This window comes from Cydia splendana, chromosome 22 (assembly GCF_910591565.1).
Source record: "Cydia splendana chromosome 22, ilCydSple1.2, whole genome shotgun sequence".
NCBI lineage: Eukaryota > Metazoa > Arthropoda > Insecta > Lepidoptera > Tortricidae > Cydia > Cydia splendana.
Window position 1 is genome coordinate 1,907,430 of NC_085981.1, and position 287,688 is coordinate 2,195,117.

Sequence of the window (287,688 nt, forward strand, 5' to 3'; positions counted from 1 at the left end):
ACCGAGCGGATGCTGCCCTTACCCGTGTCATGGGACGCACGCAGAGGCAGCACCCGCCAGGGTGTAAGGGCTATTGAGAGTTGATGGTATCGAAAATGAACTAGGTTATTAGGTGAAAGCGATGGACTAAGTACTGAGCTATGGGCTATGGGGTAAAAAACCGGACGCCTGCCTAATAAAACGGTATGCAATTTTATTTCCGGCAGACGGTGACTCGCCCTCACAAGATGGGCCCCCACAAAAAGCGACATCTAGGATGGCTCAAGGGCAACACCGGTGTGAGCGGCTCAGGGGTGTCGAGAGGTGTGCGCCGCTTTCTACCCAGTGGTTGTTAACAGCCACTGTGCCAACTCGCGTCTTATGCATATTTCACTTCCACCCCTGGAGCTTATAGCTCTAACGACTCCACTCTGGTCGGCCGGCTAAGGCAAGCCAGAGGCAGAGAATCCTGTCCCACCCACCCTCCTTGCGGGTAACAGAACTCCCCAGGAGCACTCGGGTACGTGAGGTCGCTAATCCCCAACAGCTCGCCACAAGCTGCCCTGCGTTGACTGATTGCACTGGTAAAACCAGCGGGCGATGGGGTCGTCACATCCCTACGCCTATTATTATTATTCTCTTTATTCATTTCTCATCTTAAGTTAGGTTATTTATAATATGAGTATAAAAGTAAAATATAAAAACACTTACAAAACAATAAAAATTAATATAAACACATTATAAAAAACCTAACCTAGGGTGCCGCCAGCAGCGGGGCAGGGCCCAAGCTACCGGTGGTCAGGGCCGCAGAGAGAGGAACCGGCGGACTATCCGCGCCGTGTCCAAGATCACCGCCTTCTGCATCTGACCCTTGATCCAACCACCTAGCGAGAGTCTCTCAAGATGTTGGTCGAGACTCTTCGCTATTAGACCGTTCACTGAAACGACTATCGGGACAATGATCGTCGAATCAACATCCCACATGGCGGTTATCTCGTGAGCCAAGTCTAGGTACTTACTGGACTTGTCCTTCTCGGCTTTCACGAGATTCTCATCATGGGGGATGGTGATGTCAACGAGCACGGCCCGACGTTGCGATCGATCTATTATCACGATGTCAGGCTTATTGGCTACAATAGTCCTGTCAGTGATGATAGATCGATCCCAATAGAGCGTGGCACGACCATTCTCGAGAACAGGCGCAGGTAAGTACTTGTAGTACGGTACTTCGCGGTCCACAAGGCCGTATAGAAGAGCAAGTTGCTGGTGAATAATCCTGGCTACGAGATTATGTCTGTGCAAGTACTCGCCGTTAGCAAGATGAGAACAACCGGAAATGATATGCCTGAGTGACTCTCCGGGACGGCGGCATGCCCGACAAATGTCGACCGTACCGTCCTTCAGGATATATTTCCGATAGTTGTTCGTCATCATCACTTCGTCCGCAATTGCACAGGCAAAACCCTCGGTTTCTCCGAAGAGGTCCCCGAATCGTAACCAGTTCACCGACGCGAGCAGGTCCACGTCGGGTCCCGTGAGGGCCTTGTAGAACCGCCCGTGTAGCACCTTACTCTCCCATGCCGCCTTGCGATCCGCAGTACTTAGTACCACAGGTTTGCGCCAGTTCTCGTTTGCCAAGGAGAGCAGCGTTAGGTTCCTGTCTACTGCCACCACATCACGATGCATCCCACACTCGTTGTTAAGGAAATAATTCCTGAGATTGTACACCTCGCGGTTGTGGAGATCCTTGGCATTTAGGAAGCCTCGGCCTCCACACTTCCGTGGGATGTACAATCTCATAACTGACGAGCGTGGGTGTAGCATGCGATGTGTGGTGAGCAGTGATCGGACCCTCCGATCCAGGGCGTCCAGCTCGGTCTGAGTCCACCTTAGTATGCCAAAGGAGTATGTGAGTAAGGGCATTACCCAGGCGTTGAAGGCGCGCACTTTGTTGCCTCCTGACAAAAGACTGTTAAGGACTTTTGTAAGCCGACTGAAAAAGCGCTCCTTCACCGACCGTCTAATACCCTCGTCCTCAATACCCAACGACTGTGACATACCAAGGTATTTATAGGTTTCTGATTCAGAGATAGATCTGAAAGACATTGTCTCAGAGAGTTGTAAATTTCTTGAATTTACAACCCTCCCCCGCTGTACATGCATAACCGCACATTTATCGACACCAAATTCCATGTTGATGGCACTACTGAAGACTTCGGTGGTTTTCAGTAGCTCCAACAAGTCTTGGCTATTTGGTGCAAATAATTTGAGGTCATCCATGTACAGGAGGTGAGAAATGACTTCACCCTCTCTCTGAAGCCGGCAACCTAGTCCCAAATCCTTCAGCAGGGTGCTGAGGGGATTCAGAGCTAGGCAGAACCACAGGGGACTCAGACTGTCGCCCTGAAAGATTCCCCGCTCAATCCTTATAAAATCTTGCGGGCCAAGGCGGTCATCCCCGCCTCCTGGTTGACGAAGGACTGTGGTCCACTGCCCCATACACGTGCTTAGGAAGGCTCTCAAAGCTGCATCAACTTTATACAACTCTAAGACCCTCCCCAACCATGAATGAGGCACCGAATCATAGGCCTTCTTGTAGTCAATCCAAGCGGCTGAGAGGGCCCCCTTGTTCCGCCGGATTTGTTGGCAGATGGTCATGTCTATGAGGAGGAGCTCTTTAGTACCACGGGACCCAACCCTACATCCATTTTGAGCGGAAGCCAGAATATTGTTTGCAACAATGTGCGCGTTGATTTTTGCTCTCAAGATGGATGTAAGGAGCTTGTATAGTGTAGGCAAGCATGTGATGGGTCTGTAGTTCTTCGCTTCCGTGGTACTACCGGACTTATAGAGCAGGAAGGTGACACCAGTTGTTAAGGAAGGTGGGAGAGAACCAAGCTCGAGGGCTTGTTGAAATTGTGCTGCCAAGCGCGAGTGCGAGCATCGGAACCACTTTAGCCAGAAGTTGTGCAATCCATCCGGCCCAGGACTTTTCCAGTTCTGGGCCGTGCGGATGGCACAACTCACGTCATCGGGGCTGATGGTGACTGCCCCCATAGGTTCGATGGACTCGCACTCACGCTCGACAACACTCATCCAACTCCCCTCGGTGTGTCCGACAGGCACCGACCAGATGCTACGCCAGAACTCAGTCATGGCAGTAGCATCCGGCGGCTGCGTGTCGGGCGTACGAAGGTTGGTTTCCTCCCACTTTCGGTACACCTTCCTTTGGTCACTTTGAAAAAGGCGATTCTGCTGGAATCGATCCACACGCTCTCTGTAGCGGCGAATACGGTTTGCCCATGCATAGACTTTCTGCTTTAGAAAGTCGATGCGCTCTGTGACATTGGCCATGTAGTCGCGGGGCCTGATATCCGTCCCCGCGAACGCCTGGTTCACAAAGCGCATTACTCGGGGGCGATTGTTGCCCCCCCTGAAGCAGATCAGCTTTGCGATGAGAGTCCTAAACGAGCTGATACGTCGCTCGATCCGCGCTTGCCATGCAGGGACACCTCCGACGATCCTAGGTGCACGTTCAGCGTCCGGAAACTTGACGCGAGCAACACGGCACGCCGCGATGGCTCCGCAGTACATGAACGAGTGCGTATCATCTAAATCTTTACTAGTCCGTAAATATGGCTCTAGTAAAGCGTTTAGGGCTCCCATTAGCGCTAGATTGCGTCTATTCATAGGCAGACGTGGTAATCGTGGCCTAGAGTTGGTTGTGGCGCGATACTGCGTAATCGCCTCTTCCAAAGTCCTCCTCAGTTGCTCATTAGCAGTCGTACTCACATTCTGATTCGCGAAGTCCCCCTCGTCGGTACAGAAATCAACCCGTGGCGCCGCCGGTGCCAGGTCGGGTGCGGGCACCGGATCCGGCGACGTGGCGGGTAGATCTCGCACCGAGGTGGAGTCCGCGCGAGCAGAGAGAGCCTCCTGGCGAAGCCGATCAAGTGTCGCGTCATCCAAGCGCTTTAGCCGCTGAATGACGCGCACCTGATCCGATAATCGCTGCTCCGACACGGTGATGGTGGGTTCAAGAGCCTGAAACAGAGGCAGAATTCTTGAACGATAGGCGGATAGCTGTGTTCCCCCCTCTGTAGCCCCATAATAGGCGCGCATGACATTCTCGTTCATGGTTCGAGTCCATCGCATGCGTCGCACTATACCACCGGTAGCGGGAGCCGTGGGCGGGGCAGGATGTCCCGCAGGCCCCAAGCGTGCCGGCAGCGGTGGCCGCCCTCGTCGCGCAGGTGGTCGTGGCGGCGGCGGCGGCGGCCCGCCCTCGTCACTGAACCCGTCAGTGTCAGGCGGCGTTGCGAACTCGTCGCCTGACGACGATGTGGACGAGGAACTGGACGGGGCGGGCGGGGGTGGTGGTCGTGCGTTGTTAGTCGACTCCGCTGCACGTCTTTGACTCCTCGTAATCATTGTTTTCATACGTTATACGTTTTACCGTAATATTGTGTTGACCGTTTTGTCAAACAAACGTCATGTCCGTGGCGTGTGTATAAAATTTGAGTCACACGTATTATACTCCGATATTTTATGTTTCCACATATTCAGCCAGGTCGAAGGTTCATTTGATGGCAAAATACACAATAGTTTTAACAATAAAAACGTATAAAAATATAATTATAACAAATAAAATTTACGAGACGTCTGTCACAAGCTGCCCTGCGTTGACTGATTGCACTGGTAAAACCAGCGGGCGATGGGGTCGTCACATCCCTACGCCTATTATTATTATTATTATTATATTTATATCTACAAAACCCCGATTTCGTCACCGACTCACTCACTCACTCACTGATGATCATCAGGGTTGCCAAGACGAAACCATAAGGCTCGCACTGTCAAAAAGTTATCAGATCTCTTGTAGAGCCAAGTTTCTAACTCTACAAGCCCTAACTTCACAAACCTTTGTCAAAATATGTGGCTTGGCCGTTTTGTTAACTACAAGAACTATTGTATAATAAAAAAATCGGGCAAGTGCGAGTCGGACTCGCGCACGAAGGGTTCCGTACCATATAAAAAAAAAAACAAAAAAAAAGCAAAAAAAGAAACGGTCACCCATCCAAGTACTGACCACTCCCGACGTTGCTTAACTTTGGTCAAAAATCACGTTTGTTGTATGGGAGCCCCATTTAAATCTTTATTTTATTCTGTTTTTAGTATTTGTTGTTATAGCGGCAACAGAAATACATCATCTGTGAAAATTTCAACTGTCTAGCTATCACGGTTCGTGAGATACAGCCTGGTGACAGACGGACGGACGGACGGACGGACGGACGGACGGACGGACAGCGAAGTCTTAGTAATAGGGTCCCGTTTTACCCTTTGGGTACGGAACCCTAAAAAGTGAATAAATATTTCACCTTACGCTCATGTGACGGTAGCGAAACGGCCAAGCCACATATTTTGACTAAGGTGTAGATTTTGTAAACTTGTAGAGTTAGAAGCTTGGCTCTACGAGAGATCTGATAACTTTTTGACAGTGCCAGCCTTATGGTCTCGTCTTGGCAACATTTTACATGAAAATGTTTTTGGTGGGATTGTCATTGTCACTGTGACAAGGTACGAAACGAGTTGGAGATTAAATTCTTTGACGAACAAAATTATTCACCGAACATTCTTATCGTGCGTGGTACGTCTCAAAACGTCGTCATTGGCAAAATCCCTCTTCTAAATTGCCAATACACACAAGAAAGGAAAGCCAAAAAAATATATATCTTACTGTACATCTTGAATGCTTTTGACTGTACTTATACAAGGTGTAACCTCAATAAATTATGAAACCTTCGCACCAACGTATTCCGAACACATTTTCCCTTTGCTCAGATCTTATCCATAGTTAAATTAGTTATTTGTACATTAAAAATCATATAACATGATCACGATGCTTCGTGTTTCATAATATGTTTTAAATATGTATAAATGTTAGAAGTTATGCGAAGGGTTTTCGGTACAGAAGGCACTAAAATTAGTACATTATATAAGTACCTATGTGTAGTACTTAATATCAATATTGTGTTGTAAGTACGAGTAATTATATTTGAAATCAAAACACTGATTTCCAATTATATACAAACATTTGACTTAATACAAAATTCGCTCTATGAATACCGAAACTATGCGAGGGTCTTTCAAAACCTACAGGCCTATTCGGATTTCGAGATAATCACAAGATCTTGAGACGATTTAGAGATCAACTAGATCTACATTAGATATCGACTAGATGTGACTTGGATATCTAAGTCATAACTTGTCGAAATCGTTCAAAAGGACCTCCAGAATCGCGGAAACGTCAAATTTGACATATCTATCTTACAAATATCTTTAAATTATCCGTATTGTAACTTGTTGAAGTCTAGTAGAAATCTAATTCATTTTCCGAATCGAGCCGCTACATTCTTCATGCCACTTCTCCCCTACTTATATTTTGGTTAATATTTTAAAACGTTATGTATAACGTAGTTAAAATTTAAAGTAAACTAGTTGTATGCGCAAACGCAAAAGGGTTGGTACACTTGGTGCGGCTATATCGTTATATAACGTAGCGTAATCAGACGGTAACTAATTGTCTGCATATCGGCATGGACTATTAAATAATATAGACTGCATTTCGATTATACTACACGGACTACATCCATAGATGTAAATAAATTGAGGTAGATATGGTACCAGGCGCACGATCGTGAGCCATTAAATATAGGTTCCGGAACCTATATTTAGTTAGTCGTATGGGTGACGCCAACCTGTCAAGTTGTCAAAATCGTTGGATCAAATTTTAGTTTTGTCAACTATGAACGTCACACGTCTACATAAATAAAAGGTCATTGACTACATCCCTCGCGTCAAATGATGGTCCCTATGACAGTTCCTTCAAGCCTCTAAAGTCAAAGTCAAAGTCAAATATACTTTATTCATGTGGGCCTAGCAACAAGCACTTATGAACGTTTTACATAATATATTAACTTAAGCTAATTATCAGAGCAATTTATTGATGTTAATATTATTCCATAGTAATATTGGATTATTATACAGGTCAAATTTAATACTAAGAATTTCACAAAAAGATCGTCAAACATAAAAAAATGTATACTCTTTTGGTCGGAATATGTTTTTATGGCACTTAAAACATAAGTACCTTCGCGTACGTGTCTCTTTTCTCTCTCTCTCTCTCTCTCTATCTCTCTCTGTCTCTCTCTCTCTCTCTCGCTCTCTCTCTCTCTCTCGATAGAATAAATGCAGAAATCTGTTTTAATGAAGTGATTTCATCATTATCTTCCTTGCGTTGTTCTGCCATTTTACCACGGCTCAATTAAGAAACCTAAGGTCCGTTTGGCATTAGGTTGCCCAAGAATTGTTACTACGAGCAGGCGTGGCTCACTCCGCGATTTCGTCGCTTTGCAACAGGTAGCTACAAGTACTACATCCGTTCCACACCAATTTTGGTGGCTAGCCATAAGCCGCGCGTGGCGCTGTCACCACCTAGCGGCCATATCTGTCCTGATCGTAACAGACGCGTTTTGTTAGAGAGTGAGTCTTCTGTACCTAGTACTATTATTTATTCTGTTCTACGAGTACCTCAGGATGGGTTAGAGTTAGACCAAGAAAAGTCTACAGCGATTTTGATAGCCCACGCCATGCAAGTGTTATTTAAGTATACGTCATAATTTCATAGAATTTTGACGTTTAAAATAACACTTGCACTGCGTGGGCTATCAAAATCGCTGCAGACTTTTCTTGGTCTAACTCTATCTACAGAGAACCTTTAGCAAGGTTTAGGTTGGCAGTCGTTATTTTTTACATGTCGGGCATATCGGAAACTGTCCGAATTACATAAGTTAGAAAACTATGATTAAAAATTGGATAATTTGATAAAGGCACGTAGTTTCAATTTGGGTGATTAATAAACTTTAAATATAACTGAACATAGCGCTTTTACTCGTAACGTTTTTATTTATTTATTTAGAACCCAAACAGTCACATAATACAAATGGGTGTGTAGTACAATGTAGTGTACTTAAAATAATAGACCTGGAGGTTCATTATTAAGTAAAAAATGTTAACATACATAATAACCACAGAAAGGTAATGAAAACATGAGCCATACCTACTTAAACTCTATCTACCAGTCTTCAAAACAAAACACATACATACACATACATTGCCGAAATATCAGAAACTTAAGAGACCTCAGGGTGCGTAGCCAACGTGCTAATCGTTAACGCTCCGTTGCGTATTGTAGTCATCTCTCTATCACTCTTCCATATTAGTGCGATAATGACAGTTGCGTTATCGCTACGGAGCGTTAACGATTAGCACGTTGGCTACGCACCCAGGCAAACGTTAGATATACCTATGGTTGGCCGACATTTTTTCTACAGTCAGACCAAGATAATTCTGCATGGCCTTTGCAATAACAAAGTACGGCAATGTCACCAATAAAAACAATTATTTTTAAACATTCTCTACGGGATGTTTATTTAGTAACCTGCAATAAATAGTTTACTGGGTGAGTATATAGGTCATACTGAGCAACTTTTATAGGACCAACCCCGAAATCGCGAAATAAATTGTCTGTTTCATACATTTTGGCTGTCTGACCTTGACATTTGACTTGAGTAATTTTTTTTCGCGATTTCGGGGTTGGTTCCATAGTAAAAGTTGCTCGCTTTGACCTATTTAATTTATTATTATTGGGGTGTTGTGGGCCTTTGAGTGCCACTTCGACCAAGCTGTGATCTATTGTGACGGCCCTTTAAAGTTCACACTAATGCCCGTTGAATCCAGGAAATTCCAAATTCTTTGGGCCGCAATGCTCTGTACTTACTTCATAGGGTTCCAGTCTGTGTCGCCCTAGGTAGGTACTTCTTTTGGACATTAGTAGTCCGCAGGAACAGAAAATGTGCATAGCAGTCTCCTCTGACTCCTGGCAGAACCTGCATGTCGCATCTTTTTTTTTCCCTATTTGGAACATGTGTTTGTTCAACTTACAGTGTCCAGTCAAAATTCTAGTCACCGCGCAAGTTTTGTGTCTTTTGAGCCCTAGAAGCTCTTTAGCAGTTTTGTGTCTTTTGAGCCCTAGAAGCTCTTTGGCAGTTTTGTGTCTTTTGAGCCCTAGAAGCTCTTTAGCAGTTTTGTGTCTTTTGAGCCCTAGAAGCTCTTTAGCAGTTTTGTGTCTTTTGAGCCCTAGAAGCTCTTTAGCAGTTTTGCTGTTGAACCCTTTGCTTAGAGCTTTCGAGTGTTCTTGTCCTTTTGCGAAGTATGACGTATATATTCAGCCCGTAAATTTTCACAGGTGACTAAATACCCTGTATAGCAAGATGATGTCACATCAAATCGTGTCTTCACCAAAACTCATCTGAAACCATACGCAACATTATTCTTTTCTTTTATCTCAAAAGCAATTTCGAGATAACCATCATTCCATAATGTACCAGTAACTTTCAAACTGTCCATTTTCAACCTTATTTCAAAGGAAGTCCAGAGATGGTCAGTTATAAGTACTAGAAATTTCCGTTGAAACATAACGCACACGAACAAAACGCACACTCGCTTAACTCATGTGTGCGTGCAATAAAAACTCAAGCGCACATAACATATGAGTGTTGCTGTCTTGTTTGCGCATGCGTGGATTGGTTGTTGCTGTCTCGCTCGCACTTAGGGAAGGTGTAATGTAATTTATTATGCTATACCGCCTTGTTCCGTTTCTAGGTGCTTGTGATTTTTGTACTCGTATGTGAGTTGGATATTATCTTTCTTATAATGGATGATGTGGATTATTTATTATATTCCTAAGCAAGATAAACATCATAAAAATGTAAACTGTCCAATAAGGGAAATAAAGAGATGCCCCGAATAGTGGTTTTGGCCAGGTACCCGTCCACCCCTACCCAGAAAAAAGCCTTTAAATGGCTTAGTCGTTCATCGAATAGCCCCCACGATTGGCTTTCGCTTTGAATTGCTTACCCGTTCATTTGACTTAGCTCTAGAAAGAGGTTTCCCTTTCAGAGATATCGCTAAAATGAATCCTTTTCCTAATCCAAAAAAATATGACACCTGTGCTGTCAACGCGATAGACACCCAGTCCTTCAATTTAAACATAAACGAGCAATATTCGATTCTATTTTTACGAAGAGAAAGTTTAAAATGGAATAAGCGTTAATATTTATAATCGATACTTACATTCAAGAGGTTAGCGCTTAAGAAAGGGTTACCCGTATTATGAAGCGCAATGAAAGGATTTTAGTTAGTAACGGCTTTGGTAAGCAAAGCCTTACGAAATACCCCTTCCAAAACCCTCGAAGGGGATACCGAACCGGTCCCTGATTTTGGCCTCTCTCTCGGCCGAAGCATGACATGCGAACATTTTGAGTCACAAAACTTTGAGGACCCATCAACAGATTCGCGCTTCACCTGCGATCTTTGTGGCGGAAGTGCCGTGCTGCGATTGGAATTTAGGTACAGCCACAGGAAAAGATGACCTCTTTTTCTTAATAAACTGTCGCTGCAACAATCATCTGTCAAGATGCTGTGGCCAATGAACTCATAAACCTTCTGACAGACTTCTGAGAGACACTGTACTCTGAGTATAAATTTCATTCCATAGCGTGACGTGACGTACATACGCGTTTGCGTTTTAAGTGTCATTTTGTATGGGATATTGCGTTTTCAAAACGCCCCGCTTAGCGCGCTGTTCAAAATCCCATACAAAAATAGACATAACGCAAACGCGAAAGTCACGCTATCGAATTATATTTACACTAGCAGCCGTATTCCGATTCATATCGTTTCAATATTTGACGTATCTCATTGTTCAAATACGGCTGTATGGGTTCTGTACAACAGTTAGTTAAGTACCTCTTGACTGCCACTGGAAGCAAATAACTTAGTCTAATTTATTTAAACTAAAAACAAGATCGCAATTAATTCCAACGGTACTGAATTCTACTTAAAACTTACAATAAACTTAAAAGTAAAGAGTAATTTCTTCAAAAACAGTTAGCCCGGTAACGCACGCACACATACATGTAAGTATATACATACATGATACACACATGCGTGGTAATTGTGGAGAGAATAAAAAATGCGCTAAGTGTGGCTTACTTGCGCGCGCTGAGGCGCGTACACTCGAACGGGTTTGTGGTTTTAAGCGCACATTCTATGAAGTGGGCACAAGATTGCCTGTCAAATATCAAAAATGCGACCAAAATTGGAAAGATGCCAAGGGTCATAGTCAAATTATTTATTTACAAACAAGATATATATTACAGTGATATTACTAAAAGAAATTAATAACTAGCTTAAATCTAAAATAGGCCCTTGAGGCATTGTACCAAGGATGCTGGCGGCATTTCCTCGCTGTATCGCAATGCTGATACGTTGCGCGAGATAGCCGCCAGCTCTTCAGTCACCAGGGTCATGAAATAGAAGCAAAGACATATGTAACTTCTATTGTCTATTATCTTAGATAGAATTATTGAATTAAGAAATTATTATGTGATTGCGTATCTAAATTATTTGCTTTATTAATAGGTACTCCAAGATGTACTTAATACGTATTTTGCAATCTGCTAACCTTACAATTTGGTACGTACAAGCGGCCGTTAGCGGCCGCTATGAAGCTCAAAAGTGCTCACGTTTTCTAGTCTGCCTCTTTCGTACTAATGAAATATTCATATACGTAATGGCTTCCTTTTTCAACACTTTAATTCTCTTTAAGCGTAAGCGTCATTGTAGATCGACGATGTTATATAGGACATAAGATATTTTACAATTCTTAGGTTTCAAGCAGCCTGTAACCAGTATCCATATCAAAAATATTTGGCACGTTAGTTATTATAGCTTATCATTTTTTTAGTAACATTAGTAGCCTAATAAAATATTTAATAAAATAAAAACAAGTGACTTTGTCCGCTGACACACTGCCCAGAACAGCAGACAATTTAGCTTATTAGCTATCATGCTTAGAATGCTACAATTACCACATGTTTTTGCGGGTTTGTTGGCAGGTTGACTGGTAGAGAATGCCTTATGGCATTAAGTTCGCCTTTTGTACAGTGTGTTTTCTTATGTTCAATAAAGATTAAATAAAATAAATAAATGCTGTTGCTACTCCCGCGCGCTCTGTCCAGCAGTAAGGCAGTTTTCTTGCGCCACGCGGCATCATGACGACATGGGCGATGCGCTGCAGAAACGCAGCAGTCTCAACAGCATCAGCATTATTGTAATACAGCACATATAGTAGAAGAGCCGGCCGCAAATTTTCTAACCGACTTGATACCACGATGAAATGCACAATGGTTTCCCATAAAAGTGATGCTAAGACCGACTTCGATAGTCTGCCACGGCGGAACTTGCCGAAAGTACGAAAAAGAAGGCCACTTCCGGTGCGAAAAAAGGGGGCTGATTTAACCCATCTGATACCGAAATAATAGTAATGGCAGCAGTTAGAAATTTACATGTAGACACAGAAAAGCGAAGTCTGCCAGTATTTTTTTTGCCGGAAGTGCTTGGCAGACGCTCTCAAAGGTGGCCATGCAGACTTATATATTCCTGAAATACGGGTTCATACCTACTGACTGGAATTGGTTTCATGTAACTGATGTACATCTTGCTAACATAATCTCGTCTACCAAGGTGTTTCGGCAGGAAAGGCCTTGGCAGACTAATATATTCCTGAAATGAGGGTTCATACCTACCGACTGGAATTGGTTTCATGGTGGTATCAGATGGGTTAGTGTAGGGTAACCGATGGTTACCTTGCTCACATAATCTCGTCTGCCAAGGTGTTTCGGCAGGAAAAGCCTTGGCAGACTTATATATTCCTGACATGAGGGTTCATACCTACCGACTGGAATTGGTTTCATGGTGGTATCAGATGGGTTAAATTAGGGGTCCTGGTGGCCACCTTTGAGAGCATCTGCCAAGCACTTCCGGCAAAAAAAATACTGGCAGACCTCGCTTCTGTGTCTACATGTAAATTTCTAACTGCTGCCATTACTATTATTTCGGTATCAGATGGATTAAATCAGCCCCCTTTTTTCGCACCGGAAGTGGCCTTCTTTTTCGTACTTTCGGCAAGTTCCGCCGTGGCAGACTATCGAGAGAGACTATTCATAAGAGCTTGTTGCTAGGCCTACATGAATAAAGTAAATTTTGTTGTTGTTGTTGTTGAATTCGGTCTTAGCATCACTTTTATGGGAAACCATTGTGCATTTCATCGTGGTATCAAGTCGGTTAGAAAATTTGCGGCCGGCTCTTCTACTAATACATACAAATCGCGCATAGACGAACATATCCCCGTGCGAGTGTACGTAGCGGCCCGTTCCGACTGGCCACAGTTGGCCGGCAGAGCGCGAAGTTCAAATCTCGCGGTAATTGATAAATAAATACGAGGCACGTGCCCGGGTCAACAACTTGTATGCAGCTACGGTGCTTTATGGTAGCATATAAACTTTTTATTTTATAGTTTTATTCTGAGTTTCCACAAAAAAGTACTTAATTTGCGCAAGCTTAAGAGAGATATTAAACATCAACAGCCCCATGTGTGATCCTTGAGTTACTCCAAAATTTATCGGTAAGGTTGACGAAATATAAAGTGAGCCGATCTCTCAAAAAAGTTTAAACAAGATCGGCTCACTTTATATATCGTCAACCTTACAAGAGCATATAATAATTTTATTCTAATTTAGTAGTTGATAATTTGATAAATAAATACGAGCGAGATACGTGCTCCGGGCCACTTTTATGCAGCTAACGGTGATTTATGGAGCCAGAAAGGTTCACACCTTGTGAGGCCTGTCCGACTTCTAAGATCAAGTTCGCCATAGATTTACTATGGCGTAGGTACTTAGAAAAGTGGACAGACTAAGTAATACTAAGTATACCTACATAGTTACTCCTAATACCTACGAGCATTATGGGTACAGGGAGAGGATGACGTCCCCTTGACAGGCAAACTTGGCTTGGAAGAGTTGGAAGTGATACAAAAATACAAATTCGGGTCATCAAATTATAAGTTTCAAAAAGTTGTGTAAGGCGTTTTAGTAGAGCCTGTGCGGAAAGAGAAGAGTCGTGGAATGTTAGGGAGCCCATACATTCTACGACTCTTCTCTTTCAACACAGACTCTACATGAAATCTGAAATCTGAAGGTCAATTTTGCGTCCGCAAATCGTTTTATGAACGCTAAAGCAATGGCTCCCTTGTTTTAAATAATTTTCCTGCCATTGATGCATACATTTCAATGCTTTTTCATAGCAACAAATATTAGAATTTGGGTAGTTTTATAAATTACAGCACATTGTAATGCACAACCCAGTATGTAGTTGCTCAACCAAATTCTGATTGAGCGTATGATGCAAGCGAATTAAAAATGGCGTCAAGCGCTCCTAGCTGACTAATGCATTATTATAGTTTTCACTGACCAGAGGTGGTTCTTATGTCGTTGGATTAAGGGTTATGAATTGTCAATTTGTGTGGACGATAAATAATGTGCTTGTACGGTTGGTTAGCTAATTCAGGTTATATCGACTAAACGTATTATATACAATAGGTGGTATGACTGCAATGTTCTGCCGCCAGAGTGCAGCACTAAGCTAGCTAGTAAACCATAGAGTAACTTATACATACTGTTTTGACAACTTTTCACAGACAATAAAATATGTTATTTCAGGCACACAGGTGCTAATTTACTGCAAATATACACGGTGACCAAAAAATAAGTGCACTCCCGTTGCCAGGAAGGTTTTGGGATTATACTGAGCAAGTTTTACTATAAGACCTACCCCGAAATCGCGAATAAAAAATTTGGCTGTTTCATACATTTTGGCTGGTCCATTTTCTATGGGAGGGTAAATTTTTTTTCGCGATTTCCGGGTTTGTCCCATAGTAAAAGTTGCTCAGTATAATCCCAAAACCTCCCTGGTAACGGGAATGCACTTATTTTTTGGCCACCGTGTAAAGTACAAAATACACCCTCCCATATAAAATGGACCAGCCAAAATGTATGAAACAGCCAAACATTTTTTTCGCGATTTCGGTGTTGGTCCCATAGTAAAAGTTGCTCAGTATAATCCCAAAACCTCCCTGACAACGGGAATGCACTTATGTTTTGGCCACCGTGTAAAGCATAATGATCAAATAACGATAAACGGAGCACTGATATGAAGACCAGTGTGTTTCCTATTTTGGCCACAGAGCCCGGCCAAGTGGAAAATCAGCCTGTTAATATGCATTGTAGGCCATTTCTTTCCATTCCATCACAAGCTAGTTGTACAGTATCTTGATCTATAGACTGAACGCTTAAATGAGTCCTCGCCTGCGCGGTAAGGGGGCGCCGGGGTAGGACGACTAAGGGCGGCGGGGAAGGTGCGGGCGGCAGGCGTACGGCGGTCGGTATATACATACCTATCAATTAAAAGTAATAAACAGTTCTTCTTCCTCGCGTTGTCCCGGCATTTTTGCCACGGCTCATGGGAGCCTGGGGTCCGATTGGCAACTAATCCCAAGAACTGAAGTAGGCTCTAGTTTTAAAAAGTAGGTAATAAAAAGTTCAAATAAAAAATAAATAAAAATTCACAGATTTCGTGCCTCACACGACTATCGAGCACATTGGAAATGAATCTACGGAATTCGAAAAAATATTGTAGCTGAGCGACGAGAAAGTCTGGATAAGGAAAAAGTTACAAAATAAAACTACAACGTTGAATGATAATTATTTTATTCTTAGACTAACACAAGTATCCTGGACATAACGCATGTGAACAAACAAATTGCAAAATTTCCACACGCGTATCCAAGTTTGAATAATTGTCGCCGTGGCGCATAAGTATAGGTACATATTTCATTTTTCGATTAATAAGCAGGATATATTAATGTTCAAAGTACAAGAAAATTATTACACGGCAAATCCGTAGTCAACTCGAGAAGTGGTGATCGGCAGCGGCCCATTTGCTGCAAGATATGAAATTTTCTTGACAGCAGTTTGACGCGACGAGAGATGACCATAACAGCGTTTGTCTATGTTGCACCAAACCTGAGTTCCAATAGGTACTACCAGGGTTCAGCATCAGCTATCTTGGGTAATGCTCTACCATGTGCTCATCATGACGAATCGGGTGTCCAAAACAGCGTGTGCCTATGTTGCACCAAACCTGAGTTCCGCTAGGTACAACCAGGGTTCAGCATCAGCTCTATCTTGGGTACTACTCTCCTAAGTGCTCATCAAGACGAGTCGGATGACCAAAACAGCGTGTGCCTATGTTGCAACAAACCTGAGTTCCTTTAGGTACAGCCAGGGTTCAGCATCAGCTCTATCTTGGGTACTACTCTCCTAAGTGCTCATCGAGACGAGTCCGATGACCAAAACAGCGTGTGTTTATGTTGTATTAAACCCGAGCTCCACTAGGTACTGCCAGGGTTCAGCATCAGCTATCTGCTAGCAGCCGCCAGCAACATGCTGAGGTGAGACCATTTCGTGGCACTTTTTCTTTTTTATGTTTCTCTGTATAAGTTTTTATTTTGTGTCTCTCCCTCTCCCTCTCCCTCTCCCTCTCCCTCTCCCTCTCCCTCTCCCTCTCCCTCTCCCTCTCCCTCTCCCTCTCCCTCTCCCTCTCCCTCTCCCTCTCCCTCTCCCTCTCCCTCTCCCTCTCCCTCTCCCTCTCCCTCTCCCTCTCCCTCTCCCTCTCCCTCTCCCTCTCCCTCTCCCTCTCCCTCTCCCTCTCCCTCTCCCTCTCCCTCTCCCTCTCCCTCTCCCTCTCCCTCTCCCTCTCCCTCTCCCTCTCCCTCTCCCTCTCCCTCTCCCTCTCCCTCTCCCTCTCCCTCTCCCTCTCCCTCTCCCTCTCCCTCTCCCTCTCCCTCTCCCTCTCCCTCTCCCTCTCCCTCTCCCTCTCCCTCTCCCTCTCCCTCTCCCTCTCCCTCTCCCTCTCCCTCTCCCTCTCCCTCTCCCTCTCCCTCTCCCTCTCCCTCTCCCTCTCCCTCTCCCTCTCCCTCTCCCTCTCCCTCTCCCTCTCCCTCTCCCTCTCCCTCTCCCTCTCCCTCTCCCTCTCCCTCTCCCTCTCCCTCTCCCTCTCCCTCTCCCTCTCCCTCTCCCTCTCCCTCTCCCTCTCCCTCTCCCTCTCCCTCTCCCTCTCCCTCTCCCTCTCCCTCTCCCTCTCCCTCTCCCTCTCCCTCTCCCTCTCCCTCTCCCTCTCCCTCTCCCTCTCCCTCTCCCTCTCCCTCTCCCTCTCCCTCTCCCTCTCCCTCTCCCTCTCCCTCTCCCTCTCCCTCTCCCTCTCCCTCTCCCTCTCCCTCTCCCTCTCCCTCTCCCTCTCCCTCTCCCTCTCCCTCTCCCTCTCCCTCTCCCTCTCCCTCTCCCTCTCCCTCTCCCTCTCCCTCTCCCTCTCCCTCTCCCTCTCCCTCTCCCTCTCCCTCTCCCTCTCCCTCTCCCTCTCCCTCTCCCTCTCCCTCTCCCTCTCCCTCTCCCTCTCCCTCTCCCTCTCCCTCTCCCTCTCCCTCTCCCTCTCCCTCTCCCTCTCCCTCTCCCTCTCCCTCTCCCTCTCCCTCTCCCTCTCCCTCTCCCTCTGCCTCTATCTCTATTTCTATTTCCACCACCACAAGAATGCATAGATTGTCGAATAGTGCGTTATCTACGCCCGTCTCAAACAGGATAGATAGAGTTAGACCAAGAAAAATCTGCAGCGATTTTGAAAGCCCACGCAGTGCAAGTGTTATTCTGCCGTCATAATCCCGATAATTCACAACAAACACCGATAACGAACTCTGCGAAACATGAAGTCATAAATGTCCTGTGAAAAATGTCGTTCTGACTTTTTGACTATTTTAAGGTTAGGCTACAGGGCAAACCCTTAACCCGATCGTCTTTGTTTTAGGCTCAAATTGTAGCTGACTAAATTGTCCAGAGCCGTTTTTCTCAAATTTTTGATATCATTCTTCGTTTCCAAATTATCGAGCACCAAAATCAAAAATTCGGAAAAAATTGAATTTTATTTTCACTATTTCGACCATAATTTTTTTTTGTTTTTGACCTTCTCGAATAATTATTTTTGCACCTTACAGCTCTCGTGATTGTGCGTCTTTTGAGCCTATTTTTTAATATCATATCTTCACAACTTTCCGAGATATAAGGGGATCGCACTTTTTCGTGAAATCGGACCGTATACTGGAGCGAACGAAAAGACATTTCCAATGTCAAAAGATTGATACTAATGAGCTGCTAGTTAAGCGTTATGGCATCAAACTGATGATGTACAATTCAGGTTTAAGGGGGCTTAAACCCAACTACAGTACATTATGGCTCTATTTTCCCGCACTAGTGCGTAAAATAGCACTTTTCGTGTGTATGTCAAAAGTTTAAAGGGCCATATGTACTATAAAACGTTGTACGATACACATGCGAATAGGTAATTTCCTCTTTTCCGCACTTGTATCGTAAATAACTATTCTTTCTTTCTTTAAAAAAATGGAAAGTATACCAGTTTTTGTGATTTATTTTCCGTTTAGTCTTTATCCTTTATAAAGTCTGCCCTTAAAAATATAGTCTAGTTTTTTTTTCATGGCATCTTTTCTAGAAATTGTGTTTTATGTTGTGCTGTGTTAAAATACGGTAGGTAATAATTATATTGTGTCTTGTTCTAGAAGAATCAATTATAATTTTATTATGAGCTGTATCCGGGAGATATTGTTGAGTTATAGTCCGTTAGTATATGATGTATAGTAGTTTAATATACGCTGAATAAAATGTATGTTGGTATATTTTGAAACATACTGAGTTGCCTAGTCGGTAGATTCTAAAAAGTGTATGTATGTAATGATATGATTTTATTATGGATAAGTAGAGTCAGACCAAGAAAAGTCTGCAGCGATTTTGAAAGCACAGTGCCAGTGTTATTTATACGACATAATTTCATAGAAGTTTGAAGTTTAAAATAACACCTGCACTGCGTGCGCTGTCAAAATCACTGCAGACTTTTCTTGGTTTAACTCTACCTACTTACTTTTGCCATCAAATAAGCATCAAAAATACCTTCGACTTTCTCATGTCATCGATATATTAGACATATACAAGGTGGACCGAGTCAAAATATTATATGAAATTTTTGATTCAACTATCAGAGTTAGTACATTTTAACCGATATAAAATATAATTTTGTTTGGTGTAAAAATCCCCTCGCTTCCTCATCTATTTTAAGAAACTTGTAGTCACGTAGGTAATAGATTTTTCTTTTCTAAATATTAAGTTGACAAAGTCCAACAATAAACAAATTATACAACATTGTAACGCCATCTATCGAATTAAAAATGAACTTCTATTTCATTGCGCGCTGCCATCTATTAGGGCGTCTCTGTTATTAGTAGAATACGTGAACCTTTACTCGTAGTAAAGCGTAGCGCCCTACTCAAACATCCGCTGATGTTTCGCTAGTTACTACGTTCACCGATAGATGGCGGTATAGTTTTCATTTGACCAACGATTCATTGAATACAGGGTGATTCAGGAGACGCGAGCAGGATCAACCCTATGCATAGTAGATGATAAACTACTGTTTTTTTTTACCATTATAAGTCTGACTAACGTTTAAAAAATTGTGCATTTGTGACAAATGTCAAAGTAAATATCATTGGAGTCTGGGTTTATACCTCACAATAAAAGGGTTTTTTTATGATAAAGGAGGTCAGCGAGCAGTCAAATCGCCTGATGGTAAGCAATTACCGTTGCCCAAGGACAATTGGACACCTGCAACACCAGAGACATTGCCGGCCTTTAAGATGGGAGTACGGTCTTTTCTTGAAGGCTTGAAAGTCGTATCGGTACGGAAATGCCGCGAGCGACAGTTCATTCCACAGTTGAGCTGTGCGAGGCATGAAGTTTCTGGAGAAACGCACAATTAAGGCAATAAATCAATACAGTCATTCGACAAAGCCTATTAGACAGGGCAATCATGCAGGGTGCGAGGGGCGAAGTGTGGGTTGCGCGCACCTGAGCTGCATACATCGCCATTGTTAGTAGCTCGGTACTACTTGCAGGGCTAGCGTGTCTTAAAGTAAATCAAGTGTAAGACTTGAGCAGTTGTGCACTGTGTTCTTACGAAAACATCAAATAAGGCGTCGGTCCACTGTTACTTTTTACACTGTAGTTGAGGTCTGCCAAATTGCCAACCATCTAAATGGTGAATAAAACAACAACATTATTCGTTATATACAATCAAGTTTATTTTTTCTCAAAATAACAAAGAATCGTTAAGCTAGAGGTTCATAACCGAGGACCTTACACTAAACCACATTCTGAACAACTCTATCAACTCATTTTGTCTATCTGGGCCCCGTTTTTTGAGTCACTCCGTATAAGACCCGATTATATATTGTTGCCGATTTATTTTTCGTTAAATTTTGAATAAAATTTGGCTGGTTTGAAGAGCTCCTTATTCTGAGGGTCTATCGCGAACCACGTTGGACGTGTAGCCTCTCTGTCGCACTTGTTCGTACGTAAGTGTGACAGGAAGGCAACACGTCGAACGTGGTTGGCGCCATCTGGCCGGAATAAATACGAAATTCAAATTTATCCCAAAAAAGTTTTTCTAATTTTCCGTTGAATTACGAAAATTCCATAAGTTTTCGTAGCTCAGAGGAAGGGTTTTTAGGATTAAATGAAATTGAGCTTATAAGCTTGATCTTATATAAATAAATATTGTATAGAATAGGGAACACTCCACCAAAATTTTTCGAAATCTGACGAAAATAATTCAACAACAAATTAAATATCCATCCATAACAATTATAAGAAATAAATTGTGGACGCTTTTTTTACAATTCATGTATTCTTAGAATGGTTTGGTTTACATTTTGACAAATATTGGATCGTTGTGATATTCTTTTCTCCTGTGACCATTACATTTGTTCTGCCATATTACCATTGCATTTGATGGTAGGTGCCTAATGTCAAAAATCTTATTTTTAAAACGGGGCCGTAATCCATATTTTATATACGCGTGTAACATTTTGTTGTTATTTTATGTAAAGTAGCTTCAAGTAAAAAGGTGATCTTCTGAGTGCTGTGATTTTAGTAGAATAGACAAATAAATTAAATAATTTTACCAGCTAGAAACTACACATCAGGTAATCAAGAAAATACATTTAGTACACGAGTGATTTTTCCTATACCAAGTGGCCTGCTTTTATTGGTCGTGAGTGTATATATTAACCAATCATAATCAGGGTTAACCAATAGTAACCACAGTAAACCAATGTTCACTAAAAACATTAACTGTAACATATTGCTACACAAACGCATACATAATATGGACATTTGATTCTCTAGCTTTAAAAGTCGTAAGTCATATCCCACGACATTCGACTATAAGCCCTGTGACAGCATTAATAAGGTCCATTTTCGGACTCACGACTTGTAGCACTGGGTCCATTTAGTACCATGAAGTTACGGGCAGGGCCCGAGATTGGTCCGACATCCCGACAACACTATACAATTGTCGATATCGACAAAGAGGGTACCTATACACGGTGTCCCAGAACTACTACGCCACAGTGACACTGGAGGTAGGTCAACTCAAGAGGAACCTAACCAGCCTAACATGACCCTAGTAAAAGTAGCACGGTTCGGTTTTTTCGAGTTATACCCGAAAAAACAAATTTGAATTTTCCCGTTCGTTCTAAAAATGTTAAAACAAAGGGGAAAATTCTCTAATAACTCGAAAACTATGCAACTTTTACTGGGGTCATGTTAGGCTGGTTAGGTTCCTCTTGAGTTATCCTACCTTCGGTGTCACTGTGACGTGGTAGTTCTGGGACACCCTGTATATTCTTGAATCGAAGATTTTTATCGATAATCTTCAAATAATAATATACGCCAGTATTTATTATCATAAAAGTACTGCTTTTTACATTTCATGGTCATATTTTATGTTTTAGTTAGTCGGTACCTACTTGTAAAGATTCTTAACGCGATCGTCAGAAATATTTTTACGTACCTGCTACATAGATAATGAAAGGCATTAAAATACGGCGCGAATTTAAGAAACGAGCTGTAAGCGAGTTTTACAAAAACATACGTAACTCGTAACTTATAAAACAGCTATGGATAGTTACAAGTGGTTTAATTTATCCCATGACAAAAAAATAGACTTAAATATTACATTAATTTATCAAAAAAATCGGCGATACAAGAATTACCCCCTGGAAACACTATAAAATTATTTACGGTTGAATTATCTATATTTAAAAGTTCTGGTAGAGCAGATGTTATAATTAATTTATACAAGTCTAGGGATAGATATGTAAAATAAAATTGCAACAGGATATCAGCATATTTCATTAAGCCACAATACCAAAAGCATCCAACAAAAATAAGTCAAAATATAAAAGATGATTTTGTTAGTAATATTTTGTTGTTCAGTAAACAATTCATTGTATACCTGTTTACAGTTTCATAATAAGTACTACAAATATTGTAATAGACATGTAAAAACGTCCATATTACGTCTATATAAAATGTTTAATTTCATTTAAAATTTTCATATTTTCACATTTTTTGTCATTTAATTTCGAACAAAAATCGTATTATGTAACTGTCATATAAAACACTGTTGTATTATAAACGAGACTTTTCTGGAAGTCTTCTTTATAATGCAACAGTTACATAATGATACCTAGTACCTAATTATTTGTGGTGCTATCGGATTGTGTACTCAAAGAATTTAATATAAGAATAAAGATTTGTGGAACTCAATTTCCCAATAATTGTCGCATGTATATCGGAAATATTCCCTTGAAATTACAGTATAAACCGCCTACCGCGAGCCACGTTCGACGTGTTGCCTCCTTGTCACACTTACGTACAAATCTACAAGTGCGACAGAGGGGCAACTCGAACGTTGTTCGCGGTAGCCCTCTGAATTGGTTAAAAACACAGCCCTTAAGTCAATCGTCACATTTTGATCGAGTTCTGAGTTCAAGAAAATATATCCATTGCATGCATGCAAAAACCAATTCTGCGAAAATTTTAAAATGAGACGAATTATTAAGAATATTTTGTAAGAATTAAAATATGTACTTTTAAAATGTTAAAATACACAAAATAAAATATTACGCACTTCAAATTAATTTTATATTATTTTATACTTTATACATTACTGTGAGCTCTTTTATAGTTTAATATAATTTTACATTTGTTTTGTATATAAATATATTATTTATATGCATATTAACTTTAATAGAAAATTATTCTTATTCATCTTATTTTAGGTAATATTCGACGTGTCTCTCATCCAAATATTTTAGAGATGAATAAAATGTATTCCGCAGAATTGGTTCGAATCTAAGTTTGGTACCGTTTTGGCACCAATGTCAATCTGAGCGCTTAGGCCTTTATTCTTGTATTGTCTTATAACAAACAAACAATTATATATATGGGCCACGCCACACTATAGTCCGACCACTTAAATGAGTCCTCGCCTGCGCGGTACGGGGGCGACGGGGTAGGACGACTCAGGGCGGGGGGAAGGTGCGGGCGCCGTACGCTTATCGCCCGCACCTTCTCCGCCACCCTTAGTCGTCCTACCCCGTCGCCCCCGTACCGCGCAGGCGAGGACTCATTTAAGCGGTCGGTCTATAGTGTATTTTCAGCGTCGGCGTCTAGTCAGCGCTATGGAAAATAGCGCCGCTGCGCAGCGTCAACGTTGCGTAGTGTGGGGAGGCTCTTATTAAAGCACTTCTTGTAAAGAGAAACTCAACAGCCTTAAAAATCACAGGGACACATTTTGACAGACCAAGAAAATGGCAAAGCGCTATTTAGGATATTAATATTTGTATTTGAGTGAATTGCAAAAAAATTGTAGGTACATATGTAGTTAAGCACCTGTAATTAGTCTAAAGTTAATTGATTCCATTGTGTTACCACAGTTAAGCCATTTAAGTTAGATGCATGAAAGTGTGTTAGCGTATGCTATAGACTTATATGTGTACGAATTAAGTACAATAAATACAATACAATACAATTTACATAGTTAATTTTCGTAACACAAATGTATCAATTAAGTTAAGACTAATCACAGCTTCTTAACTGCGCTTAATTACGTACAATTTTTTTGCAATTCACTCAAATACAAATAACGTATACCCAGATATTGTATTTATACTGGAATATTTAAAAATACCTGTCAGGTTAGGTTAGCGAATTTGAGTATACAAATAGGCGCCCGCCATTTTTATTAAAAACATAAATATATTTTAAACACCGAAAGTTAAAAAACATTGGAAAAAAGTTGAGAATTTATTTACTTCTTTATCGATTTTAAACACTTACCTACACCACTTTAAATAGATTAGTTTTAGTAGAAATTGTGGCAATTTTATGGAAGAAATTTTCAACATCGAATTCGGTATAATAATAACTACAAAATAAAACCTACATCTAACCTTAAAATGCATCCAATGCAACGCCGTCATTATACATCTCGTCTTAATACTAAATTTAACATATAATTTAAATAAATCTCTAGAATAACCACATAAATTCATCTATCTATTTAACATTTTCGAACTATTGCATTCATAAGAGTCCATAACGAGTCCGTAATGTCACATTTTGTAGCTTTAATTTTTGGTACAAAATGTGGACATTTCAGCCCTTAACGTTTAACTAGAATCACTATCATACAAGGGACCGCTACCATTCGAATTTCTTATTCATTGTACAATATTCATTGCATTACCACCTTCTCCATCAAAACAGAGTGTGATATCCAGTAGGATCCACTGAGTGGATCACCCGGGTGATAGTAGCCTAAAATATCATGGGATCCCTCAAGGGATCCTTATGGCGTTTTGTTTAGCAAGAGCTAGTGGGCGGTTATACCTGGGTGATGCACCCAGATTCTACTTAATATCACGGAATTTACCTATAACGTGGCAATGTACCTCGAGCCAGTTATCTAAATCTCTATACTCACTAACACAGAGCGACATTAATTATTCCGAAATAATCTTCGAAGGCACTAGATCGCTAGTGAATTCAAAACAAATTTTAATCAGGAAGTTGAAACGCGCTTATTTTACAATATTTAAATACTACGGTTAAATTTTACTTTTACTTTAGGGTCAGCCCACACTAGCGTCACCCTAGCGTCGGCGTCTAGTCAACTCTATGGCTGCTGCTCGACGCAACTTTGATGCTGAAAAGACACTACTTCTGTGAGGTGGCCCTTAGGAGGCTTGGTATACATTAAAGAGGCCCCACCATAGCGTATTTTGAGCGTCAGCGTCTAGTTTGTGCTCTGGTAAATGGTGTCGCTGCCCAGTTGCGCCAACGTTGCATCGAGCAGCAGCCACACAGGTGACTAGAAGCCGACGCTTGGGAGATGCTAGTGTTGGGTCTCTCTTATGCGTCGCGTCGTAGCCGTGAAGAATATTCAACCTGAAGAAGGACTCCCGAACTGCACGAAATTTGAACTTATGAATTTAACCGTAGTAGTTAAATAGTTTATTCTATGTCCAATGCCATTATAAATCCTTTGCAAAGCCTTTTATTGAAATCGAGTTTGCATTTGGATTTTTATGTGAACAATATAATTGAATATTTAGATAGATTAGGAACACGTCAACTGAACACTATTACTAATATTTATAATTATTATCTAGTCCATCCGATAAACTTATATACTAGTTTTTGGAACATAATAAAATTGTTCCAAAACGGAAACTTGTGATCATTGTTGAAATATTTAAATATATCGCTTTGCAAAGGCTAACGTTGTATTTGAAATTTACGTATTTCAGTTACATAAAACTTTTATCTGCCAACTAATATGGCGTAAACGCCACCCGACACATACAATTGCTTAACATAGACTAAGAGCCAGCCCCAGAAAAGTTTTGTTAGCCCATCATTTTGACTTCTACCGATGAACAGCTGATTTTCCGGAGTCAGCTCTTAATCCAGCAGCGGCATTGGCATCATACGTTAATCGATAAAAGTTAAAAATGTACTTAAAAAATTATCAGTAACCTAACCAGCTAATATTGATATGATTTCAATAACTATTGACTAGACCAAAATTTGAAATCTTTCGTTACTAATCCATATCAGCGATGAGCGAATTCATCTATGTCCAAATCCAAACTTATCTCAGTTGTGGTAAGCGGCATTCGATATTTATTATATAGAATGTAAATAGAAATGGTTAAGATCCATTAGAAATAGTTCTTAATAAGAACAGATTTTTTTTGTTTGATGCCATAAACAAAGAATGTTTTACACTGTATCAATCCTTTTTTAGTAGATGTTGAATTTTTTTTAATACTGATACATCTTGACCTTCATTTACAACGTTTTTCATATACCGTAATTTGCAAAAACTTATTCCATTGACGCTTACAACATTTGAGAATACACGTTGTAGTAATCGAGTCAGAACAAGACTGTTTCAGTCACCATTACAACATTAAAACCTTATAATACTGTCATGTATCACTACTCGGTAACACACTGATAGGAAATTGGTTATTAGAGACTGATTTTAGATTAGGACAATGTGGAGAGCGTCTATCAGGGTAAGACCGTCTACAAGCTGAGCGTCTACTGTGTCTGAGCGAAGTACGTATACAAATACGAGAGTTTTTGCTTTATGACGGTCTTCTCAACCAAAAATGTTATATGCCGGTCTTCCCCACATTTCAGCTATTTGAGGTGGTGGTAGATACTTTTACGCAAAGATTTAAAATTGTTATTACTGTACAACAATTGTCGTTCTTTACATATTTTGTTCCAAACGATAAACGTGACACAATAGAAAGTAAATCAATTTACAATAGCTAGAGTTAGACCTAGAAAAGTCTGCAGCGATTTTGATAGCCCACGCAGTGCAAGTTTTATTTATACGTCATAATGTCATAGAAATTTGTCGTTTAAAATAATGCGTGTGCTATCAAAATCGTTGCAGACTTTTCTTGGTCCAACTCTAGCACGATATTTGCTTTCTATAAATATTTTTGGTATAGAAACCCGACACTATCTCTTGTGCTATAATTATCCCATGTAGAACTGTCTTATTTGAGATGACTAAATCTAAACCAGCCTCTAAAGTTGATAATTATTTCAAATATCCATTTCAACGTGTTTAGTAATCAGAAGTGTCTGAAATACATAGCATATTGTACAAACTCCTTAAACTGGACAACTTTTTCTTCTTAACAAACAACATTTAGTAAATAATTTGCAGATTGGGCTAAACCAGCTGGTTGACATCACCTGGGACAAAAGAGCTGGCAGCTTCCTCGCTCAACGAATAAGCATTGCGATTCAGCGAGGAAATGCTGCCAGCATCTTCGGCACTATGCCTTAGTTAAGGTTAATTTTATAACAAAATATTATTGTATTTTAGACTAAATATTTTCTGGTTGGAAAGCAAATAATTTAAAAAAAGTTATTATTTTCGTAATAAACGAGTAGACTTTTTATTCTGTTTTATAAAATTATGCTTGCTATTATTATAGTGACATATGTGACATATGTAACATTGACAAAATTGTGAATCTGAAAATACTTGCAGCTAAAAAATTTGCTTAGTATTATATCTGTTAAAAGATAAGATAACATTTTAAGGAGTTTGTACCATTTCCTGAAACACTGCTTTCAGAAAATTCATTTAACATTCTGAATCGGAAATATATTTTTTGAAATGTATGTTACTTAAATATACGAATTTAATACGAAAAGTGTACAATGGCGTCTAGAGTATTTATAAAATATAATGCAGTGAAATTTCATACGTATAGGCGTATAGGCAATATTCAATTACAGTAAATTTCTTTTCAGCTGTCAAGTATTAAATATATTGTTAATACTTTGTGTATTAACATATTAACGTGGAAATCGAAAAAATTCCAGTGCATGATAAAAAACAAATTAATTAAAGATACCTAACTAACTATGTAAAAAAAACCGACGCGTCTTGATGAACACAAAGAATTAATATTTTTATTTTTTTTGTAAATAATATTAAATTCGTATATTTAAGCAATACACCCAAGGTCAAGTACCTACACATCGATAAAAACTTGATAATTCATAGGCAGTATCATGTTAGATAAAGACGTAAATTACACATACATCTAATAATTGTTGTTAATATTCTTTCCACCCTCACTGATCACGGGGTCCGTACGGGGTTCCGTACAGGAGTCCGTACAGGGGTCCGTACGGGGGTCCATATGGAGTTCCGTACGAGGGTTCATACGACGGTTCGTACGGGGATCCGTACGGGGGTCCGTAAAGGGGTCCGTACAGGGTCCGTACGGGGGTCCGTACAGGGTCCGTACAGGGTCCGTACGGGGGTCCGTGCGGACTATACGTAGCTCTCCATCTGGCTGGTGGACGGACCCTAAAACGACGCCTCCACTAAATATGTGCCGTCCATCGCTACGCCCGTCTGGTTTCCCTGAACAGTGCTCCCCGCAGGAATGTATTTACCACATGCTTGCTGGAACGAGAGAGAAATTTTCGTGTTAAAATATAGTTTTGGCTTTTCAATACAGGTGTTAAGGTGTGTCCATATATGGCAAATACGCTGCGAATGAACCCGTTTGAGAAATGCTCGTTAAGTCACGTAAGTTGGTGGTACTAGTGCTCGACATGCTAATGCCCAATAGATGACACCCTGCTTCACCTCTATTGACAATGACTTAAGTTTCAAGATGACATGTACTGGGACCGCGTCGAGCACCAGTACCACCATCCACCATCTTACATCGCAAATGAAGCGCTAGCCACATATTTGACAGATTTGGACTTATGTACCTGTATATATGTCGAATCCTAAAATACTTATGACTTTTTAATAAATAACAATATAGGTATTATTAACTTATAAGTACAAAAAAACATTTATGACTTATTTATTTCACTGCATCATAAAATTAAAATATATAAAAAATAAAATAAAGTAGGGACATTATTATAATTAGTAAAAAAATATAAATATATTTGTTTGTACATTTCATTGTCAGTGTAAAAATGAGGCTTAGATGTAGATTTAAAACATAGTTTTATTTAATCTGAATATAAATCTGTTTTATTTAAGCGCTTACATTTAAATACACATTACTTTCGACCTAACTACGTTTTTATCTACCTTAAATACTCAATCGACACGACATAATGCTCAAGCTTAAAAAATTAAAGTGTAAAATACAAAAAAAAATGGAAAGTGGCAAGTAGCAGTAAAATTGTTGTGTGTATGAGTGAGAATTTTGGTGTAGCCATGCCAATTAGAGATAAATAGTTTAATTATGTAGACCCAATAGCGTGTAACGTGTCAAAATATGTTCCTGTCAATAAATGTGTGCGTTGGATGTCAAGGTTTTAATTTGTAAATTTTACAAATTAACACAAGGTTGTGGACCTCTGACCAACCAACAATTGTCATGTTCCTTTGCGTTGAAAGCGCGCAGAATTTCGTAATTTGACCCGCCATTTCATGTCTCTATCAATTTGGTACTTTCCTCTACTTAAAATAAATTATTTCACACCGTGCACGAAATAAAGCACCAGATCATTATTAGAAAAACATAGGCAGTTATTTTTAAACAATTTCTATTTAATAAATAGGATGGAAGTATAAAAAGTAGGCGAGTTGACTGTGACGTCACTACACACGTTTTCATATAAATTCCATATTAGCAAATCGTTTTGACAGTTCTAAAAAAGAAGCTGATTTGACTAGTAGGAAAGTAGCCAATTATATTGTTGTCTCACCGATGCTGCCAGAGGTCAATGCCATCGTGAGAGCGGGCCAGCAATATAATTGTGCGCGTGCGATAGAGATAGGAAACGGCAGGTCAATGTACGAAATTCTTCGCGCTTAGCGTTCTTACTTTAGATGCAATACTGTGTTACTTTGGACTGACTAATGATATACTCTATTTCATTACTATAAGTTAGTAAACTATGTTAAAGATGATACTGCATAAAATGGTCAGGGGTAACCAACATTTTTTGAAGAATTTACTTTTAATTCTACTGATATGTTTCTACTACGATTAACATATAACACTGCTTATAAAATGGCTATATGTTAACGCCATTTTATATATAATGTGTGCGGTGTGTTGGCATTCCTGTTGAAACCTTTGTCACGGTTGGGAGTTTCAACATAACTAGCAAATAATTTACAAACATTGAAGGACATCCGATTTTAAATACATTTACAACACTCCTGGATCTACTTGAAACCTCGTCTCATTCTTGCTGTTTAAAACTTATTAAACTTAAAAATTTAAAATTAATATCATCCAAGATTGCGGTAGCCTTTTTTCTACACAAATTTCTGCGTTGTTGTATGTACAGGTACAAACAGGTGGTACAAAATCCTACTCTCCCGATAAAAAAAACCGGACAAGTTCGAGTCGGACTCGCCCACCGAGGGTTCCGTACTTTTTAGTATTTGTTGTTATAGCGGCAACAGAAATACAGCATCTGTGAAAATTTCAACTGTCTAGCTATCACGGTTCGTGAGATACAGCCTGGTGACAGACGGAGGGACGGACGGACGGACGGACAGCGGAGTCTTAGTAATAGGGTCCCGTTTTACCCTTTGGGTACATAACCCTAAAAAGATAAACATTTACGAGTATTTAACGAACACGAGCGAAAAAAAAGAAAACATCTCGTAGTAGGTAAACGTACCAGTGCTGTGACCTCTATTGACATGACTTAAGTTTCAAGATGACATGTACTCGGACCGCGTCGAGCACCAGTACGTTTACCTTATATCCTCTTGCTTGTAATAAAAAATACAGATTTTACACAGACACAAAGATTACCTTTGCACGTCTCGCGCAGCGTAAGTCAGCAAAATAAATTATTAAAATTAGCGACGATTATTTTTCTAACGTTTATTTTTAACGATATGCTCATATAAAATATATACCGTAGCCAGAAAAAAAATTATATATCTTTTATAAAATTATTAAAACAGTCAATTTTGCTACCGCAAATTTATGGTATTGTTTCTTAAAATGGCTCAAGAATAAGACGATCTTATAACAACAATAACATCATAATAATACTGAAATACACAATAAATACATTTTACGAGTACACTTCACGATACTGAAACAAAAACTTGCTTTTTACAACATCTTAGCACAGCAGCAAGCCCGTAAACAAAAATCACATTAAATACAACATTTAATACAGGATACCTTGTACTGAAAAACACTGGGTATCACTCTTAGTACGGATTAAATGAAGGCCTATAATAAATAACCTTAAAAGTTGGCCGATTGGTCTTGAAGCATTGATGTATTATATCTAAGTACTGGCTTTACGGGCACTATAAGGCCCACTTGCACCATCCCACTAACCCGGGGTTAAGCGGTTTAACCGTCAATCCAGTGTCAAATTGTACTGGTTACCATGGTAACTCCAGGTTTAACCGATTAACCCCGGGTTAGTGGAATGGTGCAAGTGGGCCTAAATGGTATTAGTTTAGCGGTGTCACTCACGAATTCGAGCCAATCGTGCAGCCTAACGCCCACTTGCACCATTCCACTAACCCGGGGTTAACCAGTTAAACCTGGAGTTGCCAAGGTTAGAATTTGACACTAGGTTAATGGTTTAACCGTTTAACCCCGGGTTAGTGGGATGGTGCAAGTGGGCCAAACGCAACTAGTTGCGACCAATCGCGCACGTGATGCGAACTCATCGACCAATCGCGTGCGTGATGCGAACTCATCAACCAATCGCGTTGTAGCGATGTCACACCGCTGTACTGGCCCCATTCATGCCCCATTCTTATTGCCCGTAAGCCCGTCCTGAGATATATACGTCAATGCTTTGAAGGCATTAATTTTCGCTGAACTGAAATAAGGGATCCTCCTCCTCCTCAGGGGTAATAAGGGGTCCTCTATCATTGGCCTTCATTAAATCCATACTTAAAGGCAACCCCACACTAGCGTCTCCCGAGCGTCGGCTTCCACTCAATGGCTGCAGTTCGACGCAACGTTGGCGCAACTGCGTAGCGACGCCATTTGCGCAGCGACTAGACGCTGACGCTCAAAAGATGTAATGTGGTGTGGCCCTTAAAGTGATACCGTGTACAATATTATATGAAGCGACAAGTTTTATAGCAGCCAACACCCTGCAGACATTAAAAGCCGTTTTTTATACAATTTACCGGTTATTACCACACAGCGATCATAAACCTTATGGGGAAAAATCTAACCTGTATTTAAAAAATCTTAAAACGACTGTTACTTTCTAACTAACCAGATCTTATAATATTATAGTACAATTCAAAATAAAAATCGATTAATGTGTAACATTTTGTACTTACCTACATATCTAACACTCAATTTCTGTCTTATTTGTAGCAGTTACAAATTAAAATAACTCTAACAAAGACTCGATGCCATTTAATCTTTCTTTTTACCTAGATCTCACATATTAAAGTTACAGTTTAATAGCTAAATTACCAGTCTGTTCTAAAATGAAAAATCAATTGAACAGATTCTATCTGATCTACATACCTATTAGCATCTGGGACCAATCATGTCATCATTTCCTTTTGTCAGCTATTGGAAACGTCAACACTACGTCAGACCTACGTATACCTATTATACCTAGCTTCACCCACACCCCTACTCATAACTAGCCTAACTTCGCTGCGTGGTAACACCGCTCACGTACTGGTAAAGGGTCTTCGCTGGCCGCGGCGGACACCGAAGTATCGCTCGGTCTGGAGGTCGCAGTGTACCTCCGGGTGCCCCTCCTGCCCTTCCTGCTCGAATCTAAGAGCAGTACCTGTCAGCCAATTGGAGCTTTGAGTTTTTGGAAAAAAATGTACTGTGATGCTTGGAGTCGAAATTATAAACGGTAAAAACACTCATTGTACGTTATGAATTTGTATTTCTTATAACGGGCTACTCAAGTATTTTTTTCGATTATCGCTCGATATAATTTCGTTCCGTTTCGAGGATCATCAACCAAAATTGCCCCCGTCAGACCGTAGAGTTTTTTGCGCGTCGGCGTCTAGTCAACTCCATGGATGCTGGTCGACGCAACGTAGGCGCAACTGACGCTTAAAAGACGCTAGTGCGGGGTGGCCTTGACACCTGCAGCGAGTGCGTAGAGCGTGCTTCGAAACATGTCGACTATTATTGTATGAGTAACCCGTTTTATAATATTGTTTTATATGTTTTAGTCTCACGGGAATTTTATTATTCTTATTAGTATCCGGTATTGATATAAATAAACGGTAAAATGGCGTTTAATACTTGGTATAAATTGAGCAAAATGTCTTTGGATACTTACAAATCTTGCAATACTTACATATTCATAATAAAAGTACATTTAAAAATTGCAATTCAGTTGCAAAATTGTTTAAACATAGATTAAAACGAACAATGAGTGTTGAAATAGAATTTAAAGTAGGTATACAGTTGCAAAAAGATAAATTTTAATATAATTGTAGTCAATTTAATGACAATTTGTATGTCGTGTGAGTGAAGGGATACAGAACAAAATGAGAATAAATTTAAGTTTAAGAATAATAAAAAGTCTTAAAATTATAGACAGACATAAATTAGCGAAAATTATAACAAACAAAGGCAATAAAGACACTAAGGCAAAGAGCATATTATGTATAAAAACCTTGTATTTAATTAAGTTGAGCATAACATATAAGTATACAAAGTACTAGTATTGTTGTGTGCAATTGTAGATACAATATACTTAAATATTAATACTATAATTTAATGTTGATATTAAAATCGAAATGCTTTCGGTAAATGGACTCGTTTTTACCTTTAAATGTATGCATTTATGATGATAATTTGAAAATACATAAATTAAGTAATATATAGTTTTATTTGGCCAAATATTTTCAAGCCAATACTTACCATTTAAGTCCTTTGATAAGCTAAAATATCTATAAAATACTTTGCGTTCGGAAAATTGCAAATGTAGCTTTATTTTGTATGATGTCTTATTTCGTTGTATCACAAAAGATGCTATTGTATCGATTAAATAACAGTATAATTCAAACTTTCTACCAAAGCATCTCATTAAAAGATACTTATGTTTGAATAATTAAAGATAGTCACATATCGCCATGATATGAGTACAATAACACCTTTTGTTTAAGTTTTTTTTATTGTTTGTTAAGGTAATTCAAAATTTTTAAATGTCTTATCTGTAAAATAATAAATATTTTAACTATCTCCATTTCATCCAGTGCTTACAAGTGCAAACCTATTCAAAGATATTTTAAAAACACCTCTTTATGAGACACCCCACTAGCGACTCCCGAGCGTCAGCGTCTAGTCAACTCTTTGACTGCTACTCGTTGCTCGACGCAACGTTCGCGCAACTGCACAACGACGCCATTTTCCATAGCGCTGACTAGACGCCGACGCTCTAAAAGCACTAGTGGGAGTCTCTATATTATATCTAGCATGATTATTGTTACTTATACACAATATTGCAGCACGAGATACACCTAGCATGGCGACAACATGACGGGGCAAGCGACAAGACCCCAAGTTTTAAGGGTTTTGTGAACGAGCAATTTTATGTTTCTATGGCCGAGAAAAGAAAATATCAAAGCATATGTTATTTATGGTAAATGTTGTTAATTTATACACATAATACACAGCATTGTGTACCTAACTATTTTATCTAATTTTCAATTTATAAATGAAGACCCGGATCGGTGGGCTGAAATTGGCTTGGCTACCGAATGGACACCGCAGATTAGACGGGGCAGAGGTTGGGATGACCTCGATGCTTTTTGCAGCGACTGGCGAGAGCATGCCTTTGCCCAGCACCAGCAGTAGGATACAAAATAGGCTATAAAAAAAAATGAAAATATTGATAGGAAAAAAATAATAATAAGGAAAAAAATTGATAGGCAATTATTTTGCTGGCGTTTTTTGTATTTTTATTAACAAATTGTGTGTTATCACAAAACTTAGCCAGACCTTGTTTTGTAACTCCGACTCTTATTGTGTAACGGTTGCATAGAATACTATTAGTTATAATTTTAATTTTAATCAATATTTCTATGCATTTCAATCCAAATAATCAAGAAACATGTAGTAGTCTATCAAAGTCGGTCATAGAAACATAAAGGTACGGCAAACAAAAGGGTCCACATAGTGCTCATTAAGGCAACAGATAGTACCTCACGACGACGGCAAGAGCCGAGTCCGATAGGACTGACGCAGCGCACCGAGCGGCAGCGCTTCTGCCGTCAAAATATTAAAATAAGAGCGTTTTCACTTGGCCCGATCCGATATCGGATGTCGAATACGACCACAAAAAAGTAAAATTTATAAAGTGCCTTAATATGCCTATAATATTTAGTTATGTAATAATTATTGTTCAAAATAATGCGTCAATACAAAAAAAAATACTTTACACCATAGGGCACTCTCTAGTGGCTGTTTTTTTCCATGTGTCATACGGGGACACTACCATAAAGAAGAAATAATTACAATTAAATGCCTTTTTATATAATATTCACTGAAAAATTGTTTGTTGTTCAAAAGAAGCCATTGCAAAAATAAAAGGACTTCATGCCATATCTAAGGCACTCTCTAGCCGCTGTTTTTCTGGAAGGGTCAAGGTCATCCGCAATACAATGTCGGATCAGACATGTACGAGAGTACGGTTTATCTTATAATTATAAGACGAATGTATTTGTATTATTTGTTAAGTACCGTAAAATGAGGTGAGTAGGTGCAAAACTGACATTATATTATAATATATGTAGATCAACTAAGTGACTTATAAACGAATCAAGAATGCTCATTAAAGTTAATCTGAAAATATTACTGAAAATACCAACTTATGTATAAATGATATTTGTTTGTGTATACTGTATTTGTCGAATGGTGAGTAGTATAATTAAAATGCAGGTTAATACTTATACATTAGACTAATTAAATTCATTTCAGGAATTCATTTGGTGTATAATTCTACAAACTACCGACTAATATATATAAAAAGTGAAGTAAATAATAACTTAGTAAAATAAGTTAGTATTTAATATTGTTAATAATCAACTTTTGTGTTTTACTAGGGAACTACGAGTATGGGCCACCGCACACTAGCGTCTCCCGAGAGTCAGCGTCAAGTCAACTCTGGCTGCTGCTCGAAGCGACGTTAGCGTAACTGCTCAACGACGCTATTTTCCATAGCACTGACTGAACGCCGGCGCTGAAAAGACGCTAGTATGGTGCCCATGTGGGTTGCAAGTCTAGGAACATTCCAGTACTGGAATGTATAATTTACCAGGTTGCAACTGCAGTGAAACCAGACTTCTTATAAAATTGTATTTGATAAGAAATCTGGTTTCGCTGAAAAACCGTTGTATCTTTCATCTCAAATCATTTATGTTTTTTTATACTTAGTTTTTTTTTGTTATTTCTACTCAGAATGTTATTTACAATTAATTGTATTTAAATTTTATACTGTTGACATGTAATCACTCATTACCAATAAAATATATGAATATGAATCAGAAATAGTGCTTTTTTATTATAGCTTATAATTTATAAGGTTTTTAATGTTTTATGTATTTTTTAGTGTAACGTTATTTTACATTATTTTTAATGTCTCCAGAGATCAGTTTGTTAGCTGTTTAATAAGTTCTTGACATATTTTTTTATATTCATTTACATTTTTACATGTGTTCTATTATATGACACGTAATTTATTTACTAGTGTAAGTAGAATCTACTTAAATCACTTTTCTCTTTTTTAGTTTCATACAAAATAATTCATCATTTTCTTGAATATTTAATTTAGTGTACAAACTTGTACCAAAATATATGAATGGCAATAAATTCGTGATACTTAGACAGCATCTACTGTATCTTTCTATAGACAATTGCCACAATAGGTACTAATTCAACTTTAACTTTATTTTTCAATATTATTAGTGCAACATTATTTAAATTGTCCTTTTTAAATGTCTTTTTCATTTTTATAAAATTTAGTTAGCAAGATATTGATATTTGATAACAAGGTTCGTTTCAAATAAATATTATTCTTATTCTTAGATATTTCTCCCGCAGTATTTAAAGTGTTATTGTTTTTCCATGAATCACCTGGTATTTCTGCGGACAGCAGCCGCAGCGCGCACAGCAGGCTAACAGCGCAGGCGCGCGGCTGGAGTGCGCCGGCGACGCGAGCGGCGACGGCGACCCGGGCCGCTTCACCGCCCCGTTGAATGGATTCTCCATCTCCACGAACTCGCGATCCTGGAACAGGGAATTTTTAATGAATTTTGAATATGGAAAACGTGCGAATCTGGATTATGTTGACAGTTAATTTCCAACGACAGCTGCACTACTGTTGCGACGTTACTGTCATTCATTGTCTTGTCATTCATTTTACTATGGAAATTGACAATAACGTCGACGTGTCGGAGCAGTAGTGCCGCTGTGGTCAAAAATGGAATGTTACCTTTAGACTTTATTTTTCATTGATATAGTGAGACTTGACATGTTGCTGTACATATAAGGGCCACCCCACACTAGCGTCTTTTGAACGTCGGCGTCATGTCAGCGTTATGGAAAATGGCGTCGCTGCGTAGTTGCGACAACGTTGCGTTGAACAGCAGCCATAGAGTTGACTAGACGCTGACGCTCTGGAGACGCTAGTGAAAGGTGGCTGTAAAGCCCAGCGAACGGCTTTACATAATGATCCTCGTATTAGATATGATAGATACCTAATACCTATGAATATTTATAATTATATTTATTTTGTTATAATATTGGGGATATGATTTGAACAATTAAGTAACAGGGCAGGTATTTTAGTTATATCACAAACAACAAAGTAGTTGACATTTACTTAATTTATCATGCATTGCGATCTACATCTCGTTGTCATTATCATTAATAACACACAAATATGTACAATATATATTGGCATGATCTAAGAACTATAAACTACCAATCCGATTTGTTGACATCAATTAAAATATTAAGATACGGAAACCATAAATTGAAAGGAATGAAATGTGTAGAGACTGATGTAGTGTCATGATATTGATAGGTAGTGTAGTGTATATGATAGGTAACTCTTCTAGGCCCCTTTTCGCGTCGCGCTCAAAATATAATTTAGAGTAACGCATTTTTTTATTATGATGTATAGCTGAACATTGCTTCGCTTGAAAACACATGAAAAGAGTTGCCGGGCCTTCAAAATAGTCTTGTACTTTGACGTTATAACATAAAGATTCGATAAGTGTATGGCAAATTTGTTTTTTTTATTATGTGTGCTCATCCCTTTCCATATATTTACTACGCTAATAGCGGGGTCCACACAGAGCGAGCATACGTGCGAGGCAATTTCCTCGCGCACAAAACGGCCGAGGCGGCGCGCGCGAGGCACGTCTACATTGGCCGTTTTGTGCTCGAAGAAATGGCCTCGCGCGTATGCTCGCTCTGTGTGGACCCGGCTAATGTTTGGTTATTTATATTTGTGTGTTTAAAAAAATAAGTGTCATTACAGTGATTACAATAATGATGCAAACTTATGTTAACATAAGTTTTAGATATGTATGAATATTGAAAACAACACCAATTTTACGAGCATTGCACATAAAACTTACAGTGCAAGGGGCGGACCTATTGCGTAAGACGTTCTCTACCAGCTAACCTTTGGGAAAATGAAAATGGTGTGAATACATGTGTAATATAAAACAGACAATTTTGAAACAGGTGTGGACGAGGAATCTGAAATATGCACCTTTTGACGTCATTTTCGCTGAAAAAACCAAAACTTTGCTGCTAAATTTTTTAGTGTAGAAATAATATAGAGTTTACCTATTGTTTTGTTTGAAATTGAACGACACGACCCAAATGCGACTCTATTGCATTCGAATATGATTTCAACTCCGTTAAACTGAATAAAACTACAGAACTATACAGAACCATGAGCCCTTTGAGATTTTGTATTAGGTGCATATTTCAATTTCCTTGACGACACATTATTTAATTATCTAATTATTTGTAAGTATAACTATACATTCATATTAACCATAGAGAAATACATATAAGTAAAAAAAGAGTGGACCACTCCATACATCAGTTTTCATACCAAAATGCGAGTTATTTCGTAGTCGACATCTAACGTCAAGTAGTGGTATTATCAATACCGCTACTTGACACCAGATGTAACAAGTGTCGCTAGTGTCGCTACTGACGAAAAATGTACTGCAAAAACAATTTACAACTAATATTATAAGCAGAAGGAGTTGAAAATACAGTTCCGGATAATCCAGTTATAATATTAGCTGAAAATTGTTGAGCATTAGAGCTTTCGTTCGTCGCGACATCTATTGTCAAGTACTGATAAATTCCGCTACTTGACGCTAGATGTCGACTACGAAATAACTCGCGTTTTGGTAAGAAAACTGACGTATGGAGTTACCATTCACTCTTTCTTTACTTATATTTCTCTATGATATTAACAAAGCAAAATAGAGCGTATTTTGTGGCTCGTGTGACAAATTATATTGTAGTCTAAAATTTGTGTTAAATTATGATGTAGAAAGCTGTGTGATGGATTAGGCATATATGAATATGTTATCTGTGTCATTTTCATAATTACCTTTAGAATTGTCAAATATTTACATTTGGAACCCTCTCACTGAAGAGCGCTCATCCATTGCAAAATCATGATGCATCTTCATTAAGCATGCTTATTTCGCCTGTCTTTCCACTGCCCGTGAGCGGAGATGACGGGAGACGTTTGCGAATCAACCAATAAAAAAAAATAGCATTGGTTATCTTCTCCGCTCCGCTGCATTACCAATGTTACAACCTATTGGTTGAATCCCGCACATCTCCTTCTCAGTAGAAAGACAGTCTAAATCACCTTTGCCTAGCTTATCTTCCACCACGTTTTGGCTTTTAAGGCCACCCCACACTAACATCTTTTGAGCGTCGTCGTCTAGTCAGCGCTATGGAAAATGGCGTCGCGGCGCAGTAGCGCCAACGTTGCGTCGAGCAGCAGCCATAGCGTTCACTAGTTAGACGCCGACGCTCGGATGACGCTAGTGTGGGGTGGCTATACACAACTCGGTCATTGATATCATATGCCCAGAATGGCAAAGCTAGCACTTGCCCAGACAATACTCACCGTGGTGCGCTCCAAGCACCGCAGCAGATGATGATGCTGCAACTCGAAGATGTCTTCATCTCGTCCAGCGTCGTCCAGTTCGACGCCAGACTCCTGCGCAGCCAGGCGAGCCTCGGCGGCTTTCTTCTTGGAGACGAAGGCTGCGCCGGAAGACGCCTTGGCGATGCGGATACGGGCGAGGCGGGCTTTCTGGAAGTTGATAAAGTAGAAATTAATGGCTTATTATTAACCAGGCAACTAAAATATTAAACAGGAGCTTTCATTGGGCATATAATAATATAATTTGGCTGTGCATTAATATTTTAGCGCCAAAAAAATATATATTAGCCTCAAATATAGGCATCAAGCTAGTACGCGCTCTAGTATTCCCCATATTTCTGTATGGCGTGGAAACGTGGACGATACGAGCCCGAGAAAGGCAAAGGATCGATGCATTCGAGATGTGCTGGGTGTGCTGGGTGCTGGAGGCGTATGTTGAGGATACCTTGGACCGCCATGCGCACCAATGTATCGATCCTTTCACAGCTTCGTGTCCGGACTCGCCTATCCACAGTCTGCCAGCAGCGCATACTGTCCTACTTCGGCCACATAATGAGGAGGGGAGATGAAAGCCTTGAAAAGCTGATCATTGTTGGAAACACGGAGGGCAAACGAAGCCGAGGACGATCTCCAACAAGATGGAGCGATCAATTAAAAGGGGCTCCATCCTCAACCAACTTTTGCTCGGTTGTCAGAGACGCGATGAACAGGCACCGTTGGAGGCAGATCATAAAGACCAGGTGTGGAGCATCCACATCCACCGATGACCACGATCCTCAGTCATGAGGGAGCGACCACAGAGAGAGATAAGCATCATATTATTAAAAAAAACTGGCAGCAAAATCAAGCAACCCAAAAAATCATAGGGAACTTAAAGTGATAGGTTGGTGACTAAAATAATAAAGTGGCAACTAATATTGTAAAGCGATCATAAAATTTAGTTGTCATCTAGTTGTTCACACCTAAGTAATCAACTGTGACGTCCCACGGGTAAAGGTACCTTATGGCGGTTGGCGCCTACGCTATTATTAACGCCGCTCCAATATTATTGCGGCGCTATGCGACGTAAGCGCCAGCCGCCATAAGGTACCTTTTGCCGTGGAACATCACAACTATAGTCATAACTGAGCATGTCGTTTCAGCTGGGTAGTATTTTAGCACGAAAGCAGTTAAATTTAATGAATATTGGAATATTTGAATACTTTTTACACAAAACACCTCAAATTAATTTACCAATACGTAATGGTCAGTATACTTATAGTCGAAATTTCTAATCATGAAACGCCTAATGGCCATTATACCATTAGATCTTTAAATTTTTAATTACTAATTTCAATAGTTACCACGTGTGTTCTGCTAGAGTCAACAGATAGGTGCGACGACGAGCAAAGCGAGGAGGAGCGTGTTAGGTTGACCGTGTAATGACCAAACAAAATACTTTAAAAGAACTTCATTTTTGAATTAATAGATAACCATTTTCTTTTTAAAATGTGCTTCATAAATGGTCTCCAATATAATAATTCAGTTGGCAAATAAATACTTGGTACCTGCCTAAAAATAATCAAAAGCTGTAACTGCATTAAAATACAACTCATATTGATATATCTTAAGGCTCCGTTTTGTTGCCAAACTATTTTAGTACCCATTTCTATTTTTTAAACTACCCAAATTCGATTAATATATTTAGTTGACCGGTTAAATACGTGCCGAAATTAATTGATTTTCATTTTGTGTTAATACTCGTATAGCGTTTAACTAAATAGGTGACAAAACGGGAACAATCGTAGGAAGATAAGTTTATCTTGAATGTTAATATATTTTTCCTTTTTATTGTGGGACGTACCACATTATTACAATGTATTAGGATGTGGGTTCGAGTCCCACGTTGGTCAGAGTTGATCATCGTTGATTTTTTCATTGTGATTGACATCTGTATTTACAATTATAAGATATGTTTATCTTCCTACGATTGTTCACACACACAGCGCATTGTTATTGTAACTAAGTATTAAAAGTAGATCTAAAAATATCAAAAGGGTAGTTGATGTACATATTAAAGAATCACATTTTGTTGGATTTTGTATCTGTCGTGTCACTTAATTTAGAAGCTTAATTCATTAATGCAAGTGCAATAGTAAACGGGTAGGTGTAACGAAATTCAAAGCTTGTCCTTGAGTGTGCCCACTGATAAATGACATTATAGATAGATAGATAATGTATTTATTTGGTAATATTTCGTTAATCTTTCGTCGGCGCTGCAATAAGAATGACTCAGAATATAATCTGATGATTATGACAGTTCTTACTCGCTCGCCTTCCTCTTATCAGCTCTCTGGTTCTGATGATGGATCCTTGAGAAGGTAGACATACTGACAGGGAGATTATTATGAAGGATTTCACTTCTAATAACCACTCCAGTTGAACAATCAAAGGGCATTACGAAATTCAAAAATAAAATGTCCATAGGCCTGACCAATACGCCAACTTATTAACAACATACTTTGAAGTGTGCCTGGCTACGGTAATCGCACGATTATGGCGGGTCTTACCCGCTGCGCCTTCCTCTTATCAGCTCTCTGGTTCTGATGGTAGATCCTTGAGAAGTTGGAGACGATGACCGGCACAGGCAGGGCGATCACGAGCACTCCAGACAGCGAGCATACGCCGCCTACGATCTTGCCCGCGATCGTACCTGGGACCATGTCGCCGTACCTGGAAAGAAGGGGTATGGTTAGATTTGTATAGCTTTTGATTTGAACTTTAACAGTGACCATAAACTAACAATGGTTACTTATTTTTAATCGCATTCTTGAGACTATGTATCTTTAAACTGCTAGACATGAGTGTTGAGAAACTATATGACAATATGTCAGTTATATAATAGAAGGCCTAATTTCGAAATCCTAAAAGATGCCTACTTTTTAATTTCATATACATACATATAAACTGTAATACAACTCACAATCTAATAGCATTTAAACGACAATCAAACAAACAAATGACATTATTTCGAAACTAGTCGTTGGCGTTTTCGCAACTGTGCTAATACTGACTTTTAATGTCTCGGAGATTAACGTCAAAAAAGAATACGAAATATTTTGACAGTATAATTAAAGTTATATAGCATTATCATCCATAAAATGTAGCCAATCAAATCAAAAATTAAGAAATTGTTTCTTTTAATATGAGTTTTAAATGTTTGGGAGCGTATTACACAAAATTTATAGCTTCATCTCACCTCCACTATGACAGTAAGCTCGTTAAAGACGCTTTTATTACAAATTATGAATCTTCTGAGATTTTTGTTGTTTCTGAAAAGTCTATTGTTAATTAGTGTTATCCATTGTTTGTGTATTTGGCAGACAAATGCTGATTCCCTGAATTTGTACTACTTTTTTAAAGATGGACAACTACATTAAGTTTCTCGATTTTTACACATTATTAAATTGTACACCGGGACTTAATCACAGTCACACGCGACTGAGTCTTCTCCGAGACCAGAAGCACTACCACCAGTTTTAACATTGACATATTCACTCACGTTTAAGTAACTTACTTTCTATGCATCTCGCTCGTACTCGCATATTAGTGCAAGCGAGATGTATAGAAAGTAATTTACGTAGACGCGAGTTAATCTGTCAATGTCAAAACTGGTGGTAGCCGTACAGTGGGAACAATGCCGTCCTCAAAACGTCGGAGTAAATCTTAAAACTTAAATACGCGATTAAGTGCAGTTGTACAATTTAATAATTACATTAAGACCAAAAAACGTTATTTACTCTAACAAATCGAGTTAACCAAACATTCGTAACGAAACTGAGAAAATTAAGAAAACTTAATCTCATCTTTTCTTAATATTTTCAGTTTCGTTACGACGACGTGTTAGCTATACAAATTTGCATTTTTGTATGGTTAATTTTCGTTACGAAACTGAAAAAGTAAGAAAAAATTAGACAAAAGTACAATTTGCAAATGACCCTTATTCAACAACGCTGTCAGTAAAATACAACGAGATTACCAATCTGTAATCAACATGTCCAAATCATCAACATTTCATCAGGTATCCTATCCAACATGTGTTGTGTCCGATCTCGTAAGTTTTACACGTGTGTTGTTAGGCCAGTCAAATTAGATTTTTTCCAGGAATTATCCCAGCGAACTGGAAATCGCCTTAATAGCTTCATTTGGTTCTAAATTAGTGTAATCCGAGTTTGCTTCATTCCAGGAGAAAAATTTTGCTCTTTTTCAGTTTTTTGCTTCTAGTTCAGAAACGGATGGAAAATTTGCTCTAATCATGATAAAAATTGACATTTGTGGTTCCGAAAAGTACATTAATATGAATTCGTACTTAAACATTGTATCAAATGGCCGCCACTTTGAATTTCTTTTTTTTGGTAAAAATCGTGTTAAATTCCGATTTTTTTTACCAGGTGTCTTATTTACAACCACCTTGCTGGTTCCTTCTACATCGAGTGGTTTTGTCAATCCAAGGTAAAATGTATCTCCCAAGGCTCCCAAAATTTATCCACGCCTCCTAGGATGGAGCAAACTCAGATTATACGCATTTAGGACCAGACGAAGGTATTAAAATGATATCCAGCTTGCTGGGAATGAATTCCTCAAAACGCTTTTTTGGGATCTAATTTGACTGGCCTATGTCAGAAGTTGTAGAACTTGTCACATCAATCGCGAGTTCATTTGGCTGTCTGCCAGATAGTTGATTAGTACCTACTTTGAAACAGAATCCGGAATTGAACTTCCCTTTTACGTTTCATTCCGGAAACTGACAGATTGTTAATATTATGTTTGTTATTGAAGAAAAGTTTCTTATAAAGAGCATTATGATTTACTATTTTATTTATTATTTATCTGAAAACATAATATACAGCATTACAGTCCAAATAAAATCACTGTACCTACACATCAGATTACAAGATACGTAATGTATTTACACAATTTAGGAAAATCAGATCACAATCAACTTTCGTCCATCATCTCACAGTACCGCAGACACATCTGACACACAACCATCCATCGACTTGCAAACATATCACCTTCTGGTGCCCATGACAGAAGCGAGTTCAACAGCCTTAGAGCCCGCACAGCTGGTGAGTTTTTATGTGCTACAGTGCGTGTAATTGGTACTGCCAAAAGGTTGTGACTTCGCGGTCTAAGGAGATTTTTGGGCACAAATGGAATAGCGAGTCTAACAACTCTTCCTATCAGCTCAAGACAGTCTGTATCGCCACGTAAAATTCCGCATTATGTATTTAACGCGGTAATAATGTCATATAAAAGGTAAATAAATCACTTTTTCTTCACCTTATAAAACAAATTCCCCCGCCGCGTCTGTCTGTTTGTATTGTATGTATGTTCTCGATAAACTAAAAAACTACGGAACAGATTTACATGCGGTTTTCACCTATCAATAGCGTGATTCTTGATGAAAGTTTAGACATATCATTTGTTAAGGTTTTGTGAACCCCGTGCGAAGCCGGGGCGGGTCGCTAGTTTCCTTTAAGCAAGTATGGAAATATGCACAAAACAATACATAAAGAAGATGGTTTTTATACCTCTTTTCAATTAATTAACAGCAAGAATTCACGGCTAGCCAAGTACTAGTTAGACTATATTTAGAAAAACTAGTCTAACTTTTTTGTTTTCCTAACACTGAGCCGTTTTCTCGACTGCTCTAAAAGTAACCACATTGCATCCAAAGGGCCTACCGCGAATCACGTTCGACGTGTTGCCTCCCTGTCACACTTACGTATGACTTTACAAGTGCGATAGAGAGGCGACACATCGAACGTGGTCGTGGTAAGCCCTCAAATCTCCTTTAAACATTTATGTAGATAAGTTCGATCTCATCCAATTTAGGCCCAGTCTCATTTCATGAGCGTTGTCCGGTCTCGAATGTTTTGATGTTGAAAGGACATAAGTATACAGTTATTTTATAAAATTTGAGATCTCTTCAAATTATGAGAACAGGTTGGAGTGTCAAAAGTGACGGTTTAGGTTAAAGAAAAAATTTTGTACAACACATCATTATTTTCATGCATATTATTTTAAGATTGACTCAGTTATCATATTTATCAATTGTATCTATCAATGTAGAGTTAGACCAAGAAAAGTCTGCAGCGATTCTGACAGCCCACGCAGTACAAGTGTTATTTATACGTAATAATTTCATAAAAGTTTGACGTTTAAATTGACACTTGCACTGCGTGGGCTATAAAAATCGCTGCAGACTTTCCTTGGTCTAACTCTACCTATCCATTAAACTCTAGGTCAATGAGGTCCCAGCGCGTAAAAAGTTTTTTGCAGAAATCGCGATTCGTCTGGTTGACGCTGGTGACCGAAGAGCTGGCGGCTACCTCGCACAACGTATCAGCATTGCGATACAGCGAGGAAATGCCGCCAGCATACTTGGTAAAAGCCTCACGGGCCTATTTTAATTAAAGCTTGTTATTTATTAACTCACATTTATAGACGGGTCTAACGCGAATTTTATTCAATTACCTTGATTTACCGACGTTTCGACACAGGTTTCATTGGTCGTGGTCGCGGCTGACTGATGTCCCAGCAAAATGTCAAAGCAGAGATTTGTGCCCTACGAAAAGTGTACGGGTAAGTTTGGGGTAGACATCACATTTTCAAACCACCCACTACACATAATGTTAATTATTGTCAATAGTCCAACACGCAACACTCACAATATCCACGCCCGCACTTGTTATTTATTTAAGTGAAAACTGTGCACTTTTTGTGATGGGGAAAAAATTTTAAACTCGCGAGAGCGTAAGACGTAAGACGCTTCGTAAGACGGACACGTGACCTGATCGAAAAACTGTTACAATGTCATTGAGTTTTCACTTCTGTCGGCACTCCCGGAGTGCAACCCGTTGTTTTTTCTAGTATTTGTATTGTCGTACCTCTGTATATTTAATTAAGTAAATAAATAGGGAAAAATGTATAAATACAAAACGTCTAACGCCAAAAGTCGTAACAAAAAGCAATGTTAAGTTCATAATTTCACAATTCTACCTAAAGCTAACTTACTACAATTTGCTTAGTAAACAAATCCTCCGTTCCCACAGTGTTCGTTCCAACTGTTTACATTTCATTGACGTCAAGGAATTTACGATTTCACGGTGTAAAGGTGTTATTGTGTTTACCTGGTCTAGATTTGAGAACGTCAAAAATAACAAGTATTTGCGCAACGGGGTTTAATAAAGCAACATGATTTGAAAAGTTTCTCGTAAAAAATCATCCTTCTATTACGAAGTCGGTTGAAAATGTAGGCTATATGAGCGTTTTTTGTATTTTTTTGCCATTTTTATATACTGTGACCTTTTTTGCCACTTTTGTGTTATTTCTAGTCAGGATCGCGAGCCCTTTTCATCCTTATAGGAGAAAAAAAGTGGCCTAAATTTTCCATACATTTGTCAAACTTTCCTTTTTGTTACCTACCACCATAGGAAGTATAATATGGGACTCTGGGACATTTTTTATCCCATTAGGGTCGAAAGAGCTCGTGATTCTGAGTAGAAATAACACAAAAAAGGGAAAAAAGGTCACAATAAATAAAAATGGCAAAAAATAAAAGAAACGCTATCTACGGTATAAAAATACCGGCCAAGTGCGAGTAGGACTCGCGCACGAAAAGTTCCGTAGCATTACGCAAAAAACGGCAAAAATCAGTGAAAATTTCAACTGTCTATCACGGTTCATGAGATACAGCCTGGTGACAGACAGACGGACAGACAGACAGACAGACAGACAGACAGACAGATAGACAGACAGACAGACGGACAGCGGAGTCTTAGTAATAGGGTCCCGTTTTTACCCTTTGGATATGGAACCCTAAAAACGGGATAGCTATGTACCAGAGTCGTTAACTTTTATTGGATTGTCCACAGAAGTGACCTTTTTCTAAAATGTGTTTGACCCAACCACCGAAGAGAGAGAGAATAAATAGGAGCTATTATATTCTTGGAGCCCCTTATTAATTTGGTTTAACCCAAACTACCTAAAAGCCTTGATTTAAAGTCCTCTAGTTTGCTAACTCGGACCTTACATACTTACAGACCTTACATAATCCGACATTAGTACAAAACTAACTTTGCCAGCCAAAAACCTACCCAAACTTAAAGACATAAGCACTAAAATTTAAAAAAAATTCTCATTCGGAGCTAAAATCTTACAACAGCTTAAAATCTACCAGCTTATTTTTGCCGCTTAAAAACTCCATGTTGTTCCTTATTTCTTTAGACTTACGTAGTAAAATCCTTCAATATGGTATTTTTTGTGTACTACGGTACATGGGAAAAGATTTTGGGTATACTGTAAAAGTTTTTATCGGTGATAAAAGATGCTTCCGGGTATATTTTGGTTCGCCTTCACGGATTTCGTTATCTCTTATCAGGAACGATTTTTATTGCTTCGGTAAATTTAGTGCATGTGAAGGTTTTTCTTTAGGTACTTTGAAGAATCTTTTCTTGGTCACTTATTTTAACATTTTTATATGATGATCGAAAGTCAAAATGACTGATTATGACTATCAAATTTAATTAAATTAAATTAATTTATTTAAAGACAACAATGGCCCAAAATGCTTAGTAACAATTATGATTAAAAACTAAGTGTTAGTGGAACAAAATTATAAACTTTGTCGCAGGCATTTGGTAAGAATCAAAAAGAATAGATAGTATAGAGGGGTCCTGTCATTGTAAATTTTGTAGTCACTGTAAATTTACTGCCATCTATCGACACACGACTAAAACTCAAAATGAAAACGTATAAAGTTATCAAAAAATGTGTATATATGAATAAATGATTTTATTATTTTTATATCATTTTGATCCATGTTCATTCACTGATATATATATGTGTTAAAATTGTTAAATATGAAACGGTGTCGTCACGCCATCTAGCCGAGGATAGGCTAAAGGTGTGTGCGGCATCTATTCGAGAATGACTTTTACTTGAATGCCGAGGCACGTTTTTTCCTTAGACTTTATTCGTCTTATACGAAGTTACATATGTCTTTGGTAAGAATCCACCGTTTTGATACAAACGGCGTCGTCAATTTACAAAGGGCTTCACGTTTGTAATACATAATAACCTTGGTTATATGGTTCGTTAGATAGCTTATATACATTAGTCATTACATACATACAGTAGAATCCGTTTATAATGACATCGAAGGGAAGTGACAAATACGTCATACTAAGCGGATGCCATATAAAGCATAGTTGATTAACTTCTTATTGTTGTTAATTTTTCCAAATTAATCTGAATTTCTTTTGTGAGAGATGAGTTTTATTAACCTTGTACCTACCAATTATTAACTTGTCACCGAGAATCAAAACTAATTGTACATACATACATACGTAACATACATACATACAAAAAGCTTGTAAAAAATAAGTGTACTGCATTCCGATAGTAATCAATAACATTCTTGCAGCAATGTCATTACGTCAACTGCGGATAATGCATAAATGCACCAATTGCACTGCGGTACAATCGTAATCAGGTCCATTATAGTTCGATCTGTCATCGGCCATGCATTATTTAGCGTGGCCACGGTTGTAATAGTAGTAATACTTATGGAAACTATAATGTAAATGTGTGTGGGAAAACCCAAAAGATTCAAAAAATGCATGTAGCTGTTAAAAAGAAATAAAATAGATAGTAGAGGCGGATTGTCAAAGTAATTTATGTAGCCACAGTAAACCTACTGCCATCTTTCGACAGAAGACTAAAACTGTTAGAACGCCGTTTGACTTTGGTCCTTATTCTTTCACTAATATGTGTTAATTTGTTAAATATTGAAATTAGCGCCATCTACTCGTCAGTAAGCCAAAGGTATGGTGCCAGCTTTTCGAACGATGGCGCCATAACCTTTGGCCAACGGTCGAGTAGATGGCGTTAATTTTAATATTTAACAAATTAATTATTAATTTCATTCATTCATTCATTCATTAACACATATCAGTGAAAGAATAAGAATCAAAGTCAAATGGCGTTCTAACAATTTTAATCTTCTGTCGAAAGATGGCAGTAAATGTACTGTGGCTACATAATTTACCATGTCAGTAACTCTCTTTATACTTACACTCCATTCTCTTTGGTATAGATAACCATATATAATTTTTATTCGCTTTGGTAACCTTCTTATCTGCTTGATTATTGTTGCGTGGGTCACACCAGGTGCGTGTGCGTAAACGTGCACGTTGTAATATACAGTTCTTTATGAGAGACGGCACACCGCTTGCGTGACGTGGCTTTGCATGAGGCTTGTCAAACTTTTTATTAACTTCTTGTTCAAGTAAAATATATCTACAATAAATATACTAAACACACACTTAAAATAACTCAATTGAAACACAATGACCGCTAAATTTATAATATAAAAATAACACATCTCATCGTTCCGTATATTTTCAGATCAACCCTACCAAGGTTAAACTTTTCCCAATCACACTAAAATCAACCTTTATCCAATGTCAATAGAGTTCAAAATTTAAATACGTAAAAGTGTTAAATTTGTTTACATATGTGGCTTGAATTATGTTGTTTATGTGATTTGAGATATGTTTATTGTTACGATGGAGTTGGGCGAGGAATTTTCATATGCTGTAATATGTTGGCTTCCTGTCTGTAGGTCAAGTTTAACGCAGGTAGAACTGGTTTGACTAATTAATCTATGACTTTAAGGCGTATTCGAATTTTAAAACTCTGTATCTTTAGGTATTTCAATAAAAGTAAACAAATAATTTGTACATTTTCGGGTAGTTAGAACAGTTGTTGGTTAACCAACCAAATACAAAACCGCCTGGATTAGTCATTGAACGACCTGACTTTAATCTACATTATTTGATCATGTAATGTTTTCATCTACCCTCAACTGGCTTAAGGAGCCATTTGAGGGTAGATTTTGTTTAATTTTATTTAAATACCTAAAGATACAGACTATAGTTTCAGTTTTCAGATCGAATAACTTTAAATCGAATGCGCCTGATTGTGGATCTACTAGATCATTTATCAGTTTTAAATTACAGTTCCTCTTTCGTTAGTGAATTTCTATAAATTTAGAAGTTTTAATGCACGTTTTAGCGCTCTCTATCTGATATTCATTTATTTTAGATTTAGATTAGTTTAGTTTTTAATTTTAGTTTTTAATTTTATTGATGTTAATAAAATTATTTTAATTATCATCGCCCTACAATATTGTAGGGACGTTTGTAGTTTTGTACCCAAATTAAAGAATTGTAAACTTTATTGAACAATATGTAACGTGTCAATAAGTCACGTCACATACTAAACACATATTTAATAAAGTTCTTCATGAGTTAGCCTACATTTGTTTAGATTTATTTCCAAATTAGAAAATATTTCCAATTCCTGTTTTATTTACAACCATTCGCTTGTCACTTTGACGTTTGACAGCGAACTATTTGAGTTTCGTTGTCTTTGACAGATTCGGTAACTTTCATTCCAATGTCTTTAAAATTGTCTCAAACGTTTTCATATTTGATAAATTCTTCTTTTCGTTTAAATTTCGCAAGTGGTAGTTTTGTTTTAGGAAAAATAGATCCGACAATATTTGATAATATATTTAATAATATATTCGTCAAAAATTGTTCAAAATTTATTACAATTTTAGCATTTTGGTTAGCAAAAATCATTCTTATTTCGGACCTGGTAACATTTCTTCTTATCGATGGTTCGATGTGAATTCCGTCTTGTCATTTTTACTGGCAGCTTTCTCATGGGAAAACAGATAAAATTTTGATCCGAGAAAATCAGTGTAAATTTCCATTATTTTGGTGAAATACCAGCAGTGTTTTGTTCCGGAGGTTTGCTCCGTCCCTCAGGTATGTAGATTTCTATTAGTATTTCCATTCTATATGAAAATTCGGTCTCGCCAGATTTCACATGGAATTCCCCTTTGTTATAGGAATGGATTAGGGGCGAAAATAGTGCCGCCACGGCAAACCCCGGCAACCTAATGAAGGGCTAACGTAAGTTTTTCCTCAATTTCCACAATCGTCTTTCGGAAAATGCGATTCCTTTTAAATTTTCCGGTTCGACTTTAGCTGACTCGCGCCATTTTTCTTTTCCAGATAAGGGGCGTGTTAGCCCTTATAACCCTTATAATTTTTTTGAAAAAAGAGAACCTTCGTCTCCTCCATTTTCCCGCCGCTATGCGCCGGCTATGAGCTCATGATGCTTTTCTAACCTCCGTACCCCACGTGCTCGCCCGGGTCGGCGATGACGGAACAGCTCTAACCGCCTACACCTGCGGGAACGCTGATAACATCCTTTCCGGGCTCTACGATCTTTGACTCCGCGCAGTGGAGCTCGTGCCGCGTGAGGACCTCTGCCCAAGGCTTCCCACGGGTATTATGTAGTGCCCACCCACAGGTCGGTGACCCTTCTTTATTCAATGTGTCTCAAAAACCTTATTAGAATTATTTAGCTTAAATTTAGATACCACCTTCTGTGGGGCTGCAAAACCAATAACTTGTCAACCTAATTGTAACCCGCATCTTCGATACAATATAATTTATAAGGCAATAAGTTTGTTTCCTTTTTCTCCTAGCCCTCCCTAGTATTTAAAGTCTATTTTGCTCATACGAGGTATCTGGTCATTTAATCTGATTCTGTGCTTTCTGCCAGGCGCCCGAACCTTTAGTTAAGACTTAATTTCTTTCTTTTTGTACTCTGGTAGGGTCTTTACCCCCTCCATAATTTAGTTGTTTAAAGAACTTCTTTGGGCAGAAGGTACAGACAGATTAATTTGTTGGAAAAAGTGGCTTGGCGGCCGCTCACTGAGCCTCAATCAGATTTACATAGCGATAGCCAATAAGGGACGTTACAAATTTGTCGTCGCGAACAGGGACTTGACTTTTTCTTGCTTTTTCAAACTTATTGCCTTAGCGGGAATTTAATTTTCATTAGAATATTGTACCTTTGAATTTAAGTTTGAGACACCTGTGGTATATTGTTTATTGTATTGTTTAATACTGTGTTTATCTTTCTTGAATTTCTGTGTGTGTTCCACAGCTTGTTTTGTAAAAATCTTCCACTTAAAAACTAAAGTTTTACATACAGGGATATAAAAAATAGTTAATCGTTTGCAATTAAAATAAACTTAGTGACTAGGTATAATACCTACTTCAGGTCAACAACTTTTTTATATACAGGGTGGTACTCGCTTAAGAATATACAGGGTGAGATTGAAATTGAGATTGATAGTAATTAAATTAAATTAAATTTTGAACTTAGAATATTTTGGCAACTGTGACCTTTGGTTATACAGGGTGGTTTAAATTTTTGTGAAGGTTTTAAAAAATTTTTTCGACTTAGAAACTTTAATTGAATTTTAAATTCGGATTTATTTTGGAGGAACTTTTAGATTTTTAACTTTGAACTTTGTCTTGTTGTACATCCACGTAGTCGGTTTGATTTAATTTCAAGATGTCGGTCAATGGGGATCGAGAACCTGAGACTGCCCCAGGGGTTTCTCGTCCTTCAATGGAGTCGATGACTACCGGTGAACGACACATTAGTGGTGCGGGTGACCAATTTCAATTTTTACCATCTCAGGGAGATTTAATAACACTCTCCGGATACCCTGATGCTGGTCACAACAGCACGGACACCAGTGCGCAGCGACTTCCAACTGCACTCAACCTACCTCCTGTTAACCAGACTATGTTGATGGACAATAGAATAAACCATACTTATACCAAACAGCCTGACCTTACAAAATGTAAAATTAATTACAATGGTAGGACTTGCGTGCGTGAGTTTCTGACTCAAGTTGAAGAACTTCAGTATGCCCGGAGAATCGATGAGGCTTATTTAGTGAGAGCATTTCCGTGTTTACTATCAGACTCTGCTTTGAAATGGTTCCGTACTGTTCGACACCGGGTAACTACCTGGTATGAATTAAAGCTCGCGTTACTACGCCGGTTTGATAAAAATGATTTTGATTATCAGCTTGAGTATCAACTTCGCACACGTAAGCAGAGACCTAAAGAGTCACTTTCGGATTTTATTATTGATCTCATGGATATGAATGGGCAACTCACCTTCCCATTAACTGAAACTGTATTGTTAGGTATATTTAGACATAACATGTTACCGTCTTTAATGGTACACTTTGTTGGTAAAACCACTTATGATATGGATGTTATTGTGCGGCTTAGTAAGGAAATTGATGCGTATACTATGACTGTACCTTCACAGCATCAAAGTACGTCTAACTCTAATTTGGACAAGCCTACTAGAAAATACAATCCCATAGACGTTGTTAAACCCTTAACCTGTTTGAAATGTGAAAAGAATGGTCACCACTATAGGGATTGTAAAACAATAAGAGGCACTATTTGCTTTAAGTGTAAAAAAAGGGACGTCACCACCCTAACCTGTGATATTTGTAAGTCGGGCACAACTGAACCGACGAAAGTAGCGTCTCCAAAAAACGAGTAGACGGCGGTCGAACACCATTTCGTTCCGAAGTGAGGCGTGTTTCGGCTGCCGTGATAACAATTCCATTCCCAGTTTAAAACCCTCCTCGGATGTTATTAAGTCAGAACTTCAAAAGTGTTTAGATTTCATTAGAGTTTATTCCGGCCTACATAGGATAGCGCCTATGTTGTTTGTAAAGGATGATGACATTAGACCTTTCTTGACTTTCCATGTGAACGGGGTAGAACATTCCGGCTTGTTGGATAGTGGTGCGTCTACTTGTGTTCTCGGTTGCAATATACATCGACGTTTTCTGGAAGCTGGTTATACTATAGACCCTAACCGTTTGTATGGCAGTGCTAGTACCGCTGACGGTACAGCCTCGGATGTGAAGGGGGTAATGGACTTGCCTATTACAGTGGACGGCGTAACTAATTTGGTACCTTTTTTGGTAATCCCTAATTTTGAGCCTTCTATTATTCTTGGATTTGATTTCTGGTTAATTTTTGGTATAGCAGAAGAATTTCTTAAACAAATAGTTTTTAGGTCCAAAAAATCAGCCTCTGTTTGTTCCGTGACATCGGCGGTCCGTCTTTCGCCAACTGAAAGGGAAGAATTAGATAAGGTTATAGCTGAATTTGAGGATATTTCGTATGAAAAGAAGGGGCTAGGCCTTACACATTTGGTAGAGCATAAAATAGTTACTACTAGTGAACCTATAAAGCAGCGTTATTGGCCTTTGAGTCCTGCGAAACAAAATGAATTATATGCGGAGGTAGAATCGTTGTTAAAGGAAGGAATCATTCAGCCTTCTAAATCTCCATGGTGCTCTCCTGTTTTAGCTGTAGAGAAGAAGGATGGTAGTATCAGGATGTGTTTGGATTCTCGTCGTTTGAACTCTGTTACTGTTAGGGATGCGTATCCTTTACCTTATACTTCTAGGATACTGGACAACCTTAAAGATGCTTGTTTTATTTCCGCTCTCGATTTGTCCAAGGCTTTTTTACAAATACCATTGGAGAAATCTTCTCGCGAGAAAACGGCTTTTGTTGTCCCCGGCAAAGGTTTATTTGAATTCGTTCGAATGCCATTCGGAATTACCAATGCTCCCGCTGAATTACAGCGATTAGTAGACCGGTTGTTTGGACCAGAGTTCGATGATGTCGTGTTTAAATACTTGGACGATTTGATTTTAATTTCTAAAACCTTTTCCGAACATGTAACCCTTCTGCGCAGGGTTCGCATTATTTTGAAAGAGGCTGGATTGACAGTAAACTTAAAAAAGTGTGAATTTTGCAAGGAAAGACTCCGCTATCTCGGATATATTATAGACAATTTAGGCCTACATACTGATCCGTCAAAATTGGAAGCTATTAGAGACTTTCCCAAACCACAAATTGTTAAGCAACTAAGAGGATTTCTAGGTTTATGCTCGTATTACCGTAGGTTTATTGCCAATTTCGCTGATATCGCGGCTCCTTTATCGAGTCTAACGGGTGGTAGTAAAAATTCTAAAAAGCCAGTTGTTTGGAACGCAGATGCAGATCAGGCTTTTGTTAAGTTGAAATCCGCGCTAATGTCCGCTCCTGTTTTACAATGTACCGATTTTTCCAAACCTTTTTTCCTTCATTGTGATGCTAGTTCAGTAGGAGTGGGCAGCGTTCTTTGTCAGGAGGACGAGACCGGTGTTCAGCATCCACTAGCTTATTATTCCAGGACCCTGTCTAAATGTGAAAGAAATTATAGTACTACCGAGCGCGAGTTACTTGCTGTTTTAAACTCCATAGAACATTTTAGACCTTATATAGAGGGTATGAAGTTCACGGTAGTTACAGACCATGCTAGCCTTAAGTGGTTACTAGGGCTTACCAATCCTAGCGGGCGTTTGGCTCGATGGGCTGCTAGGATATCTCAATATACCTTTGATATAGTTCACAAAAAGGGTGCACTCCACGTGGTCCCTGATTGCCTTTCTAGAATAGAGATTGCTGCTTTGACCGCACCTACAGTTCCGGTCTTACCCGATGAGGGTATAGATGATCCATGGTATAAAAGTATGTTTATGAAATGTCAAAAAAGTCCGGCTAAATATAAAAATTTCAGAGTGGAGCACGGTACCTTGTATAAATACTGTAAACCTAAATATAATACCAATTCCCGTTTGGATTGGAAAATTGTTATACCCCGTGATAGCATAATGGACACTATTAGAGACAACCATGATAATATTAATTCTGGACATTTAGGTGTACATAAAACCTTACATAAGTTAAAAACTCATTATTTTTGGAAGGGTATGTTTGGGGATGTAAAGGATTATATAAACCGTTGCGATATTTGTAAAGCTTATAAATCCTCTAATGCTCCTCCTCACGGTCTGATGGTGAACCCTAAGGTTGTTGATGCTCCCATGATAATGCTGTCGATGGACATTATTGGAATCTTACCCCGCACGTACTCCGGTCACAGATTCATTCTGTCAGTCGTTGATGTCTTTTCAAAATTTGTCTGGTTATTCCCTTTGGCTAATGCCACCACTAGTAGTATCTGTAAATACCTTGAAAAAGATATATTTCTGAAATTTGGAACCCCTAAAGTTATAGTTTGCGATAACGGCACCCAATTTACCTCCAAACATTTTGTAGACTTTTTGACCGGTTTTAATGTTAATAAAATATTTTATAATACTCTTTACACTCCTCAAAATAACCCTGTAGAAAGATATAATAAAACGGTGGAGACATGCATTGCCTGTTTTGTAAAGGACGATCATAGGTTGTGGTCGAAGCATCTCTCTCATATCCAATTAGCTTTAAATAGTTCTGTTAATTTTGCTACTGATTGTACCCCTAACTTTCTCATGTTCGGTAGAGAAGTTATAGTAGATGCCTCTTTACATCGATTTAGTGATTCAGTTGATAATTTAGATGACCTGAACATAGCTGACCGACAAGACTTTGCAAATTCTTTTAAGATACTTAAAACAGTTTATGAACAAGTTTCTAATTCCCTTTTGAAAGCTTTTAAACGTAATGCTGCTTATTACAATAAAGGTCGCAAAGCTGTTCATTTTAAAATTGGAGATGTTGTGTGGAGAAGGAATTTTGTCCAGTCTAGTGCTGCTCACTATTTTTCTGCCAAATTGGCACCGAGATTTGTGAAGTGCGAAATTATCAAAAAGGTCTCAGAAAATGTTTATGTTCTGAAAGAATTATCGAAAGGTACCTCCGGCCGTTATCATGTTAAAGATATAATTAAAATTTGATACATTAGTTATCTACAAAATTAATTACCCCATAATCTAGAACCTAACGTACAGTATTACTTCATTCGTAAAGATTCTCCTCAGTAAATTCTCTGGTTATGTTGTGGACTTTCTTTTTCTCGTACTTTTTTAGGATTTCTCCCCATGTAGGGATGGGTAGTAGAATACGTTTCCTTACCGCAGCCAGAAGCGTGACGTAAGAGGCGTCTAACTGTGCAAACCAGTCCCCATGTAGGGATGGGTTGTAGAATACGTTTCCCTACCGCAGCCAGAAGCGTGACGTAAGAGGCGTCTAACTGTGCAAACCAGTTCCTAAGTTCAGAAAAGGAACTATTCTAGTTTAGAAATCCTTTTCCCTTTCTCTCTTAACTTTTGTTGTAATTTAGTTTATCTCTCCGCATGATAACTCTAAAAATTCCTAATTTATTCGTTCAAGTAAGATGTAGTTATTAAAATTATAAAATTAGATGGCCGATCGGTTTAGTATAAATTTAGCATAAGTATATTTCCCGGATTTGACTTTTACCTCCCCTCATTGGATCCCTGAGGAAGGACTCGGACTTTACTCTCACCACTTCCTCAGCGAAGTTGGTCATTTAAAAGGCTACACTATTTAGTGCTAGTTCCTTTTCTTCCGTTGTGTGCGGAAAGCTGGTGGTGTTGTGCCAGCCACAATTGGTTTATTTGAGTTGTCTCAGTACACTCATTACATTTTATTTCATTTCCTTCCATTGTGTAAGGAAAGCTGGTGGTGGTGTGCCAGCCACAATTGGTTTATTTGAGTTGTCTCAGTACACTCATTACATTTTATTTCATTTCCTTCCATTGTGTAAGGAAAGCTGGTGGTGGTGTGCCAGTCACAATTGGTTTATTTGAGTTGTCTCAGTACACTCATTACATTTTATTTCATTTCCTTCCATTGTGTAAGGAAAGCTGGTGGTGGTGTGCCAGCCACAATTGGTTTATTTGAGTTGTCTCAGTACACTCATTACATTTTATTTCATTTCCTTCCATTGTGTAAGGAAAGCTGGTGGTGGTGTGCCAGTCACAATTGGTTTATTTGAGTTGTCTCAGTACACTCATTACATTTTATTTCATTTCCTTCCATTGTGTAAGGAAAGCTGGTGGTGGTGTGCCAGTCACAATTGGTTTATTTGAGTTGTCCCAGTACACTCATTACATTTTATTTCATTTCCTTCCATTGTGTAAGGAAAGCTGGTGGTGGTGTGCCAGTCACAATTGGTTTATTTGAGTTGTCCCAGTACACTCATTACATTTTATTTCATTTCCTTCCATTGTGTAAGGAAAGCTGGTGGTGGTGTGCCAGTCACAATTGGTTTATTTGAGTTGTCTCAGTACACTCATTACATTTTATTTCATTTCCTTCCATTGTGTAAGGAAAGCTGGTGGTGGTGTGCCAGTCACAATTGGTTTATTTGAGTTGTCACAGTACACTCATTCCATTTCCTTTCTTTTTCAATAGTCAGTGGTGACAGTACCTAACTGCACTCTAAATTCCCTTTTATTTCCAAATTAGTCAGCGGCGATGGTGCCTAGCTGCACTACCCCCTTTGTTAGTTAATAGCAAATTCTTCTTTAACTGTAGGTTACTTTGGCATGTAAAGTGAAACTAGTCAGCGGCGTGGGTGCCTAACTGTACTAATTGTCTCCTCGTTTTGTATTACCTTAGGTCTCTAATTAAATTAAAATAGTTCAGCACGTCAGCTTAGCATAAGACAGTGGCAGAGGTGCCTAACTGTATTATAATTCCCTTAACTTAGTATACTATAAATTTTGTTTCTTCATAAATAATAAAATTTAGTGGTAACCTCGTTTTCGCATGTTAGTAATTCCAGACAGTGGCTTTGGGGCTCAACTGTCTCTAATTGTTAGTTAACTTAATGCATTGCATCTGCACGAGTAGAGTATAATTGATTGGTTAGTTTTCATTTTACATCCCTTAAATTTAAGTTTGTTTAATTTCAATTCTCCTAAAATCAATGTAGAAGCGGAATTGAACTGTTGATAGGTGGTGCCGAGGCCCGTCGTTTCTCACTCTTTCCCTCTTGTACCGTAGAACCATAAATAATAGCAAGTTTTTAAAGTTAGTTACAGGATTTTCAACTTTAGTTTTTCTATGTCCTACAATTACAATAATTACTCTTATAAGTTTACTCTAGTACTCCGCCCATAGTATTTCTTGATAAATTCTAAGCTCTGCAGTTCAGTTCTAGTCTAGCGGTTATTTTTGAGTTAGCTTTTGTTTTCTTCCATAAAAAATAGTTCCTATTTTTTATTTTTTCACAGAAAGGGGGTAATGTAACGTGTCAATAAGTCACGTCACATACTAAACACATATTTAATAAAGTTCTTCATGAGTTAGCCTACATTTGTTTAGATTTATTTCCAAATTAGAAAATATTTCCAATTCCTGTTTTATTTACAACCATTCGCTTGTCACTTTGACGTTTGACAGCGAACTATTTGAGTTTCGTTGTCTTTGACAGATTCGGTAACTTTCATTCCAATGTCTTTAAAATTGTCTCAAACGTTTTCATATTTGATAAATTCTTCTTTTCGTTTAAATTTCGCAAGTGGTAGTTTTGTTTTAGGAAAAATAGATCCGACAATATTTGATAATATATTTAATAATATATTCGTCAAAAATTGTTCAAAATTTATTACAATTTTAGCATTTTGGTTAGCAAAAATCATTCTTATTTCGGACCTGGTAACATTTCTTCTTATCGATGGTTCGATGTGAATTCCGTCTTGTCATTTTTACTGGCAGCTTTCTCATGGGAAAACAGATAAAATTTTGATCCGAGAAAATCAGTGTAAATTTCCATTATTTTGGTGAAATACCAGCAGTGTTTTGTTCCGGAGGTTTGCTCCGTCCCTCAGGTATGTAGATTTCTATTAGTATTTCCATTCTATATGAAAATTCGGTCTCGCCAGATTTCACATGGAATTCCCCTTTGTTATAGGAATGGATTAGGGGCGAAAATAGTGCCGCCACGGCAAACCCCGGCAACCTAATGAAGGGCTAACGTAAGTTTTTCCTCAATTTCCACAATCGTCTTTCGGAAAATGCGATTCCTTTTAAATTTTCCGGTTCGACTTTAGCTGACTCGCGCCATTTTTCTTTTCCAGATAAGGGGCGTGTTAGCCCTTATAACCCTTATAATTTTTTTGAAAAAAGAGAACCTTCGTCTCCTCCATTTTCCCGCCGCTATGCGCCGGCTATGAGCTCATGATGCTTTTCTAACCTCCGTACCCCACGTGCTCGCCCGGGTCGGCGATGACGGAACAGCTCTAACCGCCTACACCTGCGGGAACGCTGATAACATCCTTTCCGGGCTCTACGATCTTTGACTCCGCGCAGTGGAGCTCGTGCCGCGTGAGGACCTCTGCCCAAGGCTTCCCACGGGTATTATGTAGTGCCCACCCACAGGTCGGTGACCCTTCTTTATTCAATGTGTCTCAAAAACCTTATTAGAATTATTTAGCTTAAATTTAGATACCACCTTCTGTGGGGCTGCAAAACCAATAACTTGTCAACCTAATTGTAACCCGCATCTTCGATACAATATAATTTATAAGGCAATAAGTTTGTTTCCTTTTTCTCCTAGCCCTCCCTAGTATTTAAAGTCTATTTTGCTCATACGAGGTATCTGGTCATTTAATCTGATTCTGTGCTTTCTGCCAGGCGCCCGAACCTTTAGTTAAGACTTAATTTCTTTCTTTTTGTACTCTGGTAGGGTCTTTACCCCCTCCATAATTTAGTTGTTTAAAGAACTTCTTTGGGCAGAAGGTACAGACAGATTAATTTGTTGGAAAAAGTGGCTTGGCGGCCGCTCACTGAGCCTCAATCAGATTTACATAGCGATAGCCAATAAGGGACGTTACAAATAAAAGAATTGTACAAATGGCAGGCTAAATGATAAACTAAGTAGTACCTATTACAGGTTGTAATTTTTGTACCGCTTCAATAAGAAATATAATATGTAATATGCCTAAATATAAACATATTATATAAAATTCAAATCAAAGGTGTTCCTCTCAATTTCATTTATTATTTACTGATCATTCACATTTAAGAAATAAACATATGAAAGCATTTTTGCTCAAGCTGAAAGGGAGACCTTCGCTAACGCTCGGTCAATAATAGCCTTGATCATCACCTTAGCAGTATTAATAACGAATACCTATAGTGTTTACTGCGGAGTCAAGGGCGCTCGTCAAGAGCGGATCAAAAAGAAATAACTTCTTATAAATAGCCTTACGGTACGAACTCAATTAAAGAACTGAGTGTAAGAACTTTTAATACATACCGGATACACTTTTGGTAATCGCTTTTAAACCAAGGTTTTATACCTCGTTGGAAAATTATAAAGGATGGCTCAGAAATACGTCAAAAATGGCATAAAAAAAAAAAAAAAATTACAATCAGTTAAGTAACTAAAAAAAACCGGGCAAGTGCGAGTCGGACTCGCGCACGAAGGGTTCCGTACCATAATGCAAAAAACGGCAAAAAAAAAACGGTCACCCATCCAAGTACTGACCCCGCCCGACGTTGCTTAACTTCGGTCAAAAATCACGTTTGTTGTATGGGAGCCCCACTTAAGTCTTTATTTTATTCTGTTTTTAGTATTTGTTGTTATAGCGGCAACGGAAATACATCATCTGTGAAAATTTCAGCTGTCTAGCTATCACAGATCACGAGATACAGCCTGGTGACAGACGGACGGACGGACGGACAGCGGAGTCTTAGTAATAGGGTCCCGTTTTACCCCTTGGGTACGGAACCCTAAAAACGAATTATATTCGAAGTATCCTGCTTTGGCTCTGAAACACAAACGCACACTTCCTGATTTTTTTGTTTCCTAGCCTATCTGAGTGCCCCACTGCTGAGCAAAAGCCTCTCCCCTTGATTTCCACGACTCCCGATCTGAAAATTATCAACATAAAAAAATCAATTTGTTTTTGTGCCATCATGTATTACATAGGTATCTACAGAGTAAATAGCAGTGTAATTATGTAAGTGGTCTTTTATAAGGTAGAGGTATGTACTTCCCTACTTGAGTTGGCTGCTCCAAATTCGAGCAAGGTTAACAAATATTTCAAACGTCAAACTTCTATGAAATTATGACGTTTAAATAACACTTGCACTTACTGTAAAAATCGCTGTAAGTTATCTTGGTCTGACTCCACATCCTCCTTTGGTCTTTGACGTATTTTGTACTCGCGTTTTGTACATATATTTAATTACACAAACGGGTGTACCGCGATATAATTTCATTGTTTTCACGGAAGTCTTTCCGAGACCACAGCCGGTGCAACTCAGCTGAAACGTCGGAATTTATGGTAAACACAATGAAATTATATCGCGGTAGACCCATTTGTGTAATTAAATAAATATAACTGCGTGCTAGAATTGAACTGTACAGAAATTCTTAGAACACTAAATGTCATTCCTCCCTCGTAACAACATTGTTTCTTCATTTAATTATCCAGGCCGGATAATTAGGATAAATTATAGCGTAAATGGCATATTGTTTACCGTATACTACAAACGCAGTTGCATGCGTCATGGCTGAAACTTCAGCCAAAGAGAATTTGAAATAGAGGAACATTCGGCGCGATTCGGGAAATGAATTAGAGATATCTAGTGAATTTCTAATTCATTTCCCGAATCGCGCCGATTGTCAAAGTAAATTATGTAGTCAGTTACTGCCATCTTTCGACACAAATGATTAACACTTTTAGGACGCCATTTGACTTTGATCCTTATTATTTCACTGATAGATATTCGACGATAGGCCAAAGGTAATGGTGCCATCTTTTGGAGCGATGGCGCCATAACTTCGGCCTACTCTCGAGTAGATGGCGATACTTTTTGACATTTAACAAATTTAACACACATGTCAGTGAAAGAATAATAAGGATCAAAGTCAAATGGCGTTCTAAAAGTGTCATCTGTGTCGAAAGATGGCAGTAAATGTACTGACTACATAATTTACTTTGACAATATTCCTCTAGTCTAAATTCTCTTTGCTTCAGCGGATGTGTGGGCTATTGAAAAGTCAAACAACGGGTCTGCATATGAAGAACGCACTTGATACAGATATATATATCTTTAAGTACGAGTGTATTATGACTGGCTTCTGCTCGGCCCCGGCCCGGTCTAGCGTGAATCGTCCTCTAATGAACCTTTTTCTTCTTTAAGGCTTAATAATATGTAAAGTTAACATATCTTTCCTCTTTCGTTAATCGCCCGCACACATACACACTCAGTTATGAGTCGATAAGCCAGTTTGTTTATGTGCGCGCATTTTTCAGATGTTTACACTCGCTCCGACCAGCCCCAGCATTTCCTGTTGTGTTTCGTCAGAATGCGGGAAATGCTTCTTAACTGTAATAGTTTTTTGCAAAAATTTCATTTTTGGTACTAGCTTTTTTCGCTGACTGTTGGTACTTTTCTTTCCACTTATCGAAACAATTCTAAAAACCCGAAACACAATTACGTTGCGTTGTTTTATCACAGAGCCTATGGCCACTATTAATTTTGAAACCAAAGAATATAAATGCACATAATACTATACACGGTGGCTAGAAAATAACTGCATTCTTGTTGCCAGGGAGGTTTTGGGATTATACTGAGCAACTTTCACTATGGGACCAACACTGAATACGCGAAAAAAAAAATTTACCCTCCCATAGAAAATAGACCACTCAAAATATATCAAAACAGCCAAAATTTTTTTCGATTTCGGGGTTGGTCCTATAGTAAAAGTTGCTCAGTATAATCCCAAAACCTCCCTGGCAACGGCAATGCAGTTATTTTTTAGCCTTCCTGTATTATTGTTACATTCAAACAAATTAAACAGCATAACAGTAAAAATATTCAGTGACTTATTTTTCAAAAGTCTTATTCAATAAATATACACGCCAAGATCGTGTAGTCTTTTTCTAATGCTAAAAAAACGAAGTATATGTATGTACGTCCATGTATATCATATCTGTAGAAACTGTATAACTAAAGTACTTAACACGGGGGTGAAATCGATGGCTTACTAAACTTTACTTTTTATCACTTCCATCATAACTTTTATCGGGGCACGTTCTCTTGGGGACAATGGGGACCTTTCATAAAAAATAATGTTTCAGGAAGAAAAGTTCATCTTCCTCGCGTTGTCCCGGCATATTGCCACGGCTCATGGGAGCCTGGGCTCCGCTTGGCAACTAATCTCATGAATTGGCGTAGGCACTAGTTATTACGAAAGCGACTGCCATCTGACCTTCCAACCCAGAGGGTAAACTAGGCCTTATTGAGATTAGTCCGGTTTCCTCACGATGTTTTCCTTCACCGAAAAGCGACTGGTAAATATCAAATGATATTTCGTACATAAGTTCCGTAAAACTCATTGGTACGAGCCGAGATTTGAACCCGCGACCTCCTGATAAAGAAAAAAAGGAAAGTTTTAGATAGGTATAGGTAATAAAATATTGTATATTATATGGGTATTAGTATGACTGTCTATTGGTTTGTTTATTTATTTAAGACCATAGATTAGGCTCCCGTTGACCACGAATACTGTAAAGCGTTTTCAAATTTATTATAAGCAATATAATTCGTTTAATTCTTTTAAATGGGTGGTTTATTTTCTGTTTCAGGTAGTTACATAAAAAACAACGGGTTGCACTCCGGGAGTGCCGGCAGAAGTGAAAACTCAATGATATTGTAACAGTTTTTCGATCAGGTCACGTGTCCGTCTTACGAAGCGTCTTACGTCAAAATATTAATAACAGCGCCATCTAGTGCAAAATGTCTGCAGCACTATGTACTAGTTATAATTGAGGTTAACGCCATCTAGCGTTATTTCGTCGCATTACTTGAAACCCCTAAGCACATCACTGTTAGTACCTACTCGAGTTACATATACCAGTACGGCTACCACCAGTTTTGACATTGACAGATTAACTCGCGTCTACGTAAATTACTTTCTATACATCTCGCTTGCACTAATATGCGAGTACGAGCGAGATGCATAGAAAGTAAGTTACTTAAACGTGAGTGAATATGTCAATGTTAAAACTGGTGGTAGTGCTTCAGTTAGAGGGAAACTCACTAGATAGCATTTAAATTAATAAAGATGACAAACTCAAACTCAATGACATTGTAAAAGTTTTTCGATCAGGTCACGTGTCCGTCTTACGTCTTACTAATCTTACGGTCACGTGACACCTGTTGCGAGTTTAACATTTTTTCCCGATCACAAAAAGTACACAGCGCCGCTAAAGAAGTTTTCACTTCAAAAAGAAACTAACAAATGATCCATTTACTTAGTTTTATTTCATCATGACCCTGCCTGTGAAGCCGCTGGTCCTGGGTTCGAATCCCGGTAAGGGCGTTTATTTGTGTGATGAGTTGATGTATTTAAGTATCTATACATTATATATCACATCGTTGTCTGATTACCCACAGTGGAGCTTTGTAAATTTAAGTAAGAATGACCTTTAATATTTATTTATTTTGAATACCCTAATAATAGTAGATTGTACAACAAGGGCATAAAGTGACCCATTCTTACCCGAGGCAATTTACACCACGAAATTGTCGTAAAGCGAAAGAACCACATATATAGTACATAACCAATTCCCGCCAACTAACTTTTTAATTTTTTTTTTTTAATTTTTTACATGTGATCAGAGTTTCAGACGCTTGGTTTTCTGCCAAGTCAAACATTTCGGAGCATTTTTGAACGATAATCGACTCCTATTTTATGTGATTTACTAAATTGAATGACAGAAAATACGGATTTCTAATAAATTGTAGCAAAAATAAAATAATATAACAAGTTTTGTCATCTACACAATTTTATTGCTCAGTAAAATTGTGCAATATGTTTTAACTGTTTGGCTGTTGAGACCGATTACCTTAGTCTTAGAAGAAGATTTTACTTTTATGCTCTAGAGCATAAAATGCGATTTTATTTCGTCTACGCACGACATAAAGGTGCACTTTTTGAGCATGAGAAGTGAAAACCAAATTAACGACCCCGTCAGGCATGTAAAACCTTTGAAATAAATTATGTCTCCGAGACTTTCATTCTTTCATTTTTACGTCTTTACAAATCTCGTTTTAAATCGTAAAAACCGTCAACCTATCGGGTAATAAATATTTCTAAAACAGCCCGTCGTAGCGAGGTGCTGTGAAAATAAATAGTAGCTAACATGACTGTCGGAACGTATCGGTGTCGAAACAATACATGTTGACGTTGGCGAGAAATGACAAGCTGAATCCATATTCAGCCTCTCCCATGCCCAATTCGGATTTTGAAATAGACATCTATTAGACATCACCAAGATACGATAACGATATGTTTAAGATCTAACCTGTCAAATTTGACATTCGATTCTGGAGATACTGTTGAACGATTTCCACAGGATATGACTTAGAGATCTAATTCACAGCTAATAGATATCTTACTCTATCTAACGTAAAAGTGACATTGGTTGCCCGAATTGCGCTGCAAAAGAGAACTACCTAGTTGATATCTAAACTATAACGTATCTAGAATGGATCTAGTACGTGTCGTCTCTTGTGAATATCTTGAAGTTCGAATACGGCAGATAGTCTTGTTTAACCACAATCGCAAATAAGCGTATAGCTCCCCTGACGGGAGTGATAATAATGGACACCGTAGCCTGAAGTGCTTCTAGTGGCTTTGCAAAAGTCCATTTAAGTCCTTCTTCTTTAAAAAAAATGGTTTCCGTAAAATGTATGATGTTTTCGCACATACCAAAAGTAGTGGAAAGTGTTGCTTATAGACCTTATACTAAAATGATAGCTGTACCCTCACCATGAATTTTACGCGGGCACGGGCCGATACAGACGGACTGCAACCCGAATGCAACTTGTATGGGAACTGCACTCCGACGTTGCAGTTGGCGAGCAGTCGGCGTGCAGTTGGCGAACTCAAACGCAGCGCATCTCACTTGCACCAATGTCAGTACGAGGGAGATACAGTGATACATATGTCAGTATCAATGTCGTGTTACGGATACTAGACTTTGGGTCGGTTGCACCAAACCGTCTGTCACCGTTAAAGCGTTCGCAAAATTTTATTGTATGGGAAGTTTCATAGATGTCTGCTGCGTGACGTTGATCAGCCTGTTAACTGTGATTGGTGCAAATAGCCACAATGGATTGCCGGGTGTTGACTAAAGAACGGTTTCAAGATTTTACATTAGCAGATAGTTTTGCGAAATACATAAATATATCAAAAACAACCCGACACCTCCAAAATTTACAAAAACAAATAGTCGCGTCTATGTGACGGACGACAAACATATCGATGTCGAAAAATGTTGATGTTGGCAGCGTCAAGATCCCCCGGGGGCGAGAGGTGACTAAACTGAATTTGATATAGTTAAAGCCCGGAGCTTCACGTCACAGATGAATGCTCTCCCCCGAGTTGTTTTTTTTTTAATTTTAAATAATAATATTGCAAAGCAGTTAAAATAACTCTCTGTGGCGGCTTTTTAGCCTAGATCGGGAGTGACTGCCTACAAATCAGCTTCCGGGGTTGAATAGTATAAGAGCATTTATTTGTGTGCATTCTGAACGAAAAAAACCAATATTATCGTTGAAGTGTGACTATAAAAAAATATTTTACCTATTTGATACTTTTGATAACAAGTCCATTCATAGTTCGTGGTCAACAACGCAGGCTTCGCCAAGTGCTTACAAAAACAAATCAGCTACAGGCTACAGGTTACAGGCTTCGTTACCTACTGACAAATTAGCGAACACCCAGATAAAATCAAAATACCAGCAAAGTGCGAGTCACGCACGAAGGGTTCCGTACTATTACGCAAAAAGCGGCAAAAAAATCACGTTTGTTGTATGGCAGACCCACTTAAATATTTCTTTTATTTTCTTTTTTCTATTTCTTGTTAAAGCGGCAACAGAAATACATTATCTGTGAAAATGCCAACTGTCTACCTATCACGATTCATAAGATACAGCCTGGTGACAGACAGACGGACGGACTGACCAACAGACGGACAGACGGACAGACAGACAGCGGAGTCTTAGTAATAGGGTCCCGTCTTTACCCTTTGAGTACGGAACCCTAAAAATAAAATTATTATACATATTTAATTACGTATTTAATTTATGAACCATATACCTAGTTGGAGTAGGTATTGGAAAATAGGTGGGTGGTTTTTCTGTAGTAGATTTTCTCACAGAAAGCGAAAGTAACCAACGTTCGACACGAAAAAATTAAACATAGATACGACGACCTCAAAAGCGTTACACCGGCCGTTAAATACGGCACTAAATCTACGCAACAATAAACAAAGGAGTTTATCGTCGCGGATAAAACATGGCCACTTCACGAAAACACCATTTTGTGACGGAGACCATGTTGTAATACGTGATTTTTCCGTTTTCCTGTGTGTTTATTGGATTTATGAAGAAAAACCGGACAAGTGTAGTCGGACTCGCCCAACGAGGGTTCCGTAGTAATTAGTATTTGTTGTTATAGCAGCAACAGAAATATATCATCTGTGAAAATTTCAACTGTCTTGCTATCACGGTTCATGAGATACAGTCTGGTGACAGACAGACGGACAGACGGACAGACGGTCAGACGGTCAGGCGGTCAGACAGACAGACGGACAGTAGGGTGGTTCACGTTTGTATGGGAAAAATTCAAACTCTAGCTAGAAGAAGCGGCACCCCTTCATTTTGTTACACTTATTATATTGACAAAACACGCCAAGTTTTATAATCTTATCTCAACTACAAGAAGGCTCAATCACTTTGAAAACAGGTACTTAAATAAAATTCTGAATAATAAATACTTTTTTTTTGGGTTTCATACAACATACAAAATTTCAAAGTAGTTGAGCACCCCCTTGTAGTTGAGATGAAGTTACGAAGCTTGGTGTATTTTATCAGCATAATAAGTGTAACAAAATAAGGGGGTGCCCCGTAGGAAGATAAAAAAAAATGTTTTTTGAAGCACCCTAACGGACAGACGAAAAGACGGACAGACGGTCACTAGAGTCTTAGTAATAGGGGTCCCGTTTTTACCCTTTGGGTACGGAACCCTAAAAAGCATCGCTAGTATCCTTTCGTATGAATGTGGTGGTCTAAAATCGGTCAAGCCTCATTCGACGATGCAAGACTCTGCAATCTACAAGAGTGATAGAGGCAGATAACGGAACTTCGATTTTCGTGTTTCGCCGTACACCTTCTGAACCTGACATATAGTCTGTCAAGCAATTTCCGTCAGTAGACAAAAGCGACAAATTAAAAAATGTAGGCGCGAAGGGTTATCGTCCTATAGAAAATTTATTTGAATTTCCCCTCTAAAAACAAATTAAATTACTTTCTATGAAAATATTATAAATTGCGTTTTTTCTAGTAGACACTACTATGTATTTCGGTTTAAATTTGAATTTCGCGCCTTTTCTACTGACATAGTTGGCCCCGGCTGGCGGCATCCTAGGTTAGGTTTTTTGTTTTTGATAATAATATATAATTATACTCATGTATTTTTTTATTGTTTTGTAGGTGTTTTTATATTCATATTATAAATAACCTAACCCAAGATATTAAATGAATAAAGGAGATAATATTAATACAATCTACGTATTTATTTTTATGAGTCCAGCCGTCGTAATCCTACCAAATTTCGAATGATTCTTAATATATGTTGGCACGAACTACGACAATATCTAGACCGGTCTAGATCGTATCCACTACAAGAGCACACGTGTACAAGAGCGTAGGATTTAGACATTCATTCAACAGCTGACCGAATGATTGAGATGTTGACTCGTTAGGGGCGAAGACCGGATATTTTAACCAATCAATTGACAGATATAAACAGAGACTTTATAGCTAAGATTGTACCTATTTAAATAGGTTTAGAATTATGGCACTCTTCTCTATAGAATTACCAAATATACTTGGAAATGTAGACACTTGCCTTGCTAAACTTTAATTGACAATTAATGGTTCTTCATTGATTTGTTTAACGTTTATTTCACAAAACATGAGAGTGCAAAAGTGGACTTATTGCTGCTTTAAGACATTCTCTACAGGTCTAGTTTCTACCTCTACGAGTATGTATACGACTACTCAATTTGGTGGATGCAACATTTTCTTTTTACTACATTTTAATTGAATTCGATCAATTAAAACTTCTCGCACGTAATCAAAATAAATGCATTTAAAAATGAGATACAATATAAATTTCTTGTGGACCAGAAATCCATCGCTGTGTATTATATTTTGCGGCAAAATAGTAGCAGGATCCGGTGACTAGATCAACAAATCTTCAGCCAACTGTTTCGTTTGGCAACCATTTTGACATGTAGTTTTTATTTTAACTGTAGCTTTTTAGTTTTTCGTAAGATTAATCGTATATATTGTTGTCTAAGTACCCACAACACAAGCCTTATTGAGCTTACTGTGGGACTTAGTCAATTTAATTAATAATGTCCTATAATATTTATTTATTTATTAATAAAAACATACAGTACAAAAATTTTACTGACTTTGCATTTGTATCTTATTATTTTGTTTTGAAATTTGTATTTAGGTAGGTTATTCTGTTATTTAAGGAACTCGTTAAATAGTACCTACACAAGAAAATCAAGCGAGCGAAGAATTTTATATTTCAACGAAATTGTTCGCCATTTAGAAATCCATAATGCAAATTAGTGTTTTTTAGTTGAATGCAACTTTTATTCTATCCAACATTTCGTTTAAGATCTTTCACTTTTAAGTTTAAATATAATTTAAGAGATATGTAACATACACTTTTGCCCAAAGGCTCAGCTTAACCATACAGCGGGGAAATGCGGCAAGTGTCCTGGGGACTATGCCCCAGGTGACATTAGGGTTCGTCGAAAATTGATTAAGTACCTATGTAAATATTGTAAATATATATTGTACTTAACTTTAAATGAATAAAAATATTTTTACATACACTATCTAAACATTACAACACACGATAAAAATAAATAATAAGTTGAATTACTTCTACAAAAATTATTTGCAATAGTTTAAATATTTTAATTACAGTGAAATCCGTTTATTATGACTCCGTTGATACTGACCAACCGCTTACTATGACGTAATTACTGTGCGAAGTTTGGTTTTCATACGGTTAAAATTCTTTGTGACAAATTCGGATAAGATGACTTAGCTTATAGTCACAAATCGCTTACTATGACCTATAAATCCTATTTACATGAAATTATGACCGATTATATTGAACCGGGTGTAATACTAACAATATTTTATAAGTCGTAGTCGTAAGACATTCGCTGGTTTTTGTGGCCGTTTTATTATAAATTTAATATGAAGTCCCTACGCAAAAAGTCGTTTAAAAATGGGTAAATAGGTACAGGGAAGTCGCTGCCATTTCTCAAAGTTTTAAGAATGTCAGAACGGTGCCTACGTGGCTGTCACAATCTGGGCCCGCATCTCTCCGCCCCCGATTTTTCATAACCCTCCCCTGGCAATACGTGCGTCTAATATCTTGCCTTCCATTGTTTGTGTGACCCAGAAACGTTGCGATGTCACAAAAATGTATTCTTGAGACAAAGGATTCAATGTGTGACGTAAATATGAATGAAATTAATATACTTACCTATACCTACTTACCTAAGGCTTAGGTTATTAACCAGCCGGCCTAGCCAAGGTGACAATCGCTATCGCAACGACAACGAAACGCTTTGTGTCTTTCTCATATTAGTACGACAGTGACAGTTGCGTTTCGATCGCTATGGAGCGTAAGCGATTGGCATGATAGCTACGCGGCTTGGGGACCGCTTACAGAAAACGCTAATCGAAATTTTAATACCTAATGTATGGAAATGACGTGACTTTTCGTTGCATCTGTGACCCAATATTGACCGCTGGTTGAAGGATTGGCTGCATAAAACTGATAATATGAGATGTAACTAACTGATGATGATGATGGTCCTTCCGGCCGATTTCGGCCATGGCGACCTCTTCGACTCCTAGTTAGCTCGGCGCTCGTGCGCCCGAAAATGGCTGACTTGTAAGGTTTAAATTTTAAATCTGGCTAAAAATTTACACCGGTTCAGTAAACAGCCATCGCAGCCTAGTCGGCAAACACTTTGTCCAGGCCGTGTAATTAAGCCAGCGGGTGTACTCGCAAATTGGTAATTACGCGATGTTTAACGGGTTAATTATTAACACGTCGGCTGCTGCTCTGATTAACTGATGCTTTGTTTTGAGCGCACAAAATATGATGTTTGTAAACATAAACAGGCATATATTGGTATATTTGGCTTAAGAGCCCATCAACGTGCACACTAGCGCCACTGCAAAATAATCGTGATTATTAACGAAAGATATTTAAAAACCGGACAAGTGCGAGTCGGACTCGCCCACCGAGGGTTCCGTACTTTTTAGTATTTGTTGTTATAGCGGCAACAGAAATACATCATCTGTGAAAATTTCAACTGCCTATCACGGTTCATGAGATACATACAGCCTGGTGACAGACGGACGGACGGACGGACGGACAGCGGAGTCTTAGTAATAGGGTCCCGTTTTTACCCTTTGGGTACGGAACCCTAAAAAATGGAGCCGCTACGCACTGTTTTTTGTATTTAAGTACCTTTTGAATACATCAAACTAGTTTTTATGTTGCTGGATTCGTCGATCTATGAACTCAAAAGAAAAACGGCCGTTTTAACTTTGGACGCATAGATTGGCGAATTCAGCAACATAAAAACTAGTTTGATGTATTCAAAAGATACTTAAATACAAAAAAACAGTACGCAGCGGCCCCCTTTTTTAAATATCTTTCGTTAAATTTAAATAATCACGATTAATTAGCAGTGGCGCTAGTGTGCACGTTGATGGGCTCTTAACTATGAAGGTAGTAAGTGTAGGCCCTAATGAATATATCACAAATCTGGTAACTATATTATGATTTATGATATAGGAGGCAAACGAGGAATTGCCTAATGGTAAGCATCACCGTCGCCCAAGGACATCTGCAGCAGAATGCAACCCTTTTCTAATCCGTTTTGGAAAAATAAAGAGAGCCTTTACGAGCTAGTGTGGTGAAAAATAATTTCCATGCATTCGTTACGTGTGTCAGTTGCATGTTACAATGTAGGTTATGTTATTATACAATGTTACAATTATTATACATCAAATTCAAACATAATTATTTCAGAAAAATATTTTAATTTGTTTTTATCAAGTAGAAACACTACTATATAAATTATAAACTGAAATAAATGTCATATACTAAGAAAAGAAAAAAACAAATTAAAATATTTTTCTGAAATAATTTAATTTGTTCAAATACTTTAGTATTGTTGGCAGCGCCATCTCTCTCGCTAGCTCAGTATCACATGAGTGATCTAGTTAGAAGGTTCGAACCATATTGTTCTACCTTAGAGATGGCCAGGGGGCGCCATAAGCCTTCAGTAAGAAGTGCATATACTTGGAAAAATTTGACCGATGCCGCTGTGACCCGGTGGCCGAGTGGTTTAGGCATCTGCCGCGATAGCAGAGGACGCTGGTTCGATTCCAGCCTGGGGCACTGGAGGCCTTGGTCACTTTTTCTTAGTATATGACATTTATTTCAGTTTATAATTTATATAGTAGTGTTTCTACTTGATAAAAGCAAATTAAAATATTTTTCTGAAATAATTTAATTTGTTCAAATACTTTAGTACAAATGAATCAATTAAGTTAAGACTAATCACAGCTTCTTAACTGCGCTTAATTACGTACATTTTTTTGCAATTCACTCATATACAACCATCTGGGTCGCTATAAGTAGGTACATATATCGCAATAAGTTAATGGGGAAAACACCCACCATTACAACTAAATTCTGATAAGCTATATAATGTTTACTCGTAGTGTGACTTCATACAATTAAACGATTAAACAATTAAACTTCATAAAATTACAAATGGCCCCGGCCCGGCCCTGGCCCTTACCTAACCTATGAAGAAATGTTTTAATAACCGCCACTTGCATCATTCCACTAACCCGGGTTAACCGGTTTAACCTAGAGTTACCTTGTTTACCAGTACAATTTAACACTGGGTTAACGGTTTGACTGCTTAACGCCGGGTAAGTGGGATGTCGCAAATGGCCCTTTCTGCCACTTGCACCATTCACTAACCCGGGGTTAACCGGTTAAACCTAGAGTTACCATGGTTACCAATACCATTTGACACTGGGTTAACGGTTTAACTGCTTAACCCCGGGTTAGTGGAATGGTGCTAGTGGCCCATACCAGTAGAATTTGACACTGGGTTAACGGTTTAATTGGTGGTGGTGCGATGGTGCAATTGGCCCTAAAGGTGGCCACTGACGAGCTTTCCAACAGTCCAAATAGCGTGGCTGCAATCCAAAACAATGTTTAATATTAAGCTGCGTATCCACTAGAGGCAAACTCAGGTCGAGCAGCCTCAACTTGAAGCAAACAGCCTCAGTTTGAGGCTGCTCGCTCTGAGGCAAATGCTCGAGGCACGTTGTGATCAGCTCGAGGCGAATCGCCTCAGCTTGATCCGCAACGTGTGCAGTTTAAAGCCAAAACGCGTCGATCGTCTCCATCAAATGCACGGCTCGGACTGAGGCTCCTTTGAGCACGGTAAAAAAATCGACAAAATATGGCTCGGCTCGCGGCCACGAATTTGCTTCGTGTCGCGGCGAGCCTCAGCTTGAGCAAGCGTCTCCACTTGCGCGGCCTCGAGGCGAGGCAGCCGCTCGACCCGAGGCTGCCTCTAATGGATACGCGGCTTTAGGATGCCGTCCATTTGGATGAATCCATTGTAACGGCATCCATTTGCGAGGCTCGACAGTGGCCTGCTTTACTATAAGTACTATACCCTTCGAGCAACACGGAAGGGAGGCGGCATTCGCACTATTTCCCCTCTGCCGAGGTACAAGATTAGCGCGTCAATCTAATGCAATCGCGGGTAATAAAACTAGTTGCACTTGGATTTTTCACTAGACCGAGTCCAGACGCGCGCGTGTACACTGCTGGACAAAAATGCCTGTTTGCTCGGTTTTTTGTTATAAAAAGAGGTCGGGGACATCAAATTTACAAAAAGAAAGTGTTACATTTCGCATGTAATATTTTTTTTTACATATCATACGTTTAATTACATTTAAACACAATTATTATATTTTAGTCTCATGTAATTGTTGTATTTATCGATTTTGCTCGCTCAGTACAAATTGCGGATCGGTCGAGCGACAAATCCGACTTCTCATCTCTCAGAATACAATAACATACTTCAACGAAAATGTGTTAGTGTGCGTGTTGTGACACTTGTCACTCGTCCGTACACAAAAAGAGATCGAGGTTTGCAAGATTCGGCAAGATTTGTCTTTGAAGGGTCATTTTCTATGTATTTGTGTCGTCATGACAGATTGGATTTTGTATGTAAGTGTGTGAGAAGTGCGACTGTGTGCACCTTTCCCCCCGCGAAAAATGGCAGAAAGATTTGTACGGTGAGATATCGTTTGGGCCCCTCCCTTCCGACGTGTCGGAAGCCGGTGTTGATCGAAGACTATACCTAACCAAAAGCTAAATCGGTATTTTTACACGTATGCAGTGAGAGTGCGTGTACGTACTAACTAAATTTACTCGTAAAAATTACATTAAAGTAAGTGCCTACCTACTTTTAATATTAGAACGTGACTATTAATAGGGTAAGGTGGAGTTAACCTTTTGGACGCCAATGACCGATATATCCGCACCGCAGGTTCAACGCCAAAGACGGATTAATCGGTCACAGACCACAAAGCAACATAGACCTACGTGCATATGCATAAAGTTTAATTTCAGTTTTGACACTTCGGTGACGTGGCGTCCGAGTGACAGCTTTTGTATTTGACACGGCGTCGAAAAGGTTAAAAGGTCTTCGGGTAAAAAGGTCGAAGGGAAGAGAGATAAGATTTGTAACATTACAAATCTTACAGCGGGCTAATTATATTTTTTTTAACTTTCGATTTGCAAAAAAATGATTAAAGTCATGTGTGTATTTACTACGTGAAAACTTTCTAGGGAACCCAAGATTTATAACCGTATGACCGTATTCCACAGACAATGGAAAGTTTATATGCACGTAACATGCAGTCTCAGTGGCGCTTAGTTCTAGTTATAGACGGACCAGTCGTAAAACAGCCGTAAACAAGAACAAACAGGTATATAATTAGACAGAGACAATTGTTTACGCATTTTTAATGTACACTCTCTCTCTCTTTATTGTTTTACAGTGCTTTATCTTTTGTACTTTTAATTTGCTAGGTATACAGAGTCTGTATTACAGACATACTAATTTCATTTTACGATTCGGCCTAAAATAAAGCAAAAATTTAAACGGAAATAGTCAAGTCTATAATTTATACAGGGTGTCCCTAGCCATTGGACAAAGCCGAAATGTACATATGCATTAGGGTACTTAGAACCAGTATACAAAGTATCATAACAATCGGTGTAACGGTTACGAAGAAATTAGCAAATTACGATTTTTTTACTTTGGAGCAACCTGTGTGTGTTAGTAGCTCCTGAGGTAATAAATAGTATGAAACCTTCTTCGACCGTTTTGATTATCTTTTTTATTTATGACGTTTATAAGATTCTAACTCGTGATAAATGTCATCATTGCCGCACATTTTCAAACAAATTGTCAAAAGCACTGCCAATAATTAATAATACAGTATGTTTCTTTTTGTTGTCGATTATTGGAAATAACTATTTGTTTGATAATTTTTTTTTTATCTTTTGTTCTAATTTAAAAAATATTACCGTTAGATCATTTCTGAGAAGTAACCATACGTGGGATTTCAGGGTTTGTACAATGGCTAAGGCCACCCTGTATAATTTTCGCGTAATAATGTATCTTGCAAACTCGCTTTTTGGTGAAGGAAAACATCGTGAGGAAACCGGACTAATCGCAATAAGGCCTAGTTTTCCCTCTGGGTTCGAAGTTCAGATGGCAGTCGCATTCGTACAAACTAGTGCTTACGTCAAATCATGGGATTAGTTGTCAAGCGGACCCCAGGCTCCTATAAGCCGTGGCAAGATGCCGGGACAACGCGAGGAAGAAGAAGAATGTATCTTGCAAACCAAATTTAATGTTGTTTACCAGAGGGGTAATGGCATTACCGTAATGCGGCTCGCCTTTAAGGCACCCTAATAAGCGATCATGACTTGAAAAAAATGTTTTTTATAAGTTTATAGTTTTAAGTGTTTTATTATGTATTTTGCACATTGCACGCAGAGAAGATGGCCGATGGGGTCGAAAAGTGCTCGAGTGGAGACCACGGACTAGCAAGCGCAGCGTAGGACGTCCACCCACAAGATGGACAGACGATCTTGTTAAGGTCGCCGGAAGACGCTGGATGCGGGTCGCTTCCAACCGGCACGTATGGAGGTCCAAGGGGGAGGCCTATGTTCAGCAGTGGACGTCTTATGGCTGAGATGATGATGATGATGATTATGTATTTTGTTGATAATAAAGGCTATGTTGGTAGAGAAAGTAGTATCCCTAAACATTTAGTTAAAAACAATTTTACGGAGAAAAAGTTCGTAGGTACGACAGTGGTAAATAATAGGTATAACAAAATTAACAATACCTACACACATTTTAATAGTACATTACTACAGAGGCCGGGACGAAAGGGGTTGCCGGCCGAAGACATATAGACGGATAGGTCTGAGCGCGGGCAACCCCATTTCCCGCCGAGGTATGTATAGTGCTTTTCTCAAACATGCAATGAAATATAATAAATAAAATAAAAAATCCACGAAACCCAAGTTTTATTTATAGAAAAAACTAAAAGTAAACTACACCCAAAATATAACCAACACGTACCTATATCATTATCACGCGTATGTTTTACACGAGTCGTGTATTTTTACTACCCGTATATTTTCATGTATCTTTGATTTTTTCGCCTTGTATCCGTCTGACTGTCGTTTTCGTCACATAAATTTACATAGTCTTTCATGTTGATATCATGTTTCACATACATCGTTGCTTTATGCATGGAGTAAATAAGTATAATTTCCACAGTGTTGACGAATTTGTAGTTACATTCATTTAAAATATGCCACAGAACTGTTTCTAATAAACTGTAAGCCATTTTTCTTAGTTTCTCAAATAATAAAATTGCCATAAGCAACCATATACATCCTTCATCTTTGACTTGGCGGCAGAGGCAGCAAGTTATTAAAATCAATTCTGCTTACGCTGCCAATTCCAATACCTACGATTACAATTAATATTAATTTCATTATTTCGTCGGAACTCATATTAAAGTACGACGCACCATAAATCCAATAAAACAGAATGAATATTTTTCAACTTTACCTCCATAACAATTTAAAAAATATAACTACGCGTGTTTGAGTAGACCTTTTTACCGCTAACGTTTAGATGAAATATTTTAAATCTTTTTATTTGTGTAGTTAAATTTATAATTTAAAATTATAGAATGTATTATTTATTAAGTTCATGTTGATTTTATACAAATAAAACTGCAAATTATAGCAAACATTGTTTTTTGTTTTTTTTTTTATAGGCGTAGTGGCAGAGTGCCATTACGAACCATAAAGCAAATACTGCCTCTAGTTTTTTTTAATGGATGAATGCCACGATGCTGTGTCACAAATATCTGTAAAATGAAAATTAAAAAAGAGGACTTTGCCGGCCTAGGCCTGCAAGATGTGTATGAAATTCCATTAACGACCTTTTGTCCTAGCCGCACCTGAAACGTCATACTTCGCAGCCTATTATAAGGAACATAACATCAATATTTCATTGCATGTTTGAGAAAAATAAGTTTGCTGCAAATAGGTAAACTTGCATACAATTACCAATGTTTGTAAAATAAACCTATTTTGCCCTGAGTCTTAAATAAAGTTAATTATATGATATCAAATATCATACAATACAATAACGGTAGAAAACTAAACCGTAACCCAATTTCAAAGCGGCGGCAATAAGTTGCTGCACGATACAAAGTTTTTGGCAACTTCTGGGCAACTTCGAGACAACTTCGGGGCAACTGTGAGGCAACTTGGACTGTTTCTCCTTTACACGGAATACGGGAGGAATATCAGGAAACACACGTGCCTATATTGTTTTTGGACGATGCGTTTTAATAAAATGTAATTATTATTAGCTTAGACAGATTACATAATGCTAAAATTTAATAAGAAGTTAGAAGCTTTATTTTACAACGAAGGTTATATATACAGTATATTGCGTAGATAATAATTTTGGCAATATATATAATAATATACGATTACATTTTGTGCACAGTGAGCTACAGACAGAGAGAGGTGACACCCTCCCCCCTCCCAACAAATTATTTATATGCGGGGGGGGGGTCACCTCTCTCTGCAGCTGACTGTACATTTATTTGACTCCTTGATTTTGTATTGCATAATTATTAAAATAAAAAGTTTTAAGGTTGACTAAAGTAGCATGACAAAAACGAACGTTTCCAAGAAAATACGATGGTAAACAACTACATCTGTAATCACAGCCCTTTCCGTCTATTTCAGACGATTTATGCATGTTGCTATTTAGACAACGGGTTTGGTGACTGCGGAGGCCGATGCGCGAGCGGCACGACCTCCCACATTTTTGGCAGAGAAAGCTCATGCTGCCTGAGGTTCCAGTCCCGGTTTGCTTTCTGCGACACCTTCTGCTATCTAAAGCGGCGGTCGGCAACCTGCGGCCCGCGGGCCGCATGCGGCTCGTGAAACTGTCACTTGCGGCCTGTGAGCCTCTCTGGCTATGTAATATTGAGAAATATTAACAAAGTGCGGCCCGCGTCAACTTACTCATCGTTAACTACGCTACTAAAACTACGCAAAAATAGGTTGCCGACCGCTGATCTAAAGCAGTAAACCAGGCTTGGCCAGGCTACATCTGTATCTACACTAGCTATTATTAGATTACAGGATGGATATAGGATTAGTAGACCTTAAATATTCAATCACACTTAAATGAATCAATCAACCTCCCTAACTCCGGCGGACATTGTAATTCGATGAGTAGTGATTAGGATTAGATGGTAAGACGTTGGACACAATCCAGACAGGCCCCCTACTAACAGACCGATTCGAACGTACACTGACATCATAATGACATCTAATTGATGCCATGGCACGAGCGAGACGTAGTACAACAGGTCAATTTGAACGTACACTGACATCAGAATGTTGTCATTTAGGTATCGCACTCATCCAGGAGGCGCACTCGCTCGCGTCATTAATTGATGTCAGTAAATGATATCATTCAGACGTCATTTTGATGTCAGGGTAAGTTCGAAATGGCCTGTATGTACTACATATTCGTTTTTGTATGTTTTCTTACATTACGCGTCTTATTTTAGCAAAATCATATCTTGATAGCCGTGAAAAATTTATTGATTTAAAAAATATTGAAGTAAGTATAATTATAATATTCAAAATGTTAATTAATAGTTTGTTTTTATTCCTACATTCTACAAAAATGTACTGATTGGTGATAAAATCAAAAGTTGGCTCCATAATAACGTTTTTTAACGATAAGTCTGGTTGTAGTTTTTCTTAGTTTTACCAAAAAGAATACATAGTATAGAGGGGTCCTGTCATTGTAAACTGTGTAGTCACTGTAAATTTACTGCCATCTATCGACACACGACTAAAACTCAAAATGAAAACGTATAAAGTTATCAAAAAATGTATATATATGGATAAATGATTTTATTATTTTTATATCATTTTGATCCATGTTCATTCACTGATATCTATGTGTTAAAATTGTTAAATATGAAACGGTGTCGTCACGCCATCTAGCCGAGGATAGGCTAAAGGTGTTTGCGCCACCTATTCGAGAATGACTTTTACTTGAATTCCGAGGCACGTTTTTTCCTTAGACTTTATTCGTCTTATACGAAGTTACATATGTCTTTGGTTTTACCAAAAAGAATAGATAGTATAGAGGGGTCCTGTCATTGTAAATTTTGTAGTCACTGTAAATTTACTGCCATCTATCGACACACGACTAAAACTCAAAATGAAAACGTATAAAGTTATCAAAAAATGTATATATATGGATAAATGATTTTATTATTTTTATATCATTTTGATCCATGTTCATTCACTGATATCTATGTGTTAAAATTGTTAAATATGAAACGGTGTCGTCACGCCATCTAGCCGAGGATAGGCTAAAGGTGTGTGCGCCACCTATTCAAGAATGACTTTTACTGGAATTCCGAGGCACGTTTTTTCCTTAGACTTTATTCGTCTTAAACGAAGTTACATATGTCTTTGGTTTTACTTTTTACCAGTAATAAATATTTTATATTCATGCACCTCAGTCATTTATTTTTATTTATCAGCTGTTACTTTCTTTCTAAGATTCTTACTCAGACTCAATACTGATCCGGCGACGGACCAAAGTAGTAGACATCGGCCGACGAATTGCTACTCTTAAGGGGCCCACTGATTAACAGTCCGCCGGACGGTATCGGCCTGTCAGTTGTTCGGAACTGTCAAAATTTTGTTCTAACTGACAGGCCGATACCGTCCGGCGGACTGTTAATCAGTGGGCCCCTTTAAATGGGCCTGGGCCGGGCACATATGTCGCAGAGATGATATGAGATGGAGCAAGCGTGTCCTAGCGTGGAGGCCTCGTTCAAAAAGACTAGATCACAGACCTCCAACAAGATGGGAGGATGATATTAAAAAGATTGCTGCAGGTCCAATCTGGAGGAGAGAAGCAGCAAATCGGGCTGCTTGGAGGAGATTTGGAGAGGCGTATGCCCAACAGTGGGCGCATACTCGCTGAGGAAGAAGAAGAAGACGAAAATTCCTGGACTGGCCACTTAGAAAAAAATAAGTCGTCTCATATATCAGAATCCAGAAACTTTCAGTATTGTCCAAGTATTACCAAAAAACCTAAAATACACATACATAAATTAAATAATCTAGATCATTCCTGCAAAATGTCGTTCCGTAATTTCCACGTTTTGTAAAATCGGACTATAACAATTTTGGCCCTCGCCTATCTCCAAAGTTTCAATTCAAAAGTTGCGATCAAAATGAACTTCGTCCGCCAAACTTTGTTAGCTATTTTTAAATAAACTTCTTAACTTGGCAGTGTTTTACGTTGCACGCTTTATGCTAGGGGAAAATGTATTGAATGATATTTTTGGAATTAGCGTTTTATTTATTTGTTCTGGTTTTCATTGATTTTATGTATCTGTGTAATAGATGAGATGTAAACTTTAGTTATAATAAATAATTTCACACAATATGAAGTAAAGCGCAATAAAATATATGGGAATACTTAGACTATAATCATTTCTGGACAAAAAAATATATTTAGTTAATCAGAGAGAACTTAAAGAATAGATATGTATGTGGGTAATTTGACCGTGATGTCGCAGACAGAAGGGTTATTTACTACATCTCTTAAAAAACATAGGTAAGTATATATTATGTATGTTCTAAGATTACCATTTGACCATTCCAAAAAAGAAGCTGGTTTGACTTGTCAAGACCGCATATTGCAGTCACTCGTAAAAATATTTTTTTTTATTTAGATATTAAAAATTACACATAAGTTAACAGTAGGTATTATATTGAAGCACCTACCTATAAAGTTATATACAAATTATTAAATTAATATATGAATCAAAAACATTAATAACAAAGCAAAAATTAAGTAGGTAATAAATTAAACTTACAAAAAAAACGCCGGCAAAATAAACTGAATACCTACCATCCATAATGGTTTTCGGAGTATAGTTGAATAGCGTATTTCTTATAATAACACAATCTCATGAAAACATAATAACTAGAATAACATGAAACTGTTGTTATAGGACATCTTGAACAAACAGCGACCCATTTCTCAATGCCCGACAAGCCTTCGTACTATGCAGAAGCATTATTTATAACACAATAGACGATATATGGAGGTTATTCGCATGTCATGTTGCCAGTCCCAAATTGTATACAGGGTGAAAACTATACTATAAGAAACTAACAGAACGCTTGCAATATTATTGTCGATTACTCTGACAATTTTCATCACAATATTTTATGTATTGCTTTTTGTATGATTTCTCTCATGAATTTAAATTCATAAAGATATTTTGTTTTTGATTTTGCCAATTAACGCTGCTAGCGTGATGGGGACCTTTGGACCCAGCATGGCTCAGAACGGGTTTTAGTTTCTTACATCTGCTATGTATTTCTTAAACGTTATTTTTATTGAATAAATATGATTTCTAAAAATTAACGAAATATTATTATAGTTTGTAAGTAAGTTTAGTTCAAAAAGTCTAGTGTTTCTTAAGAGCATCATAAAATAGAATATTTGAATATGCCTAATCAGGGTGGTGAAAGCCTCAGTAAAATGTAAATTTCATAGTGTCCACAGGAAAGATGCCGCGGTTTTCGCGAAAGTTTTTGATTCACTTTGTTTTTTGGATAATACATCTGGTTTAGTTAAAAGTTTTAACGTTCAATTCACTATGCATGCCATAATTTTAACTACCTACTTATTATCACAAATACCTACTCTTGTAAGATACACTTTGTATATCCTTTTGATCTTGACGGGAGCATAAATTATGCGAAAAGGTTTAAGGTATAATGGCGCATTTTCTTTACCTTTTATTATTGGGCCGTGACACTTAATAGAGCTATGTATGTTGGGTAGTATATGTTTGGTACCTATTATAATTTATCTACCGCATTTACACATACATCTGTATATAAAATGTATCGACACCATACGTTGTTTATCCAAAAACGTTTTGTAGCTACAGTTATACAATTTATTAGACGAAAACATTTTTTTTCTGTGGGGCAGGTCGTTCAAATCGGCTAACCCTCCATACAAAGTGAAAAAATTTTTCGCACCAAAAAATATTTATTCTACTTTTTTATAATTAAAACACGATACCGAATATGCCCTTAAACGGATCCCCAGTATTTTTGTTACATCCTGTATGAAGTTTATGTAGAGTTCTAAATCTACAACATTCAACTAAATTCGGGAATAAGTAAAAATAAACGCTTAATCAAAAAAGGTCCACTTTGCAATCAGTCAATTTTACCCCATTACTGGGGTAAATGGAACACGGGTCACACAGACCATCAATAATTGGCCAATTAACAATCAATCAGTGTCCTGACGCGGACTAATTGTTCTGGCCTAATGGGGGAACAATCTGCTATTTTATAAGCTTTTTTTATTTAAACCTTTAGGTATTATGGTACATTATAGAACAAAAATGATCACCTATAACATCATCTTTTCGGGGTCCCTTTGTTTCCCATAAAGTTTTAAGTGTATTGTTTGTCATATATTATTGTTAGTCATAAAACTGAAACCGTTAACTTTTCAGGATTTTCGTAAGGTTATTCTATAGATAGGTTAGGTTAGGTTAGGTTTGTTTTATGGCAATCCTGTAAAGTACCATTTTGTACTATTTGGAGTTGAAACTCTAGGTCCATGAGGTCCCAGCGCGCACAAGTTGTTCGCAGAAATCGCGATGCGTCTGGTTGACTTAACTGGCGCCCGAAGAGCTGGCGGCTACCTCGCACAACGTATCAGCATTGCGATACAACGAGGAAATGCCGCCAGCATCCTTGGTACCTACAATGCCTCAAGGACCTATTTTAGATTAAAGCTAGTTATTAATTTAGTTTAATAGTGCCACTGTATACATCTTTTATGTAAATAAATGCATTTCTTTTTCTTCCTCGCGTTATCCCGGCATTTTGCCTCGGCTCATGGGAGCCTGGGGTCCGCTTTGACAACTAATCCCATGATTTGACGTAGGCACTAGTTTTCACGAAAGCGACTGCCATCAGACCTTCCAATCCAGGGGGGAAACTAGGCCATATTGGGGTTAGTCCGGTTTCCTCACGATGTTTTACTTCACCGAAAAGCAACTGGTAAATATCAAATGATATTTCGTACATAAGTTCCGAAAAACTCATTGGTACAAGCCCGCGACCTCCAGATTGAAAGTCGCACGCTCTTACCGCTAGGCCACCAGCGTTTCCTCATGCATTGGAGCTAATATAGTTACCTACCTATCATGGGTTATCATGGGTTAAACTCATTGGTACGCGCCGGGGTTTGAACCCGCGACCTCCGGATTGAAAGTCGCACGCTCTTACCACCACAGCGCTTCCATGTAAATAAATGCATATTTGTATCAAGACGTACACAGACGAAACAAGTACGAACGACATATGTTGCCATATTTATGAGCTCAATAAACATGTTTTGCTGCCGCTTCTGTACCGCACTGCGGACGCTCATCCCCAATATGGCGTCTTCAGCGGGCGCAGCATGGTTCCATTTTTATCGCCTGTCACTTTCGCATTCACTTGTTAGAACGTGACAGGCATGGTGACAAGCGATATATATACGACCGTGCTACCGCCGCAGGGACCAGCTCTATGCACGTATACTCGTATACTCCACCTTATAAAACAAAGTCCCCGCTGCATCTGTCTGTTTGTATGTTCGCGATAAACTCAAAAACTTCTGAACGGATTTTCAAGCTGTTTTCACCTATCAATAGAGTGATTCTTGAGGAAGGTTTAGGTATATAATTTGTTACGGTTTTGTGTAACCCGTGCGAAGCCGGGGCGGGTCGCTAGTGTATAAATAAATAAAAAAGACCTGATGACCTCAACGACTACGACCTTCAATACTTACGGAAATTATCGTAAAAATTGACCCGCTTTCATTGCGTTTGAGCGCAAAATGCAAACACTAGTTTATTGCCAGTTAATGAGTGTAACACGACGATAATGAGTTTCGCTGCCCGTTGACGATCGAATTTAGTTTTCAGTAAACCGTTAAGTTTGTAGGTCACTTCTGCCGTGACAGTGTGTAATAATTGGGATGCATGTCATTATTTCAGAACGACAAGAAAAATTAACAAAAGATATATCTTCGGACCAGTGTACGGATACTGTGAGTGTTGCGTGTCGTGCCGTGGACAATAAACATTAAACTTTAACGGGTAGCTGCAATTTCTTTGTCTACCCCAAACATTTTTATAAACTAATTTCGGGTAGTTTAGTGGTGTTTTATTAATATCTCTGTTGACATTCGTTGGGACGTCAGTCTTTCCGTGACCACAGCTGGTGCAACTCAGCTGAAACGTCGGAATTAAAGGTAAAAACAATGAAATTATATCGCGGTAGACCCGTTTGTGTAATTAAATATAATTAACAAAAGATTTGTCGAACAATGTTTGAGAAGCACAGTTCAATGCCTCCATGCCCTGTCTCGGCACGGTCACGACATTGAGCGACTTGCAACGGCGGCAGCGATAACCATAGGTTGGAGGAAGACACAGCAATCGAACCTTTCGTTCCCACCTATGGTTGTCGCTGCCGCCGTCGCCAGTCAGCGCGGCGTTAGCGCAGCGTGAGGCGTGAGCTTGATGCGATGAAAGCGGAGCGATATTTTTGATGACGCGTATTATTTTCAATTGAACAAAACTTCACTTCATAAGGTCAAATCAAAAAATCATCCTCCTCTTTGGTAGGTAGTCACAAAGAGACCTGCCCTAAAAATATTATCTGAGGTCCAGGCTGAGGCATCCGACACTTCGCTTTCTATGGTGAGTTATCGGTGATCAGTTGATCACGTGATCTTTTCTATAGAAAACTAAGTGTCAGACGCCTCGGCTCGGTCCCGGACCGTTCAAGCGTGAGTCATCCTTTAAGTTTAAGTACAAACTACCTACTAATTGATATTAATACACACGTTAAAATAGAGATGAAATGATAGATAGATATAACTCAACCATTAACCTCACTACGTTTTGGTAAATCGCAATAAAATTGATCAAACCGCAATTTTAATAATAGCAAAAGCTGCACTCTAAAAATATTCCACTATTTCCGATATTTGCTGCACTTTAAATGCAGCGGACTGTACGATGCTGACGTCAGCGCCGATAGTTAAATTTAGTGAGCTAAAATTGGGACACGAATATCGATATATGATTATTACAATCTAAAACGGGATTCTTATTATTAGCCAATGGTAAAGTGTTTATCTTTTTGTCTATTCCTTTTTATTAAGCCCCGACTCAAAAAAAGGGTATGTTTGTCTGTATGTCTGTAGCATCCTATCTCTCCAACGTATGGACTGATTTCGATACGGTTTTTTTTTACGTTAAAGCGAGTTTCATTGCGGTGGTTCTTAGCTATGTTTGATAGAAATCGATCCAGTAGTTTGACGAGTATCAGCTCTTTTCCGAAATGAAGTTATGTAGAAACGCAAGTGGTGAGTTGGTTTTACAAGGTGAAATTTTAACCACCGATCATACTCTACGTAGTGAATTTATGGGTCATACTGAACAACTGTTATTACGGGATCAATGCCGAAATCGCGAAAAAAAATTTGGCTGTTTCATACATTCCGGATGATGTGATGCCGCTGGGGTTAAAATTTCACCCTGTAGGTATGTTTAAAGTCCAATGACACCTCTCTATCCTCATTCCTCACACCGGTGCATGTGTGGGCTCGGCTCCGCGCACGCCTCCCAAATATCCGGAACACCATTGTTCCGTTATGAGTAAAGACATAAACATCGTAAAAATTTAAACCATCAGTGCTTGGGTTATTACCTCATCATCTTCCTCGCGTTGTCTCGGCATTTTGCCACGGCTACTAATCACATGGCTTAGGCACTACTTTTTACGAAAGCGACTGCCATCTGACCTTCCTACCCAGAGGTTAAACGGCCTTATTGGGATTAGTCCGGTTTCCTCACGATGTTTTCCTACACCGAAAAACGACTGGTAAATATCAAATGATATTTCGTACATAAGTTAAGCTTGGGTACCTACTATAATCTATTCGATTACTGGTATTCGCCGAGCACATTTGATTACACTATAATTAAATATTCTCCGAAACTGCACTAAACTGTACAGCTGCATTGACGTCATAGGCCGGCGACAGACGATAAATCGAGTGCACTAAAACTGCATGTTACCATTAGGACGTGCGCTTGAATTAGATGCAAATGTTCGCAATTACTGACGCTATTAATACTGTTAGTGGAAATGTGAAATTTATTTATATTTTAAAATAGTAATGTGTCACAGATTGAGAAAAGTTGTATCTCCTGTTGGTTAACAGACATTGTGCAAATCAATTTAGTCATACACACGTAGTTCCGAGCACTTGTAAGATGCACAAGATCCAATAACCTTTTCAACCTTCCTCAAATTAAAACCAATCGGGCAAACGCGTCCCAAATTATAGAACAATATGATTCTAAACGAAGTAGATTTATTCTCATTCTCCCACTCACAGTTTAAAGCTATTGTAAGAAATATATATAAAAAATTGCGTTTAGTTTAATTTTATCATTTATCTGTAATTCATCGTGTACTTAAATCGTGTAAAACATTTTGTATTCATAGTGAGATATGTTTAAACCACCACCAGTCCACCATATTACCAGTCCATAGTATTTACCAGTCGCTTTTCGGTGAAGGAAAACATCGTGAAGAAACCGGACTAATCCCAACAAGGCCTACTTTCCCCTCTGGGTTGGAAGGTCAGATGGCAGTCGCTTTCGTAAAAACTAGAGCCTACGTCAATTCTTGGGATTAGTTGCCAAGACATGAGCCGTGGCAAAATGCCGGGATAACGCGAGGAAAATAATGATGACTGAGATATGTTTAAAAAAACCTTTATACCTAAGTAATGTTACCAACATACCAATACGCTGTATTTCTGTGACTGTTTCTGTTTTATCTCCTAAATAAATAAATAAATAACCGAGAATCCGAAACTTGTACAAAACTGTGTTGAATACATAAGTAATATTGTCAATGCATTTTGTATAAACATAATAAAAAAATACGCCATTAAGACTCTTCTACTCGAAGGGCAAACAACGAAAAAGTACTTACTGCGTAAATATTTCGGAGGACTTAGACCTTATGAGTGTAGTATCCGTACACTCATAAGGTCCAAACGAACATTAACGTGACTGAAAGTTTCTACTGTTTTAATTATGAACTCTAATCATGAACATGAACTCTATAACCTTATAAGCAGCTTATGAGCTTTTTCTTTACCCTGTCGTCTGCGGAAAAGCTAAATGCATGTCTTTGTGCATAAAATAAGTCAGTCATAAATAAAATACTATATCAGTTTCAGAATATATTATGCGTGATGCTTTCTATAGAAAACGAAGTCTAGAACGCATTCGCTACCTATATATAGGCATACAGATTTGTTTAACATCATGGTTGTGTATTAAAAGGACTCTGACCGAATTTTAAGTCATCTTTTTTTTTTTTTTTTTGAAAACCGAGAACGTTTTTTAGCTTTATATTCTTTCTTCGACCTACGATTTTTGATCACTACACACATATGAAAGGTTAACGCCGAGGTGACAGGATTGGTTGAAGTTTAGAGTAGCTTAGAAAGTTATCTTGATAGTTATTTTGGCTATAAGTAATCATAGGTATAACATAAGACCTATACGCCTGTATCTAATACATAGATGCACAAAAAAATTACATTTCAAGCGAACACAAGGGTTTTGTAGACGTTTTTCTGAGCCCATCAGTATGATTGACAAAGTTCGACGCGTCCCGGCCATCAATCATTATTGAAGTCTCCGGCTTGCGTGACAGATTGATTAAAGTTCAGAGGAGCTTAGAAGGCTATCTTGATCGTGGTTACTTTGGTTATTATCATAGGTGTTATCATCATCATCATAATATTTAAAACTTCCGCGTTTTGAACACATATTAACTGACATTTAAAGACCAAACTTTTTCCATACACTTTTCGTCGGGTTGCACAAATCTCTGTTTTGACATTTTGCTGGGACATCAGTTAGCCGCGACCACGACCAGTGAAACCTCAAAACGTCGGTAAATAAAGGTAATTGAATAAATTTCGCGTTAGAGCCGTCTATAAATGTGAGTTAATATCATCATCATAATTTAAGAGCATGGCTCTTGTCGGTGGAGTATGCGCCAGTTTTCGCGGTCCTCGGCCAGGTTCTTTAGGTCCCTGTAAGACATGACATTTGCTTTTGCCTTTAGTTGTTGTGTATAATAGCTTGCTCGTGGTTTTCCTCTCATAGCTTCGATCTAGGTGTTATACAGGGTGACATTTTCTAATACCACCTGGAGGGAAAGTACTCTAAATAATGGAGATAGCAAATTTCACTTAAAAGAAACATTCCTTTATTTTCAAAAAGAAACAAAACTGCATTCAAATATTTTAAGAAATACGCTTCCCTCACCCGGGTATAAAACCGGCTTAAATAAAATAAACTTGTACTTTTATGGCACGATATGGCCCTTATATCAATAACCCAAGTAACACACAAGCAGGATAATAGAGTAAAATTATCATCTTATTCAAATTAAGATTGCATAAATTTTGTGTATAAGCGGTGGAAATTACTAAATTCGGAATAAGAAAATATGTGGGCCTAGTGGGGCCTATATACCAATAAATGCTGAATAAATTTTGCATAGTATCGGTTTTGCATATTAAAGCTGAATAATACTTATTTCTTACACAGTTAGTCAGACATTATTTAGCTTAAAGCATTTGTGGTTACTAAAAGCTGCATAATAGCAGCATTAGCAGCAATTAGCTGTATATATTTTGTGTCGTGAGATATTAAGCAGACAATATTAAGAAAAAAGGTGATTGATGGTTCCGGACACCATACCTATCTAGTTTAGTTTTATTTGTTATTATTTGATACATGTCATTTCTATATATCGTCGTTGCGCTTTCCAAAGCTGATATGTGCTCGATTTTTGATTGACAAATAGTCACCTAGCAACAAAATACATAAGGTATTAATTCATTTGATTAAAATCTCGCACATATCAGATTTCGTAAGCGCAACGACGATATAGTAAAATGGAACGCATAAATTAGCGACAGTTTGGTAGGGTAGTTTTTTTTCGAATATTTTGACGTTTATAAAAGCCAGTTGAAGGTAGATCGATTTGATGGCTGCTCATGACCGAATGCGCAAGCCCGTTCGTCGTGATAAATCAAAAATACCACTAAAACTGTCGATTTGTGTGCTAAAAACCCTCGCCCCAGCCACTACAGCATCAGCTCGCCCATGGAGAGTGTCGGTACCGACCAGCAGTTCGGCGTGCAGAGACGGGGTGAGTTGGCTTTCGATTGATTCGCTTTCACTGGCATTAGATTGTTTAACTTCTCGCCAAATACAATTTCCCTGCTCGAGGGCGATTGTACATTTGGTCCTTCGAACCGGATCCTCCTAAAACCGAGAACAGCTCCCCTGTCTCGGGGCCAGGAGTGACGTTGAACCACTAATCGTCATGGGTGTCGTTTTATAGGTTTCAGGGAGTGCAGAACTCGAAAATGATGACTGAATGAACTGACGAAAATGATTTTCGAAACCGGCACTCCCTTAAACCTATAAAACGACACCCCCCAAGTAACACACAAGCAGGATAATAGAGTAAAATTATCATCTTATTCAAATTAAGATTGCATACATTTTGTGTATAAGCGGTGGAAATTACTAAATTAGGAATAAGAAAATATGTGGGCCTAGTGGGGCCTAAATGCTGAATAAATTTTGCGTAGTATCGGTTTTGCATATTAAAGCTGAATAATACTTATTTCTTACACAGTTAGTCAGACATTATTCAGCTTAAAGCATTTGTGGTTACTAAAAGCTGCATAATAGCAGCATTAGCAGCAATTAGCTGTATATATTTTGTGTCGTGAGATATTAAGCAGACAATATGAAGAAATATGTGATAGTGGCTACTAAATGCTGAAAAGAAGCGTCGGTGAAGACTTTCAACTGTATAAAAGCGGTTGCAGTTTCTGTTTTAATGCTAGTTTTAAAGGTGGACGCTATTACTGGAAGCTGTAATGAAATCCACATATTATTTGTTATTCAGTAGCTGCATATATGGGTTAGTTATGGCTTTTATAGACAAAACGTCTGAATAATAAATACTTAAACAACACTTATACTTAAGTTATAGCGATTTTAGTACACATATACTATCTTTTCTTGCTAAAAGCTGCAAAATGAACGCAATGAGCTGCGCTATTCAAACTACTGCTTAGTATCAACAAATGCGCGGTGGAGAGGGTTCCGTAGCTTTATAAGTTTATACACGGTCAACAGTGCTACTTGAGCCTGTTTGCTTTGAGCTTGAGCGTGTTTTTATTTTATTTTGAACGCATCTTGCGTATTTATTGTTTAATCCAACCATTATTTAAAAAATCCATCGAATCCATCGTCAAGTCCGTGCTGCTCTTCGGCTGTGAGACGTGGAGAGTGACAAAAGGGCTGACACACAAGCTACAAGTGTTTGTCAATAAGTCCCTCCGGTCGATCCTCCGCATATTCTGGCCGAAGACTATAAGAAATGAGGATTTGTGGAGTATGTGCCGACAACCTCCGATCGTCCAAGAAGTAGCGCTGCGGAAGTGGAGATGGATCGGTCATACCCTGCGAAGAGGGGATACGAACAACGCCAGTATCGCGTTCGAGTGGCGGCCTCAGGGCGGGAAGCGAGCCCGCAAACGCCCTGTACACACCTGGAGGCGCAGCGTAGAGAACGAGCTGACAGCCGTAGGACTGAGCTGGAACGAGGCCAAGACGGTTGCTCTAGACAGGAAGGCGTGGAAGGATCTTGTGGAGGCCCTATGCACCTCCGGGGTGCCCTAGGACAGACAACAACAACAACAACAACAACATTTAAAAAATCGAGGTTTAGTTTTCTTAACAATTCTCTTCGATTGGTTATTTTACACAAGATGCATTGTCGTTTTAACGACGTAAAACAATTGCTAGCTACCATCGTAAACACTGTTAACTGACCATTTGCATACCTTACTGCAACGAGATAAAGTTTACCAATGGCCATTTAAGGTTGTTGCTAGTTGGCAAACAAGGTGGCAAATGATAGTTATTGATATTGTTGCATTAAAAACTTGTAGACTGGACTGGGTATGAGAAAAATTAAATAATCACCCCCATTAAAATATAGCGAAATCGATTCTCCACAATCGATCAATCGATTTTGAACAGACTGTTTTTAGGTTTCAAGTGGGTCTACTCATACCCATCCCACACTATACTCGTACTCATACCTAAACAATAGTGCCCATACCAAACTATACTTGTACTCATACCCGTGATACCCGCTACTAATATACCCGCACCTTCGCACCTATACCATATTCATATTCATACCATACTCATAACCACACCATACTCATACTATACACATCTTCGTACTCACTTCGTACATCTTTGCGTATACCTTTACCTACTACATATTTGTCGGAACTGATAACGGAAAAAATAACTGTGTAATCTGCCGTGCCCCCAGATTTATCATATAACTTAAATATTATATCGTGTTTATAATATTAGTAGGAAGTAGGATTGAATATTGCCCGTGTTACATACCTATAATGTTTCTCATCAAACTAGTGAGGATCTATGTGGTTTTTACTATTTGTGTACAGAACCCTAATAGGCTTTAAGATTGAGAAAACAATTACTATTATACTGATGTTATTCAAAACTTGTTGTTCTAAAACCATTATTATCTAACATGTAGCTTAGTAACGCGAATAATGTGAATGCTTATTCAGAAATTTAGCACAATATACCTGTGGCAGCAGCTTATATTCAGCACAGTCGGACGCCATTACGGTTGCTCATATTCTAACCTCTACAATTATATAGGAATTGAAAATGAACTGAAAATCCCATTTTTATTCATTTATAAAACTAGTTTTATCGTAGCATAACTTGTTAAAGTACATTTTCTATCACTAAAACATCTAAACACCGCAAAAAAAGTACAAATTTAAAAGTGGAGTAGTAAATTTTCTATATTTACTTTTTAAACAGTGCATTATTTACGCGGCGCTTTAAAATTTTAAATAAAATGTATATATATATTAACAGTAAAGTCGCATGCGCAATGAAATTGATGTTATGTAATCATCAAATCAATATATGGGTAATGTCCTCCTTATTTTGTATTCACTTCAGACACTATTACACTTTGACACGAGTTCACAAATTAAAATGGAAGACAAATCATACACAAATAGCTGAATATATTTTCTGTAACAATGCACTTTTGAACCAAAAGCTGCATAACGTGTGACTAACTGAGTCATTCTATACAAAGCTGGATAACTTTGGTTTAAAAGCGGTATAGAAGCTTTTGACAGCGTCTATACAAGTGTTATTCAGCGATTCAATGTGTGGGCACACACTTATACAGCTATTACATTACTGTTATTCAGTAATAAGCGGCGTGGGCTAGCCCACTTTGCGCCCAAACCTTAAGTATAAGCGCTTATACAGACGTTATAAGTACAGCTACTTTATTCAGCATACAGTACGGAATGCTCTATTATTCAAACAATATTCAGCTACTTTTGTGTTACTTGGGAAGGGCGATCTCATGATTGCCCTTATTGATATAAGGGCAATCATCAGGATCGAATCACTTTAATAAACATGGTTCATTAATAAAAGGAAAATCATAAAATCAAAACTTATTTTAATTTAACAGAAAAAAACATGATGTGTGTGTGTATGATGTGTGATCTAATAATTAATTTATTATAAGACCTTTAGCCTTAAGAATTATATATGTACCTGACATGTAAATTTTTTTCTTACTTACTTACTGAAATTTATTAGTGCATACAAACTTAATATACATAACTAGGAAAAAAAAAACATAATTAAATAACTAACCTACAAAACTTGAAAACTAAATCTAATTAAAAATAAATAAATCTAAACTTAAAATAAATAATTACAAAATATCCCCCTGCGGAATGGTGCCGTGTAAAATGTAAAATTATATTTTCATCAATAAAGAATTGAATTGAATCGAATTGTGTATATCCTAACTTATCAGTTGTTCGAAATGTGCCCCCTGTTGTCAATTGCATTAGTTTATTCTTTGAAGGAACTCATTTTGAGTAACTTTTAATAGCGTGTTGTGACGGATAGTCAAAATTGTATTGCGAACCTCAATCCTCATTTCGTATCATTTTATCAAGAAATTTATAATATAATTTGATAATTGCGGCAGTAATTCAGCCGGCAGCACCACTGCAGCAGTATTGAAAGTCGGACGTTAGATCCACTCGGCCACCACCGCTCCTATTTTGCACCAGTATTACTGCAGCATCTCTGCAACAGCTTTGCTGCCGCAACTGTCAAGACCTATGTCGCTGCCCGGATCTTTAACATTGCAGCAATGCAGTAATGTCGTGCTGCAATACTGCTGCAGTAATACTGGTGCAAAATAGGAGCGGTGGTGGCCGAGTGGATCTGAAGTCCGACTTTCAATCTGGAGGTCGGGGGTTCAAATCCTGGCTTGTACCAATGATTTGATATTTACCACTAGCTTTTCGGTGAAGGAAAACATCGAGAGGAAACCTGCATACATCTCCGAATAAATTCAAAGGTGTATGTGAAGTCCCCAACCCGCATTGGGCCAGCGTGGGGACTTTAGCCTAAACCCTCTCATGCCTGAGAGGAGACCTGTGCCCAGCTGTGGGACGTATATAGGCTAATACTGGTGCAGTTCGAATCCGAACTGTACCTTTTCGATGCCATAACTAACAAACGCAGCTTTTCATTGCAAACAGAGGGCCTATCGTGAACCACGTTCGACGTGTTGCCTCCCTGCCACACTTACGTACTAATTTACAAGTGCGATAGAGAGGCAACACGGCGAACGTGGTGGTGGAACGTGAACCCTCGGAAAGGAAGTTAAATCTTGGCATAGTTTATAGGGTTCCGTACCCAAAGGGTAAAAACTTCTGTCCATCTCTCCGTCTGTCCGTCTATCCGTCTGTCTGTCACCAGGCTGTATCTCATGAACCGTGATACTTGATAGCTAGACAGTTGAAATTTTCACAGATGATGTATTTCTGTTCCTGCTATAACAACAAATACTAAAAACAGAATGAAATAAATATTTAAGTGGGCTCCCCATACACCAAAGATGATTTTTTGCCGTTTTTTGCGTAATGGTACGGAACCCTTCGTGCGCGAGTCCGACTCGCACTTGGCCGATTTTTATTTATCCTAGATCGATATATTCGACAGCCATTGGCGCGGTGCCAGCGGTACGCATTAAAAATATAATTACACATCTCGAGTGTTTATATGTTTTTACTTGGGAATAGTTGTTAATGTTAATGTTATTTCTTGTGTAATTAAATAATACAGTGAGGAATTTAATTATAGGAAGTGGACGACGGATGTGGTAAATATTTTAAACAAGTTTATTACAGTCGCTCAGATATATCGGAGCGGCTTAGGGGCTTATGTGTTCAATAATTTATAAATTGTAGGTATAAATATCAAGTGTTTTGTAAAAATTAGGAGCGAAAAACAGTTTTCATACAAATTTTTAAATGGTCCTAACTCTTATAATAATTAAAAATTATAAAACATGAAACGTAGGGGCATAGCTGTGGTTGATATATGTACAACAAATTGTGTCAAAATATTTTGAATAATATCCAGAGGAAAATGAGGACTACGTTTGTATGTACTTATAGGCGATTTCGCGCGGGTCCTCCATTTTCATGTTAATGTAACTAGTTATTTTCTAATTTACTTGCCACTTGTAATGACTTAAGAAGTTGATATGTAATTTCTGGTATCTTACCTGAAAAAGAAAACAAATAATTATTGTTTGAATAAACATGTTTTTTCAAGCAATTTATATCTAGATACCCATATTTATTTATAACAATATTTCAGTTTAGTCAAATCAGCCCCACGTAGTTGTGCCCCAAACAAAAACACATACACTTAAGCTTTGACCTATTGACCTTCCTCATTTAAATAAGACCCTTTGCACTAAATCAAAGCCATTAAAAACCGCACCCGGGCCTTATTTCAAGCGCTTGACGAGCGAAGGTGGATTTACAACTTTGAAATACAAGATTTCGAGCGACGCAAACAGTAGTGTCAACAGTGACATTTCTTCAACTAGAAATAGTCACAGTGTGCAGATCATAACCATAACAAATCCAAATAATGAATAGAATTAGGCGTTACTTTGCGGAAATCCATATTAATTAATACCTAAATATTACTTTGCTTATCCGTGAAAAGATAATGTGCTAGTCATTCAGTGCTAATCCGTTATACTTACTTGCATATTTATTACATGCAATTAATTAATTATTAAGCAAAGTAATATTTTGGTATTTATTAAATAAAAAATCCAGATCAAATTCATAACCAGTTTTTGTAATCAGAATACGCTTCTAAATTAACCCAAGATCTCGATTCTCGTGAGCAATGAGAATAGGGCCAGCACTCTCAGCAGAAATACGGCCACGCAACATGGCGCTTTAAAAATGGCAGCCATTTTTCTTTCCAATAACGGAGTGATATATCACTGTGTCAACTGGAATTAAGGCCTGCACAAAAAAAGCTTTTAATAGAGACAAGGTTTAGTGAATTTACATAGTACACATTTGTTGAAATATTTGCTCAAAGACTGAACTTGACTTGAATTTTGTATTCTTCTAAATTATTTAGTATAGTTAAAATTTTCATATAAGCCCGGGGTATGAAAATTTATGGGAAGTAAAAGCAAACGTTACGTTACATTATGTTATGTTTTGTGGCCAAACTATGGGTCGCGAATATTAAATATATATATATATATATATATATATATATATATATATATATATATATATATACAGGATGATTCATGAGACGTGAGCAGGACTTATCCTGCACACTCAGTAACATTAACTTAATTCAGTACATTTCATATTTAGGAGAAACAACAACACTTTTTCCTATTTTTTTACTTTTTGGTGAGGGCAAATTTAATTCTCAACAAACATGGTCACCCTACAGGACCTAATTAATAAACATAAAACCTCTTTAACCGCAATGGCATTTTGATTACGAAGAAAATAAACTGTCAAACTTGAGTGAGATACGAGTAATGAAATTCAATTTGACACAGAATATCGGTAGTTTAGTATTCTAATTTTAGGGTAACCATGCATGTCGTAAAAAAATTAATAACTTTTTTTTTCAACACGTTTAGAAAATTAACGTTAACCTCACTAATACTGATACGAAACAGTTGCTTATAATGAATGATATACGCAGTGTTAGTCCTGCTCACGTCTCCTGAATCACCCTGTATATTAAGTGCGCCCTGAAACTACGAGGAAAACTAAGAGTTGCCAATTGTATCTTATTGGGTTATTCCGGTTTTTAGTGAAATATGTGAATATTCGACCTGAATCTTAGAGGATATAACCAACGGAGACGCCATGTCTAAAATATTCGGTACAAAATAGTCTGCCGTTTTTTGCGGGGGAGGGGCACATCAAATGTATAGGTACGTCATGTCAGATAAACGTCAGTCCATACATATGGTTGACATGTGGTTGACCATTGGCCGCCTATTTTCGACAGAGGGGAACGCCTGTTAATGGCGGCTCCATTGTTAATTACTCCGAGACCTGATTCGAACTTTAAAATACGTCAAAATTTACTAAAGACACGACATGGATATGTCAAAAGTGACATTTTTGTTTGAAGAAACGCCGATTGACTCTTGAGCGACATCCCCTTCTTTATCCTGCTAGATCCTTTCCATCAACTTACTTTGTCCATCTTGTAGATAAAATGCAAATCTCTCATCAGTTTTTAAAGAATAAAGAGAGCCTCAAAGAATGGTGACTAACTAACTAACAATATATATGTCGGACCCTGACACCAGAAAGACGTATTGCAGCGTTATAGTTCATTATTTTAGACGCCTGTATAAAATCGATTAGCAATGTTGAGCTACGTATTATTTGGTTGTAATAAAATAAATAAAGTTGTGTAGAGAGTAACTCCGTCTATTGGCGCATTGTTGTAATAAATTTGCGTAGAGAGTAACGCCATCTATTGGCGTGTTGTTGAACTGAGATGACAGTTAGAAGGCTTTGGAACGTCGAGAGGTTTCTCTCGAGTGAGCGTAGGCACGAGTTGGCGTTTTTGTCGGTATGTTGGTAGACTGGTCGAGCAGGTTTGCCTACTTGACTGAGGCGGGAGCGGAGAGGCTCCGCTGCTGGTAGTTCTTCTTGATCGGACCGCGCTAGAGATCGGACGTACTCGTTAGCCAACCTCGTGCCTAACTCGCTACGTTCTTGAAGGTTTATACCTGAAGGATTATTCTGATAGCTTATAGAATCCCGCGTTCTTTAACCATTTAGTTTTATTTCAAGTGTTATTTTGATTTCTTATGTTTCATTAGAAGCTTACTTTTGTGAAATAAAGAAATGATGTGTTATGTGTTGTTTTAACTTGTTTTGAAAAGATTTGTCCTTCTGAGTTTGTTGCCGGTCCCATATAGGGCTAAATCTTCTCAAGTCAGATATGTAGGGTTGAAGCCGGCCTAGTTTGACTTGAATAAAGATTTAAACGGTTTCTTTTTACTTTCATATCGCTCCCTTGAGTTAAAAATAGCAATTAGTTCTTTTAAACATTTAGTACTGAAGTATAGTAGGCACTAGTATGGTTAACGAGTCCTAATGTTTATTTCATGCACTGGTAGCAATGGTAGCATACTGGTTTAGCTGTGAAGTAATACATTATCGTACTACCCCCACGCGCCCACCGCCTTTGAGACCATCGGTACTCGACATATATATATATACAGGGTGATTTCGGGGTCGTGGAGCAAGAGAGCCAGTCATCATACAGAATCCAAAGATGAGCCTAATGATGTTGTTAATTATTGTTTATCACCAATAATGATGATTATTTTCCAGATGACAAGTAGGAAAAAACATTTTTGCATACAATTTGGTGACCCTACTCAATGTGACGTCTTGTCGTTTTCCATACAGCGTATGTCAAAAGTCATAGGGTGACCATAATTACTTAGTATAACATTAATTTTACTTGAAAAATAAGAATAACTCAAGTAATTATCTTTTAATCAAATACTACCATATGATAATGTGGATCATTTACAGAGTCAGAAAAAGTGGTTCTGGATCACGACCCCGAAATCACCCTGTATATATTGTATTGTATGTATGTATGCTAGTATGTATTTTATGTATTTTTATTCTATAATATTATTTATGTATTTTATGAGTTGACAATACGTTAGTTTACTTTTTCTAAATATTACTGTACATCCCGTAAGTTTGTCTATCTGACCTGACTGGAGTTTTCCTCTCATCTAATCGAAGGTTAGCTGGAAGAGATCCCTTATAGGGATAAGTTCGCCTTTGTACTTCCATTACTGTAATTTATTTTTGTAAACCTGTGTTGTGTACAATAAAGTGATTACTACTACTACTACTATGTATGTTAATATGGTGTCTACTTATGTATGTAGGCATATATATAATAACATACAATACTTGAAGCTTGAAGATTCCGGTTCAGCCGTAGCAACAATGTCGATCTATACATTCTATACTATGCAGAAGCCGTATAATGACAAGACAGTGAAATCCTGTTATCATGCAGATTTAAGCAAAACACATATTTTACATACTACCAACCTTGTTTCATAAAAGGATTTCCGGGTTTAAAACAAAAAATGCAATCTTGATATATAAAAAAAACATTTAATATTTCTTGAAACCTATGGAAACGTCGGTAAATAAGGTAATAAAATAAATTCGCCATAGACCCGGTTGTCTCTTCTTCTTCCTCGCGTTATCCGGGCATTTTGCCACGGCTCATGTGATTTATGTGTTCATATCTAATAGAAACTAATTTTTGGAGAGCGTTTTTCAATAAAACAAGACACAGAAAATAAGACACGTCAAGATTGTTTAAACCTTATTTATAATCCTAAAAAAAACGAAGTATAGAAAGATTATTGCATAAAAAATCTAACCAAAAATCACCCATTTCTAGCTAAGATATCGCCCCCGGCCCCTTCGGGGCCGTCAGCGAAAATGAAGGGCCGAGATAATGGCCACTCCATGCCTCTTCAGCTGAAACGAGTCTACAACTACCTAGGAATCAAAACGACGTAACTGTTTAAGAAAATGTTGGCTTATACGACCTTTTTTAAGAGAGATACTGGGAGTGAAATGGGGTACAGTGTGTGGAAGTTTTAAATAAAATTAAAATCGGTTTTATTACTGTTAACAAAAGGCTGTACGTATTGCTACTAAATTAATTGCTGAAACGATTAAGATGAAATTTGGTGTTATGAAATAGTTTAAGGGCCCCACACTAGCGTCTCTCGAGCGTCAGCGTGTAGTCAACTCTATTGGTGCTGCTCGACGCAACGTTGACGCAACTGCGCAGCAACGCCAGCAATAGGTAATATCCATAGCGCTGGCTAGACGCCGACGCTCGAAAGACGCTCGTGTGAGGTGGCTCTAAGGCCCGGGGAAGGGATAGTTTTAGTAAATAATCCTATCTCTTTATGCTTTTAAGGGTCATTTGCAATTTTTTTGTAATTTTTTCTTAACATTCTCAATTTCGTAACGAAAATTAACCATACAAAAATGCAAATTTGTATAGCTAACATTCGTAACGAAACTGAGAAAATTAAGAAAAGATGAGATTAAGTTTTGTTAGTTTTCTCAGTTTCGTTACGAATGTTAGCTATACAAATTTGCATTTTTGTATAGTTAATTTTCGTTACGAAACTGAGAATGTTAAGAAAAAATTAGACAAAGGTACAAAAAAATTGCAAATGACCCAAACGTCTGAACTCTGAACTGATTAAGATGAAATTTTGTTTGAGGCCCGGTGAAGAACAAAGGATAGATTTTTATCAATCATCATCATCATCACACGCAGACTTGCCGGCTATTTAATATTAATATCATACATTCATTATAGGTACTTTTATTCATATGATATTGGATGTCAATGCAAACATCTAAATAAAACCAATACGCTAATGATGATGAATGACATCAATAGGGGATATAATTTCATGGCAGAGCACAATAGCCACAATTATCCGTATTTAGGTCAAGCATCTAACAATCCTGAATGTTTGGAGTTCGGACAAGCTAATGTAATGTGTAATTAATGAATAGGGAACCGATTCATATTGAGCAATGCTTTAGATTAAAATGTATGATTTGTAATAAGAATACTTAGTTGACATCGATACTGTACTTACGTGTAATTCTGACTCTGACACATATATTTATTATTATAGGTACTCTTCGCTCTGACATTCTATAAATCTGTAATTACTATTGTTGTGATTGTTTCATTATACTTTTTGTTGAATTTATTGTGCACCATATAATTGTATTTGCATGCATTTAAGTATGTTTTATTGCAAATAAAGTGATTGATTGGATTTGTTATGGTTTTTGCTGCGAACGCATCCTTTATTTGTATAAAATCTTAATACAGTAGCTAAACGCAGCCATCGGGCTCGGTCTGTGTCAAAAGTGACGTTTTGGTTTGAAGAAACGTCATTTTTAACATTGACATATCCGATCCATGTCGCATCTTTAGCAAATTTTTGATGTATTTTAAAGTTCGAATCAGACCGAATATTTACATATTTCACTAAAAACCGGAAAAACCCAAGATTAGCAATGCACGCACGAGAACTTTCCAAAGTTGCGAAACTTGTCACATGAGAATTTCTCGGTAACTTCTGAGAATGTTCTCGAGAACGAGAATTTATTTATTTATCGTAGTTTATACCATGAATATTCACGATAGTTTAGGTGTAGTATCCTTACCCCCAGAAAATTCCGACTTTTGGTCTACCGCTTCCGGTCAGAAAAATGTATGACGGCCCGGCCAAACGGTCAGACCTAGGTGGGGGGTGCTCGACCAAATGTCATAGAGGGACCCTGGCAGTTTTTGACGCGGCCATGTTTTTTTCAATATGGCCGACTTTTTTTTTTTTCAACTTTGTCCTAGTGCGCTGAAATTTTGGTCACGGAATCTTGGGGTCCCCTAGATACCTATGAAATTTTTTTTTTTTTAAATGTTACTATTGCGGGATAACTGGCCACTTCTATTTTGTATGGCAACTTTTAAACGGTGCGCGATAGGTGGAGGGTCCTCGACCAAATGTCATAGAGGGCCCCGAGACAAAACAAACTGCATTAATAAAAAACAAAATAGCCGACTTTTTTTTTTTTCAAGTTGGTCCGAGCGCGCTGAGATTTGGCATGGCGGGAGATAGAGGCCTCTAGATTCGTATGACAAAAAAAATTTTTTGGAAAAAATCCAAGATGGCGGAACAATAAATTTCCATGTTGCAGAATGTTCTGAGAACATTCTCGAGAACGTTTCCCCTTTTTGGGAATGTTCTGCAATTTGTACATTGCTACCCAAGATACGATTGTCCACACTGTTAACTAGGTAATATACCTACATCGGTGGACCTTATGCCTTGTAATAAGGTCCACCGATGTACAGTTAGGAGTGTTGCTGTTTGTACCTATCCCTCAGATGACCGTACGAAAAATCTCCTGGCCCTTTTCAATTTACATTTCGTTAAAAAACCTTTACTTAATTTTGAAATGGCACACAAACCCCGCTTCACCCTTTTGCGGCCCCTGAACCGTAAACTGCTAACGACATGTCATTAATTACCCTTATATAGGGGAGAAGGGGGTGGAACGGTGAGAGATGCAGCAGTTAATTGACTCGGGAAAAACCGCCTAAAAACAACGGGCAAAAATATACCGGGAAAAGCACGGAAGGAGCAGGTGTCATGAGTATACCGGAAAAAAGAGGTACAGTCACCTGCAATAATATGATACACAACGGAGGCGGCAAAAATATCTGACACGATCTTATTTGTACAGTCATACTCGTAAGAACGTGTCACATATTTTTGCGGCCTTCTAAGAGTAAGATATTATTGCAGGTGACTGTGCCATGTATGTATAAATGACTAGCTTTTTCCTGCGAGTTTGTCTGTGTGGAATGATGATGACTGATAGAACTATCCTATGTCCTTAGTTGGTTATACTGGGCATTTTCCGCAAATCGACAATCATTCGCCTATTTTGCGTGAAATCCTTTGTCCTATTTATTTTATTTATTTATTTAGAAATTTAATTCAGGCAACGAGGCATATTACAAATACCTTACAGACTAACATACATATGTATTTTATAAACTTAAAACTAAACACTATTTACTCGACAAAACGGCGTGGCTCCGTTGCATCGGCTGCTCTTGTGTCCCGGGCCGCTCGATCTCCGTAATCATTTCATCTAAATCGGTTAAGCGATTTAGTGAAGAGGTAACAGACACAGCTCTCCTGATTCAGATTTAACAACTTGTTACGATTTTGATACGACCTTGAAAATCGCTCCCGCTGATTGGTGCACGCGAAATGACGTGAAAGTTGTAATATTTTAAACTTTCGCGTTTCGAACACATATTAACTCACAATATCTGGGAGAGCGAACTTTTCTCGGAAAACATATAAAAACTCAAAAAAGCGTTTTTTTCCAGAGATAAGACCTAGCTAGATCGATTTATCGCCCCCGAAAACCCCCTTATAGCAAATTTCATCGAAATCGTTAGAGCCGTTTCCGAGATCCCCGAAATATATATAAATAAACAAGACTTGCTTTGCTGTTTAAATGTATTAGATAGATTATAGACGGGTCTATCGCGAATTTATTTTATTACCTTTATTTACCGACGTTTCGAGGTTTCAACACAGGTTTCACTGGTCGTGGTCGCGGCTAACTGATATTCCAGCAAACTGCCAAAACAGAGATTTGTGCAACTACCCGACAAAAAGTGTATGAAAAAGTTTGGGGTAGACATCACATTTTCAAACCACGACCACCACCACCAGCGAAGACCAGTGAAACCTGTGTCGAAACGTTGGTAAATAAAGGTAATAAAATAAATTCGCGATAGACCTATCACGGTTCAAACGCACCCACGTACCGAGCAATAGAATTACTAAATAACTTCATAGCTACAGTCCAAAACGCAGACATATTCGCAGACAAGTGGCCGTCCCTACAACGTAGTATCAGGATTTTCTTTAACTCTACCTATGTTACTTAATATCAGGATTTTTTTAAATCTCTAATACCTATCCTATGTACCTTAGTAATACATAATGTTTAATTTAAGATTCTAGAGATAGTTCGAAAAGTGTATACATGTTTATGATACTGACTATATGACTGATATATGTCTGTTTTGACGACCGGTCTGGCCTAGTAGGTAGGAACCCTGCCTGTGAAGCCGATGGTCCTGGGTTCGAATCCCGGTAAGGGCATTTATTTGTGTGATGAACACAGATATTTGTTCCCGAGTCATGGGTGTTTTCTATGTATTTAAATATTTATAAATATGTATATATTATATATATCGTTGTCTAAGTACCCACAATACAAGCCTTATTGAGCTTACCGTGGGACTTAGTCAATTTGTGTAATAATGTCCTATAATATTTATTTACTTTATTTATATATAATATATGTATTAACAGTACTTATAACTTGGCATCCTGCAGCTGTAAACTTATATGTAAGTACCGTAAAACGGGGTGAGTTGGTTTCGCGGGGAGAGGTGGATTATGAATGGGGTGAGAAGGGATTTTAAGGCTACTGCTACAAAAATAATGTATTCCAATTTAAAATGGAGCTATAGTAATTCGCATAATAAAAAAAAAAGATCCAACAATCTTCCAAAATCACCTTTGTATGAATACCCCTCTCACCCCAAATACGAGGCACTACGGGGTGAGGTGGGTTTTCCTCTTTATCGTCAAAGTTATGAAGTGGAACTAGGTACCCAAAATAAAATAAAAACTAAAATACAAACGTCCGGAACACTTATTATATACACCATTCAGTTTTCATATGTAAAAATAAAATGTTATCGAGGTTTGAATTTAAGTTTTGACCCTACTCACCCCATTTTACGGTACCTACTGTACCTAGTTATATAGTGTTTGTTTGAATAAAGAATAGACCCGTGTATAAATGGAAGTGAAAGTTGTGAGTAAAATAAAAGGTGGCACGACAATTTATTCGTATTTAGACACGGTGTTTCTTGACCAGCGACTAACGATTGACAGTTTAATCATTAATCAATAACATATTACGCGTTATTCGTTCGGTGGGAAATGATACGACACGGGTATTTTAATGATACACTTTAATAAAACATGTGTAGCTACAATCCACTATTAGTGTAGTTCGGCTTTATTATTGAAACCTTTTTAGGGTTCCGTACCCAAAGGGTAAAACGGGACCCTATTACTAAGACTCCGCTGTCCGTCCGTCCGTCCGTCCGTCTGTCACCAGGCTGTATCTCACGAACTGTGATAGCTAGACAGTTGAAATTTTCACAGATGATGTATTTCTGTTGCCGCTATAACAACAAATACTAAAAAAGGACGGAACCCTCGGTGGGCGAGTCCGACTCGCACTTGTCTGGTTTTATTTCATTATATTGAAGAATATTTTAAGCCACTCACTGAAGGTTACGAGAAAAAACCAGTCGGTTAATTCTAAATTAAATTCCTAAATACAAATGAAAATTGCACAAAACTTCAAATTACGCGTGCAATTAATATTTTTGAACATCAATAGGTTACTAAAGTCAGTTAAGGACACATGACAGTAAGGTAATTGAAGCCTTGATATATTTATAATCGGATCCCATTGTTTGACATAAATTATTGAAAGTCGTAATCTAATGATTGTCAGATTATCATTAGTCATAATTCTGAAACTGTTAACTTTTCGGGATTTTCGTAAGGTTATCCTACAGTAAGGTTAGGTTAGGTTAGGTTTGTTTTATGGCAATCCTGCAAGGTTACGCGTTTCTGAGAAAACCCAAATTATGACTAACGTAAATGCGGACAAACAATACATTATGACTTAAAACTTTATGGGAAACAAAAGAGACCCATTTATAATACATACTTATTTTTATAGGCATTATCTATTTTGTGCACTTATGAGACGACTTCCGGCCCGATTCGAACTTTAATATACGTCAAATAATAGACCTTGAAACGATATGGATTAGATATGTCAGTGTTAAATGTGACGTTTCTTCAAACAATAACGTCACTTTTGATACTGACACGGGTACATTACATTTGTTATAATTACTTTTCATATATTATAGTTTGATGTATCGTTATTTTGAATAACGTAATAAATGGCATACTACCGTAATACCTAATTAACGGTATACATAATATTATTATTGGTATAATATAATTATGGTCATAACTTCGTCTACTATACATTGCCATAATTATTACACATTCTAAAGCATATTATTTGTTAGAACAAGTAACATCACATAATTATTTGTGTGGCATAATAGTTGCATGACATAAATGGGTTAGGTTAGGTTGGAACTGCGACTCCGCACAAACGAATAACTACCTAACAAAAGGAGGGTTAGGTTAGGTTAGAACTTTGACACTCCGTAGAATAAAATACTCTAGCAAAAAAGTGGTTTAGGTTAGGTTTGAACTGCGGCCCCCGCAGAACGAAAACCGTAAAAAAATTGGTTAGGTTAGGTTAGAACTGCGACCTCCCTAGAATAAAATAGCTAGTAAAAGCAGTAGGCCTGCGTACTAGTTATGAAAAGTTACATACTTTACGTTATCAGTAAATGAAATATGACAAAAAATGTTATACAATATATGTATTTATACTTGATAAAATTGTATGAAGTATTACGTTATACAAAAATATAATATAACAAATGTCATTATAAAACATTTCTATATACTATTTGAAAATTATATTATATTAGGCATTATATCAATGACAGTTTAGATGAAATCACAATATAATAAAGGAAACATATATACTAAAAATTACATTATAACATACAATAATATATCAAATGGCGTTATAACAAATGTGTGATAGTTTTTCTATAATTATATTAAGCATTACACACCCTACTGACACATTTAATCCATATCGTTTATAGACCTATTAATTGACGTATCTTATAGTTCGAATCGGGCAATGCGTTTTAAGGGGCCCACTGATTAACAGTCCGCCGGACGGTATCGGCCTGTAAGTAAGAACAAAATTTTGACAGTTCCGAACAACTGACAGGCCGATACCGGCCGGCGGACTGTTAATCAGTGGGCCCCTTTAGAGATATGAGAGAGCTAAGTTGAATTTATTTGTTAAGTATGAAATAGATATTTTAGAATACTAGAAATCCCTCCAACGCCCAATAACTTCCATTTCTCCGTATTCAGCGGCCATATTTTACAGCGACCCAGTTTTGGAGGGCCCTCGCAGGCGCCAACTTAATTGGACCCAAGTTATTCTTGGCCCGAGGGAAACTATTAGACGTGAGAATATAGATGAAGGAAAACGGTGAGACTAGTAAGGGTTGGAATGCATTTCACCTTGGCTTTAGCAGACGCACTTGCAATTGGGGGTATTACTGCAATGTTCTGCCGCCAGAGTGCAGCACTGGCTGCTCTATTAAACCATAGAGTAACTTATACACACTGTGCCTTAAACTGTTTTTTTTGACAAGTTGTCCACAAACAATAAAATATGACATGCATCAAGGCGGTTTGTTAACAAGGGCCTACCGGGAAATGCGAAGATCGAAATTTAGTTATCTGCCTCTTATCGCTCGAATAAGCAAGAGTGATAGAGAGGTTAGATGACGAGACCCCCTGATTGTGACGGATAGTGGAAGTGGCGCCTCCTACCTACGCAGAGTTTCGCGTAATATTCCCTATTTTTAACTATTATTTAACCCGCCACACAAATCGTTTCGTTATCGTACAGCAAACGATTGTCACCTTGGCTAGGCACCCAGATAGCCTAATTGTCTAATACCGCTACAGTTTTGTCTGTACCTAATTGCCACGACTATACACTTTATATTTATTTCAAAATTCAAAAAAAATTCAAAATTCAAAACATATTTATTTCATAGTTTGGATGTTACATAGGTGAAGTACAGTGATCCCCACACTAGGCTTAGCCTGTGACGTGGGGATCTAAGCCAAATACGATTTATTATTAAATCTAGGTACATTAAAATTAATAAAAACTAAGAATTTTTATTAAATGACTGTGAAGTGAAAGTGTTTATGTGAAGGTATGTGTGTATATATGTGAGTATGTATGTATGTACGTATTACCTACGACAAACAGAAGAGAAGAAGAGTAGCCGTGCATGTTATTCATCTTTTGGGATCTGACGCAACATAATGTTGAAGTCTATAACTAACTATAGTCATTTCAAAATGTCCTCTGACTCATCATAACTCCAAGAAAATAGTAGGGGTTTGATTTGCTTTTTTGCTTCAGGTAAATCACAGTGCCTTATATCGCAGATTTTTACTAATTTATTATATAAATGTGGAAAGAGATAAGACGAGAATCTCATAGCAAAAGTTGTTTTAACAAGGGGTATAGGGATTTTATAGACTCTTTTTAGTATCATGTCTTTTTGATTAGGATCATGACAGATCTGATTGTGTACGTAAAGGGAAGCACGCAGTAAAAATAGTTTACGAACACTTAAGACGTGCGCTTTGTTGAAAAGTTCAGACGTAGAATACCGACGGGGGAGTCCCAGGCAGACCTTCAGAACTCTGCTCTTTGTGCTCGCTCTAGAATGATTAAAGTTGATTTAGTTATTTTTTTACACTAATTAGACACAAACGCAGAATGGCTGTTTAATGACACCTTTCCAAGCATTAACGAAACCCCTTATGTGTTTAAAGTCTTTTTCTCAAAAGTCGACTTTGCCATTTAAAAAATAGGTCGCGAAGTGTGGAGTTTATGGTCAGTCAAAAATTAAAAAGTTAAAAACATTGCAGTCCCGATTTTGGGACTGCAATGTTGCATACAAATTCCATTATTTGTCGAGTTCCAAACTTTTTAAAAGTTTAAATGGCCATATCAAATAAAGGCACAGGCCCATTAAACAGCCAAACAGATGATAAGTACTTATTATTATAATGTTGGTATCGCGACTATTTAGCTGTCTCAAATAGGTTGGCGTATTTTCGGCAGAAAAATACACTTCTATTTTAAAATTAAAAAATAAAAAGCCGGCAAAGCAAACTTTTTCAATTGTTTCTACTTTTTTCTGTGAAAATATATACGTAAGAACGTTGCTTTTGTAAAATATTTCTATTATATTTATATTTATTGCACCATTTTTGAGAAAAGCACTATATATGACTCGGCTGGAAGGCTACTTGCTGGCTTCGGATTCAATTAAACGGACTCCCAAGGTCGTCCGTTTGAAACGAATCCTCAGCCTGCAAGTAGCTACTTCCGAGCCTCGACAATAATGTACTATTATACGCGCGTTTATATTTAAGTCCATTCAGAGGGTAAAATTAACGCCTGTAAGGAATCTCTATGAGTTATATTAATCTCATTACTCTAACAAGATTTTTTACAAAATATTAGGGTTTTTCTGTAGATTTTTCTTGAATATCGCTATTCAAAGTGTTTCTACACCAGCGGTCGGCAACCTGCGGCCCGCGGGCCGCATGCGGCTCGCGAAACTGTCACTTGCGGCCCGAGAGGCGCCTTGGCTATTTTGTATGTAATAGTGACAAACGACAATGTCTCATAAAGTCATAAATATTAACAAAGTACGGCCCGCGTCACGTCCGTTAACTACTATTAGCCCTTGGCTGCTAAAAGGTTGCCGACCGCTGCTCTACACTATTTTAGAATTTGAATTACTCATACTCATATATTTTATTGCGTTTCATGTGTACAGAGGATCTTATAATATATGTACAGTCTCAACATGGACCCTGCAAGGGTATAGCAACATAAACTACCAAAACAAATTAAATATTGATAACAGTAGGTATTTCTAAATAACTAAAACATCTAATTCTCACTTAAAAAATCCTGTATACAATAATATGCATTACTAATTAAAAAACGCTTTTATTGCAATTTAAATTTATGTATATTTGTTTCCACCTGTATTGGCTTAGGAATTTTGTTGAATATATTACTTAAAGTTTATTTAAGTACCATACATAATATACAAGTATATGAATAAAATTAACTAAACTATCAAACTTAACCTACCTACAGGTAAAAAAAAAATTTGAATCTATATTGTTCAGTTTCAATCTTTTAAATATTTCAGTCGTTATTAAAAAAATCTTTATTAGTGATTCAGTGCTGTATAATTCTTTCCACATATGAATAACTTTCAGATATTGAAACATGTCGATTAGTTAGGTAAATATGAATAACACTATCATCCCTTAAATAAAAATAACACCATTAGATAGATATACTCAAACACGCCCACTTTTTAAGTAGAAAATGAGCGATTTTTTTAATGGGAAGTCAACTCTTTGCGCCTTTTTTTTTAATTTGCCGCCATTTTTTGCTGACAAAGTGGGCGTGCCAGAATAATCAGAAAATATGAAGTTAAAAAAATTAAAACTTAGAATAAAAAAAAACTTGCCTTGCGAATCGTTTGCTTAGGTAACTAAGCTTTCCACTCTTAAGTAAACAAAAATAGTGCAGCAAAACTGCCCTACACTCAAAAATAGCTCTAAACTCAACGCTGTTAGTTTCATATTCGAATGTCGTTTAAAAGCTGTAATAAATGCGGTTTTACGAAATCAGCGGCCATATTGGAATAGCTCGAATGCAGCGAATTAATTAAATCCAGAATTGTATGAATATTCAGGGCTTCAGGCTAAGATTTGCTAGTCTGGCTAGAACATTTTAATTAGTTTTTTTTAAATTAAAGTCTGTTGTCGTGAGTTCCAGTCGTACATGTGGCTTCCACCAAGGAAGAGTTTTGGCTGAAGGGTGTCTGTCAGTCCATTGTTTAATTTTAAGATACATTTTATAATATTTACAGTACATATGGTCCTACTTTCAGTGCGGGAAAGCGCACTTTCCGTGCGTATGTCAAAAGTTTAAATCTGGGTTGTTAAAGCTACAACTACGACTTGTTACTAGAACTTTTTTATAAGAATTTGTGATAATTAAAGCCCAGTAATATATTCTAATAAAGGCCGAACAAAGCTTCATCCCAAACGGTAGCAAAGCAATAGCATTTCAATCTATATTGGCCCGCTATTTTTATCCCGCCGATTGTGACGAAAATACATCATGTGCACGGGACATGTGTCTACTCAAAGGAGATTTCTGTTGTTTGTGTGTTGTTTATGCTACAGTGGAAACTGGATAAGTGGAATCGCAAGGGACCGGCTGTTTAGATCCGCTTATCCAGGTTTTCCATTTATCCAGTTTTCCACTAAACCAGGTTCAAATAAAACATTTTCTCACTTACAGAGGCTCTCGCTAACAGAGGTTGTGGATGCTAGTAATGTCGCTTATAGAGGTCACGTATGGTATGATCAAGACTGAAATAATCATCTTTTATTTAATATGTATGTAGATATGTATGTATTAACAAAAATAGGTATGTAATCCTGACTTTAAAAAAAGCAATACTGTAAATAATCCACAGTACCTACTCGTATACAATTTTCAAAATTACAAAAACAAAATCACTCCTAATATTTATTTATGCAAGAGAAACCAGTATGGTTAAATAAATCAATGTACCGATTGTACTTTAATGCAAAAAAAAACTGAACGATGTGTGATCTCATACAAAATACGTAGTTAAAACACGAACCATAATGTTAACGAAACAAACTACCCTCCTTGTGACGGTTTATTAAAAATACAAATTTTATAACGCCGAGCTATTCCACTCATAGAGGTTTCGGAGACGGCTGCTTCCAGTTACAGAGGTAAAAATAAGAAATTTTCGAAAAAATGGATTCCGCTTATAGAGGTCCCAAAATTCCACTTATAGAGGTAATTCGTTGCCAAGGGACTGGAACCGAGAACTTGGGTCCACTTAAAGAGGTTTTCCACTAACCCAGGTTCCACTTATCCAGTTTCCACTGTATTATAAATCTAATTTTAATTTTTAAAATTAGTGCTTAGATCCTAAATATTTATTAAGACAATAACCATTACAAATAATACTAAAAAACTACAAAAATCCTGACGTTTGAGTACAATTTAAATTTCGTACGCCGAAACAGTTCTGTAAGTACGCACACATATAAACAAATTAATGAGTTTGAAAATTGAATCGTGTTTCAAAATTTAATAAAGTTGAGTTTAACGAAGGCCTTAATAGGTGATTAATGACGGGGTATCATCGTTTTATTAGAGCAAATTTAAATTGAATGTGAAATTTATATAACTTATCATTCTAATAATCCATCGAAGAAATGTTGCAAGCATCTCTAATTTTTTTTTCATAATTTTTTCCGACGTTTTTGCTAGGTTGCACTAGCTATGGCATAGAGAAATATAGTATAAAAGAGTGCTCACTCCATACAGCAATTTTGGTACCAGAACGACTATTATTTTCGTAGTCTACATCTAGCATCGAGTAGCGGAACTATCAGTATGTACTTTTTTCTTTATGGCTATGGTCACGTAGATACCTATACATTTTAGCCTCCAGTAGCCCACTGCTGAGCATAGGCATATCTTAGTGTACTCCACTTATCCCGGTCCTAGTCCTAGTCTCATCCAGAAGTGTCCCGCGATTTTTCGAATATCATCCACCCAACGAGCCAACGGACGCCAGTCACTTCTTTCATCCGAAAGTGGCCACCGATCCGTCTCGACAACAGTGTCAAATCCATGTCACATCCGAAATCGACAGACTAGCTGTAGACGAATCGCAAATACGATTGTTTACAGAACAACCTAAATATTATCTCGTAGAAGCGTCTGCGCGCCGTGCCAATGTTTACAATTTTTTTACGTTCGGTGACTCATTTGTGGGATTCGCTTTAGGTCATTCTATTGCGCAGCTGACTAGATTTCTGCTGAGAAAATTGGGAACTAAAATTATTTTTTTAACTTTATTGCACATTAAAAAAGGTACAAAGAGGGGGACTTAAGGCATGTGCACACCGCGTGCGTAGACGTGCACGTGCTCGTTGTAGTATACAGATCCTTATGAGAGACGACACACCGCTAGCGTGACGTCTACCCACACGCAGTCAGTGTGCACAGGCCTTAAGTCCCCCTCTTTGTACCTTTTTTAATGTGCAATAAAGTTTAAAATACCTAAATAAAAAAAATTTTGTTCCCAATTTTCTCAGCTGAAATCTAGTCAGCTGCGCAATAGAATGACCTAAAGCGAATCCCACAAATGAGTCACCGAGTCTGCCTCATGGCATTCGCGGCAGATTCGGATGCCATGTCCGGATTGTCCGGCCTTGGTCACTTTTTCTTTCGTATATGACACTCTCAGTTTATAATATTGGGTGGGGTTGCGTGCACCCTTAGATGCTTTTATTTCTTATGTAGGTACAGTCAACTGTAAAAATATGGGTGTAGACAACTTACTCAAAAATATGTCCCATAGTTCTTAATTCACTGACATAAGAGTTATGGGACATATTTTTGAGATGATTTGTACACCCATATTTTTACAGTTGACTGTATTTTGTTACGAGATATATTACGCTTGCAATGGAGTGAGATATATTTGGCAACTTCTATCAAGATGTGCCTTGTAAGGTAGAATTTATATATACTATACTACAGGGCTATAATAGTTGAAATGGAATATCGTTTAGTCGACTATAATAGCTAAAACTGCTGTACAAAATAGAGAGAGACGCTTTCAAAATAAAAAGTTACGTCCAACTTATGTTCAAAGGCAACACAGCTTCTAAGGTACATAATAAACGTAATCAAGCGAGAAAAGTTCAAAGAAAAGTTTAGGCATTGTTTAGAAAGTGGGGTCAAAAACGATATTTTATGAAGTGTAATTATTAATTCTTCTTCTTCGCCTAGCCTTTTCCCATATCATTTGGGTTCGGCTCTCCTCGTCATTCTTCGCCAGGCGTACCTGTTCTGGGTCGCCGAGACATCTATTTGGGCTTTCTTGAGGTCTTTGTTTATGACGGACATCCAGGTCGTAGGGGGTCTACCTCTGCCCGATCTATTGGGACCGATGTTGATGTTAAGGTCTTGTCTAGTCATATGATCTTCTGGCCTCCTCATGACATGGCCATACCACTTTAAGCGCGATTCGGAGAGTTAATTATTCTACTACATTTTTTTTGTTCATAGCCCTTCACTTACAGTACAGTGCCTTTTTTTCTGAGTTAGACCAAGAAAAGTCTGCAACGATTTTGATAGCATACGCAGTGCAAGTGCTATTTATACTTTATACGTTATAATTTCATAGAAGTTTGACGTTTAAAATAACACTTGACCTGCGTGTGCTATGAGAATCGTTGCAGACTTGTCTTGGTCTTAACTCTATTCACTTTTACATTTTGATTGGCGTTGTCCCTAAATGCTTTTTATCTTTTTTACGGCCCTCTAGACAAAGACTGACATGTTTTTTATAAACATGGTCGTCATCCATCTTTTATGTGTTTTAGTGCCACTCACCAATTGGTGACATGGCATTCAATATCACGACAAGATATTAAACATGTCGAACAACTCTCCCGACGTCCGTATGACTAAATAGCCGCGTTCGCGTCCATTATTGTGTGAATATTTAGGTTGGATCGTAAACCGTCGTGTTTGCGAGCTGCAGACGCGAGAGGTAAACAACTGACGGTCGGCTGCAGATGCATTATGTCGAACGTATACTTACTACTACTATAGTCTGTCAAGCGAGTTCCGTCAGTAGACAAAAGCGGCTAAAAAATGTAGGCGCGAAAGGTTGGTGGCCTAGCGGTAAGAGCGTGCGACTTTCAATCCCGAGGTCGCGGGTTAAGCCCCGGTTCGTACCAATGAGTTTTTCGGAACTTATGTACGAAATATCATTTGATATTTACCAGTTGCTTTTCGGTGAAGGAAAACATCGTGAGGAAACCGGCCTAATCCCAATAAGGCCTAGTTTCCCCTCTGGGTTGGAAGGTCAGATGGCAGTCGCTTTCGTAAAAACTAGTGCCTACGTCAATTCTAGGGATTGGTTGTCAAGCGGACCCCAGGCTCCCATGAGCCGTGGCAAAATGCCGGGATAACGCGAGGAAGAAGAAGAAGGGCGCTAAGGGTTATCGTCCCATAGAAAATTTGGATTTCGCGCCATTTTCTACTGTTAAAGTTATTTGACAAACTATAATATTTACTACAGAATTAGTAACTGTTCTGAACAGGAGGTCTAGCCAAGATTACAATCTTGTATCGACAAACACCAAAAAATGTATCGGGATGCCAGAACTGATGCTACGAAAACTTTTCTGGCTTTTTATTTATTTTGTGGCTTTTGAGTCAAAATTTTACTATTTTTAGTATTTGTTGTTACAGCGGCAACAGAAATACATAATCTGTGAAAATCTCAACTGTATAGCTATCACGGTTCTCGAGTTACAGTCTGATGACAGACAAACAGACGGACAGTGGAGTCTTCGTAATAGGGTCCCGTTTTTACCCTTTAGGTACGAAACCCTAATAAAAATGTGACCTACCTCGCTAAAGGGGCCCACTGATTCACAGTCCGCCGGACGGTATCGGCCTGTCAGTTAGAACAAAATTTTGACAGCTCCGAACAACTAACAGGCCGATACCGTCCGACGGACTGTTAATCAGTGGGCCCCTTAAAAGAGTGAATAATCCAAGGAACATTATCGACTTTACCCAAAGATTAACCTACTAAAGTTGCAACTGCAATAGTATATACCAAAAATCGTGTATGCATTTTCACACCAAATAGCAGCGACCTTGTTCAATCCTTAACCCACTTTCAAACCATTCAAAACGACTTAAACACACCAAAATACAACCATGTTACTACGTTTTACAAATGTAGTAATAGTGAACTTGTGTGACAATTTGGAGATGTGCCAGAAAGCAGCAGCTGTTTAAAAAGTGGAAATAAAATAAATCTTTGGATATTAGCCGGTATTCGGGTAACTGGGGAAATGCTTCGGTAATATCTTAATTAGTTGTTAACGTTTGTAAACTATTAGTCTAATATCGACCGGGATATGGACCGTGATTACATTTTGTATTGTTTTCGAGCTCCCGATATTTCGACGCAGTTACATGCATCTTGTTCACGCGTAACTGATGAGAGCGGGGTGTCAAAGTTATATCCCGGTCGATATAAGTCTAGAGAAATTAACCGTGAATCTTTCAAAACTGTTTGTAAATTAGTTATTCTGTTGTCATTCTGATGCGAATTATGCCCAGAATTTGTAAACACTAACAAATCCATTTTATCGAACGACGGACCTACTTGTTTTTACATTACTTGTTTTTTTTGGCTTGGCTCCACTAACCTAAGGTTGTCTGGAAGAGATCGCTCTTTAGCGATAAGACCGCCTGTTGTCTACCATAGTTTAAGTTAATTTGTATGTCATGTTCATTTTCATATTTGTGAGCAATAAAGAATATTTGTATTGTATTGTACCTACCCATGGCCCGCCATCGCCATTTGCATTTTCCAAAAGCTCAATCGACAAATAAATGCCTATATGTAATTATCGAACCTGGTCACAAAATATACCAAAAATCGGTTGAAAAATGCACCCTGTAGAGGAAAAGACGGGTATCGAAAAGCCATAGGTATTTACATTCGAAAGCATTTTTCCCAAGTTGAAACTGAGACATTCGCTCGCACTTCACGTTTGCTCGGTCAATAAAACTACGCAACTTTGTCAAATGTCATTAAAGCCCTGATTTAACACAATGTATTGCAACATGAATTTCTCAATCTAGTTAGTTTATTTACGAAGCTTTACTTTGACGAAGTGCGTCGAAATATTAACGCAAGAGTCAAATAAACATAAGTTCCAAGAAAACCTTTAATTAAAATTTACTACGTTTTACTTTGTAAATAAACTAGTAACACTCGGGAAACGACATTTTATAAATAGACGCCATTACTATATAGCTAAATGCATTCCACGATTCCAACGTCATTCTAAAGTCGTTAGAGTAGCGTTGAAAAGTGCCTAATGAAACTTAAAATAGAATGAAACAATTCATTTCATAGTTATATCCGTATAAATATTTATTAAAATATATTTATAACGGGTCACTAATGCATGTAATCAATTGCTGAATTTATTGATTGAGTGTCCCGCTGTGGATATGTTTCTACCGGGTAACTCACGCCATTCTTGCTGCAAGCACGCTGTTTCTGACGTCAAGCTGTTTTTCAGTAAAAAGAATTACTTTAACAATTCAAGTTGATAGTTTTTTTCTGTTATTCTATTATGCCTTCTTCCTAGCATGAGTTGCGTTTTCGCGCGCGAGTCCGTACTTGAAGTTGCGCTAGATGTATGGAGTCGCGCGCGAGAACGGAACTCATGCTAGTATAGTAGTATACCCTATAATGGACACGGAACCAGTAATGGGACAAAAAACACAATTCCTCTAAAATAAGTATATAAAAGTAGTTTATAAACACTGGATATATTTTTATCATAAATAAGAGTCCTAGAGCTGATTATGTTTGAATTTTTATTAAATTCGGTTATTTTTTATGAAATGTGCGTCAACCCAAAAGTTGTCGTGCCACTGAAAAAAAATATCACTAAAAATTCTTAACAACTTCGCTAAGAGAGGTGAGTTAATTTATTAAATTTTAATTAATTAATACTTGATGAAAACTAGAATGTGTTTTGTTAATTGCATTTACCATGAGATAAGGTATATAACACACTATGTTGTGACTCCACAGATGTAAAAAAATAGTGGTATTTGGCCCAATCCCATTATAGGAGCTGTAAAACTGCATACCTCCTATGATGGGACAATTGACATAATGATGCTTGCCATGCCATAATTTCATGTTTTAAACAATACAGAAGTAAAATGTAGTTACGAAATATGTCAACCAGGAGGTATTCTCGGACTTAGGATAAATTAATATCGTTTTTCCAAACTTTTATTTAACTTGCCTTGTTAGTTAGTGTGGGTCAAATCTTGGTAGCTGAATTTGACCCACTTTTCGATTTCCGATTCAGTTGAAATTTTGTGTAAGTACGTAATTAAGTATGCAAATCGGATGATAATGCAACATTATGATAACATGGACTTGATCTGATGAGACAGGAGGTGGCCATGGGAACTTTATCGCAATAAACCCTAACTAATTGTGTTTGGGTATATTAGAATTGTCTCGATGAATCTAATACAATAATAATTGGCTGTGGAAAGAAAAATACATTCAGCGATAAAAGCTTATACCAAAAATTGATTTTTTTTGCCGTAACTTATTCCCCATTTCAATATTTTATACTGATAGAGCAATGTCCATTATAGGGGGCCCATTACTGGATCCACGTCCATTACCGGGGGCCCATTACTGGAGCTTTGGTGTCCATGACTGGAGAAAAAAAGCATAGTTTTAATTTGTTAATTATGTGGAAACTCATTGCAGTATCTTTGATACAACACGCCTAAAACATGAAAGGCGGATAGGACTTTCATCTTTTAACACACTAAGCGGAAGACCGTTTACATGTACAAGGGAAATATCATAAATACTTCAAATTTCCTCTTAAATGTCCCATGACTGGTGCTGTTACTATAAGTCTGGTCTGATATTGCGATGATTTAAGATCAAATAAATTTCGAAATGAGTTAGCTTCAAGGATGACTCACGTTAGACCGGGCCGACCGGGCCGCGTCCGGGCCAGAGCTTCCGGCGCTTAATTTTCTATGACAGGTGATCACGTGATGCTGTCCATAGAAAACGAAGCTCCGGAAGCTCCGGCCCGGACACGGCCCGATCTAACGTGTCATCCTTCACTGTGCTCTTTGACCCTTTGAAAATTCGGCTAAACACTGCAATGCGTTAAAAACTAGCAATTATAAATCAAATTATAATCTCAATGCCGTGAGATGAAATCAACATACTTAACACTTAACACGCAATGTCAACCGATTGGTTCCCATTCTAAAAGGTAGTATATGCTATACAGTTTATGTGTATTTAAGGCTGTTTTGTTTCTGGGGTTCGTATGCGTGAGTAATTTTATGTTTATTAAAGGGCAAAGGTTTAATTAGGTGAACTTGGTGAGAGTTGAAATTGTATGACCGACTGAGAAAGTTATGTTTTGATAAATTTACTACGCCACAATTTTATTCAACACGAAACTATGATGTTCTTGACATTTGGGACATATGCGCGTAGCCAAACCCAACACGTAGAGGCAGTTTTGATATTTTAATGAGATGCAAGGGGTACACCGAGTGAGTGCTGCCTTTGCTTGTACCTTAACCCTCTACTAGCTAATCTACTTTAATAAAACTCAACCAGAATTGATTATAAATAAATAAAAATAGATAAATTTGGCCATGTGATCGTCTAGTGATATTAATACGTTGTGAACCTTAGTACCCATCGTCTTTTATGTGCAGACTGATTAGATTTGGATTTGAAATATTACCCCTAAAATACCCTATGTAATTGTAAATATTGCTACTATATTTCCATATTATAATACTATCGTATGAAAAATAAAATCATATGAAAAATAAATAATAAATTATATTTTTTAGAATTTATCTCCAACCGAGCCCTACCGTGACCAGTTACCGTGAACAGTAGTATAAGCCCTTGCTGTTTGTAATTTAAACATAATTTTCCTTTTATATCCCTTCACTAACCTAGCTAGCTAAAGGAAAATATTTATATGTAAATGATGCAAATATTAATACGTACAAACATACTTTATCTACTGTCACGCCTCGGATGAAGACGGGTCTCTAAACTAAATAATACCTACAATAATTTTGTTTTGTTTTTAATAGATATTCCTAAGCACTATGTAATATTTACTTTTATCTGCGTTTCGGAACCTATTTTCAGACAAGAAGAAACGCCAAGAAACTCATCTGAATATTCTTACTATAAATGTATGGAATACTGAAGCAATCGTCTATTAAACATGATTTAATACCCTTAGTTACCCCGATATAGAAAAGCTCAAATTGTCACTAGTGAACTGCTTCGCCTGTCACTAGCTCCCTATAACAAAATTATTTAGTATGTCCTCAAATAACTTTGTTCCCCTATCTCACCCAATATAATAATGTATTACCTTTAAATCATATCTAATGTACGAGCATCAGTAACCCATCCATATGCTACTGAAACTAGACTTTAATTTTATTATGTATTTTAAAACAGTTAACACTCTAATGATTTTAACACTGTGTGTAACCAAAATATATGTGAGAGAATAAATAATAATAAAGAAAGAAATAATAAATAACCCTAACACCCAAATAATGACTCTACCCTAACTCTACCCCAATGTCCCTATTCTAATGTGTAAATCTAGAGGCGAACCTCTATCTTTACAGGGAGGAGTGTGTGTGAGAGGGACCCGTAATTTAAGCTGTAAACGTTCGGCCGACAAAACCGAGGTATTGCAAACCCTAGTGTCTGTGTGATTGCCTCCCTCCGCAGTGTAGGCCGTAGCCAAGGGTACTGACGAATAAGACGCCCTATTTCAAATATAAAATGTGAATATATAAATATATATAACAAGACCACGCTTCTTCAATTACCAACAGATTTCAGTGAGTAAAGATTACTCATAATGATCCACACGTGAGATCCTCACATCCCTCTATCAGACCTTGAAGAGAACGTAAGAGGTATAATCGTCACCTGTGTAGGTAAAAAGGTTGACGCCAGGCCCCTCTCGCGACCTGGACCTAACACTCTACTGGATTCCCGGAAAAGCCTGCATATCACCGCTAGGTTAGGCGTTTCCGGTTGATTGACCGTGCAATCAGACACTAATCTGGCTCTAAAACACAAAAAACACCAAAACACACGTAAGTATTTACACTGAACTAACAATTGAACAGTCTGACAAAAAGCAGCATAGTAGCTACGTAAAGTCAAACATCCAATCCTCAAAATAACACCTTTGTTTTAACGTCTACGGGCGAGCCAGAGATCGTGACAATCCGACGGACAAAAATAGAATAATCAGTTCCCAGCTTGGCGTGGGAGTATTTATAACCATAAAAGACATTAACGAAACGCGTTTGACGCATTTGACGCGTTAGACGCACTTCGATATAAGATCTTTGTTATTTATTTCCTTTAAACTCGAGTACCAATCTTGAGTAGTTTTAGCAAAGAGATGTAATTCCCATAAGACAAGTAAAGTCAAAAGAAACCCCTTGCCTTGGAAATCAAGACAAAGTTACTCTCTAACAGATGGCGCCACTCCCTTGATATTTAACAATTCTAACGCACATCAATGTAAAAAAACACGGATCAAAGCACATGGCGATCCAAAATAATTTATGTCTATATGTAAATATGTATGTTTTATTGATATTTTTACACATTTTCATCTTTAATTTCAATACTGCGTCAACAGATGGCAGCATAACCTTCGCGACTACAAAATTCACTGACAGTAATTCTCTATACACTTTCCATTCTCTTTGGTTTCAGCGAATCACTTTTTCTGATTAATGGCCCACTACGAAACTTGACTCTGTTAAATTTTTTGTTTGTTGTTTCGGATTTCTCGTGAGAAAGTTTTGCTTTTATTTAAAATTAATTTACTGAATGCATACATTATAGTTACTTACATGTATTTATTTTAATTAACATTTGTACATAATAATTGAGGTTTTAAAGTTTATGAAAATATTATAGATCGATCAGCTGGGTCAATCATTATTTATGTTAACTAGATCAGCTAGTGCGTCTAGTTACATGCTCAGGTCATGGGACGCACACAGAGGCAGCATCCGACATGGTGTAAGGACTTTTGCGAGTTGATGTAATTAAAAATAAAGTTGGCTATTGAGTGAAAGCGATTACAAAATACAAATACAAAATTCTTTATTTCAAAAAATACTCATAAAATATGATGCAAGGGATGGAGCTACCCTGTAAGCAAAAATATGCCCGTGTGGGATAACACCGCTCTTCCCTATGTAACGTAATGTACTTAGGTATACAATTAAACTAAACTAAACTAATAACACAAAATTACAGTTTAACAAGGGAAATACAAAAGAAGCACTACTTTTATTATCTAACTAAAACTAAGTCTATGTACCTATGGAGGTAGGTACCTATATAATGCTAAGATCTATGCAAATTTTGATTCATAACAATTAAATTTAAAGGAGGTGCTTCTGTGTGTGTGTGTGTGTGTGTGTGTGTGTCGAGCGTGAGCTTCATTTCAGTAAATTTTCCGTCTCATCATACATTTTACTTTTCAACCATTTAATTAAAGCATTTTTGCATTTTTGATTGACTAAATACTGAGCTATGGGATAAAAAACCGAACGCCTGCCTATCGGTATGCAATTATATTTCCCTTCGCCACATTATTATTAGTGTCCGACCAAAACCGACGGTATGGTTTTGCTCTACTTTCGATCGAAACTGAGCCTACGGCGAAAACACGATTTTATGCCGAAGACGATGTTAACCAAGGATTATATATTTGTTGGTGGCCGAGCGATCGCGGTTTCAAATCCTGGCTCGTACCAATGGGTAGGTACAACTTATGTGCGGAATATCATTTGATATTTAAATACTACTTTTGCGTGAAGGAGAAAATATCGTGAAATTCAAAGATATACCTATGTTGTCGTCCCCAACCCGCATCGGGTCAGCGTGAGGACTGCCCAAGCCCTCTCGCGCATGAGAGGAGGCCTGTAACCCAGCAGTGGGACGTATATAAAGGATTATACTTCATATTAAAAGTTGGACTACTGACAAAAAAAAGCTGTGACCGCTATATCACGTAAAAGTACTGCAGTACAAAATAAAATGCAGCATCTGTCGCACGTTGCACCTGCAATACGGGTCAGCAAAACAATTTATACCTACCAACGTTTTATTAAAATATGGCTTTCATACTGACCAAAATGGTAGGTACCGCTGGAGAGACGAAGTGCAGACCTTAGCGAACTCGGCGCCTCCGACTGGACAGGAAAGCATGGCGGTCTTTGGTGTCGGAGGCCAAGATCCACTTCGGGTCGCTGCGCCACATCAGTAAGTAAGTAAAAGTGTAGCAGTAAGTGCTTCGTACTACCTTCCACATTCAAAAGTCAGCTGTTTTATAGAAAACATTTACTCTGATTCACCGAAATTATACGACTATATTTGTACGTAAAATTTCTACTCGCTCTAATTTTCTTGTATTAAATACAACTTCTGTTTAACAACGAAAACTGTGCCCTTGCCAAGTTTCATGACAGTCAACTGAAACGTCGTCGGAATTTAAGGTAAAAACAATGAAATTATATCGCGCGGTAGACCCGTTTGTGTAATTAAATAGGTTCATGTATGACTCTTTAAGGTTGTATACAATAGTATAGGTACATAGTTATAATATCATTGGGTGTATAGTACAAATTCAGCATCGATCGAGGCAAGTGGGCGCGGACTTAGCGGGATTACCGCAAAATAATCCGAGATTAAACAGCGCTCAGGACAAACGGTTAATACCGAGGCTAAGGTATTTGCATTAAGTTTCCGAGCTGTGGCTTTTATGGATATATAGTTAATCTTTCTGGTTTGGCTACATTGGTGGAGAAGGAGAAAACCCGCAGGAATTATTCCGCCATTTGTACTAACACACATTAAAGCGGGGGTGGCCGAGTGGATATGACGTCCGACTTTCAATCCGGAGGTCGCGAGCTCAAATCCTGGCTCGTACCAATGAGTTTTTCGGAAATTATGTACGAAATATCATTTGATATTTACCAATAGCTTTTCGGTGAAGAAAAACATCGTGTGGAAACCTGGGGAAATCCCCAATCCGCATTGGGCTAGTCTGGGAACTATAGGCCAAGCCCTCTCGCGCATGGGAGGAGGCCTGCCTGTGCCCAGCAGTGGGACGTATATAGGCTGAAATTATAAATAATATTTCCGAATTCTGCCAGCCAACATGAAATAACTCGAAATTTGTATCACATACTTTGTCACTTTCAGAGCCACTTGCACCATCCCACAAACCCGGGGTTATCCCGTTAAACCGGTAACCCAGTGTCAATTTGTACTGGTAAACATGGTAACTCTAGGTTTAACCAGTTAACCCCGGGTTAGTGGGATGGTTCAAGTGGCGCTTATGGATTAAATCCAACTGCTCGTCAGTTTTTGAAGATTAAAGATATCCTTTAAAATTGAAATTCCAAATTCAAACTAGTTTTTCAATGGCTGAATCTGCTTTTATGCGTATTATGTCCAGCGAACATAACGTCATAGCAATCATCGCCTCTCGGCGCGTGCCAACACTCTAAGACGATTAGTATTATGTCATAAATCCATTTTTCTGTCTGTTTGTGTCACCAATAACATGTGGGTCAATGCCTGAGTGCACGTCAGCTGAGGTTGGAATCTTGGACCCTTTTAGTTGTTTCGTAATTATTATTATATGTATCTCCTTTGATTTCACGGGCCTATAAATCCCCGTCTTTTGATAGGCTTGCGTGGGGATATAGATCCAACACGTAGAGACCCTTTGGAGAGCTTTAATGTCATGTAGAACGCCTGCTGGAACCTGTTCACAGGCGCAACAATAGACACCCATGAACCGGTCTCAGCAGGCATTAGGAATTTGGGACTATTGTAGAAAAAGTGAACAGTATGCCGGTCTATGGATTGAAGTTTGGGTGGACAATGAGACTGGGTTATTGCAAAGACGTCCGGACACATGCCATAACAATGTTTTCACAAGTTATCGAGGCAGGCGGTGACTTGCCGCCCACTAGATGGGCCCCTGAAACTGCCGTCGTGAAGACGACCAGGAGCAACATCGTCGGTCTGAGCGCACAGGCAGCTTAAAGCTGATACGTGCACATCAATGCCCACGGGTTTTTTGTAGTCTATATGAAAGTGTTCATCGAGTTTGTTTTTAAAAGAGTTTGCACTGAGTGTGCACTGATCACTGACTCGGGTTAGCTGAAAATTTCAAGTGAAAAATGAGTAAAAACGCGCGTATGAATTTTATTTTTAGGGTTCCGTACCCGAAGGGTAAAAACGGGACTCTATTACTAAGACTCCTCTGTCCGTCTGTCTGTCTGTCACCAGGCTGTATCTCATGAACCGTGATAGCTAGACAGTTGAATTTTTCACAGAAGATGTATTTCTGTTGCCACTATAACAACAAATACTAAAAACAGAATAAGTTAAATATTTAAATGGGGTTCCCATACAACAAACGTGATTTTTTTGCCGTTTTTTGCTGAAGCTCCGGCCCGGCCCCGGCCCGGTCTTGCGTGAGTCATCCTAAAGCTATAGGTATCTTATTGTTGCTATAAGCCAGAATACCCGCATTTTCCATGCGTGTTTATCTATTTCATCAGGCATGCAATTTTACTAAAAGCATCAGGATCACCCCTTTCATCCAAGCTGTATTGTGTAAATATACAGTCGCCATCAGATATATCCGAGCGGCCAAGGTATTCAAAATATCCGAACACGCACTCTAACGCCTTAACAATAGAGACGTGCTCAGATATTTGTGAGCACCTTGACCGCTCCGATATATCTGATGGCCACTGTACACTATATATTACGGTTGTATGAAATTGTAAAACTGACGAAGGACTTTAAATTCGTCTTTCGTCAATCAACTTTAATGAATATGTAAACATTTTTGGACAAAATTGTTTACACACTGAAAATAAATATGTAAACATTTTTGGACAAAATTGTTTACACGCTGAAAATCGCAAAGAATTGGCCCTCCGCCTCTAAATCCCCTTACGTTTATGAGTCCTTATTGTTCCGTAAAGTCAATAAAGCTGTGATATCATTTAGGAAAGTGTCAAAATTTCCAGCAGGCCTATTATGGATGGATTTATCCACGTGACAAAATATCCGTCACTTTTTAACAGAGCGCGAATGAAAGTGATGGATACCGTTTTATCACGCTGTCACGTAGATAAGAACGACCATCATATCCGGACTGTCCTTACTCGACGAGGCAAAACACCAAGGGGTAAAACATAGTTTCCAGAAGCCATTACCTGCTAATCAAGTTTGCTCCACTAGCCAGTTAGCTACGCTAGGGCGACCAAACGTCCCGAATTTTCCGAAACGTCCCAATTTTCAGCTACTGAATTTGGTCATGTCCCGAAATTTTACAAAACTGATTCGGAGGAGAACGTTCTGTGTCTCGTATTGTTATCAGTAAGCACCGAAACCTAAATAAACAAACCGGCCAAGTGCGAGTCGGACTCGCGCACGAAGGGTTCCGTACCATTACGCAAAAAACGGCAAAATCACGTTTGTTGTATGGGATATATATATATTACTTATATATTTATTATATTCTGTTTTTAATAGTAGCGGCAACAGAAATACTTCACCTGTGAAAATTTCAACTATCTACCTATCACGGTTCATGAGATACAGCCTATTGACAGACGGACAGACGGACAGCGGAGTCTTAGTAATAGGGTTCCGTTTTTACACTTTGGGTACGGAACCCCAAAAAATTAATTCCTATATCCAAAAAAAGACTCCATAAATGATAGAGAAATTTACTTTCTTGATTACGAATAGCGCAAATAGGCAAATACATATGAGTGATACGTGATAATGTTAAGTAAAGATGTTGATGATGTTGTTAATACAAGAATGCAACACGCGCCTACTAGAAACCATTAGCCTGGTCACCACCTGGCTACATGAACACAATTTAGACATTAACCTAACAAAGACAAAAGTAATTCAGTTTAAACCTACTCAGAAGAAACCGTTGCACTTAGATATCAATGACAGCCCAATTGAAGAAGTCACTGAGTTTAAATTACTAGGCATTAAACTAGACTCCGGCATAAACTGGAAATCGCACATCCAAAATATAAAATCAAAACTGGCAAAGTTTGTATATGCCCTTAGTGTTTTAAAAATAAATACAAATTTAGAATCTGCTATGACGGCTTATTATGCGTACGCGCACGCCTGGCTGAGTTACGGCGTAGTCCTGTGGGGTGCGAGCACCGATGCTCACCAACTATTTGTTATGCAAAAAAAGTGCGTCCGCATTCTGACCAATACGCGCATTCCAAATAGTTGTCGACAGCATTTTAGAGACCATAAAATATTAACACTACCCTCTATGTATATTATGGAGGCAGCAGTATTTGTCAGGAACCACCCATATTTATTTAACGGAACGGAAGTATTCAAACCTGAGAGTAGACGAAAAAATCAAATCATCTTACCGCCTAGCAAGCTTGCCATAGTTAAAAATGGTCCCTTCTATCGATGTGTCCACATAATGAATAAAATCCCCGAGACTGTTAAACAATTAAGCGACATTAAGTTATTTAAAAATAAATTAAGGAAGATGCTTATCGAGAAATGTTATTATACCATAGACGAATTTTTAGAAGATGACATGACATAAAACATTATTATTATTTTTTTTTTTCAATCAATCAATTTATTAATAACATATACATTTACATTTTCTTTTTTGTATAAAATTAATTGACATCAAGTAGGTAATCTAGTGTTTGAATTTAGTTTAAACCTAGTATTGCATGATAATTACTTTAAAGTTTAAATCATTTACTTTGCTATTATAATTACTGTAATTGTAAATTTTATTTAGTTATTAAGTTTAGTTATTAAGTAACATGTCCTGTATTGTATACCCTAGCAGGGTGTCATGCACCTACGAAGACTAAAATGTAAGACCTATTGTACTGATGAGCATGAGAACAATGGATTAAATGAATATGAATATGAATATGAATATGAATATATTGGGCGTTTATTGACAACGAAAAAATAAACAAACATACATAAACTTACTAAGTACTTAACCTAAAGGTAAACAACTTGGTCTAAATCGGTGTCAATGGGCAAGGTGCCCAGAGGCATTATGTATCTCGAATTTTAGCTTACGAGTCCCGAATTTTAAACGAGACTGTCCCGTAAAATAGGATCAGTGATTTGCTAACCCTAGTTACTATGATCATAATAGTATACGCTGTATAGGTATTTGTATAAGGACCTTTATATAACTTGTTGTCAGAAATGTCCTTGAATCTTGTTCCTTGACATTTTGCTATATTAACTTAATCAGTAAGGGCGTGCTGAGTAATTTCTGTAAATAGATCAGTAATAATGTTAGAAGTCGTCTTCTTCGTCGCAAAAATAAAATATAAACGACATAGATAGGCACTTATAGGTCCCGTGCATGAACTATAGGGGGCAGCATAGGAGCCGTCAGATTTTTGGCGCGAGGCGTAAATGTGTTGTTTATGCTTCCGATGTAGCTCACAAGATGGCCGACCCTACAACGCGAACGGTCCCTATACACTTATGTTACTTGAATGTTCATGTCAAATTTTATGTCATTTCAGAATGTTTTAAAATGAGATCGTAATTTCGATTGTATGGCGGCGGCCAGAGGGCCTACCGCGAAACATGTTCGACATATTGCCTCTCTGTCGCACTTGTAAATTCGTACATAAGTGTGACAGGGAGGCAACTCGTCGAACGTGGTTCGCTGTAGGCCCTCAGGTTCTTAAGACGAAACAGGAGCTGAGTTTTAAATATACCCGTCTCGCTAACGGAAGCGGCACCTAAAAGTAGTGCGATAAGGAAAGGCGAAAAATCCTGCGTAAAAATCTCTTAAATCGAGGTTTCGTACTCCTCTGTTTCCTCCTCCAAAACTTAACCAATCGTAACCAAATTTGGAAATCTAAATGATTATGAAATTATCTGTGTCGGACCGTTTTGCTTTTTTGGCTAGTTGATATCAGTTTTGAATGCCACGCCTCTCATTGCGGCATAGTCAATTAGGCCATTTTGGCCATTTTTGAAGGGCTCTAGCGCCTTAAAAAACAAAAATATCAAAAAAAGGAAAACGGTCCGACACAGATATTGACAATATTAATCTGTGTTGAAAAAATCATTGCTCTAGCTTCAAAAACCACGGAGGATAACGAGGAGTACGTTTGTATGGAGAAATGACCACTCCCGTTGGCTCTTAAGGGGCCGGTATATGACGTTTTCGATTTAGACCTCACTTTGTAACCATAATTTGTTCAATAAATGTTTGATAATTGCATTAAATTACACGTAAATTTATTCACGACGAAACCGAGTACCGGCTCTTCATGCCATTATATTTTTAATTTGCTGTTATTCTCTACAAATCGACACTAAAAGTATCAAAAAATCAAAATATGGAGTTCCGTTTGAGACAGAAGCAAAACAATTTTGTCTTTGACAGTAATTGAATTATTGTATGATTTTGGAAGCTAGATAATTCAGCTACCAATTTATTATCAATTTATATTTTTACTCACAAAGACAACACAGAAATTCAATCTCAAATGTAAACTTGCGAACAATTTCCATACATTGACGACATCACTCAAAATTCTTCTTCAAGTCAGATGCCCGTTGGGGCTACACCGGAGCACACGTGTACTTCTTCAAATGAAAATGACAGCTTGATTTTCTTGCTTTTGACAATTATATTGACATTAAATCATATACGCACGCGAGAAAGCATACCAGTAGATAAAATGTATTTCAAAAAATAGGGTACATAAATATCAGCTCGCGTCTCATTTAAATTTCATTTGCTGTTATTTACGGGTCATTATTGTTGAAAACCGCAGTAAACTATCTTAAAACAATACGATTACAGTCGAATTTAAGTATTATGTTCCTTCAAAACTCGCTTAAAATGAAAAAAAGTTTAAAGACTCATCTTAACTGATTGGGATCAATTTTTATTATGCTGGTATCATTTTGCGGCATTTTAAAAGCGTATTTGACTTCTGTATGTCATTGAATTTTGATGACAACTGTAATCTTGTATTATATTATAGAACTTTTATATTAAAATATTGCCTATTAACAGGAAGAGTTATGTAATTCGTATAAGTAATACCTGAAAGTCTTGTACCTAGATCTGTAATACCATGGATTGCGACGAATAAATTATTATGATTATGCCGTTCGTTCCGTCTATATGTATAATGCGTGTACGTGCTGTTCTCTGAAAATCTTCAAGAAAAAATAACGGCTAGACCAGCACTAAGTACTAGCAAGTTTTTGCGGCTTTGGAGACCGAGATGAAGCTTACAGGCCAATAACGTTGTGGCCTGGTTATTGTTATGTATACCTATGTATCGAATGTTTTATAAATTTACTATAAAAAGCAATGTTTTATTTCGATTAGGTCTACATTTTGTGCATATTGCATATCTGAAGTATTTTCGTACTAAACTTGAAACTTTCGTTGAAACTAAATAAAATAATTATTCCAAATGTACAGTCACCTGCAATTTATGTTACACAACGAAGGCCGCAAAAATATCTGACACGATCTTATTTGTAGAACCATAAGAGCATGTCACATATTTTTGCGGCCTTCGAAGAGTAGGTACCGTCATTACTCATTATCACCAACTTTGCCCGCTTTTTTTTAAAACACGAAGTTCTCAAAAAGAAATCACATCATATGACTTATTTTTGCTCAGCACGTCCATTGTGATCAAACGCATCAGTTTATGTGAAGAAAACATTTTTTTATCGTGTTTTTACCCATTTTTTTGCGTTTTAGAGGGCGAGCAAATAAAAAAATAAAATAAAAAAATATCCGGGGTTTTCGCCAACATTGCCCACTTCAATTTGGTATTCAAATACAGCTCGTATGATGATGATGTCTAAGGATCACTTAAAGGTTTTGGGCAATCCTACCATTCCCTGTTAATAACTTAGCGATAAGTGTAAAAACTTTTAAATAAATTTGCTGGGCAATGTTGCCTACCCGTTTTTGCCCATTTCCAAATAAGGCTCGCCTAAGCATTTTACAAAGGCTAGGGTTGTCACTTTTGAGAAAATCTGTTACAATAGTTTAATGACCAAAAATATGATTTTTGTTGTGTTTTCATTCGTTAACGGGATAAAACATCTAATTAAAGGATAATAAGACAAATTAAATACAGTATATATTTATAAACTTATTTTAGTGTACAAACATAACCTTCTTTTACTTGCGAAGTTGGGTAAATTAGATGAAAGTGACAACCCTAATCCGTTTTTGGTGGTGGGCAATGTTGGTATGGATGCCAAATTACCAGATTACTTTGCCCACCGCTAAAACGTTTGTGTATTTAGGCCTTTTTAGTTTAAATCTCAATAGACATAATCTATGCTTCATGTGTTATAACTGAAACCCGGAAATATTTGTCAAAGGGTTCTCAATTTTTTCTACTTGCATTGATTATTTATAAATTTTTTGCCCGCCGAAATATACCCTATATTAGACAACACGCTCAAAATTCCCAAGTCAAGTTATGCACAAGTTTGGCATATACTTTGTCAGAAATATAACCAATTTTCTACTAAAAACAGCAGGGTAGCCATAACTATTATCCATTTTTCTACATTAACGAATTTGTTTAAAATTGTCGTTTTGGGCAAAGTTTCCCTGGAGGCAAAGTTGGCGCTAATGACGTAACATATTATTGCGGGTGACTGTACACAAATGTTTCGGTGATTTCATGGTATAATAATATACTCCGCCTGGTACTCTATTCCCGTCTTTTCTAGGTCACCTAACTGACACAAGCCTACGTCATCATGCGACAGCGCTATATGATAATATGCGATAGCGCTATATATAGCGGCCATGTTATTGTGACGTAGGCCCGTGTCACTCTGGGAATAGAAGACCATGTTTTATTCGACCATGGGTGATTTTGAGATTATTTTCCAGGTTAGTTTACTAACAATCAAGTTATGCAGATACCGATTTCGTGAACGTATAAGTAGTAAGGTACCGCTATTGTTTAGCGATACCGATTATTTTTGAAGGTAAAACTATACCGGTTGAAATATAAAGATATTGAAATTACAGCAGGGACAACCATTTTTTATAGGTGTACCTAAACCATCATTGGCCGAGCGTTAGCAAAGGTCTCCGTTTCAGCTTGGGCAAAAATGCTTTTGTATGTTCTCCTTCACATCATATTTCTCAACTGATTCTCGTGAAAATTTGTAAGCAGGTTCGATAGAACTATTCTGTTTCGCTTTATCCGCCAAAATGGAATTGCCACCCTGCTGAAACTTTATTTATTTAAATTCCTATTGAATGGATTTTGCACCTTATGAAAAACCGTATAGAGTAGTAGATAACATTTTACATCTGACTTAATGACATCTTGTTTTATTCGCTTTCATTGTACAAAACGCGTATCTCGACAAAGCAATATTAGGTAGTAAAACAGTCAACAATCAAATGAATTAAATAGGTACGTCACGTGTGACATGAACAGACAAGGAAAGCAAGATTAAATGCATTGTTTCTCTTTCATCTTTAAATGGAATGCTTTTACCCTCAAAGGAGGCTAGTGGTCAATACTAAACTAAAAGTCCAATCTTAAAAAAACATGATGGGTCACTGACCTGTCCCAGTAAAGTGAGGTAGTGTGCGTGAAGTGCGCTTGGTGTGAAATGGGGTAAATTGACAGAATCTGATATTTTACCCACCGCTACCGTCGCCTTAAACCAAATCCTTATCCAAGCGTAATCTGCCCTTTACCTGAAGATAACGGTTGATTTGGAAATTACAGACTAAAAGGTTAGCACGAAGAGGTTTTTATAGGGAATTTGTGATTTGATCTAATTGTATGCGTGTGTAATAAATTGTTTGCTTTTTGGGTCAAAATTAATCCAGAAAATCAGCGTTTTTAATTTTCAATGTTAAATAACTTTTTGGCAAAAATTTCATTTTTGGTACCAGCTTTTATCGTTGACTGTAAGTAGGTACTTTTCTAATTTGCAAGATTTGACCCGTACAAACATACAGTCATAGGTACATTACAAGTTATTAAAAAGCTTGTAAAATAGAAGGAGTAGCTTTGTAATGTAAAAATTCTGTTCGCTCTAATTTTTTTTAGTTACAATTTCTACCAAGGAAAACTAGTCGGTACGAGTCGGTGGTTAAGCATGTCGTTTCAACATGCTGACAGCGTAATTTTGAATGTATGGGTGCGGCTTTTTCCAGCGAGTTCGTGTGACTCTTAAGGCAAGCATTCTAAAAATTGGTGAAATTTTATAGCTCACAAAATACCTACACGTACCAATTACGTATTACAGGTCAGTCACCTGCAATAATATGTGACGTCCCACGGTCAAAGGTACCTTATGGCGGGTATGGAGTTATGCATACCCCAGTAATCTACAATAAATAAGCTATCGATAACACAAAAGACCAACCTTCTAGGTTGCGTAGTTACAGAGATATGATTTTTTGAAAATAATGTTGTGAAATGAGCAACTTTACGATAGAGAAGTTTTAAGTTTAGCCGCCTAAAAAACTATGTTCCTGAAGTAAGTTACATAGTTGACTACAAATAATAATACCTTATATATCTGAGATTAAAAAAATATTGCGACTTGTTCTGTAATGCAAATAGAAACTTTTGATATCGACTGATTTATGTGTATACTAACCAATCTCTTGAAAATAAAGTTTTATTTAATTTTCACGATTGATTGGAATGAGCTCTCAAGATTTAAATTTTATCTATTAGAAAACGACACTGACAGACAGTTTAAGCAAAAAACAATACCGATTTAGAGATGAAAATGTATTTTCTGACTTTTTCATATAAAATCACAAAATTGAATATTTTTACTTTTAATGTGACACACAATCAATTTTTCTGAGCACATATGAAAGAAATTATGTCATTCAAATGAAATAAATCCTAAAACCGCAACTAAATACTATATTAAACCCCTTATGCCACTTTAAACTTACATAACAATAACAGTATTTGCTCCATACATTTACGAAAAGGTACCTTATGGAAATAAATCTAATAATACATCACTACAAAATATCAATCATATTACAGTTTATCTTTTATGAATAGAAAATATTAATTTACATTAAACTGCCCCAAATTTAATTAGTTCTTCGTCATAATAATCTTAAAAAAGACCAATAATTTGTATGTAATGAAAAGGTACCTTGTGATTAAGTTACATGATGAGGCATGATGATGATGGAACAGTTAGGATAAACTAATAATATTTTGGGGTTAAGATGGTATAAATCGTCTATTTCCTATCAATAATATATTTCGGTTGCTATTGAAGATAAGCGGCATTGAGGTTCAATGACCTCAGATATTCCATAAGGTAATGCGTCGGATATTGGCATTTTTCAGCACCAACCAATGGCTGATTTACTGCATGCGACCAAACCAAATGAAGATTATTCTAGTTAAGAAAGACTTGACGAGAGTAACTTTGGTATAATAGCAGGCTACTTGGATTTGTAATGTCGGTCGATGTACGGTTATAATATTTGCGAGGCGCCCCAACCAGAACTGAAATTATCAAATTAGTTTTGCAGAATGCTAATACAGTTCTCTACCAAACTTCTTTTCCCGTATTGACTAGTTTTTTTGGGAATTTTCAATCTTTTTTCCATAAGGTACCTTTTCTACTAAACTTTGAGACGACATTACTAGGCTTATAACTAACTTATAACAAAAATAAAAACAGGTAAACAAACGTTACGCATTAAGGTTTCAGATCACACAATAAAAAAAAATTGAGCATTTTTTCACCTCTTTACAAAACATTTCATATCTCCGAAACTAGAAACCCTCATAAGGTACCTTTTCCCGTGGAACGTCACATATTATGTTACACAACGAAGGCCGCAAAAATATGTGACACGCTCTTATGGCTATCAGATATTTTTGCGGCCTTCGTTGTGTAACATATTATTGCAGGTGACTGTACGTATATTTAACATTTCTCTCGTGTCAGTAAGTAATGGCTCCAATGAAGACTAATAGAAGTTTCCAATAACTTGATGAATCGGGCGTGACATGGCGGCTAATGGCCAAGTTCCGTACACCTTCATAGTATGAGAACTTTGTATTAAGGTAGGTACCGTCGGCTCGATTCGGGAAATGAATTAGAGATTAACTAGATACGATATAGTGAAGATATGTGGCGTTCCACGGAAAAAGGTACCTTATAGCGGCTAGCGCCGCGATTCGGGAAATGAATTAGAGATTCACTAGATATGCAATAGTATCCACGGCAAAAGGTACCTTATGGCGGCTGGCGCTTACGTCGCATAGCGCCGCAATAATATTGGAGCGGCGTTAATAATAGCGTAAGCGCCAACCGCCATAAGGTACCTTTACCCGTGGGACGTCACATATCTTTACTATATCGTATCTAGTTAACCTCTAATTCATTTCCCGAATCGCGCCGCGTGAACCTGTCTAGTTAACTGGTAAGTATCTCCACCTCCACCACGAAGGCAAAGGATGGATTGATACACGCTCAATCATTGAAATGGAAGTGGGCCGGACATGTGGCACGCATACAAGACCAGAGATGGACTAAAAGGGTGACTACATGGGCAGGTCCTCAAGGCAAAAGAAGGGAAGGAAGACCGGTAGATAGATGGGAAGACGAGCTGAAAAAAACAGCCGGCCCCAACTGGATTCAAGTAGCCCAATCTAGAGAGGACTGGCTATCTTTGGAGGAGGCCTTCACCTGCAGAGGGGTTCTTGCAGATTAAAATTGTATTAAAATTGTATCAAATAATACCAACATTTAAATAAAAACTAAATTTTAAATCACTAATAACTCTATTACTAACAAAATGAATTACTAACTTATTAGATTTAACTTTTTTTGTTTTTAAATTTTTGTAATCTGCAACGAGATAAAAGGCTTTTTATTTTATTTTTATTTATTTATATCTCCACCTATCGAAAGTAAACTATCCAGAGTAGAAAATATGTGTTGAAAGTTAGTAAATAATATCTGGGAGACCGAGCTTTGCTCGAAAAACATAATAACTCAAAAATTTGCGTTTTCCCAGAGATAAGACTTTATCGCCCCCAAAAACCCTCATATAGCAAATTTCATCGAAATCGTTACAGCCGTTTACGAGATCCCCGAAATATAAATATATAAATATACAAGAATTACTCGTTTAAAGGTATTAGATTAGATTAACTTGAACAGAACAAAGTGAGGATGTCTCATTATAAAGGTCTTATTTTCATAGAAATTTGACCATTGCCACGAAGAATTAACTTGGTCCGACTATAGCACATCTCAACTTTCCAACGAACACTACCCCAAAACCCCTAATCGTCTTTACAACCCCCGAGGGGAAGAATAGGGGTTCTTATCCATCACAAGGGACTGATATGGGATCGTATGCAATAATAAATTACTACCTACGAGTATATTATTATAACCGCTTATGAAGATAAATTGGTGTATAAATAAAAATTTCTAATATCATTATTTAATTTTTTTACGATATGTATTTAAATTATTTACAATTTCCATTCTGATATTTAACTACCCATTCCATCAATAACGATACTTTTACCTAAATTGTTAGTCAGTTGTGTAACATATTATTGCATATGTTACACAACGAAGGCAGCAAAAATATCTGACACGATCTTACTTGTAGAGCCATAAGAGCATATCACATATTTTTGCGGCGCGGCGTTCGAAGAGTAACATATTATTGCAGGTGACTGTACCCTCAAAATATAAAAGTTTATACTTAGGCTTTTTTTAATACGCATGTATTTTACATTCCTCGTATTCGAAATGCGTAGAGTGCTTAACTCGGGTGAAACACATAATTTCAGTCTCAGACTATTGGCGTTCTCACTGCGTTCGAGCGCTAAGCTACCTCGATTGAAATGGGTGCCTTTCATCCCTTGGTTAGCAATTTACTCAAATCATGCTTTCCTTAGCTCGAATCAAAGTCAGTTAATAATAGATTCACACAATTGTACCTTTTGAAAACAACACTTTTACTGTTACACACAAATACGCAGTACCATTAAATCCAAAACGGCACCATATGTTACAAACATTTTATGCTTCACGCTGCAGCGAATGAAATTAAAAGCGTGCACACACAAATTTACTATTTGTAATCTTTACTACCCAGACTTAAGGTCTAAATTTGGTCAAAAAATCGTGTAACATCGTCCACACAGTTAACTGACATATTGTAAACCCTATTCTAAGGACAATAAGGTCGAGCAATGGTAAAAGTGTAAGCATCAATTATTCGAGGTTACATGGAGGCAATCAGCGCGACAGTGAACGTCCATTTTTAAAGGCGACAGGTGTTTACAATGGTTTAGTGTCCAGGTTTTATGTTTGGGTAAATTTGTTTGCTAAATTAAGGTGGTTCGCTTTCCATACAAAAACAATTGCGTTATATTAAGTTATTAAGTAATAACACATTATTACTACATAATCTTTCTACTTTCGAATGTTTATTTGCGCTAAATTGATAGTACAACTTTGTTTTATACAGAAATCGCGCAAAAAAACGTTTTATTTTTTACCAATATAACGTTTTTTGCGTTATTTCTGTATAAAACAAAGTTTTACTAACAGGGATATCTACTATTTAACTTTAGAATCTTAAAATCCAACGAATGGAAATGGTGACTTTTTGTCGCGTCTGTCATCATTTTTAGGGTTTCGTAGTCACCTCCTTATAGTTTCGCCAAGTCTGTCTGTCTGTCTGTCTGTCTGTCTGTCCGAGGCTTTGCTTCGTGATCGTTAGTGCTAGAAAGCTGCAATTTGGCCCGGAAACATAAAACATAAGGCATGCGACAGAACGGTAAAATAAAAAGTACAAAAAAGTATTTTTAGGGTACAATATAAATACATACATACAAAAAGTTTTTATGAAATGTTTTTTTTGCTTTGTCCCGATAGTGTGGGATTTTTTGATATGGTTAATATTTTCGAAAATATGCGCTCCGAAAGAAAAAAATATGTGTCCCCCCCCCCCTCTAACTCTTGAACTACAGGTCCAAACAATATGAAAAAAAACGTGAAACAAGAGCTTAATAAATACTTTCAATGAAAACTATAGGGAACGTGATCGGTTTAGTCGTTTGTGAGTTATTGCAAAAAATCTTCTTTTCTTAGTAAAAGGACGTAAGTACAAAGCGCTGCAAAGGTACTCCCTTTAAGATGCTTACTAATTGCCCCCGTTTGGCCTATTTTGACAGAATGGTAAATACGAAACCCTACACTGAGCATGGCCCGATATGCTCTATGGCCGATTATTTACTTTTCGATTGGCGTTTTTCGACAATCGATTGTCATTTTGGCTAGGTACAGCCAGCCCCAGTAGATTATACCTACTGTAAGGTCTGGGTACACGAGTGTACAGTCACCTGCATAAATATGTTACTCTTCGAAGGCCGCAAAAATATGTGACACGCTCTTATGGCTCTTACAAATAAGATCGTGTCGGATATTTTTGCTGCCTTCGTTGTGTAACATATTATTGTAGGTGACTGTGCTCCCCAAGGTTACTTTATTCACCATCAAAGCCTATTTTATTGAATCGATAAATTCTTAAAAATGACATGTGTTTAATCTGTTTTTGTGTAAGCGTTTAGTGGCGTTTTAAGACTTGATTATTTCATTAAATGGGGTTTCATGGGTGGACAAAGTAACCTTGTAAGGGCTAAAGTACGTTACGGTACCCGTTTTATTGCTCATCGCTGATTAGAAACTGTATTATAATATAAATATTACTATAGGTAATTATAAATTATAATTATAATCGCATGAAAAGTAAAAGTGAAAACATCACATATTATTTGCCAGATCTGACAGTACCGATCTTTATATGCAATTTCAATTTCATCAAAACAGAATAATCCTTTTAACCTCCTGAGACTCAGAAGCAATTGTTTTGTTTTTGAAATTGGAACCCTTAATTACACAATAAAAGTTCAAAATAGATTTTGGAATATGTACAAAAAATTGTACGCAGGGACTTAGGAGGTTAAGATTGTGAGAATGACTTTTAATGTGAGAAAAGAAGCAGAATTTTATTATAACCTGACTTAGAAGTGCTTTGTACTTTGCACCAATATCGACATTACTGTCTTAAATTGCTTTGTTGAATGTAAAAAAAATAGACGTAGAGAAAGAATTGTATAGCTAGTCTATTGACAATAGCTATTGACTAGCTACCTATTGGTAGCTTCTTCAAAATAGGTCTTTATCAAGCAACAATTTGCCTACCGGTCTGGCCTAGTGGGTAGTGAACCTGCCTGCGAAGCCGATGGTCCTGGTTTCGAATCCCGGTAAGGGCATTTATTTGTGTGATGAACACAGATATTTATTTTGTTGCTGAGTCATGGGTGTTTTCTATGTATATAAGTATGTATTTATCTATATAAGTATGCTTATATCGTCGCCTAGTACCTATAGTACAAGCTATGCTTAGTTCAGGGCTAGGTCGATCTGTGTAAGATGTCCCCAATATTTATTTATTTACAATTTTATTGAAATGTATACTGTGTTTCTATATTCACCAATGTGTATCAGAACAAAGAAAAAACTCACCCCAGCGTCGTCATGGTGACAATGGTGTACCAGAAGGCAGCAGGAATGGAAGTGAAATTCGTGTCTTGCTCATTCTTCTCCGCGTAGAACATAACCGTGGCGAAGATGATGATGGCCATGGCCAGCGAGAATACCAGGAAACCCAGCTCGCTGGCACAGCTTTTCAGGGTGTAACCAAGGATCCTGAGACCCTGGGAGTGCCTAGAGAACTTGAATATACGGAACACCCTGAACACTCTGAGGGTCACAAACGCTCCAGACACGTCGTCGTTGTCAGTGATACCCAAGCCAATGTAGTATGGCAAGATGGCTACGACGTCAATGATTGACATGACGGAACGCACGAATTTGCAACGGTCCGGCGCTGCAAACAGGCGGAGAAGATATTCAGCCGTGAATATCATGACACAAGCCGTGTCCAAGCAGAAGAACACAATCTTATATCGCTCCCCGCACGGAAGAGTCCCCGCGCGCCCCGGCCGATGCCCACAAGGTACTGTCTCAACCACGTTAGCCATCACGGACACCGCGATGAAAAACCCGGTCACATAATAAAATACTAAAGCGGCAGTCGACGTGTGAGGGTTCTCGAACGCCCTCCACATCTTCTGCCTCAAATCCGTCAACTGCGGCAAACTCTGGTCCCCTGCCTCACTCAGCTTATCATCCATCAGCCGTTCGGCATTCTCACGTTTCCTATCTCTATAGTCCTCATAGCAACAATCGCCTATCACATCAGGTAGTATTCCAAAGAACGCTAGCTCCTCATCGTAACCTGTGAGGCATTCATGTTTTGGATAATGGAGCTTCCCTGTCCTATAATAATTAAGTATATGTCTGAATATATCAGGGTCTCTATCGAAGAAGTATTCCCTGCTGTCTTCATCGTAGAAAAACTCCCTTTCTGTGGATCCCAACAAGGAATCAGGGTATTTTTCGAGTGTGTTTCTCCAGGTTTCGAACCGTCTTCCGGAGACGTTAATGAGGAGTTTTTCGTCTTCTGCCCGCCGTCGGTCTTTGGGGACGGGTGGGGGCGGGAGGGGGTGCGTGGCGATGGGCACCCAGCCGATCGCGGCGGCGCGAGCGAAGGGCAACCACGCGGCGACCGACGCCATGGCTCGCTGGTCGCGGCCGAGGCGGCGTGGCTACTGAAGCCCCCCACGTCTATTTCGGGCCGCCCGCCCAGATCAGGGTTGCTACAGCTGAGATTAAAATAATACGGAGTGAGATTTTTTATGTATGTGGAATTGTGGATGTGTTTTGCCTTAAAGCATAAAGAAATAAGTAGCTCTCACTCCATACAGCAGATTCCTTACTTCATATTTCATATCAAATATATAATAAAAATTAATACATGCTCAAAAAAGCTAATATTCGGAAATGAAGGTAAAGTAAATGTCCCAGTGCTTAACACTAGCTGCCTATATTATAACAATCATAAAATAACAACTTTTAATCATAACAAGGGAAGTATTAGATCGGCTTCGGCGGATTTCATATCATTATAATAAGTTAGGTAATGTAGGTATGATAAAACGTATAACCTATACGTATTAATACGTTTATACTTCTTTTAAAAATGAATACTAACTATAAGTTTAAGTTTTATTACAAATAAGTTTTCGCAAAAATCGCTATAAACTTATTATAAATGAGATTTTTATCTATTTATGAAGTAAAATATATAGTAGTAGGTAGTAGTAGTAGTAGTAAAACAGATAGTATTTAACAAATAAACAGACAAATTACTTATAAATTAAAATTAAAAATTAATCTAAGAATAAGTAAAACTAAATATAAGAAGTGAGCTTTCTAAGCTTAATTATTTCTCTATGGCTAAAGTCGCAATGTAACAATCACTTCAAAAAAAAATATTTAATTTTATATTATTCTTTTTTTAATCGAATTCCCACCATTTTCTCCACCGCTGGCAACCCACGCCCGGGAACTCTCGCACCACGCATGCGCCGCGCGCTACGTCACTGCCTAATAAATTGATTTTCAGCTACCCATCTCTCTCTCACACCGCTGTCTCCCAATACCCCATCTCGCTCATACACCTCAAAGCTCCACTGACCTTTTGTATATTTTTCACTGCTTTAAAGTCTGAAAAGGCTTTTTGTTTGGTCTGTAAAGGCCGTTGCCGGAGGCCACACTGATTTTTTTAAGTGTTGCCCAAATTTTTTCGGGTCATAAATGTCATAATAAATACAAATGTTTATTTTTTAATTGTTTTTTTTTCGAAGGTCGACTTATTCAACTGGGAGAAGGGTTGGTTTTATATTGATAAACTTAGAATGTTTATTTTCGGACTCCTCAAGGACACGTATTAATTTGGCACAATAAAAATAGCGAATAACTTAAATGCTAGAGGTTCCGGGTTAATAAACAAATAGCGTAAATATTTATATACGATCCTAGCATAGTCGGTAGTGACCCTGCCTACGAAGCCGGAGGTCCCGGGTTCGAATCCCGGCAATGGCATTTAGTTGTGCGTTTATCACAGATATATTTTTTCCTGAGTCATTGGGTGTTGGATATAAAAATTGACATCTAGTAACATTACATTTGCTCCGTATGGTAATAGTAGTATATAAATATCATATCTTATAAAAAAAAATATATTATGAAAATTCAGATGTTCTTAAAACTAGTAGAAAATCAGATTGCACCAATGAATAAAATTATAGTTCGCAGGGAAACCTCGCTATCATAAACTTCGCAGGGAAACCCTGCTATCATAAATGCCATGTATTTACCTACTCTCTTCTACTTTATCTCCGCGTACAATAGTTACAATTGCCTTAATAGTACTTATATTCGTATTATATATCGTAATACCTACCTCCTGCCCCACCACGTGTAACAACCGTAAGTGACATTGTAAAATCTGTTTCAACTTGAGAATACGGTAAGGTCAATACGTAAGTGTGTCTGGCCTTCACAATGGGGGCTGTTTACACACACATTGATTAGTGTGTATTGCGAGTTCATGCATTTGCTCCTTGCTACTTGCGTTTAGTGGCAAATGTAAAATAATAGAAAAAGAAATAACAAAAACATCGTTCGAAAAATTCATAAGTAAAATAATTTATATAATATTGAAAGCGATGACCTACAACTATAATAATAGTAAAAAAAAAAAAAGTGGCAAATGTACTCACACTAATGAAAAAATGAAAATGAAAATGAAAAATGATTTATTGGTTACACAATAATACGTTTTAACTAGAACTAAAACAAGAACCTTCTTTTAAGTAAACAATTACTGCCAGAAGGCTCCGCCCTTCCATTAAGACGAAACAGGAGCTGAGTTTTAAATATTTTAGGTAAATATACCCGTCTCGCTAACGGAAGCGGCACCTAAAAGTAGTGCGATAAGGACAAGGCGAAAAATCCTGCGTAAAAATCTCATAAATCGAGGTTTCGTACTCCTCTGTTTTCTCCTCCAAAACTTAACCAATCGTAACCAAATTTGGAAATCTAAATGATTATGAAATTATCTGTGTCGGACCGTTTTGCTTTTTTTGGCTAATTGATATCAGTTTTGAATGCCACGCCTCTCATTGCGGCATAGTCAATTAGGCCATTTTGGCCATTTTTGAAGGGCTCTAGCGCCTTAAAAAACAAAAATATCAAATAAAGCAAAACGGTCCGACACAGATATTGACAATATTAATCTGTGTTGAAAAAATCATTGCTCTAGCTTCAAAACCCACGGAGGAAAACGAGGAGTACGTTTGTATGGAGAAATGACCACTCCCGTTGGCTCTTAAGTACAAGGTTATCATAATTATCTTAAGTCTTAAGCTTATACTTAATATAAGGTAAGATACTTTAAATTAAAAACTAAATCAAATTTTAATACAAATTACCATGCAAAGTGCCTTATTGAGCTACTGTGGGGCTAAGTCGATTAGTGTAAAACTATCCCATAATACATACCTTTAAACGAGCAATTCTTGTATATTGATTTATATATATATTTCGGGGATCTCGGAAACGGCTCTAACAATTTCGATGAAATTTGCTGTATGGGGGTTTTCGGGGGCGAAAAATCGATCTAGCTAGGTCTTATCTCTGGGAAAACGCGCATTTTGAGTTTTTATATGTTTTCCGAGCAAAGCTCGGTCTCCCAGATATTATAAGTATGGTCGGTCTCCCAGATAATATGTCTGTTAGATATATCGTCGACTAGTTGTTCTCACAACTCATACTTAGGGGTTGTGCACAAATCACGCGAGCCGTTTTCGGCTACTTTTTGACCCCCCCTCACCCATGGTGATATTTGGTGAGGTTTTTTGGCTACCCCCCTCTCCCACATAACCTCACGTTTATTATTTTGATTTTTTTCGTCAGGCACACTACAATATCGGCCCGATTCGAACTTTAAGATACGTTAGTTAATAGATCTAGAAACGATATGGATTAGATGTGTCAGTGTCAAATGTGACGTTTCTTCAAACAAAAACGTCACTTTTGACACTGACACATCTAATCCATATCGTTTCTAGATCTATTAACTGACGTATCTTAAAGTTCGAATCGGGCAGTATTTCATGTAGTGTAATGAAATGAACAAACCCCGTTTTTAATGTCCTGTCAGGTCTTTGAAAATAAGGGTCGGCAAAAATAGGTACAGTACAGTACTTTAGCACAGTCAGCAGCAATAGTTGCTGAGCGGGCGAGGTGTTCAAAATGATCTTGACGCGACTTTATTGTTAAGAGAATAAGAGCGCGTCAATGTAATTTTGAACACCTCGCCCGCTTAGCAACTTTTGCTGCTGACTGTACATAACTTCGTCTCATCTAGTCTGTGTAACCGGCTAGCTAGAGCGGTAAATGAAAACTAGGTTCTTTATAGTAAATAATATAATATGAAAAATATGTACAATAAAATAAACTAATTTCTGTCAGTACTTGAATCTAAACCAATAAAATATCGTCACTGGCCTTAACGTTCTTGAATCCCATTCTTTGTCGAACCGTACGATCAACTTAGGCCGCGGGTGCGGGAATCAGCTTTGGCAACGCAGGCTCAGCGAGGTCCGTGGGTAAAGAAAAGCTTCAGCAGCAAACGTCCAAATAATAAGCAGCAACAGTAATAAGTAGCTCTTCAATTTAAAGGTAGAAGGAAGGGCTGGAACAATCGTACGTTCTTAGACTTGTAGTCGAAACCTAACCCAAGCCTTATTCCGTTACGAGAACCAGTGACGTACATTTCGTACAAATAAGACTTGGATTAGGTTTAATTTCAACATAAACCTAAACTTAATGCTATATATACAATTATACAAACTTTACCTGCATTAGTGGCAGCCCTAGTATTAAACTTTATCACTAATTATAACCATACAGTCGCATTAAAATAATAATTACAGAATTGTGCTATATCCGACAACATTTCCAAAGGAAAAATTTACGAAGAAAAAACAAAAGACGGCGAAACCCTTAGTTTTTTATTTCCAACCGGCCAGTGCGCGCGGTGGCTGTACATGCAGGTTTGCCATGTTACATCTGTTCGGATAGAGAAAAGTCGTGGAATGTATTGGGCCCCATACATTCCACAACTCTTCTCTTTCCGCACAAACTCTAGCATTCAATCATAATTCCACTATAAATTGTAGAGTCACGTCTGAAATTATAGATACGGACAAAATGCCAATAATGTGTATACACCACCTTAATAATTATATGGGTAATGGGGCAATAAGGTAGTGAATACATATTTTTTACACTTTGTATACACTACCTTAATATTATGGCACAGAATTAATAATAGTACTGGGTAAGGTACTAGGTTCACTCTCTAACAAAACGCATCTACGACAGATATGACCGCTAGGTGGCGCAAGCGCGAGCAGGCGTCCGTTCCGTAGCGGTGCGCGGCAACTACTATAGCTAGACACCAAAATTGGTGTGGGCCGCATGTACTTGTACCGACGCGACGAAATTGCGGAGTGAGCCACGCCTTATTATGGTTACCGTTAGCAAGGACAAATTCAATAAACTGCAACATTATCAATGGGGTTTGATGTAACCTTATTTATCGAAAGACATTAACTACTAGAATAACAGCCTTCAAGGACCTTCACAACGACACTCCTTTCTTCCTCGTCTTCTCAAAGTGTAACAAATTAAATCTAATAGACCTGCAGTTAACAAATCACTTACCTCTAAAATATAAATGTAGGCTATCGATTTCAACTCAACTCTAAAATGTACAAAAAAGTCCTAAGTATCTTCAAGATTCTATGGCACTTAATACCTTTTGAAATAAAACTAAAATGCGACTTGTTACTTCACCTTAGATTTTTTAACTCGTACCTTACTGTATTTTACAATTTAAAATCAACCTTATTGCGTTTACATTAACGTTCAAATTTAAAAGCGTTATCGGCGCACAGCGATGTTCATTTGATTCTAGCTTAATTTGACAACCTCTTATCTTTATGCATTGTACGAATTAAAATCAACTTTATCTAGTTTTGTTTAGCGTTCAATTTTCAATGCAACATAAAGATGAGGTCCTATCAGCGAGTAAAACGATCTTTGTCCTTCCTCGTAGCGCGATTTTCTTGCGTTTAACTTAATTTCTAAAGCTCATATCTTGCATAGTTTTACAATGTAAATGCAACATTAACACAATAGCTTAAAGTTCATTTTATAATGCGATGTGCAATTTACATAAGGCAATATTTTATATTGGTCCCGACGAAGCGCTATTTTCTGAGATTTCTGAGTTAGGGTGGTATTCCATGTCCAATATCTTGGTCCAATGTAAATGCGTCTCACTCTCTCATTAAGCAAAAATGTGAGTCGCAATACACATTGGACCAATATATTGGACAGATGGAATACCACCCTTAGGTAAAGAACTTCGTAGAATTAGACTGAACATAATTTAAACCTAGTTTTTAGGGTTCCGTACCCAAAGGGTAAAACGGGACCCTATTACTAAGACTTCGCTGTCCGTCCGTCCGTCCGTCCGTCCGTCCGTCTGCCACCAGGCTGTATCTCACGAACCGTGATAGCTAGACAGTTGAAATTTTCACAGATGATGTATTTATGTTGCCGCTATAACAACAAATACTAAAAACAGAATAAAATAAAGATTTAAATGGGGCTCCCATACAACAAACGTGATTTTTGACCAAAGTTAAGCAACGTCGGGAGTGGTCAGTACTTGGATGGGTGACCGTTTTTTTTGCTTTTTTTTTTTGTTTTTTTTTTTTGCATTATGGTACGGAACCCTTCGTGCGCGAGTCCGACTCGCACTTGCCCGGTTTTTATGCAAAACATGTAGTTATTGTTGCTTGTGAAGAAAACGATACTGCCTTAAAGAAACAACACAAAATCAATGTCAATTATATTGGTAAATATAATACAGTGTACAGTCGCCATCAGATATATCTGAGCGGCCGAGGTGGCCACAAATATCTGAACACGCCTCTATTGTCAGGGCGTTAGAGTGCGTGTTTAGATATTGTGACCGCCTTGGCCGCTCCGATATATCTGATGGCGACTCTGTACATTAGGGTAATGATAAAATTATATTAAGTAGCTAAATCCATACTAATTAATATTATAAAAGGAAGTCTGTCTGTCTGTCTGTTACCTCTTCACGCTTAAATCGCTAACCCGATTTAGATGAAATTTGGTATAGAGATTGTTTGAGCCACGAGGAAGGACATAGGACAGCTTTTATCCCAGAAATCATCCCTTAAAGGGGTGAAATTTTGTATAGGGACTTAACAACAACTGCACAACAAACTTTGTCAATAGGAACTGTCCCGCCCGCGCGGTTTAGCACCGGCGCTGGTGCACGATTTAGTTGAAATTTTGTAACTATTTTGTATTTTGTTCAAAGGGTAGTTTTCATTCAAGAAATCACCCTTTAAGGGGGTGAAAAGGGGGGTTGACGTTTGTATGGGGAATCAACAAAACGCAGATTGAATAAAATAATAGCTACCTACCTATTAATAGTTCCACGCTGACACAGTCGCGGGCAAAAGCTAGTAATAAATATAGTGGAAACTCAAAGTGTGGTAACTACCGTTTGAATAGGAATGTCACATAGTATAAAATAAGCACATGGCCTGCTTAATGCATAGGCACCTACGTCAAAAAATTCAAAAAATCTATACAGGGTGCCCAGTAATTAATGGATAACCTTCTAACCACCGACAGGGCACCTTAAGCTGGTCCAGAAAATGCACATATAGGTCTAGTAAAAGTTTCGTGGTATTCGAGATAATCGCACTTTTCTAATTTTGGTTCCGTGTTTCACTAGACAGAAAAGTGCAGACAGTAAGTGCATTTTCTGGGCACCCTGTATATTCGGAACAAATTCAAATATTGTGTTTGGAATACAGATAATGAGCCCAATAGTTACTATTGCACCAGGTACTTTGGTTAGTAACAATTTAGTTTCCCAGACAGCTGATAGATGGCGCTATAAATAATATTTGGATTTTAGTAGCGCTATCTAGTCGTTTCAGCGTACGACAGATAGTTAATGCTTGCCAAACTAAACGTCAGATGGCGTCCATAATCATTTCTTAAGGCAACATTTTGACAAGGCGATCGTCCTGTGATTGTAACATTTAGGTACCGGATATTAATACATTTATCAACAGGGTTTCACTTTCTCCTAAAACTAATTGTCGTTTTCAATATGAAAACATAAGGGGAGCGCCACACAGCATAACCTTTCTGCATGTGTGGTGATCAAAAATCTTGGGTTCAAAACTCGGTTGTGCTGTATAGAGCAAAAAAATATCGTTCTCGAAAAAAATCAAAAAGATGACTAAAAATACTGCCAGGTTCTTATCAACCCAGACAAGATGTTAAGCGAAGAATAAGTAAAAAATATTTTAAACACAATCCAGGCGTAATTGATTTTAATAATAGGTTCTGAATTAGATTTGGATTAGTTGTGGATATGATCTGTCAGTGTCAAAAGTGATATTTCTTCAACCAGAAACGTACAGATGTAGTTCATAATTGTTTTCCATCATATTTTCTCGGAAACGTTCGTATTTGTCATGCTACTTCGGTCAACCTCAGTACTTTTTGTACCGAGACCGACTGAAATAGCAAGACAAGTTCGTACGTTTCCGTGAAAATACGATGGAAAATAAATATGCAATACATCTATACGTAAAATACGGGTTCCCCTCTTCTGGCATAATATTGTTTGTCAGAAATACACTTCGCATAACATCTATCGCAGAAACACTTTTAGTAGAATGATAATTAGCCATAAATATTACTTTGCATTATTATTACTAAGCATACTATACATTTTGCAGCATTTTATTTAGCAGAAGATTAGTTTTGCAGATTTTGGTTTAGCATAATTTTATGTACCATAATCATCCTGCAGCATACTTTCATTATGGCATAATGTTTTGTAACCTGTAATTGGCCATACTATTGTATAAATTAGCATAAGGAAATAAAAAACTCTGTATCGCTGTTGGTTTTCACAATAAAATAAATAAAAATAAATAACTGCGGCCTCCTGTATAAAACGAACGGCTCCCAGACAAGTGGGTTAGGTTAGGTTAGAACTGCGACCTCATACAAAACGAACGGCCACCAGAAAAGTGGGTTAGGTTAGGTTAGAACTGCGACCTCATACAAAACGAATGGCCACCAGAAAAGTGGGTTAGGTTACGTTAGAGCTGTGACCTCCTACAAAAACGAACAACTGCCAGAAGAATTGATTAGGTTAGAGCATAATATTGATATACATACTGGCTATTATAAATTCAAAAAATAAAAAAAACACCTAAGTACAAAAATTTCAAAGCAATTATGCTATCTCTTGTATGTGTCACACAATAATGCAAGTGATTGAAGTAATTCATCTGATTAACTTTAATGCATCTTGATAACTTTATGCGACCGAAATATTAAGCAATACATTTATCTGCGAAATTAATACTCGTTTAAAAGACTATTATGATCATCAACAGTATGCCAAAATATGGTTCTGGATTTTAAAACTCTGCGAAATGATTGTATGCTAAATGATATATGGGAAAAGTAATTCTGCCAAACGACATTTCTGCCAAGTAACATTATGCAATACAAAAATAGGTCAAAAATCTTTCTGCAACACATTAGTAAACCGTAAAATACGTATAGTAAGACCGTAAAAAGTCTGCAGCGATTTTGATAGCCCACGCAGTGCAAGTGTCATTTTAAACGTCAAACTTCTATGAAATTATGACGTATAAATAACACTTACGCTGCGTGGGCTATCAAATCCGCTGCAGACTTTTATTGGTGCGACTATAATGTGAAGTGAAATACGTAGGATGAAGCTTTAGAGTCGTTTAGAGGGATAGAATATTCTACTTTTATTTATTAAATGCCATAACAAAATCAACACAGTTCCTTGTGGAAATGAGATGAATAGAAACAACAGGACTCTTTGTAAAATGTACATTTAATCTTAACATTATGTTCACGTACTATGTACATTTGAAAGCGCACTATATATCGACAAAAATATCCATTCTGTACCGAAATAATCCAGAAAACACTAGCTGAAACAGTTCTTTTCATTACAATAATTATTAATAATACTTATTGTGCGCATTTCATTAAATACAAAACAAAAAATGCGCGTTTATTATTACTATGATAAATAAAATAATAATGTTTATTTATAAGTGTTTCGAGACACAATTTGTCTATAAAGACATCATATTATTATTTTTCTACTCATCTTCGAACATCTTTTAAACAAATTATTTCTCTTTTAATAATAACATGAATTGCACATCACTATATCTTTGGTGGTAAGGTAAAAGGTCGACTAGCTTAATCAAATAAATAAGTTATTTAAAATTAAATTACTTAAATTAAACGATGTAAATAATCTTAAAATTACTTTTTGCAACATTATTATTGCAACAAGTTGTTTTATTATTTTGAAAAGATGTTTTTTGCAACATTATTATTGCAATAAGTTTTATTATTTTGAAAAGATGTTTAAGTACGTCATAAGAGTCTTATCTTGTTACAAAACATACATTAAGCTTTACTGATATTTATTTATCTATTTCCTACTTTGCACAACTCGGACTAGGTTCAATTTCTCTTTAGTTTTAGCCTCCCAAGTCCCAGACTCATTTTTGCAGTTTTGAACTTGGAACCTTCTTTCATTCCATTATGGTCCAAATTCGAATTGATAATGTCCTTTTAAAAGGACATTGGGACTGAGGAGGTTAGAGAAGCTTTTCTTACACGATTGTTTATGACTAGTTATTTTTATAATTTAAGTAATATCACGCTGCCCGACGTTCTGACGCAGTGGAATGTGTCGATTGAGATCTCGTGACTAGAGAAACAATTATTAATAATGAGCTTTTTGACACTCGCATTCATCAAAGAAAAACTAGCGCGGTTAAGTTTTTATTAGAGGTACAGTCAAGTGTAAAAATATGGGTGTAGACAACTTATTCAAAAATATGTTCATAGTTCTTAATTCGCTGATGTAAGAGCTATGGGACAATTTTTTGGGTATGATTTGTGCACCCATATTTTTACACTTGATTGTACAAAAACGTTTTTGTCATAAGATATATTGTATTTTTATTATGCGATGAATCAACTTCATAGAAATCGTATACTTTACCTACTATTGACGCAGTTTAGCGAAAAGGATCCATCCTCAAAAATTGTCAGTTTAAAGAATGTTTTTTGAAGGGAAAACTTCTTTAGCGGCGCTATGCACTTTTTGTGATGGGGAAAAATGTTTAACTCGCGACAGGTCACGTGACCGTAAGATTCGTAAGACGTAAGACGGACACGTGACCTGATCGAAAAACTCATTGCCATTGTTACCATGTCATTGAGTTTTCACTTCTGTCGGCACTTCCGGAGTGCAACCCGTTGTTTTGTTTTTTTCATTTACAGACAGATGGAATTTTACTGACAATTTTTTGCAGTTTTGATCCCTTTCCGTAAATAACTTCCATGTGAACTCCTATTGAATAAAAAAAGTAACTTTGCCTATTTTTTAAAACATAATTAGGTATACTTTGCGATAAAATGCGAGTGTCATCATTTATACTAAATAAATTAAGTGTTTTTTCTATTCAAATCCGATTTAATCGGATATTTTTGCTAATTGTATTTAGATGTCGCTGTACACTACAAAAATACTAGCTCCATACTTTTGCTGTAGTTTTTGCGTATTGTTCCTATTAACTATTTGAAGCTTAGTATGTCACTTGAACACACTATTATTTTCAATTATTAAATAAATAAGAAGGCTTCTCATGACTTTAATAAGAAACATTTTTGTATAAAATTGAATTTTGTTTTAATTGGCTTCATATACTTGTGTCGCTTAAATTCAAACTCGGGTAAATCCATTTGACCCTCTCAGCAAATCTCTACCCTATTACCTTTTCTTAATACCAAAATCGCATAATCTGACAGATGGATTTACCCGAGTTTGAAGTTAAGCGACTCACTTATTCTCCATAATAACGAAATCAACATATTCTTACAATAAAAAACACGGTATTCTGTAGTGTATCCAAGTGACTAAGTTTGTTTCTACAACATAAATAAAAATACACATTTCGGCTAAAATTACTGTAGAACAATTATATTTAGAACTTATAATAACTATTTGAATACGTTTGACTAGAAACGTTCGACATTAGAGATCATCATCTATCCTTTGCGTTCTTTAGGCGACCTGTCGCGGAACCCTTTACTATCCTATCTACCAGGTAATATTGCTATAACTTGACTTTAAACTCGTTCGAAACCAAAAACCTCCTAAGGCCCAGTCAATACAAATGAAAAACCATAAATTTGCCACTGAAATTTGAACCTATCATCTAGTCGCCCAAAGACCTATATAAAGGTCTCCTGTTCTATTCTAATTTGAATCTTTGTGAGACAAAACAAAATTGCATTTTCCTTGGCAAGTTTTGACATCTGCTCGGCTAGAGGCTATAGTGAATAGAGGAATAGAGTTAATTTTTATTTGTTTGAAAATTTAACGTAACAGGAAATGCAACTCTTTTCCAATTGAATATGGTTTAAATTTCATCGAATTGATGACGTACTGTAGGTAGGACATTGGGCCTTAGAAGGATAAACTAACAAGTTTTTATAATGGTGCGGTATTCAGACCGAAAGGCAAGTACTGGAATTCATTTCAACCTTAAAGTGAAATAAATGCCGTTATTCACATTGAACTATGATTACTAACGTATAGAACCTGCACCGAGAACCAGTATTTTGCGCCATGAGTTGTTGTTTTGACAACAAACCATAGAAGCGGAGAGTAAATCTCGCAACCTAATCGCGTAAGCGCCATGAATTTTACGGCGCTTACGACGTTTTTGTCGCGTACATGTTGCAATTACAACAATTCCATTGTTTGGTATGTCGTCTCTATAGTAATAATAACTCAATGATTTGTGATCGCCTAAAGAAAACCAACACCTTTAACTAAATTCACGTCGTAATGTTCTTAGCTTTAACTGTACATTTTCGGTTTGAAGTTGTCGAAGATGCGATAGCTGCTTTAATAACCCAAATTTGGGTTTTGAAAATAACAAAAATGTTCAACGGCGAAATACTTTTTAGGACTATCTTATTTTCCATTTACCATAGTGTATAATAGTTACCTTCACAACTTTTTTTGCGCTTATTATCATGAAACACTGATTTAACAATGGCTTTTAACCTATTTAAGTCACGGTGGCCACTCATCTCGTTTTGAGTCTTGAAAAACGATCATAAGTAATTCTTGCACACGGCATTATTTATCCAGAAAAAGATAATCATAGTTAAACGCCAGGTAAAAATAGTGTTTAAACTTTACAACCATCTGATAAATATTTGGAAATAATAAAATGTGAACGATTTCGTTTTAGCAGAAGTAAAAGTTATATTACGTAACCTTTCCAGTAGATTAGGTACAAAAAAAAACTATGAATTTTGTTGATAATCATATCAGCAGATTCTACCAAATTAATATCGTGTGTAGAATCCCAAACAACCCTACCCTGCACTCGCAGCTTCGAAATCAAAGACAACTCCAAACTTTCATAGCACTAACAGATGCTGCTGAGGAATACGGCGTCACAAGAGGTGATCGTCCTGTTCGTCATGCTCGTCATCGGATTCCGCCGAATCTAGACTTGGAACATGATCCATATCGTGGTCCAGCTGCTGGTCTAGGTCTGTTGATGGTGCGTCGTCGTCTTTCCACTTGTCCATTGATCTCCGGCGCGCGTTCATGAAGAAATTGCCGACGGTGGTGGGCTCCAAGCCGAGTTGGCGCGCTATTGTCACCTGCATCTCTTTTGAGGGCCGCTTTGTTTCCTGGAATTGAGATTGAGTGTTGTTAGTTATGGCTACAGATTACTTATTTAGTAGACAGACCGAGAAAAGTCTGCAGCGATTTTGGTAGCCCACGCAGTGCAAGTGTCATTTTAAACGTCAAACTTCGATGAAATTATGACGTGTAAATAACACTTGCACTGCGTAGGCTATCAAATTCGCTGGAGACTTTTCTTGGTCTAACTCTAACTGCCATACTGCAAATGCCATACTGAAAGTTTCTGGATTCTGATATATGAGAAGACTTATTTTTTCTAAGTGGCCACTCCAGGAATTTTCAGTATGCCCTAAGAAATATACCATCAAGCGTCTCGTCATTGCTGGAATTATATCGACCGTGATTACCTTTTGCAGTTACATGCATCTTGTTCACGGGTAACTGAAGAATGGGTATAAGTCTAGCGTAACTAACCGTGAATTATTCAAAACTGTTATTATTGCTGGCCCGATATCGCGCTCGTGGGACTCAAGGGATTAGTATTATAAATTGATAATAATTTACGAAGATTAACTGCCGTATTCGAACTTCAAGATATTCACAAGAGACGACACGTACTAGATACGTTATAGTTTAGATATCAACTAGTTCTCTTTTGCAGCGCAATTCGGGCAACCAATGTCACTTTTACGTTAGATAGAGTAAGATATCTATTAGATGTGAATTGGATCTCTAAGTCATATCCTGAGGAAATCGTTCAAGAGTATCTCCAGAATCGCGCAAATGTCAAATTTGACAGGTTAGATCTTAAACATATCGTTATCGTATCTTGGTGTAGTCTAAAAGATATCTAATAGATGTCTATTTCAAAATCCGAATCAGGCGCATAGGTACCTTAAAAATAGCCTGTAGAGTACGCCGCTGGAGGTCTGTGAAAACCAAACGGGGCTTCTTCGGGGAAGGCAGCGTATCCGACACCAGCTCCTCCTTGCGCTTGCAGCCTGACGACGTGACAAACACACCTTGAGATTATTATTAGATTGTGTTCTTTCCTCATATACATACATAGCCTACAAGCCCTAGCCATACAAATGAAAAATCCAAAATTTGCCACTAATTTGAACCTATAGTGTAGCTTAAGTGGGATTGGGCGGGACATGTCTGCCGTATGCACCCGGATCGGTGGGCCACATTGGCTAGCGAATGTCCGCCGCAGCATACACCAGCCTGGGCAGAGGCAGACCAAAAATAGATGGCAGGATGAACTCGACGCTTTTTGCAGCGACTGGCGGGAGCATGCACCAAACCGTGATGAGCGGTGAAAAAAACGGGAGGCCTTTGCTCAGCAGTGGGACACAAAATAAGCTATTAAACGAAAAAAGTGTAGGGAATAGAGTTGATTTTGTTTTGTTTGAAAATGGGATGAATATGATCCAATTGAATATGATTTAAATTTCATCAAACTGAATAAGTTCTATAGATAGGAACTTGAGCCTTAAGAGGATATAATCATGGAGTGGTTGAGTATGAGTACAGGTAATAGATTTCTACTTTCTAGAGGGATTTTAGTTGCTCGTAATCGTACATCTCTGTTTATTACTGGATAATGAAACATACTTTCTTTGTATGATCATTGATCAGCAAATAAAACAATTCTCAAGATAGAAGTATATTTGTAATTATTGTCATCTTTTTTTAAATGCTACTGTTACAATTACCCCAGAGAAGTGAGCCGTATGCTATATTGGAGTAAAAGTATGCAGAATACACTAGTTTTGAGACACGACACCCAACCGATTGCAAACTCTGTGCACATGGCACGTCTAATTTCCGTTTTATGAAGTAAATCATGAACTAAAGGAAGTTGTTTTCCTCGCACAATAGCATAACGTTCGATTTTAAATAATTTAGCAAAAGTCAATTTGCTTACTAATTTATCCGATCATATAGGCTTTATTTCGCTTTAAACTAATACAATAGTACAGAATAGATTTTTTAATTAATTGAATGCGATGTTTCCTGATACTTACTGCCTCTCTGAGGAATCTGGGCCGCTGAAACAAGAAAATAAAAACCATGTTAATTTAAAATTAAATAACAAAGTTAAAAAAGGACCAGAAATAAAAGAACTCTCATAACTGCAGTTATCACAGTTGAGAGGGCTCAATATTCCTGGTTTATTGATTACCTAACACTGCATCTTCACAAAAGGACTTAATAGTATGTATTTTTTTACTAGTATGTGTTTATCAATTGATAAAGAATCCATCTCTTTTCATCAAGTAGTGCTAGAAAGAGTTGAACACTTGTCTTTTCTTAGAGCGATACGTCGTACACATGAACTGTCCTTTTTAAGAAATGCAGATCACTTATAGGTAACAACAAACATGCCGCTAAGACATTAACTAAGCTGTCTTCATACGCACTCTACTTCACGAAAAAGAAAGTAAAAACAAATGCTTTACGTAAAAGTGCGAGTAAAGACTACTTTGATCTAGTTTTCCTTATAATTCTATAATTCTAAGTGGCGCCCAAACGTGGGGCCATTTTTAAAAACGATATCATATTTCGTTTTCATCTATTTCACTATACATCTGACATAATGGAAAAAATACTGAAATTACTGATAAAAATTAACATTAAATATAGTAGACAATAAATTTGAAGAATAAAACAATGAGAAAGAAGTAAGAGTAGATATTTCCTATATGTCAGATAATGTTAAACACCAAACGTATTAATTAAAAGGCATACCTGGCGACAATGTAAACAACATTAATAAAGGGTTCTGACCTTCAGGCACCTATAAAATAATATTCAAAACTATTGCAGCCGACGCAGGGGAAAACAAAAAGGGAGGGACCGGGGCAGCGATAGCAGTCTAACATTCATCTTGGCTTCTTGAAGCTAACAAATACACTTATTGCTAAAATTATTTCAAAAACATCCTCTATGACGGACAGTTTTGGCTTGAAAAGGCAGTATCGTTCCCATCAGAAGCATTTGTAGCTTGTCTAAACTAAAACTAAGGTAAAGATACTGCCAATCCAAAAACAAACATCTAAACGAGCAAATCTCTATACATTTTACACATTTACTTGTATGAGATCGATGTAAATAAAAATAAAAAATAAACTTAGACATTTTTTGTCTAAAAGCGACCTGTTAAATCAAAACACTTAATCAAAAATATATGTTTTATATGTATATATGTTACCTTGCAAGCTATATATTTTATAATACCTATAAGAAACCAAGTCCACTGCTACGCAGCCACAAAAAAGGGATTGGGATAGACAAAACTCAACAAAACTAAAAAAAACTTTTTTTCCCTTTTACAGGGTATCCACGCTTCATTAAAATAAAGGAAAAACAAACAAAAGAGGAATGAAGGATTTTTGGTTGTGGATAAATCAGGACAGGACTCACAAGCACGAAACATCCCCAGCTGGTTCATATCCAGCCGTGTCCCAGGATTGGGGCTGGTACCCCGGGCTGGGCCCCTGGGGCCCCTGGGACCCCTGGAATTCCCGGGGCGGGCAGTATGGCTGTATGTTGTTTACATTGTCGCCTTTCGTCGCCTGCTGTGGTGTATCTGGAAATGTAAATTGGAAATCTGTGGCTCTGGCTTGGTTAGAGAACTTGGTTAAACTTTTTGATAGATAATATTTGTAAATCTATGGAATACCAATTAATTAATATCATACCCAACCCAAAGGTTTAGTACATAGGTATCATACTTAAAACAAATAGTGAAAAAAATTTAATGAACGTAATTCGGAAAACTTGAACGGAGTATGATATTCAAAAATATTACATATATGCATGTTGCGAAAAGTTTCCAAAAAGTTAAAAATTTATCGGAAATTTCAGGAAAATTTCACATGAAACAAAGGGAACTTTCATTTTAGAAATGGAATACTTCGATTCCCATTCAAAAAATTTGAGAAGTTACCGAAACTTTGAAAATGTGTAAATTTCGCAATGTTAAAAGGCTGCTATTTAACTGATCACCAGATATAGTAAAATTTAACACCAAAAAAATCTATTTTACCACCCTAAAATAATAAATGATCACCAAAATTATACCTCCATTTTAATGTGAAATGATTACCAATTTTATTACATTTTGCTATACTATTAAAGGAAATGACACCAAACTAATCATTATTAACCCAAAAATAGTAAATGATCACCAAATTTCAAACCCCATTTTAATGTGAAATGATAGCCAAATTTTTACATCTTGTTATCCTATTAAAGAAAATGACACCAAAATAATCATTGTAAACCCAAAAATAGTAAATGACCACCAAAATTAGAACTCCATTTTAATGTAAAATTATAACCAATTTTTTAAATCTCGCTATCCTTTGAAAGCAAATGACTCCACAATAATCATTGTAAACCCAAAAATAGTAAATGACCACCAAAATTGTAACCATTGTAGCATTTCATTTCTGTAACAGTCGCAGTTCTAACCTAATCTAACCCACTTTTCTAGTAGCATTTCGTTTCTGTAAGGGTCGCAGTTCAAACCTAACCTAACCCACTTTTCTAGTAGCATTTCTTTTCTGTAAGGGTCGCAATTCAAACCGAACCTAACCCACTTTTCTAGTAGCGTTTCGTTTCTGTGTGGGTCGCAGTTCAAACCTAACCTAACCCACGTTTCTATTAGCATTTCGTTTCAGTATGCGTCGTAGTTCAAACCTAACCTAACCCACTTTTCTAGTAGCAATTCGTTTCTGTACGGGTCGCAGTTCAAACCTAACCTAACCCACTTTTCTAGTAGCATTTCTTTTCTGTAAGGGTCGCAGTTCAAACCTAACCTAACCCACTTTTCTAGTAGCATTTCTTTTCTGTAAGGGTCGCAGTTCAAACCTAACCTAACCCACTTATCTAGTAGCATTTCGTTTCTGTAAGGGTCGCAGTGCTAACCTAACCCACTTAACAGATAGTAGTTCAACCCTAACCTAACCTACTTTTCTAGTAGCATTTCAGTGTGCTACTAAAAAAGTAGGTTAGGTTAGGCGGGGTACGGGGGGTTGAGCGGGAGGGGCTAGTAATTTTGGCATCATTTTACTTTATTTGGTAATATGTTTTCATTTTTTGGTAATCATAGTGGTTTATTTAGGTGAAAATATCGCATTCATTTGGTCTTCAAGATTTGGTGATCATTAATGATTTTTGGCGATCATTCAATATATTTGGTATTCGAATACAATTTGAAGTGCAGTCGTTATTAAAACGGTGGTACTTTTGTAATTTTAGGCGTTATTTGTTTGGTGTTCAGTAATTTTTATTGGCAAGCATGTTTTTTTTATTTAGGGTACCAAAGTATTTTTTGGTGGTCATTATATTTGTAGCCATGGTAAAATGTAACTTTCCGATTACACATCAGTAATATTATTTGTACGTTAAGATGTTCGTCATAGTATTCAGACGCAATAGCAGCAGATGCGCAGATATTGTGCATAATTGTTTTCCATCGTATATTCCCTAGAATATAGAATGGAAAACAATGAAAAATAGAATGATTTTTGAATTGATTGAATTGAATGGAATGTTTCCCGAAAACGTTCGTATTACTTTTTGTAAAGAGACTGGCTGACATAGTAAGACGCGCTCGTAAGTTTCCGTGAAAATACGATGGAACATAATTATGCACTACATCCGTACGCAGAATTTAGTGATGTAAATTTTATACATGTATGTCCATACCAAACTGTGTATGTAAGAATGAGCGCAATCACCAGAGGAAAAACCTCTGAGATATTATATAGATATATCTTGCGAGGTTGCGAAGCAGTGTGAGGATGCGACCCCAATCGTGCACCCGTTGCCATTGGTGTGCCTATATTTGTGATATAATCACCAGGATGGCATAATAACGTTTGATAACTATAGCTTTAAATTCAACTGTATATGTATATAATACTGATTTCTATAGGTTATTCCCCGTCAAAGTAGACCTTTTTAGATTGCTTTGCCCCCAACGATTGGGGGCATTGGACTGCCCCCAACCCAGGGTCATACAGTTGGTAAACATCTGCTTAGGTCATTTCTTACTCATCATCGTCAAAGTGACTCTCAATCCAAACAATTTTCCATGAAAAACTGGGAAAATATGTTTTATTGTCGGGACTCAAATATTTAAAAGGTCAAAAGAAACGCAATGTGAGAAAAAATGTTTCATAGTAAAACTTTTGTTTTCAAACATTGAATGATTCAACAAATCCTCAGAGCGCATAAAGCCATTAAGTCCCAAAAAAGGACGCCATGGCATTATAATTTCTTGTTGGAAAATTTTGACTCATGAAAAATTTTCAGCTTTATCTACTCCAAACAGTCAAAACTTGATCCCTCAAAAAGCACAACCCACAAGCCCTACAAATAAAAAGGGAGTCACAGCGGTATAATTACGAAAACCGTCCTGGACGGTGAGGGGGCGGCGCGGAGGGGAGGGGGGCACGGATCGATAGCGAGCAGGGGAGGGGCGTGACGTCACGCTGCCATGTGGTGCCGGATTGTGGCGAGGCAATCGAAATTCTCTTTTTGAATTTTTAATGTTTTGTTTTTAATTTTATCGACATTTTTTTTGTAAACAGCCGGTTTTTATAAGATTTAAATATTTCTTTAGCAACCTGTTAAATATATTTTAATTAAAGCAATTCTATTTTCTATTCTGACTGAGGTACTGGCGGAGAGGTATTGTTTTGTTTTTAGACAGCCTGAACTTTTTAAGACTAAAATATTCTTAATAAAATATTTTTCTAAGCAATCTCAAGTTTATTTTTAATAAAGTAAAAGCGTTGTTTTCTTCATTTCAGCAAATCAATTCTGTTTTCAATTATGACCTATTTTTCTCACCTGTATAAATGATTTCACATCTCGCTCGCTCTAATATACGAGTACGAGCGAGATGCATATAAGTAAGTTACGCAGACGTTAGCGAATATGTCATTTGACACTACTAAGGCAATTGTGATAGATAAGCCCAGTGGTTCCTAACGTAACGTAACGGGGGTTCCGTGGGGGTAAAACTGGTATTTTACGGGGGTAATAAGCTAACCTAATATAACAATACAACCATGGTATAATAATATACTCCGCCTGGTACTCTATTCCGAGATTCGCGTATGACCTAACTGACACGGGCCTACGTCATCATGCTGTTTACAGGTTCTCAAACTTTAAAATGTGGGAGAATTTTAACCAACGGTGAAAATTATTTTAACGGCATTAATTTTAAGTTATTCATGTAGAAACATAGTAAACTAAAACAAATCTAATGTATTAAATTAAACTTTATTTATCTAAACAAGACAAACGTTTGAAAAACTAATTCACAGTTACACGTTAATTACCAAGCTTACGCCGTGAAAAGTTTGGAAAACACTGCGACTGCTGACACTGAGCGAGAAGGAAATAAAAATTAACACGCGTTCGACAAGGATGACGGTCAGGGCATGAAGTTATCTAGATCCGAATTGTCAAATGTGACAGCGCTATACTGTGTTGCCAGTAATGTAAACAGAATTACCCGAACGTCTGAAATTTCTTTCGTGAATCGGAAGATATTGCTAACGAATAATTAATAAAAATGACGTGTTATTGTAAAATTTAAGCTAAAATACATATAAATGAAAATTATAAAATTATAAAGAAATATTTTAACTTATTAACCATAGGTATAATGTACCCATGTAACATGTTATGTTGAAATAAAGTGGCAATGTTATTGTGACGTAGGCCCGTGTCACTCTGGGAATAGAAGACCATGTTTTATTAGACCATGAATACAACAAACGTACACGTTTAATTTTTTATTACCATTGGGAGGAGGGGTAAAATCAGGTTCCCTAGTTAGTCATAGGGGTGACCGGACTGAAAAGGATAGGAACCATTGTGATAAGGCTTGGACCTTTACAAGTTGGGTTTAATTGTTTTTGAATGCCGACTTTTCTTGGTCTAACTCTTACTGATTCGAATTGTGGCTCTGTATTACTATTAAATTATCCTCTAGCGTCCCATCGTCCCAATAATAATAATAATAATTGTCCCAATGCCTGCTGCGACCGGTTCATGGGTGTCTATTGTTGCGCCTGTGAACGGGTTCCAGCAGGCGTTCTACATGACATTAAAGCTCTCCAAGGGGCCTCTACGTGTTGGATCTATATCCCCACGCAAGCCTATCAAAAGACCGGGATTTATAGGCCCGTGAAACCCGAAATGGAGTACAAATAATAATAATAATAGTATTGAATAAAGAGAATAATAGTATTCATAAAATTTGAATAATTATTAAATGGACCAGAGTTTCTTTTGTTTTATTTCGCTCGATATTAAAACAAAACAAATTCAATTATATTTTCTAATACCATTGATTTAAATTTTACTGCCAATTTTTAGGGCTCCGTACCCAAAGGGTAAACACGGGACACTATTGCGACTCCACTGTCCGTCTGTCCGTCTGTCTGTCTGTAACCAGGCTGTATCTCATGAACCGTGATACAGTTGAAATTTTCACAGATGATGTGTTACGCTGTAACAAAAAATACAAATAAAAAGTACGGAGCCCTCGGTGGGCGAGTCCGACTCGAACTTGTCCGGTTTTTCTTAGTATGTAATATATATAATATAATATATAATAAATTCTTTAGTATAGTGAGCCGCTAGAGGTTACCTATATTATATCTGCCGATATAATTGACAAAAGGTTGTGACAGGCCGTATCTTTTCTCGCTTTATCTGCACCTATGTCACTTTTCAGATGTCACAATTGTCACATTGGTGAATAGGGTACATGGACGTAGGACTTATTCAGTGTGTCAATAGGGAATATTACGCAAAAGTCTGCGTAGAGGGCGTCACTATATATCGCTTCCCTTCTTTCTAATGCTAAAAAAAACGAACTATAGGTCAATCACATGGCCTACCTAGAAACACGACAATCGAAAATTCGATTTCTGCCTCTCTATCACTCTTGCCTATTTGATCGATAAAGAAATTTCGATTTTCGCGTTTCGCGGTAGGCGACCTGTAAACAAACCGCCTTGTTGCATCAATGTCATAGTGAAAACTTATCAAAAACCTGTTTAAGGCCTAGTATGTATAAGTTACTCTATGGTTTACTAAACAAATTAGTCCTGCACTCTGGCGGCAGAACATTGCAGTAATACTCCCTATTTTCTCCGTAGAATCACCATCAAAAATGTATGTAGGTACAGTTGTCATCAGATATATCGGAGCGGCCAAGGTGTTCACAATATCTGAACACGCACTCTAACTCTAATAGAGGCGTGTTCAGATATTTGTGAGCGCCTTGGCCGCTCCGATATATCTGATGGCATTACTATCTCGACCGTAGAAGGTACTATCTGATACTTCAGTAAGAGTATTAATTTATTCCATTTCCAAAACAGAATATTCTTTAATACTCAAAACTAGTCAAAATTAACTGTATAAATTTTAAATTTTGAACTATTGGCTTTAAGGACAATCATTTAAATCATTTTTGTAAAAATATTGAGAATTTAAAACTAATAATACGCTTGCCAGTGGCTAAACCTCAGAAGGATTTGAAAACGATTCAATTATTTAAATGTGATATTTCTAATATTTTTATGAATTCTATAAAAATATAGAAAATATCACACTTTTTTAAATAATTGAATCGCTTTCTAATACTTCTAAGGTATGGTAAGTTATCTGGGAAGTCTTAATTGAATTTGTCCCGTCTAAAACCCGTTGAGATTTTATCTGTTTATTTTATCCTGATTTATTTATAATTATTTGTATTTAAAATTTAAATTTTAAAATGTTGACAGGTAGTTTTAAGTTTAATTTTAAATTTTAATGTCACATTGTTATATTTTATCTATGGGTATTTTTGCCTGAAATAAACAGTTTGTTTGATTGATTGATTGAAAATTATCTTGAATTTTTAGGGACCTATTTAAGTTGTTAATTAAGTAATTAGCAACAACAACGTGGGAAAAGATGAGTGTTTCATTAATTTATTAATTACTTTCTGAATAATTCTAGTATATTCGTCAGAAAGTAACCAAAATGTACGCCAACAGCTACATTTTAACGCATTTTTGAATAGGCCCGTGTAATATGCCTGATATCTTAAATTTTTAAATAAATGGGCGTCCATTGGCTAACGGCAGCCGCTTACCATCAGGCGTCTTCTCGTTTGCCTCTTACATTATTCAAAACGATACGTCTAATTTGTTTTCACCCTGTATCCCACCTACTCCGGTGCGGCAACGCTCGTAGTGACGCGCCGCATCGACCGCGCGGCATCGATTGCGTACAATCGATGCGGCTGCTGTGCTGACCCCGTTCATCGACTTCACGACAACGCGGGAAATGAATATTTCACTAAGCATGCGATATATACGAACGAATTGTATTCATTATTTTCTGGATAAATATAGTATATTCGAAGCAAATGTTCAAAATGCTAATAGCTAAAAAAAATCGTTTTTTTGAGAAAAGTCCCGTCCCGTGCAGTTTCTAACATCTTAAATTTTTAATTAAATTAGTAGTTAATTTGTTGGACCCTATTGTGATGGCGCAGAACCCTGAATCTACCTCAAATTTGATTTCACTCTGTATCCCACCTACTCCGGTGCGGCAACGCTCGTAATGACACTAGTGACGCGCCGCATCGACCGCGCGGCATCGATTGCGTACAATCGATGCGGCTGCTGACCCCGTTTATCGACTTCATGATAACGCGGGAAAAGAGTATTTCATTAAGCATGCGATATCTACGAACGAATTTTATTCATTGTTTTCTGGAAATTCTAGTATATTCGTAACAATTATCCAAAATGCTAACATACATACATACATACATATACATATAATCACGCCTATTTCCCGGAGGGGTAGGCAGAGACCACGGATTTCCACTTGCTACGATCCTGACATATCTCTTTCGCTTCCTTCACTTTCATTAAGCATGCGATATATACGAACGAATTTTATTCATTGTTTTCTAGAAATTCTAGTATATTCGTAACAATTATCCAAAATGCTAACAACTATATAATTTCGCTTTTTTGAGAATAGTTCCGTCCCGTGTAATGTGTAATCTTAAATTATTAATTAAATTAAAGTCTGGCTACTGAAATATTACACAAATGTTTGGCGGGAAATTCAAAAAATCTTCGGCTGGTCACACTTTGTGTAGTAGGAATTATAGTTTTGATACTAGAAAATATTTTTGATTTTCTGTGCACACGTAAGGTACCTAAGGATATAAGTTTTTATACGTTGACGTGCACTCAAAGTCAGCTCACATAATTTCTACCACTATGTAAAGTACAGTCAACGATAAACACATATCTTAACACTTTCTCACCATATACCATTGTAACAAGGCGAAAAATGAAATGTGGTGTAAATAAGACCTAGCTCGATAATACCGTAATATTACTCCATCACCAAAAAAATACATAAGTACTATGCCAAATATGCTAAATGCTAAGTATCAAAATATTTATAGAGCACCAACCTCCTAATTTGTTTACATTTCTTTAAGAGTTCGCACATTCGCACATTGCCGTAATTATTTACGGGCTTAAATAATAGTTTGCGAACCTCACTCAGTATAGACATTATTAATATTATTTAAAATAAACCCCTTATAAACCGAAAATAATTTGAATGAATGACATAAATTGACAACTGAATTTTAGCTTTTTTTTAAATCATAGACAATTAGTGATACAACAACGAAATATCTGTCAACAATTTTTGGCTAGCCAGACTCTAGTAGCTAATTTATTGAACCCTATTGTGAAGGCGCAGAACCCTGAGGGCTGATTTGGACGATGCGAGTTTCATACCATTGCGGGTTTTGATCGGTCGGTTGAATTGGACGTAACCAACAGTTCGCAATGTAACTAAAATCGCACGCGAGTTCGCGCGCTGTCTAAATCAGCTCTAAGTCTAGTCTATGTCAAATGTGTTTTCACTCTGTATCCCACCTACTCCGGTGCGGCAACGCTCGTAATGACACTAGGGACGCGCCGCATCGACCGCGCGGCATCGATTGCGTACAATCGATGCGGCTGCTGACCCCGTTTACTATCGACTTGGCGACAACGCGGGAAAAGAGTATATCTCTTTACTGATCTACGTTGCATAACTTCTAAAATGTATGTTTCACATTAATCTAACACAAGTGAATGAGATAAGACCTTTTTCAGCAAATTATAGAAATATATGAAACTAGAAGCGTTTCTCTTATTAAAATTCCAAATTTTATAATTTTTTTATGAAAATACTGTCATTAACTGTCGCATTTTTGTGATAAGTCGTACATTGTCAATTTTAAAATTGTAGTATAAAATGTCTGGGACGTATTTTTTTTAGTACCTACGGCAACGCACGGCGTAGTGACGCGCCTCATCGATTGTACGCAATCGATGCGACTGACCCTGTTTACCAACTTATCGACTTTATGCGAAGTGGCGGGAAATAAGAATAAGAATAACCGTACTAACGTTTTGACTACGTGTGTGTTTTATGTAACATACAGGTAAAAATTGTGTTAAGGTTAGTTGGGTCAAGAAAAACACTTGTAGGGAAAATAAACACTTAACTACACTAAATGCATAAATAAAATTAACTTAAAAATACTTAGGTAGAAAACTTTCCTCATACTGTCTTGTACTGAGCAAAATAAACTACATTCTCTTATACCAGCTGACCTTACAGTTAATTAATTAAGTACGTTAGTAAAATGAATATACATTAAAAACTCGTCGCCACCAAACACACTAAACACAGCCCAAGGCTTATAGGTCTACCATACTATAGCAAGCCAGACAATTAATTCCATCCCATAAGTGCGTCCCGTATTCCTAAAACTTGCGGAGCCCACACCTTAAAATCTATTCGCACGTGCCCCTGCACTAGTGACGCGCCGCATCGATTCTCGACAATCGATGCTGCAGCTGACGCTGTTTACCAACTTATCGACTTGATACGAAGTGGCGGGAAAAGCTTAACTGAACCCTACTTATATTATTAATAGGTGTGTGTTTTACGTAATATTATAAAGTATTCAAAATGTTATATTTTGTAGAACAATAAACAACTTAATAACTCGTCGTTGACAAACACAGTTTTAATTATACCTAATACCTAGCTTAATACTATCCAGTCAAACTGATAGTCATTTTTACCATTTTGATCATTTTTGTACAATTTTATAAGGTTACATAATAATAATGGGAGAGTAAGGTGCTACACGGGCGGTTCTACAAGGCCCTCACGGGACCCGATGTGGACCTGCTCGCGTCGGTGAACTGGTTACGATTCGGGGACCTCTTCGGAGAAACCGAGGGTTTTGCCTGTGCAATTGCGGACGAAGTGATGATGACGAACAACTATCGGAAATATATCCTGAAGGACGGTACGGTCGACATCTGTCGGGCATGCCGCCGTCCCGGAGAGTCACTCAGGCATATCATTTCCGGTTGCTCTCATCTTGCTAACGGCGAGTACTTGCACAGACATAATCTCGTAGCCAGGATTATTCACCAGCAACTTGCTCTTCTATATGACCTTGTGGACCGCGAAGTACCGTACTACAAGTACTTACCTGCGCCTGTTCTCGAGAATGGTCGTGCCACGCTCTATTGGGATCGATCTATCATCACTGACAGGACTATTGTAGCCAATAAGCCTGATATTGTGATAATAGATCGATCGCAACGTCGGGCCGTGCTCGTTGACATCACCATCCCCCATGATGAGAATCTCGTGAAGGCCGAGAAGGACAAGTCCAGTAAGTACCTAGACTTGGCTCACGAGATAACCGCCATGTGGGATGTTGATTCGACGATCATCGTCCCGATAGTCGTTTCAGTAAACGGTCTAATAGCGAAGAGTCTCGACCAACACCTTGAGAGACTCTCGCTAGGTGGTTGGATCAAGGGTCAGATGCAGAAGGCGGTGATCTTGGACACGGCGCGGATAGTCCGCCGGTTCCTCTCTCTGCAGCCCTGACCACCGGTAGCTTGGGCCTTGCCCCGCTGCTGGCGGCACCCTAGGTTAGGTTTTTTATAATGTGTTTATATTAATTTTTATTGTTTTGTAAGTGTTTTTATATTTTACTTTTATATTCATATTATAAAATAACCTAACTTAAGATGAGAAATGAATAAAGAGAATAATAATAATATTCTTTATTGTGCACAATGAAAACATGATTAAATACAGCAAATTAACATAAATAAAAAACTAAGCAACAACAGGCGGTCTTATCGCTAAAGAGCGATCTCTTCCAGACAACCTTCAGGTAGTAGAAATTATCGAAGGGAAGAAATAAGTATAAGGGTAGCAAAAATAAATGAAGTGCAAGATCAGGAAAAAAAAAACAGCACAACTAAATATATAACAATATGAATACATACATTAAAGAGATATATAAATAAATAAATATATAAATAAATAAATACATATATACATACATATATCACACAACACAGAATCAGACAGACAGACAGAATCTAATTATTAGCGAGTTTGAGGAAGTGACAGATAGTGAATTTTGAGTTGAGCCTTAAAAATGGGAAGCGATTTAGCATGTCTTAGCTCAGACGGCAGAGCATTCCACAACCGAATCGCTTGGAAGGTAAAAGAACCGTTATAGAATTTAGAAGAAGAAGAAATTTGGGCAAGCAGATAGTTCTGGGAGCATCTTAAAGAAGAGAGGTATTTGAAACGCTCCTTCAGGTAGATAGAGGTAGAGGGGTTGAAGAGAATACCGTACAGGTGAGCAAGAATGTGAGAATTGCGTCGCAAACGTATCGGGAGCCACTTGACACATCTACAGGCTTTGCCAAAGTCGCAGATTTGTTCATCTGATTTCATCGCATAAATGCGTACTTAACGGATATGATGGCCACATTTATCAATTCAAAAGCGTATCTTTCAACCAACGGGTGAAAACAATGACGTTTGTATAACGCGTCGATAAAAACGCATGCAGCACTATAACTGGCATAGCGCACACCTTAAAACCCACTCGCACGAGCCCCCGCACTAGTGACGCGCCGCATCGACCGCGCGGCATCGATTCTCGACAATCGATGCTGCAGCTGACGCTGTTTACCAACTTATCGACTACCGTGAGGAGGCGCGGTGTAGCACAGTTTAAGAGGGAGTAACTTAAAATTGTAGTTTATACAATAAATTGTTAAATGTTTAGGGTAAATACCATGAAATCAAAAGGAAATTTGATTATAGAATAGTTGGCTAGATAGAAAAAAAAAACTAAAATATGTCTAATTTTCATTTAATAAAATTTGTACGTATATTATTATCCTAACACTCCATAGCAGTGTAATTTTTAGTATATAATAACTAATGGTAGAATCGCGCGATGTCACGAGATTTTTTTTTAAACAGAAGTAGATAAAACCCTAAAGGTAGTTGACGTACTTATGTAGTATATATAGTAAATCTAATGTTTAATTTGTCTTTGGTTTTTACTTATAGCTTTTTTTTGTTGTTTTCTTGTATTCTTTTAAAAATAAGTCACGGCAAATATGTAACAATTATGAATCTAATACGATCATTTATATTCTTCTGCTTTCATAAGTAATAGTTACTGATTTTTAAAAAGCATTTTTCAATTAAAAGACATGTCAAGATCGCTTACCTTCTTTCTAATTGTAATGCTAAAAAAACGAACTATAGAGTCTGGGTAGCCAAATTTTGTTGACAGATATTTCCTTGTTGTATCACAAATAAAGCTTGTGTAGGCATGGGACAAAATGCGCGTGTCGCGAGTACATGGGCGTGCCCGGCGTGCAAAGCCACGACCCCTCGGCGTGACAACTCCGACAATACGCCGGTGAAGCCGAGTGGGGCCGGCGAGGAGGATGCGTCGTTGGATCAGCAGCCCGACGTCGCTGAGCAGCTGCGCTTGCTTCGTGCGGACTTCGGCTCTGTGCGCGACGAAGTTGCGGGCCTGCGCCAAGAGGTGGCGCGCTTTAATGATCTCTTTGGTGGTCTCACTGGCCGTCTGGATGTCCTGGAGGAGAAGGTTAGGCGCCTGGAGGAGCGGCCCGTGGAGCCCGTCGACGGTGAGCCAGAAGACAGATCGCCGTCAGGAGCAACGGTGGAGCTGCAGCAGACAGTGGCGCGCCTTCAGCTGGAGCTGAATGACCGCGACCAGGACGCGTTGCTCTCGGACCTCGACATTGGCCACGTTCCGGAGACGAAGGGCGAGAACGTTGTCCACACGATCACCGTCCTCGCGGCCAAGTTAGGTGTCCCCTTGGAGCAGCGTGACATCGTGTTCGCCGAGCGAGTCGGTGCGGTGGACCGGGGCGGGGAAGGGGCCGACAGTGAGGCCGGCGGCCGGCCGCGTCGCGTCGTCGTTAGGCTGGCGCGGCGACAGTTGCGGGACGAACTGCTGCAGGCCGCCCGGGTACGGCGAAACTTCACCTTTTCAGTTGACAACCTGCCGGGCCCCCCGCGTCGGGTCTTTGTCAACGAGCGACTCACACGCACGAACCGCCTGTTGTTTCACAAACTTCGTGAGTTGTGTAGGCAACACCAGTGGAGGTTCTCGTGGACAAGGCGAGGAAGAATCTATGCCCGAGAAGGAGAAGGAAAGTCGGCTTTTCCTATTCGCTCAGAAGCTGACTTAGCGCGTGTTTTTGGAGCCAGCTCCGTTTGAGGTCCGGGCGGCCGTGTGTAGTTTAGCTTTTATTAGTTTAATGTTTTCTTGTTTCGTATCTGCACTGTGGCACACCAATGCATGTTTAATCATCTCAGATAATTATTGTTGGTATATGAATATGATACATAAGTCGTTTATAATTTGCAGCATATGTTATCGATGTCAGTCTGGTACTGTTATTATTAGGTCTGTCAGCGTGGTGTCAACTGTCGGGTGGTCTGGTACATACATCTGTTGTTATAGTAAATAAAACACTTAGAATTGGTTTGTACAATGCGGGTTCTCTTGGCACAAATCATGACAATTTCATAGCGGCTGCTACTCGACAAGATGTTGATGTGCTGGCGATTAACGAATCATGGTTAAGGGCGGGCGAAGAAGGGCGGGCACCGACACTTCCTGGATACAGCTTCCGGCATATTCCTAGGCCGCAGGGCGACCGGTCCCGTGGTGGGGGCGTAGGATTTTATATTAAGCGTCATCTCAGGGCTCGGACCTGGCCTCATCCAGTTGACCCGCTGCATAAGCTGGTGGAGCAGATGTGGATCACTTTTGCTCTCAACGGAAGGAAGCTAGCAATTGGTACGGCATACCGTCCACCTTGGATGGATCTCCAACTGTTTTTAGATGCTGTAAGTGATTCAATTAGTTCAATGCGTAGCTACGACAACTTAGTTTTACTAGGTGATTTTAATATAAATTTATTGAATGGCACCGACACAAAAACTACTCAATTTAATAATTTTATAACTTGCTTTGGTTTAACACAATTAGTGTCGCAGCCAACACATTTCACTGACACCAGCCAGACGCTGATCGATGTTGTCTGTACGGACATGCAGGCCAATACTACAGCAATTGATCATGTGGGCTCCCTGTATGGTCATTGCCTTGTTGTCTGTAATTTCAATGTTAAGCGTGAGAAACACAAGCCTTACCGCGTTACCTATAGGCCTCTTAAAAACATCTGCGAAAAAGATCTAGATGTGGACTTGCAGAGCGTGAGGTGGGACTTGATAACAAACCTTGGAAATGTCAATGACATGGTAACAGCCTTTAATCAACAAGTTCTTAATCTATTTGATTTGCATGCTCCTCTTAAGACATCCTTGATTAAAGCTCAATCATACCCCTGGATTACGGACACCGTCAAATTGATGATGAGGTTGCGTGACAGTGCTGCGGCAGATTTTCACAAAAGCCAGAGCGAAGTCAAAAAGATATACTACAAAGACCTTAAGTCTATTGTAAATAAAGCTCTGTATTTTGAAAAGGTAGCATATTTCAAACATAGTATTAATAATAAAATTAATGAGCCCAAAACTTTATGGAAAAATTTAAAAAATACAGTGTTGCCTAAAAAGAATAATGAATTACCTAATATATTTAATAATCCTGATACCTTGAACAAACACTTCCTAGATCTACCTGGAACTTCAAGTGTCACTATATCACAGCTGACCTATTTTGAATTTCATAAGTTCAATGATTCTGTTTTCCATTTAGATACTGTTAGTTCTTATCAAATAATTAAAGTAATTAAATGTTTAAAATCGAATGCTGAGGGTATTGACGGGATAAATCTAAACATGCTTACTATGACTTTTCCACACACAATTGATTTCATTACGAGCCTAATAAATACCTCCATTCTTACATCCACCTTTCCAGATATCTGGAAGTTAGCAGTCGTGACTCCCTTGCCTAAAGTATCGAACCCATCTGTGCTTTCAGACCTTAGGCCTATAAGTATACTACCTTGTCTGTCCAAAATAATGGAAAAAGTAGTATGCTTACAGCTAACCGCCTACTTAGAAAACAATAATATCCTACCAGATGTCCAATCAGGTTTTCGGAAGGGACGTAGCACTGTGACCGCATTACTCGATGTCTCTGATAACATTTTGGATGCTCAAGACAAAGGAATGTGCACTATTTTAGTCCTCCTCGATTTCTCAAGAGCATTTGATTGTCTGAATATAAATCTGCTTCTTTCCAAATTGAGTTTTTACGGATTTGATCACAAAACTGTAAAGTGGTTTGAAAGCTATTTACATAATCGATCACAAATTGTGAAAGTATGTTGCAGTGACGGATCTTCATTTTTATCCGAAAAAGCTGATATAACAAGAGGAGTTCCACAGGGATCGGTGATCGGCCCACTCCTGTTCATATTATACTCCGCAGATATAGGGTCCCACATCACGCATTGCAAATACCATATATATGCAGACGACATACAAGTGTATATATCATGTAAGCCAGCTGACATTGACAGTGCTATAGAAAAATTAAACCAAGATCTCACCTCAATAGCATCATGGGCCACAGAAAACTGCCTGTTGCTTAATCCAAATAAAACTAAATACCTAGTATTTGGCAGCAGGCAACAACTGGCTGGTGTCAGTATATCAACGGATGTTACGCTAATGAATACACCGGTTGAGAGGGTGTATGAAGCGCGTAATTTAGGTCTCATAATGGATTGTGGACTACGTTATGAGAAGCATGTCTCCGAGGCCATTAGGAGTTGTTTTTACAAGCTTAAAGTTTTATATAAAATTCGGCCATATTTAAGCGAAAACCTCCGCTGTCAACTAGTTGAATCACATGTCCTATCAAAATTAAACTATGTGGATGTAGTGTTTGGGCCTAGACTTCTTGCAAAGACAAAGAGACTCATTCAACGTGTTCAAAATGCCTGTGCTCGCTTCTGTTTCAATATTCCGTTGAGAGCTCACGTGACACCATTTCTGAACAGCCATAAGATCCTCAAGATGCAACACCGTCGTAAACTTCATTTGGCTTGTCTGCTCTTTGGTGTGCTTAAATATGGTACTCCGCCTTATCTCTTCAATAAGCTTTCTTGTATTAAGCTCCGCGAACGCCGTAACTGTGGAATTCAATTGTTAATGCCACGCCATGCCACAGCAGCGTTTCGGGGAAGTTTTCGCTATGCCGCGTCGAAAGTCTGGAACAATATACCTCCGCCTTTGAGAAACCTGCAAAGTATTCATAGCTTTAAGTCAAAGATTAAACTGTATTTACTTAATCACCAACGTAGCCAAGAAGCCTACAGACTTGATACCAGCTGCCTGTAGTTTGTAATTTTACTTATGCTTACCTCAAGTGTTTTGTTCCTTTGGCCTGACAAGGGTTCATCATTCCTTTACGCCATACTTAGTAGAGTGCTGTTATGTTAGTATTTCGTACATTTTCGTAAATTCGTCATCCTACAATGCTGTTTTGCTAATAAGCTAATCTTACAAGATTTTTTAACGTAGATTTCATGAACGCTCGATATTGGTTTGGTCTGACATTGCTTTTTAGTTAGTGTAGCCACCGTTGGCGCTAGTAGTATATACAGCTGTAATGCTCAGCCAAGATATGGTCGGACCGGATCGATACAGCGATTTAGAGCACGATGCTTGTTTTTGTATTAATTAATCTTAATTGTAAATAGTCGTTATGTTGTATCTTCTTGCTGTGTAACTTTTTTCTTATTTAACTAACTGTTTACTGTATGTTATTTCTGTCTTTTTTCTTCTTGTCTGTTACCTTCCGTGATTCTTCTCACTTGATGGTCTCATCGGAAGATCAGCGCTGGAAGCCACCAGCAACATGCTGAGATGGGGCCATTTCGTGGCACTTTAATCTTATTTTGTGTTTTCTTTTATACTATGTACTGTTCCGATTGTTTGTGCTTACGAATAAATCTATTCTATTCTATTCTATTCTAATTGTCTATGATTTAAAAAAAAGTTAAAAGTCTGTTGTCAATATATGTCAATCATTCAAATTGTTCGCGGTTTATAACGTGTTTATTTTAAATAATATTAATAATGACTATACCGAGTGAGGTCCACAAACTTGTATTTAAGCTCGTAAATAATTACGACAATGTGCGAAGTCGAAATGAAGCGTGGTATAATGAAAAACTGCAATGTTTACAAGTCGTAAACAATTTAGTAGGTTGGTGCTCTATATACATTTTGATACTTTAAGTACTAGTTCTAACATTTGCCTATAACTTTGATTAAGTACGTGAATTTATTAATTTCAGGTATTAACACGTCTCATAAACAGGACAAGTGTGTAAAGAAACGGATTAACTAGAAGTTCTGAAAAATATCAATAAAATCAAAACATTGGAACGTAAACATGTGTTTGTCGTTGACTGTACTTTACGTAGTGGTAAAAATTATGTGCGCTAACTTTGAGTGCACGTCAACGTATGTTTAATTTATTTCCTCAGGTACCTTACGTGTGCACAGAAAATCAGAAATATTTTCTAGTATCAAAACTATAATTCCTATTACAGAAAGTGTGACCAGCCCAAGATTTTTTGAATTTCCCGCCAAATCTTTGTGTAATATTTCAGTAGCCAGACTCTAGTAACAACAAGCTACGTTGTGATTGAAACTTTTAATGAGTAGAATTGTGATTAAAGCGTAATTGCTGAATGTTCTGCTTGCCACTGTTTATTTATGATATAAAAAAAAAACATTTCGCCATATTTTCGCTATCTATAGTTGCAAATACTGCACTCAAAATACTTCAACTATAGTTCGTTTTTTTAGCATTAGAAAAAGACTACGCGACCTTGACGTGTCTTTTAATTGAAAAACGCTTTTTAAAAATCAGTTACTAATTTATGAAAGCCAAAGAATAAAGGAAATAATCGTATAATATAATTGTTACATTTTTTGTCGTGACTTATTTTTCGAAAGTGTTTGTCAATAAAAAGACACGTCAAGATTGTTTACCTTTTGTCTAATGCTAAAAAAACGAACTATAGATTTATACTGTCATATCGTCGGCCTAAGTCGCAAACCTCGTAACTCCTCCGGGGGAGTTACGAGGTTTGCGACTATAAGTATTGTTGTCCAAGGTAGCAATTACCTACTAATTTCCTTGAAATGGAGTTACGAGGTTTGTGACTTAGGCCGACGATATGTAACCATATGAACTTCTACATTTTTTATTTTGAATGAATTAATTATCTAGACTTTTAATAAATAACTGCTTTAAAACACGAATCCCTAAAATTAACTGTAAAAATAACAGTAGTAATATAACAAACAAACACAACAAGATAATATGGGACTATCTTATCACGTATTAGCATACGAGTAGGTACAATTTACAGATTTAAGTGCAATGCGCCAAAACTTCCACGTGTATTTACGCTTTTATCGATAAAACTGTTATGTAGGTACCGTTCTATCGATTTTCTAAAATCGATGAGCAGATGACGTTTGTTTACTAAGTTATCGACGTTTTTTATCGACTTGGGAAATCAAACCCAAGCTGTTTAAATACAAGTTTTTTTTTTTATCTGAGCAAATTCAAAAGTAAGGGTTATGATTTTTGCAATCTATGTATGTCTGTAGGTGAGTAGGTAGGTACGTTTGTGTCGTATTAGTGTGTCCATACGGTAGGATCAAAACTACTGAATTGATTTTGATAAATGCTGTTTAACGTACTGACAAAGGCAGTAACCTTCTTTTTAACATTTATACAGGTGACCCAAAAATACGTTTACAAATAATTTTTACTACCTAATATTTTTCTTACTTGCCTACACATGTTACAAAATGACATTAAAAATAAGAACAACAATTATTTAACTAAAACAAAACGTTTCTCTAGCTTTGATACACAAATGCAAACGTGTGTTAATTTTTCCAACAATATGGCACAATAATAATATAATATATAATAATATTAATAGGTATATATTATTATATGGCACAAAAAATGTTTGTGGACGTATTTTTAGAACAACCTGTAATATTGGTTTTTGGTTTTTGTCAATATTTTTTTTTTATATTACGATTACGATTTAGCAAGATTTTGTAATGGAAATAGGTATACGTAGTGTAGTGTAGGTAGGTATGTAAAAAGTATTTTACATAAACTACTTCACACGGGTTACACAAAACCTAAACAAATTATAGACCTAAACCTTCCTCAAGAATCACTCTATTGATAGATGAAAATCACATGAAAATCCGTTCAGGAGTTTTTAAGTTTATCACGAACATACTCGTACAAACATACAGACAAACGCGGCGAATGACTTTGTTTTATATATAAGGTATAGTGATGTGTTTTTATCTAAATGTAGTCTATTTTGAAATTGCAAAAGTATTCCCATTAAATTCGTATTAAGGTCGAAGGCGAGCCATATAACATCGAGGTAAGGAAAATAAATCGGCTCCCGAGACCCGGGAAAAGGAAAAATACGTTCCTACTGGTAACTTGGGGAAATATATGTCTGCGCTATCTGGGTCCCTTTCACACGTTGGAAAAATATATGGCATCGCTATATGTGTCCCTTTTACGTGTTAGAATGTGACAGGGAGAGACTAACGCAGACGAAAACAGTGGCAAATAGACCTAGATTTCTTTGTAGTTTTTATTTTGTGTTTTTGAATTTTGGTAGCTAAACAAAAATACGAATGGTTAAAAATCGTACTTATTGGCGAAAAACTCAGATCATTGTATTTTTACCAGTTTGTGACGTGGAAGGGGCAATGTTTAATGTTTAATTGGAAAATTATATATAAAATAATATGCTATAAAGTCTTATTTTCTGATTGAGCCCTCCTCATACAGAGGTATTCCTTTTCTATCAGCCTATATAATAGACCTATACATATACAGGATGATTGGTACATCGTTTGCCAAATTAAAACGGCAGATAGGTTGAAAAAAAATTGGCCATGGTTTTTACAGCGCAAGTAAAAAATTGAAATTTACGAAAAACTGGTATAGAGCTGAAAACAAAAACGCGCGCAAAATTAAAAATTTCTAGGCCTGAGAAGATAGCAAATGACTCAACCTATCTGCCGTTATAATTTGGCAAACGATGTACCAAACAACCTGTATGTAGCGAAACCAATGTCAACACAGTAGTCAACCGTCTGAGTTAAGCAGTAGACTGTGTGAACGCTGGTAGGGCTGGTAGGTGCTATAGTTATTGGCCAACACTTACAGTATAGTATGCTAATACTGTAAACTTATGTGTAAAGTTTTTAATAAATAAAATAAAATAATAGTAATTGGCCATTCCTAATAAATCAGAAAGAAACAAGCCAAAAAAAGTGTTATTGCTAAGAGTGGCCAATTACTGTGTAGTGGCCAATTACTATATCAGTCACCCTACTTGTTTATGTCTTGTATTACCTATCCACAACCGGACCTCTAGGTCGTGTTTTATACGAGTATTAAAGCTTAAATGGAACTTATGTACGAAATATCATTTGATATTTACGTCGCTTATCGGTGAAGGAAAACATCGTGTGGAAACCGGACTAATCCCAATAAGGCCTAGTTTCCTCTCTGGGTTGGAAGGTCTGATGGCAGTCGCTTTCGTAAAAACTAGGTCCTACGTCAATTCTTGGGATTAGTTGTCAAGCAGACCCCATGCTCCCATGAGCCGTGGCAAAATGCCGGGATAACGCGAGGAAGAAGATTAAAGCTTAAATCTAAACCTTTCAGGCCTTGGTCTCCAGTTGACGCCATACGATGCATACAACGTCACATTCACATTGTATGAGAAGACAGTAGGTAACATTTCTACATAATGTGGCGCTAAATCCAATCAACAATAGTTCAGAAGGACTACTAATACCTTTTATACCAGGCATTAGGATACCTAACAAAAGTAGGTATCATTATACATAATTCTTCTTTAATACTTAATGTTCTTTATGTTTTTATCTGTTGTTTTTTTTTATTATGAAAATATTTTGCTTTAGGTAATCACATCTACATAAATGAGTACACATTTAAGACCATACTTCAGGCTCCTAATTAAGTACTTTACTTCTGAACTACGGTTGGAAGATTTTACGATCACCTTTTATATATTATGTATTATCAAATCCCTGTACAGCTAACTAATCTACCCAACAATTAAAAGCATCATGCATCCTCACCTGCGAGCCTAAGCGCTGACATTCTCTGGAACTCCGGCTCCTGCAGCCATTTCCACATCCTCCTGAACGTCTCCCGTCCTGATTTCAACTTCGACCAAGGCTTTGGGTTTCTTAAAAGATCACTTAAAGTCCCCTGTGATCTGCATAGGACTCTCTGAGCGAAGATCGCTTGAGGGATTGAGTAGCGCTTCAGTTCGCCACTTATTCGTTGAGCTAGCTCTTTAGTGTTGATTTCCTCTGTGTCATTTTGTGCTTGCTGCTGTTGGGCCGCTTGCTGCTCTTCTCTCGCTAATAAGGCAGCGTTTAAGTCTAGTCCTGGACTTGGTAAAGGCGGTGTCGGTGAGCGTCTTTCAAAAGAATTCGGCGACGCGCTTCTTCTACTGTAAGCGGATTGGGGAGACAGCGGCTCATTATACGGCGCTGGTGATAACGACGCATAAGATTGTTGCTGTTGTATGACTGTGAACGTGCCGCCTGCATGATACGCGAACTTATCCGAGACTGTACTGATAGGTGGTAAAGGTAATAGCGGTGTTAGAGTGGCGTAGGAAGCGGGCTCTAGGCCGGGCGGAGTTAGCCGTCCATTGACGACGGATAGAGGATGGAACGCGGCGTCTCCGTCTGGTAGCAAGTCGGCTGGGGACAGTCGAGGGGGAGAAGCGTTGCTTGGGGCGACGATGACGGTGAGAGGTGCCCGGTCACGCGCTCGCGTGTCGTCCATGGCGCGCGTGTGGCGTCGGCGCGCCCGACCGAGCGACTGAACGACGCCTGCGCGACGCACCCTAGCCCCCCCTTCGGTCCGTCGCGCGCCCTGCAAACCCCTATACTATCAACAATTGTAAAACATCATAACAACATACTTCCCCAATGAAAACCCAACTCTATTGTGAAGATTTTGGGTTGAATTTTGATTGAGAAGTGGCGCCTTGTCGGACGGTTAGTAACGTTGTTCAACAATGCACCCTTATCCTAGCCTGAAGCTATACATCGCTGCTTCTCGTTACTTTATTACTACTCTCAATTCACTGCTGCGTTTGCATACGCGTTATTTTATTAAGTCTCCTCAAAAGCGTCAATGTATATGGAGCATTGCGATTAGCTAGGTTTTTTATTGCGTTAATTAGGTATCGTGGTAAGAGATGCCCTCGTTTGACTGTCAGCGTACTTACTGTACCAGCGTACCTCATGGTGGAAATCCTACTGTTTTACGAACCATATTTCATACAAAAGTCCACCTGCATCTAGATTTGTAGTAATAAAAGGTGATTTGAATTATAGCCCTAACATGACCGAGCACGTTGTATTGTTTAAGATCTAAAATTAAGGTTAGGTCTATACCTAAATACGAGAAGGTACTGGAATAATTGTAGCATAATATTTGACACGACATATATATCTTAGACGTATATTCCTTTAAATTTATGCAGATACGAGAATTCGTATTTGTCGGACATGTATGCCATGCTGTTTGAAATTCTACTTAGTTTTCGCAGTGTAATGTCCCGGGATCACAGACCAACCCCTATAGACCGAGCTTATAGGACGACTCGCGGTCACTGCCCGTATGGTGTATAGGTCAAATATAAGATTGTTCGCGCGCCGCTCCGATCAGTTGCGCCCAAGGTTACGACCTGTTGGCAGTGTGCACGAGTCTAAGAAAATAAATCGTAAAGTATTGAATTCATTGGGAAATCATGGGATATTGCAGCGTAAATGGTGTGGCAAGTCATCTAAGACATCTACTTACGAAACAGATGGAATAACATCCCACAGGAAAGTCAAATTCATTATTTCATTGAATAATGTTTCTTGTCCGCGGGGTTCATTTTATACTGGTCGTAAGCAGAGGCGAAGTATGTCCGTCCCTTTTCGTCAACTTGAAAATGCAATGCGCTATCCCTTTCCCTTTCGACTAGTGATGTGACGATGATGGTTTTTCAGTTGCGGAAACTTCGTGCTTCGTCATACCGTATTGTTGGTACAATAGACATAATATATAGGTAATATGTTGTGTAAGTTTTTTAGAATCCTCTAGGCCAGCGGAGCAGTTAGGCCGCATGTCACGAGATGGACCTGATGATGAACTTCAAAGAAGTGCGAGGGAACTCGGTGTTGGTTTGTGATAGACATATGTTGTATGGGTTTTTTAGAATCCTCTAGGTGAGCAGTTAGGTCTCATGTCACGAGATGGACCTGATGATGAACTCCAAAGAAGTGCGAGGGATCTCGGTGTTGGTTTGTGATAGACATTGTTGTATGGGTTTTTTGGAATCCTCTAGGTGAGCAGTTAGGTCTCGTGTCACGAGATGGACCTGATGATGAACTTCAAAGAAGTGCGAGGGAACTCGGTGTTGGTTTGTGATAGACATATGTTGTATGGGTTTTTTAGAATCTTCTAGGTGAGCAGTTAGGTCTCATGTCACGAGATGGACCTGATGATGAACTCCAAAGAAGTGCGAGGGATCTCGGTGTTGGTTTGTGATAGACATTGTTGTATGGGTTTTTTAGAATCCTCTAGGTGAGCAGTTAGGTCTCAGGTCACGAGATGGACCTGATGATGAACTTCAAAGAAGTGCGAGGGAACTCGGTGTTGGTATGTGATAGACATATGTTGTATGGGTTTTTTAGAATCCTCTAGGTGAGCAGTTAGGTCTCATGTCACGAGATGGACCTGATGATGAACTTCAAAGAAGTGCGAGAGAACTCTGAGTTGATTTGTAATAGGCATATGTTATTGGTCCATTTGAATATGTTTTCAATACAACCTTCTATGACCTTAATAAAACGGACAAAAGAAAATAATTGTATGAGATTTTGGTGACACTTTTTTCTCGTATCGAAAGAGATTGCGATTCTGAGTGGAAATAATATAAAAATTCTAAACTTTAAACAGAAATGCCCTAATATGTTAAGTAAACATTTCAGTTACATTGTTAAATTACTTATTGAAATATTAAATTAATCAATATAATTATTAAGTAAGTTTACTCTAAGTATACTAAATTGGTAACAATTTTACTACAATAAATTTCGGTACCACTGGTAACAGTACCCACTACCTGTAATGAACATGTCCCATCCCTACGCTTACACGTGTCAGCGCGCCGTGTTTGGAACGACCAATCGCAACGCCGTGAGCACCCCTCCCGCACCTCACAGTTTGGTGATTTGCGTCGGGAACAAAATGGCCAATATTAGGTTTCTAGAGGCGGTGTTCTGTGCCCGGGATCAACTCCCAGCCCTGGTAGTTTGTGTTTTGTCTTGTATTGGTTTGGAATTTGATAAACACTGGGGCTAATGTTGAAATTAAAACTATGGGATGATATATATGAATTCATACAAAAGTACCTGCTCAAATGTTGTCTAATCTGACCAGTAAATAAGTTTTTGGCAAAAATTTCATTTTTGGTACAAGCTTTTATAGCTGACTGTACTTTTCTTAAGACATACAACTAATACTCATCGAGACAATAGGCCTGATGACAAATTTTGAAATCCCTTTTATTATTGTCGGTACACTTGTATTGGTTCCGAAAAACACAATATTTCAGCTATACTCATAAGATTTAACATAGATAATTGCATTTTATTATAGCTAGTTTAAACTTCGCGCGAAAACGCCTCGCATGCCATTTGTGACGTCATTATTTAGTTGGTGGTAGGGTGGTAGACATTGTTTACATACTTACAGTTACGAATTTCCCTTGAATCCGAATGATATTGTTAATTCAGCACCATATATTACGATTAGGGATGATAAATACATTACAACAATTTATCACAATAACTCATTTTACACAAAAACTCTCACACGGTTGCAGTTTAAGATGAATTATTTAGATACATGTAAATTTTGAGTGAAAATCACCGAGCGCCGGTTTTACTTTTTAATTTTTCATTTTTTCTAATTACGACAGCCAACAAGGCAATGATAGTTCCATTCAGCCAAATAATTAAAAGTTTGTTGTTGAAATATCGTATTATTTAGCATTTTATTTAAATAATAACAAATAGATATCTATTTTATATCGTGTAATAATATTTATTGTACGTAATAAATGTTTAGTGGCGAAATAATATTTTTTTTGCACCTTTCGAACTCTTTGGTGAGGACGTATAGATTTCGGTCAATGAGGTTGTCTATGTTGCTCTAAGAAATATGTTATGGATTGATGACGTCACTGTTTGGAACGCTTCTGATTGGCGTTTCAGTAATAATGGCCGATTGGAGAATTTTGCACTTTTATTTTATTGAATATCTTAATAATCCTTCAGTTTATACTGAGATTAGGCCATTTTTTAGAATCATATTAACATATATGTTTCTTTGAAACCATTATTTCCATGATTCTTTGTTACTTGCAACAGGCCTATTCTAAAAACCCCTAACACAATTAGGTTGCGTTGTTTCATCAGTCATCTCAGAGTTCCTATGGCCACCTCCTGTCTCAATCGGAAACCGGGAAGTGGATCAAATTTAACTTGCAAGATTTGCTTACAGACCGACAGACAGACAGACAACGGACAGGTGAAACTAAATAAAAGCTTGTAAAAAAATAGGTACTGTATTGCACATATCTAGGTATAAAATACCTATAAAAGACCATTATTTCAGAAGAGAGCTATGACTAAGCAAAACTATGACTAAACAACACAAGTAATGTTCCCTCGCACTTTCCCTGTCATAAAATAGGTAGCAGCACACACACATACATACATACATACGCAATGACCCCGACACCTGGCCGCCGACAATGGACTAGTAGGGGTGGGCTCTAGGGATGGGACATTTAATTATGTCGATAAAAGAGTAATTAGTTGAAGAGTTGAATGCCAAAGCACTAAAACCAAGACTCTACATATAAATGGCTAATTGAAATTTAAATTGACGGTTCATTTAATTCATTAAATTGTTCTTAGTCTTAGTATTATACATTTGAATTATGTTGTGTAATATATACCTGTCTATTTTGTTTAATGCGTTGTATGCTCCGAGGTTGTATGCCCTAAAGTTTAAGGTGTAAATTTGCATGCTACTGTGTAGTTAATGTTTTACCCAATAACAATAGCTTAAGAACCATTGTACCTTGTTTAATGCAAATAAATGAAATCTTAAATCTAAATCTAGAAATCTAACTTTTTGTACCATTTGGAGTTGAAACTCTAGGTCCATGGGGTCCCAGCGCGCATAAGTTGTTCGCAGAAATCGCGAAGCGTCTGGTTGACGTAACTGGTGACCGAAGAGCTGGCGGCTACCTCGCACAACGTATCAGCATTGCGATACAGCGAGGAAATGCCGCCAGCATCCTTGGTACAATGCCCCAAGGGCCTATTTTAGATTTAAGCTAGTTATTAATTTAGTTTAGTAGTACCACTGTATATATATTGTATGTAAATGGGGATATTATTTATCGGTCAATCCGGTTAGTCCTGAGTGGAAAAACAATTTATTCAATATAAAAAAAAATAAGTAAAGCCCTTTCTTATATGTAGTAGTGTAGTAGGTAGTGAAGTTTTAGGATAGATAATCCATATTATTTTGTCATTTGTAATAAGACACGCGTATTATTTCCTTAGCTAAGAAAATGTATTAAGTAGTCCTCTTCGCTTATAAATTTATCTGGCATTAAGATTAAGCATAAATAGTTGTCAATGTTAAGTAATTTAAATTTTTCGAAATATGTAGAGTTTTTTGTTAAGGTATCGACACGCTCCATCACTACCGGCGCCCCTATAGCACGTCCTGCGTTCAAGTTACATCACTATCTATCGGCGACAGACCACAATGATAAAGAGTTGTCTAACCTGTAAGTGCAATTATTTTTTTATTTACTTACTGAGGGAATATAAATCTCAAATTTATCTCTATTTCTATGAAATTTCTATCAAGTCGGTGCCAAGTTAGGTAAACGGACTCTATGTATTAACGCCTTGAGAATACGTAAGAGGCGTGTTCAGATATTAGTGACCACTTTAGCTGATATCTGAATTCTGGTGGCGACTGTGCCTTTTAGAAACAGTGTCAATTTTGTCGTATGACAATAATTTTTGTCAACTTGTCATCGAACGATAGAAATATATCTCTTTATAAAGAAACCTTTGCACAGAAACCGATCGATGATTGATTGACATCAAACGATAGTCGATAAATTGATAAAGCGTTAAGGAGATGGGGGGATGAGATATTGGGAATGAGCTGAGACATGGGGTGCGTTTTGGGGTCAATTGCTTGTCATTTTTCAACAAAAAAGTAACGTTGTAATAAGAAATGTGACAAATTAAAGCAGTTTAGTTCTGTAACTTCAATATTTTTTGTTCTATTACTGAAGAAGGTTTTTTTCTAATGTATTTACGATTACAGTGTGACGTGACAAGCGGACAAAGAAATACATTTCTAACATTATGAAAGGGTAACTGTAATCTTTTGAATAAATACGACAAGCTATTGTCCAATTCTTACTCTAAACCTGTATTATAAAGAAAACTGCAAAAAAATACACATTCATAATAACAATGCTTTGTAAAAAAAATACATTTGCGTACCAAACTCATAACCACCCCAAAACTATTGCACCCTATTTTACTATAACAAAATTAATTTTGCGGTTATTAATGTCACTGTCAAACAACACTTTTATAAGCTCTGTACGTGAGCTTGTTAGTTCCATATTTGACCACGCGCTAATACAATATTGTATTATTTGGCGCCAGCTGCGCGCGGCAGCCATTTTGTCGCGTGACGTCACGCATCGATTTCTTTAAAAAATCGATATTTATCGAACACCTGTGTGGCTCGTGCCTTCCGGGTGCGTTGACCTTTATTTTTTTTAATTTTAAAATGATTGTGGCACAGGAATCACAGGATGTTGTGGGGGTTCTTTAAGGAAGTGTCAGTTTGCTGTGGTTTATTGTTACTTTGATTTTGTTTAATTTCCGATGAATATCGATTACATAATTGAACGGCAGATAATGTGTAAGGAAGGTTAAGGTGTTTTGGGTGCTTTAAACAGAATAAGTTTGTATATGTGTCTCCTTCTTAGGTACCTAAGAAGGAGACACATATACAACACTAACACTTTACAACCTAAACGGTACCTAGAGTTGTAGAGTTAGACCAAGAAAAGTCTGCAGCGATTTTGATAGCCCACGCAGTGCAAGTGTTATTTATACGTCATAATTTCATAGAAGTTTTACGTTTAAAATAACACTTGCACTGCGTGGGCTATCAAAATCGCTGCTGACTTTTCTAGGTCTAACTCTAGGTACCTACGCTTGATGGATTAATTAATTATTGCTCTGCATTTTTAGGGTTCCGTACCCAAAGGGTAAAACGGGACCCTAATACTAAGACTCCGCTGTCCGTCCGTCCGTCCGTCCGTCTGTCACCAGGCTGTATCTCACGAACCGTGATAGCTAGACAGTTGAAATTTTCACAGATGATGTATTTCTGTTGCCGCTATAACAACAAATACTAAAAAGTACGGAACCCTCGGTGGGCGAGTCCGACTCCGGTTTTTTTTTATAGACTTTTTAGGCTTTTTTAATATTTTTACTCTTTACTTACGTAATTATACTTCTATGAAATTAAAATATTTAAAATGACATTCGCACAGTCTGTGCTATCAAAATTGCTGCAGAGTTAGCTTGGTCTGGCTCTAGGGTTACTGTTTCAATTTAACATTAAATTTGTAGAAAGATTTGATAAAGAGGTAAGAAAAGATAACATATAAAATAAAACTTGATTTAATGGTGGATGGTGGAAAAATATTGTACACGGAACTCTACATGGGTTGCCTGCATGATAGCTCCCTAACTAGACATTTTTAGGGTTCCGTACTACCCAAAGGGTAAAACGGGACCCTATTACTAAGACTTCGCTGTCCGTCCGTCCGTCCGTCCGTCCGTCCGTCTGTCACCAGGCTGTATCTCACGAACCGTGATAGCTAGACAGTTGAAATTTTCACAGATGATGTATTTCTGTTGCCGCTATAACAACAAATACTAAAAACAGAATAAAATAAAGATTTAAATGGGGCTCCCATACAACAAACGTGATTTTTGACCAAAGTTAAGCAACGTCGGGAGTGGTCAGTACTTGGATGGGTGACCGTTTTTTTTTGCTTTTTTTTTCGTTTTTTTTATATGGTACGGAACCCTTCGTGCGCGAGTCCGACTCGCACTTGCCCGATTTTTATTAGGTATTTTTAGTTTTTAGTATACCTACTTACTTATCTACCTAAATATGATTGAAAATGAAAATAAGCTTTAGTACCTACCTACTAACTAAATACAGAAACGTTATTATTTCATTCTATAAAATACTTAGTACAAAATTACCTAATACAAAACTAAATTCCAACAAGACGCCATTTTGAACAAAATTTAAATCAATAAAATTCTTACCAAATCAATATTACAATCGTTATCAACCTCCAAATTCTCATCATCTATGCGTAAAGTAACGTTACCATTACTAACAGTAACATTTATAACGATTTCCGCCATAATCAAATAAGAATATCGAAAATTTTATTGATAATTCCGATCCGCAGTATCGGAAATCTAACCCTCGTACCACCGTTGCCATAGCAACCCCTTCCAGCGGTCCCAGTCGCGACACACATACAACATACATCTATCCCTCTCCTGCTTGCAAATTTTCCACGCAAGCGAAAAAGAGATGACAGTAGTTTCGTGATTCGTCTTCAGTGGAAGTAGCCCCTAGTAAAATCGATATCGCACAAGGCTAGTTGTCGATTATCCGTTCTTCCAAACATGAGAGCGACAGAGTCGCAATAACGCTTAGCTTCCAAACTAAACTCAACCCTATTTTTATACTAGTAAATTACGTTTTAGAGTGACGGTGAATGTGTGGAAGGATTTTGTCGTTTTAAGCGGTCTCGGCAGGCGTTTTGCGTGTCACATCGACTGAGTATTGATTTTTCGATGCCGGGCTAGGATTGCAAATAACTTCGATTTATTGGATTATGTTTCGTTTTCTACTTATTTGCTAATACATAATTAACGTTCATAGGTAGTTATTTCGTATTATGTTTTTTAAAGAATGAGTTAATATCAAGTCTTTTTCTCAAAGTAAACTTAACGAATGGTGAGAATTCTAATAAGTAGGTACCTATTCTAAAACTTTTTTTTTTCAGTTGGGTGGCAAAGGCGCAATGCGATGTTTTCATGGCACGAAAAAAAGTATGCCTGAGGTAGAGGTATTACTTATATGTAGGTAGTACCTACTATAACTTGGTCAAGCAGATCTTGTCAGTAGAAAAAGGCGGCAAATTTGAAAAATGTAGGCGCGAAGGGATATCGTCCCATAGAAAATTTAAATTTCGCGCCTTTTTTTACTGACAAGATTTGCTTGACCAGCTATAACTACGCAATTAATTCAAGTGTCGGTCGGTATCTCGGTATAATTCAATGTAGTGTAGGTAAATATTTTACCTGCTTCAAACGTAGTTACGAACTTTGTAGTCATAAGAAACAAGTAAGTTATATATAGTTTGCAGTAGGTATGTATTCAGTATTTACCTTTAAACCTTACCCTTACATAAATAATGTTATACATGTTATCTATAAAATTTATAAGTACTGTATTGAAAAAAAAACTCGCCGTGATTCTTGCACCGGTGTCATCTCTGGTCAGAGGTGTAATGTGTTAGGTAATAATGCTACCTATATTATGCTATGTGTTGCTCTCACACTATTGAATGAATAAGCGAGAACACTGATAGTATCTGACTGTACCTACAGTCAAGTGTAAAAATATGGGTGTAGACAACTTTTCAAAAATATGTCCCATAGTTCTTAATTCGCTGACATAAGATAGGTATTTTTGGGTATGATTTGTGCACCCATATTTTTACACTTGGCTGTACCTCATATAAAACCTACTGAAAGAACTAGTGAAAATTCAGTTCCTAGATACCGGGTTTATAACCTATAATCTAATCTAGATTCTAAATTTGGATATAGGTACCTACGTTTCTCCTTAAAGGGGAGTAAAATTAAATTATTATTTAATACTAATACTGTATTAAATAATAATTTTATTTTATTGTATTATGTAGTACCTATTAAATTTTTCGATTTTTTCGAACTTTCACGCATTAAAAGAGATCAAACGCCTGTGATTTTTTTTAAAGCAATTACGATGACACAGACATTTGTCGTACAATTATTGTAGAAAATAAATACGATTGAAGAAATGCTTGTAAATGTATCTATGTATAAGACAATTAGATACCATCACAATACAATACGACAGTATAGTTTTAAATAAACCTAAATAATCTAGCATTCAAGGTTTTAAATACTATGTCTTAATGTAAAAGCAGTAAGGCTTAGAATAGGTAAGCACACTGCCAGGGCATAACACATTTATACATTACGAATAAAATAACTGTGTCATTATGTGTTATTATGTGACGATAATATTATTGTCCTAGATTTCAATAAGCTCACCGATATCAAAAATAAAGATTCTATTGTGTACTAGAATGTCTGGGTAAACAACAAATCGATAGTTTTTAGGGTTCCGTATCCAAAGGGTAATAAAAACGGGACCGTATTACCAAGTATTACTAAGACTCCGCTGTCCGTCTGTCCGTCTGTCCGTCCGTCTATCTATCACCAGGCTGAAACTCATGAACCGTGATGGACGGTTGAAATTTTGACAGATGATGATTGTATTTCTTTTGCCGCTATAACAAAAAATACTAAAAAACAAATAAAATAAATATTTAAGTGGGACTCCCATACAACAAACGTGATTTTTTTGCCGTTTTTTGCGTTTCGGAACCCTTCGTGCGCGAGTCCGACTCGCACTAAGTCGGTTTTCTACTTATTAGTGAATAAGAAAATAAGCGTACAGTCACCTGCAATAATATGTTGCACAACGAAGGCCGCAATAAATATCTGACACGATCTATATCACGACACATATTTTTGCAGCCTTCGAAGAGTAACATTATTATTGCAGGTGACTGTACCGCTGAGTTGACAATCTACATCTCATCGAGACGATAAGTGCTAATCAGTTTCATGTGGAGATTGACAATCGTTACTATTTATCTGTCACTGCTGGCATCATTTTCCTCGCGTTATCCCGGATTTTTGCCACGGCTCATTGGAGCTTGGGGTCCGTTTGGCAACTAATCCCGAGAATTGGCGTATGCACTAATTCTTAAGCGACTGCCATCTGACCTTCCAACCCAGAGGAGAAACTAGGCCTTGTTGGGTTTAGTCCGGTTTCTTCATGTTTTCCTTCACCGAAAAGCGACTGGTAAATATCAAATGATATTTCGTACATAAGTTCAGAAAAACTCATTGGTACAAGCCGGGGTTTGAACCCGCGACTCCGGATTAAAGTCGCACACTCTTACCGCTAGGCCACCAGCGCTCTACCTAACACTGCTGTAAACTTAGAGGATATATATAACCAAATGCAGACGCCTTGTATGTAATTTTCTGTACAAAACAGTCTGTTGATTTTTGGGGGAGGGGCACGTCAAATGTATACGTAACGTAAAAATAGCCATGTCAGATAAACGTCAGTCCATACAATATGTATGACCATTGGTCATAGAGTTTCGACAGAGGGGAACGCCTGTTAATGGCTACTCCGTTTGGTTATATCCGCCAAGGCTGTAAAGGTATAGGGCGGACACGCCATACATCAAAAATAATTTTCGTTTATATGTGTGCGCGGCACATCTGTACACGCGTCATTCATTGTGTATGTGTGGGTAAGTCGCTTTACTGAGAGGACGCCAGAAGTCCGCCAGATTCATGTCGCGGCCAGTCGCGTTTCACCACACCAGCTCGGAAAGGCTTACTTTGCACTTCAAAAACTGATAGCAAAGTTGTATTTTATTCACATGTGAGGCAAAGTAATCAAATGCAAATTTTTAGTTGTTTTCTTATGTTTGCTGGTAGAATTGACTTTTTAAATGATCATTTATATTCATTTGGATTTGATTTTGTTTGATATTTTACATTTAATATTTGCTTCGGGTTGGTGTGGTAAAAAATTTGTGTTTCACTAGGGGGCAAATTTTATTTAACGCTCAAGATTCCATTCTTCGAACCAGCGAGACAGCGAGTCGCGTGTATGATAATACTATTACTTATTCTGTACTAAAGCCCAGGGGCGTATTTTGAAATTTGGCGCCCCGGGCCAATACGTTTCGCCGCCCCAGACGTCAAGGAAGAAAAACAAAATGCAATTCGCCAGGGGCGGCATATGCCACCCCTGGGGGTTGGCGCCCCGGGCCATGGCCCGGATGGCCCTAGGGTAAATACGCCCCTGAGTAAAGGGTAATATATAAATAAAAGACAACTATTGTGTTTGTTTGTTTGTATTGCGTCAACTGTAACACTTTCAGATTCATCGATATTTGAGCAAAGTTTACCTACATTATTATAACTGCTCATGGTCACGTTCACTCATTTATTTCGTACAATAATGTTTTGATTCATACAAAAAACGTATCGTTTCAGACAAAAAAAATATTATTCTGTTTAATCATTACAATTGTCAAATTGTATTGTATACTTAATAACAAAAGACTTCGTAAAAAGACTTAACTCGCGCAGTTCTTACATAGAAATGAAGATGGCGCTAAAATTAAATACGCTCTTCATATAGTTATTTAAAAATGAGCCCAAATTGGAAGAAAATAATCCAAAATAACTGAACAAGCTTTCCCATGTTCTCACTATTGTATTCTTTAGAATTTGAACTTTAAACTTAATGTAATAAGGTAGTTTTTAAGTGCAAATAGGTATAGCGAAACTGCACGCTGCAACCTTGTTGTGGGGTAAATATTTCTGATGGACAAAATAGGTAATATAGTGAGTAAACAAAGATACCTACTTGAAAAAGGATTTCAGGGCGTAGCCCCTCAGATTTACTGTCATTATAATGACCTTCGAATTGTAATCATTATTTAACTACCAACGTTGTCTAAACGATAACGACTTTTTGAACAGCAATCAGTTATGCGCACTTTGGAATACATGCTGGAAATAGCTGAACGTACAACATAAGAAAAAAAATTTTTATAAGAAACAAGTGAACGCGACTGACGAGCGTAACAACGCATGCTATGTCATATGCTCTTAACCTCCCATGACAATACACACTTGACACGAAGTGCCTCCATATTTTGTTTAAGCTTTAAGCACCAATGTTTTTTATAACAAGTCGTTCGAAATATTTAAACGACTAAAATTCTATAAATATCTTACTATGTATAGGTTAAAAATACAAGTTATAACATTTTTACAAGTCTATCATTAGTGAAACATATGACCTATCCAGATTCCTAGTTATTTTCGAGAAAGCAAATGCTATTTAACCGATTTTCTTAGGTATACAAAACTAAAAACAATGGGAGATAATGTAAAATATGAAAGCTTTGATAATGGATCGTAACAAACACTGTACTCTCAGTAAAAACTAAATTTTAAATCAATTAAATACAATTGTAACATATTTACACACAATTAGAATAAACCTAGGTTTTAATTAAATTTGCTAAAAAAACATAATTGCATTTAAACGAAATAAATCGTCGCTACGAGTCTCTATTGGTTAATTATTCTTAACATTATTACTATTTACGTATGTGTTATTTACTTTCAGAAATCCACGAAAATTAATAATATTACACACTGTCAGTAAATATTGACGGCGTCATTTGAGTATTTCCAATAATTTCCCATTTGTGTTTTACGAACCAAGTGCCGTCATTATTACTGAACGTGTGTACAACTCTAATAATAAGACGGATCTGTTTGTATTCACTTTCAATAATCAGTTTGAAAATAAATAAGAAAATTATGTGCGATTTTTATAGAATAGGTGTGGTTCCAAATATATAGAAATAGTTTTAATAAGCCATGCGATTACTACTTTTTTTAAACAAAAAGCGACGCTAATTCAAATTTTGCTTGGATTAAGATATATTCCAGTAAAATATACAATTAGGTACTTAAATGGGTATAATGTAGGTATACTAAAATTATACAATATAGTAGAAGTATTTATATGTCAGCAAAACTACGCTTCGAAGCGTTACTTAATAGTAGAATAACATTACAAGAGGGTTACAAATGTACTGGATTCGAAATTAACTCCAGACTGGTGTCTAGTTACACTTTTGGTAATAATTTTAATAAGAAATATTGGGATTAAAGAGGCTACAGACAATCAATAATGAATGACAATATTTCGCATACGCGATACTGTTATCATTGATTGATAGCATTAGACTTAAAAAAAAGGAGAAAACACCTTGGAGATTAGTAAGTACAATACCAAGCCCTGGGTCAATAGTTGACCGATCTTTTTGGAACCTTTAGGTAAAAGGGTGTCGCAGTCCCAGAAGAGATCACACAAGCGGCTGAAAGGAACACTTACAATGACAGTCACTCAGGCATTTAAAATAATGTTTATCATTTATTCTATTTAGCACGTTGTATAGAACGCATCATAAATATCATACAATATTGTTGTATCTAAGGCACATAATGTTTAGGCTTTCATTACTCCATTATCGTACACTGGTGCTATGAAAATGAAATAAATTTACTGTGACAAACACGCAAGAGAGTATTCAGTAACGACAGTTTTCAAAAAATGTGTCTTTGCAGCCACATTATTTTTTTCATTTTAGTACATTGTAGGTCTCAAATTGTCAATTATATTGGAGCTTTGGCATGAATAATTTATATCTTCATATTCTCCATATTCAATAGGCTTCTGTCATAAGATTTTTCTTTTCTTCATCATAATTAATATACGGCACAGCATTAATTTTGCTCGGTCTAAATATTACTTACACGTTCTCCTGTGTTTGTCACGCATAAAAACAATGCAAAGCTACTAAGAAATTAAAATCTATCGAAACTACTGACATTTGTCTTAATAAAATGTTTTTTTTTAGTTATTTTTTCCCCTAAACGTGCTACCATATACCATATCTTAATGTAACTTAATTTACAAGGGCATTCAAATCAAAAGCCTGGGTCACCATGAAACAATGTCAATATGTCAATGTGACACTATGTACCACTATGTACTTACTTAATAAAATCAAGATCAACCTCTTACTGTTCAACTTGACAACTAATATTATGATGGCTTAGGCTTTAATTTTCATAATATTACCTTGACACAACATCAAAGTTACTCGTAGATTGTGAAATTGGTAACACGCTTAGGAAAATGGACCGTATCCGCTTTCGGTTCTCTAACAAATGCATTTCATACAACATGTCCGTACCGTATGCATTATTATTAATCGCCAATCATACAAAAACAACTATTTCAATATAAGACACGTTCAGCATGAACAGTTGAATCACAGTCTAGAATTTTCGGCACCAATGAGCTTTTAAATTCGTCACCATTTTATTTTATTGGTTATCCTGACATTTTGCCAAACAAATTTCACGAAATTTCTTTGAAAAGTGTAACTTTTTTAATTTGTTTTCTATACAGTATACATTGAAAGTTTTCGGATTTCATAAAATTTGCTCGGTAAAATACAGGACCATTATTGCCATACTTTTCAATGTCATTCCTTACAGACCACGAGACCAATTGCAATCGACAAGCCTTAAGTGACATTTAAGTAACTATTTATTCCTTATAATTGTTTTTTTTATCGTCTAATAATGTCTATAGCTAGCAATTGACTAATTCTGGCCTTTCTGCCTAGTTCAACTATCAGCTGACTATGTTTGTGTACCAGCTATTTAATTGTACCGAAATCTACATCAAATCCAACTTTATTTTTAGCGGCACACTGTCAGTATTTTTATATCTTTTTATAGCCTTTTCTTATATATGTATATGTACAATCATTTTCATTTTTATTTCGGTTTTTCATACTTGCTCAAGCTATATATTTTTTGGTGTGTATAATTTTTAATGTTATTATTAGAATGCATATAATACTAAAGCAAGTGATAGGCTTTCTACCAATCTGAATATATATGAAAAAAGTACCTGTACACAAAAAATACAGCCGCCTAATTCGTATGGTCAATAATACTGACAGTGTACTTCTTTCTTATGAACACGCTTTATAGCCAGTTTCTATTGAAAAAATATGTTTTGCAACCGTTATAATATAGGATGTTTCTACTTCAGTACCAATATCTAGCTTCCCTAAAGCTGATTTTTATAATATACTTTATCTATTGCTTGTCAATATTGCTAAGTTTCCCTATTAGGCTAGTTTTACTATTTAAATTCAAAGCATGTACTTTAAAATGGTGGCGAGAGAAAGTAAATTTGATCAAAATTAGTAAGTATACATAATGCATCCAAAAATTATATAAAATACATTGAAGCGATAGCTCAGAACATATAGCATTTAGTCTTAGATATACATATATTGGTATAATTTTATGTTCATTTGTACAAAAATCCTAAAAACAAAGAGTGAGGAAAAGCATACTTTATATTGTCAGTATCATAAGTATTTTTGCATAAGATGCTCTACTAAGTCTGTTTGTGTGATTTACAGGTCAATGCTGACACACAGCCCTGTTTCATGTGTCACGTGCCTTCCTAAAAAACAGGTTAAAAAGATAATTCCTTCAATATTTCGTAGAACGAGTCAAACTTTTCATAACTTTAAAGATTGACCTATTTTTTAGTATAGCACAACCGAGTTGTGAACCCGCGATTTTTGACCACCACACACATATCCTCCTAAGGCCCAGCCATACAAATGAAAAATCCAAAATTTGCCACAGAAATTTGAACCTATAACGCAGGGAATAGAGTTGATATTGTTTTGTTTGAAAATTGAACGAGACAAAACAATTGCAACTCTATTCCCATTTTAATATCGTTTAAATTTCATCGAAATGATTAAGTACTTACTGAAAATGCTATATGTTCTAACTACCAGCAGGCGGTTGGTGACCAAGCAAGTAGGATTTTTTCGAACGAGTATATTTAAAAAAAAATTAAGAACATTCGCAAGCTCTTTGTTATGTCAATATGTACTCAAAACATACTTTTTTATTATTGTTTTATGAAAGTGCCTAGGAAGAGTAGATGTGAGAAATATCTCAATTTTTATCAGAATACACTTAATACTTTTATTGTATTTTATAATGTACTAATACAAGCTTGCGAATTTAGTAACTTCGCCAAAATCGCAGAATCCTCTTTGAATAGTCATCAACCAAGAAATAAATATGCAAAAAATCTTACCCATACTTACGTATCCCTACACTAATAAAATGTATATATATTTGGATTTCGTTAAGTGTAATTTGGCCACAATTTAGTTTCTACCCCTTACTAATAAGCGTAAGGGGCGTATGTAAATATAATTTAAATTTTAAACATTCAATTTACATTGTATTTCTAATGACTAGCTTTTCTCGAGGGGCTCGAAAAAAAACCCCGTTCAGAGTCAACGATGGCCATCAGGAATGGCACTTAACGATTAAAAAAAGGTTTCTTAAGTATACAATGAACAGGGTGAGAAAAAAACTAGGTTCTATAATAAGAGGATTAAGGCTATAGGTAAACATTAGTTATCATATTTGGATATTTAAAAAATTGCCCCAAATTTATATAAACTTTGAAGTAAAACTGCAATAAATGTAAATTAAAATTTATTTTTCTATGCAATTCATTGATGGTATCCACCTTTTTTTTTTATGTAGATAGTAACAAAACTGGACATGTATATTAATTATTTACAGTACCTGCAAATAAAGTAATGTTTTTTTTAATATCCAAATATGATCGTCTTAAGATAAATAGGTATGAATTGTCCACATTACAGGTATGAGCGGATGGATTTTAAAAGATCACTACAATGTACAAGTTACCATAAGTAAGCTATATTATTATACGTTTTTATTCGTGAAAGGCACCTATAAACTTTCCAGACGAATGTCCAACTACAATTATTGCTTATTGTCATTTCGATTCGGAATTATTCGATGTTTTTATTGCTTTTTATTTTCAAAAACTCCAAGAGTTTGAGATGCCTTAAATAAAGATATTTTCACGTTATTATTTTGGTAACAAATATTTATATACATTTTCGTTTATCGGGAGCCAATTACAAAAAAAAACTTTTTTTTTAATAATTCAGTAGTCAATAGTGACATAACCGACCGGCATCTCATAACTGTTGCAGTAAACAATGGTAACATTTTATTCTAATGCTTAAATAGTAGTTTAATAACTTATTTCTCGAATCGAAACAACAACTCGACCCTAGTCTTTGCTACTAATCACTAAACTAATCTTAAGCAAGGCTCGTCTTTCATAAATATTCGTTCAATAAATTAAAACAAATTCGTAAACTACACACTTATTCTAACCTTCAATACAAAACACACAACAACGAAACAAAAAACAAATTATAATATCACACTTTTGTCAATAATAAACGTGTTTTTACTTGGAAGCATTTGATTTCATATTTATACTTTTGCCCGGGTATTTAAGTAGATTTTTTTTTTACTTAAATACCTAATCAAGTTGAGTATAGCTTGTCCTTAACTGTTTCACAGCTTAGCAAACGAATTATAAGCTGCATTTAACTTTTATTTCACTAAATTACTGGAAGGCTTGATCATATCATACTCGTTTTCGTATTCTATAAAAATATTAGAATATATAATGTTTTTCCGTAGCTATTTTTACATCGTTGGAGTATTGTATTTTGTTCGCCTTAATGAGTATAATGAACATAGCGCCGCCTGTCTCTATCAGTTGCCGGCAACGTCCGCTAGATGGCACTGTTCTCAATTCCCAAAAGACGCCATAACAAAGTCACTGCGTACCGAAATTTACTACTTATACGTAGATTATCCTATAGGCAAATTAATTTAACATTTTTATTATAAAGACTAGCTTTAATACAGACAGGCGACGCCGCAAAGTAAAATCTAAATTTCAACTACAACCATTATAATAAATATTTACACTAAACGTCTTTGCCCTGGATTATTATTGCTTTTAGTTTCCATAACTTAACAGTATGGATGGTGAAATGGAACTAATCTTTCGATTTATTTTACACGGTAAACAAACTGTAGATGGTAAAATGCGTGTTAAGTTTTATTAAGTTGATGGTCGATCAACATATTTAAACTTTTTTTTCATCTATACCGGCTGTGCCGCGACAGGGACTCAGAAAACTTTACCACCGTATTTTCATGGACACGCACAAACGTGTTATACTATTTCAGTCTCAGTACAAAAAGTACTAAAGTTTACTGAAGTAGCATGACAAATACGAACGTTTCCGAGAAAATACGATGGCAAAGGATTGTTCACTACATCTGTACTCCCGTATGTACTAGATGTTACAGTTTGTCAAATTAATCATATACATTTTACAGTGAAATAATCAAATGCATGGGGCGTGGTCACCAAACAGTTTTTTTGTCATATTTTATAATGTTATGTTTTTGTTTTATTTGACGTAGCCTTGTCGCACATTTTTTCATTGAAGATGAATTAATTGTGTATCTATATTCTAACTCCCATTAAAAACGCGGTTTTGTATTTACCACAAAAAGGAAAATTTCTATGACCACGGTAGTTTCAGTGCTGAATCATCGGACACTCGCAAAAACACTTCCTCGCAAGTTACTTTAAGGGTAGTTATAATATAAATTGCAAATGACCATATTAACTTGAAATTTGATAGAGATAGTTATTTTCTTCATTGGTTCTTCAGATTAATAGATTTTTTTTAAGAACTGTCTATATATTATATATTTAGTGATAAGAACGGGTCTAACTCGAACACTATACCCGAAAATAGTTTATAAAAATGTTCTATAAACTATTTTCGGGTAGTTTAATCTTTCCATATCTCCGTTGACATTTTGATGGGACGTCAGTCATCCGTGGTTTGCACCAGCTGAAACGTCTGATAAGGTAAAAATGCCACCATATCCCATTCTAATTACTAAATATGTGTATAAAACGCGAAAGTTTAAAGTGTTTTAGAACTGTGTAGGTATATTCACGTGTTTAATTGGCTCTGTGCAGTACAGGTCGCCAATGCGGCGGCGGCGCGGGCGTCCAGCGCAGCACGGTGTGCGCGTCGAGCTCGGCGGCGGCGCGCGCGCACGGCGCCGGCGCGGGCGCGGGCGCGGCGTGCGCCGCCGACGCGCCGGATCACGGCGAGCGCAGGTCCGGCGCTTTGTCCGGCGCGATGTCCTCGGAGTCTACGGCGACGGCGGCCGTGTCCATCGCCGTCGCTTCGGAGGTTATCACGTTGGATTGGAAGAAGCGTTCTGAAAGAGAATGATAATTATCTAGTACCAAGCACTCAATTCGCAGTGATATGCGATTACATAAAGGATAAATGTTCTGCAGGAAACATATTGTGCCAAACATCATATTTCTGTGGTGCCAAACTATAGGACAACCAAAGATCTCTTGATGGGGGAATTATCAAAGGAGGTGAAGCCAAAGATAATTGACATAGAAAAAGTTTTGTAAAGTACTACCATTACTAATGACAAAGTTATCATTATTTACCATCGTCCAATAGAACGACATGGTCGGGCCCCGCGGGCGCAGTCATAATGTTGAATTCCTCCTCCAAAGTCGGGAATGGCGCGTTCCATCTGAAATTATTATATGAGAACATTTTACAAAAACAAAACAAAGGGAGCCTTTCGTGTTCAAGCGAAGCTGTCAACGGAAGTCTTATTGACGCCTATCCTAGAATTAGTTAAAATATCTGGGAGACAGAGCTTTGCTCGGAAACAATATAAAAACTCAATAATGCGTGTTTTCCCAGAGATAAGCTAAAACCTAACTAGATCGATTTTTCTTCCCCGAAAACCCCCATATACCTAGCAAATTTCATCGAAATCGTTAGAGCCGTTTCCGAGATCCCCGAAATATATATATAAATAAATATACAAGAATTGTTCCTTTAAACTTTAAAGGTATAAGATAAACAAAAGACAAAACACAATTGTCATTGTTTCTGTGGACACTGAATACAGACCTACAGCCGATTTTATAAACTTATAACGCCGACGGCGTCCAAATTCATAAATTTACATTGGGGCTGCCCTAGGATGGCGCACGAGATGCATAATAGTCGCACCACCGGCTTAGAGCTAGAGTGAGGCCAAGAAAAGCCTGCAGCGATTTTGATAGCCCATGCAGTGCAAGTGTTATTAATACGTCATAATTTCATAGAAGTTTGACGTTTAAAATAACACTTGCTATCAAAATCTCTGCAGACTTTTCTTGGTCTAACTCTAGTCGGCCTACTGCCGCTGTTTTTGAATAAGAACGCCAAAAAGTCCCGCATCGTACAGTCACCTGCAATATTATGTTACATAACGAAGGCCGCAAAAATATCTGACACGATCTTATTAGTATCTAGAGCCATAAGAGCGTGGCATATATTTTTCACACCACCTATTCGGAAAAGAGCTTTTTCTTCCCTGCTAGGAGGGATCAAAGTAACACTTTTCTGTTCTACCACACTATTTTTTAATTTTTTTTTTTACATTATTTTTTTTGTTTAATAATCTGTTTAAGCATCAGATTGTGTCAACGCTAAGATTTTTTTATTTTCCTCATAGTTGATGTCATTGATGAGAAAAGCAGTATGTGTCACACGGTATCAAAATTATTTCGTCTTGGGCGTTAATACTTGAATCCCTCATTACGCTCAGGATTATATTGTAGAATCCATCGCTTCATTCAGGATTCAATGTACGCCCTTGACGGATATATATCATTTTGATCCCTTGTAACACAAACTACTATTGCAGCCTTCAAAAAATAACATTGCAGGTGACTGTAGGTACGCTGTACTATATAGGTACATACGAGTAGGAGTACCTGACGGCGGCCCTCGGCGGCGCGCGCGGCGCGTACAGCCCGAGCCCGCCGGGCGGGGACACGGCGCCGCCGCCCGCGCACACCGCGCCGCCGCCCAGCCCCACGCTGCTCAGCGGCCCGTAGCTGAACACCTGGAACATGTACAATACATATTAGTAAGTAGTGCTAGTTTAAACATAATATAGAAACACATAGTTGACGGCCTCCTATCCTAGTCGATAGTGACCCTGCCTACGAAGCAGGAGGTCCCGGGTTCGAATCCTGGTAAGGGCATTTATTTGTGTGTTTATCACGCGTCTCTATTGTTTCCCAAAAAGTTTTTAGTCATAATGTATTGTTTGTCCGAATTTTCGCTAGTCATAATTGGTTTTTCTCAGAAACGCGTAACTTTTCAGGATTGCCATAAAACAAACCTAACCTAACCTAACTTATCTACAGAATAACCTTACGAAAATCCTGAAAAGTTAACAGTTTCAGTTTTATGACTAACGATAATATGACAAACAATACAATATAGCTTAAAACTTTATGGGAAACAAAGGGACCCCGTTTATCACAAATATTTGTTCCTGAGTTATGGATGCTTTCTATGTATATAAGTATTTATATATAATTATATATATATATACACAATACATCGGGGAATTATTTTTACTCTACATTATTTAATTGCTCTATATCTATAATTAGACATTTGTACGGAGCGCGTTACTTGAAACTAATAGCGGCGCGTGTCAGATTTATATTTATTTTTAATCTCTCGATAGACCGACCAACTCGATGATTTTAAATAGTAGTTAGAAATTATGCATATGTCGTGTTCCATTGGGATTTTAAATGTGGATTGGTATACTGCCGGCGTCATTAAAAATTGCAATGATTATGACTGTCCTAAGTACTTACTTTTAATAGCTCATAAATGTCATAATCAATTCAGATGATAATGCAAATAGCAGAGTTGAACCAAGAAAAGTCTGCAACGATTTTCATAGCATACGTAGTGAAAGTGTTAGTTTAAACCTCAAACTTCTATGAAATTATGACGTATAAATGACACTTGCACTGCGTGTGCTTTCAAAATCGTTGCGCACTTCTCTTGGTCTATCTCTACCTATCTAAGTGTAAGAAAGAACCATGTGGTCTAAGCATGTGGCACACAATGAGAAGTTAATGTTTTATTTTACATTGCAAAAACATTACAGCAGAGTTTATCTAGGCGATCACAATCTGAATGTCACGCCAAACAGACCCCTGACTGCCAAAATTCCAAGTGCTAGTGCAGTTGTGCAGTGTAGAGGCAGAATGTTATGGAATCTTTCATCACCTGTTGAGGATGTGAAAAGTGGTTGTAGTGCGATATCGGCGGGCAGTCGGCGCGGTAGTGCGGCGAGCGGCAGCGGGGGGAGATTAACGGGGAGCGCTCCAGGGACGGCGGGGAACTTAATTCCCTCGCTGTATATACCTGCTTCCTTTGCTGGTATACTCTTGCATATGCTCACAGATTGATCTATTTTATTGCGCACTCGTGACTCACTTTCGGGTAGACATATTACACCCGGAGGAGTAAACGTTATTTAAAATCAAAAAAATCCTACAGCTGTTCGAAGCTTGAGCAAAAACTGTAATAGGTGGCAATCACAATAGATCAGGAACGAAAAAGAAGAAAGACGATAGTACCTGCTGTGGCTGTGAGAAGTGGTTGTAGTGTGATATCGGCGGACAGTCGGTGCGGTAGTGCGGCGAGCGCCGGCGAGGGGAGGTCGAAGGGGATCGCTCCGGTGACGGCGGGGAACTTAGCTCGCTCGCTGGGAGGGAGGATAGCGCCATGTAATCCTCGCGGGCCGCTGTAATATGATTAATTATTTAAATAATAATTATATTAATTGCCTATCTCAAGTATTTCATAACCCTAACTTTTTTCTTACTAATGACCGAAATTGGTTGAATTTTTTGTTGAGTAATTCAACCCTTCCACGCGGGTTTGACTACTTTGACTATATCATCATTCTCCTTTGTTTGACCAAAAAAAAAATCTCCTCACTGCCTCAACGTGTGATACTGTGTAGACAGAGTAGAATGAAGTCTTAAAGTCAAGAAAAAGGGAAGGCCGTGGAGGTCTGAATGTTGCGAATGATGACAAGAGTACTAATGGTCTTACTAAAGATGATGCCGGAAATCGTGGGAAGTGAAGCAGAAAAAGTAGGAAAGCAGACCCTGGGCTCCGAAGTAACAGTGGAGATGCAAACGCGATAAACGCTAACACTAGCCTCCTAAGGCGCAGCCATACAAATGAAAAATACAAAAATTGCCACTGAAATATGAACCTACAGGGCATAGAGTTGATTTTGATTTGTTTGAAAATTTAACGAAACAAAAGAAATGCAACTCTGTTCCAATTGCATAGGTTTTAAAATTCATCGAACCGAAGCAGTACCATAGGTAGGACCTTGGGCCTTAGGAGACTAGAGAGGTAGAGAAATTAGTGAATGAAGTGTGTAGTGGTGTGACTTACAACAATTACCTGTGGACCGTATGATGGCCACGGGCCGCGCCATGGGCGGCAGCGGCGCCGGCGGCAGCATCGAGCTGCTGAAGTATGCTGGCTTCGGACTTCGGGAGAGGCCGTGAACCTAGAAAGAGGCAGAACGATTCATTCAAGCGTAATACAGAATCGTCTGCTTCTGCATACGTTTACTCAAATATGGCGGTAGGTTAACCTTAATTAATTGATTCAAAGTTATCGTTCTAACGTTCAAAAATCACGTATGTCGCCTGAGGGCGGGTGGAGGAGAGACGAAAAGTCCTGGTTACGGCAAACCAATGAATATTACATTTTCAACATGGAAACATTTCAAAAAACCGGACAAGTGCGAGTCGGACTCGCCCACCGAGGGTTCCGTACTTTTTAGTATTTGTTGTTATAGCGATTCATGAGATACAGCCTGGTGACAGACGGACGGACGGACGGGCAGCGGAGTCTTAGTAATAGGGTCCCGTTTTTACCCTTTGGGTACGGAACCCTAAAAACAAAACAAACTTCAGAAATTTCCAAAAACTCTATCAACTTTTTGAAAACTTAGGTACCGCAATTTGCACAACTGTAAGTTGGACTGAGCTGGATCGAGGCCTCAGGTGTTTCTGAAGATAGGAAGGCTTACTCTGCACCTCGAAGATGCCCTCGGACAGCAACACGTCAAATGGTAAATGAATGTTACCTGTAGTTGCTGAACATCCGTAGGCTCCTGACAGACGAAGGTCACGAAGTCCCCGAGTGAGTCCTGCGGTGTCCCGTCGTATTTGGCGCCGGAGTGGTGGCTGCTCAACGCGTCTGACGCTGGAAGGCAAAAATCTACTTATTATTTACTTGTATGGTGAATGAGGAAAGAGAAAATGGTAAAGTTGCCTAACAACCCCTAAGCACAAGTCATAATCAAGAGGCATATGAAACTTATGATTCTTCTAAGTGGTCGTGGCCCTGTCCATCATGTTGTGAGTTGCAAATTTTACGATTCGGTGCCATTTTGTTCCTTAGGAGCCACTTGCACCATCCCACTAACCCGGGGTTAGCCCGTTAACCCAGTGTCTAATTGTACTGGTAACCATGGTAACTCCAGGTTTAACCGGATAACGCCTTGTAAGTGGAATGGTGCAAATGGCGCTTATTAGAATCAATTCATTGCGGCCTTGATTTAATCAGGGTATCCTTATAAGACTACCATCACTAAGGTAAGCTCGTTGGGTGGACGACATTCGGAAGATCGCGGGACACTTCTGGGTGAAACTAGCCCAGAACTGGGATAAGTGCCGTACACGAAGAGAAGCATAGTCCTCTCTTCGTGTGCGGTGTTCAGCAATGAGCGACAGGAGGCTAAAATGCTGATGATGACCAGTTTATTTGCTTAGCGAACTGGGAAAATTTCTTAATACAAGCAGGAAAGGCTGACGGCACCTTTCAAATTGTCTCTGCATACTTTAAGTCACTCACCCGTTGGATGTGTGTCGGTGGGCGGCGGTGGGTGCTGATAGAATATAGTGTTGGATGACACCAGCGGGGCTTGGCTGAGACCTGCTGAACTGGGAGGGATACCTGAAATAAAAAATAGAAGCAATTGAGGGGGGATTTAAATCTTCTCGGGGCAGAGGTGTACGGTTGGAGCCGGTAAAGGTTTATTTGACGTTCATAAGCGCATTGTAATATGCCTACTTGAATAAACTATTTTTTATCTTTATCTTTTATCTTTAATTAAAGGCATGCGCGAAAAGACCAAGAGGGCCGAGACCGATGCTTTAAAGCCGGCAACGCACTTACAACCCCTATGGGTGTCCATGGGCGACGGTAATCGCTTACCATCAGGTGATTTGTCTGCTCATTTGCCTCGTATATCATAAAAAAAAGGATCGAGCCTGGATATATCTGTTACTTACTGAAACATTGTTGGCGGGCGCTCTCTGCCAGAAGTCCGCAATAATCCTCTAGGTTTATATCGAAGATAACTTTTTAAGGCTGGAGTATACAGATAACTTACTAAAACATTGTCCTACGAGCATAATAGATGGCGTGGTTCGCGGAGGATCGAACGCGGTCGGCGCGGGACGGGATTAGTATACCTGCAGTAGTACCCCTACTCGAGCGTTATACCAGGGATTCAGAACTCTTGAAGTAAGGTGAAGAATCTTCATGCTTTACTGTGGCACGCTCTGCCCTGACACCAGCTTTATACATACCTCTTGAAGAAGACTGGAATATCTTCAGTAGATGAAAGGTATTTAATGCAGGATACTTACTGAACCATTGTCCTACAAGCATAGAAGGCATGGCACGCTCAGCTGGAGACTCGAACGTGGGCGGTGCGGGACTATTATACCCGCAGTAGTACCCCAACTCGAGCGTTATACCACGGATTCAGAACTCTTGAAGTAAGGTGAAAAATCTTCATGCTTTGCTGTGGCTCGCTCTGTCCTGACAGCTTGCTTTATACCTGTCTCTTGAAGAAGGCTGAAGATTTTCAGTAGATGAAAGGTATTTAATGCAGGATACTTACTAAAGCATTGTTCTACAAGGTAGAAGGCGTAGCGCTTTCTGCCAAAGGTTCTAAGGCGGGTGGCGCGGGGCTATTGTACCCGTAATAGTCCTCGAGCTTTATACGGAAAATAACCTGTCTCTTGAAGACTGGAGTATACCGATCAAGATCACTTACTGAAACATTGTCCTACAAGCATAGATGGCGTGGCACGCTCAGCTGGAGACTCGAACGCGGGCGGTGCGGGACTATTATACCCGCAGTAGTACCCCAACTCGAGCGTTATACCACGGATTCAGAACTCTTGAAGTAAGGTGAAGAATCTTCATGCTTTGCTGTGGCTCGCTCTGTCCTGACAGCTTGCTTTATACCTGTCTCTTGAAGAAGGCTGAAGATTTTCAGTAGATGAAAGGTATTTAATGCAGGATACTTACTGAACCATTGTCCTACAAGCATAGAAGGCATGGCACGCTCAGCTGGAGACTCGAACGCGGGCGGTGCGGGACTATTATACCCGCAGTAGTACCCCAACTCGAGCGTTATACCACGGATTCAGAACTCTTGAAGTAAGGTGAAGAATCTTCATGCTTTGCTGTCGCTCGCTCTGTCCTGACAGCTTGCTTTATACCTGTCTCTTGAAGAAGGCTGAAGATTTTCAGTAGATGAAAGGTATTTAATGCAGGATACTTACTAAAGCATTGTTCTACAAGGTAGAAGGCGTAGCGCTTTCTGCCAAAGGTTCTAAGGCGGGTGGCGCGGGGCTATTGTACCCGTAATAGTCCTCGAGCTTTATACGGAAAATAACCTGTCTCTTGAATACTGGAGTATACCGATCAAGATCACTTACTGAAACATTGTCCAACCAGCATAGATGGCGTGGCACGCTCAGCTGGAGGCTCGAAGGCAGGTGGCGCGGGGCTATTGTACCCGCAGTAGTACCCCAACTTGAGCTTTATACCAGGGATTCAGAACTCTTCAAGTAAGGTGAAGAATCTTTATGCTCTACTGTGGCTTGCTCTGCCCTGACACCAGCTTTATACCTGCCTCTTGAAGAAGACTGGAATATCTTCAGTAGATGAAAGGTCTTTAATGCGGGATACATACTGAAACATTGTCCTACGAGCATAGAAGGCATGGCGCTTTCTGCCAAAGGTTCTAAGGCGGGTGGCGCGGGGCTATTGTACCCGTAATAGTCCTCGAGCTTTATACGGAAAATAACCTGTCTCTTGAAGACTGGAGTATACCGATCAAGATCACTTACTGAAACATTGTCCTACAAGCATAGATGGCGTGGCACGCTCAGCTGGAGGCTCGAAGGCAGGTGGTGCGGGGCTATTGTACCCGCAGTAGTACCCCGACTCGAGCTTTATGCCGCCTGAGCCGCTTGGGGACTCTGAGCCCGTTTCTTGGAGGATTGAGGCTGGAGTTTAATAATAATAGGTTATTAAAGTAGTATGACGTGGATGTCGCTATCCTACTTTTGTGAAAGACTAAGGGTCGGTTGCACCAAACTGTTCGTATCGTTAAAGAGTTCGCTAAATTTTTATGTATGGAAAGTTTCATAGTAAAGCGCCCGGGGGCCGGCTGACGTTGATCAGTCTGTCAAATGTGGTTGGTGCAACTGGCCCTTAGTTAGAAAATATAACTATCAGTTTCAAACAAAGACTCGGCTTCCTAGCTCACACCTAACACTTCTTAACTCTCAGAAAAAGCAAAAGAGTAACGTACGTAAGCGACACTGATAGAGTAGGTACTCGTGAAGTGTAAAACTTATTTTTTGAAGTGAAAACTTCTTTAGTGGCGCTGAGCACTTTTTGAGGTGGGGAAAAAATGATAAACTCGAATCAGCGTAACGCGTAACGTAACGCTGACGTCATGTGTCACGGACAATGTTATTCACAATTTATAACTTCAGTCATAACGTATCATAATCAGGTCAATAAAGCTCAATGTTCTAATCTTGTACGGGCTGAAATACGAGGATCTCACAGTTACATTCTAACTTTATATCCCTCAAATATAATTCAATAAAGCTACATCTTGATGAAATCGCTAATAAAATTGAACTCTAGTACTGGTGAATAAAACTCAAAATATCATGACCAAATATATTTAGATGCGAGGTCTGCAAGGTAACTTTAAAATTTCTATTCGAGTTTTAAACAATTAACGCTACTAATTTGAATTTCGAATTTTAAACAAGATCACTGACCAGCAATTTCGGAACTAAAGTTTTTCAATAGAAAGGAGGATGGGTCAATTATACATAGTGCTGCAGACATTTTGGACTAGTCATTGAGTTTTCACTTCTGTCGGCACTCCCGGAGTGCAACCCGTTGTTTTTTTTTTTACATTTAGTAAGTAATAACAAAGCGAGGGACTGTCATCAATATTTTCAATATTTTAAATCCATATTTTCATAGAAACATAGAGAAATATAAGTATAAAAGAAAGAGTGGTAACTCCATTAGTTTTCTTACCAAAATGCGAGTTATTTCGTAGTCGACATCTAGCGTCAAGTAGCGGAATTTATCAGTGCTAGTTGACAATAGATGTCGCGACGAACGAAAACTCTAATGCTCAACAATTTTCAGCTAATATTACGACCGGATTAACAGGAAATCTATTTTCAACTCATTCTGCTAATAATATTAGTTGTAAATTGTTTTAGTAGTACATTTTCGTCAGTAGCGATAGTTATGACATCTGGTGTCAAGTAGCGGTACCTACTAATAGTTCCACTACTTGACGTTAGATGTCGACTACGAAATAATTATCTGTCTCTCTCTTCATCATAGAAATTTGACACAAATGATGGCACACTTTGGCACAGCAGCGTTAAATTGTCAGAATAATCTCCTAAGGCGCACCATACAAAAAATAACATTTTGATATCAATTAAATAGTGAAGCAAATATGGTTGAATTTCTTTTGTTTTGAAATCGAACGAATTGAAAATGGAAATTGTTTAAATTACGTGTCCATGGGTAGGGCCATGGGTCTTATGAGGAATCAAGCAAAAAAGTCCACATTTAAGAACTTAGTGTAAACCTTTAGAAGAACTTCTTATATCGAAATAATAGAGTTGTAAAGATTACCTTTGGACAGCTTCCAGAGTTCCTTTGACGAGAAGACGCCGGTCGCTAGAATAATATCGTTGCAAATTACTCCGTTGTACGGATTGTGGCTATAGCCTGAAAGTTCCCAGATACGTTCAGTCGTGACATCGCTGTAAACTAGGGGGTCATTTCAGCAATGTCGTGACATGTCCAATATATTAAAACGAGTCGAAAATTGCTCGACATATTTCAATTCGTACGGAGGAGCATCAGCATTGGCGTACCGACGCTGACTACGGGCTGCAGAGGGTCTACCGCGAATACGTTCGACGTGTTGCCTCCCTGTCACACTTACGTACTAATTTACAAGTACGACAGAGAGGCAACACGTCGAACCTGGTTCGCGGTACGCCCTCAGACTGTGAGAGTGAAATATGTCATGTAATTTTTAACTTAAAATACGTGAGGTACCCGCTTTAATAAATTTAACATGTCAAATCTGTGAGGAAAGAGAAGTGTCGTGAAATGTAAGGGAGCCCATACATTTCACCACTCTTCTCTTTCCGCACAGATTCTACTCTAAAACTTAGAGTTTTTAGAGCTGTTGCTTATTCTGTTAACGTTGTGAGATTCGTCTATAATATAACCACAAATATCTTTCATATATTTAAATAAAAAATTGCATGTTAACGTGCAATTGTGATGAACAATAATTGTACGAATGAAAAACATTATTATATATATCTACAAAAATGTTAACTGTGAAAATTGTAAAACACAGAAGATTTAGTTTTTTTATTAACTTCATGATTCATAGGTAAAATATATCGCGGTCATTTCGCAAAATAAAATAGATAACAGTGCATAGGAGATACGAAACGACACGAAGGTACGAAGACTTAATTAATTTTTCAAGACTAAAACAAAAAACATACTAGAGTTAGACCTAGAAAATCTACAGCGATTTTGATAGCCCACGCAGTGCAAGTGTTATTTTAAACGTCAAACTTCTATGAAATTATGACGTATAAGTAACACTTGCACTGCGTGGGCTATCAAAATCACTGCAGACTTTTCTTGGTATAACTCTATAATAACTTGAATTTAAACATGGAATCCCTTAATATTGCTGAAATGGACCAACTAAACTATGCAGTTTCAGCATCCATACAAACTGTACGAGTATGAACGCTAAAACTACCTATATCTAACACTATATTGAATGGTCTATAATTTTCCATACAACAGGGGGCATATTTACAGGAAGCCACATATACATTCCTCTGGATGAGACATCGCATACCAAAAATATCAAGTCTATTTATAATAAGATGTGACGGATATTTCAAGTCAAATAAGTCATAGAAGCCAAAGAACAAAAAGGTCTTAAGCACCGTATTTAGTGCTGTATTTATAATCTCTATTTTCAGTGAATCTTTAATAGAATTCACATTCTAAAGCGCACTACGATGTAGTGCATAGTTGTTTACCATCGTATTTTCTCGGAAACGTTCGTATTTGTCATGCTGCTTCAGTCAACCTCAGTACTTTTTGTACAGAGACTGACTGAAATAGCAAGACGTTTCCGTGAAAGTACGATGGAAAATAATTATGCACTTCATCTGTAGCTATATATATATCCTATATGTATATCGTCGTTGAAACAATTGAAATTTTTGGCTGCATCGACTCATCGTCCATTATCATTTAAACTGAAAATAGTCAATGCTTTTCTGTAACTAAAATGAAGTATACGTTAGAAAAGCATCGACGTATACAAAGATAAAAAGAGTGAAAGAGAAAGAACACCGACTACATGTACAAATAACAACAAACGAGCATGATCAAAATCTATACTAGTGAGCGAAAATTGTTGAAATCAATTCTAGCTAAATCGATTGGGCAGTACATATTGAAGAAATAGCTATATTTAACCAAATTTAACACAAAAACCCAATCTTAAATAATTAATGAAAATGATTCTTAAAAACAATTAAATACTATTTAACAACAAATAGCAAACTCTTCCAGACAATCTTCCGTACCCGTAACCCATAATTATAGAAACGATGCAAGACATTTTAGAGATAAAATAATCCTTACCACAGTTATATATCTAATAAAACTACAAAACGTATCTGTTTACTCAGTAAATAAATCATAGTGCATTGTAATTTCACACACATATACACAGACCTAAATAACCAAAACTTTCGCTCACAGTAAAGATGTAAAGACAAAAATACGTCCAAATCAGAAAATAATTTTGAAACCAAAAAGCATGAAAGGTGTGAGAGCAAGCCAATGCGGGATTAAAAAATTTAAAATCCACAAATTACTAGAGAAAATTAAAGAAAATTTGAAAGACACTGTGCAACACCAATCACTGGTCATGTTGTTTCTTTGGAAGTAAATGTGGTGGTCAGTTTACAATGTAAACAATTTAAATACAAACAGAATTTGTGACGAGGTATAACAAAACCTATATAAAATCAGTAATTTTACATTTACTCTTTAATAAAAAAATCTGTTACGGTATGGGTGGAGTTAACCAATTTTGCATGTTTATTTTATTCTCTTGTTTCATATAATTTATATTTACCATGAATCTAGTATTAAACTGGATTGCGCATGAGTGGCGGGGATAACTGACAGAACGGGATAGTCTTATGTATCTTTCAGTAGGAGTAGCAGCGAAAGCGCTATTATTGTTTGTCCTTGTCACATATTTTTTTGTTCCCGACCGTTGATTTAGTGTAGATTATGGTGGGCAACAAATAAATTCGACCAATCATAGTATCGCATTGCGTATGTTTTGTCCCTGTCGGAGGCACGCCACCACCACCAGAGTGGAGGTATACCACTTCTATAGGATGCTACCTTCTATGATATTTACTGTAAATTGTGATTTTTTCATGTTTTGTGATAGAACTCAGCATCTGAATGTTTTTAAAAATGTAATATTTACTGGTTTGAAAAAAACTAGTCACAGAGTTTTTGCAACGGTAACTTCTCGGGGTTATTGTTACAAATTAAGGTCTTTACGGAAGTTGGTTGTTTTTTTACACTCATAAGTGCATTGTAACTTGCATAAATTAATGAAAGAAAATATTTTGTTCACAAAAATTCCAGTTATCTTACCATTTGGAAGGTTATCGGTTAGTTTAGAATAGGGGGCGTGCGTGAACTATAGGGGGCAGCATAGGAGCCGTCAGATTTGTGGCGCGAGGCGTAAATGTGACGTTTATGCTTCCAATGTAGCCCACAAGATGGCAGAACCTACTATGCACAAGGAAACGTACCAACGAGAACGGTAGATGGTAGCACTTGCTTTGGCAATGTAGATGTGCACATATGTTTCCGATTCAAGCCACAAGATGACAGCACCTCCAACGCGCACGGTCCCTATAGTAGTGATTATTAAGCCCCCCGCTGTGTCGTTTGGTTTCAAAAATGGAACCATCTAATTATAACAACTATTTTTAAATTTAACAAGTTCGGGTGTCATCGGTGACTGACTTAAAATACTTACAACGAACGAGTTTAGACTAACAATCTAGTAGTAGTAGGTATTTTTGTGCATGCACTTGCTATCTGACGAGATACTCAATGAGCTTCAGTAGGTCTTCTTCTTTTCCCTGCCCTTATCCCACGTTATGTGGGGTCGGCACAACATGTTTTTCTCTTCCATTCTCCTCTGTCTTTCGTCACCTCAGCACTCACTCCTTTCTTTCTCATATCCTCTCTCACACAATAGTTAGGAACTAACTTTTATGTCAGGTTTAAATCTTGAAGAAATTAATTATGTAGTAAAATCATAATCAGAGTATGATTCAGATTGAATTAAGGTATTTGGTTTCCTTCTATTACCTAGACTTATTTTCACTTTTAACATAGTTATCATTTACTAGTACCCATAGTCTAATAAAACATGGTCTTTCATTCCCAGAGTGACACGGGGCTACGTCACAACAACATGGCCGCTATATATAGCGCTATCGCATATTATCATATAGCGCTGTCGCATGATGACGTAAGCCCGTGTCAGTTAGGTGACCTAGAAAAGACGGGAATGGAGTACCAGGCGGAGTATATTATTATACCATGACTAGTACCTACTTTTCAAATCTATCTAATCTAGTCGTCCCGTTTAACGAAATGAAAAAAATTAATGCGACTTTCTGTTGGGATGGTTTTTAGGTTTAGATTTTATTACAGATGGCGCTATTGTCGTTGTCAAGGTATATCAATTTACTATTTATAGTCTGTCAAGCCATTTTCGTCAGTAGAAAGAATGTAGATGCGAAAGGTTATCGTCTCTTTAAAAAAAATGAATTTTACACCTTTTTCTACTGACAACGTTGTTTGACAGACTATATCTTTTAGCAAGTTTCAGACAATGGTTTGGGTATTTTGCAATTTTTTTTTATAATTTAGTCTCTATTTCATAGGCATTAAAGACGAAATTCGTAGACCGACCACCATAAAGAAACAACACACCGCACACCGACAGCGCCGGCGTTACCTTTGCTCTTGGCGTCATGTTCGTTCTCTTTCTCCCGCGGGTTGGGTGAGAGAGAGCCACTTAGGATATCTGAAACACATTAGCTGTTAAAGGATATGATGAACTTATTTTACGGTTTAGTGCAAAGGTCACCAAGTTATGACCCGTAAGCTCTTAAGGCCCGTCCAGACGAGAGGATCAAATCGACCAATTCGATCAGGACAAAAATTATCATCAATCTCATCCAGCGTCGACACATACACAATTCAATCGCCAATTTTAGATTTGTAGTGACATTTGAGAGCTCGAAATTAAAAAACGCGCATAATAGTATCGAAAATTGGCATTGTTACGTCCGCATCTCCATTTGATCGGTCAAAATCTTAAATCGAATCAAGGGGAATCGGCGAGCCAGTTTCATTTCTTCGTCCGTCTGATTTGATCAGACAATTTAATCAGATTGGGCAACAGATGGGACAATTTAAGAAAATTGTCCCATCTGGACTGGCCTTTATAAATCCAAAGGTAATCCGGCCCCCAAAAAGGCAGATGAAGACCCAAAGGCCTGTGACCCTCAGATCAAAATGTTTGGAAACTCTGATCCAATGACAGTTATGTCATAATGACACATTTAAATTAATGTCGGAGCACGTTATCTCTCTTTATTTTCATGCCTCTAGCTTTAGCACAACAATTGACAAGCGGTTTAAAGGAAATCAGCGCACGATTGATTATATAAAGTTGGTCAAGCAGATCTTGTCAGTAGAAAAAGGCGGCAAGTTTGAAAAATGTAGGCGCGAATGTAGACTCTCTCACCCAAACACGCATGCGCACGCGTGGGCATCAAAACACGTTTGTCCACCATCTGCCGACATGGGTTGCTGGCATACTTTGGCCATGTAATGCGAAGAGGAGCTGAGAGTCTCGAGAAACTGGTTGTGATCGGTGGTGTGGAAGGCAAGAGAGGTCGCGGTCGCTCGCCAAACAGGCGGACTGACCAAGTCAGAGAAGCCACTTCCTCGAGCAAATTCCATCAAGCAGTGAAGGCAACAATGGATCGAGACCGATGGAGACAGCTGATCAAGGATGTGAAACATAGTGATCACGATCCTCAGGAATGAGGGAACGACTGAAGAGAGGGGCGCGAAAGGATATCGTCTCATAGAAAATTTGAATTTCGTGCCTCTTTCGAGTAACAAGATTTGCTTGATCATCTATACAACTCCAGTAATATGTAAAATATGTAAATTAATCCTTTTTAAGGAATGCAATTAAAAGCAAAAAAATATGCAATGCTGTTAAAAACTAAATCCAGTGAATTGTCCATTACTAACCATTGTCTATTTACAAAGAAAATTTTAAATTTGATGGACCTCATTTTTATGTGATTATGGAGTTCTGTATACTACTTATTCATGGATGGTAGGTTTGACTTATTCACGTATGATGAGGTTTGATCTAAGCAAACATGAAACACCGCCCGCCTCTCCATCTCTCCATGCACCATGTACTTCAGTGGCGAGCGAGCAGAGGGCCTACCACTAACCACGTTCGACCTGTTGCCCCTCTGTCGCACTTGTAAATTCGTGCGTAAGTGTGACAGGGAGGCAACTCTTCGAACGCGCGGTAGGGCCTCAGAGTTCAGCGGGGCGTGCAGCGTTGCGTCGAGCGTCACTGAGGCATCGCATATTATGTTTTCATATATTTCTTTAATGGCTCCTCTACCTACACTATCGGCAAAGATAGACGATGACTGGCGTGGAAGATAGTGTAGAGGGCACATTCGGCAGTCCCCGCCAGTCATCGTCTATCATCCGTGCGACCCGTGAGTTGACGGGCACGCATCAAAGGGAAAGCCGGGTTGTTGCGTTGTACAGGCGATCATGTGGATGCTTGCACGAGTATCTTGCCGATGATAGACGATGATACTATCAACGATCATCGCCGATAGTGTAAAGGAGCCATAATATAGACGCGCTGGACGCCCCGCTGCCACTAGCCACCATGCTCAAGCTATCTACATCTACAAGTTAGATAAGTGAGCGAAAGACCTGGCAGACCGTCGCTCCCATTACCATAGCTGTTGATGAAGTTGGCCAGGTACAGGTCTAATTCCCTCACGGACACGTTGATGTGGTACGGGTTGACGCAGAGGCCGGGCTGCGCGCATTCCGGGTGCTTCTCTAAGCGTTCCCCGTCTGTGCTCTCGAGGGGTATCGCTTTGAATAGTATTACCATTACTAGGTCTAGGCGCCACACCTGGAAAATAGAGTTGGGTGTTTAAGGTTTTGGTGATTTTACAATTACTATCTACATCTACGTCTGCTCGATTCGACACATTGCTTAAATCCACGGCGTCTTAAAGCCGTGGCAGCAATTAGATTTTTTTTTGGGCCGCGTGGATACGATGGTATATGATAGTATCTGTTTAAATTTTACTGATAACAATACATCCCTTCCGAGGTTTTCCCGAGGGTATACAGTATGGGGTTCTTCAAAAAAGGAGTGTACAGGTTTTTAAAAGATCGGCAACGCGCATGTAGCACCTCTGGAGTTGCAGGCGTCCATAGGCTATGGTGAGTGCTTACCATCAGGCGGGCCGTATGCTTGTTTGCTACTGATGTGGTATAAAAAAAACATGTAAGCATACAAAAATTATGTAACTATGTCTTTCTCGTCTTAACACCAGCCTGCCTCAAGCAGTCTATCCTCCTCATCTTGCCCTTTTTATTTTGGTTTGTCAGCACACACACGGCCTGCCTTACCCAGATGATACTCATGACGAAAATCTTTCAACATTGTCTATTCTATAGTTATATACAAACATATATCTGTCTCACCTTATCAGCCTGTCTCAAGCAGTCTATCCTCCTCATTTTGCCCTTCTGATCTGGGTTGGAGAGCACACACACGGCCTGCCTTTTCCCGGTGATGCTCAGGACGAAATCTATAGTCATATACAAACATATATCTGTCTCACCTTATCAGCCTGTCTCAAGCAGTCTATCCTCCTCATCTTGCCCTTCTGATCTGGGTTGGAGAGCACACACACAGCGGGCCTTTTCCCCGTGATGCTCAGGACGAAATCTATAGTTATATACAAAGATATATCTGTCTCACCTTATCAGCCTGTCTCAAGCAGTCTATTCTCCTCATCTTGCCTTTCTGATCTGGGTTGGAGAGCACACACACAGCCGGCCTTTTCCCCGTGATGCTGAGGACGAAATCCTCCCGACAATCCTGTGTGATGTCTTTTCTCAACTTTCCTAACAGCCGCGACGCCCATTTTTGTTTTACTTCTGCCTTTTCGTTCTGAAACCATTTTAGGTTAAATTTAATTTCAAATTGTCTGTACTATTCCCGGAGGATAGAAAAGGACTATACTTAGATAAAATATTGTGGCCGGGAATTCGACAACTGTAGCACTGTTCTACGCTATTACGTTGGGTAAGTAAATAAATACAGAACCATCAAATTCAACGGTAGAAGTGGCCTCAATACAGGCTGTTTTTTTAGTCATCTGCAATCATTTACGGGGTACTAAAAGTTGCTCCCATATTGCTTGGTCCCATAGTAAAAGGTGCTCAGTAAGATGACTTAGGGCCAGTTGCACCAACCACAGACTGATCAACGTAAGCCGGCGCCCCCCGGCACTTTACTATGAAACTTTCCATACATAAAAATTCAGCGAACTCTTTAACGATACGAACAGTTTGGTGCAACCGACCCTTAGGTATTCACCCCGTAAATAGAGGTGACAGCAAGGTGTCATCTATTGGGTATTAGCATGTCGCGCACTAGTACGTTTACCTTATGTGTTAACATAAATTTCCTTTTTACCTTTACATGTAGAACTATTTGTAGATAAACATTAAAAATTACCTGTAATTCATACTTTGTATGCCGCTCCTCTTCAAGACTCATCCGTTTTTCGTGTTTCTTATAATATTTCCGCTTCGCCGCTTGCAGATTGAACCATGTGTACGAAAAGGACTTTACGAAGGGCATCAGGGCCTCTATGAACGGATGGAACTCGTCCTGTGAACATTCCAATAACCAGAAACTAGTTAGAACTAAAATATAAACGGATTTTCAATATCAGATCCCGATATTTATTTGAAGATCCTAACATCGATAATATTCCGGGCCAATAAAAACAACCTTTAAAATTTTGCCTGATTTGTCTTTTCATAATCATATTCATTTTAATTTCAAAGAATATCCTTTCTTAAATATTGTTAGCGATAATATTTGGTGGGGATGTTTTTATGACAGGATCTTAGAGACATTGCTTCGTTTTTTTAATATACTTAGATCTGTTTAAACGGTCAATTAAACAAAAATATCAATACATAAGAATATTTTACAATCTTCCATGACCGGGACTCGAACCCGAGACTTTTTTTTAAACTGGCGCCCAACGTGGGACTATATTTTGGCGACGAGAACTCCAAAAAACTTCTCAAGTTTTTACAAGCAGTTAGCTGTGAAATATTGCTGCTTTCAGGAAACTTGAAGACAATGGAACGTAGATCAAATGCAATTCTTATTCTTAAGTTAATCACAATTTACTTAATTTATAACTTAAATAGCTGTGGAATGGAAACATTCGTTAATCATGGCATACAAACATTTTTCTAAACGAGTACAAAGGGATTGACATTATTAACATAGTACATACATGGGAGTGTTTTGATGATATATTATTGTAATATATTCTCAAAACAATCATAAGTAAACATAGGCTTTTAAAACGGAAGACAAAAAGCTGCAAGGCGAACGTCTTGAACTATAATTAAAAGAAATGGTTTTGGCTTAGGTATCTAAAAAAATTCAGTAAAAATATTCCATTGTACGATTAACGTAGTACGTAATAATAAATTGATGACACACTGCCTTACGTGCCTTACGCATGTGGTGTAAGTACTGACTGCCTTACGTGCCCGTAACGGCCGTAATGTGTCTGCATACGCATGTAGTGTACTGTCGTTTAGGCGTCATTCCACTGAGGCGGAGAAAAGCAAAGATGAGGGTTATCAACCAATAGGTTTTGATTGTGATAAACATTATCTGTTGATTCCTCTCATCTCTGCTGGTCTCTACCTCAGTGGAAAGGCAGCCTAACACTCTTAGTTGATAATTGAATTGATTTTTTTATCTTTTTAAGAAAGTTCTATGTTGTGGTTGACAACCTTAACGTAAAATGATGAAAGCATTCAAAAACTAATTCCTTGTTCAAAATCAATGATCATTGTTTTTTCGCAATTCAAAGTAACCCCAGTTTACAGGTACTTATCATATTTTTACCTGAACGAATATGTTAATCCTACAAAGGTATACACCTCTGTAGGTAAGCTCGATTGATAAGCAACAGGTGACCCATGATAGGTGTTTACCGAATAAACTGACAATATCATAACCCACGGGCTTTTGAAAGCTTTTATTATTAGACCAGGTTTGAATTTATGAATAAACAAAAAAAATATTTCATTTTTGAAAGATACCGTAAAATGGCGTGAGTAGGGTTCGCGGGGAGAGTTGGGTTATGAATGGGGAGAGAAGGAATGAAAGGGGGGTGAGATGGGATTTTAAGGTTACTGCTACAAAAAGAATGTATTCCAATTTAAAATGGAGCTATAGTATAGGTAATACTCATAATAAAAAAAATCGAACCAACAATCTTCCAAAATCACCTTTGTATGAAAACCCAACTCACCCCAAATACGAGGGACTACGGGGTGAGGTGGGATTTCCTGTTTATCGTCAAAGTTATGAAATGGAACTATCCAAAATAAAATAAAAACTAAAATATAAACATCCGGAACACTTAGTATATAGACCATTCAGTTTGCATATGTAAACATAAAATGTTATCGAGGTTTGAATGTCAGTTTTGCACCTACTCACCCCATTTTACGGTACTCCAAAAACTTATAGGCCTTAGCAATGGTTAAGGAGTTCAACTGAGACCACGTTGATGAGCTAAAGTTTTCATTGCCCAAACCAAATGCTTATAACAATTCAGATTCGAAAGGTGTACTTAGTTAGACCCATTAATAATAGCCATTTCCGTCAGTAGTAGAAAAGGTGGCAAATTTAAAAAAATGTAGGCGCAAAGAGTATTCCTGCCATATAAATCCGAATTTTTCTAACTGACAGTGGGTTTATCTGAGTATACGTAGGAAAATATTGCAAAATGTTTAGACGATGCCAGTTGAAGCAATGATATTGAGATGGTTTGAATCTCTTTCGTAAATAACCAGGATGGAAGTTTTTACCGCATACTATTTCCCATTTTACCCCATACACATCAGCCACATATATACCGCACACGATTAAACTTAACGACAAATCGTAAACGCATTCACAACAGTTAGGTAAATCCTGAATTCCTCACATAATAAACATGAGGCATTTGCATACATTACGTTATGATTCAAACCGTCACAATACATGCGCATGCGTCGAATACGCAATTAATTGTATGTTGATATGACACATGTATTTGTATGTTGGAAACGGGGTCAGGGGTTTATCCTTAAGGGGAGGGTTTTAGGAAGAAAATAAGTTTATCAGCATTTGCATAATACCATAAATAAAGTATCTACAGTTATACTTCACTTTTTTTATGAGGGCGTAAAAAACGGTTTTGTCGTGTAGCCTCTGGCCGCAGGATGACCCACGCTGGACCGGGCCGAGGTGTCCGACATGTCACTTTCTATGACGGCTAATCGGTAATCACGTGGTTCTTTCCATAGAAATAGAAGCGCCGGAAGCTCCGGCCCGGCCCCGTACCCAGTCATCCTTAAATGTGAAGTTTGAATGGCTTAAATCACATTATTCGCCGCCGGAAACTCCGGTCCGGATCCGGCCCGGTCTAACGTGAGTCATCTTTAATTGAAGCTTAAAGTATTGGCGTAATTATGAGTACGAGTCGCTTACGTAACGTTTGCTTTAATGACGAATTTCTTTGTCAACTTACGTATTATACATAGTAAAAGTAGGCTATAAAGTTTTTTAAGAACAAAAGCGGCTTTATAATGATTTATTATACACGATAAAAAGCGACAAGCCAAAAGAGTACAGTCACCTGCAATATTATGTTGCACAACGAAGGCCGAAAAAATATCTGACACGACCTTATTAGTAGAGCCATAAGAGCGTGTCACATATTTTTGCAGCCTTCAAAGAGTAACATATTATTGCAGGTGACTTTACCAGGCTTGGAAAGTCAAAAAATGAGTGCAAATGTCGATAACGTAACGGTGGAATGCTCGTTCACCATTTAATTATAAAGTACACAACTCTACCTTAAGCTACTCAATGAATAAACACAATTAATTTCCCCCGTTTAAGGACTTGAAAGAAAATCAATGCGACGTATTTGCAAACCATAAAAAACGGGGTCACTGACCTTCGTCCATTGTTAAAGGTCCAACGAACCGAGTCTTGTAAGATTTTCTAAAGTCCTGCTTTTTGCTTAACGGTATTTAAGATATTATTTATTCATTCATTTTGTATGTCAAACATCTTTCAATTGTTTATAAAATTATTCCGTATAAGTGATACATGCATAAAATATTGTATTTGTCATGTTTGCTGATCTTTTTTTAAAGTAGCTTACGATTAAGAATAAAATTGTAATTATTTTAGTAAAATATAATGGGCAAGGTTAAGTCAATATAGATACTAAGGCTGCCTTTCCACTGATGAGATGAGAGGAGACGTGCTGATATCAACCAATATGCACAACCCGTCTTTTCTCATCTCCGCTCATCTCCACCTCAGTAGAAAGGTAGGCTTAAGGCAGATAAATAGAGTCCATGTTTTGTGAAAAGTCTACGCGCAAAGTGCTACATTGTGAAGTCGGAGCAAGCTCACAGTTGACGGACTTTAAGAAAAAATAAAATAATTAAATCTTACACAAATCCACCTAGTCCAAAATACGAAAAAATACTCGATAGATTCATTTTCGACACATACAGGCGTGCCACCCTAAACACGTTTGCGTTGTTTTATCACAGAGTTCCTATGGCCACCTCCTGTCTCCATCATCAGATCACCTCCAATAGATCCAAGTCACTATAAAGGTTGACTCACGCTAGACCGGGCCGTGCCCGGATCGAGGCGTCCGACATGTAGTTTTCTATGACGGCTGATCGGTGAACACGTGGTGCTTTCCGTAGAAAACGAAGCTCCGGAAGCTCCGGCCCGGTCTAACGTGAGCCATCCTTTATATTGCATTGTCATCCGATTTACATATGTATGCAAAATTTCAGCTCAATCTGAAATCGGGAAGTGGGTCAAATTAAACTTCCAAGATTTGACCCACACTAACATACATACTAACAGGGTAAGTGAAATAAAAGCTTATAAAAACGGCCTACGAAACTCACACCTTTTACGACCCACCGTCACAATAAACCAAGAACCGGCCAACAGAGAACAGTCAAAACATTCAGTTGGCTAACGCCTCAGACAGTTGGCAGGACCCCGTGTGACGTCACGGATTCTCCTGGCACTCGGTGAACTCGTGAACCGGCCAATAATAGCGTTTTGGCAATATTTTTGGGGTTTCCCTGTTTAGTATGCGGAGATCGGTGACCGATAAGATGGGGTTCAAAAATGAGTGACAGATTGACAGGCTGTGGTATTCTCTGGAATATGAGCTATGGTCTGAAGCTACCCCCCTAAAAACCTGTTGTATATACCAAACGAGTAAAGGGGCCCACAGATTACCAGTTCGCCGGACGATATCAGCCTGTCAGTTGTTCGTAACTGTCAACTTTTGCGTTTAACTGACAGGCCGATATCAGTGAGCCTCTTAAGCGCAAAAAAAAACATGTTGAAAGTGTTGAAACAATTATGTCATTATGATTCATTAAATTGACAACTTTTAGTTCATGTCGATGAATCTGTATTATAGGTAATGCTGTGCAGACAGAAATTATATTCGATGCAAATAAGTTCGCCTATTGATAAACAAAATGTAGATTAACAATTAAATATCCTTCAAACATTAAAAATAAAATGTCAACTTCAAACCACGCACACACACAAAGTTTGCAGTCAATAACTATTGGATAAACATCCTCTCAATATTGATCACAAATTGAAGTTACGTCATAGTTTATACAGAAGTGAGAGAAACTCCACAGTTTTTTATATTTAAAATGAATCATGAACTGATAAAAATCTCTGACAAATATTTAGGTAGGTATTCCGCATAGGTACAGCGTTACTCGTACTATCGTAGTTTTGCCAAGAATCAAAAGGCTTTACACCACAACATTGCCAAACCTTATGTTATAGGTACCTACCCTATAACTCTACTTAAAGTAAACAAACAATTTGTAAATTTCGGGTAGTTATAATATTTATTGATTAACCAACCAAATATAAAACCACGTGAAGCAGTAATTTTAACGTGATTTTAACCTAAATCATGTGATGTTTTCATCTACCCTCAACTGGCTTAAGAAGCCATTTGAGGGTAGATTTTGTTTACTCTTTTTTAATACCTAAAGATACAGACTATAAGTTAGACCCGTTATGTGACGTTTTCTATGAAAAGGGACCTTATTGTCGATGGCGCTTACGCCATTGTTAACGAAGCTCCGATATGAATACTATGCCGCGCGACGCTGTGCGGCGTAAGCGCCATCGACAATAAGGTCCCTTTTCATAGATAATGCCCCAGATTTACTGTTTTGACAGTAGTGAAGAAAAACTTCATTCCTTACCCCTTCTAACGTTAGATTAGGTAAGCGCCACTTGCACCATCCCACTAACCCGGGGTTAACCGATTAAACCGTTAACCCAGTGTCAAATTGTAACCATGGTAACTCCAGGTTTAACCGGTTAACCCCGGGTTAGTAAATGGTGCAAGTGGCCCTTAGAGGGACAATTATTAATTCCCTTTATAAATATTTACAGAGTAGAGCATCCTCTTATCTTAAAGGCCGGCAACCGGTAACGCACTTGCAACCACTCTTTGCAGGTGTCCATGAGCTACGGTAATTGCTTGCCATTAGGCTCGTTTGCCTCCTATATCATTAAAAAAACCGGGAAAGTGCGAGTCGGACTCGCACACGAAGGCCTCCGTACCATTATCTATAAAAACGGTCACCCATCCAAGTACTGACCCCGCCCGACGTTGCTTAACTTCTGTCAAAAATCACGTTTGTTGTATGGGAGCCCCACATAAATCTTTATTTTATTGTTTTTAGTATTTGTTGTTATAGCGGCAACAGAAATACATCATCTGTGAAAATTTCAGCTGTCTAGCTATCACAGATCGAGAGGCTGTATAGCCTGGTGACAGACGGACGGACGGACAGCGGAGTCTTAGTAATAGGTTCCCATTTTACCCTTTGGGTACGGAACCCTAAAAATACTACTTCTTGCACAGGTTTATTTTCCAGGATTATCTTTAGAATACTCAAAATGTCCGCTATATCTTCAAATTTATTTGTCAATAACACCAACGTAAACGAAATTAAAATACCTTGATATTGCAATGACCTTCCTAACTCAATTTGCGAAATAAAAATAAATCCCCAAAGCACTCCAGACGCGGCAAATGCAAAATGGAGTCGTAAAAATATCAGAAAACGCGATACGGTGCGAATATTTGGCAATAGAGCGGTTTCCAGTTCAAACAAAAATGTTATTCAGGAGCTTGAAAAGAAAATTAGGGTGTATTTTAAAACGTAAGTGGTTTTTTTCGAAAATTTATTGAGATAGGATTATTTCGAGGTGCATTAATGATACCGAAGGGCGAACGGCAAATTTCATTGTGTGCTTTAACTGTAGTGAACTGTGCAGTTCATGCATTTTGAATATCGTAGGATTTTAAACACTTACATCAATAATGTACCAACATATAAACAGTTAAGCAGGGATTATGACACCTTTGTGATTGAATGTGAGAACAAACTTCTGCATTATGCGTCAAATGCAGAAGTTCTTAAACTATAAAGTTGATTACATAAATATTTGCAGTTCATAGATCTCAAAGCCCGTTTTCGAGTACTTACTATGTATTTGACCTTGTTACCATTTTACAATTTACAGCAATGTTTTTCAACTTACTCCGCGGTGCGGCAGAAACAGTATTTTTCACGGCATTTATCATCCGCTGTCTATACCCTGTTTAGTGTTTTTTACTGAAGCTTTGTGACCCCTCTGGGGCTCGATACCCCACACACCGTTGAAAAACACTGTGATCAATAGAAGTAGTTTATTTATTATATTCTAATATGTATATCTAACTTTAGTTCCCAGCGTCCTTGATTGACTACACTTTGTGTTCATCAAGTCTATAGTTATTTGTACAACAAGAGATCAAAGTTTGATATTTCTTCGAGTGCTTATTTTGAGTCCCGTGCAAGCGAAAGATTCTATAATAGATTCACGAGCGTAGCGACTCAAAAGCGCACGAGATGTAAATAACTTTGATCTCGTGTAGTACACAACATTTTTCACCCTAAGCAGTGAGAACATACCTAGAGGGACAGAGATAATAGAACCCAAGTATATCGAACTTGTATTAGACCCGGCATGTTGAAATGACTATAACGGTCACTTGAATGTCATTTTGTGTCAAAATGCGATTTTGCTCACTGAGTGAGACAAAATGACTCAGTGAGCAAAATCGCATTTTGCTCACTGTTTTTAAGAAGCAAAGTACCCTTGTTCGAGCTGCTGAGGTGAAAAAATTATTTCAACTAATTTCACCTATCACAAAAGACAAATTACCGTACGTAGGCAACAGAGCCCTTAGCTTCGCCTTACCAGGCCCAAACAGGAGGGGCAAACCAAGGCAGCGGTGGCGTAATGTCATCACCAAAGATTCAAACGTGGGTTAGCGGAAACCGATGTCCAGGCGGCTTAGCACGGTCGCGTTTTTATCCCTTGTCACCATGCCTGTCACGTTCTAACAAGTATGTAAGTGCGAAAGGGACGCGCATAGTGATAGTCGATAAAAATGGAACCGTGCTGAGCCCGCAGGATAGAGCGAAGTGGAAGGAGAAAAGTTGGAAAGCGGACTCCGTCACATTACAGTACGGGACAAACGCTAGGAGGATGATGATGATGATGAGAAAATACAAAATAATATCATAAAATAAGCGAATATTTGGCAAAAGAGAACAGCTGAATAGTGATAGTTGGCACAACTGCCGGAACGGTGATATCACTCGATCGCTTATCGAGTATATCTATATGTATCCTATACGTTATGATTGTCTAGTCATTTACATTGTATTACAATGTAGGTAAAACAAGGTATATACTCTTATAGTGCAGTACTTGTCTATTAAACATCATAACAACTTGAGAGATTGACAAAATAAATATTCTGTACGAAATATATGATCTCAGATCTAACTTTTCTAGCCTTTTATTGATCAGAAGTTTTTAGTCAAAATTGTTTGTGTATAAGTATCTATACCAATTTATTTTAATGTCCTTAGCAGAGGAAGTTGGACCAACTCACTAAGATGTACTCATAGGCACCTATGCACTATGCACTAGTGCGGGCTGCAGTTGTTTGCAGCCCGAACTAGTGCATTTGCAACGATGAAATAGTAGTTAAAATATAAAATTTGAATATCATAAACGGAAACAGGTAACGTGAACTTAACCGAAAGTCTAAAGACTTCATAAAAACATCCATGAAAATATTTTAACACTGCAACGGCAACTGTGCAAATGTAAACTCATTAAAACTACGCACATTTAAACATCAACTCCGCAATCAAACTCAAAGGTAGAACCGAACAAACTTTGTTTACAAACAAACTATTACTATATTCCCTTATCAAATCAAACTATTAGGACCAGTTCCAAGAGCGCCAAGCCAAACTCCAGTGCGTTCAACCCGCAATTTTGGCGGGAAATCTATGACGTTTTACTTCATTATTTTTTTTCGCGGTCAAATTTATTTTATAGATATTGGCTCTGGTTCATCGGGGATGCCCTGGACTTGGCCCTGGCATCGGTTGGCGAGCCTAACTGGGACGCCGCGTCACCGGGGCTCTGGCCAAAAACACGGCAATGAGGAAATGCCGTGAAAAAATCCGCCATTTTGAAGCGTGGCGCAACAGATGATGCGTGCTGCGTAGATTTATAATTGGAACGCATCAGAGCTCGATAGATCGAGGTCATGCTTTTCAATGGTTTTCTAAAGAATTTTCAGTAGGTATCAAACAATGCGGTGTTTAGTAAAATGGGTGTGCACATAGAAACACTAACGGCATGTTAAACTAAATTAAACTTGTTTTCAATACCTAACTGTGACGTGCAGATTTCATACAAAATACAATATAACCCACCTTCTCAATATTTAAATTCTTCCCTAGATTAACGAAATTACTCATAACCTAAGTATCAAGAAGAAATAAAAACACTAGCCTTTTAAGTGTTTACTAAAAAAATGAATTGTCTAAAGCGTCCACTGTTTAAGGAGACAGTTTCTTAATGTTTTTAATCACAATAATCTTTGGATTCTCAAAATATTACCTATAAAAATATTAATGGCGCAAATAAGCCATCAAACTCACATAACGGACTTTATAATTTTGGTCTGCGTAACGCACAACCACGCTACGATTTACCACAATTACCTTTAGCTTCTCTAAATATTATAAAAACATCTTTATAGCATAATATAATCCATCAAACACGCATAACGGAGCTTATAATTTCAGTCCGCGTAGGTTATGTCGCCATCTGATATATCGGAGCGGCCAAAGTGTTCACAATATCTGAGCACGCACTCTAACGCCCTGACAATAGAGGCGTGTTCAGATATTTGTGAGCGCCATAGCCGCTCCGATATATTTGATGGCGACCGTACCTAATGCACCAGCGCGCCACGCGCCGTTTTGGCGCATCACCAGCATGCGTTAACGCATTGCACGTACTTCTACAATAAATCCATCGGTTACCGGAATGCAAAGGCCGGGCCGTTCGTTCTCATTGCATGCACTAGCGCAGGACTCGAGCAAAACCATGGTATAATAATATACTCCGCCTGGTACTCCATTCCGAGATTCGCGTATGACCTAACTGACACGCGCCTACGTCATCATGCTGTTTACAGGTTCTCAAACTTTGAAATGTGGGAGAATTTTAACCAACGGTGAAAATTATTTTAACGGCATTAATTTTAAGTTATTCATGTAGAAACATAGTAAAATAAAACAAATCTAATGTATTAAATTAAACTTTATTTATCTATACAAGACAAACGTTTAAAAAACTAATTCACAGTTACACATTAATTACCAAGCTTACGACGTGAAAAGTTTGGAAAACACTGCGACTGCTGACACTGAGCGAGAAGGAAATAACAATTAACACGCGTTCGACAAGGATGACGGTCAGGGCATGAAGTTATCTAGATCCGAATTGTCAAATGTGCACAGCGCTATCCTGTGTTGCCAGTAGTATAAACAGAATTACCCGAAAGTCTGAAATTTCTTTCGTGAATCGGAAGATATTGCTAACGAGTAATTAAAAATGACGTGTTATTGTAAAATTTAAGCTAAAATACATATAAATGAAAATTATAAAATTATAAAGAAATATTTTAACTTATTAACCATAGGTATAATGTACCCATGTAACATGTTATGTTGAAATAAAGTGGCAATGTTATTGTGACGTAGGCCCGTGTCACTCTGGGAATGGAAGACCATGTTTTATTAGACCATGAGCAAAACCAGTTAAAATTGCTCTTAATCGAAGTTAAACTCTCGTGAGACATATTTTAAAATATTTAAACAAGTACGGTTTAACTCAGCCTGGCCTGAGAACTCCACAAGGAGTGCAGCCGTCGTGAGCACTCAAGCCTGAGGAAGGACCCCCGTGGGGTTCGAAAGATGTCGCTAATAACGACGAATAATTAGGTACGTAAGTTAAACGTATTTTTTAAAATATTTTAAAATTGCGCTTAAATGTAACAATCATTTTTATGGCGCTTAAGGAGACATAATAGGCCCCTATAACTTGTCTTAAGTTATATCTTTATCCTAAAAGTATCCACCATGTTGAAGATAAGGTATGGAAAGCTTATTTATATCGGTTTTATCTGAGATTCCAAATTGACCCGTGGTCGCTAAAGGCCACTTGCACTATCCCACAAACCCGGGGTTAAGCGGTTAAACCGTTAACCCAGTGTTAAATTGTACTGGTAACCATGGTAACTCTAGGTTTAACCGGTTAACCCAGGTTAGTGGAATGGTGCAAGTGGCGCTAAGCGACTGTAACTAAGCTCTGCGCGTACGCACGAAGAATATGCGTGGATATTTAGAATTTCCAAAGATGGAAAAGTCCGGGTGCGCCCTGTCAACTTTCTAGGAACTTGATGGATGGGGTACGTGTGCTGTGATCATTGTTTTCATTAAATACAATATTATGTCCGAGATAAAAACAACCATTTAGGAAAATAGAGCAAGGTAACCTACTTTACAAAGCTTAGAAATAATTGAAAAGTGTAGAAATTCTAACTTAACTGTTTCGGGCGAGATTCGAACCTGCGAGTCTGGATCACTAGCCCATAGCTCTACCAACTAAGGTACCTAGACTTCACTCGATGACAGCGAATATTTCCACCATAACACCCATATACGCCTTAGGACTCATATCGTTTGCTGACTTTTCTGCTATACAATAGTTATTTGTTTTACAAGGGGGCAAAGTTGTTGTTTAACTGCTCGTGCTAATATTGATACCCGAGCAAGCGAAAGATTCCAATATTGAACCACGAGCATAGCGAGTGGTTCGAAAAATGGAATCTTGAGCGTTGCGAGGGTTTCAAAGCACGAGGGTTAAACAAAATTTGCCCCCGAGTGCCCTGAAGCAAATATTAAATGTAAAATATCAAACAAAATCAAACCAAATCAAATCCAAATGAATGTAATTAAAAATTTATCATCCAAAATCATCATTTAAAAGTCATTTCTACCAGCAAACATAAGAAACCAACTCAAAATTTGCATTTGATTACTTTGTCTCACATGTGAATAAAATGCAACTTTGCTATCAGTTTTTAAAGTGCAAAGTAAGCCTTTCCGAGCTGGTGTGGTGAAAAATTAATTTAAGGTACCTTACATACTCTTCTTCTTCCTAACTTAGCGTTTCCCCAACCTAGTGCCAGGGTCCGATTTCCTACTTAATCTTCTCCACTTTGCCCGGTCTAGTTAGATAGTTAGGTACTATACCATACGATAAAAAATTCGTTGACGTAAATTGACTTACAATTATTATGAAAAACTAAAAAAAACTACATTCTGAAAACTTCAATCGGAGAGAAGAATTTGGAAGTAAAAGATAACCGTCGCGAACAAACCGACTGAACGTTTGATAGCCGTTTCGTAGCAGTCGTAAACCGTCATCCGACCACCAGAAACATGTACACAATTCTGTACTTTATGCCATTGTAATAAGGCGACAAATGCATGCATATTTTTGACTCGAGTCGCTCACCTAGTTTCGCAACTGTTTTTTCAGGCGACCGTTTGACGTTTGTAGCTTTTGTGATTTTGGGTTTTGGGGATTACCGCGATTTCCGAGTGTGATTCAATTTTCTTGATTAACGAGAGACAACTTTTGCAAAGCCATTATACGAGATACAATATTGAATAGATCAAACTCCCGAAGGCGCGAAAATCAAACCTATGCTGATACCTCAAATAGTTCCATAATTTGCAGGCTAATTCAAACGTACCTACACTGATATCAGTAACATCTAACTGTTGTCATTCAATTATCACGAATCTCACTCGTACTGTAATGTAGCTTCGAATTGGCCTGTACATATGTGCAAAGTCAAGTTAAAAAATATTTCAATGATTCTCTGAATATTTCAGTCATATCCCATTAACTATTTTTAACTAAGTTCACTTGCTCATGTAGTCAAATCAAAATAAATGAACCTTGGAAGAAGTTCGGCAAGCTATTGGTGGTAACAAATGGTGACAATCGAGGAGTTTGGCGCTACGATATCGAGTAGTGACCCCTGGAAATAGGACAGATAGGAATGAGCGCTGTCAGAAAGCGCGATAAAATAATCAAATTGTGACAAAAAATTAATACTATCACGCGATAAAGACAAATATTGACAGAAAGAGACAAACTTGTCACGCGATAAAAATCTACTACCAAAATCGCCTAAGCTTATCCGTATGCTATTTCGCCTAATCGCGATCGCCGTTCGCCGTCGAAATCGTCGAATCAATCACGGGCCGCCATATTTTAGCAGCGCGTATTTATACCGTACAACCGCCCATACTGTTAACTATCCATCTGTGGACCTTATGCCTTAGGTAATAAGGTCCACCGATGTACAGTTAGGAGTGTTGCTGTCCGTACCGCCAGCTGAACGCTGTGATAGAAAATAGTTTCAAGAACAAAGGCTGCGGCCGGTGTGGCAGCGGTTCAGAGAGTCACGTGACTTTTATAAGCAACAGCGGTTATCGGAAATGTGTTTTTTTACAAGCTTTTATTTACTTTCACCTGGCTCCAATTTCACCACGGTGACAGGTGCGACAATTGTAAAACATCACTGTTGCTGACGTCACAGGCATCCATGGGCTACGGTTACCGCTTACCATCGGGCGGGCCGTATTCCTGTTTGCCACCATCATTGTTTTATTTAAAAAAACTTTATTACATCGGAAAAATACAGATATTTCTCTTGCTAAGTTTATGACAATTGTCACAAGAAACACTACAATTGTCACGAAATTCCGACATATAACTCATTACCTGTCAAGAATTACCTACAATTCTTCTAAATCTTGACAATTGTCAGAAACTTCGTAAAAGAAATATCTCTTTATTTCCGATATAATAAAGTTTTTTTTAATAAAACAATGATGGTGGCAAACAGGAATACGGCCCGCCCGATGGTAAGTGGTAACCGTAGCCCATGGATGCCTGTGACGTCAGCAACAGTGATTTTACAATTGTCGCACCTGTCACCGTGGTGAAATTGGGGGCTGATCGTTGTCTGTCTGTAATCAAATCTTGCAAGTTAAATTTGACCCACTTCCCGGTTTCCGATTGAGCTGAAATTTTGCATGCATGTATAAATCGGATGACAATGCAATATTATGGTGTCATCGAGCTGATCTGATGATGGAGACCGGAGGTGGCCATAGGAACTATGTGATAAAACAACGAAACCTAATTGTGTTTGGGGTGTTTAGAATTGTGAAGTGTGAGCATTAGTTGCCTGTGGAAAGAAAAGTACAGTCAGCGATAAAAGCTTGTACCAAAAATGAAATTTTTGCCAAAAACTTATTTTTAAGGTGAGTAATGAGTCTGATCTCATTTGTCATTACTAATGACAAATGAGATCATTTCAAGGGTTTTTGAAATTTTGTTATCATACGTTAATTTATAAATAACCTACCTAGTGGTTCATATGCGTGTCGACACAAAAATTTAGATTTCAGTGTCAGTCATTTAATTGACAAATTGAAGTGCTGTAGTAGATAACAAAAAAATCATCTTATATGTATGCATTATTTCATTTTGGAAAAGAGCTAATACTCATCCAACTACTGGCTCGATTTTTATCAAACAGCTAAGAACCACCGCACTGAAACTCGCTTTCACGTAAGAAACCGCATCGAAATCGGTACAACCGTTGGAGAGCTACGATGCCACAGACAGACAGACATTGGCGTCAAACGTATAACGCCCAGTTTTTTGCGTCGGGGGTTAATAAACGCTACGCATGACGCTGATAGCCACAACTAAAACTGGCGCTTTACCCGCTGCAGCGGCCTCGAGCTTACATCTAACTAATCGAAGAACTTCCTCTAATGCAATTCTACTTCTGGTCCCGAACATCACTCAAACATACGTGAACAAGAAATATTTTGCCCAACGGATTAGCATTGCCATCCAGCGGGGCAATGCGGCCAGCTTTCTGGGCACCCTACCGAGCGACTACGACTTAGGTAATTTTTTTTATTTATCAGTTTTTAGCAAGAAAATGATCTTACTAATTAAAAATATCAATAAATATACGCAAAATACAGTTGTTTTGGTCCTCTACAGTTAGAACGGGGGAGATTTTTCTTCACTTTCGGAGCAATCGCAACCCTTAGGTATTCTAGAACAAGACCGAAGTGATCCCATAAGTGTTCCGTGAACAAAGTTTTGTACGGAACACTAAAAATGACTGAATGAATGTATAGGCACAGAATAAATAATAGTTCTAGGCACTCTCTAACAAAACTCGTCTATTACGACATATATGACCGCAAGGTGGCGCAAGCGTGAGCAGGCGTCCGTTCCGTAGCGGTGCGCGGTACCTAACTACTGATAGACACCAAAATTGGTGTGGGCCGCATGTACCTACTTGTAGCGACGCGACGAAATCGCGGAGTGAGCTACACCTGGTAAAGGTGTGAAGAGAATATTTATACAAGCTATATGTTTTACAGTTTTTGTCAATAAACATTTTTATTATTAGTTTTATAACATCAACTATGTACCTACAGTATACAACACGAGATTGATGCATGTGAAACGGTACTGGTTACAGTATGTACAAGACGACAGGAGTACTTAAATATTTATATTTTGTAAATCATATTTGAGCTCATCACTTACTTAACAAGGCACCGCTTTAAATATAGCGTTAAATATACTATAAAACCAGCTATAAACATTTTAATACCCGTCCTTACTCATCAAAACAACAGGTGTGTTTCTCGGTGATATATCTACCAATACGGATGCACGGAGCTCCCAAGATAACGTGACGTATGCAAAGTTGCACGTAACGTGGGAGCTTATTCTGGTAGCTTTAATGAAATCGTAGTACGATCTGCAATTCGTAGAACTTAAGCACAGTGGCCTGGAAATTAGGGATTGGAGGGCGAGTACTTATATGGCCGAGCGCAGCGAGTTCGTTAAAAGATACGAGGCAGGCAATCCTTTTTCTCTAGAAAAATGCGCTCAAATATAATCCGATAATCATTAACTACAACCTAAAATCTAAAGCGGTGTTGGGCTGGAGATTTTTAACGATTTGATTTTAGTTCATGCTTAGGTGTAATAGGTACACCTAACTACATAATCTCTTATGTAGATATAGGTACCTAAGCATGGTTATTACGTACATCTACAAGACATCTACCCATACCTATGCATTGTTATTACGTACATCTACATAATACGTTTCAAATGTCAATAATTTTTCATTAACTTTAATTATTTAACCCTTGCTTCTTACCTCAAATCCCTTCCACACTCAGTATTCAGAATCCGCCTTATTATTATAATGGCGCTTGTTCACGTATTAGCCGATTACGTGTACATACATACATACATACATACATACAAACAAACATCCGGGAGCGCGTGCAAGTTCACAACGGTATCTCAGGACTCCGGTATGTTGATGAAGTTTGAACTAGAATTTAGGCTACGTGTTAATGTCTGTTTGTAGAGCTTGCATGGAATAAAAAAAATGTTGAGTATTTATTAATTATACTGTTATATGGAGAATTAACAACTTTATTATCACAATGAAATACACAAAAAGCCGATACCGAACCCACAGATAATAAATCTTATTTGTCCAGAAAAAACTAGCATACGAGTAACAATGGTAATTCCTAATTCTTTTTCCATAGGAAATGTGTATCTGCATTTTTTTTGGTTTCAGAACATATTAAGTCATTTAGTTAGGCGAATCATTTTCGTAGAAAAGCTTCTATATAGAAGATGTTTAAGAAAAAACGCCAATTAAATGACCATCCCTTTATATCCGTTACTACTGGGCCTATAATTTTGGAAAAAGCACAGAAAATAGTTGTTTACCTATAGATTACAGGAAAACCTTTAAAAAGTCTGCAATCAAGCGTAAGTCTGACTTAAAAAAATAGGAGTTTGACTCGGCCGGGTTTTTTTTTAATGTGCCACCTTTTAAGAGACTTGTCAAATACCCCAGACTAATATTTAAGATCCTAGGGCCCATTCCTCGAACGGTATTAGTCTAATATTATTAGTGTGTTGCCATGGTAACCCATACGACTTGACAGTTCGTGGACTAATAATATTAGTCTAATACTCTTCGAGAAATGGGCCCCTGGTCTCTGATAACTTCCTGTCATCTAATCAGCCTCCCAATTTCCCAATTCGCAACAACCAATCACTGGAAAATTGCTACCCAAACTTTATGATTCATAACTTTCGAGCGAACCTGATACCGGGTAATATTTTATTTGGCGCGCGGTCAACTCTCCAAGGTTACCCATAGGGCTAAACTTTAAAGAAATAAGATTCAAAATCGCGTGAAAATATTCTAAATAATGGCTACCTCAAGGTTACGGTGAGGGTTTTGTTCTCTGTTTGTTGTGTATTTAAGAATAGAAAGAAAAGAAAATGTCTGGGAAAATATTGAGTGAAAAAAAGAGCATTGATGATTAAATCAAAAAAATAATGTCAAAGAGAACCCGGTTAATGCTATTCAAAATGGGTCATTCAAATAATTTAGGTAGGTATTATATTAGTGGATACAAATTACAACTAACACTTACAAATAAAATATAAACTTTATAGTAATACTAACTAGTAATAGTAACTTTGTAATTTATATTTAAAAAAAACAAACCACTCTCTGCCGTGACCGGTGCAAAGGTGCCCATGATGCTCGCAGCGTGTCCACGCTGGATCACCACGGACAGCCTTTGCACAAGGGACGACTCGGAGCGGGGGCCCTCCCCTTTCTGAGTCAACGTCCAAATCTAGGTAGGTCGAATATCATTTGACAATGATTTAACATATTTTGATCCCTTACGATAGTAATGATCTAGGAAGTTACCAGGACATACCTAACTAAAGTCAATCTGGAGAGACCATCTACTTGATTCCAAGCTCAGTGGAGTCTGGAATCAAATTTGCATTTTATTAGAACCGAATACGCTCCTTCTTATTTAGTTTATGGCTTACAATTCAATTTTATGTATGTCGTAAATCGTGAGAATGCATAACAAGTCAAACCGTCCCGCAAATTTAGTAAATGGGGCATATAGTTTTCGCGGGCGGGAGATACACACCCCAATAACCCGACAATCTTTAATTATGTAAAGTATTAATGTTACTAAATCCACAGCGCAGGTTTCGACAAAAGCGTACCTACTAAACGGCATCCACAACAAACTTGGTCCAATCTATAGTCCGTATAGGTAGGTATCTACAGTAATTTAAAAAGAAACTATACTCTTGTATAATATGGCCTATGGGGGATATCGGACACTCAGTGAACATGCTATGAAACTATATACAACCGCCTCCCAAATAGCATATAAGATGCCCCGTCCCACAAATCCTTTAAAAAGAGGTTAGAATCGTGGCTGCTCTCAAAAAGTTTTTACACTTTTAATGAAATGATGGTGTGCAAGACTGCACAACCTTTTTATAATTTTATCTTTTTTACATATATTGTTTATGGTTTTTACTACTATTTTAGTCTATTTATTACTGTCAGATTACATTTTGTTTACCTCCGAAAACCAGCGCCTTTAATTACAGTCGTTTAGAAAAGATGGAATTACCAATGACAATGTAATATAATATAATTGTATATCTTGATTTACTGTAAAACGGGGTGAAAAGACACGATTTTCAACTTCAAGGACGATTTTCGCCAATAATCCAAATGATAAAAGTAATAATTTTGATATCATTTTTTAAGTCTTGGTTAGTTCTTCAATTTTGCATTTGTGAAATAAATTTTACCAACCCAATTCAGAGAAAATGGAAGAAAACGACCTGTTTTCACCATATCCTTAAAACGGGGTCGATAGACACAAGAAAGGGGTGAATAGAAATATTAAGTTTTAGTTGTCATAGGCATCGAATTTGGTCATTATTATGTGGATACTCTATTGGCAAATGGTATGGTATATATATCTGTTAAACAGCTATTTGACACAAAATTATTTTTTCGTGTCTTTTAACCCCCAAGGCGTGTCTTTATACCCCTTTGTTGTATCTAATCACCCCCTATGGCGTAACTGTTCACCCCATATGCGTGTCCACTGACCCCTTTATCACGTAAATTTGCTTGTTATTGGTTTTTTGCAAAAAAATGCTTTATTATAGAGAAAATTAGTGATATTATTTATTATGTAGGTACTACAGATACTATATTACCAGGTTAGCTAACTTTTACTTAGTTAATGTCAAAACATTTACCGCTAGAACAAAGTTCAGACAGGCTTCATTTCTTACCCCGGCGAGACCTTACTTTAGAGTCAAAAAAATTTAACTTTTAGGCAGTTTGATTAAGTTCTTTTAGTATCAATGTAGAGAATAAATAGTCTACTATATACGCATTCCAAAAAATCTAATTTTAGAGATGTACGTTTTTAAATATAACAACTTGAAAGAAAAAGTTCAAAATTTCTCTATTCACCCCGCGATTTCTGTTGACCCCGTTTTACGGTAATCCTTGATTTCTCCTATTATGAATCAATGACATTACTATACTATGTTGTATATATTTCTGTCTAAATACTCTTTAATGTATATTTTTGTATTTTGTATGTTGTACAAAACTGTATCCGTCGTGTACCTGTATTGTACCAATAAAGATTATCTTATCTTATCTTATCTTAAACACTACCTATTAAATTTTCGTCCGAATCACCCAACTTACATATAACACTTATCCCATTTTCCTCGATCCCTTCAAAACTCATTATTATTGCAGCGGCGTCTCCGCAACATGTTTTGTTATAAGAATTAATTGGGAAAGTTAGGCAGTCGCGTATCGATTCAAACATGGCGCTTATCGCGGCGATACGCGATAAATATATTTTATTGACGTGACTCTTAGGGTCTCCCCAGATATATCGACGCGCATTCGGCAAAAGCCGATAGGAAAAAGCTTTCAATAAGAGCGAAAAGTCGTCGTTCGGCTCGGCTCGCATCGGCCGGCGCCTGCCGACGCGTCGACGGCTTTTTCGCTCTTATTGCGTGGACATAAAGCTTTTTCCTATCGGCTTTTGCCGAATGCGCGTCGATATATCTGGGGAGACCCTTAGCGCCACTTGCACCATTCACTTACCCGGGGTTAACCGGTTAAACCTGGAGTTAACATGGGTACCAGTACAATTTTACACTGGATTAATGGTTTAACCGCTTAACCTCGGGTTAGTGGGATGGTTCAAGTGGCGCTTAGGGATGTAGTTTAAAAGTTACAACGACTGGCTTGATCTTAAGTGGAGGTCAATAGAAATGGCAAACAATGTAAACAAACCAATTTACCTTCATTTCTTCGTAATCTGGCACTTTTTGCGGACAACCTTGATTTTATTAATAGTTATATACTGAAATCTTTTATTTGTATCAATTACTAGTTAAAACATATTAGGGTGGTTCAAAAAACATTTTTTTTATTTTCCGACGGGGAACCCCTTTATTTTGTTACACTTATTTTGCTGATAAAATACACCAAGTTTCGTAATTTTATCTCGACTACAAGGGGATGCTCAACCACTTTGAAATTTTGTATGTTGTATGAAAACCAAAAAAAAACAAGTATTTATTATTCAGAATTTTATTTAAGTATCTATTTTCACATTATTTGCACATGTGATTTATAAGTTTTTAAGCAGAAAAACATTTTTATTTCAATTTTTTATAATTTTTCAAAAGTAAGATTTTTAGAATTTCACCTAAAAAATCATAAAAAATAGAAATAAAAATGGTTTTTCACCAAAAAACTTTTAAATCACACTTTCAAATAATGTGAAAACTACTGCTTACATAAAACTCAAAAAAATAATAACTTGATTTTTTTGGATTTCATACAACTTTGAAAAATTTCAAAGTGTTTGAGCACCCCCTTGTAGTTGAGATAAGATTACAAAACTTGGCATATTTAGTCAACAGAACAAGTGTAACAACATGAGAGGGTGCCGCTTCTTCTAGCTAGAGTTAGAATTTTTCCCATACAAACGTGAACCACCCTAAAACATATATGTTAAATAATTATTAAATATGTGGGAAACATATAAAAACTCAAAAATGCGCGTTTTCCCAGAGATAATACCTAGCTAGATCGATCTATTGCCGCCGAAAACCCCCATATAGCAAATTTCATCGAAATCGTTAGAGCCGTTTCCGAGATCCCCGAAATATATACCTAATAAAAATAAACCAACAAGAATTGCTCGTTTAAAGTTATTAGATTAGATACAAAGCAACCATCGTAAAACTTTTAGGTTATAGATACGTCAAATTCTAATAAAATCTGTCATATATGTTTACATTTTTTGCCACTCCTATTGAACTCCGCTTTACATATTGAGTTTTTTCAAGTTTATTCATTCTACCAATTAATTATGTAGAGCATATTAAAACTTTACTTATGGGACCAAAACGAAATAAAATCTATTATTCTAAACTTCACACTCTAACCTAAGATTTTCTGTCTTATTTGCCCCAGAATATTGTATCACTCACCTAGATGAACTCAGGGCCAATCTCTTGCCACAAGTAAAAAGAATTCAATTAGAATATTGTAAAAAATTACAAATAAACAAAAACTGTTTTTTCTAACAAAATTATCTTTTCTTACTTATTTTTACTTCTCAAACCGAGAAACATTTTTACAATTAAATGTGAGAACACCGAACCCGATTACGTTGATCCACAACGCACCAACAATACCAAGTGCACTATTTGCTATTCACCACACGCCACGCAAGGTGAGCGGCGGACGATGCACCAGCATTATTTGCAAATACGCCAAAGGCATTCGACTCACGCGCCGATTTTTACAATGCCTGACGCATGAATTAGCTTGTTAATTGTTATTATTCTATTGCGTAACAACTAGATATCGAAATTTTTGGTGCAAATCTTTTAAATTGTTGGTGCAAAAGTGTGATCATCTTTAGTGCAAAAATGCGACTATTTCGGGTAAAAAAAAAAAAACAGTTTTTGGTGATAACAAATGCCTATCTTACGCACAACATCGTGTTCTCGGTTCTGTTATTTTTTTTAATCCTTTTGATATTTAAGTATTTTCACTTGTATACATGTATTTTTAGTAGACGCGGCCGATATACTAGGATTATTTGCAAATATGCTAAAGACATTTAACTCAAGTGCCGATATTTATTTACAGTGACGCATGTATAAGTTGTTAATCGTTATTTATTGTTCTGTTGCATAATTTTCGTAGCCAGAAAAACCAGACATCGGAATTTTTGGTGCAATAGTGTGACTGTGACATTTTTGCTGCAAAAGTGTGCAATTGAATGAACATATTTGGTCACATTCTTGTCATAGAAATTGATCATTTTCTGGAAGGAACACGCTCTTAAAGTCACTCTTTAATATCATGGTTTTAATAGGATTTTAATTTAGGTACCAACGAAACTTTTTTATGAAATTCTGTATTCCAAATTCATTATTTGTTATCTACTGAGCATATTCATAGAATCTCTCTTTTTGCTCTGATTTAAGAGAATTTTACATCTCTAAGTTTTTTTTTTGTATAATTTAGTGTTTCTTTGTTATTTTTTAGTTATAGTTTTTTTGTGTAACTCGACATCTAGAGACTGTACACATATCTAAGTAATTATCTAATTTTCCATTGAATTTATATTTATAATTGTATTTCATAATTGTTGGTGATTTACTTTTATTACTAATCTTGTAAAACAACTTGACATGTGAAAGTGCCCTTGTGCCCTAGGGGCTATTCATAAATTACGTCATTTCAAATTAGGGGGGGGGGGGGTCTGGACATCGGATGACGGTAGCATGAAGTAGGAGGAAATGGGGTCATTTGAAGCATGATTTTTGGATGATTATAGGGGGGGGGAGGTCAAAAATCGTCAAAAATCGATGACGTAATTTATGGACAGCCCCCTATTATTGAATAAATGTTTGAGTTATGTTTATTTATTTAAGCGTATGGCGTATTCATATTGTAGGCAATATAATCATGCTACTAGTATAACTAGTTATGTAATGTACTATCTTATGCACTTCTCCTTTCCCCACCTCGTAAACTTAAGGCGAGCTGCACCCAATAAATTCTGAGCCATTAATATGACTAACTCCTGCCAATAGCGTACTAACATGTTTGCCTATATCTTACCTAAGCCGACGACACACTAACTTGGGGGGGCTTTCCAGCTTAACTCAGGATATACATGTGGTAAAGCAGTAGTTCAACTTAGACGTTCGAGGCATGATATTAACTACGTGAGCAAAGAAACTTAAACTTGTACAAAAAATCCTTAAAACACAAATAGAAAATATCTGTAATGACAAAGTTATATTTTTTTATTTAAATACTAGCTACCCGTCCCTGCTTCGCACGGGTTACACTATAGCAAATTATATACCTATACCTTCCTCAAGAATCACTCTATCGGTAGATGAAAACCGCATGAAAATCCGTTCAGTAGTTTTTGAGTTTATCGAGAACATACAAACACACAACAGACAGACGCGGCGGGGGAGTTTGTTTTATAAAGTGTAGTGATGATGTATCATAGTAAACCCTTAATTTTCACAGCTGGGCAATAAGCGTCATCTTACAAAATCAAGGCATTAACTTTTCCACAAAACTACCTTTGAATAATCCAAAGCGCTTTCATCACTAAACCTTTTAACCTTTCGTATGTGTTGGTGCTCAAAAACCGTAAATTCAAATCTCGGTGGTACCGAATAGGGCAGACAGAATTGTTCACGAAAAACATGCAAAAAGATGACAAAAAATTCAGTGATCTAAGGATCGTATACAGGATGGCCAAAAAAGAACCGCATTCCCGTTGCCAGGGAGGTTTTAGGCTTGCTGAGCAACTTTTACTATGGGACTAACCCCGAAATCGCGAAAAAAAAATTTGGTTGTTTCATACATTTTTGCTGGTCCATTTTCTATGGGAGGGTAAATTTTTTTCCCATAGCAAAATTTGCTCAGTATAATCCCGAAACCTCCCGGCAACGGGAATGCACTTATTTTTTGGCCAGTATGATATCTCATGACGACCGGTCTGGTCTAGTGGATAGTGACCCTGTCTGCTAAGCCGATGGTCCTGGGTTCGAATCCCAGTAAGGGCATTTATTTGTGTGATGAACACTAATATTTGTTCCTGAGTCATGGTTGTTTTCTATGTATATAAGTATGTATTTATCTATACAAGTATGTATATCGTCGCTTAGTACCAATAGTACAAGCTTTGCTTAGTTTGGGGCTAGGTTTGATCTGTGTAAGATGTCCCCTAATATTTATTTATTTATTTATTTATACAAAGACGTGAGGTTAAAAATGGCTAGATCACAGAGCTGACCTACTGCTTTAGCGTACGTATACTGGTAGGGGAGCAGGGATTCTAGCATCGAGCTTAAGGTTCTGTTAATCCTCACATTTGCATACGGCGACCGTAACCGTCCGGGAATCGACGTCTTCTCGTAATTGCTCGGGTTATCGTGTTTGTGTACACTTACGAGCAATGAAAAGGGACCACTTTGTTTCGGGGCTAGGCAATGCCTTCCCTAAGTTGAGCAAAAAGTAAAGGCACAGCCGTACCATCATTTTCTTAAAAGCTGCTTAAGGCGTTTATTTAAGTTAGGTCCGATTAGCGTTTTCTATCAATGATTCTTATCTTGGCTAGGATCCTAGATCTGTAGGGTATGTCAGAGTACTTCAACATATAAAAAAAAAATAGCAAAAATACTAAAAGGACATGAGAAATATCACAGAACTTTCCATGTAAAAAGTTTCACAATTTCAGAAACTGAACAGAAATGAAGAATGAATGAATAAATAAAGCTTTATTAATTCCATACAGATTGAACTTTAACTAAAAAATTTATCATTTTTTTTATCGTACCGACATAATGGACAGTATGTCTTGTCGTTTGACGTAGTCAAATCGACGGTCATTGTCTTCGATCGTGGTCACGTAAGACCATGCGTCGTGCTAAGTTAGGAGTCCAATGGGTAACTGACACATAGTACACATTGTAAGTACTTGACTAGTGCACTTATGTCATTACATAGCACTTACGAATAATTAATAACTCACACTTGAGTAAAAAAAAATATAGTACTATAGTCGGTAGTGACCCTGCCTAGTACTTAACATGAGATCCCCGGTTTGAATCCCGGTAAGAGCATTTATTTGTGTGTTGAAATATCACGAATATTTGCTCCACAGTTGTGGCTGTTATCTATGTATCTAAGTATAATAATATATTTATCTCCTAATACCTATAGTACAAGTTTGCTAGAGGCTAGGTCAGTCTGTGTATGATTGTCCCACATATTTATCTACTTATTTATTTTATAATATCTTAGTAAAATATACCCAAATTATATTTTTGACGAATTGATAAACATATTATTTTCCTTTGGGCGCCTAAAATAAAAGGCTGTTTATATGTTTTTTTATGAAAATGAGCATATCCACCTATTTATATTCAAGACGCATCGACCAATTTTACTTGTGGTTTTTGTGCTGCGCCTTCCCTCTACTAACTTATTGGGCGTCATATATATAGTTGCAGGTTAGTTAAATAACATCTTGTAACTTACCTATGTTGAACAAATAAATCTTCGAATCTTTCGGCTCGATTCGGAAAATGAATTAGATTTCTACTAGACTTCAACAAGTTACGATACGGATAATTTAAAGATATTTGTAAGATAGATACCTATGTCAAATTTGACGTTTCCGCGATTCTGGAGGTCCTCTTGAACGATTTCCACAAGTTATGACTTAGATATCCAAGTCACATCTAGTCGATATCTAATGTAGATCTAGTTGATCTCTAAATCGTCTCAAGATCTTGTGATTATCTCGAAATCCGAATAGGCCTGTTTGATAATCACGCACGATACACTACACATGTCACTTTTTCTGTCATGGCTCATGGCGCTTTATTAAAGTTAAGTGCTAGGTCTTATGCTACCGATTCGCGAGAAAGCTCTATGTCGCGGCGTTTTCTCGCCTGTCGACTGTCGCGCATCATGTGCTAGCCGTGCATGTCATGTCTTGCGCGATATAACCTGTATATCGCACTGGATTTTATCTATCAGGCCAATTCGAACACCGACATCAGAATTATATTTGAATTGTGTATTTCGCTCTTACTTGTTCATGCATGTACATGTATTGGCGCCGGGGGAGACTAAACAACACGATTCAAATATATTCTGATATCAGTGTACGTTCGAATTGGCCTGTGTGAATGTTTGAATATTTTAAAATAAATGTAATTTGAAATCCTATCGACAATGCATGTACATGTACTAACTCAATACAATTGACAAGACAGGAATGCCACCGATGGCTATCAGAATGATAAAGTTTATCATAAACAATGCCGTAAACCGCACGCCGCCCATACAAATCAATTCATCACTTAGAGAAAACACTTTAAATGCAACTTTGAAAGCTGATAATGTTTTAACTATTTGATAAAGTGTTGATCATATAAGGAAATATTTATTATAAATATTTGTTTAGTGATCAAGGTCGTATCAAACGATGGAAACCATATCAAAATCCTACAACAGAATCGGCTACCTGTTCCGATACACGCAGAATACTAAGTGCATATTTTATTGCAAGATTGGCGCAGAATTTTGTATGCAGTTGTGTAAAGTTGTAAACAAATGAACAGTTTTGTCAGTTACTGCAGTCACATTGTGAGTCAAAGTCCGATTTTAAATTTGGAATATCTTTAAAAAATGTAAATGCGTCTGCGAAGAAAAAGAATGCTTAAGTCTGGGAAGAAGATATAATTAGTAATGAGTAATTATTCAGTAAGTAATTGTTATTTTCACGAAAAAAAGGGTTTGTTTTTTAGCAATACGTAAATTAGATAATAGGTACTGCGAAGGCGACTTGATAGTTATAGTTCAACTTTTTTTTATCAAAAGCTCCGATAAAATGTGTCGCGCTTGACCATTGAACCGTTGACTCCTTTATCTGTTATCCATGTTTACAAGCTTTTATTTAATTTGCAATGTTAGTATGTGTGTGTAAATCTTGCAAGCTTAATAGACCCACTTCCCATTATTCGATCGAGCCGAAACTTCACATACATATTATTATGTAAAGTGGGTGACAATGCAATATTATGGTACCATCGAACTCGACACAGGAGGTGCCTCTAGGAACTCTTTAATAAAACTACGCAACCTAATTATATTTCGGATTGTTACAAAAATCTCGATGAGTATTAGTTACCTGGGGCCTTACTATGATGTCCTTATTGCGATTCTGTTTAGGACCTAAACTGAATTGCTAAAGGACGGAGCTATATAAGTCGCATAACACAGTTCCTTAGCGATTCAGTTTAGGTCCTAAACAGAATCGCTATAAGGACATCATGGTAAGGCCCCTGTTAAAAAAAAAGTCTACGATAAAAGCTTGTATCATAAATGTTATTTAGTCAAAAAACTTGTTAAAAATACAATTACAAACAAGTTAATAGTCCTGTAAGTACCCAAAGGATTTTTCTTCTGTAGTGTCCGTAAGAAACTAGGAAAGAAAGGAAAGTCACGTCTACACCCTAGAGTTCGTTCAAATTCGTTAGGCTGAAGTAATTAAAAGAAAAACTGTTCAGTCCGCGTTGCAGTAAGGATTCCAAAAAAAGAATTACCTAGTTCACTGTAAAAAGGTATCTCTCGCTTTGCATAGTAATTAGTTCCTATCCCTATAATTGATTATGTACTTAGCTAATTTTATCTTGTCTTTAACCAATAGTTTAGATAAATTTAATTTAATTTTAGAAAACGACAATTAGATGTTAGTTTTAAAATAACTTTCTACAAGTTCAAACAGGTAGGTATATTTTATTTTATGTTGGTCTAACTCTATGTTTAATACAATCTATCTCAGTTTATCGTTTATCCTGGTCTCTAGCTACCGCTTTTGAGTCCAAGGACCGCTTTTCTCCTCCACTTTGCCCGATCTATTTTATACACAATATATCATAACATTTCGCTGGCCCAATATTACAGGGTTCTATGTTTCACTTTTATCGAACTGAAATTTGTACATTGTCATATTGACATTAAGTCGAATTTCAACTATCTTGAAAATGTAGCATAGAACCCTGTAATACTGGGCCAGCGATTTATAACATAATACTCGTAAGCAAATTTTCACCTAAACAACATTTAGTTCAGTCCATTAACTTCATCGTTATACTGAGATTGTGTTCCAATTTGGTCAAAACCATGGTCTAATAAAACATGGTCTTCCATTCCCAGAGTGACACGGGCCTACGTCACAATAACATTGCCACTTTATTTCAACATAACATGTTACATGCGTACATTATACCTATGGTTAATAAGTTAAAATATTTCTTTATAATTACTCGTTAGCAATATCTTCCGATTCACGAAAGAAATTTCAGACTTTCGGGTAATTCTGTTTATACTACTGGCAACACAGGATAGCGCTGTTCACATTTGACAATTCGGATCTAGATAACTTCATGCCCTGACCGTCATCCTTGTCGAACGCGTGTTAATTGTTATTTCCTTCTCGCTCAGTGTCAGCAGTCGCAGTGTTTTCCAAACTTTTCACGTCGTAAGCTTGGTAATTAATGTGTAACTGTGAATTAGTTTTTGAAACGTTTGTCTTGTATAGATAAATAAAGTTTAATTTAATACATTAGATTTGTTTTATTTTACTGTTTCTACATGAATAACTTAAAATTAATGCCGTTAAAATAATTTTCACCGTTGGTTAAAATTCTCCCACATTTCAAAGTTTGAGAACCTGTAAACAGCATGATGACGTAGGCGCGTGTCAGTTAGGTCATACGCGAATCTCGGAATGGAGTACCAGGCGGAGTATATTATTATACCATGGTCAAAACAATCCTAAACGAGTCAATCTCCTGTGGACAAACATCAAAACTTAACGACCCCTACCTACCTGTACCTACTGAAAAAACCGGCCAAGTGCGAGTCGGACTCGCGTTTCTAGGGTTCCGTACATAAGTCCGACTCACGCTTGACTGCACATTTCTAATAGGTTGCCCAACAGTGGGACAATATGGGCTCATAATAATTCTTAAATAACTTCAAACCTATGTATTTTAAAATTATAAAAAAACATGGCCATCTTTGGGTTACTAATTTACATATGTGTACCAAATTTCAACTTAATTGGTCCAGTAGTTTCCGACAAAATAGGCTGTGACAGACGGACAGACAGTCAGACGCACGAGTGATCCTATAAGGGTTCCGTTTTTTCCTTTTGAGGTACGGAACCCTAAAAATGTATTCCATTTGTACAGCTTGGCATAAAAGAGTAGAAATTAAAAACTGGCAACACTGTAGTGTCCCGTTTTCTTATACATACAAATTGATTTGAAAGGGACACTACAGTGTTGCCACTTTTTAATTTCTACTCTTTTTTGCCAAGCTGTAGAGTGTAGTTCAAAAATGTCCTTTTGATTCTCTTAACTTTGCAATGTCTACATGAAAGTCGCGGACGAGTTAAGCATACAATAAATGTGTATGATCTGAACCTACCGCCAAAAACCGCTTTCCGATAATTTCTCCTCCATTTTGCCCTATCAATTTTACACACGTTATGACATAACTACATTTAGTTCTGCCCATTGACTGAATCATCGAGATTATGTGTTCCATTTTGGTCAAAACAGTCCTAAACCACCCATGAAAACCGTTAAAAATCCCGGCAACGCCGCCAACCAGCGCGTACATTCCAAAATCACCGTCAAATTGTGCAACCGTTTACTCGTAAACACGGCGTTGGCAGCTGCAGGAGCTTCATTCAATATTTTTTTTACCGAACGTTGTAATTTCTTGGCTCGAACGCATCCGTATACATGCCAAACAATAAATTTATTAGAAGGAGTGGCTTACCGTCACGCCACGTCACTCCTACGTCACGCTTTTCGAAAATTCCAAATATGAATAACGGATAACCGTTATATAATCTCAAGGTGACTCGCGAGCTTCTGTTGCGTCTATTTCTGATTTCATAAATATATCTTGACAGCTCTCGTCGGCCATTTTGGTTGAGCAAAGATGATAGGGATGTGCGTCCTTGCTAATTTAGGAGTCCTTTCCCAAGTTTAGTTTTATGAGGTAATGTGTGACGTGTGTTTGGCAGATTGCCGGGTGCCGTGGTGCGAGTGGTAAAAAGCGCGCGTGCTGGGTTATTCTTAGTCGTGTCCCCGCCACGCACCTTGAGGGACAGCGGACGCCCGGATTCTACGAGAATATCTGTAACGAACTAACTACTTCTATCGCCCTTTCTTTAAAGTATCTAACTACTCGCCAATATATAAATAGATAAGCTTTCACTTATTTCTTCCAAATAGACATCAGAGTCTACGGTTAAAGTTGATTCGCTTATTGGGGTTCACACTACATATTTTTATCTAAAGCTTATACCTAATGGCAGGATTTTCACTTATTTCAATTTACATCTCAACAATTCAGCACCTAACTAGATCCTAGTTTAATTCAATAAAGTCAATTATAAAATGTTTATTTATAAAAGTGTGTATAGTCTCGGAAACCCAAAAAAAAAAAAAATTGTCAGTAAATAAGAACAAAAAACTATACTCTTCCCTTTCTTTTTGGTGCTAGTACTAGATTAAAACAAAGACAGTATGATTTTCTCTATATTTGAAATAAGATAGTCCTTGGCCAAACATACTCGACCTTCAAAACTGCGTTAGGTATTAAGGACAAAATTACAATAGTTTGCTTAAAATAGCAAGTCTATCGATGGTATAATATCATATCATTCTATTGACTCATAATTTATGAGTCAATAGAATGTCACAGTCATAAAAGTTTTCGTTCGAGTGATAAGTAGAGTAGTCTATTTATTGACGGCAATTCGTTGTCTTTCATTGCTTCTCTATGGTTAAGTTTGTTTTTCACAGCCTTTAACGACTCACGCCAGAACGATCCGGGTCCGGGCCGAGACTTCCGACGTTTTCTATGACGGGTGATCGTGATGCTTTCTATAAAACTGAAGTGTTGGATGCCTCAGACCGGACCCGTACAGTACTAGCGTGAGTCATCCTTTAACCGGGAATAGGGAAGGTTTCTTTTGATGTAAGTGTAGGTATGTTTTAATTGTATTGTGATTTACCGTTTGTAAAGTAACTAGCTCATAAAAATTCTTTTTTTTCGACTATCCTTCACGTGGTACGTTTTTTTACGACAGTAATTAAAAACCATTTTTATTTATCTGCGTTGTTTTAAATTATAAATCCAAATATAATATTAAGTTATGAGTCTCGAGAATGTTGGTACAATAAATCTTGTACCTACATTATCTGACAGTGCAACATTGTCAGTAATAGTTTGCGCTGCTGTGTCTATTATTACTCGCTAGCATTTAATAGATTACATAGGTTAATGTTGAAAATATTTAAGGGCAAATCACACCAGCGTATGCATCACGGCATTCAACGGCTCCACGGCGCGATTCGGAAAATGAATAAGATATTCACTAGATATGAAATAGTAAAGTTATGTGACGTTCCACGGCAAAAGGTACCTTATGGCGGCCACAATAATATTGGAGCGGTGTTAATAATAGCGTAAGCGCCAACCGCCATAAGGTACCTTGTGCCGTGGAGCGTCACATATCTTTACTATTTCATATCTGGTGAATCTCTAATTCATTTCCCGAATCGCGACGCCATCGCCAGTCCTCTACCTAAACGCAACGCACAATGTAAAGGGGCCCACTGATTAACAGTCCGCCGGACGTTATCGGCCTGTCAGTTGTTCGGAGCTGTCAAAATTTTGTTCTAACTGACAGGCCGATACCGTCCGGCGGACTGTTAATCAGTGGGCCCCTTTATGCATATGGAATTATATGTCAGCTGTCCCAGCGCTAGTCACATCGATGACGAGGTGTGTTTTGTCCTTTCAATGATAATTTTCAGAAATAAATACTTATATATTAAATCATTTCTTTCATGTTTTCAAAGATGCTTGATTTGTGTGACAAAATATTATACGGTATGTATAACCTGTCTTTTCCATTTCGCTTGTTAACTAAGCTAGACTGTACAGTGTACAATTTATAAATTTTCCTCCCGAAAAATTCGTATATTATAGCTATAAAGGGACTGCTACGAGTAAACTAACGAAAACTTGAACTGACGCGGTGCGCTTCGCTGCCCCCGTATCTGACACGCCGGACTTTTTCTCCAATTTTCGTCCTTTCAGTGATAATTCTCTATTATTCGGAAAACTAACTTTTTCAATATATTATTTCTGCATGTTTTAAAGATGCTGTACCTACAACCCCAATAAACGCGCAAAAAAAAATGCATGGAACAATTAATTTTTCACCACACCAGCTCGGAAAGGCTTACTTTGCACTTCAAAAACTGATAGCAAAGTTGTATTTTATTCACATGTGAGGCAAAGTAATCAAATGCAAAATTTGAGTTGTTTTCTTATGTTTGCTCGGGTATCAATATTAGCACGAGCGGTTAAACAACAACGTTGCCCCCTTGTAAAACAAATAACTATTGTATAGGTACCTACTTGTCCTATGAAGGCTATGAATGAAGAAAAAACGCGTCTCGATTTTTAACTAATCATCATACGAGATTAATTTTATCTTCTCACATTGAAAACAAATGTATAATTCCTCATTAAAAAAAATATCCAATGACAAACAAACTTGTGATGCGACAACGTTGGACACAATGACAACGCATTTTGTCCTATCCTACATGAGCGTTTCTTTTATTTTTTGCCATTTTTGTATATTGTGACCTTTTTGCCACTTTTGTGTTATTTCTACTCAGACTCACGAGCCCTTTCGATCCTAATGGGATAAAAAAACAACGGGTTGCACTGCGGGAGTGCCGGCAGAAGTGAAAACTCAATGACATTGTTCAGGTCACGTGTCCGTCTTACGTCTTACGAATCTTACGGTCACGTGACCTGTCGCGAGTTTAACATTTTTTTCCCATCACAAAAAGTGCACAGCGCCGCTAAAGAAGTTTTCACTTCTAAAATGTCCCAGAGTTTTTTCCTATTGTGTTACCATTTCCCCATATACATACTTTGTATGGCGGTAACAAAAAGGAAAGTTTGAAAAATGTATGGAAACTTTAGGACACCATTTTTTTTTTCTCCTATAAAGATGAAAGGGCTCGCGATCTTGACTAGAAATAACACAAAAGTGGCAAAAAAGCTCACAATATATAATAATGGCAAAAAAAAAGAAACGCTCACATAACCAATAATTGAGGAAAGAGCTCGCGTCGAGAACAAACCAAAAATTCCCGAATAAAAAAAATCGAATCGGGCCACGGTGCTCGGGGCTCAAAATAAGCGATGAATATAAACAAATAGCCACATCCGAATACAAAACCTCCTTCTTCTTGAATTAAAGTCGGTTAAAAACATTCCAAAGAAAACACGCGTAGCGACAACCCAATACAACGCGTTTTACATCAATCTTGAAATTGCATCCTGATTTTACACTAACCCATCATAGACATTGATAAAATATGTAACAATTATGAATCATATACGATTATTTACATTATTTTGCTTTCATAAGTAATAGTTACTGATTTAAAAAAAGCGTGTTTGAATTAAAAGACTCGTCAAGATCGCGTAGTCTTTTTCTAATGCAAAAAAACGAACTATAGTTCAATAAGAACACAATTAAAAAAACACCCAAAGAAAACGGCAACCGTGACGCAACGCTTTTTCGTCCAAGCCCTCAGCGTCTAGAGCGCGCCACAATTTTTCCGATAATAGAACACCCGTCTCCCTCTAACGCGACGTTGCGCGAGCTCGCGGCTAAAACAGGCACACTATATTTAGTTCTGCAACTGCACTGGCTGTCCTGCGCTAGCAGGGAAACCACATATTACGGCAGATTTTCGGCACATACTGTATAATATTCAATTAGCTGGATATTGATAGCTCGGCCGGCAATTTTGGTCAGGGCATCTGCTGCGCTTAACGCGGGAGATATACGATTAGTTTTCGATGGCCTGTTAGATAAATATGTATTGTAAGGGCGCAGGGTGCGTTTAAGCTGCGGTTTTAGGCTGCGCATAGTATAAACTTGTGTACAGTAAAGGGCCATAAAGTTTGCACATCGGTATTTAGAAAGAGAATATTGGAGGCAACGAGAATGAAAGAGACAACGCTCTACGAAGCCGAAATTCCGATGTGCAAACTTTATGGCCCTTTACTGTAAATTGTGTAATGGAAAAGCAGAAATTATGTTTGAAATGTAGTGATGACGACGCATTATTAGTCTATAAGACATACGTATAAAGGGTGCCGGCGTCTTAGCTTCATGATTTTAGGTATTTAAGATAGACGTACGTATGCTCGTCTTTGTCCCAATACATAAAGCACAGTGTCATCTATTGGGCATTAGCATTTTTTTTTGTTTTTAGGACAATTTTACAGAGATCGGCCTAGTCCCACAGTAAACTCAATAAGGCTTGTGTTGTGGGTACTAGACGACGATATATATAATATACACATATAAATAAATACTTATAAACATATAAAACATCCATAGCTAAGGAACAAATATTTGTGATGAACACACAAATAAATGCCCTTACCAGGATTCGAACCCGGGACCTCCTGCTTCGTAAAGCAGGGTCACTACCGACTACGCTAGGAGGCGTTATCGTTATTAGGATTTCGAGCGAGAATAAGTACCTCATAGGTGTTTCTTCGTAGTTTTACCTTTTATGTATAAGATTGAATCTTGGCCCATATGAATGAGTTTCTCGGCAATTACCCCCCTTATTCATTAAGGGGGTAGCCCCGAAGTTTTCATCGATTTTTGACATGTTTTGAATCGTATCTCCTTTTTTTGCACTACAGATAGAATTATAAGACAAACGGTTATCGGTTTTTCAATCTTTTATCTCCGGTTCTGTCCACCGAATTTTGAAAGAAATGAATACTTATTTTTTTATGATTTTTTTAAACATTGTCTAAAAAAACACTTTTTTCGTATCTAGTTTGCAGTGAAGGATCTTTTATGTACGAAATCTATATATTTGGGTTCGTCTTTGACGTCTCGAAAAACGTGTCCAGGGTTTTAATTTTAAACTGATTAACACAAAAGTTATGGCCAGAAAACCAGTTTTTTAGCCTAAAATTTTTCAACTTTGACGCCAAATATATCGAAGACAATGAACTTTGAAGTAAATATGGGATACTATATTGCTTAAAGCCGTTGCTGTTAATATAATAAGCTACAAAAAATATTACAAAACTAAGAGATTCAGATCGAAGGTCATTGGCGTGGGGTAGCCCCTTAAATTTGGCGACCTCCTACAAAACGAAATGTCGAAATGACAGATAGGAACAAACGATTATTAAGGATTTGTTAGATTTGACAAACCGTTTGAGACATTAGTTTTTCAGTGAAGAAGCACTAGCACACTCTCCACTCACCGTCCGTCTCAACTCCAACTCCACTGTCTGTATGTCTGTCACCAGGCTGTATCTCATGAACCGTGATAGACAGTTGAAATTTTCACAGATGATGTATTTATGTTGCCGCTATAACAACAAATACTAAAAAAGTACGGAACCCTCGGCGGGCGAGTCCGACTCGCACTTGTCCGGTTTGATACAACCATAGACTAGGAATCCTCTAGACCGAGTTTAGACCAATTATTTCATGCAACCGATGATGCCAAAAATGCGGGGGTGCGCGGGACGAAGTGAGCGAAGTCCCGTGCCGTGATTGGTCCGTTCAAAGACACGGACGTCACACAAAGACACTTTCGACTCGAACATGGAGTAAAATTACCGTATGCGTATACCGCAGAGGGGGTAGCGCGACTATGCTAAGTCAGGGTACAACATATTCAAATTATACCTGCCACGAATTATTAATGTCATAAACAATATCACCGTTAAAATAAAAACATTTCCAAAAATAGAATGTTGTCAACGTTCCGTTACATTCAAGACTGGCAGCTTATTCGAATTTCAAACTCATTTGACGCTTAACTTCAGCAAACTCTTATAACTACTACAAATGTATACCAAATTTAAACCGTATTTATACGTGTGTAGAGTGTTTTTAAATAACGTGAAAGTTTGAGATCAGAGGTATCTAACCTAACGTTTTCCTCTATTTATTTTTTGCCTCGCGACTGGCCGAAAATAAACGTGAAAACAAAATATACATTATCTTTGGAGCTTTTGGGTGATTTTAGTATTTCGTACAAATCGCAATGTCCTATTCGTAAAACTAAAACTATATAAGATGGGTAAGTTTGAGGAAAATTCGCGCTTCGTATTTGACCGCTGATGTAGATGGTGACAGCTCTGTACATTATGCGACAATTCTGGTTGTGAAGAGTTGACTTTTGGCAATCCAATGACCGCAACGCATACGCCACAGCCAACTATAGCGCCATTTATTTCAGCTGTCAAACTAGCGGTGACGGTTTTTAGGGTTCCGTACCCAAAGGGTAAAACGGGACCCTATTACTAAGACTTCGCTGTCCGTCCGTCCGTCCGTCCGTCCGTCTGTCACCAGGCTGTATCTCACGAACCGTGATAGCTAGACAGTTGAAATTTTCACAGATGATGTATTTCTGTTGCCGCTATAACAACAAATACTAAAAACAGAATAAAATAAAGATTTAAATGGGGCTCCCATACAACAAACGTGATTTTTGACCAAAGTTAAGCAACGTCGGGAGTGGTCAGTATTTGGATGGGTGACCGTTTTTTTTTTTGCTTTTTTTTGTTTTTTTTTTTTGCATTATGGTACGGAACCCTTCGTGCGCGAGTCCGACTCGCACTTGTTTCTTGAAACTTTGCACCCCTTCCAGAACTATACAAGTCTATGGAACTAAATGGATAAAAAAATCGAAAAATCAAACGAAGGGACTGTGGTTATTTAATATACATGAAATTATATGTAAAAATATTATCAATAATGTCAATATCTCCACTATCCTCTTAAGACTGTTTCTCAATACATTGAGTGCTGTGGGAACCCGCGAGTTCTCTGTTCATAAGTCGCTTTCCTTTACAAAGCGGGAAAACGCTAGAATCTACTACAAGCGTAGCGCTACGAAAACGTTGGCAGTGAATGCGTTAAGTCATCGTTAGTAAAATAATCACAGTGTTAGTTATTTATTCATTCCACACAGTCCATTATTGAGACGGACCTGATCTATTAGAATTTCACGCAAACTGGGAATTCTTGTGCACGTCTGAATGGTAATGCACTTAACATTGCATCATTGCTATCATAAATAGAATGCAGCAAAGGTGAAGTGTGGTATTAGCTACTTCTACCATACTCTACACATAGATACTTTCGAGGTGTGATGCTGAAGGAAGATGCTGCAGATACCTTGGTCTGCTTTCCGCACAAATAGGTCGATATTAAGCGAACTCAACATCAAAACCAGACTCTCAGCCATATGTTGGAGGATACTTGAGTTTTTCGATCACATAGCCAAGAAGGTCATAATCTTCAAGGTTGATGGCAAACGACCTACTGGCGTATTCGAACTTCAAGATATTCACAAGAGACGACACGTACTAGATCCATGCTAGATACGTTATAGTGTAGATATCAACTAGTTCTCTTTTGCAGCGCAATTCGGGCAACCAATGTCACTTTTACGTTAGATAGCGTAAGATATCTATTAGATGTGAATTGGATCTCTAAGTCATATCCTGAGGAAAGCGTTCAAGAGTATCTCCAGAATCGCGCAAATGTCATATTTGACAGGTTAGATCTTAAACATATCGTTATCGTATCTTGGTGATGTCTACAACATATCTAATAGATGTCTATTTCAAAATCCAAATCGGGCCCCTAGAGGCCGTAGCCCAACAAGGTGGGCAGATCAAGTCCGTTCTACCCTGGACACCCAACTGCATGTCGCGCTTCACGATGCCAAGAACAGGCACAGATGGCAGGACACCGTTAAAGAGAAGCTGCTTCCACGGGGATTTGACGAGCCTCAGCAATGAGGAACACGACGCGAGGAGGGAGGACCATACTCTAGCATCAGGGGGCTTAAAGAAGAGACGTTTCGCACTAGGAATTCCGTACACTGACCCGCTTGTTTCTATCTCATATGCACGCGCATAATTATATTACACAAATGTATACTAAAGCGTTACTTTTTTAAGGTTCCGTTCCGTCTGTTTGTCACCAGGCTGTATCTCATGAACCGTGATAGCCAGGCAGTTGAAAATTTCGCAGATGATGTATTTCTGTTGCCGCTATAACAACAAATACTAAAAACAGTATACCTCATGGTATAATAATATACTCCGCCTGGTACTCCACTCCCGTCTTTTCTAGGTCACCTAACTGACACAAGCCTACGTCATCATGCGACAGCGCTATATGATAATATGCGATAGCGCTATATATAGCGGCCATGTTATTGTGACGTAGGCCTGTGTCACTCTGGGAATAGAAGACCATGTTTTATTAGACTATGGTATACCTAAAATGAATATTTTAGTGGGGCTCCCATACAACAAACGTGTTTTTTTGCCGTTTTTTGCCTAATGGTGCGGAACCCTTCGTGCGCAAGTCCGACTCGTACTTGGGCGGTTTTCTAAAAACACCGCAAAAGCCACATTCGATGTAATCGATGATACCGGGCCGTCAGACACAGGCGAAGATAGGAATTATCGTACCTGCTTCAAGACGTCTGGTATTGACATTGCTACGTGGCAATTTAGAAACCATAGTGCTTTCTTTATGATGTTACTATCGGTACCAAGAACCCCTAGTGACTGTATATCGTATAGTGTGACGAGCGTTCGCGTTTGCGTTATGTCTATTTTTGTATGGGATTTAGAACAGCGCACCAAGCGGGAGGTTTTGGAAACTCAAAATCCCATACATGACACGTATGTTACGTCATGCTATCAAATGAAATTTACACTAGGTGTTCTGAGGGCAAATTTTTGAATTTTAGCGCTCGATTTTGTCACTCGTAAATCTGTGGAAAACAGCGAAATGATATTCAATAACTGTTCCAAATTTTAGGTATCTAGTCAAACGGTCTCTGAGAAATACGCATTTAACTGATTTGCAAGACCGAATTGATCCCAAAATCGGCTGCCAGGGCTATAAACGCGAAAATCGAGGTTAGTAAATTTCGAATATCTCTGTCAATCTAAGTACCTACTCCTTTATTGGAATAAAACAGAAAGATGCCCGAATTATGCGAACTTTAATGTTCGCGGGAGGCCCTCTGAAATTAGTAGTCCTGTCCTAGACACAAACACCACTGCATAAACGTGTTATTTTTATAAAAAGCGACCTATTTATCATTACTCTTAAGTGTACTATAAATGAATGGTGTTATTTAAGGATTTCCGTGAATCTAGACGAAACAAAAACGATTCAACCAACTTGGCAACTGGCAGATTTCCACTGCCAACTGTCATATGTCAGTAGCCCGGCCTTGACACCGCGTACACTGTCAATGTCATTGTGTTTTTGACAGATATAAATATCTGTGACTAAGTAGGAACGCCTACAGTGAGAACTAATTCGTTGTTAATGTTTGTCAACGAACGACAAGTCGTCTTTCATCGATGTACAGTCACCTGCAATAATAATTACACAACGGAGGCCGCAAAAATATCTGACACAATCTTATTTGTAGAGCCATAAGAGCGGACACGCTAGAAAGGCGCATTATTACCGGGAGTGTCGACGGACGAAGGAGTAGAGGGTCAGGACCCAGTAGATGGTCAGATGAGGTCCAAAATATTACCCAGGTTTCGCTCCAGGCAACGATGCAGATGGCCGAAGATCGAGAGGCCTGGAGAGCAGTGATAGGAAGAATACCACATAGGAGTCACGTCCCTCAGACATGAGGTCACGACCAAGAAGAGCGTGTCATATATTTTTGCGGTCGAAGAGTAACATATTATTGTAGGTGACTGTAGATGTTTTAAATGGCCTCTTTTAAACCTCTTTGGGCCTCTGTACGATTCCTACTGAAATATATATGTGACACCACAATTTGCGACGCTTTCGTAACAGCTACAAAATAACATTAAAACTGAGAAATGATGATGATGTAGGAGTCAAGACCGCTTAGCTTAAGTGGGACTGGGCTGAACATGTCTGTCTCATACTCCCAGAAAGGTGGGCCAAAATGGTTACAGAGAATGACCCACGGGACACCATATACGGTGCAGACCGGGGTTCAGGCAGACCGAAAAGGAGATGGCGGGACGACTTGGACGCATTCTACCCCAAATGGTGAGAAAATGCCGATGACAGGGTCGAGTGGAGACAACGAGGGGCCTTTGCCCAGCAAGGGGACACCAAAGTAGGCTAATAAAAAAAACTGAGAAATATTTACCTACACCAACCAAGCAATAAATTTTTGATTGGTTTTAGAAACTAAAACCATTTAACTATTTCTATTTAACCTAATGGTTTACTGGCTGAGAATGCTAATAGGTACTATAGATTCACATTTCGTGGCCAATTTTTTATAAGGTGAGCAGCTAGACGGTACTCATCTAGTAGCTACTAACGTCACGTCTTGGTCGATTCATTGAACTATTTACTACGTATGGAACCGGCATAGACAACCAGTATTTTTGCCCACGAGTTATTGTTTTTTTGACAAAAATCCATAGAAGCGGAGCGTGGATCTCGCGACCTAAACGCGTAAGCGCCATGAATTTTACGGCACTTACGTTTTAGTCACGTGGTACAGGTTGTGGTTGCGACGATTTGATTATTTGGTATGGCTTCTCTACAATCTCTATACTTACTAATAATATCTCAATGTAAACCTACTAGTATTTGTAAATACCTTGTTTGCTTAGGGGCTTACTTTAGTTGAAAGTGGCCATGTGTACGTTGCTTAAAGCACTTCTCACTAATACAACAGTCAACCAAAGCTCAACAAAACCAGCACAACCTCATCTCATTACTAACCAGGCAACTGCCGTAAAAAGTAAAACGGCAAGTTTAAATGTGACAAATAAACGTTAGGCCCGTGTGCCAAACCGTGTTGAGGCGGTGCCAGCCCATCTGCGGCCTTGACATCTGCTCCATATCACGGGGAGGTTTAATCTGGTGGGATAGGACATCCACAAAAATGCACTCATTTCACTAAGTTAATACTATTCGGTCTAAAACAAGCATACGGCTCGCCTGATGGCTGAAATCGAACCAGCGTCCTCTGCATTCGCGGCAGATGCCTAGACCACTCGAACACGATAACATGGGCCCGATTCGGATTTTGAAATAGACATATTAGACATCACCAAGATACGATAACGATATGTTTAAGATCTAACCTGTCAAATTTGACATTTGCGCGTTTCTGGAGATACTGTTGAACGATTTCCACAGGATATGACTTAGACATCCAATTCACATCTAATAGATATCTTACTCTATCTAACGTAAAAGTGACATTGGTAGCCCGAATTGCGCTGCAAAAGTGAACTAGTTGATATCTAAACTATAACGTATCTAGAATGGATCTAGTACGTGTCGTCTCTTGTGAATATCTTGAAGTTCGAACACGGCAGCATGAGTCAACTTTTCTCAAGTAAGTAGGGTCATTGCGTCAGTTCACCGTCCAGTGCCTGTTTCCGTCCACTTGGCGTAGTCGCTAAAGAATTGCGTATCATTTGAATATACAGGTATATATTCAAATTATACGCATTTCTTGAATATATAGGCATATATTCAAATTATACGCAATTCTGTAGCAACTACGCCAAAGGCACTGGACCATTGACGTATAATATCTGAGGGCGGGCTAATGGGGCACTCAAAATGGTACTAGTCCAGCGGTGTTACTCACGAATTCCAGCCAATCGTGCAGTCTAACGCAACTAGTTGCGACCAATAGCGCGCGTAATGCGAACTCGTCAACCAATCGCGCGCGTGATGCGAACTCATCAACCAATCGCGTTGTAGCGGTTTCACACCGCTGTACTGGCCCCTGTGGCTATTATTATTGCCCGTAAAGCCAGTCCCTAGATATCTATGTCAATGCACTGGACGGTAAACTGACGCAATAACCCTATATGCATCTCTTAAGGGCTTACTAATATTGACGAGTGTACTAAAAAAATCAACACACTTACACACATCTGTCAGTCAAATAGTACCCTAAGTTCTGGAAAAAATGGGAAAAAAAGTTTGAAATCAACTAAAATTAACTTGAGTCTAGATGCCAGCGAAAATGGTTGTAATCAAGAGCATGAAAAAGTAAATAACCATATTAACCATTGCATAGATCCTGGAACTTGTCTCAAGAGTACACCTGTTCCGGATAGCCACCCGGAGATGCCGACGACTGCAGCCGACCTCACGAGTCTCACGACTGCAGAATTTAATGAGCAAGAAACTAAGCATAATAAGATTTGTCTATTCGCCTCTCCAGGCACGCTGCCCTAAATGATATCATCCGCCGGTCTCTTGCCACCTTCAATGCGCCAGCTATCCTCGAACCTAACGGCGTTTTGAGGGACGACGGCAAGAGACCGGACGGTATGTCCCTGGTCCCGTGGAAGATGGGACGGGTGCTAGTCTGGGACGCCACATGCGTCGATACACTGGCACCGTCCCATCTACCAAGAACTTCGACCAGGGCTGGGGCGGCTGCCGAGGCGGCTGAAAACAAAAAGTTTTCAAAGTATCAAGGTCTCGGCCCCCAATACCATTTTGTGGCATTCGGTGTCGAGACACTGGGGCCGTGGGGTCCAAGCGCTCATGTTCTTTTTAAAGAACTGTCGAAAAAGCTGGCCGATACCACCGGTGACCAGAGAGCTGGCAGCTTTCTCTCGCAACGCATTAGTATTGCCATTCAGCGAGGGAATGCTGCGAGCATCTTTGGCCCAATGCCGCGGGGGCCTTTTTTAGATTTACTTTAGTTTAGATTAGTTTAGTTTTTAATTTTAGGTAGTTTTTAATTTTAGTTAATTTTTAATTTTAGGTAGTTTTTAATTTTAGTTATAAATTTAGTTTTTAATATTTTTATGTTACTCATTATACTGTATTATTTTTATCGACCCTTATAAATTAATCTTATAGGTATTTACATGTGTTAAGACGCTTGGTATAAGAAATACTTAATATAAATGTAAAATAAACTTAATATGCAGATCCTTTGTTGTACACGGTAGTCTATGTGTGAATTTTACAGCTCAAATGGCTTTAATAAGTTACTTAATATAGCAAATTTTTACTTAGGCGATTTGTATAAAATTTGTCATTACCTTACAAAGGGGGTTGGCATCAAAGTTTTACTAAAAGATCTTGACAAAAAGTTACAACGTTACACATTGAGTGACTATTGTGTTATTTTCATAGGTGAGGAGGATATTAAAAATTCTCAAAATTATTCAACCTTGGTTTCTTACATCAGAACATGCCTAGAAAAAATTTGCCATACCAATATAATTATATGTGCCCCTACTTTTAAATGTAATAATTATTCTAGTATATTCAACCAAAGAATTGAAATTTTTAATAATCTAATGTACTCTGACATAAATAGATATAACTATGCATTTATTTTTGATAGTAATTGTAACTTATCCTATGACTCTGATATGTTTTTGAGTCACTCTGGTCGTCTAAATAATAAGGGAATGAGAACAATATTCCATGATCTATATGAAATGTTGACATCTAATAAAGAAAATCATCTTATGCTAACGCCAAATAATAATAAAACTAAATCTGATTCATTAGTTCATTCAACACCGGCTGATTTTTTTCGTAACAACTACAAGTAATGGAAATTCTTCTAATAAATGTATGGTGTTTCATCAAAACATATGTGGTCTATTGAGTAAGCTTAATATTCTTGAAATTACACTGGATGAATTTCAAAGTAAGAATCAAGACATTGATGTCATCTGTTTTAGTGAAACTTTTGTTAAAATAGGTTGTGAACAAAATGTAAGACTCAGTAATTTTAAATTAGCATCATCTTATTGCAGAATTAATAGCAGAGGTGGCACAGCAATTTTGGTCAGAAAGAGACTGGAAGCAAAATCAATTGAGTTTCCGGCAAAGTTAGCAACTGACTACTATTTTGAGTGTTGTGGTGTGGAAATTAAAAGTGCGAATCTACTGGTCATTACAATTTACAGAATACCAAAGCAAGTGCAATCTCATATTAATCTTTTCCTCTATAAACTTGAAAATTTGTTACATTACTTAGCTTTAAAGTTTCCTAAGAAAAGGATTGTGGTTTGTGGTGACTGGAACTTAGACACATTAAAACACAGCTCAGTTACAAATGAGCTGGTTAGTCTACTAAGGACCCATAACTTTACACTGCACATAAAAACACCAACTAGAATTAACGCCTGTATTGACCAGATCGCCAGTAACATGGTCCAAGTTAAATCTGACACCCACAGGCTCAATCTATCCGATCATGAAATGGCACAGTCTATTATCTTAAACATCAACAAGATCAAAACTTATGCGACATGGTATGAGTTTAGGAGAGACTATTGTAGTGACAACGTGCGGAAATTTTATGACAGCATCAAGGCCTTATCTTTTTGTGAAGTATTTAGCTCTAATAATTCTCAAGACGCGTTTAACTACTTTTATGACTTAATATGTCTTTTCTATGATTTATGTTTTCCTCTGATTAGATTTAAAGTAAATAACCAACAAAAAAATATCTGGCTGTCAAGAGGAATACGTAAGTCATGTCAGGTGAAACGTCAATTGTTTTATCAGTTCAGAAATAGTAGAAGTAAGTCGATTAAGAATAAAATGTTTTTGAAAAAATATAGCTCACTACTTAGGAAGTGCATATATAGGTCACAACAAATTAGCAATAGTAAATATATTTCTACTAATAGTAATAAGTGTAAAGCGACCTGGAATATTATTAATTCTCAGACATGTAATTTTGATTATACTACTAATATAAATAATTTGAAAGTCAATGACGTAACATACTCTAACCCAATAGATATCTGCACTATATTAAATAATCATTTTATAGAAGCAAGTAATGTTAAGATAACCAGGAACACTGGGGCAACAATTAATGTAGACAGCCATCAATCTACAATGTTCCTTATGCCTGTTAATGATATTGAAGTCCACAAACTTATAAAATCATTAAAAAATAGCAATACTTGTGGGACTGATGGTATTTCAACTAGAATAATAAAGGAAGCTGGAATATTTCTCTGTCAGCCACTTGCACATATAATAAATTTATCTTTTAGTCAAGGCCATTTCCCTGAGCAGCTAAAAATGTCCATAGTAAAACCGTTGTTCAAAAAAGGTGAACGTGATGACCCAAGTAACTACAGGCCAATTACCATAGTTCCAGTCATTTCAAAAGTCGTTGAAAAGGCCTTTTGTGTTAGATTAAATAACTTTTTAACCAAATTTGATATCCTACATCCCGATCAATATGGTTTTAGACAGGATCGTAATACAGAACTAGCTTGCCTTGACTTTATTAAATATGTGACTGGAGCAATCAATAACAAGTCACCAGTTATGTCAATATTCCTTGACATGACCAAAGCATTTGATCTTGTGGAACACTCAAGGCTATTGGCAAAACTAAATGCATATGGCGTTAGAGGTGTAGCGAATGACTGGCTTAAATCCTATCTATCGAATCGGAATCAATGTACTGAGATCACAAGACTGGAAGAGGTGGATAACCAGATTCACAAAGAAGTGTATCGATCGACATTCCGCACTGTTGTCTCGGGAGTACCTCAGGGCAGTAATTTGGGGCCATTACTTTTCCTATTGTTCATAAATGACCTTCCCAAAGCCGTGAAACCCAAATCTATACTTTTTGCTGACGATACAACAATAATAATTAAGAGTGATAATGACAATATATGTAAATATGAAGCTGACATAGGTGACGCCTTAACTGACATAAATAATTGGATAGACAATAATAATCTTCTTCTTAATTTTTCTAAAACACATTATATGCAATTTCACTCATCTAGGTCAACTCCTACTCAATTAAATTTAACATCATGTATTTCTATGCATCAATGTACATGTATGCAATAAATGACAATAAACAATAAACAATAAATATTACCATTAATAGTATTGCTCTAATGGAAACCAAAAAAGTAAAATTTCTGGGCATTCATATGGATTCCTTTCTTGACTGGAAGAATCATATTGGCTCTATTTGTAGTAGACTTGACCGGTTTGTCTTCGCATTGAGAAGGTTAAGGCAGAGTGTATCCGTTGAAGCAGCACTCACGGCCTACCATGGCTATGTTTCATCCGTCCTCAATTATGGCCTCATCCTATGGGGCAATTCTGTGGATGTCGATAGAGTATTCAAGATACAAAAACGATGTATACGCGCAATTGCAAATGCCTGGACAAGATGTAGCTGTAAGCCTATCTTTAAAGTACTTAACATTCTTCCATTAACTTGTATGTACATTTACAAAATATGTTTGTTTATTAACAAATTTCCAAATTATTTTAAGAAAAGGTCTGAGGTATTTACAGGTATCTTGAGGGAACCTTACAGAGATCTTTTAGACCAGCCACGCTGTAGGACTGAAATTTACAAACGGAATGCGTATTATATGTGTATTGTCATTTACAACAATCTACCATCAGAAATTAGGAATCTTGAACGCAAGGATTTCAATTGTACCCTTAGAATTTGGCTCCAAGATCATTGTTTTTACAACATGAAAGAATTTTTGAATTATAAAAACATGATGACATGAAATATGTATTGATTTTTAATTTTAGGTTTTCTTATTATTTGGCATAATTTTAACTTGACATTGTTTATAAATTAGTGTAAATGTATTGTGTATAAGTGTATATAGCTAATTAATGTAATACTTTGTAAATACCTATATATATGAATGCTGTAGAATATAGTTTTAAGAATAATTTGCATGCTGTCATGAGATAGCGGATTAAGGTGGATCATTACTAACCTAAAGTTAAGACCTGTAACTAACCCTTTTTCTGCAAATAAATATGAATCTGAATCTGAATCTGAATCTACGGCGCACTGGTGAACAGAAATCCACATTCAAAATTAACACTTATTCAGCTTTCCACACTAGCTTTATACCCCTCAATTAAAAAAACTAGTGATTAAGAAACTAGTTAAATGACAGATTTTAAAGCACAATTCAAAACCAAATCTAGATTCTCTAGAACTTTCCACGTTAACACCTAATACGTCATACACGTGCTAACACTTAACACAATTCGCAAAAGGATACACCCTAACAAATACAACGTCGGTTACGACCTTACGTAACTTAACCAACTTATATCTTAAGTGTCGAACGTTGCCCAACTTTCCCCAACTTGTAAGCCCGGGCTTGGGGAGAATGGGGATCATCGGATCAGGTTTGTTTAGCGTTTACATACATTTTGACTTGCGAGGAAAGTTGTCGACGGTGGGAATTGTTGTGAAAAGTAGCTTGTTAAGAAATGAATGGTTATTTGCTTTAAAACGATTAATAAACCATTTAAGGTATTTATTTAAAAGACCTGCTAGTACAGTCACCTGCAATAATATGTTACCCTTCGAAGGCCGCAAAAATATGTACACGCTCTTATGGCTCTACGAATTGATATGAATAGATTGTGTCAGATATTTTTGCAACCTTCCTTGTGTAACATATTATTGCAGGTGACTGTACATATTACAAGTTACAATATTTTTGAATCGGGCATTTGGTTTAAGTGATGCTATAAAAAATGCTGTTACCTACACAGTATTCCAAAACGCCCTCACAAAAATTTTCAATCAATCTGTAGGTTTTTATATGAATCAATTTCTTAAATCTAATAAAATGTTTATTGTACATACCTTGCAGTCATCTCTCCGTGAAATAAAGATCACAAATTGATAAGAATGCCGCTGGCGACGTAATAAATAAAAGATCAGGAGGGTCAAGTGAACGAGACGACAACATTATTATTTATATCTGCTGAAGAAAAATATTTTCCGCTGTCCCTACTTCCGATATCGCAATACGCTTTTAGCAAAAACAAAACGCTATCGACGTTCGAATTTTAAATATCGATGTTCAAATTTTTTAAAAGTCGTCCGTATTTTACATTTTTAAACTTTAGAACCAACGGACGTTCGCCTTGCAGCCGCAAATCAAATCAATCCAATCCCGCAAATGGAGCCTTTGCCTTCTGTTAAAAAAAAAGATTAAAAAATAAAAACGTGCAACACATTCCTGGGGTTAGTGCATTCGGGAATCATGCACTTACAAATTTAATAACTAACATTAAGATATTAAAACAAAAAATGTTATGTGAATCAATATGCAGTCCAAATTAAACTGAACGCACCTTTATGTTTCGATACTAAAAATTCAATCTAGTTCCGACATTTTATGCTATGGTTGGTCGAATTCACTTCAGTTAAAGTGGCTTTTAAAAATAGAAACGGCTGAACTGATACAAGTTTATACGGGATAACCTCAGATATCGCGCAACCATAAAAATATATAACCTATATAAAATCTATTCTGCTTATTTGTAGGTTATAACAATGTTAAAATTAACTTTTCTTTGAAGTGTGAGCGGCAATTTGACAGCACTCAACGTAGCGTGTGACAGAACTCTTGCGACAGTTTGTTTTTAATATTCTACGCACAAATCTACCATAGACAAAACAGATATTGATTCACATAACAAGTCTAAATGCATATACTCATGTAGTAAACTTTATACATCGCATAAATAGGCAAATTATATACATATTTTGAGTGTATGCATTTGACTTATAGACAATCTGATCTGACCACAAACAATTCAATTTTTTTTTCAAATCAGAAGGTCTACAATAAACATTAACATAGAATAGGGGTTAGAATATCAACATTAACAGTTAGTGAAAAACATTCAACACCGAGAGTGGCAAGAAAGAGTGAGAAAGAAGAAACGACATGAGGTAACATCGAGTATATTGTAAGACATCGATGCGACGCGGCAACAGCCGCCGGGTATTCTTGTTTTTTTTTTTCTTTTTTCATTGTTCTTATTTTGAATTCATCTAGCAGTGCTCTAGCGGTTACCGATTTTCATTTGTTTTTCATTTCAGAGCATGTTATGGTTTAATATGAGTTTATCACAGTGTCATTTTATTTGTGTTAATTAATGTTATTATTCTTTGTTTTTTTTTTATTGTTTCTTATGTTGTTTACATTTACAAGTGTTTCGTATTTTTCTGTATGAACTAATTTTGCTTTATTGCTTTTTCTATTTCTCCCGAAAACGCTTTGGTGTTATCGAAATTTATTTATTTTCTAATTTATATTAGTTTGGTTAGGTTAGGTTAGTTATTTTCTTGTTTTTATAACCTAAACAATAATTTTATTAATATACTCGAAATTGTGTTTTAGATAAAATAGTAGGTATGGTCGGGTGGTTATTGTTAATTTCAGAACGCCATCGACCGTTTAACGATTTTGTTATACTTAGCGTAATAAAATAAAAATAGATCTAATCATTCATTGGCACAATGCCGCGGAGGCCTTTTCTAGATTTATTTTAATTTAGATTAGTTTAGTTTTTAATTTCTGTTTTTTAATTTTAGTTTTTAATCTTTTTGACGTTACTCATTAGACTGTATTATTTTTGCTGAATAAAACATTATCATTAAAATCATTAATATGATTATCTGTGGTCTAATTGGTTTTGTTTCTTTTTGATCATTTTACCCATTTTTAACTTTTAGCAATAAAGGAAATCCTTTCGTTCCACCACATATATTTAATTCGTCATTCGTCATAGTTTAGTTTTAGTTTTAATTTTAATGTTTTGTTTATTTATTTATATTGTTAATACTGTTTTGCTAATATAATATTATTAAATAATTATAAGATAAACTATCATCATTTGAGATTGTAAGATTAGAGTTATTTTATTTGTTTCCTAGCAAATCTTCCAGCTTTATTTGACAGGTGTAATTAATTGTTACGTCTCCAAAACGTAACGTTATTGTACTATTTGAGTAAGTATTGATTATTGGTTCAGTCACTACCGTTGAAATCATATTTTGTTGTTAATTTTATAAGTAGTTTTTCCTAATTTGTAAGTAGGTTTTTTATTTTAATTCAAACAAGTTGCTTTAATTTTTCACCAAAATTAATTTAATTAAGGTAATGTAGGAGTAATCATCGGGGTAAGACTATCACTTGTATGGAATCCTCATACTGTTTGTCTTGTCCCGAGCAAAATAAACTATGTTAGTTTTACCCCGCCTTACCTCAATTATTTTTTGTATTACCAAAAATCTGTGATACTTAATATGACTTCTGTAACAAATTTCCATCACACAAATAAACATAGGTAGACGCTACCTGCGTGATGAGCGCCCTACCAAAGGCGCAAAATTTTGATAGGTATATTTATCTCAATTGTAGTTAATTTTAGTTTTATATTCATTTTATAACATAGATAGAGATGTATAGATTCAGATCTTTCCTGGATTACTCCGTAACCAAATCGTTTAGTTTTCTTCAGTCAGCATTCATTCGTTCCGCCTGGAGCCGACGCCAGGAGGCGCTTTCTCATGTTCAAAACCTTATCTTGATTCGATATTGACTCATAGGTATATGAATATAACACCAACTTAATTATAAGTCTTCAATTATATGTCATTGTCGAAATAGTTGGTGCGAGAACTTTCTGCCTATTATTTTTTCATATTAATCAATCATCTATCCATATTAATTCATTAAATTAACCATTTATTTACATAAAAGATATATACAGTGGTACTACTAAAATAAATTCTGTATAGGCAATTAAGCATATAGTAAACGAACAAGATGCGTTGCATGTATTTTTTTGAGGAATTAATTGTACATGTTCCATTTTTTTGCAGAACTCAAGGCAGATAAAGCCCAGTGAGGAGTAGTAAAGGTCTTGTAAAGGTTAAAGTATATTGACAAAATCCTTACATGCAAAACTGTGTTACGTATATCAAGTATAAACTAACACTATATTATTGTTGGAATATAACAATTGGAACAGTTCTCAAATTAAGATTTTATAATCTAATAAAAGGTAAAATTAAGTGTCAAATCAATATCAGATCAAGATCGGCTTTTTAAAGTTGAATGCCGCACTAGGCCCAGATGTACCGGTTTTGTTCTTCAGAATAGACTAGATGTTGTTTTTTTTTATTTGTTTCAGCGTTTTATAGAGCAAAGGCAATGCTGATACTGCCGATATTAGCACCGAGACAGTACATGTTGTTTTGAGGCCCATATATATCATTTAAGTTAATTGATCTATGACATAATGATATTTTTTGATATTATTTAACATATGTTATATTTCATTTATTCTCTTAAAGTTAAATCAATAGTTGATACATCTAATTAGGATTTATTTAGTCCATTGTAGATAATCCTAGGTACCGAAAAATTATAAATTTTTCCAGATAATTATTCCACTTTAGACCTTTTGCCGTTGAATCTGATGAGTGGATCAAGATCATAGTGATTTCTTTTTTTTATAATGTTGTTAAAATCTAGATATGATTTCTTATTTCATTAACGTTAATTAATATTTGATTACACTATCAATGGTTAAATTTGTTAATGGAACATATTTTTTTGTAGATTCTAAAAACTTCCCTTCTTTTCAGTAGCTTTGATACCTCAATTAAGTACTTCATCTGCTTAGAGCATTCATTAACTGGAGTCGCCTTTAAGAGCTTACCCCTCTGCCGAAAAACTTGCACAATTGTGCAAACTTGTGTATGGACTGACATGGCTATTTGTACTTACGTTACGTACAAATCATGTAGAAATAGCAATACATTTGACGTCCCCTCCCCCGCAAAAATCGGCAGACTGTTTCGTACAGAAAATGACAGCCAAGACGTCTCCAGTTACTAAATGCTCTTAGTTCATGTGTATAACGTTTAACTCATCTTAATTTTATAAAATTTTCAGATTAAGAGTCTCGAGTAAAACCGAGTCGAGTTCTTCAAATTTAGACTCAATAGACTCAAGTTGCTACCAACACTTAACGACTAACTTTAATTCTCGTTGCTCTAAGGATAAGGTCCGCTAATCTCCACTTAAAGTGTCTCCATTTCCACAATCGGACATACTGCTGACTCTGCAGCTGAGACCTGCATCTATGCGTTTAGATACTTTGAATTTTGAACTTTATTAACAACGCCTAAAGTCGCATTTTGAACTTAGATGTGTTACTATTTCCTTTGCATTTTGTGTAACTTGTGCAAAGTCTTATTAGGATTGTTTTTTTGGATTATGAACTTTGAGTAGATTTGAGTAAGGTTGAAATTAGGAGTACTTAGGTTTGGGTAGATTCTGTTTAGACTTGCTAAAGGTGTTTTCGTGCACTTTAGGTAATTTTGTTCACAATGCAACGTGAGGACCCGATTAATTGCATAAATGTGTACCTTTATCTTTGGATATTATTGAGTTTAATAAATAACATTGGTCTGCTTTTTTATATATGTTATCGAATATGTTGAAGGTTGATTTTGAAGACAAACTTTATGACCACGTTTTCTTCGCAAGCTTTCGGTAGTCGGTAACTTTATTATTTTACATTAAATAAAAAAAATATAACTCTAGTTGATAAATGCAATAATTTCGTTTGTTTAACATTGTTACCTATAAATTTTATCCGATTATCCGTTTTTCTTAGATCAATATTATGTTACAGATGACTAAAACTTTTTGACATACCTTGCTTAAAAGTCTTAAAACCAAACAGATTTTACAATCTATACGGAATTCCTGGATCCACGTTTTTAAAAGTGTCCAATTAATTTTGTTTTTAGGTTAATATCATTCGTTACATTCCTATTTCGCAATTATACTATTTTGAAAGTCGTTTATAACCTATGTTGATATGTAAATATAATTTGTTTATAATATGTTATATTTTATGGTATAGCACGTTTTCTTTTCACTTCACTATTTTTTTTTTTTAAACATCCAATTGGTACTTTATTCTGTGTTTTTGAAAACTTAAATATTAGTCTGTATCAACTATTTCCATTATCAACGATAGTTTCGATAATTTTACCACTATGTTTTTAAATACTAATGTATTTTAATCCTTTTCCAAAAACTTCATATTAATTCTGCCGATCTCTTAAAAACTTGAAAAGCTGGCAGCTTTAACATAACACACACAGTCCAGTGAACCATTTAAAAGATAATCATACCATAGACTAGATAAATGTCGATCTTAGAAAAAAAATCTGAAATGAAATCACGTGGTCGTACCCGCAGCAGACATGAATGGGCGTTATGCTACTCTATGCCGTATTTCGCCTGCAGTTCACATCTCCACACCATATCGATTTACCATCCACCAACCTATCCCACAAATCTAACCTTTTATTTATTATTTTCTTCATTTGTTTATTTAGAAATAACTATAGTTTAGTAAGACACTAGGTACTACACCTTGTTGTTTTGTGTAATTGTAAATTTTGATCCGTCATTCATTTTATAAACACGTGTTTTTCAGTTGACAATACGCTGATTCTTTTTTCTTTTTTTGCGGAGGAATGCTTTAACAGTTTCAGTTTTATTTTCGGCCAGCGTTCGCTGTTCGGATGAAATGTAACTGGCCGGTTTTAGAATAGTTTTGTAGCAAGAGAAATGATGTTTATCAACATTTGGATATTTGAAAATCGAATTCTTTATAGAATTAGATTATACTTTCGAAATTTGATTGAGTTATGTCAGGGTTGTACAAACGGTTATTTTTTTTATATTTAGTTAATATTGCGAAACATTTTGATTTAGATTTCTCATTTCTATGTGGATATTTTATTGAGAGTATTTGTTAAGAATATTCAGTTTAATTGCGTTTTATTATAAGATTTAGTTAGAATGTTTTTAATTTAACCACGTTGTTAATACCGATATTTTCGATTTTCCAACGAACATCATATCAGATCTAACGGAAAACTATTTCACGTGCAATTCAACATCTCCTGCGATCGATCTGTTTACCATCACTGTACAACACTCAAATTCAAAATCCACTCGCAAAAATACCCCGGCGGCGGCGCGTAAGCGACATTTAGCCACAACATCTGTTAATATGATTGTTAATTACATATGTTGTTGTTAAAATGTAGCCACCTGTCCCGAGGAGGGCGCCTGGAGGTAGGTAGCTACGTCGTCAACCATACAGGCTCGCGGTAGGTCGGGGAGGAACATAATACGCTAAGGCATCGCGTGCTGCCTCCGCGGCGGGCCGCGACAGACTGGCGAGAGGGATCGGGACGCCCCGCCCCGAGGGTAGGGCTGCGGCGGGAAATGTATTGGGATTTTTCATTATTGTAGCTTATTGGTTGATTTGTTTTAATTTAGAGTTGAAAGCTTTAATATTTAGAGAGTTTTATTGTGGTTTATATTTAAACCACACTGTTATCTAATTTACATATATTTAAAGGATATTTTATTCGTTCATCGACCTAGGACTTTTGCTATACCCTTAAAAGAAATTAAAAGCTTTGTACCGAAATGTTGATACTGTTTATGTATAACATTCTTGCTTACTGCAACATAACCTTCAAAAACTATTAACTGGGTGGCAAATTCTTCGAAGGTTTTAGAAGGCGGGTTGGTTGGGAAAGCTTTTTATTTGAGGATTTTGATTCTTATAGCTAAATAAATTAAACAGTTTTTAATTTTTTGGCACATTGAATAGTTAAACCTTATTATAATTATACTTAGGTTTGTCTGAAATGTCTAAGTGAAGTCATATTAATATACGCTCAATCTTTGTACGCCATTTACAAGACAATAAACACTAATACACTTAAAACATGTAGCTTATTTATTTAGGCATTTAATACTATAACTAAAACTACTAAATGTTAAAAAATAAACAAAAAAAATACACGTTATTAACTTATTTTTCAAGAAAACTCGCAAAAATTATCCCGAGTTTTTCCTTATCGCCAACCCTACGCCACTACGTCGTAATGCATTCGCGGCAGTGGCTGCGTCTCGGCGCCTCTCGGACCCGATCGGTACGCGTTCGGCTCCCCTCGGAAAGCTCTTTCAAATTCGGAACACAGTCATGACATATCTGTATCCAATACTCAATCGAATTTCAACCTTAGTTGTATACTCTCTAGGTTGAAATTCGGTTGTCGATTGATTATTTCAAGTGTTGTATTTGACTTTTGAAATATCCTAATTTTATTGCATAAGCGGTAATCGTTTTCGACTTTATCGCTTTGGGGTTAAGTTCAAATTTGTCTAATTATGGTTTTCAGCTGACGCGTTTATAAATGTCGCGTTCGCGTGTGTTGTGCATGTGTGCGTGCGATTCGAATGGTTTAGGCGGACTTTTTGAGTTGAATACTAATATTTTAAAATTGGAATTGATTTTTTTTTAAAGAGCAAAGAATGAACTACTACTAACAGTTTTTGTTGGTAGAGGCACTCCCTTATGCTTTCTTAGGAAAAGTCAACTTAACGTTTAGCGTAACTGTTAGTTTTCGATCAAACATAATAGGTATGTTAATAAATATATCTTAACAACAGATATATTATTTAAAGGTTAACTGATAAATAATGTTATATAACAATAATTCTGTTTTTTTTAATAAAGATTAGGTACCTAACATACATATACAAATGTCTTTTCGTGTGGATACAGTTCATGTTTAAGGTGGAGTAGGTTCAGATTTTTGAAAAATCGTAGCGAATTTGTAGTGTATTTATGTAGTTAATAATTTTAGTAAATTTTAGTAAAATTTAACCAAAGTGCACCCGTATTTTTGTGTAAAAGATGGTGTTGACTGTGAGCTAGCGCCCTGGGCCGCGGTGGCCTATAAAAGTGCTAACTCGCCGCTTACATCAAATGATAATCCTAGACCACAGACCTAACAATTACTAGACTTCGAGCCCCGATGCATATGCTCTCGTTAAGTCAGAGTATTTTCTGAGGTTCTCCCATTTGTCCAAAAATAAGAGTTTAGATAAAGAACCAACATTTTTTAAGACTAATACTAATTTAATTTAATTTTATGTGGAAATATTTTTCTTGGCACGGACTTCAAACATATCAGTTAGTAACGCATATACTTAAAAACGGATTATATTTTATTTTATCCTTTTTGAAGTCGGTTTTGTTTTTTTTTGTAAAAGTTTTTATTTCTCCATTTTTAATTGTAAGGCATTGTTAACAGCTTATGAGTGACGCGTGACGCATGAATGAAAATAATAATGATGCGTATCACTAAATTCGTAATCATTCCTGTCACTACAGTGCACAAACACAAAATCCATCCTCCGCCCCGCCACTGACCCAATCCCTCAACCCCCAGATCACTTAACCTCACAGCACATCAACCCCTGATCACGGAACCCCTCGACCCTGAAGCCTGAACCACCAACCCTTCAACCGCCATTTCCCAACTCCTCAGTAGCCTTACCATAAGTCTAACACTGACATATTAGCTTAGCGAGTGCGTAACTTACTTTCTATGCGTCTCGCTCGTACTGGCATCCTATTAGTGCGAGCGAGATGTATAGAAAGTAAGTTACGAAGATGATATATATATAGGAAATATATAGGATTATATATAGGATTATAGGACATTATTACACAAATTGACTAAGCCCCACGGTAAGCTCAAGAAGGCTTGTGTTGTGGGTACTCAGAGAACGATATATATATGTAATATATAAATACTTAAATACATAGAAAACAGCCATGACTCAGGAACAAATATTTGTATCATCATACAAATAAATGCCCTTAACAGGATTCGAACCCGGGACCATCGGCTTCATAGGCAGGGTCACTACCCACTAGGCCAGACCGGTCGTCAAGATGTGAAGTGAAGATGTAGTGTCAAACTCGTGGTAAGGCGTTGTACTTCATCAAATGGGTTATTAACGGGAAGAAATGTTTGAGTTACTATAAAAAACAACGATGTCGCCATACTCGTACCTTTAAAAATTGAGGAGTTCCCTCATTTCCTTATGAATTCCGTCACCAGATTATAACCAACAATATTATGGGAACACCTTGGAGGTAACTTCGTTCAAACAAAAAAAATATTACCTACTCAAATCGGACCACGGGTTCCGGAGTAATCTACACTTATAAAATCATCATCATTTATCATCAACAATCATCATCATCAGGTCCACTCCATCAAATTAGTGATTTTTAAGAGGAAATGCTTGATTTGCTTAAAACAATACCCAAATCACCATACATGTGCCTTTAAAAATTGAGGAGTTCCCTCAATTCTTCACGGATCCCATCATCATAACAGCACCAGATTAATGTGGGACGCTCTTGGAGGCAGTTCCCTGCAAACAAAAAAAGAATTGCTCAAATCGGACCACGGGTCTCGGAATAATCGCTGAACGTCGTACATTTTAAGAAATCGTCATGATTATCATCAAAACAATCATCATCATCAGGTCCACTTCATCAAATTGGTGGTTTTCGAGAGAAAATGCTCGAGTTGCTTAAGAAAACACCCAAATCACCCTACATGTGCATTTAAAAATTGAGGAGTTCCCTCAATTCCTCATGGATCCCATCATCAGAACAGCACCAGATTAATGTGGGACCACCTTGGAAGTACTTCCTTTCGAATAAAAAAAGAATTACTCAAATCGGCCCACGGGTCTCGGAGTAATCGATGTTGAACATACATAAAAAAAAAAACATAGCCACAACCGAATACAGAACCTCCTCCTTCTATGAAATGGAAGTCGGTTAAAAAATAGAATTTCGGTTGGAAATTATTAGGAATTTAACAGACTTACGTTATGTAGAAAGGGATATTACTCGTACTAAGGAAAGCTACACGGCAATGCCAATATGTATAGTTTTTTTTAGCATTAGAAAAATACTACGCGATCTTGACGTGTCTTTTAATTGAAAAACGCTTTTTAAAAATCAGTAACTATTACTTATGAAAGCAAAAGAATGTAAATAATCGAACATGATTCATAATTGTTACATATTTGCCGTGACTTATTTTTCAAATGTGTTTTTCTATAAAAAGACACGTCAAGATTGTTTACCTTTTTACTAAATGTTAAAAAAACTAACTATAGGTATGTACTGACAATTTAACATCGAGCCGATGCATGCAGAAACGCAGTAGGAGAGGACAATATGGACAATTTCACTGGAACAATTTTTTTCATATTACATATACTGAATACACTATACATGGTAATAGAGGCGCCCTCTTGACAATGATCATATATTAATAGAATAGAATAGAATAGAATAGAATAGATTTATTCGTAAGCACAAACAATCGGAACAGTACATAGTATATTACTACTACTACATAGTATAATATTACTGGTTAGGCTTTACATGTGATCTACTGTCAGTGACAAATGTTACGTTACTGGATGATGAAATGTCACTTTTGACACTGAGAGATCATATCTATAACAAATCCAGATCAAATAATATAAAGACTGACCAGTAACAAAAAGAATAGATAGTATAGAAGGGGTCCTGTCATTGTAAATTTTGTAGTCACTGTAAATTTACTGCCATCTATCGACACACGACTAAAACTCAAAATGAAAACGTATAAAGTTATCAAAAAATGTATATATATGGATAAATGATTTTATTATTTTTATATCATTTTGATCCATGTTCATTCACTGATATCTATGTGTTAAAATTGTTAAATATGAAACGGTGTCGTCACGCCATCTAGCCGAGGATAGGCTAAAGGTGTGTGCGCCATCTATTCGAGAATGACTTTTGCTTGAATTCCCTGGCACGTTTTTTCCTTAGACTTTATTCGTCTTATACGAAGTTACATATGTCTTTGCCAGTAATAAGTATACGATCATTATCAAGAGGGCGCTGTTATTTTCATGTATAAGGTGACAGTTCAATCCCTCTTCCTCGCGTTATCCCGGCATTTTGCCACGGTTCATGGGAGCCTGGGGTCCGCTTGACAACTAATCCCATGATTTGACATAGGCACTAGTTTTTACGAAATCGACTGTCATCTGACCTTCCAACCCAGAGGGGAAACTAGGCCTTATTGGGATTAGTCCGGTTTCCTCACGATGTTTTCCTTCACCGAAAAGCGACTGGCAAATGATATTTCGTACATAATTTTCGAAAAACTCATTGGTACGAGCCGGGGTTGGAACCCGCGACCTCCGGATTGAAAGTCGCACGCTCTTACCGCTAGGCCACCAGCGCTTTTTTTTTTCATTCCTGGTCAGGCTTTACTTTAAACACTATAACAATTGGTTCCGTTACTGCGTCCTTTGATCTACATTCAAAAAAAAAAACAAAAATATACTTTATTCATGTAGGCCTAGCAACAAGCTCTTATGAATCGTAATTCTATTGTCATTGACCAAAGTTACGTTACCCGATGAAGAATAGTCACAATAGATACTGACTGAATTAAAGATACGTCAAATATTACGGCTAGATACGATATGGATTAGATATGTCAGTGTCAAAAGTGGCATTTTTGTTTGATTGACACTGACATATCTAATCCATATCGTATCTAGCTGAAATATTTGACGTATCTTAAAATTCTAATCGGCCGTGAGAGATCATATCCATAACAAATCCAAATCAAATTAATATAATTATGTCCTTTCTGTAAATTCCTAATGCTACCTCCCGCGACGTTGCTCGTAATATAAATTCCTATCCAATATTCACAAATTTCCGCGGCGCATTTTAATGGCGTTGGGCAAATTGCAATCTTTCGCGGCGGGTTAGTGACGGTACGAAATTACCATCAAAATTTAAGGGTTGTATGGCATGTGCACTCAAAGGTTAACTGGAAGAGATGCTTCAAAGGGTTAAGTTCGCTTTTTAGGGTTTCTTACCTCAAAAGGAAAAAACGGAACCCTTATAGGATCACTCGTGCGTTTGTCTGTCTGTATGTCCCCCCCCTTTATCTCCGAAACTAATGGGTGTAAAATTTTGAAAAAAATACAAAAAATAGTTTTTTACCTATAGATGACAGGAACACTAGAAACGTGCAGTCAAGCGTGAGTCGGACTTAATTACCTAGTTTTTGATCCGACCCCAACGGGTTTTTAAACACATTTCATTCATGTTCCACATAAAAAAATACATTCTTAAAAGTGTGGTAATGTACGGAACCTTTGGAACGCGAGTCCGACTCGCACTTGACCGGTTTTTTTTGTACTTAGCTTTTCCCAATTGTAAGTTACCTATCATAAAATGGGCTGAGTAGGGATTGCGAGGAGAGTCGGGTTATGAATGGGGAGAGAAGGAATGACAGGGGCTTGAGATGGTTTTTTAAGGCTACTGCTACCTAAATAATGTATTCCTATTACAAATGGAGCTATAGTAATATTCATAATAAAAAAAATCGATTCAACAACGTTTCAAAATCACCTTTTGTATGAAATCCCATCTCACCCCAACTACGAGGGATTTTGTGTTTATCGTTAGAGTTATGAAATGGACCTACCTAAAATCAAACAAAAACTAAAATACAAACGGCCGGAACATTTATTAATAAAATTAAGTTTGCATAAAATGTAAAAATAAAATTATCGAGGTTATCGAGGTTTGAACGTCAGTTTTGTCCCTACTCACCCCATTATACGGTACTTATATTATGTGTTTTGTACAATAGAGTTTACTACCTACTACTACTATGCGGTGTGGGCTCTGTATGTCTGTACGGTTACCATCAGTTTGTCACTGACATAAACGCCGTCGAGGACGTAATTTACTTTCTATACATCTCGCTCGCACTCGCATATTAGTGCAAACGGGACGTATAGAAAGTAAATTACGTTCTCGACGGCGTTTATGTCAGTAACTAGGGGACTAGTGTACATTTCATTCGTAAGCGTGACGTACGCGTTTGCGTTAAGTGTCATTATGTATGGGATTTGAGTTTCCAAAACGTCCCGCTTGGCGCGCTGTTCAAAATCCCATACAAAAACCGACATAACGCAAACGCGAACACTCGTCACGCTACCGAATGAAATTTACACAAGCGGCCCGATTCGAATTTAAGATACGTCAAATATTACATACTAGATACGATATGGATTAGATATTGTCACTGTCGAAACCAACCTTTCTTCAAACAAAAATGTAACTTTTGACACTAACATATATAATCCATATCGTATCAGTCTATACTCTGTATCTTTAAGTATTTAAATAAAAGTAAACAAAATCTACCCTCAAATGGCTCCTTGAGCTAGTTGAGGGTAGATGAAAACATTACACGATCAAATAATGTAGGCTAAAGTCAGGTCGTTCAGTTAGAGATCCAGGCGGTATTGTAATTGGTCGGTTAACCAATAAATGTTATAACTACCCGAAAACGTACCTAAAGGTACAGTCGCCATCAGATATATCGGAGCGGCCAAGGTGCTCACAAATATCGGAACACGCCTCTATTGTCAGGGCGTTAGAGCGCGTGTTCAGATATTGTGAACACCTTGGCCGCTCCGATATATCTGATGGCGACTGTACAGACTATAGACGTAATATTTGACGTATCTTAAGAGCCAACGGGAGTGGTCATTTCTCCATACAAACGTACTCCTCGTTTTCCTCCTTGGTTTTTGAAGCTAGAGCAATGATTTTTTCAACACAGATTAATATTGTCAATATCTGTGTCGGACCGTTTTGCTTTTTTTGATATTTTTGTTTTTTAAGGCGCTAGAGCCCTTCAAAAATGGCCAAAATGGCCTAATTGACTATGCCGCAATGAGAGGCGTGGCATTCAAAACTGATATCAATTAGCCAAAAAAGCAAAACGGTCCGACACAGATAATTTCATAGTCATTTAGATTTTCAAATTTGGTTACGATTGGTTAAGTTTTGGAGGAGGAAACAGAGGAGTACGAAACCTCGATTTTTGAGATTTTTACGCAGGATTTTTCGCCTTGTCCTTATCGCACTACTTTTAGGTGCCGCTTCCGTTAGCGAGACGGGTATATTTACCTAAAATATTTAAAACTCAGCTCCTGTTTCGTCTTAATGTTTGAATCGGGCCATAGGGTTTCTGTATACGCCGCAATATCGCATTGCTCCCTCTATGAGCACGTGGAGCCCGCACTACGCGGTCCTAGCTACGATCGCTACGACCTCGCTACGCCGTAGAGCTCTACGCTAGGCTCTACGGGAGTGCTTGATATTGTCTATCGGCCCGATTCGACCTTTAAGATACGTCATATATTAACGTCTAGATACGATATGGATTAGACATGTCAGTGTCAAAAGTGACGTTTCTTCAAACAAAAACGTCAGTTTTGACACTGACATACCTATCTAAATTATCTAATTGCATATCGTATAGACGTAATATGTGATGTAACTTAAAGTTCGAATCGGGCACAATAATATGTTGTTTTTGCGATCTTAACACGCCTTCAGGCCAGAATGTATAGCGAGCTGCAAAATTGCATGGACACATTATGAATGGAATTTATTGAAAAAATGGTTATGCACTTTTGCAGTTGGGTGTACATTACATTCATACAAAAGCATCGACACATAAAGGTAACTATAATATTATTGTTAACGTATTTTAAAAAACCGGACAAGTGCGAGTCGGACTCGCCCACCGAGGGTTCCGTAAGTACTTCTTAGTATTTGTTGTTATAGCGGCAACAGAAATACATCATCTGTGAAAATTTCAACTGCCTAGCTATCACGGTTCGTGAGATACAGCCTGGTGACAGACGGACGGACGGACGGACGGACGGACAGCGGAGTCTTAGTAATAGGGTCCCGTTTTACCCTTTGGGTACGGAACCCTAAAAATCAGAAAAGGTATTGGTATTACACAGATTGTAAAACAAAACTTGTTCATCTTATGGATAGCAGTTAATGTAGAGCAGTTTGACCCCATATGCACTCAATAAAACGCCCTTTGACGTGACAATGTCTTATAAATCGATGAACACCGGTAGCAAAGATATATGTAACTCCGTATAAGATAAATAAAGTCTAAGAAAATAAAAACCGGGCAAGTGCGAGTCGGACTCGCGCACGAAGGGTTCCGAACCATAATGCAAAAAAAAAAACCGGGCAAGTGCGAGTCGGACTCGCGCACGAAGGGTTCCGTACCATAATGCAAAAAAAAAAAACGAAAAAAAAGCAAAAAAAAACGGTCACCCATCCAAGTACTGACCACTCCCGACGTTGCTTAACTTTGGTCAAAAATCACGTTTGTTGTATGGGAGCCCCATTTAAATCTTTATTTTATTCTGTTTTTAGTATTTGTTGTTATAGCGGCAACAGAAATACATCATCTGTGAAAATTTCAACTGTCTAGCTATCACGGTTCGTGAGATACAGCCTGGTGACAGACGGACGGACGGACGGACGGACGGACGGACGGACGGACGGACGGACAGCGAAGTCTTAGTAATAGGGTCCCGTTTTACCCTTTGGGTACGGAACCCTAAAAAACGAAAAAAAACAAAAAAAAAACGGTCACCCATCCAAGTACTGACCACTCCCGACGTTGCTTAACTTTGGTCAAAAATCACGTGTGTTGTATGGGAGCCCCATTTAAATCTTTATTTTATTCTGTTTTTAGTATTTGTTGTTATAGCGGCAACAGAAATACATCATCTGTGAAAATTTCAACTGTCTAGCTATCACGGTTCGTGAGATACAGCCTGGTGACAGACGGACGGACGGACGGAAGGACGGACGGAAGGACGGACGGACGGACAGCGAAGTCTTAGTAATAGGGTCCCGTTTTACCCTTTGGGTACGGAACCCTAAAAACGTGCCTCGGAAATCAAGAAAAAGTCATTCTCGAATAGATGGCGCCATATACCTTTGGCCTATTCTCGGCTAGATGGCGTTGACGACGCCGTTTGATATTTAACAATTTTAACACATATCAGTGAGAGAACATGGGTCAGTATGGAACAATAAAAATTAAAAATCATTTATCCGTATACATATTTTGATTAATTTATACATTTTTTAATTTTATTTTAAGTTTTAATCGAGTGTCGATAGATGGCAGTAAATGTACCGTGACTACAAAATTTACTATGGCAATAGCCCTCTATACTATCTATTCTCTTTGCCGGTAGCATGCACGATGTGGACGGATCTCCATGGTAACGTTGTGGACAAATCTCCGTGGTAACGTTACGTAATGTAATGGTAATGTTTTCTTATGACGTTATCACGCAAAATTATCGTCCGTAAACCGACTTTACAGACAACCCTTTTTTTTATAAAATTGCACTACGTGGAGTAGCGTCGGAACCTCGTGATTTGTCATTATTCCGAAGTCATCCTGTATAATATATAGTCCGACAAGAAATTGTAGAAAATTATTGAAGGCGCCACTACCTACATAACTGTCAGTTTTTTGACGTAAAATGCTAAAACGTGGTAACAATTTAGTATAGATTTTTTTTAGTTTCTACTATTTTATGTCGCACTATACATGGTAGTATGTGAACTTAGAGGTAATAAAAGGCTTTTTTATTGAATCTCACTACGTGCAGTAGCATCGGAACTTCGTGATTTGTCACTATTCCGAAGTCACCCTGTATAAGTGTATACTCCAACGTATATACAGGCATGCACCGTAGCGACCCGGGGCAACAGTAACTCTTTTTAATTCGCGTCGCACTTTATGCCGCGGTGGCCAACGACCTGCGACTTATGAACAGAGAAGTCAAAAATATTTTTAACAGTACATGTGTTAATTTACCGCCCTAGTGCGGTTACTAACACTCCCCTCGGTCGTGTTTTAATTTATCGCCACTCGTTGCGAATTTCCTACTTTTCGCACTTGTATCGTAATGCACTATTTCTTCCCTCCGTCCGGAAAGCGTCAACTTCCGGCCCGCTGAGCTAAACGAAGTTGCCGCTTTCCGGCTCCGTCGAACAAAAAAAAGTACCTTTACACACTTTGTTCTGAAATATTTCTTAGTTTCTGCGGTAGGTATTTATTTATTTACTTATATTTAGTGCATTATAACACAATACAATACGTTTTTATTGCACACCTCAATAAAACGAATAAAATAATACAGAAAGAAAACAGTAACTCAATTAGAAGTTAACAGGCGGACTTAATTATAGCTAAAAAGCGATCTCCTCTAAAAAACCTTTAGGTAGCAGAAATTAATTTACAAATGCCGGTCACTTCGTTTGTGCTTTATTTGGTCTCATTTAAAAGCATATACTAAAAGGAATGTAGGTATTCATATTAGTAAATATGCCAAAAAAACATTTCTTTCGACTAACTTAATACAAAAAATACTTTATTTAAATATGTTTTGGACTAATAGCCTAGTTATTATTAATTCCACTAAATTATTTTCAACAGACCCGTAAAATATTAGGCTACTACTAAATATATTACTGTTTAATATTTCGTTTACATGGTTGTCTGTTGTTGGCGGACAAAAGCATTTTAGTTAGGTCAAGAAACTTTTTAGTATATGAGTTAAGTTTTTGCGACTTTCCTATGGATATCACAAAATATTCATATTCATATTCATATTCATAATCATTTATTGCATCCATGGTTTACAAAAGGTGTTAAAAAAAATAATTGGGTACAGCATGGACCCTACAAGGGCGTGGCAACATATTATACGTAGTACTTAGGGTACATACTTTATATTCTATTGGGTAATTAAACTAACTAATTAAATTAAAATTATATTATCTTATCTATTTAATTGTCCATAAACTCTTGCAGAGTGTATGGGCATTCGGTTAAAAGGTAAGTCTTCAGCTTATTTACAAAGCTATAATATTTATTTTCATTTTTTATATACTGGGGGATGTGGTTATATATTCGAATGGACATCGAGTAAGGACCTTTGTTGAAGAAATGTAGGTTGGCGGGAACTGCTTGTACAAGTTTATTGCGTACGTATACGCAATATAGTACGTACCCCAAAATCCCAAACCACAACTACATAACTTACGTAAGTTATGTAGTTGTGGTTTGGGATTTTGGGGTTTTACAAATAAGTTTTCGTGTTTTCGGACAAATTTGCAGGTTTCCATGATGTATAAGGATGTAAGGGTGAGAATATTTAATTTCGTAAAATGTGGTTTGCAACTTTCTTCATTACTTATCTTGGTTAGAACTCGTATGCATCTTTTTTGTAGTAAAAATAGGTCTTTAGCATTTACACTATTGCCCCATAAAATGATACCATATTGCAGCCATGACTGGGCAAAAGCATGATAAGCACATACAGCAGTTTTTAAGTTGGTATTTATTAATATTTGTTTGAGAGCATAAGCAAATCTGGATAATTTGACGGATATTTTATCAACGTGGGCTTTCCAGTTAAAGTTTTCGTCGATTGTCAGGCCAAGTAGTGGGCAAGTGTTGGTAAGTTCTAGATTTTGTGATAGGTATGAATAATTTATTTGTAAAGCCAATCTTTGGTAGGGTCTAAATTGAATTAAGTTCGTTTTCTGCAGATTTATAATTAGATTATGTTCTTCAAGCCAAGGTAAAATTGTATTAAATATTGTGTTTAAGGTGTTCGTAACTTCAGTGGTGTTCGCGCTGGGAAATATGATAGAAATATCATCGGCATAGAGTAGGGATTTGATATTAGTATTAAGTAATTTTGGCAAGTCATTAATATAGAGTATAAAAAAAATGCAGCCCAACACGCTACCTTGTGGGATAGAACAAGTTGTATTTATTGTGGAAGACCGAACTTTAGATAATGTTTTAGTATTGTCATTGTAGTATTCTATTTCGACTATTTGCTGGCGGTTCATTAGGTAAGAGGTAAACCATTTATGCGCAGTACCACGAATACCAATTCCGTATAGTTTATTTAGGAGTATGTCATGTCGAACTCGATCGTACGCTTTGCTCATGTCTAGGAGCAACCCGAACGCGTATTTCTTATTATCTATTAATTTTAACGCTTCTTGAACAAATTTATATACTGTTAGTGTGGTAGATCTTTGTTTCCTAAATCCGTATTGTCGGTCATCAAACACATTAAATTTGTTGCAAAAGAATGTAAGTCGGTTAGTCATAATGGATTCAAAGATCTTCGAAAAGGTATTGAGCAAAGCAATGGGTCGATAATTTTGGGTGTCTGAAAGGTCTCCCTTTTTAAATATCGGTTTTATTAGTGAGATTTTAAGGCTTTCTGGGAATCGGCGGATGGTTTCTTGATGACTTCTGTTGTGGTTCATCTCCGGTGAGGCGCCTAGGTAACGTTTCTGAGTTTAAGGTCGTTGCGGGTATAGTCTTGTTTCTATCTTCGTTATCGGGGTATACTTCTAGGAGGGGCATCTCTTTCCCATTTACAAATAACTTGTTATTGCGTATCACTGCGCTTTGTCCGGTTTCTCTAACCTCTCGTAGTTTCTCTCTGAGTAATTTTCTGGTTCGAAGGCTGTCACGATCAAGAAACTCTGACACAAAGACTCCTGTGTATTTACAGTATGAGGCGTTTTCTATAATATACTTCGTCATCCTCTTGCTTAGGAGTTCTATTACAATAGGGCGCCTGAAACCTCTACGCCCCATTCGCCAGATCTCCTCGATTTGCCCTGTTAGATCGATGTTAGAGATGTCATACAATAGACGAAGTACTTTATTTATCAGTACGGGTTCGGATTCACGGTCATATTCATTTAAACCATAGAGCACCAGCCTCCTCGTGTATTCAGCATGACTTGGTCCAGTGAAATTATGATTTGAGCTATCTCGTACATAGTTATTGTTGTTGTGTTGTTCGATTTTATTCGAAGGCACTATTCGGTCCGAGCCTGAGGATTTTAATTTAGTTTCTAATAATTGAGTTTGATATTTTAAGGCCGCCATTTCATGTTCAAGAGTTAAGATTTTCCTGTTTGTTTCGTCAATACGTTGGAAATTTGAGTTTGATGATCTTAAAATTTTATCTGTTTGTATATTTTTAGCATCGACTGTTAGCTTTATGTTATTTAATTCCGTTTTTAATGTAGCATATTTTTGAAAGAGGTCAGATATATTTGTTTCTATTTTATCAGCTAGGTTGGTAAAGCGTTGCTCTTGTTGTTCAAGCTGGAGGGTCATTTGAGATCTGAAGCTTCTTAATTCGGTAAGTATGATATCAGACAATACTTCATTGTTCTTTTTTAGGCTTAGATCCGGGTCTTTACGGGAGATTATTAACAAACTGTCGTCAAGGCTGTGTAATGTGTGACCTTTATTCCGTATTGTTACATTGGAGTCATCTGAGTCTGTGTCTGGAAGTTGCTGCCAATCGTCCATTGACACGTAATTTTGTAATGTGTTTTTAATTGGCGTGCTTGTATTACCTGTTTTTGGACCTTAAAGCCTATCGTACTTAATCCTTATCGGCATGTTAAACCATCTACCTATTTACATCTGTATGATGAAAATCTTAGAAAAAAGCAATCAAATGGTTTACTTTTATGATGTTCAATGTCCATATAAAAGACTCCGGTTTTCCCGAACGTTTTTGACCCCGAATTACGAGTCCATACATTTCGTTCATCTCTGGCGGTATCAGTATCAGTAGCAATATTCGAGCCACCTATATACGAACTAGCAATATTGCCATATCGTTTTATGGCCGCCAATGGCCATAGACATTTAGCGTTGGTTTTTAACGGGCGACGCTATCAGTGATATTTACAATGTTTACATTAACTAGTAATTATAG

General features: G+C 37.6%; 3 protein-coding genes and 1 non-coding gene across 7 annotated transcripts; 1 reads left to right on the forward strand and 3 right to left on the reverse strand.

Moving 5' to 3' along the window:
* Positions 1–28,291: 28,291 nt before the first annotated feature.
* On the reverse strand, positions 28,292–142,691 carry LOC134801462 (potassium voltage-gated channel protein Shal). 3 transcript variants are annotated; one of them, XM_063774058.1, is made up of 7 exons: positions 141,473–142,691; positions 42,743–42,905; positions 40,155–40,343; positions 37,112–37,264; positions 35,182–35,244; positions 32,688–32,801; positions 28,292–28,479 (listed from the first exon to the last, which is right to left on the reverse strand). In XM_063774058.1, the coding sequence occupies exons 1-7, from the start codon at positions 142,585–142,587 to the stop codon at positions 28,381–28,383; spliced, it is 1,896 nt and encodes a 631-aa protein (XP_063630128.1). In that variant the 5' UTR covers positions 142,588–142,691; the 3' UTR covers positions 28,292–28,380. The 3 variants fall into 3 exon arrangements, with proteins under 3 accessions (XP_063630128.1, XP_063630129.1, XP_063630130.1); XM_063774059.1 differs by lacking the exon at positions 35,182–35,244; XM_063774060.1 differs by lacking the exons at positions 32,688–32,801; positions 35,182–35,244.
* Positions 74,490–74,561, forward strand: Trnas-cga (transfer RNA serine (anticodon CGA)). The gene has a single exon. It is a non-coding gene; the product is annotated as a tRNA-Ser (tRNA).
* Positions 142,692–155,497: 12,806 nt separating the features above from the next.
* LOC134801486 (homeobox protein onecut-like) lies at positions 155,498–181,291 on the reverse strand. 2 transcript variants are annotated; one of them, XM_063774094.1, is made up of 4 exons: positions 180,465–181,291; positions 157,829–157,852; positions 156,693–156,820; positions 155,498–155,842 (listed from the first exon to the last, which is right to left on the reverse strand). In XM_063774094.1, exons 1-4 carry the CDS (start codon positions 181,183–181,185, stop codon positions 155,600–155,602), a joined length of 1,116 nt encoding a protein of 371 aa, XP_063630164.1. In that variant the 5' UTR covers positions 181,186–181,291; the 3' UTR covers positions 155,498–155,599. The 2 variants fall into 2 exon arrangements, with proteins under 2 accessions (XP_063630164.1, XP_063630165.1); XM_063774095.1 differs by having other exon boundaries at positions 155,499–155,842; positions 156,693–156,799; positions 180,465–181,274.
* Positions 181,292–193,926: 12,635 nt separating this feature from the next.
* Positions 193,927–273,432, reverse strand: LOC134801524 (nuclear factor 1 X-type). Its single transcript, XM_063774135.1, has 14 exons — positions 273,136–273,432; positions 218,820–218,975; positions 218,058–218,249; positions 217,013–217,196; positions 214,959–215,027; positions 210,473–210,568; positions 208,636–208,794; positions 206,339–206,440; positions 205,569–205,687; positions 204,866–204,983; positions 204,031–204,197; positions 202,354–202,484; positions 201,025–201,113; positions 193,927–200,777 (listed from the first exon to the last, which is right to left on the reverse strand). The coding sequence occupies exons 1-14, from the start codon at positions 273,211–273,213 to the stop codon at positions 200,659–200,661; spliced, it is 1,779 nt and encodes a 592-aa protein (XP_063630205.1). The 5' UTR covers positions 273,214–273,432; the 3' UTR covers positions 193,927–200,658.
* Positions 273,433–287,688: the final 14,256 nt, after the last annotated feature.

Bases quoted from the DNA above. Each gene is read 5' to 3' on its own strand.
- LOC134801486 (XM_063774094.1), bottom strand. From the start codon at position 181,185: ATGGACGACACGCGAGCGCGTGACCGGGCACCTCTCACCGTCATCGTC. The intron at 157,853-180,464 runs GTGAGGATGCAT...TTCTTGTTTCAG, and splicing joins GTCAGCGCTTAGGCTCGCAG to CGGCCCAGATTCCTCAGAGA. The intron at 156,821-157,828 runs GTAAGTATCAGG...AATAATCTCAAG, and splicing joins CCAGATTCCTCAGAGAGGCA to GTGTGTTTGTCACGTCGTCA.
- LOC134801524 (XM_063774135.1), bottom strand. From the start codon at position 273,213: ATGTTCCTCCCCGACCTACCGCGAGCCTGTATGGTTGACGACGTAGCT. The intron at 215,028-217,012 runs GTAATGGGAGCG...AATGTGTTTCAG, and splicing joins CAACTTCATCAACAGCTATG to ATATCCTAAGTGGCTCTCTC. The intron at 204,984-205,568 runs GTAACATTCATT...GCCTCTTTCTAG, and splicing joins CGGATGTTCAGCAACTACAG to GTTCACGGCCTCTCCCGAAG.
- LOC134801462 (XM_063774058.1), bottom strand. From the start codon at position 142,587: ATGGCGTCGGTCGCCGCGTGGTTGCCCTTCGCTCGCGCCGCCGCGATC. The intron at 42,906-141,472 runs GTGAGTTTTTTC...CCTTCTTTCCAG, and splicing joins GTCACCATGACGACGCTGGG to GTACGGCGACATGGTCCCAG. The intron at 35,245-37,111 runs GTGATTCATGGA...TTTTGACGGCAG, and splicing joins GCTGTCCGCAGAAATACCAG to AAGCGCTGCCGCTCGGTGCG.